Source organism: Giraffa tippelskirchi, chromosome X (assembly GCF_054371585.1).
Source record: "Giraffa tippelskirchi isolate mGirTip1 chromosome X, T2T-mGirTip1v1.2.pri, whole genome shotgun sequence".
NCBI lineage: Eukaryota > Metazoa > Chordata > Mammalia > Artiodactyla > Giraffidae > Giraffa > Giraffa tippelskirchi.
In genome coordinates, this window is record NC_137289.1 from 65,021,738 (window position 1) to 65,310,095 (window position 288,358).

At 37.9% G+C, this 288,358-nt stretch overlaps 1 long non-coding RNA gene across 1 annotated transcript; it reads left to right on the plus strand.

Annotated features, from left to right (window-relative positions):
- The first annotated feature begins 4,325 nt into the window (after positions 1–4,325).
- Positions 4,326–231,628, plus strand: LOC145536287 (uncharacterized). Its single transcript, XR_014075738.1, has 4 exons — positions 4,326–4,399; positions 179,448–179,617; positions 224,728–224,785; positions 227,945–231,628. It is a non-coding gene; the product is annotated as an uncharacterized LOC145536287 (long non-coding RNA).
- The last annotated feature ends 56,730 nt before the right edge of the window (positions 231,629–288,358 follow it).

Consider the following 288,358-nt stretch of genomic DNA (forward strand, 5'->3'; position numbering starts at 1 on the left):
ATTTATACCATATACACACCACACACCCTTGCCAATTCAACTAGGAACTGTTTCCTGATCATGCTATGTGCTTCCTGTCTCTACTCCTCTTTCCATGATACTAACTCCACCTCTACCCTGATGTGTGTCAAAACCTTATCCCCCCTTTAAAGACCTATTTCCCATGCCAGCACCTCCTCCATAAAGTCTGTCCTACTCCTTCCCACCAGGGAGATTTTCTCTCTTCTGTTAATTCCCATAGCATTTGGGAACTCATATAAACTTATAATGTATCTTATATTGTAGTTATTTGTAAGGTCACCTAATTCCTCATCTTACCTTCTAATCCCTACTAAATTTCAAATTACTTGGTGACAGGATCTAGATACTGTTCATTTTTTATTCCCTTTTGAACCTAGCATAAACAGGTCTTGACTCAGACTGATGAAGAATTAGAGTGAGGTGAGGGGTGGATGTAGCTGGGGAAGCATCAGTGAAAGCTGTTCCTAATAAGAGCTATCTCAACCTTTGTCTTGGTGATTTCTCTGAAATTTAGACTCATTGACTCTTTAGTGTTAATTTTTGATGTGCTAATTTTTGACACATGCTAGTCATTCTTATTATCACTATTTATATCCAGTGTAGCAATTTTCTATGGGAGCACTAATAGATCTTATGATCATTTCTGAGTTATAAGTATAATGAGCAAATAGTGTACTGAGTAGTATTTGTCATATGATATGTGGAGGCAGCATAATAGAGTGGAAAGAGGGAATGCTTTGAATTTCACCGAACTTCACTTTGGATCCTTGCTGTTCTGTTTAATAGCTGTGTGTAGTTCTGTTGCTTGCTCAACATTTTTTTTTTTTTTTTCTGGTCGGCCGATTTTCCTTGTAGCAAATTACTTCTTTCCTGTTATTATTCCATGGGGCTTGAGGTATGGCTAACAATCCTCCCCATCCTTCCCTGCACTTCCAAAGGAAGGCATGGGACATAGGTCTCACCAATCGCCATATCCCTTCTCTCTGGCTAATGCCACGCTGATGAGACTCAACTGGGAAAAATGAAACCCTCTGTTTGTTGAGAGAATGGGATGTATGACTGAAACTAATGGCTCTCAGTCACCTCTCTATAACTAGGATCAAGCTTGTCTAAGAACAAAGCCAATGCAGAGAATAGCAGAGCTCAGTGACTGAGGTAAGTGAATGAGATGTGATGACATAATTCAGCCTCTGGATCTGGCTATGAGTGTATTTGTGCTAAGTTGTTTCAGTTGTGTCTGACTCTTTGTGACCCTATGGACTATAGCCCACCAGACTCCTCTGTCTAGGGATTCTCCAGGCAAGAATACTGCAGTGGGTTGCCATGCCCTCCTCCAGCAGATCTTTCCGACCCAGGGATCAAACCCACATCTCCTGCGTCTCCTGCATTGGCAAGTAGGTTCTTTACCAATAGAGCCACCTGGGAAGCCTGGATGTGGTTATAGGCAAAGGCATTTCACCCCCTTCCTTCTTCATCCTCTACTCCCTCAGACTTTGAGTTACATGAGTCAATGAACAACTTGTTTATTCATTAAGTCAATTTCAGTTTATTTTACTTGAAATCAACTAATAGTAAATAGATATATCACACGACCTTGGGCAAGTTATTCACAATCTCTATGAGGCTCAGGTCATCTATAAAAGGGGAAGAATCCTCTGTTACCTATCACACTGGGAATATTAGGAAGTTCAACTGTATGTGAAATATAAGGGAGAGCATTTTGACAACTATAAATGTTTGTAAAAAAGAGGATAGGTATTAGAATCTTTCATCCAAGGGGAAAAAAAAACACTGTTTACTATGGTTATGTTTTCTTAAAAAAGCAAAGAAACATTATTCATTTGACCAATATAGACAATGGAAATGCAAAAGCCTATTCCCAAACTGTTACAGTTAAATATCTCACCACAGAATTTCTCTTTGATGACTAAAATCACAGATTTTTTTCTTTTTTAGCACAGAACATGAAAACCTATTTATTATTCCACCTAGAATATGCAAGAGCTAGCATTTAACTTTAAGGCTGGTTCTTAAAACCCTGCATAAAAGTTTTGAAATAAAGATTTGTTGCTGTCTCATATCCTCCACATTTTCAACTTTTCACTTTGAGTATAGGTTGTAAATATGTTGTTAAAGCAAAGCATTTAGGAAATGGCAAAATTCAACCTTGGAACATTACATTAGTCATTCAAAGCAGACATATTTGAAAACTGGTTCAAATACTGTTTCTACCACCTCTTTCCTCCTACTCCTTTCCTTATATAACATATTATCTTTGATGAACCAGACACTTAAATAATAATCTGTGTGATCTGAAAAAGTTAATGCAATTGCCAAAGAAGCCTAATTTATAACCTGGCATCTTCAGGATCTAGGAGCAGCTGCATTATTTACATGTTTCAATGATAGGGAAAAATTTGCTTGTGAGAGTGGCTATGTAGGTGTGGGATGGATGGAACCTATGTATGAACCATGAACCTACTTTGGGTCTTAGAAATCTATCCTGAAGTTTTCAAACCCAAGGACTGCATGTTTAATTTTCATTTGTTTTGTAGTAAAGGACTGACATGAAGATATAAGTGGTGCTTGCAAAATTCTATTTTAAGGCCCAGAGATAAGCTAGCACAGCAGAATAATATTTAGAAAGTAAGCATGGGGAGTTTAAACAATTGTCTTCTTTATGTCAGAAAGATGGTCTTGCTGTTAATTTTCTATCCACTTTCATTGGATGCTAAGAAATGCTAAGAAATGTAATATCTTCAGGGGGAAAATTGGTCTGTGTGCCACAGTATTCTATGCAAATGAACCCTGTAATGGAAAAAAAAATCACTCATGCATCTATGAATATAGTTTCTTATATTTGGTATAGAGCCTGATGTACCATCCTTTTCTTTTTCCCCTTGACATGTGTGGAGTATATACCAGCAACTTAAAAATAAATTCATAAGGTTCTTTCCTCTTAATACAGCTGTGAGGAAAGCAAATATATTAACTCAGTATTCACCAGGAGTTTTTGTTTTGCTGTATATAATTTGCTAGAATCCAGAAACATTTTGTTCTTTCCAAATGAATCCACCAGTGGGTAAGAAAGGTTTTGACACATTACTCAATACCAGAAGAATATCAAATAATCTAAAAATAATAGTATCTCTCTGTGGGTCCCTGTTCAGACTGAAACATATCTTTCTGCATGGAGCCATGGAAGTATAGCTTTTTAAGGTAGTGTCAATAAACAGATAAAGCTCTTCATCCTGTATGCAGTTGTTGTGACTGCTTCATATCCAGCAACCACAGACATCCTTTTTACAAAAGAGGTGTATACTGACTGTAATGATGATGAAGCTGAGAATGAGAAAGCTTAAATGATGAACTTATCACCTCAGAACCAAGACGTGGTAGACACAGGATTGAAAAGTCAGTCTGAAAAGAATATAACAAGTTGGTTTGACATCTCAGTGTTCTTAACCACTGCGTTGTCTTACCTCTCAAGCAAAAAGTGACTTAACATTTCAGCAGAGTGCCTTTTCTACAACAAGATACCAATTTTCACTCTTAGAAGTAGTCATGCAAGTTCCCCCCACCTCCACCTCTCTTGCCGATTCCTGTATTTCTCTACCTTCCGTCACGAACAGTAGTAATGATTTTTCAGGGCGACCATCAAAGGACAATGAATATCAACGTTTTCAAAATATGAGAACTATTCTTGAGAGAAGGAAGAGAGGACTTGTTCAAGGTCAGATAACCAATCGGAAACAGTACAAGTACCAGCACAAATCTGCTTGTTCATTCCAGTGCTATCTCTAAAGAGAAAACAAAATCTCACAACACAGTGGGTAGTTTCTTATCCATGACAGGCTAGTCATCTATATCTATACAGATATATATCTATTATGAGGTCAATTGAATACATGAGGAATCAAACGCACCTGGAGCATCAGAGCATTTTAAGTACAATATTAATCTCAAAGGTATCAAACTATCTTGTTTCGAACCCAACGCTGGAGTTTTCTCATCCAAACGTGTTCCTTCCCTGTTTCTCCCTATCTCGGCAAGTAGTTACTTATCGCTCTTAGGGCACAGAGAACAGAAGGAGATTTGGGTTCTCAGAACCTGGCATCTTGGAGCAGGGTCCATACAGAGCTGGCACTGAGATTATGAAAGAGGGGACGCAGCGGCTTCGGTGAAGGGCCATTTTGAGGGAGGTTTGGACCGGAGGCAAACCGGAAGGAGTCTTGCCTTCTCTCCCGGAAGCCTCCCAGCCTTCCTAGAGCACCCCTAGTCTCAGCGTCGAGCGGGGCATCAGCGGCAAACGAAGCAGCTCTACCGTGGTTTGCAGTGCCAGCCGCAGCGGCATCCGAAGGCATCAGAGAACAAGAAGGTGAGTGTGAGAGGCTATAACTTAATACCTAAAGCTTAATAACTGGCACAGAGGATCGTAGTGAAAAGACAAGTTTCTTTCCTTTCCTGCACCCCTCCGCCTTCATTAACATGTTTGTGAGAAGGCAATGGCACCCCACTCCAGTACTCTTGCCTGGAAAATCCCATGGAGGGAGGAGCCTAGTAGGCTGCAGTCCATGGGGTCGCTAAGAGTCAGACACGACTGAGCGACTTCCCTTTCACTTTTCACTTTCATGCATTGGAGAAGGAAATGGCAACCCACTCCAGTGTTCTTGCCTGGAGAATCCCAGGGACGGCGGAGCCTGGTGGGCTGCCGTGTATGGGGTTGCACAGAGTCGGACACGACTGAAGTGACTTAGCAACCATCCTCCAGACGAAAACGGAAGGAACAATTGTTTCTATGGAAGGTGCTTAGCCGCTTTAGTCACGTCCGACTCTTTGCGACCCCATGGACTGTATCTGGCCAGGCTCCTTTGTCGATGAAATTCTCCAGGCAAGAATACTGGAATGGGTTGCCATTTCCTACTCCAGGGGAATCTTCCCAACCCAGAGATGGAACCCATATCTCCTGCATTGGCAGGCGGATTCTTTACCACTAGCGCCACCAGTGTTTTATAATTTTTTTTAATTGAAGTATAGTTGGTTTACAATATTGTGTTAGTTTCAGGTGTACAGCAAAGTGAGTCACACACACACACACACACACACACACACACATATATATCTTCTTTTTTTGATCTTATCTTTTAAATCCCCTTGCCTGATCTTCAAATCTCCTTCTGGCCTAATGGATTTCTGGCTTCCATCATGCTATTGAAACTACTCTAATAGCCTTTCATAACTCTTTGTTTGCTAAATCCAGTGCTCATTTTAATTTTCTTTGGTATGCAATATTGTTGACAATTTTCTCCTTAAAACTCTGTCTGAAGCATGGTATCTCTTTTTGTTTCTTTCTGTCCAGTGCCACCTTTTTTCTCTGCTTTCCCCACCTCTCTATCCCCCTTCCCCCACAAGGCTTGGTGCTCTTTGGAGTTCTGGCTGAGATTCCTTTCTGTTTTCACCTTTTTTGGAGGGAGCAAGGGTGATCTCACCCAGTCCTACAATTTTAGCTGTAACCTATACATCAATGAGTCTCTGTCTGTATTGGTCACCCAGACTTTTTTTGTGAAATCTGATTGCATCTGTCTCTCTCCTGAATGGCTCTGCCTGAATGACCCATTGACATCTCAGATCTAAAATGTCCAGAACAAAACTCATTATCTTCTCTCCATGAAACCTTTTCATCTTTCTGCATTCTCTTTCTTAAGCTAACAATATCAGTGCTTATTAAATCACCCAAGCTAAAAAACATGCAGGCATTTTTGCAGTTTATCTCAGTGCTCTCACTGCTCAGTTGTGTCCTACTCTTTGCGACCCCACGGACTGTAGCCTGCCAGGCTCCTCTGTCCATGCAATTTTACAGGCAAGGATACTGTAGTGGGTTGCCATTTTCTTCTCCAGGGGATCTTCCTTACCCAGGGATCCAACCCGGGTCTACTGCATTGGCAGGCAGATTCTTTACCACTGTGCCACCTGAGAAGCCCATATCATCCACATCTTCTTTATTGGAAGAATAAATATCTTCTTTATCCATTCATCTGGTGATTGACATTTAGGTTATTGTCTGTATCATCTCCCTCTTTCTCTGTCTGTCTGAGTAAACTCCTAGTAATCCTGTGAGACCTAGCTCAACTAACCTAATTGTGTGGAGTCTTCCTTGACTCATCCAGAAAACGTTTTCTTTCTAGTATTTCTTTTTCACTTTGCATTTACTTGTATTAGCATTCATCTCTTTGGATTGTATTCTTTTACATCTCTGCCTCTCACGCCACACCTATGGGCTCTCCAATGGCCAAAGGCCTTGTTTTAATCATCTTTGTATATGTAGTACCTGGCATAGTGCCAGGAACATTATAGAAACTTACAAAGCATTTGTTAAGTGAATGAATAAATGAATTGATTCTTGTGTACAAGGGAAAACCCTCTGGGAAGAAGTTGTAACCTCACCTTACCCAACTTTTCTACTCAAGAAAGCATATTGGAAAGAAAGTGATTGAGGGTAATTATGAATTGGCTAAACAAATCACTTACAGACTTTCCCCTTGAAAATATTATTGTAACATATTACTTGTAGCACACCTCAAAACTGATTTGAGATATAATGATATATCATAATTCCACAGTTGAGAATGGCTCTAAAAAGCCAGGGAAGTGCTCTTCCTGTTTCTCTGAAAATGTAGAGGTAGTGCTTTATTAGGTTTGGAATTAAGCCTTACATGTTCCTTTTAAAACTTTTTTTGGTCATGCTTTAGTGTTTTGCACATACACACACCCTGGAGCTTTTGATGATGGGTTCATTTTTACAAATCTAGTACGTATATCATTACCCTTTCTCATAAATGTAGCCCTTCAGGTCAGCACTCAAGTATACTACAAGGGTGTTTGTATTCTATTTCTTGCTATACTTGTCCTATGTGTAAACAGCATTTTTACCCTTCTAGGGTTGTCATTGCAGATCCTTCGGAAGATCATGTAATTTTTCAAAGAAATAATGAAAATAGCAAGTTTTTTTTTTTGTTGTTAAGAGAATTTAGGGGAAGAGTTTATAAGGTTTTATCTGTGCTTAGAGGCTCCGATGGCTCTTCAAGCTCTAAATTCTGCAATTTTATGATGAAACTCTTGCTCTGGGATAAAGGGAAAACAGATCATTTCTTCTCCTATTTTACTTATTTATTCTTCAAAATTTATTTTATTGAAGTATAGTTGATTTACAATGTTATATTAATTTCTGTTCTACAGCAAAGTGATTCAGTTATCAATATATATTTTTTAATATTCCTTTTTATTATGGTTTATTATAGGATATTGAATGTAGTTTCTTATGCTATATAGTAGGACCTTGTTTTATTTCTTCTTAAAGGAGAAACTGAGTCAACTAGACATGGCATAGAGAGTGCAGTCTTTGATTGCTTTCACCTGTCTCTACAGAAAGTGAGACTCTGGCAGTACAATGCCCTCATCACGCCTCTTAACAGTATTCACAAATAATGAGAATTTAAACATTTTGCATTTTCACTGAAGTATATTCATGCAGCAGATTCTGAACCTTGAATCCTTTTGGTTTCTGGGAAGTGAGACTCCTTTCTTGAAGAGAAGCCTTTTTTTTCCTATGCTAGTTTATGTGTGTGAGAGGACACAGGCAAACCGTCTCTGGGTTTTTCTGATGTTATTCAGAAGGCTCTTAGAAAAGTCACCTTGTTTCTTAAGGAAGAAAGTAAGAAAGTCAAGGATCTGTATGGAAATAAACAACCTGGAAAGATAAAACTCAGAGTCGCTTTCAAAACAGGGAGGGGTAGCACACAATGTTAAAGCAATTGTTTTTTTCTTTTTCCCCCCTGAGAGAAGGCTAGAAGATGTCACCGAGTTTAATTAGGTCTTTGTATAATCAATCACCTCATTGTGCCCTATATTTGGAACTCTTAAGCTAAGTGCAATTTCTCTCCTATTAATAGTAACCATGCACAAGCAGGTGAGATTAGGAAGCGCTTTGCTCTGACAAGTCTGAAAAACATCGGACAGGACAAATAGTGGTCCATGTAAGTAGCATTTAAGGAACCTTGGGCTGGAACTCCCACACAAATTCAGCCCACAGGGAAAGGTCAGCAAAGGTGGGAAAACTACAGATCACACCTGCCTTTGGATTATCAGGATTCCACCAAAGGAGGCTTAGAATCTTCCCTTCGGCAGTCTGATAAGGGCATGGCATTTGTGTTACATGATTTTAGTGGGTACTGTGTGGAAGCTTAATAGACTCATTGCACTGAGAAAATGAAGGAAATAGCTTGAATTTCACTATCCTAAATAAAATATGATTTTTCCCAGCTTATTGTGGATATGGTGCAGGCTCTATATTATGGGCATCTACTGTTACTGCAGCAAGGAAAGCTCTCCATGATGAAGTCAGTATGTTGGCATCAGTGAAGCGTGCATGTGTCTATCAAGTTTGGTATTCATCTCTGATGGCTTTCGGAAGCCAGAGAGCTCTTTTCAAGTCTAAACATTTTGTGAATGTTCTGCCTTTGACACTGCTGACCTTCTTAGCCCCCTTCTTGGTGGCCATATAGATCAGTGATCATGGTGACAATCTCATTTTGAGGACAGAAGAGAAGAATTATTACCAACCAGTGTGTCTTTTGACCTTCCCAGACCTACATAATGAAATGACTAGATTTCTCGGTACAGAAGAACTAAGAAAATTGGAATGGCCCTTTTTCTCTAGTTGTGTCCTGTAAAGGGCATATTGCATTTAAAACATTAACATCAGATATTGCCCCTGGGGAGAAAAGCAGAGGGAAAGTTAGAATTTGGTACCTTCCAGCTCTGCAGTGCCTTACTAGGTTAGTATGAAGAAGCTATAAAAAGAAAGAGCTGTCTTACTGTGGTTCATGGGTTACCTGTTGGTGAATCAGTCTCCCTTTGGTTAGAAGTATTTCTTTAGTATGTCATGGTTCACAGGACATGAAGAAGTAGGGATTAGTTCATTATATATATATTTTTTTTTTCTTATTTTAATTTTCTTATTTTTCTCTTTCCAGTATCTTTTTCTGCACCCCCTCAGCTTTAGGCATTCTTCACGTCACCTCTGACTGTGTTCATGTGGGCATGGCTGGCTCATAATTTTAAATGACTAGTGCTAAGTGGATAAGCAAGTAGATTCTCTGTCCTGTGGCCTTGACTCCAAGCAATAATATTTTCAGTGCTTATCCTTACATTTTTTTTTATTATCCTTTTTTTTTCGCAACCTATCTGAACTTCTCTGGCCTACCCAAATCTCTCAGCCTAGAAATCCCTGAAGACCTGGCTATTCTGTAAAATTTTGATTCTTATTTTTAGTTAAGTAGGAACTACATGGGCTTCCGTGATGGCTCAGGCAGTAAAGAATCTGCCTGCAGTGCGGGATGCCTGGGTTCGATCCCTGGGTTGGGAAGATCCCTTGAGGAGGGCATGGCAACCCACTCCAGTATTCATGCCTGGAGAATCCCTGTGGACAGAAGAGCTTGGCGGGCTATGGTGCATGGGGTCACGAAGAGTCAGACACAACTGAGCGACTAAGCACAGCACACAGCACAGGGACTACATATGTCTTCTGGTAGATAAGTATTTTTAATTCCACTATTTTGAAAGAAACAATGTATTGTAGAGGAAGGGACATTGACCTTGGTGTGTGTGTGCTAAGTCACTTCAGTTTTGTCCGACTCTGTGCAACCCTATGGGCCGCCCCTTGTCCATAGGATTCTCCAGGCAAGAATACTAGAGTGGGTTGCCATGCTCTTCTCCAGGGGATCTTCTGGACCCAGGTATTGAACCCATGTCTCTTATGTCTCCTGCATTGGTAGGCGGGTTCTTTATCACTAGCGCCACCTGGGAAGCCCATTGACCTGGGAACCTGTGCTAACTCAGCTGTTAACTACCCATGTGACTTGGGTAACCTTAGTTCAGTTCAGTCGCTCAGTCATGTCTGACTCTTTGCAACTCAATGGACTGCTGCACATCAGGCCTCCCTGTCCATCACCAACTCCCGGAGCTTGCTCAAACTCATGTCCATTAAGTTGGAGATGCCATCTAACCATCTTATCCTCTGTCGTCCCCTTCTAGTACTGCCTTCAATCTTTCCCAGCATCAGGGTCTTTTCACATGAGTCAGTTCTTTGCATCAGGTGGCCAAAGTATTGGAGTTTCAGCTTCAGCATCAGTCCTTCCAGTGAATATTCAGGATGGATTTCTTTAGGATTGACTGGTTGGATCTCCTTCCAGCCGAAGGGACTCTCAAGAGTCTTCTCCAACACCACAGTTCAAAAGCATCAATTCTTTAGTGCTCAGCTTTCTTTATAGTCCAACTCTCACATCCATACATGACTACTGGAAAAATCATAGCTTTGACTAGATGGACCTTTATTGGCAAAGTAATGTCTTTGCTTTTTAACATGCTGTCTAGATTGGTCATAGCTTTTCTTCCAAGGAGCAAGTGTCTTTTAATTTCATGGCTGCAGTCACCATCAGCAGTGATTTTGAAACCCAAGAAAATAAAGTCTGTCACTGTTCCCGCATCTATTTGCCATGAAATGTTGGGACCAGATGCCATGATCTTAGTTTTTTTAATGTTGAGTTTTAAGCCACTTTTTCACTCTTCTCTTTCACATTCATCAAGAGGCTGTTTAGTTCTTCTTCACTTTCTGCCATAAGGGTGGTGTTATCTGCGTATCTGATGTTATCGATATTTCTCCCGGCAATCTTGATTCCAGCTTGTGCTTCATCCAGCTTGGCATTTTGCATGATGTAGTTAAATAAGCAGGGTGACAATACACAGCCTTGACGTACTGCTTTCCTGATTTGGAACCAGTCTGTTGTTCCATATCCAGTTCTAACTGTTGCTTCTTGACCTGCATATATATTTCTCAGGAGACAGTTAAGGTGGTCTGGTATTCCCATCTCTTTAAGAATTTTCCACAGTTTGACTGATCCACACAGTCAAAGGCTTTGGCGTAGTCAATAAAGCAGAAGTAGATGTTTTTCTGGAACTCTCTTGCTTTTTCTGTGATCCAGTGGATGTTGGCAATTTGATCTCTGGTTCCTCTGCTTTTTCTAAATCCAACTTGAACACCTCGAACAGTATGGTTCACATGCTGTTAAAGCCTGGCTTGGAGACTTTTGAGCATTACTTTGCTAGCGTGTGAGATGAGTGCAATTGTGCGGTAGTTTGAACATCCTTATTGCCAAATTTAGACTTAAATTGAAGAAAGTAGGGAAAACCACTTGACCATCCAGGTATGACCTAAATTAAATCCCTTACAATTATACAGTCGAAGTGACAAATAGATTCAAGGGAATAGATCTAATAGACAGTGCCTAAAGAACTGTGGACTGAGTTTTGTGACATTAATGGAGGTTTGTGACAGTGATCAAGACCATCCCAAAGAAAAAGAAATGCAAAAGGGCAAAATGGCTGTCTGAGGAGGCCTTACAAATAGCTGAGAAAAGAAGAGAAGCTAAAGGCAAAGGAGAAAAGGAAAGATACACCCATTTGAATGCAGAGTTCCAAAGCATAGCAAGGAGAAATAAGAAAGCCTTCCTCAGTGATCAATGCAAAGAAATAGAGGAAAACAATAGAATGGGAAAAACTAGAGATCTCTTCAAGAAAATTAGAGATACCAAGGGAACATTTCATGCAAATATGGGCACAATAAAGGACAGAAGTGGTAAGGACCTAACAGAAGCAGAAGATATTAAGAAGAGATGGCAAGAATACACAGAAGAACTGTACAAAAACGATCTTCATGACCCAGATAACTACGATGATGTGCTTACTCACCTAGAGCCAGACATCCTGGAATGTGAAGTCAAGTGGGCCTTAGGAAGCATCACCATGAACAAAGCTTGTGGAGGTGATGGAATTCCAGTTGAGCTATTTCAAATCCTAAAAGATGATGGTGTGAAAGTGCTGACTCAATATGCCAGCAAATTTGGAAAACTCAACAGTGGCCACAGGACTGGGTAACCTTAGAATAGTCACCTATTCTCAATCGGTCTCAGTTTCCTTATATAAAAAGAAATATCCATATCAGTCTGTGTGGTTTTTAAATTGACATTCAATAGATAATTTACAATCTCAGAAATTTATCCTTCTTTTACACAGATTGCATCTGAACTGTGACATTTGGTGCATGTCAGAGAGAATAGAGTATGTACTGGACAAGAGCAATTAGATATTCAAGCAGGAAGTAGGTTGTGTGTGTTGTGTGTGTGTATGTGCATGCAGAAGTGCATGTACAAGTGCATTATAATGCTTTTAAAAATAATGTTTTTTTTTCATATTATATGAATAACACATGTTCTGTTTTGGTTATTTCTTGCTCTTCACAACCACCAAAACTTAGTGCCTTAAACAGCAACATTTTATTTATAATCTTTTTGTGAATAATTTGGCCTCAAATGGATGTTTCTTTTGTTTCATGTACTGAGACTGCAGTCATCTTAGCCTTCACTGGGTTAGAGAATCCGAGATGGCTCCACTTCCATGCCTTGGAGGGCGTGGCTGGAAGGCTGGACTCACCTAGGACACTGACAAAGTTGAGCCTCTTCTCTCCATGTAATCTTGGCTTTTCTCTCCATTTGTGATCTCTTTTTCAGTTTCTCCATGAGTTTTCTACATGGTGGCTCAGGGCTCCCCAAAGCACAAAAATGGAAGCTTTTAGGACTTTCTAAATCTTAGACTTTGTAGTTTACACACTGCCTCTACTGCTTTATTCTTTGGTTAGAAACAGTTACCCAGCCAGCCAAGATTCGCAGGCATAGTTCTCTGGGGATTATCTTAGGAGATAAGCTATTTTATGCTCTTTATTTTAAAAAGAGGTTTGGAAAATGAAGAAAATTGTAAATAAGAAAATAAAGTAAAAATTATCCAGGAATATTTTAAGATTTATTGTGGAAAAAATTACAAAATAATATGCACCCTATAATACCACTTTGGATTAAAAATGTGTGCATGTAAGCAAAAAAAAACCTTCAAGAAGAAAAGCAAGAGATTTAAAATAGTTGTTTTTGTTTTGTGGAGTTATGAATGATCGTTAGCTTCATATTTTTATTTATCTCTATCTTCTAACATTTCAATAATGCATGTGCATTCCTTGTATAAAACATTGAGTCAATTTAAGTCCCACCATCCATTGATAACCACTATTAATATTTGATGGATTTCTTCCTACTCATTAAATGTTCTTTGAAACATGATTTTGCTTGTTATATCATGTTTTACTATATAGAGGTATTATGATTTATTTAATCATTTCCCCACTGCTGTACATTTAGGTTGTGTATTTATTTTTGTATTTGTGTATTGTTATTTTAAACAATATGATGAGCATTTTGTTACATATTTGACTCTATCCTTTATAATTTTCTTACATTAAATAAGTTAAGTTTTAGGGTGAAGGGATATGAATTTTCAAATCTTCCAATAAATGTTGCCAAACTACTTTCCAGAAAGTTATAAAAATTTGTTCTACTGTTCCATTGGCTCTGGTAGAAGCCCTAATCTGAATCAGGACCAATAGTTGTTGTTGCTGTTCAGTCACTAAGTCGAGTCTGATTTTTGCAACACCATGGACTGTAGCATGTCAGGCTCCTCTGTCCTCCACTATCTCCTAGAGTTTGCTCAAATTCATGTCCATTGAGTCATTGATGCAAATAGTTGTAGGTTAATTGAAAAAATTAAGGTAGGGAAAAAATATATATGTGTGTGTGTATGTGTATTTGTTAATATATACACATACATGTATGTACACACACATTGTAGCATTTTTATTTTAACTTAAAACTTGTTAATATGTGTGTGTTCATTTGTTAGCCTTCTGCTTTATGGACAAGGATTTTTCTTTGAATATGCTTCCACTTACTCGATTTCACTTCTGTTTAGTGGTATGCTGATACACATTTAACAACCAACTCTCCTGAAAAAGAATAGCCCTGACTGTTGTGTTGATGCTTTCTGTGGTGTAAATACTCCCATTGTGTTCACTTTTAAACTACTACCATGGCACTGAAAGTAGAATTGAAAAGAAATGTGTAGTGGTAGAGCATTACACTATATTTCCACTCTACAACAAGAGTACGTGTAAATAACCTGAAGAATATAGATAACTGTAAAGTGTAAAATATTTAGGAAATGACTGATCTTCAGTATTTAATAAGTTTGTCTTAAAATGTAATTTATTTAAATCTAAGTTTGTATCACTTAATTATTAATGATGGCAATTTTTAACAACAGGCCCACCAAATTCCTGAAAACTTGATAATTGGCTCTTGTGAGCCAGTCCCAGCTGGCTCTGGCATACTACTGGTTTTGTCTTTCACTAAAAACACAGCATAATGCATTCTCTATGATTTCCAGTTTTGGTTTCTTTGAAGTAAAAGAGCAATTTAAAAAACACTTGTTATGAAATTTGAGTGTGGAGTCCTTCTGAATGTTTCTGACTCCTGTTCTCAACCAGTCTTTTATGACTGTTTCACCCACATCTAATTTGACACCTTTTTTATTTTATTTAAAAGAAAACTTGTAAAAAGTAATTTATCTTTATTGAATTACAATTTAATTTTCATGGAAATAAATCTCTTTTTTTTCTCTTTGCACGTATATACTATGATCACCATTTTATATAATATGCAAAGTAGAGCTGGCATCAACAAGCTTGTGAATAATTAATAATACTGGCTTTTGGTGAATGTATAACTCAATTGTTGGGAGCAGAATTGCCCAAGTATCCACAACCATGAGATTTTCCTGATTATGTGTATTCAACATGCTATGGGAATGGAGATAAGTTAGGCAAGTGCTGTATTTTGTACCCTGTTTCTTTTATCTGAAGGACAGTTTTTTAGTAAAATACCCAATAATGAGATGGATAATGCAGATTTCTACCCTATTCCTTTCAGAGAGAATTTATTTTACTGATTTGCCCATGCTGTTTCCCCCATGATCAAAAGGAATGATTTGTGAGGGGGTTAGTGAGGCGTCCCAAGTGGTGCAGTGTAAAGAATCCACCTGCCAACGCAGGAGATGCGGGTTTGATCCCTGGGTCGGGAAGATCCTCTGGAGCAGGAAATGGCAACCCATTCCAGTTTCTTGCCTGGGAAATCCCATGGACAGAGGAGCCTGGCGGGCTACAGTCCATAGGGTCACAAAGAGTTGGACACAACTGAGCACCACCATCCACCCCTAAGAAGAGTCACAGAGAAGGTGTGTTGAGGCAAATAGGCCCAGGAAACAAACATATCTCTGGCCCTATGCTCTCGGGGTCATTTCCACTGAGTTCTAGCCAACTGAGCTAATGAAGCTCTTAACATTATATTTCTCTTGACATTTGTTTCTTCTGCTACTTTATATTCCATTGAAGTGGTTATTAAGTCAAACAATGTGAGAGGTAGGATGGTCCCCATAGAGCAACTCCAATTCCCTCATTTTATAGAAATTCTATAAAATAGAATTTCTCTTTAGCAATCCCACTTTGGGGCATATATGCAGACAAAGCCATAATGTGAAAAGATACATGCACTCTTATGTTCATTTTAGAACTATTTACGATACCCAAGACATGGGAAACAACCTAAATGTCCATTGACAGATGAATGGATAAAGATGATGTACTGTCTACCTCTCCATCCAATAGAATATTATTCAGTCATAAAAAAATAATAAATAATGCCATTTGCTGCTACGTGGCTAAACCTGAAGATTATCATACTAAATGAAGTAATTCAGAAAGTGAAAGACAAATACATGTGATATCAGTTATATGTGCAATCAAGTCTAAAATATGTACAGGTACAGACTACCAAACAGGTACAGACTCACAGACATAGAGAACAGAGCTGTGGTTGCCAAGGGGAAGGGGTTGGGGAGAGGGATGATTGGGAGTTTGGGATTAGGGGATGAAAAGTATTTTATGTAGAATGGATAAACAACAAAGTCCTATTGTATAACACAGGGAAATATATTCAATATCCTGTAACTAACCATAATGGGAAAGAAAAAAAATAGAATTTCTCTCAAACTCTGTTCTGGGTCCATGCTTCTGTTGTTATGTTAATGTGTATATCTTAGGAACTTAGAGTTGTTTTCTAAAAAAGAATTTCCTGCAGATGACCAGCATTTTGTGTTATGTATCTGGATAGTACCCTTAAATGTGTGCATGGACAACTGAGGATACTAATAGATAAGACACTGGAGAAGAATCTCCAGAGGTACTTATTAGGAACCTTGTTATCATGTTACAAAGGTAAACAAGACTCCACTAAGTAAAAATGTCAAGAGATATTTGTGAAACTTTCAGATTTCCTCTGAGTGTCAAGGTAACCAAATGACCAAAGGCAATCGGAAAGATTAGTGACTGTTCCTTTGTTTTAAGTAATTGTTGCCAGAGATGCCATTTCCTTCCTGGCTGGAGGCTTCTTCATGACCTTCATAAAAGAGGTTTTAGAATTGTTAGGACTTGAAGCATGCTCTTTGTGTCTGTGTTACATACTTCTGTGATCCTTGCATTTTTTTCCTTTGCTAACTCTATCAGGCCGGAGAACTAATTTCCATCCAGTCAAAAAAAAAAAACTTTATAGGTCATAGGAATTTCAAAGTGTTGACTTTAATAATAAATTTCAACTGTTTCATCCATCAATGCTATTAAAATTCATCTTCTTACCAGGATCAGTATTTTAGAATTAGCTCAATAAGTTTGAACATTTTATCCTTTGACTTTTCCATACACAATTGCTAATTCAGTCTTATCTTTATTCATGTCATTCTCCCCACCAGCTATTTTTTTCCTTATCAGTCATTCTTTTTAATTTTTGACAGTCAAGATTCTTTCAGCGTGAACCTGAAGTAAAGGTAAAGTTTTAGTATAGCTTAAAGGATTAGTCTAACCACTCTATAATACAGTCACAAAGGAACATAAAAAGTCATGCCGGCCCCTGCAGTGTTTGTGAGGGCAAATGCTCCCGGTTATAGCCAGGGAAGCTTGCCAAGGGCGGCATTCCTCAGAGCTAAGAAACTGGGGAAGAGACAGCCATTTGGGATGGCCTAACTGTGAGTCTCTTGAGACAAATTACATTATCTTATTCAATCCTGTGGCTTTGAGGGTGTCAGAGTTACTTATCTACTAAGTCCCATAGTTACCAAGAAGCAGTGCCAGGATTCAAACTTGATTCTTTCAGCTGTTAAATCCATCTTGTTTTCCAATTTACAGTTACTGTGACCCTAGTAGAGAGGAAACGCTGCTTTGTGCTGCTTTGATCTGATTGTTTGATTTTGTAAAAGCAGATTTCCAAGTTTTCTTTATAGTGACTCAGGCATTCCATCGGAGGTCTAGGCAAAATTGGTATCTGGGAGTCATAGGTCTGTTCATCTGCCCCATCTACTGAGTAAGCCCTGATATCCAGAAACTGGTCTGATGCTCTCAGCTAGGTCTTATTGAGGCAGGAGTTAGATTTCTCCCTTCCTCCCACCGATCCCCCCACCCCCACTCCCCCGCCCCCAGTAAAGCAGTTGGAGATTCATTCCCTATTGACCAAACGAAACTCCAAGACAAGAATAGCAGGACAGTTTAAGGGAGAAGGCTGGGCCCTGCTCAGGCCACATATTTTTCAAAGTCAGGAGACCTCCCTGACCACACATGCATGGAAAAGGCTCATTGGAGGCTCTACCCACACGACTTTTTGGTAAAATCCATCTTTGCTAAGAGATTGCTGTGCACCCATGGGGGGATCCTGAGATATGCCAAATATGAACTGTGAACTAGGAAATAAAAATGATTGGCCAAAGGAAATGTGGAAGAAATGCCCCATAAAAGTAATTCAAACTGCCACGAGGGTGCGACTCAGGGAATCTCCCTCTGAGTCTGTCCATGTGTCTTTCCACATGAACTGTACTCTTTTCTCTCCTAGTAAATACTTTACTTGCTTTGCTGCTTTCCGTCTTTGTGAAAATTCTTTTCTGGAAAGCTGAAGGGCCAGGGCTCTTGTCACTGACCACTGGTCTAGTGCCTAGGATCTGGTGCTTTCACTGCCACGACCCAGCCCCAATCTCTGACTGGGAACACAAGCGCCACTCCAAGCTGATGCAGGCCAGGGCCACCTGAGTTCATTATGTATACTACTTCAACTTGGACTGTGACTAACAGCTATATCTCATTCTGCTGTTGGAGAACATCACAGGACATGAACACCAATACGAGACAAAGTCATTTGGAGACTGTAATGGAGTGAGAACAAAACAAGGTCGCTGTGCAGCCCACACAACCCCAAATGCCTCCATCCCTCTGAGCTACAATGAGCGATATTTATTTACCAATTCCAGTTAACTCTTTAAAAATATATATTTATTTGGCTGTTCCAGGCCTTAGTTGCAGCTCGCGAATCTTCAGTCTTCTTTTCAGCATACAGGATCTTTAGTTGCAGCATATGAACTCTTAGTTGTGGCATGTGGTATCTAATTCCTGGCCAAGGAAGTAACCCAAGCCCCCTGCATTGGGAGCACAGAATCTCAGTCATTGGACTGCCAGCGAAGTCCTGCCACTTCCAATTAACTCTTGAACACCATGAGCGTGAACTGCACGGGTCCACTTATATGCAGATTCTTTTCCAATAAATATGTGCTCCAGGGAGTGCCAGGTGGTCCAGTGGTAGAAAATCCGACTTCCAATGAAGGGGATGCTGATTTGATTCCTGGTTGGGGAACTAAGATCCCGCATGCAGTGGGACAACTAAGCCTGTGTGCCACAACCAAGACCTGATACAACCAAATAAATTAAAAAAAGAAAAAGTACTCTAGTGCTATGTAATGTGCATGGGTTGACTCTGAGGATACAGAATCCTGGACATGGAGGACTAGCTATATAGTTATATATGGGTTTTTGACCACACAGGGGCGGTGCCCTTAACCTCTACATGGTTCAAGGGTCACATGTATAGCCTTAACTTCATCCAGCCTGCTTACCCTATAAAGATTTCTTGAGACACCCAATCATAGAATTGCCTTGTTTTCTGATTGCTTCTAATCTAGAGGGAACTTCTGCTTCCTAAGACCTTCCCTTACTTTGCACATCCTAATCCCCGATTGTGTAATATGTTCTTTCTAACACCCTCTTCCTGAGATGTTCCTTTTGCCTTGTATTCTCCTGCACTGTGCCAAGTAATGTGTCCAACTTGTTCAACACACAAGTGTGTTCTTTTACTGAATAGAATTGACCCTAGGCTCTCAGGATATACAGGGACTGTTCGGCAGCCTACTTCCTGCTTGGAGTATCCAGTGAGCAGTTACCCTGATAGAGGTGGCCCTCTCTCATCTGATTGGTGCTATGAGATAGAATCTAGAGTTTCTTTATGGACTTTCAGTCCTGATTTAAACTTCTAGGCATTGTCAGCTATAGCTTCACAGTTGGATTTCTCTACAGGGGAGGGGCTCCCAGTGGAATGGTGAGGTTAATGCAAATAACACTGGACATGTTGTCAGAAAACTTGGCTTCCAGCATTGTTTCCATTGAAAAATGGCACTGTGAACATGGTCAAATTGTTTAACCTCCTTGGGTTTCAGGGTTTTAGCTTTAAAAGGAGAGAGCTGGACAGTATAAATCTCTGAGGGTGCTTCTAGCTCTAACATTTGGTGATTCTTTTATTTGAAATCCACTATGGAGATGTCATCTCTTCTCTCTAGTAGGTCATACCAGATCACTCTGAGGAGTTTTGTGATGTAAGTCACCCAAAATGCTCAATTCTAAAAAGATATCTGAAGTATATAAAGGTATAGTTTGTAATTTTCTTTACAAATATTTGCAGACAGATGGCTAGCACAATTGTTTCTGGTATAAAAGCAGACATTGTTAAAATATAATAAGAACCAGATAAATCTGTGGGGACTCTCTTAACTCTGTCGCCAGAAAATCAGTGGTAAGAAGTCAAATTAGTCACTTTTATTTAGGAGATATAAAAAGGCATATGGTTTCATGCTGTACCAGCTGTCATAAAATTTTGGAGAAAAGTGTTACTTACAAAGCTTCTAGGGGGAATGTTTCATAGAAGTATTTTAACCTTTATAGCTTACAAAATCGATGGCTTCCTTTTTTTGTAAACTGTATTTTGGGCCTAAATTCTCTTTAACCACAAAGGTTTAGCAGAAAAGAAAACATACAGCTAGGGGAAAAATAATGAGACTATCTTCTAGTGAAGTACCTGTTTATGTGTTGCTTTTTTTATAGAGCTAGGATTTTTGTGTGAGTCTAAAATGTGTTGTGATGAAAGATATTCAAGGATTTGTTTGCAGGCAAAACAAGTATAATTTCTAGAAAGCTATGATCCACTGTTTAACCTTCATACATAGTATGAATTATACTGGTAACCACAATGTGTATATACTTTATATGCATGTTTGAAAAATCCCTTCTCCTATGCAGGGTCCTTCCATTTTTTTGCATCTCCTCCCTTATCATTATTGAATTGTGTCTGTGCATGATTATAAAGTCAAAAGATCTTCCCTATACTGTAATTTATTCTTCTGACAATTTCTCTATTCTTTCTCATTTTCTCACTTCTTTTTTTTTTCCTCCTTGTTTATTCACCTTGCAGATTCAGGTTTTTTTTTTTTCCTTTCCTTTTTCTTCTCTACTTTTTATTAAAAGAAACCAGACTAGTAAAAGAAAGGACAGGGTTTAAAACAGAAATCTAGAATCAGAGATTTACAAGTTTATATACAAGAGCCTATCATGGCAATTGTGGTTGGCCTCATGCCAGGAAAGAAATGTGTAATAAATCACACAAGACTAGGTTAATGAGAAAGTTTCTGGAAATAATCAGAAAAGATAGTGGAGTTCTCAAAAACTAACAGTAGAAAATGAATTTTTATATATGAATCATGTTCATAAGGATAAATAATATTTGGAATGTATTAATTAGAAAATCTATTGATTTTACTTGCCTAAATTCCAAATTCAGTGTTAGGGTTGTCATAGCAACCTTAATACATTTCTTTGAAATGAATGGTTTTGCAATTGTAGAAAGCTTTATATCAATTTTTATCATACATTACATATGGGCCTTTATGTCCTCAGTTTCTTTGAAACAAAATTTCATTTCATTTGTCATCTTTTTCATTATACTAAGACTAAATTGCATTTTCTCACATTGTACATAATATATTATCTACGAGTCTATCAGATAATGCATTTGTTAGTTGACCTTTGCCATTAGAATTAGAGCTGCTGCTGCTGCTGCTAAGTCGCTTCAGTCGTGTCTGACTCTTAGCGACCCCATGGACTGCAGCCTACCAGGCTCTTCCGTCCATGAGGTTTTCCAGACAAGAGTACTGGAGTGGGTTGCCATTGCCTTCTCCGAGGATTAGAGCAGTGGCCCCCAAATTTTCAAGGATGAAGATTTCTTGTACATATAAAAATAGTTCATGAGACTATCCCCTCTTCACCCTTGCCTCCATGAAAATAGCTATCATTTTCTGTTTTTCTTTTATAATGTCATATGTGCTGTGCTGTGCTAAGTTGCTTCAGTCCTGTCTGACTCTTTGCGACCCTGTGGACCATAGCCTGCCAGGCTCCTCTGTCTGTGGGATTCTCCAGGCAAGAATACTGGAGTGGGTTACTGTGCCCTCCTCCAGGGGATAATGTCATATAGTTTATATTAATTCAGGATTATTTTTAATGAATTTGAATTTAATTAATAACCATGAAAACTTCTGCATATATTAAAAATATTTGGTTAGTGGATTAGTACACACGTGAATTGACAAGCTCTTCATAAGAACTGATTAGCATCTATGGTTTTCAGATTGAGAATCACTGGTTTAGAGCTTGATACCTCTCAACTGTTCCCTCCTTGCTTTTTGTTGATTTAATTCCTACAGTGGTTCTTGGGACTAACTCGCCTAACTGAGCCTGTAATTTTAGGTGGACTGTTCCTAAAAGGGCAGTAGTGTGGAATAGCATTTTTGACCACCCTCCTTATGTTTTTGCCTTGAAGTTTTTTATGGGAGGTGGGCCTGGGAAGGGTGGACAAAATGGTTGCCAGTTAATGGGAAACTGCAAGGGTTGGGTGCTGTGTGGTTTTAGGCTGAAGCAGGGCATTTCCTGCACAAGAGAAAATGAGTTGAAAAGAACAGGATTAGAGAGCCAAGGAAAATTCTGTGGGGGATAAGTTGGAGTTTAAACATTGAGAAAAGTACAAACATCGAGTCCAGAGGTAGAATCAGTGTCAGGATTGCTGAGCCAGTTGTTCAACAGTAGAATTTGGGAAAGACTAGGGTAAAAACAGTAGTGAATATGATACTGTTTTTTATTCATCTACTTTTGAAATTGATCCAGATCTGGCTGTTTGTTTTTAATAAATGGTGAATTGCTGATTGGCTTGTTGTGCAATGTTTTCCATTTAATCTTCCAAAGTATACTTCTCAGCTCTGATTAGAAACTGGAAGGTCAGTTTGTTCTCCTTTTTATAACTGATAACCTTAAGGTTGGTTTGGCTATATCATAGGAAGGAGGGTAATAGGTGTTGGGACTGGAAAATCCATCTCCTGATGCATAATTCTCAAACCTACATTTTATATAGTTTTGGTACTATTAGTGCAAATTAAACCATTAACCTTTTCTTAAACCCTCTCCTCTGGGTTTTCCTTCCTGCAGAAAAGAATCTGTTTTCTCTATACAGGCTATTTAGACAACTGCATCTAGCTGTCATGTGGCTCTGTGATCTCTACTCTGACCCTTCTTTCCTGGTGTGGAAGCTGAGGAAAGCTTGGAGGAGCTCCATAGGGCTGCAGCAGGAGTTAGGAGCATTCCTCTACCATAGTTGTGATACATCGTGGCAGTGGACAAATACCAGGCTATCTGAATATCAAGGGGCAAACCTAGCAAAGTGGGTGTAAAGGGGATGCCACATCAAGAACACCAATGTGAAGTTAAATATTAATAGATTTTTTTGCTGCATCACTTATCATAGTATTTCATATGACAGTTTAAAGTGTGACTTTCCTACATGGGGATAAGTTATGTCTTCTTTTCCAAACTTACTTGATCAGTGACTCTTTGACTATTTGTTAGTGTGTGTGGTGGGGGTAATATCTTGCCAGACGTTAGTGTTCCACTAAACATGGCCTGGTGAGTGCTGCCTTAATAGACATAAAATTTAAAATATAAGTTCTGCTCACTGTGCATTCATGTTATTTTTGAATGTGGGGAAGTGGATCTGCTTTAGAATGAGCAGAGCAAAACTAAGGTAATGTAATTTGTTAAGGTCTGTGAGGTGACATGGCACATAAGTATGACATACTAAAGCTGTTGGATTTGCAGCATTTCAGCCAATTTCAGGTAATTGGGTGCTAGGATAGTGGCCACAGTGAGAAGAGAGACATACGTGAGCCACCCTGGTCATCACGGCAGGTTCTCTATAAGTGTAAATAGAAATCCAAATCAACTTCAAAACCTAAGTCATAGCAATGAGTTTCATAAAATTCACTTCTGAAATTCAAATGAATTCCTTTCCTTGAAGTACCACAAAACATTTTTAAATCCCTAAATGTTCTTTTTGTAGTCAGATCTCTCTTAGCAATTGGATTTTTCTAACACAAAGAAAAATCATCTGTTTACATTAAAAGGCACGGCTTACAAGTCCTATTTACATCACTCAAACTAGTAGATCTGGAGGTGCTTTTCCTTAGGAGAATTTACAAATGCCATGGTCTTCTTCCCTTCTCTCTAGTCACCTTTCAAGGACAAAAGTCCTCTTAATTAAGAGTTTCAACTTGTGAGGTGGTATGTTTCAGTTGTTGAAATTAATGTCAATGTGCCTTCTGTGCAGAGACATCTGTTCAGAACATGGGTTACCCTCTCATCCAGTTAATTTATACTTGCTGGACTTAGTTGCTCCTTTTCCTCTCTGAGAATGGCTTTGTTGGCTGTAGGCAAACTTCCCAGTTGAGAATATCATTTTATTAAACCTGTGTCTACATTGTTTCCTTGATCTTTAGCAGGATGGAACAAGAGACCAGGTACAAAGAGCTCAATGTTAATGAACTTCCTTAAACAGATTCTGTAGCTGGGAATCTATGGCCAGCCTTCCAAGAAGGCAGAAAATCTTCTGCAAACTCAGTTGGGTTTAAGATGTGTTGGTAAGAACCTCCTCTACTCCCTCCAGTGCTTGACATTTGCCAGTATTTCCTTTGCTGAGAATTTATTCTTTGGAACTTGAAGATTTCAGTCTCTCCAAAGATCTTTACTAAAATGCAAATACTCGAGAGAGGGGTATGATAAAGTTTCTTATTATCTAATAGCTTAACTGATTTGAGTTTGACTTTCTTGTCAAGTAGGATCCAGAGTAGGGATGCATCCAAGGATTGTATTTAACCTGAAGCTTAAAGAGGAGGGCTCTTTAAGGAAAAAGAATAAAGATTTACCGCTGCCCCCCCCCCAAAAAAAAAATTAGATTAAGGTTCTGGGAAGGGATCCAGGCAAGTTTAGAGGCCCTAAAGCTTCATTGCGTGCATGCTTCATTAGCTTCATGGTAATCCACCTCTAGTCTAGAGTATTGATTATCAAGCTTTGCAGTACATTAGCAGCATAAGGGGGAGGCTCCTTACAAATGTAGATTCTCAAGGCCTACCCTTTGAGATTCAGTTTCAGTGGATCTGAGTCAGAGCCCAGGAGAATCTGAGATATATTTCACACTTGGAGAAATAGTGTCCAGAAAAGCAGAACACAGAATTGGCCCTTGAGGAAAGGAGTAGGACCTTGTCATCCAGGAATGAGCAAGTAGGAAGAGGCCAAAGATAACTCCAAAATAAGGCAGTGGTATTCATCGCTATATGGCTCCAGGGCCACATCCATAATCACTGTTGCCACATACGGCTCCTTTAGGTCTTGTTTTCCTCTGCACTCAATATACAAATTCTCTCAGACGTCCTCCAAATGAATATAAACCACAAAATGTTTCAGTTTTGTCATTGCATCTGTTTCTCTTGCATATCTAGAACAAAACAACAGGAGATTCCAGCTTTTCTCATAAAGAATCATTTTTATTATTTTTATCAGTTTTTAAATTGATGTATAGTTGATTTATGATGTATTAATTTCTGCTGTATAGCAAAGTGATTCAGTTATACACATACACATTCTTACATTCTTTTTTGTTATATTCTTTTCCATTATGGTTTATCATAGGATATTGAATGCAGTTCTTTGTGTTATACAGTAAGACCTTGTTGTTTATCCATTCTATATATAAAAACTTACATCTGCTAATCCCAAACTCCATCCCTCCCCTAACCCTCTCCCCCTTGGCAAACATCAGTCTATTCTCTATGTCTTTGAAGGAATCATTTTTATTTTTGAAACAAGGGCCCATATGCTGATTTATGGTATCTGCCTTTCTCAGAAATTTTCGAGAAGGATAGGTGAGATCTCTGACATGACTTTCTGCAAGGGGACCCCTATGCTTGTGTATAAATGGGAGATGATGAATGATTAGACAGGACAATGGACAGATTGGAAGTATACTTTACTTGTGGTTCAAGAGGTACTCTCCCATTCTTAGAAAACTGAATCAAGAGACTGTTAAGAAACTTTCCCTAACATCTGGGGACAGCAGAAACTTCTTAGTTATGTGCTCCTGGAATATAGCTGTTAAAAGTTGATGACTATATGGATACAGATGTGTTGAAACAATACAATAAAGTGTAAATTGGACAATGTGGATGGTGGGTATAAGGACAATTAAAAAAATAGAGCATGCTTTCCAGACACCAAATATTGGGTTGGTCAAAAAGTTCGTTTAGGTTTTTTCATAACATCTTACAGAAAACCAGAACAAACTTTTTGGCCAACCTAATATTTCACGTACAATATCTTACTATGTGCTATAGGTATTAATAGTCTCATATTATAGATGTGGAACTGAGACCTTAGAGAAGCCTGCCTATATTCATGCAGTGAATAAATAGTAGAACTATGATATTGAACTCAAGTTTGTCTAACTCCCAAAGTTCACTGTAGGTGAAAGTGCTTGCTCTTGCTGGGTTCTCTTATACCACTAGGGACTAAACTTCTCCCTGTGGGAACATGATTGTGCTTAAAGAGATATGTATTTAGCTAGTATCACAGTAAGAGCCACATATGATAAGAAATGGTGCAGTTACTAAAGTCTATTATCATTTGGTACTCTTATACACAAATCTAAGTTGCCTGCTGTATGCCAGAGTCGTTGTATTACAGTTCTCCATAGCTCAGATGGTAAAGAATCTGCTTGCAGTGTGGGAGACCCAGGTTCGATCCCTGAGTCTGGAAGATCCCCTGGAGAAGGAAATGACAACCCATTCCAGTATTCTTGCTGGAGAATTCCATGGACAGAGGAGCCTGGCAGACTTCCATCGATGGGGCTGCAAAGAGTCAGACATGACTAACATGCACACACACGTGTGTAAAAACAGAACCAAAAGAATGTGTACATATATGTAAAGAATTGTTATGAGGAACTGGCTGATATGATTATGGAGGCTGGCAAGTTGAAATTCTGTACTGTGGGCCCACAGCCTGGAGAACCAGGAGAGCTGATGGTGCACATGAAGTCCACAGGCAGTTTTCTGGAGAATTCTGTCTTGCTCGGGTAGGCTGGACTTTTTGTTCTCTTCGAGCCTTCAATCCAACTGATTGGATAAGGCCCAGTCAGATTATGGAGGGCAAACTTGTTTACTCAACATTCACTGATTTAAATATTTTTTAAACATTTAAATGTTTTAAACATTCACTGATTTAAATATTTCTTTTCATCTAAGTGAAAAGAAAGTGAAAGTGTTAATCTCTCAGTCATGGCCGACTCTTTGTGATGCCATGGCCTATAGCCCACCAGGCTCCTCTGTCCATGGGATTCTCCAGGCGAGAATATTGGAGTGGGTAGCCATTCCCTTCTCCAGGGGATTTTCCAGACTCAAGGATTGAGCCCGGGTCTCCCTCATTGCAGGCAGATTCTTTAGCATCTGAGCCACCTGAGAAGCCCAATCTCATCCAAAACACCCTTCAAATTGACTCATAAAACTAACCATCATAGCCATCTAAATCATGGTCTTCCCATTTCCATTATGGAAGGCCAGCTCTGGTGGGGCAGTGGCCCTTCCAGAGCGTCCACTGGAATCAGGTGCCTGACATATGGAAGCTTTTTATAGTTGGCAGAGACCATTTGCTCCTGTTTTTTGTTATTCAGAAACCTAGTAACGGTAGTTCATCAGGCACTCTGTCTATCAGATCTAGTCCCTTAAATCTATTTCTCACTTCCACTGTATAATCTTAAAGGATTTGATTTAGGTCATACCTGAATGGTCTAGTGGTTTTCCCTACTTTCTTCAATTTAAGACTGAATTTGGCAGTAAGGAGTTCATGATTTGAGCCACAGTCAGCTCCCAGTCTTGTTTTTGCTGACTCTATAGAGCTTCTCCACCTTTGGCTGCAAAGAATATCATCAATCTCATTTCGGTGTTGATCATCTGGTGATGTCTATGTGTAGAGTCTTCTCTTGTGTTGTTGGAAGAGGGTGTTTGCTTTGACCAGTGTGTTCTCTTGGCAAAACTCTATTAGCCTTTGCCCTCCTTCATTCTGTACTCCAAGGCCAAATTTGCCTGTTACTACAGGTGTTTCTGGACTTCCTACTTGTTGCATTCCAGTCCCCTATAATGAAAAGGACATCTTTTTTGGGTGTTAGTTGTAGAAGGTCTTGTAGGTCTTCATAGAACCATTCAACTTCAGCTTCTTCAGCATTATTAGTTGGAGCATAGACTTGGATTCCCATGATATTGAATAGTTTGCCTTGGAAACGAACAGAGATCATTCTGTTGTTTTTGAGATTGCATCCAAGTACTCTTTTGTTGACTATGATGGCTACTCCATTTCTTCTAAGGGATTCCTGCCCACAGTAGTAGATATAATGGTTATCTGAGTTAAATTCACCCATTCCAGTCCATTTTAGTTTGCTGATTCCTAGAATGTCGACGTTCACTCTTGCCATCTCCTGTTTGACCACTTCCATTTTGCCTTGATTCATGGACCTAACATTCCAGGTTCTTATGCAATATTGCTCTTTATAACATCAGACCTTGCTTCTATCACCAGTCACATCCACAACTGGGTGTTGTTTTCACTTTGGCTGCATCTTTTCATTCTTTGTGGAGTTATTTCTCCACTGATCTCCAGTAGCATATTGGGCACCTACTGACCTGGGGAGTTCATCTTTCAGTGTCCTATCGTTTTGCCTTTTCATACTGTTCATGGGGTTCTCAAGGCAAGAATACTGAAGTGGTTTGCCATTCCCTTCTCCAGTAGAGCACATTTTGTCAGAATTCTGCATCATGACCTGTCTGTCTTGGTCATGAGAGTCCCTTGGACTGCAAGGAGATCCAACCAGTCCATCCTAAATTAAATCAGTCCTGAATATTTATTGGAAGAACAGATGGTGAAGCTGAAACTCCAATATTTTGGCCAGCTGATTCGAAGAACTGACTCATTTGAAAAGACTCTGAATGCTGGGAAAGATTGAAGGCAGGAGGAGAAGAGGACGACAGAGGATGAGATGGTTGGATGGTATGACTGAGTCAATGGACATGAGTTTGAGTAAACTCTGGGAGTTGGTGATGGACAGGGAGGCCTGGCGTGCTGCAGTCCATGGGGTTGCAAAGAGTCGGACACGACTGAGTGACTGAACTGGACTGAGTAACAGTAGATTTCCTAAACTCCTGAGTGATTTCTGACATACTTTGTATCAGTCACGGTGCTGAGATTTTCATAAGATATTTTTATAATTCCTGTGTCTCCCCTAGGGCTTCCCCAGTGGCTCAGTGGTAAAGAATCCACCTGCCCATGCAGGAGATGCTGGTTTGAATCCCTGGATTGTCAAGATCTCCTGGAGAAGTAAATGGCAACCCACTCCAGTATTATTGTCTGGGAAATCCCACTGATAGAGGAGCCTGGTCGGCTATAGTCCATAGGGTCTCAAAGAGTCAGACACAACTTAGAAACTAAACAAGAAATGTCTCCCTTAACTGAACTATGACTTATCCTCCCTATCAATAGAATACCACTTAAGTTCACATTTTTGTGTATTTTATCACACTATTATAAGCTCTAATATAGGTAGTTCTAAAGACTTTGCATCCCTCCCCCCACCCACCATCAAAGCCACTAATTTGTAAGCCACTTGTTCGTAGGGTTGTGTCATTTATCTCTGTGTCCCTCATTGCATCTAGCCATGGCCTTACTTACAGTAGATGCTAAAAGTATATAGGTTGGAATGACTTGAAGTTTTTTCCGGGGCTCCAAAATAATGCTGACCAGTGCCTGCTTGAAGCAAACTGGAAGATACACGTCTCATAAACTACACCTCTCATCAACTATAGCATGACAACTGAAGTGCTGGCATTTTCAATCTTGTTCCTTTAGCTCCCCCTAGTGGGAAGGTAGCAAAATCTCTTGGTTATAGGATTGTTTGTACCATTCCTGCTAAAAACAGCCAACAGGAACCACCACCAAACTAAACACAAACCCTTTGTAGGAATTATATATATTTTACATTTTTTTTTACTTTGATCTAAGAACAAAAGTTTCTCAAGTGTCTAACAGGTCTATTCAGCCTGTGTTCAAAGCAGCTTAGATTACTGGGTGGGGGCAGATTTAATCAGAGAATATTGATATAAACCGTGGCATTCCTTGAGGCATGGACCCAGGCAGTACTAAGAAGAGAGCTATTTGGCTACTTCTTAGAACTTAAGTGGAGTGAGTAACAAACATTTTTCCCTGTTTCCTGAGCTCCATCCTGCATTGCAGCTCAGCAGGGGAGCAGTGAAGTTGCTGCAACCTGCCTCTGGCCCCAAGAATCTCCCACCTTTCCACCTTATCCCACTTAGACCTTGGCAGTACCTTCTGCTTTGGTCCTGACAGGTAGGTCAGTTTGTTACAGTCTGACTGACTGATTTATGCTGCTTAAGAATCCTTTCAGCTTATGCCTCTAGTAGTCTGTACTTCAGGTAAACGACAGTGTTTCTGATTTTCACATTTCTCTATAGAAATCATCATTCTTAACTTTAATCATAATGTTTTGAGGAGCTGTCCCGTTATTATGTATGCATGTTTAATGATTTATATACCTAGGACTTTGAATTTGTTTTTAACTGAACTATATCTGTTCTTATAAAGAATTTTATTTTATTTTATTTTATTTCTTTTTTTTTTAGTGTATTTTAATTGGAGGCTAATTACTTTACCGGGAGCAGACTGTGGCTCAGATCATGAACTGCTCATTGCCAAATTCAGACTTAAATTGAAGAAAGTAGGGAAAACCACTAGTCCATTCAGGTATGACCTAGATCAAATCCCTTATGAGTATACAGTGGAAGTGACAAATAGATTTAAAGGAGTAGACCTGATAGAGTGCCTGATGAACTATGGACAGAGATTCGTGACATTGTACAGGAGACAGGGATCAAGACCATCCCCATGGAAAAGAAATGCAAAAAAGCAAAATGGCTGTCTGAGAAGGCCTTACAGATAGCTGGGAAGAGAAGAGAAAGAAAAACAAAGGAGAAAAGGAAAGATATTCCCATCTGAATGCAGAGTTCCAAAGAATAGCAAGGAGAGATAAGAAAGCCTTCCTCAGTGATCAGTGCAAAGAAATAGAGGAAAACAACAGATTGGGAAAGACTAGAGATCTCTTGAAGAAAATTAGAGATACCAAAGGAACATTTTATGCAAAGATTGGCTCAATAAAGGACAGAAATGGTATGGACCTAACAGAAGCAGAAGATATTAAGAAGAGGTGGCAAGAATACACAGAAGAACTGTACAAAAAAGATCTTCACGACCCAGATAATCACGATGGTGTGGTCACTCACCTAGAGCCAGACATCCTGGAATGTGAAGGCAAGTGGGCCTTAGAAAGCATCAGTATGAACAAAGCTAGTGGAGGTGATGGAATTCCAGTTGAGCTATTTCAAATCCTCAAAGGTGATGCTGTGAAAGTGCTGCACTCAATATGCCAGCAAATTTGGAAAACTCAGCAGTGGCCACAGGACTGGAAAAGGTCAGTTTTCATTCCAATCCCAAAGAAAGGCAATGCCAAAGAATGCTCAAACTACCGCACAATTGCACTCATCTCACACGCTAGTAAAGTAATGCTCAAAATTCTCCAACCCAGGCTTCAGCAATACGTGAACCGTGAACTTCCAGATGTTCAAGTTGGTTTTAGAAAAGGCAGAGGAACCAGAGATCAAATTGCCAATATCTGCTGGATCATCGAAAAAGCAAGAGAGTTCCAGAAAAACATCTATTTCTGCTTTATTGACTATGCCAAATCCTTTGACTGTGTGGATCACAATAAACTGTGGAAAATTCTGAAAGAGATGGGAATACCAGACCATCTGACCTGTCTCTTGAGAAACCTGTATGCAGGTCAGGAAGCAACAGTTAGAACTGGACATGGAACAACAGACTGGTTCCAAATAGGAAAAGGAGTACGTCAAGGCTGTATATTGTTACCCTGCTTATTTAACTTATATGCAGAGTACATCATGAGAAACGCTGGGCTGGAAGAAACACAAGCTGGAATCAAGATTGCCAGGAGAAATATCAGTAACCTCAGATATGCGGATGACACCACCCTTATGGCAGAGGGTGAAGAAGAACTAAAGAGCCCCCTGATGAAGGTGAAAGAGGAGAGTGAAAAAGTTGGCTTAAAGCTCAACATTCAGAAAACTAAGATCATGGCATCTGGTCCCATCACTTCATGGGAAATACATGGGGAAACAGTGGAAACAGTGTCAGAGTTTATTTTTTTGGGCTCCAGAATCAATGCTGATGGTGACTGCAGCCATGAAATTAAAAGAGCCTTATTCCCTGGAAGGAAGGTTATGGCCAACCTAGATAGCATATTTAAAAGCAGAGACATTACTTTGCCAACAAAAGTCCGTCTAGTCAAGGCTATGGTTTTTCCAGTGGTCATGTATGGATGTGAGAGTTGGACGGTGAAGAAAGCTGAGCGCTGAAAAATTGATGCTTTTGAACTGTGATGTTGGAGAAGACTCTTGAGAGTCCCTTGGACTGCAAGGAGATCCAATAAATCCATCCTAAAAGAGATCAATCCTGGGTGTTCATTGGAAGGTCTGATGTTGAAGCTGAAACTCCAGTACTTTGGCCACCTCATGTGAAGGGTTGACTCATTGGAAAAGACCCTAATGCTGGGTAGGATTGGGGGCAGGAGGACAAGTGGACAACAGAGGATGAGATGGTTGGATGGCCTCACCGACTTGATGGACATGGGTTTGGGTAGACTCCGGGAGTTGGTGATGGACAGAGAGGCCTGGCGTGCTGCAATTCATGGGGTTGCAAAGAGTCGGACACGGCTGAGTGACTGAACTGAACTGAATTACTTTACAATATTGTAGTGGTTTTTGCCATACATTGACATGAATCAGCCATGGGTGTACATGTGTTCCCCATCCTGAACTCCCCTCCCACCTCCCTCCCCATCCTATCCCTCTGGGTCATCCCAGTGCACCAGATCTGAGCACCCTGTCTCATGCATCGAACCTGCACTGGCAATCTGTTTCACATATGATAATATACATGTTTCAGGGATATTCTCTCAGATCATCCCTCCCTCGCCTTCTCCCACAGAATCCAAAAGATTATTCTGTACGTCTGTGTTTCTTTGCTGTCTGACATATAGGGTTATCGGTACCATCTTTCTAAATTCTATATATATGCATTAGTATGCGGTATTGGTGTTTTTCTTTCTGACTGACTTCCCTCTGTATAATAGGCTCCAGTTTCATCCATCTCATTAGAGCTGATTCAAATGTGTTCTTTTTAATGGCTGAGTAATATTCCATTGTGTATATGTACCAAAGCTTTCTTATTCATTTGTCTGCTGATGGACATCTAGGTTGCTTCCATGTCCTGGTTATTATAAACAGTGCTGTGATGAACATTGGGGTACACGTGTCTCTTTCAATTCTAGTTTCCTCGTTGTGTATGCCCAGCAGTGCGATTGCTGGCTCATATGGCAGTTCTATTTCCATTTTTTTTAAGGAATCTCCACACTGTTCTCCATAGTGGCTCTACTAGTTTGCATTCCCACCAACAGGGTAAGAGAGTTCCCTTTTCTCCACACCCTCTCCAACATTTATTGCTTATAGAATTTTGGATAGCAGCCATTCTGACAGGCATGAGATAGTACCTCATTGTGGTTTTGATTTGCATTTCTCTGATAATGAGTGATGTTGAGCATCTTTTCATATGTTTGTTAGCCATCTGTATGTCTTCTTTGGAGAAATGTCTGTTTAGTTCTTTGGCCCAGTTTTTGATTGGGTCATTTATTTTTCTGGTATTGAGCTGCAGGGCTTGCTTGTATATTTTTGAGATTAAGTCTTTGTCAGTTGCTTAATTTGCTATTATTTTCTCCCATTCTGAAGGCTGTCTTTTCACCTTGCTTATAGTTTTCCTTTGTTGTGCAAAAGCTTTTAAGTTTAATTAGATCCCATTTGTTTATTTTTGCTTTTATTTCCAATATTCTGGGAGGTGGGTCATAGAGGATCCTGCTGTGATTTATGTCGGAGAGTGTTTTGCCTATGTTTTCCTTTAGGAGTTTTATAGTTTCTGGTATTACATTTAGATCTTTAATCCATTTTGAGTTTATTTTTGTGTATGGTGTTAGAAAGTGTTCTAGTTTCATTCTTTTACAAGTGGTTGACCAGTTTTCCCAGTACCACTTGTTAAAGAGATTGTCTTTTCTCCATTGTATATTCTTGCCTCCTTTGTCAAAGATAAGGTGTCCATAGGTGCGTGGATTTATCTCTGGGCTTTCCATTTTGTTCCATTGATCTATATTTCTGTCTTTGTGCCAGTACCATACTGTCTTGATGACTGTGGCTTTGTAGTAGAGCCTGAAGTCAGGGAGGTTGATGCCTCCAGTTCCATTCTTCTTTCTCAAGATTGCTTTGTCTATTCGAGGTTTTTTATATTTCCATACAAATTGTGAAATTATTTGTTCTAGTTCTGTGAAAAATACCATTGGTAGCCTGATAGGGATTGCATTGAATCTATAGATTGCTTTGGGTAGTATACTCATTTTCACTATATTGAGTCTTCCAATCCATGAACACGGTATATTTCTCCATCTGTTTGTGTCCTCTTTGATTTCTTTCATCAGTGTTTTATAGTTTTCTATATATAAGTCTTTTGTTTCTTTAGGTAGATATATTCCTAAGTATTTTAATCTTTTCGTTGCAATGGTGAATGGAATTGTTTCCTTATTTTCTCTTTCTGTTTTCTCATTGTTAGTGTATAGGAATGCAAGGGATTTCTGTGTGTTAATTTTATATCCTGCAACTTTACTATATTCATTGATTAGCTCTAGTAATTTTCTGGTGGAGTCTTTAGAGTTTTCTATGTAGATGATGATGTTATCTGCAAACAGTGAGAGTTTACTTCTTCTTTTCCAATCTAAATTCCTTTTATTTCTTTTTCTGCTGTGATTGCTGTGGTCAAAACTTCCAAAACTATGTTGAATAGCAGTGGTGAGAGTGGGCACCCTTGTCTTGTTCCTGACTTTAGGGGAAATGCTTTCAATTTTTCACCATTGAGGATGTTTACTGTGGGTTTGTCATATATAGCTTTTATTATGTTTAGGTATGTTCCTTCTATGCCTGCCTTCTGGAGGGTTTTTATTGCAAATGGATGTTGAATTTTGTCAAAGGCTTTCTCTGCATCTATTGAGATAATCATATGGTTTTTATCTTTCAATTTGTTAATGTGGCATATTGCATTGTTTGATTTGCGAATATTAAAGAATCCTTGCATTCCTGGGATAAAGCCCACTTGGTCATGATGTATGATCTTTTTAATATGTTGTTGGATTCTGTTTGCTAGAATTTTGTTAAGGATTTTTGCATCTAGGTTCATCAGTAATATTGGCCTATAGTTTTCTTTTTTTGTGACCTCTTTGTCTGGTTTTGGTATTAGGTTGATGGTGGCCTCATAGAATGAGTTTGGAAGTTTACCTTCCTCTGCAATTTTCTGGAAGAGTTTGAGTAAGATAGGTGTTAGCTCTTCTCTAAATTTTTGGTAGAATTCAGCTGTGAAGCTGTCTGGTCCTGCGCTTTTCTTTGCCGGAATTTTTCTGATTACAGTTTCAATTTCTGTGCTTGTGATGGGTCTGTTAAGATTTTCTATTTCTTCCTGAATCAGTTTTGGAAAGTTATACTTTTCTAAGAATTTGTCCATTTCTTCCAACTTGTCCATTTTATTGGGATATAGTTGCTGATAGTAGTCTCTTATGATCCTTTGGATTTCTGTGTTGTCTGTTGTGATTTCTCCATTTTCATTTCTAATTTTGTTGATTTGATTCTTCTCCCTTTGTTTTTTGATGAGTCTGGCTAATCTTTTGTCAATTTTATTTATCTTCTCAAAGAACCAGCTTTTAGCTTTGTTGATTTTTGCTCTGGTCTCTTTTGTTTCTTTTGCATTTATTTCTGCCCTAATTTTTGTGATTTCTTTCCTTATACTAACCCTGGGGTTCTTCATTTCTTCCTTTTCTAGTTGCTTTAGGTGTAGAGTTAGGTTATTTATTTGACTTTTTTCTTGTTTCTTGAGGTAAGCCTGTATTGCTATGAACCTTCCCCTTAGCACTGCTTTTACAGTGTCCCGTAGGTTTTGGGTTGTTGTGTTTTCATTTTCATTCATTTGTATGCATATTTTGATTTCTTTTTTGATTTTTTCTGTGATTTGTTGGTTATTCAGAAGTGTGTTTTTTAGCCTCCATATGTTGGAATTTTTAATAGTTTTTTCTCCTGTAATTGACATCTAATCTTACTGCATTGTGGTCTGAAAAGATGCTTGGAATGATTTCAGTTTTTTTTGAATTTACCAAGGCTAGATTTATGGCCCAGGATGTGATCTGTCCTGGAGAAGGTTCCGTGTGCACTTGAGAAAAAGGTGAAATTGAGTGTTTTGGGGTGAAATGTCCTATAGATATCAATTAGGTCTAACTTGTCCATTTTATCATTTAAAGTTTGTGTTTCCTTGCTAATTTTCTGTTTAGTTGGTCTATCCATAGGTGTGAGCTTGGTCCTAAATCTCCCACTATTATTGTGTTATTGTTAATTTCCTCTTTCATATTTGTTACATTTGCCTTACATATTGTGGTGCTCCTATGCTGGGTGCATATATATTTATAATTGTTAGATCTTCTTCTTGGATTGATCCTTTGATCATTTGTAGTGTCCTTCTTTGTCTCTTTTGACAGCCTTTATTTTAAAGTCTATTTTGTCTGATATGAGTATTGCTACTCCTGCTTTCTTTTGGGCTCCATTTGCGTGAAGTATCTTTTTCCAGCCCTTCACTTTCAGTCTGTATGTATCCCTTGTTTTGAGGTGGGTCTCTTGCAGACAGCATACATAGGGGTCTTGTTTTTGTATCCATTCAGCCAGTCTTTGTCTTTTGATTGGGGCATTCAACTCATTTACATTTAAGGTAATTATTGATAAGTATGATCTTGTTGCCATTTACTTTGTTGTTTTGGGTTTGAGTTTATACACCCTTTCTGTTTTTCCTGTCTAGAGAAGATCCTTTAGCATTTGTGAAGAGCTGGTTTGGTGGTGCTGAATTCTCTCAGCTTTTGCTTGTCTGTAATGCTTTTGATTTCTCCTTCATACTTGAATGAGATCCTTGCTGGGTACAGTAATCTGGGTTGTAGGTTTTTCTCTTTCATCACTTTAAGTGTGTCCTGCCACTCCCTTCTGGCCTGAAGAGTTTCTGTTGAAAGATCAACTGTTATCCTTATGGGAATCCCCTTGTGGGTTAATTGTTGTTTTTCCCTTGCTGCTTTTAATGTTTGTTCTTTGTGTTTAATCTTTTTTAATTTGATTAATGTGTCTTGGGGTGTTTCGCCTTGGGTTTATCCTGTTTAGGACTCTCTGGGTTTCTTGGACTTGGGTGACTATTTCCTTCCCCATTTTAGGGAAGTTTTCAACTATTATCTCCTCAAGTATTTTCTCACAACCTCTCTTTTTGTCTTCTTCTGGGACTCCTATGATTCAAATGTTGGGGCATTTAACAGTGTCCCAGAGGTCCCTGAGGTTGTCCTCATTTCTTTTAATTCTTTTTGCTTTTCTCATCTCTGCTTTATTTATTTCCACCATTCTATCTTCCACCTCACTTATCCTATCTTCTGTCTACATTATTCTACTGTTGTTTCCCTCCAGAGTGTTTTTGATCTCATTTATTGCATTATTCATTATATATAGACTCTTTTATTTTTCTAGGTCTTTGTTAAACTTTTCTTGCATCTTCTCAATCGTTGCCTTCAGGCTGTTTATCTGTAACTCCATTTTGCTTTCAATATTTTGGTTCATTCTTACTATCATTATTCTGAATTCTTTTTCAGGTAGACTCCCTATCTCCTCCTCTTTTGTTTGGTTTGGTGGGCATTTATCATGTTCCTTTACCTGCTGAGAATTTCTCTGCCTTTTCATCTTGTTTAGATTGCTGTGTTTGGGGTTGCCTTTCTGTATTCTGGTAGTTTGTGGTTATTCTTTATTGTGGAGGTTACTCCGTGTGAGTGGGGTTGGACGAGTGGCTTGTCAAGGTCTCCTGGTTAGGGAAGCTTGCATCGGTGCTCTGGTGGGTGGAGTTGAATTTCTTCTCTCTTGAGTGCAATGAAGTGTCCAGTAATGTGTTTTGAGATGTCTGTGGGTTTGCTGTGACTTTGGGCAGCCTGTATATTGAAGCTCAGGGCTATGTTCCTGTGTTGCTGGAGAATTTGTGTGGTATGTCTTGATCTGGAACTTATTGGCTCTTGGATGGTGCTTGGTTTTAGTGTAGGTATGGAGGCTTTTGGATAATCGCTTATTGATTAATGTCCTTGGAGTCAGAGTTCTCTGGTGTTCTCAGATTTTGTGCTTAAGCCTATTCTTACAGTAGCCTCAAGACTTCTCCATCCATACAGCACTGATGATAAAATATCTAGGTTAATGGTGAAAAGATTCTCCACAGTGAAGGACACCCAGAGAGGTTCACAGAGTTACATGGAGAAGAGAAGAGGGAGGAAGGAGATATAGGTGATCAGGAGGAGAAAGGGTGGATCAAAAGGAGAGAGACAGATCTAGGCAGTAATCAGTTCCCTAAGTGTTCTCCTCAGCCCAGAACACACAGAGAGATTCACAGAGTTGGGTAGAGAAGAGAAGGGAGAGGGAGGAGATAGAGGTGACCTTGGGGAGAAAAGGGAGAATCAAAGGGGGAGAGAGTAATCAAGCCAGTAATCACACTCCTAAGTAAAAATGGATACTGAAGATTGGATTCTTAAAGGTACAAAATTGATAAATACCAAAACGCAAAGATTAAAAATCTAGAGTAAAGTTTAGACTCTCAAAAATACAATATTAAAAAAAAAAGTCATGAAAATTATAAAAAATACATATGAAGTTTGTTTTAAAAATAGGGTCTTTTTTTTGCAAGGTCATAGTAGGTTATAAAAATGAAAATTAAATTAGTAATAGAAGACTTAAAAATAAAAAAAAATAAATTAAATAATGATAATAGTAAAAATATATCTAGGAATTATTCTGGAGATGTTGCGAGCAGTGTGGGGTCAGTTCGTTTCAGATAGTTCCTTGTTCCAGCTTATACTTTTCAATTTCTGTAGGCCCCTTTCAGTGTAGTCGGTGCTAACTACAGGGTTTTAATCTGTTGCACCTGTCACTTCCAAAGCAGTTCTCTCTGTTTACTTTGGCTTCTTCTGTTTGCAGGTCTCTTCAGTGTCTAATTTCCACCCTGACACAAGGGGGTGAAGGTGGTCACTTATTTAGGCTCACTTGTTCAGTGGTGGTGTGGGGAGGCAGGAACACTGCAAACAAATATCTGTGGCATGTGTGGGGAGTGCTTGCAGTCTCAGTCACACTGGGTTTGCCCCCTCTCACGGCGTGTGTTCTTTCCCAGTGTACACTGCTCAGGTTCCAGGTTTTTCTGCATGTGAACTGTCTAAAGTGGCCCCTGGCTTGCATGCATTTCCCAGGTCTAAGCTGCTTAGGTTCAGGTTCTCAAGTACTCCCCAAAAGCACAGACTTGGTTGGACCTGTGTTTTGTGCCCTTTCCAGGTCCGAGCAGCTCAGGGGACCAGGTTCTTGGCCAGCGCACTCTCCTGAGGTTGCAAGTGCGTCTTATCACCTCCTCGGTCCCAGCCACTTGGTTTCCTGGGTGGCAGCAGGCGCGTGTGCCTCTTCCTGGGAGCTGATCTCTGGCTGCGACCCTCCCGACAGATGTCAACCGTCCAGAATCCCAGGAAGTTTTGGTTAGCAACCAGAAGCCTGATCACAGTTTGGTAAAGGATGCCGTCTCTGGGGCCGAGTTTTCCACTTTTCTGCTCTGGCTGCCGCTGGCCTGCTTCCCTGCCTCCAGCAGGGGATGGGCCAGTCCACAGCTGGCTAGCTCTCCTCTGGTATTTGCTCAGTCCTTTGTTCTGTGAGCAGGCCGGCAGTGCCTTAGGTTAGGGCTTTTCACGGGATAGTTCTCTCTCTCTCCCTCTCATTCTTTTTCCCTCTTTCTCTCTGGCTATCCCACAGTTTAGATTGCTATCTCACATTAGCTCCCTCAGATTTCCCTAAGGGCATTCAGGCCCGGTCCTTACCCTAAGCAGTGCAGCCCGCACCTCCCTGTTTAGCCCTTGCTTGCTGGTGGAGAATGCGAGAGTCTGGGCTACTTCTCTGCTGGGAGTTGCCATTAGGCATGTAATCTGTGGGTTTTATTTATTTATTTTTCCCCTCCTGGTTATGTTGCCCTCTGAGATTCCAAAACTCCCCACAGACCCGCTGGTGAGAGGGTTTCCTGGTGTTTGGAAACTTCTCTTTAAAGACTCCCTTCCTGGGACGAGTGTCCATCCCTAACTCTTTTGTCTCTCTTTTTATCTTTTATATTTTGTATTACCTCCTTTCAAAGACAATGGGCTGCCTTTCTGGGTGCCTAATGTTGTCTGCCAGCGTTCAGAAGTTATTTTGTGGAATTTTCTCAGCGTTCAAATGTTCTTTCGATGATTTTGTGGGGGATAAAGTGGTTTTCCTGTCCTATTTTTCCGCCATCTTATCTCACCTCCTCCTAGAATTTTAGAAATATTAAAAATAATGTAATAAACCTTTGCAATGCCTGTTTTCAAGAGGTTGATTGCAACATTTTTTTTTTATTTTTTAAATCAACTGATGCACAGAACTGCACATTCCCCAAATATATAGGATAGAAATCTTGAAATTGAAAAATGTTCCTTCTTGGCTGTGAGGAAAATAATTAACTATCTGCCCACTGATCCATACCAGTGATTGTGATGCCCCTTAGCTTTTCTGAGGTTATGCATAACTCTTGTCTCTCCAGCTTCATAAACTGTGGAATAGGCTTTCTGGAGACAAAAACCTGAGAGTGAATGTTATAACATGAATCAGCCATGGCTACAAATTTGATGTAGTGTTTGCTAGAATTGACAGCAAAAGGCAACATTAATCCATATACTAGTGCAGCAATGGCTTCATTTCATCCCTTTGCAGCTACGTGACTTGGCATACATTTGTGTTTTCATTTTATTTCAGTGTGAGCAGACAACATGGCACCTTTTGAGATATGACATAGGTTTGAAGCAGTACAGTTTATACCTTCTTCATTAGAGAAGCAGTTGAAGGTTAGGACTTTAGTCTTACTACCTAGAAACAGTAAACATAAAATCATATGGTATGGATAAAAACTATCATGTATGGTTGGCTCACCTAACTGGATTTCTGTGTCCCCACTTCTGGCTGTATCCTGCTTTGTCAGCGTCTCTTCTGTGCTCTTGGACAAATGATAGATTTTATTTTCTACTCTTCTTAGATGAATTATATGGGATTTGACTGTACATTGATAAATTTACCTAGGAGTTAAATATGTATTCTCCTTTTCATTTAAGCCGATGATTTCATATTTGATTACCATGAGATAACTAGAGATGGAAGTTCTATGATCGGTGGGGAACACAATCAACAATTTAGAAATTTTGTTACAGATCATTACACTCACATATTTATTGGAGAAGAATAGTACAAACTAGAAGTGTAGTTTTTCCAGACAGAAATCCATAATTGGCTAAATCTCTTCATCCTAAAGCTGTTTTTTGACAACAATGAAGGAGTAAGGGATATTTCCTTTTTACTCCTCTATAAGCATGTCATTTGTTCCAGATGTCCATTTATGATAAATGCTTGACTTGACTTTTTAAAAAAATGTGTATACTTTTCAGTGTTGATAACTGATTTAACAGAGAATACGTGGTCAAAGAGTCAGACACAACTTAGTGACTAAATAACAACAACATGTGGGCATGTGTGCTATTGTTAGTTTGTGTTAATGACTAAGCTATAACCACACAATTGAACATTTTGTCAACTTGTGTTTGAGGGGCTACTTAGGTCCTCTTGTATCTAGGGAGGGCTTTCTGGCCCAACAGTTAATTAGTACTTGTCAGAGAAGACAAGTATTTTAGCCTGCCATCTTTGGACAAGTGGTAGATTAGATTCTTTGTCTAACTGACAGCTGTCCACAGCACAAAGCATACAGATGACAGGGTAAATTTCAGACTGAAAATTGCTACCTGAAAAGTAATAGTAATATGGAAATGCAGTGTAGGGGAGGAAAAATAATTTTTCTCTTTTTAGGTTCCTGGCTGAGAACACCCTCCCCCCTTAATAAAGGGCAAATTAACAAGAAAAAAAGCAAATAGAATTTTAATTACATGTATACCTCTTGTACACATGGAGATACCCAGGAAAACTGACTTAACTCTGAAATGGCCAAATACCATCTCTGACTAAAGACAAAAGAAAATGTTGGGAGTGGGGAGTCAATTATGGGAGGTGACCAGGAAAAGCACAGTAAAGGGTAAGGTTATTATGCAGATTGAAGTCAATGCCTTCTCCATTGATAAGAGTTTCTAGAGATGTGGTCATTCATCTCCTCCTGGTACAGAGAGGGAGATACCTTTACAAATGGAGAGTTCTTTTATAAATATTAATTTCCCCCACAAAAGGGCAGCTTCTGCTGTTTTTAAAAATTCTCCTGTGTTTGCACTTTAAAAAAAATAATCAGCCTAAAATAATCCTTATGTCAAAGAGCCATATATCAGGGTGACAAATTCTGCTCCCCCAAATCCTGCTTTTGAAATTTCCCTGGAAGTTTTACAATCCAGAAGCCAAGTTGATAGATTGCTTCATCTCATTGAACCAGTTTCTCAGTCCTTGAGAGTAGGTCAGTTCAGTTAAACAGTTGTGTCTCATTTTAGGAGGCAAGTGATGCAGCTGGGCTCCCAAAGTTAGGCCTATATTGTGTAAGAAATCAGGTATTTAATAAGAGGAATTTCTATGAAAACAGAGGTTAATGATTGGCACAAATTATAAGTCCAGTGTCTGAGTCCTGAGAGCTGACAGCTGAGAAGATTTCTAGATGTCAGGCTCGAAGCGTCTTTAGTTGGAGTGAGTGCAGGAAGTGGCAATTTGACAGATTTTCCTGGTTTGTAGTTTGAACGTTTCGGACAATATCATTGGGTAAAGTTTATGAGTAGCTCATACAGCAACAGGCATGAAGAAAATCATATAAACATAAATTATTATAGTGACTTTACTGAAGTTTATATCAACTCATCTAGCTTCAGTTTTCAGGGCTTCAGAAAGAAAAGGCAGCTTTAGTTTTCAGTGATACCAAGTCAAAAAGATGGGAGAAAATTGGAGATGTTAGTTTGCAGACACATAGTCAGATATTTGCGGAAACTAGAGGAATTTAGGATCCAGTCTAGTTTTATAAGTAAATAACAAAATCTCAGATACAATGAACAGCACTAAAATCTAATGTCCAGAAAGGTATGCTATTGGAACATAAGTTTTCCTCTCTAAAATTACCCTCATTTCTACCAAAGATAACCAAATTAAGACTAATTTGTTTGGCAAACTAAGGTTAGATTCAATAAACTTGGTCTGGTTATTTACATAAGTGCAGCAAGAATAATGATTGATCATTTAAGCTCTTTTAAGTATCTTATGCTGGAAGTTTTCATAAGGAATCTCAGACTGAACTGGTAACAGCCTCTCAAGGCTAGGAAGCAAAGCCAAATACTTGCCATCAGACTTTGTGTACAATACCTATAGATTTGGGTGAATTCCTCTCCTCTTAAGGTTCCATTTCCAAGTATCCTGAGGTTTCTACAACTGCCAAGAAATGATGTTTCTTACTCACTCTATAAGACTGCTGGGAACTCTGTAAGGACGGTACCAGACTGTTTTTCCAAGGGCCTTTAGTGACTCCATAAAGTCAGCATGAGTTCCTTAAAACTGTCATATCTGAGTCTCTGCATACCTGTCTCAAATATGGTATTCCAGTCAAAGCCTTGGTAATATAACCAAATGTTTCTAATTGTGTCTTGTTTCAAGTACAACAGATTCTTATTGAATGTATGCAAATAAATATATTGCTATGAAAAGAATATTTAAGGGTTTCTGAAAGCTGGAAGGCTCAGGTAGGGGAAAAAAGTAAATGTTTTGTCTTTGTTCACAAAGATATATCTTATCAAATTTTTGATAGCTTAAGAGAAAAGAGAAAAAGGCTTCTTAAGATCTGGAGAAGCAAAACATTAGAGAACCAAAACATTAGAGAACCAGCAGTAAAACAAAAAGCCACAAAAAATATTTATCATCCTCATTAGTTCATTCAGTCTCATGTAATAAATTGTTATTGATCTTGATCTTTTGTTAGTAGTTTTATGAATTCAGTTTTTCCTTGGAGTTCTGCAAACTCTTACCCAGGTCAGTTTTATGTTCTTAAGGTTATCAGAAACCTGTATTTGTTGAAAGTTCTTTCAATGAATCTTCTTGAAGATAAGGCACTGTAGATGGTGACTGCAGCCGTGAAATTAAAAGCCACTTGCTCCTTGGAAGAAAAGCTATGACCAACCTAGACAGCATATTAAAAAGCAGAGACATTACCTTGCCAACAAAGGTCCATCTAGTCAAAGCTGTTTTTTCCAGAAGTCATGTATGGATGTGAGAGTTGGACTATAAAGAAAGCCGAGTGCCAAAGAATTGATGCTTTTGAACTGTAGTGTTGGAGAAGACTCTTGAGATTCCCTTGGACTGCAAGGAAATCCAACCAGACCATCCTAAAGAAATCAGTCCTGAATAGCCATTGAAAGAACTGATGCTGAAGCTGAAACTCCAATACTTTGGCCATCTGATGCGAAGAACCGACTCATTGAAAAAGACCCTGATGCTGGAAAAGATTGAAGGTGGGAGGCAAAGGGGACAACAGAGGATGAGATGGTTGGATGGCATCACCGATGTGATGGACATGAGTTTGAGTAGGCTTCAGGTGTTGGTGATGGACAGGGATGCCTGTTGTGCTTCAGCCCATCTGGTCGCAAAGAGTCTGACGCTACTGAGTGACTGAACTGAACTGAACATTATATCAAAATATATCAGACTTCCAGGTATTACATACAATTTCTGGAATACTTATAGACAATAAAACATAAAGGAGGCTTAGTGTCACTTCTTATTTGACATTACTTCCCATGTAATTTAACATATCAATAAGCTCAATTAGTGTTAAATCTTCCCTTTACACCATGAAAGAACAAATTTTTTGAAATGTTCTGGGGGCCCTCTGGGAAAATTGAAGTTTGTTTGAGGTCAATAAAGACTTCATTTAGAAATTGATTTGGCAAAGTTTGTAGAAAATATCAAAGAGTTTTGGACACTTGCCTAAATAGGATCACAGATCACTATGAAACAATACTCAATTATCCAGTTAATCAAAGTTATGAGGATTTTAAAAGCAATATGAAATGGTACATAGTTGGAAGCAAAATTTAACTCATTTAATATTAAGAAAACTCAGTTTTCCTAAGTAACTGAAGACATGATAGAAACAAGACAGGAAATTATTTTGATTAAAAAATTATCTGCTTTCTAGGCAGATATTGCTTTAAAGGGTAAAAAAACTAAATTCTAATTTTGTACAGGCTTACTTTTGATATTGACTCATTCATTCTACCCTTAGGCAATTCTGACATATCAAAACAAGAAAAATCCTTTCCAAAGACTCCTTTTTCATAAACCGTCAACTGTTTTTTTTTTCCTTCAACAAAGATATATCCCCATTCTTTATACCTTCTTTTACTGAAAACATACATGCTGCCAATACTTTCTTTGCATACAGAGATGGTTCTCTTATTAATTCTAGCAGTTTTAATTACACTTATGAGAATTCTTTACCCTTGTTGTTTTTGTTCAGTCGCCCAGTTGAGTCTGACTCTTTGCGACCTCATGGACTGCTACACGCCAGGCCTCTCTGATTGTCACCATCTCCTGAAGTTTGCCCAACTTCATGTCCATTGCATCGGTGATGCCATCCAGCCATCTTATCCTCTGATACCCTCAATCTTTCCCAGCATCAGGGACTTTTCCAAAGAGTCAGCTGTCTGCATCAGATGACCAAGATACTTTACCCTTAGAAACTTTAATTTAAAGTGAAAACTAAATAGTAAAAAATTATGGATTGTCTGTTACACCAGTGTTCTTTCGATTGGCAAATTTATAAATACATACATTCATAAATGTACTGTTTCTCATAGTACAGTCTTTCAATGTGGCACAGGAAAGGTTTTCCATTAATAATATACCTGAATATCTTTAGTTCTTCTGTAATAGAAAGTCAAAAGTAGATAAACCTACGTTTAATAATAAATGTATTTCCATCATTTAAATTAACTTAGCAAAGCTCCAAAGTTTCAAGTTACTAAAAAGATTTTGGATGTTATTTTTAATTAAATATACCGTCAAGCACTCTTGAGAGTCCCTTGGACTGCAAGGAGATCCAACCAGTCCGTCCTAAAGGAAATCAGTCCTGAATTGGAATCATTGGCAAGACTGATGCTGAAGCTGAAACTCTAATACTTTGGCCACCTGATGCAAAGAACTGACTCATTTGAAAAGACCCTGATGCTGGGAAATATTGAAGGCGGGAGGAGAAGGAGACGACAGAGGATGAGATGGTTGGATGGCATCACTGACTCAATAAACATGGGTTTGGGTGGACTCCACGAGTTGGTGATGAACAGGGAAGCCTGGTGTGTTGCAGTTCATGGGGTCGCAAAGACTCGGACACAACTGAGCGACTGAACTGAACTGAACTTGACTCTGTATGATCCTATGGACTGCAGCCTGCCAGGCTCCTCTGTCCATGGGATTCTCTAGGCAAGAATCCTGGAGTGGGTTGCCATGCCCTCCTCCAGGAGATCTTCCCAACCCAGGGACTGAACCTGTCTCTTACATCTACTTGCATTGGCAGGTGAGTTATCTAAATCATTTGCTCCCCAAACTTATGTTTAGACTACTCACGAAAATTCATGAAACATTAGACAAAGTCAGCCATCACCCCAAGCTATTTTTCTTGCTGACAAATTTTGTGAAATATAAAAGATGAACATATTTGATTAATAAATCCATGCAGAATAAAAGTTGTATGTCTGCATTATATTCAGTGTTGATAACTCTAAAGTGAAAGTGAAAGTTGCTCAGTCGTGTCCAACTCTTTGTGACCCCATGGACTATACAGTCCACAGAATTCTCCAGGCCAGAATAGTGGAGTGGGTAGACTTTCCCTTTTCAAGGGGATCTTCCCAACCCAGGGATCAAACCAGGTCTCCCGCATTGTGGGCAGATTCTTTACTGGCTGAACCACCAGGGAAGACCAAAGACATTCCTATTTGGGTTAAACCAACAAACTCAAACTAGCTTTTATTTACCAAAATTATTGTAGATCATGTGAACTTGAAAAACATTAGGGTTACTTTCTATACTTCTGAGAGTTTTAGAATATCCAGTGCAAGCACTTGCCATCAGTCCAAAGAAATAGAACTCTTTATAAGTACAGATTACTTTTAGCAGTGCCATTTGGAGGTAGAAACATTTTACATATCTATAACATACATGTGTAGACACATTAACACACAGACACAGGGACACTATAGTTCCTAATATTTTATGAAAAGTTGTTTATTTGTTCAATTCCCAAATCAGTTCAGTTCAGTTGCTTAGTAGTGTCCTACTGTTTGTGACCCCATGGACTGCAGCACACAAAGCTTCCCTGTCCACCACCAACTCCTGGAGCCTACTCAAACTCATGTCTATAGAGTAGGTAATGCCATCCAACCATCTCATCCTCTGTCATCACCTTCTTCTCCTACCTTCAATCTTTCCCAGCATCAGGGTCTTTTCCAATGAGTCAGCTCTTCGCATTAGGTGGCCAAAGTATTGGAGTTTCAGCTTCAGCATCAGTCCTTCCAATGAATATTCAGGACTGATTTCCTTTAGGATTGACTGATCTCCTTACAGTCCAAGGGACTCTCAAGAGTCTTCTCCAACACCATAGTTCAAAAGCATTGATTCTTTGGCACTCAGCTTTCTTTGTGGTCCAACTCTCATATCCATACATGACTACTGGAAAAAGCATAACTTTGACTAGATGGAACTGTTGGCAAAGTAATATCTCTGCTTTATAATATGCTGTCTAGGTTTGTTATAGCTTTTCTTCCAAGGAGCAAGTGTCTTTTAATTTCATGGCTGCAGTCACTGTCCACAGTGATTGTGGAGCCCAAGAAGATAAACTTTGTCATTGTTTCCATTGTTTTCCCATCTATTTGCCATGAAGTGACGGGACCAGATGCCATGATCTTAGTTTTTTGAATGTTGAGTTTTAAGCCAGCTTCTTCACTCTCCTCTTTCACTTTCATCAAGAAGCTCTTTAGTTCTTCTTCGCTTTCTGCCATAAGGGTGGTGTCATCTGCATATTTGAGGTTATTGATATTTCTCCCAACAATCTTGATTCCAGCTTGTGGTTCATCCAGCCCAGCATTTCTCATGATGTACTCTGCTGCTGCTGCTGCTGCTGCTGCTAAGTCGCTTCAGTCATGTCCGACTCTGTGTGACTCCATAGACGGCAGCCCACCAGGCTCCCCCATCCCTCGGATTCTCCAGGCAAGAACACTGGAGTGGGTTGCCATTTCCTTCTCCAATGCATGAAAGGGAAAGTGAAAATGAAGTCGCTCAGTTGTGTCTGACTCGTAGCGACCCCATGTACTACAGCCTACCAGGCTCCTCTGTCCATGGGATTTTCCAGGCAAGAGGACTGGAGTGGGCTGCCATTGCCTTCTCCAGATGTACTCTGCATATAAATTAAATAAGCAGGGTAACAGGATACAGCTTTGACATACACCTTTCCCAATTTGGAACCAGTCTGTTGTTCCATGTCCAGTTCTAACTGTTGCTTCTTGACCTGCATACAGATTTCTCAGGAGGCAGGTCAGGTGGTGTGGTATTCCCATCCCTTTAAGAATGTTCCAATGGAACTTCTTAATGGCCATTGTAATTCTAAATTGTAATTCCCTTGGGGGCTGGCAGCAGTTTGGTAGGTTCCTAGCCACACATGGAGTTTAACTAGCATTTTCTGACCAGCGATATCTAGCTGCAGATGTGGTGCAGCCCACATTTCTTCGGCTATATTTTAGAACCTCTAACCTGGCAGTTACCGAGCCAAGTTGTGAGGACACAAAACAAGCTTGGTAAGATTCTGTCATTTTTGTAGATATCTATTCCTTCTGGAACTGCAGTTCTTAGATCAAAAATAAGTAGGAGCATTGGGAGGTGGTGCCTTTAACTTTTTGGATTTTAAAAACAGAATATTTACGTTGGATGGGAAGTTTAATTTTTGTTTTTTCATTTTATTAAAGGAGTCCCTTTTGTTGTTGTTTAGTCGCTAAGTTGTGTCTCTTTGCAATCCCATGGACTGTAGCCTGCTAGGCTTCTCTGTACTTGGGATTTTTCAGGCAAGAATACTGGAGTGGGTTGCCATTTCCTTCTCCACGGGATCTTCTTAACCCAGGGATCAAACTGGTGTCTTTTGCATTGGCAGGTGGATTCTTTACTGCTGAGCCACCAGGGAAGCCCAAGGGAGTTCCTTGTTGTTCAGTCACTCAGTCATGTCTGACTCTTTGCGACCCTATGGACTGCAGCATACCAGGCTTCTCTGTCCTTCACTAACTCCCAGCGTTTGCTCAAATTCATGTCCATTGAGTCAGTGATGCCAGCCAACCATCTCATCCTCTGTTGCCCCCTTCTTCTCCTGCCTTCAATCTTTTCCAGCATCAGAGTCTTTTCCAATGAGTCAGCTGTCTAATCAGGTGGCCAAAGTATTGGAGCTTCAGTTTCAGTATCAGTCATTCCAGTGAATATTCAGAGTTGATTTCCTTTAGGATTGACATTTAACTTCTATGCAGAGTACATCATTCAAAATGCTGTGCTGGATGAAACCTAAGCTGGAATTAAGCTTGCTGGGAGAGACATATCAATAACTTCATATATGCAGATGACACCACCCTTATGGCAGACAGTGAATAGGATCTAAAGAGTCTCTCAGTGAAGGTTAAAGAGGAGAATGAAAAAGCTGGCTTAAAAGTCAACATTCAAAAAACTAAGATCATGGCATCCAGTCCCATCACTTCATGGCCAATAGATGGGGAAAAATGGAAACAGTGACAGGCTTTATTTTCTTCTGCTCCAAAATCACTGCAGATGCTAAGTGCAGCCATGAGATTAAAAGATGCTTGCTCCTTGGAAGAAAAGCTATAACAAACCTAGACAGCATACAGTGCATTAAAAAGCAGAGACATCACTTTGCCGACAAAAGTCCACATGGTCAAAACCATGGTTTTTCCAGTAGTCAAGTACAGATGTGAGAGTTGGCTGAGCCCCGAGAAATTGATGCTTTCAAACGGTGGTGCAGGAGAAGGCTCTTGAGAGTTCCTTGTATAGCAAGGAGATTAAAACAACAATATACAGCCTTGACATATTCCTTTCCCAATTTGGAACCAGTGCCTTGTTCCATGCCCCATTCTAACTGTTGCTTCTTGACCTGCATACAGGTTTCTCAGGAGGCAGGTAAGGTTGTCTGATATTCCCATCTCTTAAAGAATTTTCCACGGTTTGCTCTGATCTACAGAGCAGAACACAGTTCCAGAAAAACATTTACTTCTGCTTTATTGAATATGCCAAAGCCTTTGACTGTGTGGATCACAAAAAACTGTGGAAAATTCTTAAAGAGTTGGGAATACCAGACCACCTGACCTGCCTCTTGAGAAATCTGTGTGCAGGTCAGGAAGCAACAGTTAGAACTGAACTTGGAACAACAGACTGGTTCCAAATAGGAAAAGGAGTATGTCAAGGTGGTATATTATGACCCTGCTTATTTAACTTATATGCAGAGTACATCATGAGAAACACTGCGCTGGATGAAGCACAAGCTAGAATCGAGATTGCTGGGAGAAATATCAATAATATCAGATATGCAGATGACACCTCCTTTAAGGCAGAAAGTGAAGAAGAACTAAAGAGCCTCTTGATGAAAATGAAAGAGGAAAGTTAAAATGTTGACTTAAAACTCAACATTCAGAAAAGTAAGATCATGGCATCTGGTCCTATCACTTCATGGCAAATAGATAGGAAACAGTGGAAGCAGTGGCTGACATTTTTTTGGTGGTGGGGGGGGCGCTCCAAAATCACTGCAGATGGTGATTGCAGCCATGAAATTTAAAGACGCTTGCTCCTTGGAAGAAAAGTTATGACCAACTTAGGCAGCATATTAAAAACCAGAGACATTGCTTTGCCAACAAAGGCCCATCTTGTCAAGGGTATGGTTTTTCCAGTAGTCATGTATGGATGTGAGAGTTGGACTATAAAGAAAGCTGAGTGCCGAAGAATTGATGCTTTTGAACCATGATGTTGGAGAAGACTTTTGAGAGTCCCTTGGACTGCAATGAGATCTAACCAGTCCATCCTAAAGGAAATCAATCCTGACTATTCATTGGAAGGACTGATGCTGAAGCTGAAACTCCAATACTTTGGCCACCTGATGCGAAGAGCTGACTCATTTGAAAAGACCCTGATGCTGGGAAGGATTGAAGGTGGGAGGAGAAGGGGACGATAGTGGATGAGATGGTTGGATGGCATCACTGATTCAATGGACATGAGTTTGAGTAAACTCCGGGAGTCGGTGATATACAGGGAGGCCTGGTGTGCTGCAGTCCATGGGGTCACAAAGAGTCGGACACAACTGAGCGACTTAACTGAACTGACTGACATAGTCAAAGACAATGAAGCAGAAGTAGATGTTTTTTCTGGAACTCTCTTGCTTTTTCTATGATCCAATGGATGTTGGCAATTTGATCTCTGGTTCCTCTGCCTTTTCTAAATCTAGCTTATACGTCTGGAAGTCTCAGTTCACATACTGTTGAACCCTTCCTTGAAGAATTTTGTGCATTACCTTGCTAGCATGTGAGATGAGTGCAATTGTGTGGTAGTTTGAACATTTTTGTCATTGCCCTTCTTTGGGACTGGAATGAAAACTGACCTTTTCCAGTTTTGTGGCCACTGCTAAGTTTACCAAATTTGTGGGCATGTAGAGTGTGGCACTTTCACAGCATCATATTTTAGGATTTGAAGTAGCTCAGTTGGAATTCCTTTATCTCCACTAGGAGTTCCTAGGACTAGCTGTTATACTTCTCTGTATATACTTTTTAAAATTTTTATATTTTATTATTTTCAATTTTTTTTTTGGCCGTGCTGCACAGCTTGCATGATTTCAGTTCCCTGATCAGGAATTGAACCTCGGGCCACAGCAGTGTGATAGGGCCCACATGGCGTCTCATTGATATGATGGCTCATTATGTCGACCTTGCAAACATAGAATAAAATCACAGTGATCCGTGAGACTGACCAAATTGCCCAAGTGGCATGCTGTTTTCTCACTGGCACCTATCTTCTCAAATCTGCGAGACCACCAGATTCCAGTCCTCTGGTTACGTAACCATCCCTTCAGAGAATTTTTCATTGTTGGGCTATAAGAAGGACTCCGTCAGAAAGGGAGGACGCTGGTTCTCCTTAAGGGCCAGTCACCCTCTCTTTTCCCTATAGTAAATTTCCCTTTTATTGCCTGATGGTCTGGCTCGCTCTCTTTTTCCCTGCACTCACCTTACACAGTGAAAGCCTGGAATCGTGACGACTAGGCCACCAGGAACTCTGTGTATCCACTTTTTAATTTAGTCTTTCCACAGGTACAAATAAGACAACAGTTTAGGATGAGAGGTCTCTAACAATTAGTTTTTAAATCTTCCAATTCAAAATGTCTGGATATTAGAGATAAGATGTATTAATCTCAATAGCAACTCAAACCTGTAAACCTTTTTATGACTTAACCAAAGATGTAAGAGATGTTTTATAAGAGAGTTCAAAAAATAACGTCCCTCACAAGGTTCAGAAAGTTCACTCACAGAGGTAGCCTAAGAAAGGAAAGATTTCATTGTCACAGGCATTAAGAATAATGTGGCGCAAATGTATCTCTGGCTTCCCATGAGAATATGTGATGCCTTCAGTCACAGACATGCTAATCTGTGACAAGAGGCAGATGCTACTCTAATGGGGCTTTTCCAGCAACAGTGAGACAATGAAAGTTGAAATGACAAAGGCCTCCTATGGACTGGGGCTCCTTGTGACAGACTCCTCTGAGAGCCTGCACATTTGGACAAAAACAATACTGCTTCTTGGATCTGCAGCCTTTTTTGATGCCTGTCAGATGCATGCTGGTATATGCATCCTTCAGCTGGTGGAGACTAGAGAGACTATTCTCACTGATCGTAAGGCCAAGCTCTCAGGAGACAGAAAAGGACAACAGAGACCTAAAAAAAACAATGACCATCTCTGGGAGTACAAGGATAGTAGCAAACAAGTGTACACATAAATTTTTACCAAGAAACAAATTCCACAATTATTTTCTCCTGATAATGTAAATTTAGGAAATGAAAAGGATTCTAACACTCTTCCTTCCATTAGACCCTGCAGGCAGAGATCTAGGGGACTGAATGGTAAGAAATCTTACCTTCTGCCAGGATATCTCAGCTGCAGCAGCTTTGGAGAGGGTAGTGTCCAATCACTGCAGTGTCCTGCCAACTACTCCAAGAACTTTCCCTTCTTTTCTTCTAGGTTCTTTAGCTGGTTTAATAGCTAAATTGATGTAAGATAGATTGAGGATGAAAACAAATAAAAGTTTAATAACATGGGAGAGAGCTGTCAGGGAGTGTTTAACAGGAGGCTTCCTGTGTGCTGTTTTTGATCTGTCATGAATCCTCTGTTCCTTATTAATTCCTGAATATTCAGGAATGAGGGGAGTAGCAAGCTGCTCCCAGGACTGAGGAATGCATACATTTCCTTCATTAGCGTTTCCATACGGAGAAAAGTAACTATTTACGACCCTCTTCCTTTTTGATATGGATCATATGGTAAAAGTGATTATTTACAACCCTCTCTCTTTGATATGGATTGTCTTCTAGCCTTATGTTTCCTTGGTAATTTGTAAGTCTGGTCTTTTGATCTTTATCTTTGCTGAAAAAGCTACCTTGTAAGACAGTATATATACCCACAGTATGTTGTATAAAGTACCCTTGTTCCATCAGAGCTTGGGTCCCCATGTCTTTCTTTCTCTCTCTCTCTCTTTCCCTCAGGCTATTTCTTTGGAGCATGGAAGCCCGCTGAGCTCACTTTCTTGCCCGGGCTTTGAAGACCTCCTCGAGAACGTGCCCTGTGCCTTCGTGAAGCAGTGCAAGCCTTGTGTCAAAGGCTTTATTGGCTCTCTGCGTAAACCAGGGAATATCATCCTTTTTCTCTTTTTTACTTTCTTATCGTTGACTCCAGACCACCAGGTTCCAGTCCATTAAACGACGTCAACAGAGAGCCAGGAAAAGTGAGTGTAACTCTCCAAATGGCAGAAGCCCTTACCTTAAATACCATTTTTGGTTAAGGACAAAAGCTGTTGGGGGTGGTGATTGAGTTATGGAAAGTGACCAGGAAAAGCACAGTAAATGAGGATAAGATTGTAATGCAGATTTAAGTTGGTGCCTTCTGCATTAATAAGAATTTTTAAAAATAAGTTCATACCCTCTTCCTTCCTGGTATGGTGAGGGAGATAGTCTTACAAATGTAGATCTCCCTTATGCATGTAATTGTCTCTTTAAAAAGGGTGACTTCTAGTCAGTTTTCAGAGCTTCTCCTGTGTCTGCAGTTTCATTTTTGTCTTCTTAGCATGTATCACTATGTAGAATATAAACTATTATTTTTGTTGTTGTTGTTTTTGTGTGTATTACCTATATCCCCAGCTAGAATGCAAGTTCCTTGAGGATTTTTTGTTTGTCATGTTCATTGTCATAGTCCTGGTGCCTTGAATAGTATCTGGTACATTTAACAATGAAAAAGATCAGTGAATGAAAGTGAGGACAAAAAGGAAGCAAGAAGGCATTAGTGAAATCATTTACCTTAGATTAATACTTCAACTCATGTGCCAGAACTCGATCCTGGCCAAAACCCAGTTTGGGACTCTAACCCACGTGGCTGGGACTCAAACCCAGCCAAAACCCATGGTCTTCCAACTGAGATCACAGACCTGGTTTCAGGACCTAATGAAACTCTGGTTCTTGATGTCTCATGGCAGAACGAATTCAGTTCAGTTCAGTTCAGACACTCAGTTGTGTCTGACTCTCTGCGACCCCAAGGACTGCAGCACACCAGGCCTCCCTGTCAATTGCCAACTCATGGAGTTTACTCAAACTCATGTCCATTGAATCGGTGATGCCATCCAACCATCTCATCCGCTGTCGTCCCCTTCCCCTCCTGCCCTCAATCTTTCCCAGCATCAGGGTCTTTTCAAATGAGTCAGCTCTTCGCATCAGATGGCCAAAGTATTGGAGTTTCAGCTTCAGCATCAGTCCTTCCAATGAATATTCAGGACTGATTTCCTTTAGGGTGGACTGGTTAGATCTCCTTGCAGTCCAAGGGACTCTCAAGAGTCCTCTCTAACACCACAGTTCAAAAGCATCAATTCTTCAGCGCTCAGCTTTCTTTATAGTCCAACTCTCACATCCATACATGACTACAGGAAAAACCATACCCTTGACAAGATGGGCCTTTGTTGGCAAAGTAATGTCTCTGGTTTTTAATATGCTGTCTAAGTTGGTCATAACTTTTCTTACAAGGAGCAAGCGTCTTTTAATTTCATGGCTGCACTCACCATCTGCAGTGATTTTGGAGCCCCCAAAAATAAAGTCAGCCACTGTTTCCACTATTTCCCCATCTATTTGCCATGAAGTGATGGGACCAGATGTCATGACCTTAGTTTTCTGAATGTTGAGCTTTAAGCCAACTTTTTCACTCTCCTCTTTCACTTTCATCAAGAAGCTCTTTAGTTCTTATTCACTTTCAGCCATAAGCGTGGTGTCATCTGCATATTGGAAATTATTGATATTTCTCCTGGCAATCTTGATTCCAGCTTGTGCTTATCCAGCCCAGCGTTTCTCTTGATGTACTCTGCATATAAGTTAAATAAGCAGGGTGACGATATACAGCCTTGATGTACTCCTTTTCCTATTTGGAACCAGTCTGTTGTTCCAGGTCCAGTTCTAACTGTTGCTTCCCGACCTGCATACAGATGCCTCAGGAGGCAGGTCAGGTGGACTGATATTCCTTTCTCTTTCAGAATTTTCCACAGTTTGTTGTGATCCACACAGTCAAAGGCTTTGGCATAGTGAATAAAGAAGAAATAGATGTTTTTATGAAAGAATTCAGTGAGAGACAAAGTGATAAGTAGGAAGTGTATTCATTTAAAGGGAAACACATTCCACAGACAGAGTGTGTGCCGTCGCAGAGGGCGAGCGCAGCCTTACAATGTGATTTGGTTAGCTTTTATGGGCTGGGTAATTCCATGGGCTAGTGAGTGGGAGGATTATTACAACTAATTTGGTGAAAGGGTGGACATTTCCAGGAATTGGGCCACCATCCATTTTCTGATCTTTGATGATCGGCCTTGGAACTGTCATGGTGCTTCTGGATCTATCATTTAGCTTGCTGGTATGTTACAATGAGTGTATACTGAGGTCTAGTCGAGGTTAGCTTGTCTGCCATCTTGGATCCATTTGATTCTAATCAGGTCATATTGTGTTCTCAGGCTGTGTCATTCTTTCAAAGATTGTGTCCTTCCCCCTTCCCTCATGTTTCACTAGGAAGGCATTGATTCCAGTGTCCAGAAGTTCTTTTTACTTTCATTGTTGGGCTAAAATGTTTTCAATCTTTATTTTTCATTATAATAGAGGTGATTTAGGGAATACTATGCCTCCTCATGAATGGAGAGGGCTGAAGTCAAATAGAGCTATCTACTCTGAAATGGAGGGTGAAACTGAGCAGGACTCTGTGTGACCCTCTAGGGTACAAATCCTTTCCATGTCTCCTTTTCTCTGTTGTAGAAAATATATTTCATTCTGCCTCCTAGACCTTCCTGAATACCAAAGGGCAGATTCAGACAGTTGCTAACCAGGGAAGGGAGAGGATACAGACACAAGAGTGGAATAGTCAAGAAACTATAGTACAGCCTTCAGGCAGAATTCTTGTTCCTTCTCAAGGAATATACACAGCAATATCTTTGAGCTCTTCTGCAGGAACTAAGGACCCCACCCAGGTGGAGCTTGGTAATTTCAAGCTGAGCGCTAGTTTCCCGGAGCACCACCCTGTTACCTCACTGCTAGCCAATCAGAAGAAAGTCACACAATGTGATCTGTCACCTCAAATTTTGAGTATAAAAACTTCTGCCCAAAAACCATTGGGGAGTTTGGGTGTTTTGAGCATTAGTCACCCAGTCTCCTTGTTTTGGCCATGGAATAAACCTTTTTCTGCTCCAAACCTGATGTTTTGGTTTGTTCAACTTCACTGTGTATTGGGTACATGAACATGCATTCAGTAACAGCAGTACTTTGGAGAAGGAAATGGCAACACATTCCAGTATTCTTGCCTGGGAAATCCCATGGACAGAGGAGCCTTGCGGGCTACAGTTCATGAGGTTGCACAAGAGTTAGACATGACTTAGCAACTAAACAACAACAGCAGTGCTTGTCTCAGTCTGCTTCCAGAGGCCCTATATGCTCTCCCTCTCAATATGAGAGAGGTTTATTCACCATAATATCCCCAGAAACTAGCCCATTTGATATTTATTCATTGTTGAAAGAATGAGAAACATTAAGAAACTATAAGACAAAAGCGGAGAGGGTAAGAGACCAAGAGACTAATCCTATTACTACAAAGTAATGAGACTGGATTTATTGTCTTTGTATTACTGAGAAACTGTCTCCGAAAGCAATTTAATAAAGGTTTAAAAAGTGTTTGAACTATGGCAATAGCATTTTAAGTGTTTCTATTGGCCCAATGTGGTTACACTTTGGAACCAGAGATCAAATTGCAAACATCCGTTGGATCATCAAAAAAGCAAGAGAGTTCCAGGAAAACATCTATTTCTGCTTTATTGACTCTGCCAAAGCCTTTGACTGTGTGGACCACAAGAAACTCTGGAAAATGCTTAAAGAGATGGGCATACCAGATCACCTGACCTGCCTCTTGAGAAATCTGTATGCAGGTCAGGAAGCAACAGTTAGAATGGGACATGGAACAACAGACTGGTTCTAAATCAGGAAAGGAGTACATCAAGGCTGTATATTGTCACCATGGTTATTTAACTTATATGCAGAGTACATTGTGAGAAACGCTGGGCTGGATAAAGCACAGGCTGGAATCAAGACGATTTTCCTCAGTTATGTACAACTCTTTGCGACCCCACAAACAGAAGCATGCCAGGCCTCCCTGTCCATCACTAAATCCTGGAATCCACCCAAACCCATATCCATTGAGTCGGTGATTCCGTCCAACCATCTCATCGTCTGTCATCACCTTCTCCTCCTGCCCTCAATCTTTCCCAGCATCAGGGTCTTTTCAAATGAGTCAGCTGTTTGCATCAGGTGGCCAAAGTATTGGAGTTTCAACTTCAATATCAGTCCTTCCAATGAACACCCAGGACTGATCTCCTTTAGGATGGACTGGTTAGATCTCCTTGCAGTCCAAGGGACTCTCAAGAGTCTTCTCCATCACCACAGTTCAAAAGCATCAATTCTTCGGCACTCAGCTTTCTTTATAGTCAAACTCTCACATCAATAAATGACTACTGGGAAAACCATAGTCTGGAATAGAGGGACCTTTGTTGACAAAGTAGTGTCTCTGCTTTTTAATTTGCTGTCTATGTTGGTCATAACTTTTCTTCGAAGGAGTAAGTGTCTTTTAATTTCATGGCTGCAATCACCATCTGCAGTGATTTTGGAGCCCAGAAAAATAAAACCAGCCACTGTTTCCACTGTTTCCCCATCTATTTGCCATGAAGTGACAGGACTGGATGCCATGATCGTAGTTTTCTGAAAGTTGAGTTTTTAGCCAACTTTTTCACTCTCCACTTTCACTTTCATCAAGAGGCTCCTTAGTTCTTCTTCACTTTCTGCCATAAGGGTGGTGTCATCTGCATATCTGAGGTTATTGATATTTCTCCCAGCAACCTTGATTCCAGCTTCTGATTCATCCAGGCCAGCATTTCTCATGATGTACTCTGCATATAAGTTAAATAAGCAGGGTGACAATATGCAGACTTGACGTACTGCTTTTCCTATTTGGAACCAGTCTGTTGTTCCAGGTCCAGTTCTAACTGTTGCTTCCTGACCTGCATACAGGTTTCTCAACAGACAGGTCAGATGGTCTGGTATTCCCATCTCTTTAAGAATTTTCCACAGTTTATTGTGATCCACAAAGTCAAAGGCTTCGGTAGAGTCAATAACGCAGAAGTAGATGTTTTTGTGGAGCTCTCTTGCTTTTTCGATGATCCAGTGGATGTTGGCAGTTTGATCTTTGGTTTCTCTGACTTTTCTAAAACCAGCTTGAACATCTGGAAGTTCATGGTTCACGTATTGCAGAAACTTGGCTTGGAGAATTTTGAGCATTACTTTATTAGCCTGTGAGATGAGTGCAATTGTGTGGTAGTTTGAACATTCTTTGGCATTGCCTTTCTTTGAGATTGGAATGAAAACTGTCCTTTTCTAGTCCTGTGGCCACTGCTGAGTTTTCCAAATTTGTTGGCATATTGAGTACAGCACTTTCACACCATCATCTTTTGGGATTTGAAATAGCTCAACTGGAACTCCATCACCTCCACTAGCTTTGTTCATAGTGATGCTTCCTAAGGCTCACTTGAATTCACATTCCAGGATGTCTGGCTCTAGGTGAGGGATCACACCATCGTGCTTATCTGGGTTATGAAGATCTTTTTTATACAGTTCTTCTGTGTATTCTTTCCACCTCTTCTTCATATCTTCTGCTACTGTTAGGTCCATACCATTTCTGTCCTTTATTGAGCCCACATTTGCATGAAATTTTCCCTTGGTATCTCTAATTTTCTTGAAGTGATCTCCAGTCTTTCCCATTCTGTTGTTTTCCTCTATTTCTTTGCACTAATCACTGAGAAAGGCTTTCTTATCTCTCTTTGCTCTTCTTTGGATCTCTGCATTCAAATGGGTATATCTTTTCTTTTCTCATTTGCTTTTTGCTTCTCTTCTTTTCACAGCTATTTTTAAGGCCTCCTCAGACAGCCATTTTGCTTTTTTGCATTTCTTTTTCTTGGGGATGGTCTTGATCCCTGTCTCCTGTACAATGTCATGAACCTCTGTCCATAGGCCATCAGGCACTCTGTCTGTCAGATCTAGTCCCTTAAATCTATTTGTCACTTGCACTGTGTCATTATACGGGATTTGATTTAGGTCATACCTGAATGGTCTATTGTTTTTTCCTACTTTCTTCAATTTAAGTCTGAATTTGACAATAAGAAGTTCATGATCTGAACTACAGTCAGCTCCTGGTCTTGTGTTTGCTGATTGTATAGAGCTTCTCCATCTTTGGCTGCAAATAATATAATCAATCTGATTTCAGTGTTGGCCATCTGGTGAATTTAATGTGTAGAGTCTTCTCTTGTGTTGTTGGAAGAGGATGTTTGCTATGACCAATGAGTTCTCTTGGCAAAACTCTATTAGCCTGCTTCATTCTGTACTCCAAGGCCAAATTTGCCTGTTATGCCAGGTGTTTCTTGGCTTCCTACTTTTGCATTCCTGTTCCCTATAATGAAAAGGACATCTTTTTGGGGTGTTAGTTCTAAACGGTCTTGTAGGTCTTCATAGAACCTTTCAACTTCAGCTTCTTCAGTATTACTGGTTGGGGCATAGATTACCGTGATATTGTTTGCCTTGGAAACGAATAGAGATCATTCTGTTGTTTCAGAGATTGCCTCCAAGTACTGCATTTCAGATTCTTTTGTTGACTATGATGGCTACTCCATTTCTTCTAAGGGATACCTGCCCACAGTAGTAGATATAATGGTTATCTAAGTTAAATTCACCCATTCCAGTCCATTTTAGTTCACTGATTCCTAGAATGGCAACGTTCTCTCTTGCCATCTCCTGTTTGACCACTTCCAGGTTGCCTTGATTCCTGGACCTAACATTCCAGGTTCTTATGCAATATTGCTCTTTATAGCATCGGACCTTGCTTCTATCACCAGTCACATCCACACCTGGGTGTTGTTTTTGCTTTGGCTCCATCCTTTCATTCTTTCTGAAATTATTTCTCCACTGACCTCCAGTAGCATATAGGGCACAACCGACCTGGGGAGTTCATCTTTCAGTGTCCTATGTTTTTGCCTTTTCACACTGTTCATGGGGTTCTCATGGCAAGAATACTGAAGTGAAGGTTTGCCATCCCCTTCTGCAGTGGACTGCATTTTGTCAGACCTCTCCACCATGACCCATCTGTCTTGGGTTGCCCCACATGGCATGGCTTAAGTTCATTGAGTTAGACAAGGCTGTGGTCCATGTGATCTGATTGGCTAGTTTCCTGTGATTGTGGTTTCCGTCTGTCTGCCTTCTGACACCCTCTCTTAGCACCTACGGTCCTACTTGGGTTTCTCTTACATTGGACATGGGATATCTCTTCATGGCTGCTCCAGCAAAGTGCAGCCACCGCTCCTTACCTTGAATGTGGGGTATCTCCTCACAGCTGCCTCTCCTTACCTTGGACGTGGGGTATCTCCTCTTGACTGCTCCTGTGTTGCGCAGCCACCACCCCTGTGCCATGCAGTTGTTTGCTGCTGCTGCTGCTGCTGCTAAGTCGCTTCAGTCGTGTCCAACTCTGTGCGACCCCATAGACGGCAGCCCACCAGGCTCCGCCATCCCTGGGATTCTCCAGGCAAGAATACTGGAGTGGGTTTCCATTTCCTTCTCCTGCAGTAGTTTCCATACTCCTGATTAGCAGACTAATCAGTTTACATACTCTTTCAAAATCTTTATGGTATACAGATATATTTGTGTTAGTTGCTCAGTCATGTCTGACTCTTTGCAACCCATGGACTGTAGCCTGCCAGGCTCCTGTGTCTATGGAATTCTCCAGGCAAGAATACTGGAGTGGGTAGCCATTACTTTCTCCAGGGGATCTCCTCTTCCCTTAACTCTTCTACTTTTTAGCTGGGGTGTCTGTAACAAAACAGAGATTAACAAGAGAAAAACAAGTAGAAGTTTATTAATAGATATATCTCACATGTACATGGGAAAGTGAAAGTTGCTCAGTCACGTCCAACTCTTTGTGACCCCATGGGCCGTACAGTCCATGAAATTCTCAAGGCCAGAATATTGGAGTGCGTAGCCGTTCCCTTCTCCAGGGTATCTTCCCGACCCAAGGATCGAACCCAGGTCTCCTGCATTGCAAGCGTATTCTTTACCGTTTAGCCACCAGGGAAGCCCATGTACACAGGAGAAACCTAAAACAAACTGAGTAACTCAAAGAAGTGGCTTAGAATTTGAACTTAAATAGTATGTTCGGCCAAAACAAAACAAGAAGGGTATGAGGGAGACAAGTTATGGGAAGGTGAGCAAGTAATAATGTAAATAAGAAGGTTTATTATGAAGATTTAAGTGTGTGCCTTATTGAAGGCTTCCCTTGTAGCTCAGCTGGTAAAGAATCCACCTGCAATGTGGGAGTCCTGGGTTCGATCCCTGGGTTGGGAAGATCCCCTGGAGAAGGGAAAGGCTGCCCACTCCAGTACTCTGGCCTGGAGAATTCCATGGACTGTATAGTCCATAGGGTCACAAAGAGTCAGACATGACTGAACAACTTTCACTTCACTTCACTTCTTCATTGTTCAGAATTTCTGGAGATTTGTGGTAATACTTCTGTTCCTAGTACACTGTGGGAGACACCCTTACAAAGGGAAATTTTCTGGTAAATGTTAATTTCCCTTACAAAAGAATAATTTATGCTGTTTTCGAAACTTCTCCTGTTTCTGCTGTTTCACAAAACAATTCTTATACCAGAAAGGCATATTTGGAGTGGCATATTCTGGTCTCCTATCAAGGACCATAATTTTAGTTAACCGAGTATGGGATTTGTGATTATTTAATAAAAAATATGGGAAGAGATCCCTGGTTAGGAAGTCTTCACTCTTTAGTTTGGAAAATAAGATTTAACTTAATTTTCACTTCTGCACTTTCTCTAGCAATAAAATTCATTGTAAGCCCAGGTGTTCCTGTATTATGTTTTGAGATTAAAAATAAGAAAAGGAACTGTACATTGTTTACTTCTCTATCTCTAGCACTTAACATGGTGGCTGGCATATAGTAGGCACTTAATCAATATTTGATTAATAGATTGGTTAGTGCCCTGTTAGTTTTAAATGTCGTAAGTTAATACTATGGGAAGAGTTGATGGATCATTGGAAATCAATATACCGTAATTTGAGGACTGCCACCATAGTGACAAGGAAGAAGTGTTCTAATTACAGACTTTGTTGTTACTGCTTGAAATAAAATAGGAGGTAAAGTTATATGCTTGAGAATCTCAGAAAAAGTTATCTATTAAGCTCCTTTTCCTTGCCTTTCAAGTATGGTGTGATATGATTCTTGAAACAAATATTGTTGATAGTTCACCCAACATATGTTCCCAACTTGCCTTTCTTTTTCTAATGAAGCCCAGAATTTGTCCATGTATCAATCCTCTTTGATAAAGCCAACCTTATTTTAGGCCACAGGAGGTGGTGATCTCTGGTGGCTTTGTTCTGTGGAGGCTTGAAGCAGAGTTTTGGTTCCTGGCCAGAGACTGAGGTTGGGCCTCGATACTGAGAGTGCTGAATCCTAATCAGTAGATCAGTGGCCAGTGGCAAGACCCTGGGCCTTTGGCTTTGCAGAAAAGAATTCCCACAAAGATGGAAAGTAGTGAAACAAATAAAGTGTTTATTAAGAGGGAAGAGTACTTGTAAATAGACACATGGGTGAGCTCAGACAGAGAATTGCACCCTTGTGGTAGCTTGAATCACTTATACGGGGCGTTTCTTCTGGGTTTCCTTTAGCCAGTCATCTTGCTTTACCTGGTTCTGAGTTTATATGTATATGCTCAGTCACTCACTTGTGTCCAACTCTTTGCAACCCCATGGACTGTAGCCTACCAGGGTTCTCTGTCCATGTGATTCTCCAGGCAAGAATACCGGAGTGGGTTGCCATGCCCTCCTCCAGGGGATCTTCCCAACCCAGGGATTGAACCTGTGTTTCTTTTGTCTCCTGCATTGGCAGGCAGATTCTTTACCACTGCACCACCTGGGAAGCCCAGTTCTGAATCCATATTTGGTTTATCTCACAATCTTCCCATGTGTGTGCCTATCTCTTAGCCAAGATGGATTCCAGTGAAGTTGCCTGTGGATAGATTTACATCACTCCCCTTTTGACCTCCAAGGAGCTTTATAGACTGGAAAGTCTCGTTGACTTTGAGAATGAGAAATATGTGGTTTCTGTCTTATATCTTGGCTGGGCTCAGCCTATCGAATTATCCTGCTATTATGGAGTTTCTGTCCACAGGGGACAAACTCCATCTGCTCAGCCTGGGGCCCAGCTATCTCCTGCCTCAGTGAGTCCAAATTGATCTAAGGTTGTCTTGATAGGCCTATTTTCCTTGCCAAAGACTTATTGGTAGAAGCACAAGTATATGAAATAATTCTGGAAAGCCTTCTGGAAAATGTTTCTTTATTATGCCTCTTAGAACTATTGTCAGCATCTTGCTACACACCTGAGGGTGAAGTCTACAGACAAAGAATGGCCAAGAACAGGGAGCCACAGAGAAGTAAAGACAGAGCTTTGACATACCATACTTATGTCTGCCCTACCTATGAACTTTTTAGTATGTAAGATTTAAAACATGTTATTTTTAAAGTCTGTCTGATGCAGGCTTTTCTGTTACTTGCAAACAAAGGCAACCTGATAATAGCTCCCACATCTCCTGACTGGCGTTGGGGTGTCTCTCCTTCTCTGATGGATGGCACTGTTACTAAATGCAAGTTCATGTGCACAATGCACAGTGAGGTCATACAAACCAAAATGTCAGAGTTTGGAGCAGAGAAAGGTTTATTGTAGGGCCAAGCAAGGAGAGTGGGTGGCTGGTGCTCAGAAATTCCAAACTCCCTGGTGGTTTGAGAGAAGAAGATTTTAGGGGGAAGAACATTGGAAGTAGAGCCTACAGGGTGTATGATTTTCTTCTGATTGGTTGCTGGTGAGGTAACAGGGTAGTGCTCTAGGAGTCTTGTGCTCAGCCTGATACTACCATCCTTCACCTGGATGGGGGCCTTAAATTCCTCAAGAACAGCTCAAAGGTATTGTTAAATATATATCCCTTGAGAAGGAACCACCATCTTGCTTTAATTGCTATACTATTGTTTCTTGACTGTTCGTCCTTTGTTTCTGCATCCCCTCCCTCCCTTGATTAGCAGCTGTTTGAATCTGCCCTTTGGTATTCAGGAAGGTTTAGAGGGCTTAAAACATTTTCCTACAGATAAGAACCAGGGGACATGGAAAGGATTTGTACCTTCATTGACCCCATGGCATTCAGCTTGTTTTCAGCACTCCAAAATGAAGAGGAGACCATAAACAATGACTGGATGGTTACTTTCCTACACCTAAGGATGTTTTTTGTAACTTAATGTTGCAAGTGTAGGGGCAGAAAAAATTTTTCTTCTTCCTTTCTAGGTTCTTTGGTCTAATAATCAAGTTGATACAAAGAAGATTAACAGGAGAAAACAAACACAGTTTTGTGCATACAGGAGCCCAGTAAAAATGTGAAGACTCAAAAGGCAGCCAGGGAATTGAAACTTACATAACATCCTGAACTGAGGACAGAGGTTGGGGTTTGGGGATACAGAGGGGGAGAAAAGCCATTCAGGAAGTCAAAGAAGATGTTTGGGGAAAAAAAAGTTTATTTTGTTGTATAGATAAGTTTCTTAGGTAAAAATGTACCTCTAGTGCAGGCTCTCTTGGTCCGTGGTGCAGGCCCCCTCTCCATGTAAATTTTAGCAGTTGAGGGGGTGATAAAGAGCTTCTCCTGAATCTGCTGGGGTTTAGCTCAAAATAACCCTCATCCCAAAGTAGCATATTTTGGGGTGACAAATTCTCATCCCTTTCACAAGGAATGGCAGCAATCTCAATTTTACTCTGTCAGTGTGTCTATGGTAAAGGCAAATGAGAAAGTGAGGAAGCACTGAGACCATTTCAGTACTCAGATAACCCATCTGCACATTTTATCTTTCATTTGACTGAAAGATCATATTTAGAATAGTGTACAACCCTAGTGTACCAGAAACATATCTAGTACTCCATAATTCTTAGGATTCAGGTTCTCTCTTCTGCTTCTTCCTACCATGATTCTGCTTATATTTATTGCTGCCAAATCCCCTCAGCCCTCAGTTTCATTGCTTCCCACTGTCTTTTGGACTCTGCTTACTGTGTTGTTGCCATTTTCCTTTAAGCCTCTGTTCTCATTATATTGTCTACATCTCTTGATCCTTTGCATGGTCTTTGGAGTTTCAAATCCCCTCATCTCTAGTACGAACCTGACTTCATATTTGAGATGGTGCCATTATTCAGTACAAAACTACTGTTCTACACAGGCATATCTGAATTACATGCTTCTTCATGGAGCGTGTGTTCAGAAAATGGCTGCTGTAGCATGATCTGAGGGTGGAGTTTTCGGCCCTCTGATGTCAAAAGGTTACCTATCAGATACTAATAGAGGGCCAGTTGAATGGTTGGTGGTCTCAGGTGGTTTGAACTGGGCAAGACAAGCTCCATGTTCCTGGAAAAACAACTTAAGTAACTTAGTATAGTGACCAAACGTATTATCTATAGGAAAGAGTTAAAGGAGTCTTGTGATATATTTTATAAGTCAAGAGATACATAGAGTAACAGGTAAGTTGGGCAAAGACTAACAGAGTTTTGTCAAGAGAACACAATGATCAAGCAAACAACCTCATCCAATAACACAGGAGATGACTCTACACATGGGCATCACCAGATGGTCAATACTGAAATCAGATTATGTTCTTTGCAGCCAAAGATGGAGAAGATCTATACAGTCAGCAAAAACAAGACCTGGAGCTGACTGTGGCTCAGATCACCATTATTGCAAAATTCAGACTTAGATTGAAGAAAGTAGGGAAAACCACTAGGCCATTCAGGTATGACCTAAATCAAATCCCTTATGATAATACAGTCACGATGATGAACAGATTCAAGGAATTAGAGTTGATAGTGTGCCTGAAGGACTATGGATGGAGGTTCATAACATCGTATAGGAGGCAGTGACCAAAACCATTCCAAAGAAAAAGAAATGCAAGAAGGCAAAGTGGTTGTCCGAGGAGGCTTTACACAGAGCTGAGAAAAGAAGAAAAGCAAAAGGCAAAGGAGAAAGGGAAAGATATACCTAACTGAATTCAGAGTTGCAGAGAATAGCAAGGAGAGATAAGAAAGCCTTCTTAAGTGAACAGTGCAAAGAAAGAGAGGAAAACAACAGAATAGGAAAGACTAGATATCTCTTCCAGAATATTGGCGATAGATATCAAGGTAAGATTTCATGCAAGGATGGGCACGGTAAAGGACAGAAACAGTAAAGACATAACAGAAGCAGAAAAGATTAAGAAGAGGTGACAAGAATACACAAAAGAACTATACAACAAAGTTCTTACTGACCCAGATAACCATGTTGGTGTGATCACTCACCAAGAGCCAGACATCCTGGAGTGTGAAGTGAAGTGGACCTTAGGAAGTATTACTATGAGCAAAGCTAGTGGAGGTGATGGAATTCCAGCTGAGCTATTTCAAATCCTAAAAGAAGATGCTCTTAAAGTGCTATACTCAATATGTCAGCCAATTTGGAAAACTCAGCAGTGGCCACAGGACTGGTAAAAGTCAGTTTTCATTCTAATCCCAAAGAAGGGCAATGCCAAAGAATGTTCAAAGTGCCAGACAATTGCGCTCATTTCACATTCTAGCAAGATTATGCTCAAAATTCTTTAAGTTAGGCCCCAAAGTATGTGAACTAAGAGCTTTCAGATGTACAAGCTGGATTTAGAAAAGGCAGAGGAACCAGAGATCAAATTGCCAACATTTGATGGATCAGGGAGAAAGCAAAAGAATTCCAGAAAAACATCTGCTTCATTGACTGTGCTAAAACCTTTGACTGTGTGGATCACAACAAACTGTGGAAAATTCTTTAAGAGATGGGAATACCAGGCCATCTTACCTTTCTCCTAAGATGTCTTTGTTCTGGTCGAGAAGTAACAGTTAGAACAGGACATGGAACAATAGACTGGTTGAAAATTGGAAAAAGAGTATGTCCAGGCTGTATATAGTCACCCTGCTTATTTAACTTCTATGCAGAGTGCATCATTCAAAATGCTGTGCTGGATGAAACACAAGCTGGAATCAAAATTGCTGGGAGAAAAATTGCCAAATTCAGATATGCAGATGATACCATTCAAATGGCAGAAATTAAAGAGGAACTGAAAAGCCCCTTGATGAGAGTGAAAGAGGAGAATGAAAAAGCTGGCTTAAAACTCAACATTCAAAACACTAAAATCATGACATCCCATCTCACCACTTCATGGAAAATAGAACAAGAAAAGGTGGAATCAGTGAAAAATTTTGTTTTCTTGGGGTGCAAAATCACTGTGGATGGTGACTGCAGCCACGAAAATAAAAGATGCTTGCTCCTTGGAAGGAAAGCTATGACAAATCTAGACAGCATATTTAAAAACAGAGACATCACTTTGCCAACCAAGGTCCATATAGTCCATAAACTGATTTTTCCAGTAGTCATGTACAAATGTGAGAGTTGGACCATAAAGAAGGCTGTCAGTCAGTTCAGTCGCTCAGTCGTGTCCGACTCTTTGCAACCCCATGTACTGTAGCACGCCAGGCTTCCCTGTCCATCACCAACTCCTGAAGCTTGCTTAAATCATGTCCATCATGTCAGTGATGCCATCCAACCATCTCATCCTCTGTCGCTCCCTTCTCCTCCTGCCTTCAATCTTTCCCAGCATCAGGATCTTTTCCAACGAGTCGGTTCTTCGCATCAGGTGGCCAAAGTATTGGAGTTTCAGCTTCAGCATCAGTCCTTCTGATGAATATTTAAGACTGATTTTCTTTAGGATGGACTGGTTGGATCTCCTTGCAGTCCAAGGGACTCTCAAGAGTCTTCTCCAACACCACAGTTCAAAAGCATCAATTCTTCGGTGCTCAGCTTTCTTTATAGTCCAACTCTCACATCCATATATGACTACTGTAAAAACCATAGCTTTGACTAGATGGACCTTTGTTGATAAAGTAATGTCTCTGCTTTTTAATATGCTGTTTAGGTTGGTCATAACATTTCTTCCAAGCAACCAGAGTCTTTTAATTTCATTGATGCAGTCACCATCTGCAGTGATTTTGGAGCCCCCCAAAATAAAGTCTGTCACTGTTTCCATTGTTTCCTCATCTATTTGCCATGAAATGATGGGACCAGATGCCATGATCTTCATCTTTTGAATGTTGAGTTTTAAGCCAACTTTTTCACTCTCCTCTTTCAATTTCATCAAGAGGCTCTTTGGGTCCTCTTTGCTTTCTGCCATAAGGGTGGTGTCATCTGCATATCTGAGGTTACTGATATTTCTCCTGGCATTATTTATTCCAGCTTGTGCTTCATCCAGCCTGGCATTTCGCATGATTTACTCTGCATATAAATTAAATAAGCAGGGTTACAATATACAGCCTTGATGTACTCCTTTTCCTATTTAGAACCAGTCTGTTGTTCCACGTCCAGTTCTAACTGTTGCTTCCTGACCTTCATACAGGTTTCTCAAGAGACAGGTCAGATGGTCTGATATTCCCATCTCTTTCAGAATTTTCCACAGTTTATTGTGATCCACACAGTCAAAGGCTTTGGCATGGTCAATAAAGCAGAAATACATGTTTTTCTGGAATTCTCTTGCTTTTTCTATGATCCGGTGAATGTTGGGAATTTGATCTTTCATTCCTCTGCCTTTTCTAAATCCAACTTGAACATCTAGAAGTTCACGGTTCACATATTGTTGAAGCCTAGCTTGGAGAATTTTGAGCATAACTTTGCTAGCATGTGAGATGAGTGAAATTGTGCAGTAGTTTGAACATTCTTTGGCATTGCCTTTCTTTGGGATTGAAGTGAAAATAGACCTTTTCCAGTCCTGTGGTCACTGCTGAGTTTTCCAATTTTGCTGGCATATTGAATGGAACACTTTCAAGCATCATCTTTTAGGATTTGAAATAGCTCAGCTGGAATTCCATCCCTTCCACTAACTTTGTTTGTAGTTATTCTTCCTAAGGCCTACTTGACTTTGCACTCCAGGATTTTTGACTCTAGGTGAGTGATCACACCATCGTGGTTATCTGGGCCATTAAGATCTTTTTTGTATAGTTCTTCTGCGTATTCTTGCCAGCTCAAAGAAGGCTGAGCACTGAAGAATTGATTCTTTTGAACTATGGCGCTGGAGAAGCCTCTTGAGAGTCCCTTGGACTGCAAGGATATCAAACCAGTCAATCCTCAAGGAAATCAACCTTGAACATTCATTGAAAGGTCTAATGCTGAAGCTGAAGTTCCAATACTTTGGCCACCTGATACAAAGAGGCAACTCATTGGAAAAGACCTTGATGCTGGGAAAGAGTGAGGGCAGGAGGAGAAGGCAGTGACAGAGGATAAGATCGCTGGATGGCATCACTGACTCAATGGATATGAGTTTGAGCAAACTCTAGGAGATAGTGAAGGACAGGGAAGCCTAGTGCACTGTGGTCCATGGGGTCGCAAAGTATAGGACCTGACTTAGCAAGTGAACAACAGCATGATCATGAAGATTATGCAGTTTGCAAGAAGAATTAATGTAAATTTTGCTGCAAGTACAGGATATTGTTTATTAAGCAAGTATTGGTTAAGTGATCTAGCTGATGCCTGCCCTCTATTTCAAGTGTGCCCAAGTTTGCAATGTCACATGATACAAAACGTGGGGGTTTTCTCACAGGAAACTTCTTCTGAATGCTTCATTCAGAAGATGAGTAACATGAAGCAGATGCTTTCGAATATCAGAGTATCATGGTGTCCTAGGTTAGTACATTGGGAGATAAGAAAATGTGAATCAGAGGGAATAAACCCTACTTTTTGACATCCCTGAAAAGTATACTTGAGATGATGTCATGATTTCTCCTTCTTCTACTTTTTTCTTTTCTATTTCCCAAACATTTTCACTTGGCCAACTAGCCTTCCCTACATCTACAAGTCTTCTTACCCATATTCTCATCTCTGTGTACTACCATGATTAGCTAACTCACCATGCTTCCCCTTTTCTCTACCGTATTCATGACCACCTCTATTCTCTTGGTCAGAACATGGCAAAGGGAGATGTATGGTCAACCAGTGGAAGTTTTCTTGTATGTACTAGTAGGTGGAGGAAAAACTATTGTTTATTCAGTAACTACCATGTACTAGGCATTGTACCCAAGGCTTTATGTGATGAGAAAATAGCACCATTAGAGGGAGCTATCATGTCTTTCCATTGTTGTGAAAAAGTGGCCACAGCAGACATTTGAAAATGACTTTTGGTAATGGTTTTGATGAAGTATTTTTGTTGTTTGTGTTTGTAGTGTTAAGTTGTACATAGGATTCATTTTCCTTAAGAGCAGTCAAAATATGTTGAGTGATACTCTTAATAGGACATTGCTTTTAGCCCCTTTTCAACTCACTTTGGAACTTTTCACTCCTGTTTTTAAAAAATGAGGAAGAGAAAAAAAATGCTTAGCACAGTTATTTTTCTTGTTACTTTCTCTGATTGTTTAGGTTCTGTTTGCATCCTGAATATACCAGGTGCTGAAATGAACATGTACTTTCTAGGGGAGTTATATTTTGAAGTAATTAAAACATCCAGTCTTGCAGTTTTTAAAAATCATTTGCAATGCTGTAAGGGCTGATTTACAGACATAGAAATTAATTGAAGAATATTTACTTTTAGAAAATAAGAAAAAAGCTCCAACACAGGAAGTAGATAGGGATTCTCATGCTGATTTGTAGGACCAAAAAAGGAGGGGGGAGGGACAAAGATAAAACCACTTGTAAGTAAAACAATATCTGTCTCAAGGCTATTCTTAAGTAACCACACAATTCATTTATAGTTTTTTTCCTATCTATTTTCCTTTCTACTATATTATGGTGTCTGTCACTAAGACATAGATATAAACCTGGAATTGCATTATTGAAGTTGCTATCTCAATTACCTTTCTAAGATAATTACCTTTGTACTAGAGAGTTTTAAAAATCAATAGAGTGTTCTTTGCAATATCTCAGTAACAGTTAATTATTATTACAACTCATTTTAACAGTTATTCTGCTTAGTAAAAAGAACCATACTTTGAATGTCACTAACCAGTAAGAAAAGCAACTGGGTGAAGTATATTTATTGAAGATTTTAATTGAAAATAACTGCTCATTTCTGGTGGAGTTGAGAGAATACTCCACAAACATCAAAGACTCCGACTGACGGTAACAATAAATGAAGTTGTCACTCGGTAACAATAAATGAAGTTGTCACTAGTTATTTTAATGTCAGAGGCTCTCTAAATATTCTAACATGCTTTTGGTTTGTGTCGAGGCTTGATTGATTTTAGCTTGTCCACCATTCTTGGGGTACCAAGAATCCTATCAAGTATTACTTGATAGAATTGCAAGTAATGTAATATACCAATTCTAAATGATAAAACTATTTCAGTTCTTCTGATTCTGATCAATACATATTAATGATTATCTTCTAAAGAATGGTCCAAAAAAATCTGGCTATTTTTAATTTAATTGGTTTCAAGTTTTTCATCCTTAGAATAGGGATAGACATTGACTGTTCTCAGCTGGACTGATATGTTGAATAACCAATACAAATGAATTACTAAGAAGTTTGCAAATACAAAAGTTCTGTAATAGATATTAATGATAATTTTAGATAGACACTTGTGACTGTAACTTTGGGTGACTACTTCAAGGGTTGACTCCTCCTTTACATTAGAGTTTGCTCAAATCTTTTCAAAACAGCTCCTTGTTCATTGTCATCTTTAATTCTGTTTGACAGAGTCAAAACCTTTCCTTCAACAGAATGTTCAGTAACCTTCACCAAATAACCATTAATTAAGCAATTAAAATAAATTTGAAGGAAAAAGAACTTTGAAAGGAGAATAGAATTAACCCAAAAGATAGTTTAAAAATAGTTTTCTAGCACTTCAGTCATTATTGACCAAAAACTTCCTAGGGGATATTAACAATGCATTTGATAGTTACCAAGGAAACCTTAACCTTTCCTGAGAATGTCTGCCCTTCTGCATTGTACCTGATTGTCAGAATAACTTCAGCAACTGATTATAACTGAGCCATTTTCAATATCAAGCTTTTTTTTTTATTGTCAATCCCTTTTCAAAGAATAAGCTCAAGTGTTCAAGATATCTTGCTCTGTATCTATATTTCTGTTACTGAGGATTTGTACTTCAAACACGGAGATTCTTTATTAACAATTTCCCCATCAGTCTTTGCCATCTTGTGAGACAAATCGATCCTAATTTAGAGACAAGGAAACAGAAGTACTTAATGTTTTTATTGTGTGAGAATGATTCTATCATACCGCTTACTGGCTTTCTTTGTTCAGAATATGTCTGAGTCCATTCAGACTGTAATAACAAAATAACATAGGTTGGGTGACTGATAAACAACCAACATTTACTTCTCACAGTTTTGGAGGCTGGAAGTCCAAGATCAGGATGCCAGCATGGTCGGGTGAAGACTTCTCACTGTGTCCTCACACGGCAGAAAGGGCCTCTTTTTATAAGAGTGTGAATCGCATTCAGGAGGGCTCCACCCTGTGACCTAATCACCTCCCAAAGATACCCATCTACTGACACCATCACAGTGGGCATCAGGATTTCAACATAACACATTTTAGAGGGATACACACATTCAGACAATAGAACACAACAACTAATCAAATATCTAGCAGTGTTTAAAAGTAGTCTGTATTTTTTTAAGTAGCACTACTTTAAAAAAGTTTGTTTTCATGTGTGTCAATTAACCAGAACTATGATCCTTTGAGATAGTGGGAAAAGCACCAACCAGGGAGTCAGGAGACCTGCTTATACTACTTACCAGATATATGACCTTGGCCAAGCTAATTGATCTCTGTATTTTTTCATCTGTTAAATGGCAGTGATACTGTGCATCTCATAGGGGTGTTGGGAGATTTAAGTGACATAGTGTATGAAGAGCACCTGACATGGTTAACATACTCAGCATCTAAAATCTAATATCTACTATTATTGCTTAAGGAGTACATATTAATATCATATAAGCACATACTCTGTATTCTGAGTACTGGCTTGAGGATTATGATCTATAGAAATATATTATGGTATTAGGAGAGCAACATACCTGATATTGGTACTATACTGAAGATTCCAAGTTATATGGTCATCATAGGCATAATATTATACTGCAAAGGCAGGGTAGAACGGAAACTACTATTTATTAGTGTGCCAGATGCTATGCTAAGTATTTTGCAATTCTGTTATCCCATTAAGTCCTCACAACCTAATGAGATAGGTGTTGTTATTATCCCCACATATGTAACATTACTAGGATTTGAAATTAAAAGGGAAGGGAGCACAAATACAGTCTTTGGGGGAAACTAGCAGAATTAATATTTTCTGTAGTAGAGCAAGTTATATCCATGCAAATTCTGTTCATCACCTGTGCAAATCTGTACCTGAGGAGGTTGATACCAACGGAAAAGAAAGATAGTGAGGAGTGATACAAAAAGTCGATTCTTTCTTTGTGCATTTGAGATTTGAAATGAAAACTGAAATATTCTAGGTTAAAAATTGAGTGTTTCTGTTTTTTTTTAATGTTGTTCAGACAAATAATGAATTATTTGTGTATGTGAAAACTGAAGCAAAACCAAACATAACAAAACAAAAAACACCCACACCAAACATATATCCTTAGGTTATCCAGGTTCCTGGTTTTTATTTTCTGTCTTTATTTGTGGTTCAGCCTTCAATAAAGGAGAACTCCAGTGTACATTTATAGGCATTCGTGTAAGTGTGAAAATGCTATTAGGGTATGACAAACATTATGTAACAAACCAACAAAATGTGCACTTTCCCCAACTTGTTCCATGTCATGACTTGCATAGATTTAGTATTTTTTCCCTGGAATCTATGAGTGAGTCTAAGACAAATTTATTATTGTGTTAAAATATACATAACATAAAATTAATCCTTTTAATAATTAAAACTCTGCAATTCAGTGGCGTTAAATACATTCACATTGTTGTGCAACAGTTACCACTATCAGTGACTTCCATTAAACAATTACTTCCCATGACCATTTCTTTCTTGTCCCTGATAACCACTATTCTGTTTTCTATCCCTATGAATTTTATATTTTAAGTACTTCATGTAAGTGGAATCTTCTTTTGTGTCTGGTTTGTTTCACTTAGCATGATATTTTCAAGATTCAAGCATGTATTAGAATTTCATTACTTTTTAAGGCTGAATAATATTCCATTTCATGTACATACCACTTTTGTTTATCCATTCATCCATCAATGAATGTTTTTTCACTTTTGGCTATTTGTGAATAATGCTGTTATGAATATTGTTGTACAAATATCTATTTGAGTCCCTGATTTTGACTGTTTTAGATATATACTCAGAAATAAAATTGTTGGATCATATGGTCATTCTATGTTTATGTTTTTGAAGAACTGCTATATTGCTTTTATGGCACATCATTTTACATTTCCACTAGCAATAAATGAGGGTTCCAGTTTCTCCACATTCTCACTAACACTTGTCCGTTTTTTTCTTTTTTAATAATAGTGATGTTAACAGGTGTGTGGGAGAAGGAAATGGCAACTCACTCCAGTATTCTTGCCTAGAGAATCCCTTGTACAGAGGAGCCTGGTGGGCTGCTGTCCGTAGGGTCACGCAAAGTCGGACACGACTGAAGTGACCTAGCAGCAGCAGCAGCAACAGGTGTGTAGTGGTATCTCATGTGGTTTTGATTTGCATTTCCCTAATGATTAGTGATATTGAACATCTCAACTTTCAGTGCTTATTGGCCATTTGTATATATTTTTTGCACAACTTTCTTTTCAAGTCCTTTGCCCATTTTTGAATTGAGTTTTTTGTTGTTGTTTTTATTGAGTTGTAGATCTTTATAAATTCTCAATACTAATCCCTTATCAGATATATGATTTGCAAGTGTTTTCTCCCATTATGTAGGTTGCCCTTTTGCTTTCTTTTTAATATCCATTGACGTATAAAAGTTTTTAATTCTGGTGAGCAGTGTTGGTGTATTTTTTTCTTTTGTTGCCTATATTTTATGGTGTCTTATTAAACAAATAATTGCTGACTCTAATGTCATGAAGCTTTTACTCTGTTTTCTCCTAAGAGTTTTATAGTATTAATGCTTACATTTAGGCATTTGTATTACATTGAATGATTTTTGAGTGTAGAAAAGTCCTTGCATTCCATGAATAAATTCTACTTGTTTATGGTGTACAGTCTTTTTTAGTACACTGATGAATTTAGTTTGCTAGTATTTATATGAGGACTTGTGCATTGACATTCATAGGGATATTGGTCTGTGATTTTCTTTTCTTGTAGTATCAGCATCTGTGTCTGGCTTTGGTATCAGGGTGATGCTGGACTCATGGAATGAGTCAGAAAATGTTCCTTCCTCTTCAGTATTTTGAATAGTTTTTTTTTTTTCTACACCTCACAGCATGTGGAGCTTTGCCTACCAAGGATTGAATGTGTAACCCCTGCAGTGAAAGTGCAGAGTCTTAACCACTAGAATGCCAGGAAAGTCTCCTCTTCAGTATTTTGAAAGGGTTTGAGGAAGATTGATGTCAATTCTATTTCAGGTGTTTGGTAGAATCCAGCAGGTAAGCCATCTGTTCAGGTCTTTTCTTTGTTGGGAAGTTTTTGATTGCTGATTCAATCACCTTACTATTTATAGGTCTATTCAGATATTCTGTTTTTTTTATGATTCAGTCTTCGTAGGTTGTATATTTTGGGAATTTCTGTGTTTTACCCAAGTTATCCAATTTGCAGGCATACAATTGTCAATAATAATCTTTTGTAATATTTTCTGATATGTGCTAAGTCACTTCAGTCATGTACAACTCTTGCAACCCTTTGAACTGTAGTCCACCAGGCTCCTCTGGCCATGGGATTCTCCAGGTTAGAATACTGGAGTGGGTTGCCATGCCCTCCTCCAGGGGATCTTCCCAAGCCAGGGATCTGTGTCTCCTAGGATTCCTGCATTGGCAGGTGGGCTCTTTACCCTAGTGCCACCTAGGAAGTCCCCTATTTATGCAAAATAGGTAGTATGCCCCCACTTTTTAAAAATTTATTTTATTGTCTTATAGTTGATTACTAATGTGTTAATTTCTGCTGTACATCAAAGTGATTTAGTTATACATAATATATAGGTTCATTTTCATATTCGTTTCCATTATGGTTTATCAGTTCAGTTCATTTAAGTTGCTCAGTTGTGTCCCACTCTTTGCAATCCCATGGAATGCAGCACGCCAGGCTTCCCTGTCCATCACTAACTCCCAGAGCTTGCTCAAACTCATGTCCATCCAGTCGGTGATGCCATCCAACCATCTCATCCTCTGTTGTCCCTTTCTCCTGCTGCCTTCAATATTTCGCAGCATCAGAGTCTTTTCCAGTGAGTCAAAACTTCACATCAAATGGTCAAAGTATTGGAGCTTCAGCTTGAGCATCAGTCTTTCCAATGAATATTCAGGACCGATTTCCTTAAGGATGGACTGGTTTGATATCCCTGCAGTCCAAGGGACTCTCAAGAGTCTTCTCCAACAACACAGTTCAAAAGCATGAATTCTTCAGTGCTCAGCTTTCTTTATGGTCCAACTCTCACATCCATACGACTACTGGAAAAACCATAGTTTTAACTAGATGAACTTTTGTCGGCAAAGTAATGTCTCTGCTTTTTAATGTGCTGTCTAGGTTGGTCATAGCTTTTCTTCCAAGGAGCAAGTGTCTTTTAATTTCATGGCTGCAGTCACCATCTACAGTGATTTTGGAGCCCCCCAAAATAAAGTCTGTCACTGTTTCCATTGTTTCCCCATCTATTTGCCATGAAATGATGGACCAGATGCCATGATCTTAGTTTTTTGAATGTTGAGTTTTAAGCCAACTTTTTCACTCTCCTCTTTTACTTTCATTAAGAGGCTCTTTAGTTCTTCTTCACTTTCTGCCATAAAGGTGGTTTCATCTGCGTATCTGAGGTTATTGAGATTTCTCCTAGCAAACTTCCTTCCAGCTTGCACTTCATCCAGCCTGACATTTCTCATGATTTACTCTGCATATAAGTTAAATAAGAAGAGTGACAATATACAGCCTTGTCATACTCCTTTCCAGATTTGGAACCAGTCCATTGTTCCATGTCCGGTTCTAACTGTTGCTTCCTGACCTGCATACAGATTCCTCAGGAGGCAGGTAAGGTGGTCTGGTATTCCCATCTCTTTTAGAATTTTCCACAGTTTGTTGTGATCCACACAGTCAAAGTCTTTGGTGTAGTCAACAAAACAGAAGTAGATGTTTTTCTAGAACTCTCTTGCTTTTGCTATGATCCAACGGATGTTGGAAATTTGATCTCTGGTTCCTCTGCCTTTTCTAAATCCAGCTTGAACATCTGGGAATTCACAGTTCACATACCACTGAAGCCTGACTTGAAGAATTTTGAGCATCACTTTGCTATCATGTGAGATGAGTGCAGTTGTGCGGTAGTTTCAGCATTCTTTGGCATTGCCTTTCTTTGGGATTGTAATGAAAACTGACCTTTTCCAGTCCTGTGAACACTGCTGAGTTTTCCAAATTTGCTGGCATAGTGAGTGCAGCAATTTCATACCATCATCTTTTAGGATTTGAAATAGCTCAATTGAAATTCTATCACCTCCACTAGCTTTGTTCATAGTGATGCTTCCTAAGGCCCACTTGACTTTGCATTCCAGGATGTCTGGCTCTAGGTGAGTGATCACACCATTGTGGTTATCTGGGTCATGAAGATATTTTTTGTATAGTTCTTCTGTGTTCTTGCCACCTCTTCTTAATATCTTCTGCTTCTGTTAGGTCCATAGCATTTCTGTCCTTTGTCGAGCCCATCTTTGCATGAAATGTTCCCTTGGTATCTCTAATTTTCTTGCTCTCTTAATTTTTTAGTCTTTCCCATTCTACTGTTTTCATCTATTTCTTTGCAATGATCACTGAGGAAGGCTTTCTTATCTCTCCTTGCTATTCTTTGGAACTCTGCATTCAAGTGGGTATAGGTTTCCTTTCTCATTTGCCTTTAGCTTCTCTTCTTTTCTCAGCTATTTGTAAGGCCTCCTCAGGCATTTTCCTTTTTTCATTTCTTTTTCTTGGGGATGGTCTTGATCACTGCCTCCTGTATAATGTCACGAACCTCCGTCCATAGTTCTTCAGGCACTCTGTCTATCAGATCTAACCCCTTCAATCTGTTTGTCCCTTCGACTGTATAACCTTAAGGGATTTGTTTTACATCATACCTGAATGGCCTAGTGGTTTTCCCTTCTTTCTTCAATTTTTGTCTGAATTTCACAATAAGGAGTTCATGATCTGAGCCACAGTCAGCTCCTGGTTTTGTTTTTTGCTGGCTGGATAGAGCTTCTCCACCTTTAAGGGTATAATCAATCTGATTTTGGTGTTGAGAATCTGGTGATGTCCATGTGTAGAGTCGTCTCTTGCATTATTGGAAGAGGGTGTTTGCTATAACCAGTGCGTTCTCTTGGCAAAACTTTGTTAGCCTTCACCCTGCTTCATTTTGTACTCCAAGGCCAAATTTGCCTATTCCTTTAGGTATCTCTTGACTTCCTGCTTTTGCATTCCAGTCCCCTCTAATGAAAAGGACATCTTTTTTGGGTGTTAATTCTAGAAGGTCTCGTAGGTCTTCGTAGAATCGTTCAGCTTCCGCTTCTTCAGCATTTCTGGTCGGAACATAGACTTGGATTACCATGATATTGAATGGTTTGCCTTCAAAACAAACAGAGATCATTCTGTCATTTTTGAGACTGCATCCAAGTACTGCATTTCAGACTCTTTTGTTGACTATGATGGCTACTCCATTTCTTCTAAGGGATTCTTGCCCCCAGTAGTAGATATAATGGTCATCTGAATTAAAGTCACCCATTCCAGTCCATTTTAGTTCGCTGATTCCTAGAATGTTGATGTTCACTCTTGCCATCTCCTGTTTGACCACTTCCAATTTGCCTTGATTCATGGACCTAACATTCCAGGTTCCTATGCAATATTGTTCTTTATAACATCAGACCTTGCTTCCATCACCAGTCACATCCACAACTGAGTGTTGTTTTTGCTTTGGCTCTGTCTCTTCATTCTTTGTGGAGTTGTCACTGATCTCCAGTAGCATATTGGGCACCTACCAAACTGGGGAGTTCATCTTTCAGTGTCCTATCTTTTTGCCTTTTCATACTGTTCATGGGGTTCTCAAGGCAAGAATACTGAAGTGGTTTGCCGTTCTCTTCTCCAGTGGACAACATTTTGCCAGCAGTCCCCATTATGACCCGTCTGTCCTGGGTGGCCCTACATGGCATGGCACAAAGTTTCATTGAGTTAGACATGGCTATGGTCCATGTGATCAGTTTGATTAGTTTTCTGTGATTGTGGTTTTCATTCTGTCTGCCCTCCGAAGGATAAGTATAAGAGGCTTATGGAAGCTTCCTGATGAGCGAGACTGACTGTAGGGGAGACTGGGTCTTATTCTGATTGGCAGAGCCATGTTCAGCAAATCTTGAATTCAGTTTTTGTTGATGGATGAGGCTGTGTTCCGTAGCTGTTGTTTGACCTGAGACCAAACTGTGGTGGAGGTAATGAAGATAATGGCGACCTCCTTCAAAAGGTTCTGTGCACACACACTCAGCCCCTGACCCTGCAGCAGGCCACCACCAACCCACGCCTCCGCCAGAGACTTCCAGACACTCCCGGGCAGGTCTGGGTCAGTCTCTTGTGGGGTCACTGCTCTTTTCTCCTGGATTCTGGTGTGCACAAGGTTTTGTTTGTGTCCTCCAAGAGACTGTTTCTCCAGTCCTATGTACATTCTGTAATCAAATCCAGCTGGACTCCAAAGTCAAGTTCCTTGACGGATCTCAGTCCCTTGGCCAGATCCCCAGGTTGGGAAATCTGTTGTGGGTCCAAGAGCTTTCTTAACAGTGTGAAAATTTCTTTGGTATTATTGCTCTGCAGTTTGTTTTGTGGGTCATCTGCTCGGCAGCTCTATAGTTGGGCTAATAATGGTGACCTCTTCCAAGAGGGCTTATGCCACACGCTGTGTGACCCAGGTCTGCTGTGCCCCAAGCTCCTGCGGCAGGCCACTGCTGACCTGTACCTCCACAGGAGACACTCAAACACTCAAAGTAGATCTGACTCAGTCTCTGTGGGGTCTCTGGGTCCTGGTGCGGACACGGTGTTGTTTGAGCCCTCTGAGCATCTCTGGCGGGTATGGGGTTTAATTCTAAATGCGATTTTGCCCCTCCTGCCGTCTTGCTGGGCCTTCTCCTTTGCCCTTGGATGTGGGGTATCTTTTTTTGGTGGGATCCATCATTCTTCTGTCGATGTTTGTTCAGCAGCGAGTTGCAATTTTGGAGTTCTCACAGGAGATGAGCTCATGTCCTACTCTGTCATCTTGTGTGCAATTTGGTTTACCACAGCATATTGAATTCAGTTCCCTGTGCTATACAGTAGGACTTTGTTGTTTACTTGCTTTGATTTTTTGATTTTGGTAATTTGAGTCTCTTTTTTTTTCGAACTAGATGAAGATTTGTATGCTTTATTAGATCTTTTCAAAGAATGCTCAGTTTCCTTGCTTTTCTCTATTGTTTTCCTATTCTCTATTTTATTTATCTCCACTCTAATCTTCATTTCCTTCCTTCTTCTCACTTTGGTTTTGGTTTGGCCATTGTATAATGATGTAAAATTAGGTTGTTGATTTGATATCTTCCTTCTTTTTAAATATAAACACTTATAGCTATAAATTTCCCTCGTAGTACTGTTTTCACTGTATCCCATGTTTTAGTATATTGTTTTTTCACTTGTCTTAAGGTATTTTCTAATATACCTTGTGATTTCTTTGATCCACTGTTTAAGAGTGTATTGTTTCCACATATTTGTGTGTTTTCCGATTTTCCTTCCATTGATTGTTTCATTCCAATGCGAATGGAAAAGATATTTGTATATTTTTAACTTTTGAAAATTTATTAAAACTTATTCTTTGGTCTAATGTATGGCTTATCCTAGAGAATGTTCCATGTACACTTGAGAAAAATGTCTATTCTGATGTTGGGAGGAATGTTCTGTATATGTCTGTTAGGCCCAATTCATTTATTTAATGTTATTAAAATCCTCTATTTCCTTCTTGATCTTCTGTTTTTCTCTCCAGTTATTGAAAGTGGAGTATTAAAGTCTCCAATAACTCTGTATATCTGTCTCTTTCTCCCTTTAATTCTGTTGATGTTTGCCTCATATATTTTGGAGGTCTGATGTGTAAGGTTATAACTGCTATATTCTTTTGGTGAATTAACCTGTTTACCAACACACAGTGTACTTACTTGTCTTTTGTAACAGTTTTTAACTCTATTTCATCTGGTATTAGTGTAACTATCCCAGCCCTCCTTGGTTACTATTGGTATGAATATCCTTCTACATTCTTCACTTTCAAGCTATTTCAGTCCTTAGATCTAAAGTTAGTCTCTTATAGATAGCATTAGTTAAATCATGTTTTTACAAACCATTCTGCCAATCTAAGCTTTTTGGATGGGCAATTTAATCCATTCAGAATATTAACAGTTACTGATAGGGAAGGACTTACATTTACCATTTTGTTATTTGTTTTCTGTATGTCTTACAGCTTTTTTGTCCCTTATTTCCTCTTTCCTATAAAATTATATTAGTCTTCTTTTTTTTTTGATGTTTCCATGGGAAAGCAAAGGATTGGAGCTTCCTAGTGTGCCATTTTGCTGATGTCATTCCAGATTTAGATATTTAAAACTGTAAGAACATGATTCATATACAAGGCAGTAAACATATCCTAAAGTTTTATCCCAAGAGACAGAACAACTAAAAATATAAAGAATCAGGAAAGGCAAGGAAGGGTTTCCTAACCTATATTGATCAATTTCTAGGGACTTCATGAATAGATTTTAAGGCTTCTGTGAACCATCTTGAAATTGTAAACCCAATTTTGTGGGTTTATTTTTTTCTGATTGGTTTGAACAGTAGAGAAATTTTCATAGCTTTAATTAGATTCTTAAAGGGAATGTACTTAATTTTTTCCCGATTATAAAAGTGATATAAGATGCTAAGGTGCTCAGTCACTCAGTCATGTCTGACTCTTTGCTATCCCATGGACTATAGCCCACCAGGCTCTTCTGTCCACAGAATTCTCCAGACAAGCATATTGGAGTGGGTTGCCATTTCTTTCTCCATGGGATCTTCCCTACCCAGGGATTGAACCCAGGTCTCCTGCACTGCAGGCAGATTCTTTACCACTGTGCCGCCATGAAAGTAATATATACTTCTCAAATGATCTGTGACCCACAAGACACCAGAGAAGTTCTGTTAAACTGTAAAGGATCAGATCATTATGTTACATATATTCATAGCTAGTGAACCTGGTGATTAAACCTACTCCAGAGCATACATAAAAAGGGAAGTCGTCCGAGTTCATTTTAACAGATTAACAGAACCTTGAAATCAAAGTTGAAAAAAACTTCAAAAAAAAAAGGGGGGGGAAACTACAGACTAACATGTATAGATTGGTGCAAATCACATAGCAACTTCTGTGTTTCTCCTGTTAAGCCGGATTTCCACCCTCTCAGAGACTAATCCAGAGAAGGCGATGGCAACCCACTCCAGTACTCTTGCCTGGAAAATCCCATGGACGGAGGAGCCTGGTGGGCTGCAGTCCATGGGGTCACTATGAGTCGGGCATGACTGAGCGACTTCACTTTTCTCTTTCCTGCATTGGAGAAGGAAATGGCAACCCACTCCAGTGTTCTTGTCTGGAGAATCCCAGGGACTGGGGAGCCTGGTGGGCTGCCGTCTATTGGGTCGCACTGAGTTGGACACGACTGAAGTGACTTAGCAGCGGCAGCAGCAGAGACTAATCAGTTCTACTCTCTCCATCTCTATTTTTTTACTATATCTCCATCCTTATCCTTATTCATCACCATCTCCTTCCTTTTCACCTACTAACCATTAGAGATTCCTACATCACTCAAGGCCAAGTTTATCTACTTTATGCAAATTTTCAAAGGACATGCTTTTATTCACCATTTTTATGATAAATGTATAATCTACATGGTTTATTTTTCCAATCATGTGTGCTTTATATATGATGCTATCAAATATAGTTTTCTTAGTTACTTAAAAAACTGAGTATGGACTCTGAGGGGGAAGGGGAGGGTGGGACGTTCTGGGAGAATAACATTGAAACATGTATATTATCATATGTGGGACAGAACACCATTCCAGGTTCAATGCATGAGACAAATGCTCAGGGCTGGGGCAATGGGATGGCCTGGAGGGATGGGATGGGGAGGGTGGTGGGAGGGGGGATCAGGATGGGGAACACATGTGGACCCATGGCTGATTCATGTCAATGTATGTCAAAATCCACTACAATATTGTAAAGTAATTAGCCCCCAACTAAAATAAATAAATTTATAAAAAAATAAATAGATAAAAACTGAGTATGTTTATCAGTTTCTGTTCTGTAATAGAGTAGGGCCATGCTGAGATAATTCTCTGCAGAGTAGTTCTTAGGCTCCTTTCATTAACTCCATGAACTTTATAGAATTCTTTATCTGTATTCTGTGTGTGTTCATGCATACACATATATACACATGTTTTCTTGAATAAAGTATGTAGCTTTCATTAGATTTTCAATTTCCAAAGAATGAAGAGCTAGTTTAAATGAATTGTCAGCTTCTCCAAAGGGTTAAACCCTTCTCCTCCAATTAAGAACCACCTGTTAATTTATATTAATTCATGAAAAACTAGTAATTTATGAACATTTTGGAGAAAATTTTCAGGAATGCTGCCATAGTTTCCACAAATTGTCTCTGGATGTCTTGACACAAATAGAATCTTGGATGAAATATACATAAGATTGGCCCAGAATTTCTTATGTTTTTCACTCTCGTAGTTAATTTACTTCCCTACTGTGGAGATTTTCATAGTAATTACAGTAGAATTTTCTCCATAAAACAGATACTTTGTAAGGAGGAATTTGGTTGAATAAAATTTAACCTTGTAACCCAAAAGAAATTTAAAAATACCTTCAATCTTTCAGAGTAACTACTTATGAATTAAAATGGTCCATAAAAGGTGTGCTGACTCACTCTTTGTCTAAATATGATTTCCTCTTCAGTTCAGTAGCTCAGTCGTGTCCAACTCTTTGCGACCCCATGGACTGCAGCACGTCAGGCCTCCCTGTCCATCACCAACTCCCAGAGTATACTCAAACTCATGTCCTTTGAGTTGGTGATGCCATCCAACCATCTCATCCTCTGTCGTCCCCTTCTCCTCCCACCTTCAATCTTTCCCAGCATCGGGGTCTTTCAAATGAGTCAGTTCTTCCCATTAGGTGACCAAAATGTTGGAGTTTCAGCTTCAGCATCAGTCCTTCCAATGAATATTCAGGACTGATTTCCTTTAGGATGGACTGGTTGGATCTCCTTGCAGTCGAAGGGACTCTCAAGAGTCTTTTCCAACACCGCAGTTCAAAAGCATCAATTCTTCAGTGCTCAGCTTTCTTTATAGTCCAACTCTCACATCCATACATGACCACTGGAAAAACCATAGCCTTGACTAGATGGACCTTTGTTGGCAGAGTAATATCTCTGCTTTTTAATATGCTGTCTAGGTTGGTCATAGCTTTTCTTCCAAGGAGTAAATGTCTTTTAATTTGATGGCTGCAATCACCATCTTCAGTGAATTTGGAGCTCCCCCAAATAAAGTCTGTCACTGTTTCCTCTGTTTCTCCATCTATTTGCCATGAAGTGATGGGACCAGATGCCATGATCTTACTTTTCTGAATGTTGAGTTTTAAGCCAACTTTTTCACTCTCCTCTTTCACTCTCATCAAGAGGCTCTTCAGTTCTTCTTCATTTACTGCCATAAGAGTGGTATCATCTTCATATCTGAGATTTATATTTCTCCCGGAAATCTTGATTCCAACTTGTGCTTCATCCAGCCCAGCGTTTCTCATGATGTACTCTGCATATAAGTTAAATAAGCAGGGTAACAGTATACAGCCTTGATGTACTCCTTTCCCTATTTGGAACCAGTCTGTTGTTCCATGTCCGGTTCTGACTGTTGCTTCCTGACCTGCATACAGATTTCTCACGAGGCAGGTCAGGTGGTTTGGTATTCCAGTCTCTTTAAGAATTTTCCACAGTTTGTTGTGATCCACACAGTCAAAGGCTTTGGCACAGTCAAAAAAGCAGAAGTAGATGTTTTTGTAGAACTCTCTTGCTTTTTCGATGATCAAACGGATGTTGGCAATGATTTACTGTAGCAGGTTTTATTGTAAAAAAGAGGAAGAAAATGATCATTGTGAGGAGTTATGTTAATTTTTTTACTCAGACTAGATACAAATTAATTTTGGAGGAAGGGGAAACTTCTATTTTTAAATGTAGATATTTTCCCTTTTCCCACGGCTAAACCTGGTACATACTGACACCTTACAAGTGGTAAAGGGCCTAAAGGTGGGCTCATTTTGGAGGTGCAGTTTTGGTTGAGTCTTTCAGTGTCACTAGGAGTTAGGTTGTTGCCCATCTCTACGTGGATGACCACATGGATGAAGAATCCTACTTGTCAAACTCCTGAGGTACCTTAGTCTCTTTCTTGAGTTTCCTTATATGAATGTGACAGAATCATTAAATCTAATGAGGCTAGCTAAGACAGGGCCAGGCTGAGCAGCTAGCTTAAATTGGCATCCTTAAGTGCATGATGTCATTAAAAAAAAAAAGGGGGCTATGTAGAAGATTAAGGGAAGGACAGGAGGTTGCATGAAATGAAGTGAGGATATTTAGTATTACTTGATCAAATCAAATCAACGTCATTTGTGTGTATGTGAATGTGTGCACACAGATGTATGACAATGGAAGTATTCAGCAGAAATGTGAACTGATTTAAAATAATTTTATACCACATATTTGCTGAACATCCTGATGAGTGTTGAAATGACTCAATATGGACAAACAAAGCTCACAGTATATTGCATTTGAAGCTTGGGTTCTGATATGATTGAATCTCCCCAAATAAACTGAACCTCAGCAATAACGGCATGAGTGAGCTAATATGGATGTGTCATGAATTATCTGTCTATTCTTTAGCTTGATGTCTGACCTGTAGATTAGAGGTTCAGGTGCCTCAAAATATAAAAGATTACTTTATATGGATTAGAGAGGCAGAGGTTGATGGAAGAATTTATTTTCTCTTTTCCTTTTTCACTCTTGAAAATGAAAAAGGACAGAAGTTCTCTCCTTTATGGATCCAGTCCTTGATGTTCATTCAGCAACAGAAATGCAGGTGCTTATGGACAAAATCAAGTATCAACAGTATAGATGTATCTATACTGGTTTTCCCTCAAACTTAAAAATAAGTTTTTTTAAATAGTAGCTGAATAGTATTAAATAGTATGCTTGAAATACAATTGCTTTTATGAACTAGAAAACATTTTTCTTTCAAAATTAATTTTAAACTCAAAAATAGTACATGTAATGGAAGGGTTGGTGGGAGGAGAACAAACAGGACAGAGCTGCTTTTTAGACTTCAAATTGAAGAAAGGTAGAGTAAGCTGCTGTGAACTTAAAATAGGAGTTTACACCGAGAGTTGATCAATCTAATTACTTAAATATTCCTTTAAAAATGAGAGGATCTATTCCTTCTCATGTGTTTAAATAGAAATTTGTCTGTGGTCGTCTGTAAATTTATATTTGTGTTTCAACAAAAATAGATATTATATTACTGAAATCAATATTCTAAGGTTAAGTCACTTCAGTCGTGTCCGACTCTGTGCGACCCCATAGATGGCAGCCCACCAGGCTCCACCATCCCTGGGATTCTCCAGGCAAGAATACTGGAGTGGGTTGCCATTTCCTTCTCCAGTGCATGAAAGGGAAAAGTGGAAGTGAAGTCGCTCAGTCATGTCCGACTCGTAGCGACCCCATGGACTGTAGCCTACCAGGCTCCTCTGTCCATGGGATTTTCCAGGCAAGAGTACTGGAGTGGGGTGCCATTGCCTTCTCCGTAATATTCTAAAAGCAGTAATAAAACTACTTTGCATTCCTATAAATCTTTATAATGTATAAGACATTTTCATATATATTTGTACTAAAACTGCATATCAGCTCTATGAGGTTCCATTTCTGTTGAATTCAAGGTTCTGGGAGGTTTTATGACTTATCCAAGACAAAGAACAAATAAAGCATCAGAAGTAGGATTGAACCCTGGTAATCTACTAAATTGCATTTTTAAAATATCATGTTGCTCAAAAGCTTGAAATAAAAGTGAGGGAAAATAATTATACAAATAATTATAAAAATATAATTATTATTGTATGAATGTGAAAACCAATGGAATATCTACTAATGTAATATCTTTGGATTAGCTGAGAAGTGGAATCATTTCTCCATTGCTTAATCTAATCAATCTATTATTGTCATAACAAAAAGAAGTGTGAAAAATGAATTCTATAGAATTTCAATTCTGTATACTACACAACAATTCAACAAATATTGTAAAATCTCCTCCTTTTGGAAAAGTCTCTAGTCCTCTTATCTATAGTATGAATATAAGAATGAATCTTGAAACTTCTGAGTCATAATTGTTTATTTATATATCTCAGGGTTAAAGAGGGATATCTCCGAAATGTAACGTCAATATGTTATAAAATCAAAATAGGTCCAAAGACTATGAGCTATTAGTGTTTTTCTTGACTCCTAGTAGCTGTTGATACTAAACTATATTACAGACATCTTTTCGGCAGTTGTCATGCTGTTGTTTTATCAAGCTCAAAAGAAAATACCCTAGGATAAAGAAAGAAAGAAAGTTTTAATAATGAACATAATTATATCTTGGCAGTTTTGCACATTTTACTTTAAAGTCAGATATTCTGTGAAGACATTTAGAAGAATTTTAACATATTTAGGAGTCAGAATTTGTTTCTAAGGAAACTTGTGTAGTGATATTATTGATAGACCATATATTGAAAATATAGTCAACTTTAAAGTAAATTCAACTTTCTCTTTAATAATATATGAAAGTACATTCTTGAGATATTTAGGCAACATATTATAACTCTCCATATTATCTTTTATCAACTTGTTATTGCTATCGGATTTGACAGTATGTAATATTGTTATATATAAAATAATAAGCAAGGTTTCAGGGACACACACTGCCCTAAGTGCTTTTTGTGCACTTTTGATATTGAACTTCCACAACTTTGAGTAGTTTTTATTATTATTCTCATTTTATGGATGAGAAAATTGAAGCATATAGAAGTAAAATAAGTTGCCCAAGGTCACAGACCTAGTGAATGGTTGACTGGGTCTTCAGATTCAGTATATACATAGCTCCAAAACCTATGTTTTTAACTCTTATGCAGTGTTTTAAAAGTAGAGACAGTTTGCTTTTCCATTTTCTCTTTTAACAGTCTTTATAGATAGTGATAAAAGTGCCAGCTCTGAAATCTGTCTGCCCTGGTTTAAATTCCAGTGCTTCAGTGCTAAGTTGTTACAGCTGTGTCCGATTCTTTGCTACCACATGGACTTTAGCCTGCCAGGCTTCTCTGTCCACGGGATTCTCCAGGCAAGAATACTGGAGTGGGTTGCCATTGCCTCATCCAGGGGATCTTCCTGACCCAGGGATTGAGCCTGGATCTCTTATGTCTACTGCATTGGCAGGAGAGTTCTTTACCACTAGTGCCACCTGCTGCTAAGTCGCTTCAGTCGTGTCCGACTCTGTCCGACCCCATAGACGGCAGCCCACCAGGCTCCGTTGTCCCTGGGATTCTCCAGGCAAGAATACTGGAGTGGCTTGCCATTTCCTTCTCCAGTGCATGAAAGGGAAAAGTGAAAGTGAAGTCGCTCAGTTGTGTCTGACTCTTAGCGACCCCATGGACTGTAGCCCACCAGGCTTCTCCGTCCATGGGATTTTCCAGGCAAGAGTACTGGAGTGGGGTGCCATTGCCTTCTCCAGAGTGCCACCAGGGAAGCCCAATATTTGGCTAATTACTTATCTGTGTGCAGAAACTTTGCTTTGCTTTTCTTCATTGGCAAAGTGGGGATAATAATATTATTTACCTCATAAGGTCATGGAAAGGATAAATTTAGATATTACATGTCAGGAGCTTAGAACAGTGCCTGGCAGATATAGCAAGTATCTAATGAGTGCTAGCATTAGCTCTTCCTTTTCCTCCTCCCCCTCTTCTATTATTGTTGTTGTTGCTGTTGCTGTTATTATCATTACTGCTTCCATGTCTCCTTCTTAGAATTGCTTTCTTCACTTACCAAGGTGCTGTTTTACATTTTAACTAAGTATTTCCCACTTAGGTATTTTCTGTCCTTGACTTAGGTGGTTTTACTCTTCTATGATTAAAGCGATGGCAACAAAATAACATTAGCAAGAGGCTGCCTTAAGTTTTGCTAAGATTTCTCTGAAAATATTGCTTTAAGAAAAGTTTCTTCTAGGTAGTTTATATTTGTAATTGAAACTTACAAAAAGAAAGCAGAAAAGAAGCTGTCAAATTTGCAAATACAAGCAATAAATGCTGGAGAGGGTGTGGAGAAAAGGGAACCCTCTTACACTGTTGGTGGGAATGCAAACTAGTACAGCCACTATGGAGAACAGTGTGGAGATTCCTTAAAAAACTGGGAATAGAACTGCCATATGACCCAGCAATCCCACTGCTGGGCATACACACCGAGGAAACCAGAATTGAAAGAGACGCGTGTACCCCAGTGTTCATCGCAGCACTGTTTACAATAGCCAGGACATGGAAGCAACCTAGATGTCCATCAGCAGACGAATGGATAAGGAAGCTGTGGTACATATACACAATGGAATATTACTCAGCCATTAAAAAGAATACATTTGCATCAGTTCTATTGAGATGGATGAAACTGGAGCCCATTATACAGAGTGAAGTAAGCCAGAAAGAAAAACACCAATACAGTATACTAATGCATATATATGGAATTTGAAAGATGGTAACGATAACCCTATATGCAAGACAGAATAAGAGACACAGATGCATAGAAAAGTCTTATGGACTCTGAGGGAGAAGGTGAGGGTGGGATGTTCTGGGACAATAGCATTGAAACATGTATATTATCATATGTGAAACAGAACACCATTCCAGGTTCGATGCATGAGACAAATGCTCAGGGCTGGGGCAATGGGATGACCCAGAGGGATGGCATGGGGAGAGAGGTGGGAGGGGGGTCCAGGAAGGGGAACACATGTAAACCCATGGCTGATTCATGTCAATGTATGGCAAAAACCACTACAATATTGTAAAGTAATTAGCCCCCAACTAAAATAAATAAATTTATTAAAAAAAATAGATTCTCTGTATGTTACATATGATAATCTCAATGATGGTTTTACTACATGAAATGTTGAATTGTTTGTATTTCACTTTATTAAAATCTGTATCCAGAGTTTTTTTTACAGGAAAAAAAAGTTGCAAATAATACAGTTTACTGCATTTTAATTTCAAATAACATCCACTAGAAAGCTGTGGTAAGAAAGGGATGTTTCTTTAAGAGGAAGACATTTTTCCAAGAAAATTTCAGGAACCCCTCAAACTTCTTCCCCACCACAGATGAAGTTGACAGTTGATCAGACCTCAGTAATTTTATAGGACATTCAGCTCTTTGAATGTATATATTGTTATTTTTACAATCTTTTTATTTTGTATTTAGTCTCAATGGACTGAATCCGATTTGGAAAATAATTGTAATGTTCATATTCAATATTTTACAGCAATAAAGTTTTGTATTTACATATAAACATACTGACACGGTAAAAAGATAAGAATATATATGTATATATTATCAATATATACAACAACATTCACTGTTTTGGAGGTATATTTTAAACTGAAAAGAGCACAATTTGCAATGAAGATGAACTTTTATGCACCTCATATTATATTGAACTATTTAATGTTATTGAGACTGGAAAGATAAATTTTTACAAAACAAAAATCATAGTAGAGGGAATACCTTTGAGTCCATTTGACTAAAAATAAACAGTGACATTGAAGAATTTACTAATGGATTATAATGTATACTCCTAAAGAGATCACGTTTTATTTTGTATATATTGTATACTGCATATTGAACATTTATTTTTATTTTTATATTATTTTTATCTATTTATTTGTCTGCATGGGGTCTTACTTACGGCATGCAGGATCTTTCATGGTGGTTCACAGGCTCTTTGTTGTGGCGAGTGGTCTCTAGTTGTGGCGTGCTGCCTCCACAAGAGTCATTCTGGCTCTTCCTTGTAACCATTGCAGTGCAGTAGGTCCTATATTTTACACATACATTCTCCAAGCCTGGACAGATATATGTTGCTACAGGATGGGTTCCCAAGAAACCAGACTATAAAACAGATATTAGCATGAAGGATAAACTGTTTTTTCCTGAAATGGGGATCTGGGTGGCATAGTCCAGCATCTGTTGGCATAGTCCAGCATCTATCTGTGACTTACCCTGTAATGTTACTGATGCAATTACTGATTCTTTCGTTCTCTTTTTATGCTTCTCTATATTTTACAAATGTTTTACCATAAACATGTATGTTAACAATGTTAGAAACAAATCAATAATTGTCTTTTCAAAGAGAAAATTGCTGTACTGCTTTAGAAAAGAAATGCTTGTGGTCCTGGGACTTTTGAATATGTCTTTAGAACTAGAATGGCACAATGAGGTTTGGTGCTACGTGAAACTGGCTTTCAATCCACTCAGCTTTATGACTTTAGGCCTTAGCCCTTAATATCCCAGAGTTTCAGATTCCTCATTTGTAGTGGGGGAAGGCTGAGTGTGTGATTGAGGGAGGGGTGCAATGAGAGGCTAGATAGCTGATACCTATCTTGAAGGAATGTTTTGAATGTGATAACTAGAAATAATATTGCTTAAGTGTCTGCCATATCAGTTCAGTTCAGTTCAGTTCAGTCGCTCAGTCATGTCCGACTCTTTGCGACCCCATGAATTGCAGCACGCCAGGCCTCCCTGTCCATCACCAACTCCCGGAGTCTACCCAAACCCATGTCCATCGAGTCGGTGATGCCATCCAGCCATCTCATCCTCTGTCGTCCCCTTCTCCTCCTGCCCCCAATCCTTCCCAGCATCAGAGTCTTTTCCAATGAGTCAACTCTTCATATAAGGTGGCCATAGTATTGGAGTTTCAGCTTCAACATCAGTCCTTCCAATGAACACCCAGGACTGATCTCCTTTAGGATGGACTGGTTGGATCTCCTTGCAGTCCAAGGGACTCCCAAGAGTCTTCTCCAACACCATAGTTCAAAAGCATCAATTCTTCGGCGCTCAGCTTTCTTCACCGTCCAACTCTCACATCCATACATGACTACTGGAAAAACCATAGCCTTGACTAGACGGACCTTTGTTGGCAGAGTAATGTCTCTGCTTTTCAGTATGCTGTCTAGGTTGGTTGTAACCTTCCTTCCAAGGAGTAAGTGTCTTTTAATTTCATGGCTGCAATCATAGTAAGATGTAAATTATCAGTTCAGTTCAGTTCAGTTGCTCAGTCATGTCCGAATCTTTGAGACCCCATGGACTGCAGCACACCAGGCTTCCCTGTCCATCACCAATTCTCGGAGCTTGCTCAAACTCATGTTCATCAAGTAGGTGATGCCATCCAACCATCTCATCCTCTGTCGTCCCTTTCTCCTCCTGCCTTCAATCTTTCCCAGCATCAGGGTCTTTTCACATGAGTCAGTTCTTCTCATTAGGTGGCCAAAGTATAGGAGTTTCAGTTTCATCATCAGTCCTTTCAATGAATATTCAGGACTGATTTCCTTTAGGATGGACTGGTTGGATCTCCTTGCAGTCGAAGGGACTCTCAAGAGTCTTCTCCAACACCCCTAGTTAAAAAGCATCAATTCTTCGGTGCTCAGCTTTCTTCATAGTCCAACTCTCATATCCATACATGACTACTGGAAAAAAAAACATAGCTTTGACTAGACCGACCTTTGTTGGCAAAGTAATGTCTCTGCATTTTAATATGCTCTCTAGGTTGCTCATAACTTTTCTACCACGGAGCAAGCGTCTTTTAATTTCATGGCTGCAGTCTCCATTTTCAGTGATTTTGGAGCCCCCAAAAATAAAGTCTGTCACTGTTTCCATTGTTTCCCCATCTATTTGTCAATAGTTTGAACATTGTTTGACATTGCCTTTCTTTGGGACTGGAATGAAAACTGACTTTTTCCAGTCCTGTGGCCACTGCTGAGTTTTTCAAATTTGCTGGCATATTGAGTACAACACTTTCATAGCATCATCTTTTAGGATTTGAAATACCTCAACTGAAATTCTATCACCTCCACTAGATTTGTTTGTAGTGATGCTTCCTAAGGCCCACTTGACTTCACATTCCAGGATGTCTGGCTCTAGGTGAGTGATCACACCATCGTGAGTATCTGGGTCATGAAGATCTTCTTTGTACAGTTCTTCTGTGTATTCTTGCCATGTCTTCTTAATATCTTCTGCTTCTGTTAGGTCCATACCATTTCTGTCTTTTATTATGCCCATCTTTGCATGAAATGTTCAGTTGGTATCTCTGATTGTCTTGAAGAGATCACTAGTCTTTCCCATTCTATTGTTTTCCTCTATTTCTTTGCAATGATCACTGAGGAAGTCTTTCTTACTGAAGTCACTAAAAGGTAAGGCTTTTTTATCTTCCTAACATTGTAAGGTGTTAGTAAATTATAGTCATTATATTTTGCTAAGGCCTTTGGATTTTGCTCTTTGTTTAAGTATAATGTACACATTTGCTATCTTCCCAGAAGTTACCCATCCACTAAGGGCTGGAACAGCTTAAAAAATATAAATTTTTTCCAAAAGTGTTCAATTTTAGAATATCTAGGAATAGAGACAAGGCATTCTCTAGGTATTTTCTTAACCCTTTATTTTCAACTAAATGTTCATTTATGAAACAAATGAACTGAGAGCTAGTAGGAAAGGGATAGATTGTGTTCTGTCATGTATAGAACAATTTTCTGTATTTAAAGGTATATCATTTTTCTTTGTTTTATTCAATACTGCACTTGATTTAAAAATGTTCCTTTAATACCATGTTTTAGGCTTTATAGTATGATTAACCACCTGTACAAAATTTAAATCTTCATGACTACTTGTTGAAAATATGTAAGAAAGCAGTGTGGTCAATTAAAAGAAAATGACCTGAATGCAGCTTTGGTGTACTGGGCAGTATTAATTGCAATTTAAACTTAGGAAATTTAATTGTGATTTTTATGACATGTATTCTTTCCCACTCTTGCTACCTCTGTGAAAGTTCCAGCCTCCTTTTTAGTTCTGTAAATTGTTTTCTCCTCAATGCGTTTAATTCTCACTTTAAATCATTGACTTGAACATATGAAAAAAATAAAATTTTGCATTAGTATCACTTTATTCCTCTATTTATCTGATATACTCCATAATGCTCTTTAATCCAATTTAAGGATTAATGGTGGGAAAGATTGCTCACAGGTTTTCAAACCTAGCACTGTACAGGGATGACCTTCTGTGTTTGAGAGCTTTGCTGCTTTTCAAGAATTACTAGGCTGTAAAAATTCCACTCAATTTGTCTGTAGCCACAACTGACTATTTAGAGAAAACTGACCAATTAACTTGTAAGACAATTAAATGTCTTAATTAATTGTAAGACAATTAATTGGTAAGACAGTAAGTGTTGCGAGAGGGCATCAGAGGGCAGAAACACTGAAACTAAAATTACAGAGAACTGGCTAATCTGATCACACGGACCACAGCCTTGTCTATCTCAATGAAACTAAGCCATGCCGTGTGGGGCCACCCAAGACGGATGGGTCATGGTGGAGAGGTCTGACAGAATGTGGTCCACTGGAGAAGGGCATGGCAAACCACTTGAGTATTCTTGCCTTGAGAACCCCATGAACAGTATGAAAAGGCAAAAAGATAGGACACTGAAAGAAGAACTCCCCAGGTCAGTAGGTGCCCAACATGCTAATGGAGATCAGTGGAGAAATAACTCCAGAAAGAATGATGGGATGGAGCCAAAGCAAAAACGATACCCAACTGTGGATGTGACTGGTGATAGACGCAAAGTCTGATGCTGTAAAGAGCAATATTGCTTAGGAACCTGGAATGTTAGGTCCATGAATCAAGGCAAATTGGAAGTGGTCAAACAGGAGATGGCAAGAGTGAATGTCGACATTCTAGGAATCAGCGAACTAAGATGGACTGGAATGGGTGAATTTCACTCAGATGACCATTATATCTACTATTGTGGGCAATAATCCCTTAGAAGAAATGGAGTAGCCATCATAGTCAACAAAAGAGTCCGAAATGCAGTATTTGGATGCAATCTCAAAAACGATAGAATGATCTCTGTTCGTTTCCAAGGCAAACCATTCAATATCACGGTAATCCAAGTCTATGCCCCGACCAGTAATGCCGAAGAAGCTGAAGTCGAACGGTTCTATGAAGACCTACAAGACCTTCTAGAACTAACACCCAAAAAAGATGTCCTTTTCATTATAGGGGACTGGAATGCAAAAGTAGGAAGTCAAGAAACACCTGGCATAACAGGCAAGTTTGGCCTTGGAGTACAGAATGAAGCAGGGCAAAGGCTAATAGAGTTTTGCCACAAGAACGCACTGGTAATAGCAAACACCCTCTTCCAACAACACAAGAGAAGACTCTACACATGGACATCACCAGATGGTCAACACCGAAATCAGATTGATTATATTCTTTGCAAACAAAGATGGAGAAGCTGTATACAGTCAGCAAAAACAAGACCGGGAGCAGACTGTGGCTCAGATCATGAACTGCTTATTGCCAAATTCAGACTTAAATTGAAGAAAGTAGGGAAAACCACTAGTCCATTCAGGTATGACCTAGATCAAATCCCTTATGAGTATACAGTGGAAGTGACAAATAGATTTAAGGGACCAGACCTGATAGACAGAGTGCCTGATGAACTATGGACAGAGGTTCGTGACATTGTACAGGAGACAGGGATCAAGACAATCCCCATGGAAAAGAAATGCAAAAAAGCAAAATGGCTGTCTGAGAAGGCCTTACAGATAGCTGGGAAGAGAAGAGAAGTGAAAAGCAAAGGAGAAAAGGAAAGAAAGATATTCCCATCTGAATGCAGAGTTCCAAAGAATAGCAAGGAGAGATAAGAAAGCCTTCCTCAGCGATCAGTGCAAAGAAATAGAGGAAAACAACAGATTGGGAAAGACTAGAGATCTCTTCAAGAAAATTAGAGACACCAAAGGAACATTTCATGCAAAGATAGGCTCGATAAAGGACAGAAATGGTATGGACCTAACAGAAGCAGAAGAGATTAAGAAGAGGTGGCAAGAATACACAGAAGAACTGTACAAAAAAGATCTTCACGACCCAGATACTCACGATGGTGTGATCACTCACCTAGAGCCAGACATCCTGGAATGTGAAGTCAAGTGGGCCTTAAAAAGCATCACTACGAACAAAGCTAGCGGAGGTGATGGAATTCCAGTTGAGCTATTTCAAATCCTCAAAGGTGATGCTGTGAAAGTGCTGCACTCAATATGCCAGCAAATTTGGGAAACTCAGCAGTGGCCACAGGACTGGAAGAGGTCAGTTTTCACTCCAATCCCAAAGAAAGGCAATGCCAAAGAATGCTCAAACTACCGCACAATTGCACTCATCTCACATGCTAGTAAAGTAATGCTCAAAATTCTCCATGCCAGACTTCAGCAATACGTGAACCGTGAACTTCCAGATGTTCAAGCTGGTTTTAGAAAAGGCAGAGGAACCAGAGATGAAATTGCCAATATCCGCTGGATCATCGAAAAAGCAAGAGAGTTCCAGAAAAACATCTATTTCTGCTTTATTGACTATGCCAAAGCCTTTGACTGTGTGAATCACAATAAACTGTCGAAAATTCTGAAAGAGATGGGAATAGCAGACCATCTGACCTGTCTCTTGAGAAACCCGTATGCAGGTCAGGAAGCAACAGTTAGAACTGGACATGGAACAACAGACTGGTTCCAAATAGGAAAAGGAGTCTGTCAAGTCTGTATATTGTCACCCTGCTTATTTAACTTATATGCAGAGTACATCATGAGAAACGCTGGGCTGGAAGAAACACAAGCTGGAATCAAGATCGCCGGGAGAAATATCAATAACCTCAGATATGCGGATGACACCACCCTTATGGCAGAAAGTGAAGAAGAACTAAAGAGCCTCTTGATGAAGGTGAAAGAGGAGAGTGAAAAAGTTGGCTTAAAGCTCAACGTTCAGAAAACTAAGATCATGGCATCTGGTCCCATCACTTCATGGGAAATAGATGGGGAAATAGTGGAAACAGTGTCAGACTTTTATTTTTTGGGGCTCCAGAATCACTGCTGATGGTGATTGCAGCCCTGAAATTAAAAGACGCTCACTCCTTGGAAGGAAGGTTATGGCCAACCTAGATGGCATTTTTAAAAGCAGAGACATTACTTTGCCAACAAAGGTCCGTCTAGTCAAGGCTATGGTTTTTCCAGTGGTCATTTATGGATGTGAGAGTTCGACGGTTAAGAGGGCTGAGTGCCGCAGAATTGATGCTTTTGAACTGTGGTGTTGGAGAAGACTCTTGAGAGTCCCTTGGACTGCAAGGAGATCCAGTCAATCCATCCTAAAAGAGATCAGTCCTGGGTGTTCATTGGAAGGTCTTATGTTGGAGCTGAAACTCCAATACTTTGGCCACCTTATGCGAAGAGTTGACCCATTGGAAAAGACCCTAATGCTGGGTAGGATTGGGGGCAGTTGGAGAAGGGGACGACAGAGGATGAGATGGTTGGATGGCATCACCGATTCAATGGACATGGGTTTGGGTAGACTCTGGGAGTTGGTGATGGACAGAGAGGCCTGGCGTGCTGCAATTCATGGGGTTGCAAAGAGTCGGACACGACTGAGCGACTGAACTGAACTCAACTGAACTGACCAATTAATTTAGTTGAACAACTGGGAAATTTGTTAAAAAACAAAACAAAACGATACTAAACTAAATTCACAGAAAATCATCACTCAAATCAGTTGTTTGATATTGCATTGAAATGTAAGACATTTAAATTCATTTTGTAGTTTTAACAAATCATGGTGTCATTGTATATGCATGGTATACAATTTTACTAATATCCATTCATGATGGTGAATTTTATGTCAACTTGACTAGGCTACAGGGTGCCTAGACATTTGGTCAAAAATTATTCTGGTGTATCTCTGAGAGCGTTTTGGGTCAAGATTAACATTAAAATTGTTAGACTGAATAAAAGCAGATTGTTCTATCTAACATGAATGTGTTAGTTGCTCAGTTATCTCTGACTCTTTGCAACCCCATGGACTGTAGCCCACCAGACTCCCCTGTCCATGGGGATTCTCCAGGCAAGAATACTGGAGTGGGTTGCCATGCCCTTCTCCAGGGGATCTTCCTGACCCAGGGATCGAACCCAGGTCTCCTGCATTGCAGGCAGATTCTGTACCATCTGAGCCACCAGAGAAGCCCTTATACAGCTACCAGGGAAGCCCATATAGATGGGCCTCATCCAATAAATTGAAGGCTTGAATTGAACAGGAAGGCTGGCCCTCACCTGAGTAAGATGCATTCTTCCTGCCTGAGAGCCCCTTTGTGTGTGTGTGTGTGTGTGTGTGTTGTTAGAACACTTTACATGTTGTTAAGTTGCTCGGTCATGTCCAACTCTTTTCGACCCCATGGACTGCAGCACGCCAGGCTTCCCTGTCCTTCACTATCTCCCGGAATTTGCTCAAACTCATGTTCATTGAGTCAGTGATGCTATCCAACCATCTCATCCTCTGTTGGCCCCTTGTCCTGCCTTCAATCTTTCCCAGCATCAGGGTCTTTTCTGATGAGTTAGCTCTTCATCAGGTGGCCAAAGTATTGGAGCTTCAGCTTCAGCATCAGTCTTTCCAATGAATATGTAGGGTTGATTTCCTTAACATGAGATCTAACAAATTTTTAAGTGTATAATACTGAATTGTTAACTATAGGTATAATATTTTTTATCAATTATACCTTGATAAAGCTGTTTAAAAGGAGAATTTTTCTTGCCCAACAACTTTCAGACTGATACATCCACTGTTGTCCTTCCTTTGGACTCTCCTGGATCTCTAACTTGCTGATTCAACCTACGGATCTTAATACTTGCCATCCTCTCCATAATTGCATGAGCCAATTCCTTATAATAAATCTCTTTCTACAGATATATACATCCTGTTGATTCTGTTTCTCTGGAGAACTCTCACTAATCCACCTTTAAAATAATTAATGAGTCATATGTGTGAGTGCTTCCTTGCCCAGTTATGTTCAACTCTGCGACTCCATGGACTATAGCCCATCAGGCTCCTCTCTCCGTGTAATTCTCCAGGCAAGAATACTGGAGTGGGTTGCCATTCCATTCTTCAGGGGATCTTCCCAACCTAGGAATTGAACCCAGGTCTTCTGCTTTGCAGGGATATTCTTTACTGTCTGAGCCACCAGGGAAGCGCAATTAGTCATATATTGAGTGTTTATATGTTATTCACTGGTGTTAAGTGTATTAAAACATAACCAAAAAAATTAATCCTCACAACAACCTTATGAATGAGGCACAGTTTTTGTGCCCATTTATAGAAAGAGAAGTGAGGCTTGTGAAGTGTAAACAATGTAGAAAATGCCACACTTCTAGTAAGTATTGAGGCCAGTGTTCAAACACAGGCTGCCCCACTCTAGACATGAAACTTAATATGCTGTCTTGTACCTTCTTCCCCCTGAAAAATCATAGGTAAACTTCAGAGAAAGTAACTGAGGGTATTCATCAAATATCTTCTTGGTCCTCCTTTTAATGGATATTAGGTATTGAACAGGTGAGTTTGTGTTTACTCTCCTGGTTGAATTTGTGTTGTTCCTTTAAGCCAAAATTTTTTTTTGTTGTTCTTTTAAAAATAGTGTTTATTGATTTTAATGATTATAAAAGCAATTTATGTTCACAATATTGCCCAGAAATATAGAAAACTTATAATTACCTAAACCTGACTAGAAAAAATAATTGTTTAACTTTTGGTACATTTCATTTTAGTCATTTTTAATACATATACTTCATCTTTTTGTGTACAAATAGGGATATATTGATCATATAGTATTTAATCTTTTTTTTTAAACATGAGCCATTTTTCTCCCATGAGTAAAATGTTTGAAAAAATGTTTCACAATGATTGCATATTATTTCATTTTACCGATGTCCTATTTATTTAACCACTTCCTTACGATTGGATATTAACAGTGTTTCTAAGTTTTCACTTTTATATATACCATTGAGATGAAAATTCTGAAACATGAACGTTTGTGGGCACTGATTTTCCTCTGAGAGATGAGAACTGTGTTAAGTCTTAACACAAATTACCAAATAGCCTTGCAGAAGATTTGCAAAAGTTGATACTTGCCCAAAGGACAAAAGTTCTTGAGAAGGACAAAATTTTAAACCATTCCCTGAATCAACTATCTTCATAACTGTCTGGTGAGGAAAATATACACAAATGTTATCTCCTTTATAAACTTGTGGCCCAAACATGCAAGGCAACACAAGTCCGAGTGAGACTAAGCCTCAGCGTGACTGATTAATGGATAGCTTAATTTACCACTGTGTGGAGGCCTGGTGTATAGTTTAGCTCAAATAAGTGCAAATACTGGATAGTTTAGGCTAACTCTAGAAATATGAGGCTGCATATATTGCTAAGTATTGTTGAATGACTTATTTATCATACTTTGAATGGGTCCTCAGTGATCCTTCAAAGAAATGCCATTATTCCTTTCGAGTGCCACATAAGGGTTCAGTTTTGTTGAAGTCGTTAATCAGCCCATCGTTCAATGTCATATATCCTATTATAAACACTCCAAATCAAGTATTTGTTATTAGGATTTGGCAAGAATATAAAGTTGTGGATAGTTTGGACTGTGATATAGTCAGGCTACTTGCATTTCAGCTTTGAACAGTTACAACTTTGTAAATAATTTAATGCTTGCTATATTTTGCACTCAAGAGAACTTAAAGTAATACAGATTTCATCCTGACTCCTCCTGTGCAAAGATGAGACTCATATTGAAGTTGAAATTTCACCTGGATCTTTGTTTTTCGCTTTAAAGAACTGACATATTGGCTACTGAATGGCCTGCGTTTCTAAATTACAGACCAGCAAACCAAAACTTTGCTTGTGTTTCAAAATGCCCTTTGATAGATGTGCATAGTGAAGTGAAAGTCGCTCAGTCGTGTCTGACTCTTTGCGACCCCATGGACTATACATTCCATGGAATTCTCCAGGCCAGAATACTGGAGTGGGTAGCCTTTCCCTTCTCCAGGGGATCTTCTCAACCCAAGGATCGAACCCAGGTCTCCTGCATTGCAGGTGGATTCTTGACCAGCTGAACCACAAGGGAACCCCCCATTGATGCACATGAATGCATTTAATTATATTTTAGAAATGCATGCAGATTTACTACTTTTAAGTTGCAAATTTATTTCTTGATATCAGTGTTGGCCAGAATGGACTGAAAATACATGGGCAACTCAGAAAATATAATCGCCTCAAACACATTTCCTGAAAGCCTAGTAACTTGTAATTTCTCTTAGGTTAAATAAGAGTTAGATACCCCATTAACCTCAACAACCAGAGTCAGCGTTAAGGGCACTTGGTCATCTAGCTGTCTTAGGTTGTACCAAACATAGTAAAAAAAATATAGTGCTGCAAATAATTTCACCATTAATGATTATAACTCCTCTAGAAAACTTTTCAACATTAGTTAAAACACAAATACCTTGGGCAAACGTAATGTTAGAAAATTATATATATATAGGCTTTATATGTATTTAGTAGTGAGAAGAAATTTATTTTATTTTATTTTATTGAAGTATAGTTGATTTACAATGTTGTGTTTCTGGTGTACAGCCAAGGGATTCAGTTACACATACACACACACATACGTATATATATTCAGTTCAGTTCAGTCACTCAGTCATGTCTGACTCTTTGCAACCCCATGGACTGCAGCATGCCAGGCCTTCCTGTCCATCACCAACTCCCGGAGTTCACTCAAACTCATGTGCATTGAGTTAGTGATGCCATCCAACCATCTCATCCTCTGTTGTCCCCTTCTCCTCCTGCCCTCAATCTTTCTCAGCATCAGGGTCTTTAAAATGAGTCAGTTCTTTGCATCAGGTGGCCAAAGTATTGGAGTTTCAGCTTCAACATCAGTCCTTCCAATGAACAATCAGGACTGATCTCCTTTAGGACGGTCTGGTTGGATCTCCTTGCAGTCCAAGGGACTCCCAAGAATCTTCTCCAACACCACAGTTCAAAAGCATCAATTCTTTGGCACTCAGCTTTCTTTATAGTCCAACTCTCACATCCATACATGACTACTGGAAAAACCATAGCCTTGACTAGACAGACCTTTGTTGGCAAAGTAACGTCTCTGCTTTTTAATATGCTGTCTAGGTTGGTCGTGACTTCCCTTCCAAGGAGTAAACGTCTTTTAATTTCATGGCTGCAATCACCACCTGCAGTGATTTTGGAGCCCAAAAAGATAAAGTCAGCCACTATTTCCACTGTTTCCCCATCTATTTGCCATGAAGTGATGGGACTGGATGACATGATCTCAGTTTTCTAAATGTTGAGCTTTAAGACAACTTTTTTATATTATTTTTCTGATTTCTTTTCCATTGTGGTTTCTTACAGGATATTTAACATAGTTCCCTGTGCTACACAGTAGGACCTTGTTGTTCATCTACTGTATATATAATGGTTTGCATCTGCTAGTCCTAAACTCCCAGTCCATCCTTCTTGTATCCCCCTTCCCATAAACAAAAAAAAGTCTGTTCTCCTTGTCTGTGAGTCTGTTTCTGTCTGGCAGATACATTCATTTGTGCCATATTTTAGATTCCACATACAAGTGATATCATATGGCATTTGTCTTTCTCTTTCTGACTTACTTGGCATTCTTTCTTTCTGTGTGCTTGAGTAATATTCCATTGTGTGTGTATACATATACACACATGGTGGTTTAGCCTCTGAGTGGTTTTGTCTGACTCTTGTAACCCCATGGACAGTAGCCTGCCAGGCTCCTCTGTCCATAGGATTCTCCAGGGAAGAATATTGGAATGTGTTGCTATTTCCTTCTCCAGGGGATCTTTCCAACCCATATATATATGTGTGTGTGCATATACACACACACACACCATATTTTCTTTGTTTATTGAACAGGATTTTCTTAGTTCCTTTTTTCACTCTTCTCCAGTGCCACATACCCATTCCCTGGGTTCATGATCCCCAGATATATTATCTGCACACAAGCTGTTGTCTCAGACTTCGCCATATAGAGAATAATCTAGGCTTACATAATTGCTAAATTTTCAGACAAATATTATCAGAATGAAGCCAGAAGAAAGAGAAACTCTAAGTAAAAACTGATTATTTGAGAAAGAAAAATGGAACTGGAGGCATCAACCTGCCTGACTTCAGGCTCTACTACAAAGCTACAGTCATCAAGATGGTATGGTACTGGCACAAAGACAGAAATATCTATCAATGGAACAAGATAGAAAACCCAGAGATAAATCCACGCACCTATGGACACCTTATCTTTGACAAAGGAGGCAAGACTATACAGTGGAGAAAAGACAATCTCTTTAACAAGTGGTACTGGGAAAACTGGTCAACCACTTGTAAAAGAATGAAACTAGAACGCTTTCTAGCATCATACACAAAAATAAACTCAAAATGGGTTAAAGATCTAAATGTAAGACCAGAAACTATAAAACTGCTAGAGGAAAACATAGGCAAAACAATCTCCGACATAAACCACAGCAGGATCCTCTATGACCTACCTCCCAGAGTAATGGAAATAAAAGCAAAAATAAACAAATGGGACATAATTAAACTTAAAATCTTTTGCACAATGAAGGAAACTATAAGCAAGGTGAAAAGACAGCCTTTAGAATGGGAGAAAATAATAGCAAAGAAAGCAACTGACAAAGAATTAATCTCAAAAATATACAAGCAGCTCCTGCAGCTCAATTCCAGAAAAATAAATGACCCAATCAAAAAATGGGCCAAAGAACTAAACAGACATTTCTCCAAAGAAGACATACAGATGGCTAACAAACACATGAAAAGATGCTCAACATCACTCATTATCAGAGAAATGCAAATCAAAGCTACAATGAAGTACCATCTCATGCCAGTCAGAATGCCTGCTATCCAAAATTCTACAAGCAATAAATGCTGGAGAGAGTGTGGAGAAAAGGGAACCCTCTTACACTGTTGGTGGGAATGCAAACTAGTACAGCCAGTATGGAGAACAGTGTGGGGATTCCCTAAAAACTTGTAAATAGAACTGCCATATGACCCAGCAATCCCACTGCTGGGCATACACACCGAGGAAACCAGAATTGAAAGAGACACATGTACCCCAGTGTTCATCACAGCACTGTTTATAATAGCCAGGACATGGAAGCAACCTAGATGTCCATCAGCAGACAAATGGATAAGAAAGCTGTGGTGCATATACACAATGGAATATTACTCAGCCATTGAAAAGAACACATTTGAATTAGTTCTAATGAGGTGGATGAAACTGGAGCCTATTATACAGAGTGAAGTAAGCCAGAAAGGAAAACACCAATACAGTATACTAATACATATATATGGAATTTAGAAAAATGGTAACAATAACCCTACATGAGAGACAGCTAAAGAGACACAGATGTATAGCACAGTCTTTTGGACTCTGTGGGAGAAGGCGAGGGTGGGATGATCTGAGAGAATAGCATCGAAACATGTATATTATCATATGTGAAACAGATCACCAGTCCAGGTTCAATGCATGAGACAGGGTGCTCAGGGCTGGTGCACTGGGATGACCCAGAGGGATGGGATGGGGAGGGAGGTGGGAGGGGGATTCAGGATGGGGAACACATGTACACCCATGGGCGATTCATGTCAATGTATGGCAAAACCACTACAATATTGTAATTATCCTCAATTAAAATAAATAAATTTAAAAAACCTGATTATCATTAAAGACATTGAACTCAAAGTGAGAAAAAAATATTGCCAACTCCATTCTGAAGGAATCAGGCCTGACTGCATATGATTTTTATCATACCTTCAGGGAATAGATAATCCCTATTTCAGAAATATTTTTGGAGTCTAGATAATATGGATATGCTCACCAACTCACTTTAGGAAATTATTAACTTGCTACTGAAAATTAAAATATAACCAAAATTATAGTCTCTTTTCTGAATATAAATGCAAAAATCCTATTTAAACATTAAGAAGTTGAAAGATACATGACAACATATATAATAAGGTTGAAAGTGATTCAGCAATTCAATATTCAATGATTGAAATATCTGGATTCAATAATTTATATTTAAATATATGATGTAGAGAAATTTGTGCACATATGCACAAGGTTGGTTGTTAAATCAATTTTTGCAATACAAAAACCAGAAACAACTTAAATGTCTACCATGGTGAATGGATAAGTGATGATAGCTTGATGAGATAGAATACTAGAATATCATATAGCAGTTAAAATGAATGAATGTTATATAAATAACTTGGGTAAATTGGTATAAATTAATGAGTTAGATATTTATATGGATAGATCGAAAAGCATAATGTTGAGTTAAAAAAAGTAAGCTGCAGAATTGTTCATATGATATTTAACTTTTTTTAAGACAACCCAAACAATATTGTATAATTTTTCATTAAAACACCATGTGTAAGAATGTGATGGGAAAGACACACATCAAATTCATGATTATTAATGGTCCTGGGTAAGGACGAAGAACAATTGGTTTGAGGAGGAATACAAAGGGGATTTAACTCCATCTGTAAATTTTACTCATTTTCAGAAAAAGAAAAGTTGTTGAGCAGTTATGATAGGATTGATGTTTATTAGTTCTGAAAGGCAAATAATTATAATTTTTCTTAGTAATTTTCTGTATATTTTCATAATAAAATTGTAACCCTCATTAGCAGATAATATTTCAGTATTGTATATTCAAGCAGCACCAAACAGTTCACTAAGAAATTGAGAGGCTTCCCTGATGGCTCACGGGTAAAGAATCTACCTGCCAATGCAGGAGACACAGGTTCAATCTGTGATCTGGGAAGATCCCACATGCTGCAGAGCAACTAAGCCCCTGTGCCACTACTGTTGAGCCTGTGCTCTAGAACCTGCCACAACTACTGAGCCCACATGCTGCAACTACTGAAGCCTGTGCACCCTAGAGCCCGGGATCCAAAACAAGAGAAGCCTATGAACTGCAGTTAGAGAGTAACTCCTGTTTGTCACAACTAGAGAAAAATTCCTCACAACAACAAAGACCAGCACAGTCAAAAATAAAAACAAATAAATTTAAATAAAGAAATTAAAATATACTCTGTAGTCAGTAGAAAAATGGGCAAATATTTAAGCAAAAAACAAGATGTAAGTAACGGCTATTCACATAAAATGAATATTTCATTAGTGTATATATATATATATGCATGTGTGTATGTATGTATCTGAAAGGTGGCTGAACCATGAAAAATGCTGGGATTCTTGGCCTCTGGAGGAGAAGAATCCAGTCCGGGGCCAGAGACAATGCTTGATCTCTCAGAGCTTTTGTGTAATAAAGTTGTATTAAAGTATAAAAGAGATAGAGAAAGCTACTGACACAGACATCAGAAGGGGGACGGAGAGTGCCCCCCCCTTGCTAGTGTTAGCAATGGAGTTATATAGCTTTTAATTAGTTATTACAATGAATCAAAAGAATGTCTGGTGGTTGTAAAGATCTTACTAGACCCACTCCCATAATTTACATTTTAAGATAACAGGATTAGCCAGAAGGTTTTCAGGAAGGAGGAACTGTCCTCAAGCAGGATACATTGTTGTTGTATAATCCCTAGTACAGAGTTTAAACTGAGTTGTGTAATTAACTAAGTAATGTAGACAAAAAAAGTTTGTCTTTTCCTCATCCTTGAGAATTCCAGACCCCTATCTCTACTTCTAGAGTCCCAGATCCCTTTCTCCTCCTTGGGGACCCTGGACTTCTTATCAATCTGCCTAGGAATTGACTCTTTCATATCTATCATCTATCTACCTACCTACCTACAAAAAAATCCCAATGATGTACCAAAAGACATATATTCATTATATAGTTACTTATAATAATGAAAAATTGAAAGTATCTTAAATGGCCTACAGTAGGCGATTGCTTAAATACCTTATGGTTCATTTATACTATGGCATTTTGTGTAACTATTTGAAATTATAACTATATCTACTCATGGGAAAAATTTCCATGTCTGAAGTGGGAAAAAACATACTAAGAATCCAAGTGTACACCATATAAAGCCTGCATGCATGCACATGTACACACACACACACAATGTACACATACTGGAAGAAAATACAGTAAATGTTAATACTTGTAATATATCAATTTTAGGACAATGGTTTTTATAATATTTGTTCTTTTCTAATATTCTAATTTTCTAGAATGAATATGTATTTTTTTAAGCAGAGAGAAAACTTGCTCCTAAAATATCAATATAATCCGTATCTAATACATCTGTAGTGGGGGCATACCCTGCACCACACATTGCCATTTACTGTTATTTTTTTTTAGTCAGCTATCAATGATAATATCAACAATATCAACTATAATAACAAATGACTGGCTGGATTAGTATACAATCCAGAACTGCATATAGGGTACCTAAATCAGACCCATTTTTCTCATTGTATATCTTTTTTGGCCTAAATAATGCTGCTAAATGTCTTGAGCCCATTAAAACTTTAAGGCTATAAGGAGTGGTAAAACTCTCTCATTCCTTTTACCCTCCCAATTTATCAACAGGAAAGAAAATGAAATTTATTTGGTATTCAGTGAGAGTGTCAGTCGTTTCTGGAGAAAAGAGGATGATAGTGGACTAAATTGCTGTGTGTTTTAAAGTTGAGTAAAATTATTTTCAAAGGCTATGCTTGAATATTTTAATCACTAGCTAGTATTCTTACTATAATCAACTAGATATTGGAATAGCCCTTTATGGTTCCATGAACTGTTGGGAATTGTCTAACTGCTTGATTAAAATACCTAGTAAGATTTGTGGAGATTATATAAAGTACTAAGAGAAATCTTGCCTTATAAAAAGAGAAAAAGTTTGAATGCTTAATATTATTAATAATGACATTTGTTATGATATTTACAAATATCTCTTAAAATATGATAATCCATGTAAAACAACTATTCTTATCTATTACTCTTTGGGATATGGCATACAAAGAATATTGGGGAAGCAATTTAATCTAGACTATAAGCATTTAAGAAATGGTGATAACATACAGTAAGTAATGTCTTATTTATCTAGCATGGGGGTTTCAGTTAATGTAATCTTACCTACTTTCATACTCAAAGTTTTATGGCTTTTTTTTCATTTAAAAAGTCTTTTTACAATATAATGTGCACTGAGCAAGTTGAGTCTATCAATAGGGAGTAATCTCATAATTTTGGCTTAAAATTTTTGACTCCTAGTTACCCCACTAACCTAGGTTTTCTTTGAGGGAAATTTTATGCTTTATTCCTTTTAGTACATAGCACAGTTAGTATGTAATATTGACTTAATAAATGTTTAATGAATAAAAGTGCCTTTTTTATATTCTAATGCCATTCATTGCTGTTATGCCTTATAGGGGTCTGCTATTTATCCTTCTAATCTGATTTATGATATTTCATTTATATCTCTGTGCCTGTTAGGTACAAGGTTCTATTTAAGAACTTTGAGAGATAAAAAGATGAGCAACAGGTGGAACTTTTCTCTCAAGGAGCTTATAAAGCTCCCTTTTTAGTTAGAGCAGTTGGGAATATAAGACGTGTGTAAAAATACCTATAATAAAAGCATGTGTTAAGTGTCAAACACTAGTGAAAAACTGGACAAATCAAATAATTTTTTTCCAATCCTCATTACCTTGACCTTTCTGCAACCTTCATGGGGCTTTAAAGGTTGGAGAAATGGTTCTTTATAGAACATAAATGAAGCAACTGACATTTTGGGGAATAGGATAAGTTAGACCTGGATCCTGCCAGCAAAGATCTTCCAGGTTGGTGAAGAAGATAACATATTTACATAAATACCTAGAATAATAAAGAAAAATTGTAAGTGCCATGAGATAAGAACAGATGATAAGCTTTGGGAACTTAGAGGAAGGAGAGCTCATTTTTAGTTTTATTCTTATGAAATAAGTATGTGCTTTCTGACAACTGGCCTCTTAGAAGTCTTTTTTTTTTGTTTGTTTTATAAAGGTTTGTGGCTTTTTTTTCCCCTAAAGGTTGAAGTTACTAGAAGTTTGTTCTTTGGAGAGGAGACATATAACTCTGTAAGTCTTTTTGGGAAAAGGATACATTTATGTACAGAGACAGAGAAATAGAAGAAAAAAGGAAACCTAAGAGCAGAGGGATATACACTTGGTAAAAATACGATTTCCTCAATGACTGTAGCCCCTACTGGGGGGAGATGAGTCACTGGAGGTGTAAACAATTACTTCTTAACCTGTGTTTGAAGAGCAAAAAAAAAAAAATCAATATAGGTGTAGCTGATATAAAAAAGCAATGTGATCAATTTTATATTTCATATGGAAATTTTGTTTCATTGTTTGGTAATTATCATTCATGGTTCTATTCTCTGTATGAGATTCTGTAGTTCAGGAAGCATACAGGAAGACAAAAGCAGTAAACTATGAACATTTTGGACTAGCCAGGTTAAAAGAGTATGAAGATCAGATCTTTCTGCTAAAATGGCAGCCCACAAATTGACTGAAAGCAGGTTAGTTTGCTTCATTGTCAGGATTTATCCCCTGAACATAACACTTTTCTGAGGGAGGGTGGTACTTTGAGGGGAAGAATTGGTCAGGCTGGCTAGTATCTGTGCAGAAGGAGTGAGCTTTGCAAAAACAACATCTGGCATGATTAAACTTGACTGCCAAGGTAGAGCCAACAGTGAAGGATAAGAATGTAATAAAATTTTATTCATGTAGGCAGAACCACTCCACCAGAAATAGCAAAGCGAACCAGAAGAAAGGTAATGTGAATATAATTCAGTCTAAAAAGTCAGCAAGACTGGCATGCTACATTATTTTGGGAAATTTCAAAATTCAATGTGACATAGCCTTTTCCTCAACAAATTCACATTGCTAAAGGTTAAAGGTGTTATTGGAAGGAGTGATATTGATGGATATTAATGCTGTGGGTTTATGAAAAAAATACATATATAAAGGTAGAACAGCAATGGTCACAGACTTGGGATTGTACATTTCAATGCACTGAAGTGTCCACAGTCTGTTCCTTGTAATGAGGATATAAATACTTAGCAGTTAGCATGGTGAGGTCAGTTCATTCAGAGAGGTATCAGCAATGATCTTAAAAGTAATGTCAGTTCAGTTCAGTTGCTCAGTCATGTCTGACTCTTTGTGACCCCATGGACTGTAGCATGCGAGGCCTCCCTGTCCATCACCAACTCCAGGAGTTTACTCAAACTCGTGTCCATTGAGTTGGTGATGCCATCCAACCATCTCATCCTCTGTCGTCCCCTTCTCTTCTCGCCTTCAGTCTTTCCCAGCATCAGAGTCATTTCAAATGAGTCAGTTCTTCGCATCAGGTGGCCAAAGTAATGTCAGGCACAAAATATTTATTTTTGCCTTTTGAATACTGGTTGACCATTGAGTATTAAAATTATTTTAATTCATTGGGAAATTATAAAATGATAGCTTTAATACAAAAGTCCTCTTTTCTTTTGACATTTTGAACACTTTATGGGTAGTGGTAAAATCGATCATCCTTGACTGAATACATCCAAGTTATTGCACACTTTCTTTCTTTTTTGTTTTTGATTCTGTGTGTTGAGGTTGTTTGAAAATTATATTTATAGCCTTAAGAAACTTTAAAACTTTGCCACTTTCTAGTTTTATTATCCTTGGAAAACCAGTTAGTCTCTTTAGGTTTTAGTTTCCTTGCCTGTGAAATAAGGGAACTGTTGGAACAGTAATCTCTAAGGCTCTTTGCAGTGCCAACATTCTGTGGTTTGTGCTCAAAGATTACTTTTTTCCCATGAACATCTCATTTGTGTGATTCAAGAGACGTTTATGTTTGAAATTCCACATGAATTTAAAGGCATTGTTTCCCAATGATTAAAGCACCTTAAAACATTTATTATGTCATGCTGAACTTCTTTGTCACCCTTTCTAGAGTGTTCTGAGAGCCTTGAAGGGAAGGATGTTCCATTATCAGCTAGTACAATGTCTTTCACATAGTGATCTTTCAAGAAATGCTAAGTGAATGAATGCATACATGTATGGCTACTTATGGCTGTGAGTTCATTACTTAAATTTGTGCCTCTCTATTCACCTGGCAGAAGGGCTTGATCCCTGTTCTTTCTTATAAGTCAATTGTATCAAATTAAGTTGTTGATATGAAACTGTTTTTGAAACTTTAATCATGTTACATGAAAGTAAGGTTTCATTATTATTATTTTCCATAGTGGATTTAAGAAGCTTGAGTTGCTCAAAATTTTTGAGTTTTGTTTCTTCTTAGTCCACTTCTCATTTCCTAATATAATTAATTAGTGTTTTTTAAGTTTTCTTGTGACAAATTCTTTTTAAAAATATTCCATGCCTCAATTTGAAAGATCTTTAGGGACGAATTTCAGATAGCCTTAGAGGAACTGAAATTTCACCGTTTTGAATCAGAAAAGTCACATTATGAAAACTGAAGAGGAATTACCTTGCTTTTCCTTTCTAGGAGAATTTAATATGAGAACCATCCATTTCATTCAACTTGTCAATATGCTTTCCTAGAAACCATCCAGTAATTAGGCTTCCCCAGAAATAAAAATAATGGGATTTTGACTACTCTCTAGTTGCATGAACTGTCAATTATGAATGGTTCATGATGCGACTACAGTTAAATTATGCAAGTATGCTACTCATAGGTGATAGAAATTAAAGAATGAAAGTAGCCACTGGGACTTGAGAAATCTGTTGCATTAATCTGATTAAAACAGGATAGGCACATAAAAACATAAACCTTGATAGGAATTTGAATATCGTACTGAATATGTATGCATACGTGTGTGCTAAGTTGCTTCAGTTGTGTCTGACTCTGAGCGACCCTATGGACTGTAGCCCTCCAGGCTCTTCTATCCATGGTATTCTCCAGGCAAGAATACTGGATTGGATTGCCATTCCGTCCTCCAGAGGATCTTCCTGACCCAGGGATTGAACCCACGTCTCTTGCATCTCCTGCATTGGCAGACAGGTTCTTTACCACTAGCGCCACCTGGGAAGCCACTGAATATATATATGTGTGTATGTATATAATTTTTGTATTATACATATATATATGTGTACATCCAGTACAATATTAATGACATATGAATATATTTGGCAGTTAAGTGTTCAGATTCTAGAGGTGATGATATTGGTAGAAGAACAATAGATTTCTGGAAGTTTAAGACATTTCATCTCTTGTAAATATCTCATTCATTTCCTGATTACTACAAAGAAACATTGTCAGGATTGTGTCAGTATTCCAAACTAACAGATAATTCAGTTTTTAAAAACAGGAAACATATCACGAGCACAAACTGTTGGGTTGAGTGACTGAATATGTCACTTTTCAGATTGTATTTGAAAACACAGAAGAAGAGACAACTTTCTTTTTCAGTACTAGGTACTGTATTTCAGTAATTAATAGAGAGGACTTCCCTTGGTGGTCCAATGGTTAAGAATCCACCTTGCAATGCATGGGACACAGGTTTTATCCTTCGTTGGGGAAGAACTAAGACCCATGTTCCTTGGAGCAACTAAGACTGTGCCCTTCAACTACTGACCCCGTGCTCTAGAGGCCATGGGCCACAACTGGAGAGTCCTTGTGCTGCAACAAAGATCCCATGTGTTGCAGCTAAGACTCGACACAGCCAATAAATAAATTTTTAAAATATATAATTATTAGTAATAGAATTGTCCCTATCTCTTTAAGGTAGGGTCTTCTGTATTGTTATTACTAGGGGCTTTCCTGGCGATCCAGTGGTTAAGACTCCATGCTTCCACTACAGAGGGTGTGGATTCCATGCCTTGTTGGGCTACTAAGATCTCACATGCTGTGTGGCATGGCAAAAAAAAAAAAAAGTCTGTATTACATGAAATCACATATTACAAAGCATTGTTTTGAAATTCAATTCATAAATATTATTAGTCTTTTTAGTGTATTTGATTAAGCAGCAGTTAATATTGAGGGCAGAATCTCTGTTCTATTTATCTTGCAGAGCTGTATATGCAGTCTGCATCCAGTGTAACATTACTTCTCCGTTAGTGACACCTCTCTTGAAAGCAAAAGAAACTATTCAAATGAGCATGAGAATAAATGGAAATTTATGGCTTTATATTAATGGCAATTCCAAAAGTGAAATTGTGTTCAGTTAATACTGGTCTGGGAGTCAGTCATTCATTTGTTTGTTCATTCAGCCCCTGAGTCATGTACGATTCTTTGCGACCCCATGGATTGTAGCCCACCAGGCTCCTCTGTCCATGGGATTCTCCAGGCAACAATACTGGAGCAGGTTGCCATTTCCTTCTTCAGTACTGCAGGTCATCTCTCTCTTATATACTGTATTAGTCAGAGTTCTCCAGAGAAACAGAGCCAATAGGAGCCAGGATATATGTATTTATGTGTGTGTCTGTGTGTGTGTGTATGTGTGTGTGTATAAATTAATTATAGGAATTGTTTTGTGCAATTGAGGATGACAAGAGGTTCCACAGTCTGCTTTCTTCAACCTGGAGAACCAGGAAAACTGGTGGTATAATTTAGCAGTTGGTATAATTCAGTCCTAGTATGAATGCCTGGGAACCAAGAGAGCAGATAGTGTAAGGTTCAGTTTGAGTCCCAGGAACCAGGAATGCCAATGTCTGAGGGCAGGAGAAGAAGGGTGTCCCAGCTCAAGCAAAGAACAAATTTACGCTTCCTCCTCCCTTGTAGAGGCTTCCCTGGTTCAGTGGTAAAGATCTTTCCTGACAATACAGGAGTCGGGGGTTTGATCACTGGGTCAGAAAGATCCCAGGGAGAAGGAAATGGCAACCCACTGCAGTATTTTTGCCAGGAAAATCCCCATGGACAGAGGAGCCTGATGGGTAACAACAACCTCCTGCATAGTCTATTGAGGCCCTCAAGGCTTGATGCTCACCCACATTGTTAAAGGTGATTTTCTTTACTCAACCTGTAGATTCAGATGCTAACTTTTTCCAGAAAACACTCACAGACCCACCCAGAAAGAATGTTTTGCCAGCTCTCTGGGCATCCCTTAGTCAGTCAATTTGACACAAAATTAACTATTATATATACATATATATGTTTAAAAATTATATAGTCATTTTATATATTTTTTCAACTCTAATTATCCCTCTTTGGCCTCATTGTTTCCCAGTGTAGACAGGCTTTCTCTAAATGACCACAAGTAGTTAAGCAACTCCTCTAAAGAAAAGAAATTTGGACAGTTTAGCTTGTTTGCATATTCATCCCTGGACCAATCACTGTCATCAGACTCCCAGATGCTTTTCATCATCTCTACCTCTTGGTATTATCAGTCTCTTTGATTTTATCTGTTATAATAGGTTTGTAGTGGTTACATATTTTTTAAAATGAGAAATGTATATGAATGTTGTTTTTGTTTTCTGTTGCCATTGTCAAAAAGTGACTTATTTGACCCATTGGCACAATCTATTATATTGATAGATTTCCCAGTAATGTATCTTGCCTTCCTTGCTAAGATAAACCTTACTTGATCATGGTGAGTGATTCTTTTATTATTGAATTTTCTTTTCTGGGATTTTATTCAGGGTCTTACATTTCTGTTCAGAAGTGAAATGAATCTTTTGTGAACTATAATCATCAAGATTTCTTATGAAGGTTAGTCTAACTTTGTAAAATACAATGGGTAGTTATCTTTAACGGTTCTTAAAAAAAAGACTTAAAAGTTTTTTCATCTGGCCTTGGGGAATCTTTGGAGGTACCCCATCTATTCTTAAAACATTCATATTTAGAATGATGGTAAAACAACCAAAAACTCTATTGGTGATATGAACCTTTGTTCAAGATAGGTTTAAATAATGCTGGAAAATATAGGCCTGGTCACTTTGTTAAGGATGAATGGGAAGAACGTGACAGTGTGGACATAGGAGACAAGAAGAGGGGTAGGAAGGAACTAATTGAAGATTCTAATTGCCCTATACTTAAAAGAGTTTAGAATTAGTATATACATGCTACTATATATAAAATAGATAACCAAGAAGGACCTACTGTATAGCACAGGGAGCTCTATGCAATACTCTTCAATGGCCTATATGGGAAAAGAATCTGAAAAAGAATATATATGTATGTGTATATATGTATGTTTATATATATCTGAATCACTGTGCTGTACACCTGAAAGTAACAATATTGTAAATCAGCTATACTTTAATAAAGAAAAATGATGAGTAGCTCTCAGATTTGTGAAGATTTTGTGAAACTTAACATTAGTTGTTTAAAATAATTTTTACCTATGTATCTTTTTAAGTATTATAGATATTTCCAATACACTTAATATAGCTTTTGATAAACGTTTAGGGTTCTGATAATTAAGGGGGATGAAATCATAGGATTCCTATGAACTACATATTGGTTTCGGTATAAGCCATTTGGCAGCCCGAGTCTTAGGTTTGGGAAGAATCAAACTTGATTATTTATAAAGTCTCTGGGAAAACTCCTGAGGACTGCAGATCAAAATCCAAGTCAGAGCTTTGGCTTTTCCAATTATGAAGAAATGAATGTGTCAGTCTGGTGTGTGCCCTTGTAAGCTACATTTCCAGTGGCCACACAGCTCATATTCTCTGGAGGACTCAGCAGGGCATGGTGCTCAGGATAGTGGAAACCTAGTGGCCATGATTCTGGACTCATAGCCCACAGCCTTGCTCCTCACCACTTTTATCTCTTGGAGTGGCCTTTCCTTTGGTCTCTGACCTGCTGTTCTTGCCTCCCAGGGAAATGTGGACGGAGGAGAAGAGTTGAAATTACAGAAGTTTTGGTAGAGAAATATGTCCCGAAGTTGGTGTTTTAACTGTAGTACTAAGATTTCTCATTTGCTGTTCTAAGATTCTGGGATACAGCGATTATTTTTTTACTTTATTTGTATGAGAAAATTATAACAAGTAGTTTTATTTTTTTTAGTGTAATTGCTTTACAATGTTGAGTTACTTTCTGCTGTACAGCTCGGTGAATCAGCTATAACCTACATATATGTACTTTGTCCGGCTCTGGTAAAAGAATCCGCCTGCCCATTCAGGAGCTGCAGGAGATGTGGGTTCAATCCCTGGGTCAGGAAGATCCCCTGGAGGAGGGTATGGGAACCCACTCCAGTGTTCTTGCCTGGAGAATCCCATGGACAGAGGATCCTGGCGGGCTACAGTCCATGGGGTCACAAAGAATCAGACATGACTGAGCCACTGAGCGTGCACACACACACGCTTTGTCCACAGAGCACTGAGTAGAGTTCCCAGTGCTATATTTCATTAGCCATCTGCTTTATATGTAGTAGTATATACAGTGAAAGTGAAAGTTGCTCAGTCGTGTCCGACTTTTTGTGATAACATGAACTATACAGTCCATGGAATTCTCTAGGGCAGGATATTGGAGTGGGTAACCTTTCCCTTCTCCAGGGAATCTTCCCAACCCAGGGATCGAGCCCAGGTCTCCCGCATTACAGGCAGATTCTTTACCATCTGAGCCACAAGGGAAGCCCAGTCAATCCCAATCTTCCAGTTCATCCCACCTCCTCTTCCCCCTTGATGTCCATATGTTTCTTCTCTATATCTGTGTCTCTATTTCAGCTTTGCAAATAGGCTCGTCTGTACCATTTTTCTAGATTCCATATATATGTGTTAATATATGATATTTGTTTTTCCCCTTTCTGACTTACTTCACTTTGTATGACAGGCTGTAGGTTCATCCATGTCTTGGCAAGTGGTATAATTTCATTCCTTTTATGGCTGAGTAATATTCCATTGTATATACATATGTGTGTGTGTGTGCCACATCGTTTTTATTCATTCCTTTGTTGATGGACATTTAGGTTGCTTCCATGTCCTGGCTGTTGTAAATAGTGCTTCAGTGAACATTGGGGTGCATGTATCCTTTTGAATTATGGTTTTCTTTGGGCATGTGCCCAGGAGTGGGATTTCTGGGTCGTATGTTAGCTCTATTTTTAATGGTTTAAGGAACCTCCATACTGTTTTCTATAGTGCATGTATCAATTTACATTCCTACCAACAGTGTAAGAGGGTTCCCTTTTCTCCACACCCTCTCCAGTATTTATTGTTAAACTCTGAAGGCCAGAAAGGATGTGACTCCCTGCTCCCACCACAACATAAAGCTCAACAGCTTTAGATAATGGGCTCACCATTTGGGGACTACCATACACAGTGCAGAAACAGAGAATTATATCCACAATGAAAACTTCTGTCAGGCCAAAGAATGGAGAGGAGTAAGAACATTCCTGGTGGGTTGTTTGCTCATAATTGTGCCATTAGTGATGAAATGACTCTCCTGCACAGTTTGAAAATTTCCTGCATATGAAGACCATTAAAAAATAAACAGTGTGGTTCAAGGCTTTTAACATGATTAGGAGGGAAGAACTTACATTGTCTCATCTTGGTTCTTCTTATCTGCTCAATGTAACTATTATTTTTTTCTCTCAAAAAGTCACTCCTGGGACTTCCCTGGTGGTCCAATGGTTGAGACTTTGTCTTACAATGCAGTAGGTGTGGGTTTGATCCCTGGTTGCAAAGCTAATTATCCCACAGGCCTCTCAGCCAAAAAACCAAAACATAGAACAGAAGCAATATTGTAACAAATTCAGTAAAGACTTCAAAATGGTCTATCCCCTAAAAAAAACTTACAAGGATCATTCTTACTGATTTTTGAAAATATTTCAGATTGGTTTCTTAAATAAGCTGCTACCCTGGTTTTTCTTGTTACTTTTTTTTTTTAAATGGAAAACAGCATTTTATTTTATTCTTTTCCAAAATGTACAGCAAGTAATCAAGAACATTCCTCTTGAGTCTTGTGTTATTTCTTCTTTAGTTCATTGCCCCTCAAGCCAAATCCCAAGTCTGCTTTAAAGAGTGTGGAAAACTCACTTGTCTTTAGTTCAACAAAAGCTAATAGACTAGGTCCCTTGAGGACAGTAGTTCTCTTGAGCAAATTAAACATTCCCCTTGCAATTTTCTTTTAAAAAACTGAAGTGAAATTCATGTAAAATACAATTAATAATTTGAAAGTGTACACTTTAATGACACTTAGTGCATTCATAATGTTGCATCTACCACTTCTCACTAGTGTCAAACTTTTTTGTCACCCCAGCAGAACACCGTGTTCTCTTTAATTGCTCTTCACTTCCTCTCTCCACCTCAACTGCTGGCAGCTACTAATCTACTTTCTGTCTCTATAGATTTTCCTATATTGCACATTACATAGAAAAAGAATCATGCAATATATAACACTTTGTGTTTGGCTACTTTAGTATAATGTTTTTTGAGGTTTATCAAAGTTGTAGCATATGTCAGTCAGTACTTGCTCTTTGTTATGGTTGAATAATATTCCATTGTATGTATATACAACAAATTGTTGACCCCTTTATCTGTTGATGGACATTTGGGTTGTTTCCATCTTCTGGCTAATATGAATAATACTGCTGTAAGCATTAGTATGTAAGTTTCTGTGTGAACATATGTTATCATTTCTCTGGGGTATACCTAGTAGTGGAATTGTATAGTCATATGGTTATAATTATTTTGATCATTTGGGGAGGTGCCATACTGTTTTCCAAAGAGGCTACAACATTTACAGCCCCACCAGCAGTGTATGATGGCTCCTATTTCTCCACATTGTTACCAACACATATTTTCCCTTAAAAATATAGTTATTTGAGTGAGTGTAAAGTGGTATGTCATTGTGTTTCTGATTAATTTGCATTTCCTTGATGACCAATGAAATTGAACATCTTTTCTTGTGTTTCTTGGCCATTTGTATATTTTCTTTGGAGAAATGGATATTCAACTCTGTTACTCATTTCTTAATTCAGTTGTCTTTTTGTTGTAGAGTTGTAACAGTTCTTTATATATTCTGGACACTAGACCTTTATTAGATATATGATTTGTAAATATTTTCTTTCCTTAGTATAGACTATGTTTTATACTTTCTTGATAATGTCCTTTGATGCCCAAAAGTTTTAAATCTTTGTTTTTTTTAATTTTTATTATAAAGGAAAATTATTTTTCTTCTATCCAACTCATTCCTCTAGTTTATGTTATCCACTTGGCAAATGTAGACAAATTGATAACCCTGTTCTACATATGGATTATTGTCATTGTCATGATATAAAAATACATTTTAACTATATTCACTGAAAAATGCAAAGTACTGAACAGACCGTATAGTAAAACTTCATTTGTTGAAAAAGAGGGGGGTAGACAGAGAGATGATTTATGTGTATAAAAAATATCTATAAGGAGCCATAAGAAACAATAGTGGTTATCTAGGGAGTAGGACCTTCATTTTTCAATTTATACCCTTTTGTATTGTTTGATTTTTATGTACCAAGTATGTATTACTTGAACAACAATTTTCAATGGATTTTTAAACCCATGCTGCATTACTTTTTCCTGTAAGCTCCAAATGACTTAATAAATTGAGTGATCCCATTTTCCAGACCAACAGTCAGAACACATATTCTGATAGTCTTGAATGTACAGATCTGCCTCAACTTAAGATGAGACTGCATCCTATCATCAATTGAAAATACTGCAAGTGGAAAATACATTTAATATACCTAACTTACCGAAAATCATAGCTTAGCCTAGCCTATCTTAAATGTGCTCAGAACACTTACACTAGCCTACAGTAGGGCACCTAGAGACTCAAGGAGATAGTGAACGACAGGGAAGCCTGACATGCTGCAGTTCATGGGGTCACAAAAAGTTGGACACGACTGAACAACTGAACAACAACAACAGTAGGGTGAAAGCATCTATCACAAACCCCTTTTTATATAAAATGTTGAGTATCTCATGTAATTTATTGACTCCTGTACTAAAAGTGAAAAAAAATGCTTTTGTAGGTACAGGATGGTTGTAAATGTATTGGTTATTTTCCATTGTGATTGTGGGGCTGACTGGGAGATGTGAGTTGCTGCTGTTCCCCAGCATCACAAGAGAGTATGGTACTGCATATCACTAGCCTGGGCAAAGATCAGAATTCAAAGTATAGTTTCTACAGAATGCCTTCTGCTCTTGCACCATTGTAAAGTGGGAAAATCCTAAGTCAAACCATCGTAAACCATGGAGTGTGTCTGTATATGTAGGAAACTGAGTTAAACTATTTGAAACTGGGTCTGATCTATAAGAGTTAGCAACTGAGATTGCCTTATAGATTTTTTTTAACTATATAGTATTTTTAAATTGAGATATACTTGACATACAACATTGTATTAGTTTTAGGTGTACACACAATGATTTGATCTATGTATATATTGTGAAATAATTACTACAATAAATTTTGTTAACATCCATCACCAAATATAGTTATAAAACTTTATTTTCTTGTGATGAGAACTTTTAAGATCTGCTATCTTAGAAAGTTTCAAATATACAATACAATATTGTTAACTATAGCAACATGCTATATATTACATTCCCAGAACTTATTTATTTCAAAACTATAGGTTTGCACTTTTTAACTGTCTTCACCCATCTTGCCTACCCCTCGCTCCATTGTCCCCAAGGAACTATCAATCTGTTCTCTGTATCTATGAGGTTTTTTTTTTTTTTTTTTTAGATTCCACATATAAATGAGATCTACCATGATACCATGTTATCATGGTATTTGTCTTTCTCTGTCTGACTTTTTCACTTAGCATAATGCCCTCAAGATGTATCCATATTATTGTTGTTGCAGATAGTAAGGTTTCCTTCTTTTTTTTTAATGACCAAATGGTATTCTATTGTATATAATTATATACCATGTTTTCTTTATCCATTTATTCATTGATAGATGCTTAAGTTGTTTCCATGTCTTGATTATTGTAAATGATGCTGCATTGTATATGGATTCTTCAGCATAATGATTGTTTCATTTGGTAAATACCCAGAGGCAGAATTCCTGGATCATATGGTAGCTGTTTTTAAATTTTTGAGCAACCTACATTGCTGTTTTCCATAGTTTCTACACCAATTTACATGTCGACAAACTGTGCACAAGGGTTGCCTTTTCTTCACGTCCTACCCAACACTTGTTATTTCTTGTCTTTGATGATAGCCATTATAACAGATGTGGGATGATATCTCATTGTGATTTTGATTTGCATTTCCTTGATGATCAATGATGTTGAGCATCTTTTCATGTGCCTATCGGCCATCTATGTGCCTGCTTTGGAAACATCTCTATGCAGGTTCACTGCCCATTTTTTAATCTGACTGTTTGTTTTTCCATTGAGTTGTGTTAGTCCTTTATATATTTTAGATATTAACCCCTTATTAGATATATGATTTGAAAACATTTCCCTCCATTTGGTAGGTTGCCTTTTTATTTCGATGATTGTTGCCTTTTCTGTACAGAAGCTTTTTAGTTTGATATAGTCCCATTTGTTTATCTTTCTTTTGTTGCCTTAGCTTTTGGTGTCAAATCCAAAAAGTCATTGCCAAGACTGATGTCAAGGGACTTACCCCCTATATTTTCTCCTAGAAGTTTTATCGTTTCAGGTCTTACATTCAAGTCTTTAATTCATTTTGAGTTTATTTTTGTGTGTAATGTAAGATAGGGGTCCAGTTTCATTCTTTTGCCTCTAGCTATTCAGTTTTTCTAACACCATTTATGGAAGAGACTATCCTTTCCCCATTGTGTATTCTTGGCTCATTTGTTGTTACTTAATTGACATATGTGCATTGGTTTATTTCTGGCCTCTCTACTCTGTTCCATTGATCTATGTATTTGTTTTTATGTTAATGACATACTACTTCATTACTATAGTTTTGTAATATAGTTTGAAATCATAAAGTGTGGTGCCTTCCATTTTGTTCTTCTCAAGGTTTCTTTATCTATTTGGAGTATTTTGTGATTCCATACAAATTAAAAAATTTTGATTCTGTTTCTGTGATAAATGCCACTGTAACTTTGATAGAGGTTGCATAGAATCTGTAGATTGTGTTGGGTAGTATGATCATTTTAACAACATTAATTCTTGCAATCCATGAGCTTGGAATATTTTTCCATTTATTTTTGTCTTCAGTTTCTTTCATTAATTTCTTATGGTTTTCAATTCTTCCACTTCTTTGGTTAAATTTGTAGCTAAGTATTTTATTCTTTTTAACGCATAATGCAGTTGTAGTTGACATTTTCTCCTTAATCTCTCTTTCTAATAGTATGTTATTGAAGTACAAGTCACACAACAGATTTTTGTGTATTGATTTTATATTCTGCAAATTTACTGAATTCATTTATTAGATCTAACAGTTTTTGGATGGCACCTTAATGGTTTCCTATAGATTATATTATGTCATCTGCAAATAGAGACAGTTTTACGTCTTCCTTTCCAGTTTGGATGCCTTTTGTTTATTTTTTTCCTGATTGCTCTGGCTAGGATTTCCAGTGCTATGTTGAACAAAAGTGATGAAAGTGGGCATCTTTGTGTTTTTCCTGATCTTAGAGGAAAAGTTTTCAGTTTTTTGCCATTGCTTATGATGTTAGCTTTGGACTAGTCATACAGGGCTTTTATTATGTTGAGGTATGTTCCTTCTATACCCACTTTGTTGAGAATTTTTATCATAAATAGATGCTGAAATTTGTTATATGCTTTCTTTGAGTCTGTTTAGGTGATCATATGATTTTCACACTTAATTTTGTTAATTTGGTATATCATGTTAATTGATTTGCAGATGTTGAGTCATCCTTATATCCCTGGAATAAATCCCACTTGATCATGATGTATGTCTGATCCTTTTAATGTATTGTTGAATTTGGTTTGCTGATATTTTTTGAGGAGTTTTGCATCTGTGTTCATCAGGGATATTGGCCTGTAGTTTTCTTTTCTTGTAGTTTCCTTGTCTGGTTTCCCTATCAGGGTAATGTGGGTCTCATAAAATAAATTTGGAAATATTCACTCCTCTTCAATTTTTGAAAGAGTTTGAGAATGATTGGTATTAATTCTCTAAATGTTTGGTAGCATTCATCAGTGAAATCATCTGGTCTTGGACTTTTGTTTGCTTGGAGGATTTTGGTTACTGATTCAATCTCCTTATTAGTAATCAGTCTGTTCATATTCCCTGTTTCTTTCTGATTAAGTCTTGGTGGGTTGTATGTTTTTAGAAATTTTCCATTTTTTCTGGGTTATCCAATTACACATGTAATTGTTTATAGTAGTCTCTTATCCTTTATATTTCTGTGGTATCAGCTGTAAAGTCTCCTGTTTCATTTTTGATTTTATTTATATGAGTGCTCTCTTTTTCTCTTGATGAGTCTGGCTAAAGGTTCATCTGTTTTGTTTATTTTTTCAAAGAACCAGCTCTTAACTTCAGTGATCTATTTTCTTTTGGGGCTTCCCTGGTGGCTTAGATGATAGAGAATCTGCCTGCAATGCAGGAGACCCAGGTTCCATCCCTGGGTTGGGAAGATCCCCTGGAGAAGGGAATGGCAACCCACTCAATATTCTTGCCTGTAGAATTCCATGACAGAGGAGTCTGGCAAGCTACAGTCCATGGGATCGGAAAGAGTCAGACACGGCTGAGCGACTCACACACACACACATTTCATTTATTTCCTCTCTGATCTTTGTTATTTCCTTCCTTCTACTAACTTTGGGATTATTTTTGTTTTTATTCTTCTAGTTCCTTGAGTTGTAAAGTGAGGTTGTTTACTTGAGTTTTTGTCTTTTCTTAATGTAGGCATTCATTGCTATGAACTTGACATTTTGAATACTATAATATGGTTACTCTGGAAATCTTGTCTTCCTTCCCTTGGGATTGCCATTATTTTCTGTTGAGGTCTAAAGTTGTCCATTTGTGCAGGGGGCATCTCACTTCTTGTTACTAAAGTGTGAGGGTGTACCATACCCTTTCCAGTTCATTCTGCTCCTGAGTCTGACTCCAGTGTAACTCTACGTGGTGTGCGGTATTCTCTTCTCTCAAGCTGTGTTTGTGACTAATAAACTACTGTCAGTCTCATCTGTCTCCGGTGTTGGTGGCATGTGTTCAGCCATCCTATACCATTTAGGATGAGGGAATCCCATCTTTAGCAATGGAGTGCGTAAAAGGTGGTCAGAACAATGTGACTGGATAAAAAATTATTGTGGTAAATTTACATATGTTAAACTTCATGCACCCATTTTGAGGGTATAGTTCAATAAGTTTTGACAAATAGATCAGTATTATCCCATTGAATGAATGAATATATCCTAGTTTATTTACCTATTTACCTGTTGATGGACATTTGTGATTTTTTTCCTCCAGTTTTCAATTACTGTGAATGAAGTTGATACTTCATATCATTTATGTGTAAGTCCTTATGAGTATATATTTTCATTTCTCTTAGGTAAATACTTAGAGGAGTAATTGCAGACTTACATAGAGAGGTATACTTAAATTTAGAAGAAAATGTTAAATGGTTTTCCAGTGTGGTTGTGCCATATTGCATTCCCACACATCAATGTTGTAGACTTATTTTAAATATATTCTAATAATCTGTTTTTGACTGGTAAGTTTAATATTAATACATAGGCATTTCTTATATTACTAATATATTTGTATATATTTTTACCACTATATTTTGTCTTTTCTATTTACCATGTTTTTAAATTTTTTTTTTCATTTCTCTACTTTTATTTGAATTATTGAGTTTCTTTTTTCCAGGTATTCCACAATCTATTGATTTGCAGGTTAAACATGAAATTTATACTATTTTAATGTTACTCTTAAATTGTCATTATGAATCATTAGTAAAGAATAAATGTTGATCAATATTTCTACTCTTATCCCTAAATAAAGTGGACTTTAAACTACTTTAACCTTGATTAACACTCCAGTTCAGTTCAGTTGCTCAGTCGTGTCCAACTCTTTGTGACCCCATGAATTGCAGCATGCCAGGCCTCCCTGCCCATCACCGACTCCTGGAGTCTACCCAAACTCATGTCCATCGAGTCGGTGATGCCATCCAGCTATCTCATCCTCTGTCATCCCCTTCTCCTCCTGCCCCCAATCCTTCCCAGCATCAGCTTATTAAATATTAGTGCTGTCTCATATTTTAGTTTCACCATGTTTTTATATACTCAGATTTAGTCATTATTATTTTTATTATTTTATATGCATGCATACTTCATTTTATTGCACTTCACAATTTTTTTTTTTTAAATTGAAGGCTTATGGCAACCCTGCGTAGAGCATGGCTGTGCCATTTTTTGGATAGACAGCATTTGCTTGTTTATCTCTGTGTCGCATTTGGTAATTCTCACAGTATTTTAAACTTTTCATTATTACTATATTTGTTATGGTCATACATGATCAATGATCTTTACTGTTATTATTGTAATTGTTTCTGGACTCTGCAAATCCTGCCATGTAAGATGGTGAAGTTAATAAACTGTATGCATTCTGACCAATTGGCCATTTCCTCATTTCTCTTTCCCTCTCCTGGGGCCTTTCTAGTCCCTGAGCGTGTGTGCATGCATGCTAAGTCACTTTGTTTGTGGCTGACTCTTTGTGACCCTATATAAGCAAGAGAAGGCCTTACAGTCTTCTTAAAATTGCTTTGAACAGTGTTTACACTATTCTTAAGGATGGAAATGATGTTTGTACCATTTAGTGTCTTAAAGTATTTACTTTTTTAAAAATTGAAGTATAGTTGATTTACAATGCCGCATTAGTTTCAGGTGTACAGCACACTGATTCTGTTAACATATATGCATTAACATGCTTGGTGCGTGCTAAGTTGCTTCAGTCGTGTCTGATTCTTTGTGATCCCATGGACTGTAACCCACCAGGCTCCTCCGTCCATGGAATTCTCCAGGCAAGAATAATGGAGTGGGTTGCCTTGCCCTGCTCCAGGGATCTCTCCAACCCAGGGATGGAACCTACATCTTTTGTGGCTTCTGCATTGCAGGTGGATTCTTTACCACTGAGCCACCGGGGAAGCCCTCTATTCCCTGAGACACAGCTATATTTAAATTAGGTCAGTGAATAACCCTACCATGGCCTCCAAGTGTTCAAGTGAAAGGAAGAGCACACATCTCCCTAAATTAAGAGCTCAAAATGATTAAACTTAGTGAGGAAGGCATGTGAAAGCCGAGACAGGCTGAAAGCTAGGCATCTTGTGCCAAATGGTTAGTCAAATTGTGATTGTAATGGAAAAATTCTTGAAGGAAATTAAAAGTGCTTCTCCAGTGAATACACACATTTAAAAAAAAGCAAAACAACCTTATTGCAGATATGGAGAAAGTTTTAGTGGTCTGGATAGAATACTAATCTAGAATATTTGCTTAAACCAAAGCCTAATCCAGAGCAATGCTCACTATCTTCAGTTCCATGAAGATTGAGAGATGTGAGGAAGTTACAGAATAAAAGCTTGAAGCTAGCAGAGGTTGGTTCATGAGGTTTAAGAAATGGAGCTATCTCCATAACATAGAAGTTCCAGGTGAAGCAGCAAGGGCTGATGTAGATGCTGCAGCAAGTTTTCCAGAAGATCTTGTTGAGATCATAATGAATGTGGCTACACTATACAACAGGTTTTCAATTTAGACAAAACAGCCTTATATTGGAAGAAGATGCCATCTAGGACTTTCATAGGTAGAGAGGAGAAGTCAATGCCTGATTTCAAAGCTTCAAAGGGCAGGCTGACTCTCTTGGTGACTTTAAGTTGAAGCCATGTTCATTTGCCATTCTGAAAATCCTAATGCCCTTAAGAATAATGCAAAACATTCTATTTGTGCTCTGTAAATGGAACAGTAAAGCCTGGATTACAACATTACTGAATAGTTTAAGCCCACTGTTGAGATCTGCTGCTCAGAAAAATAAAATTTCTTTCAAAGTATTACTGCTATTGACAATGCATCTTGTTACCCAAGAGCTCTGGCAAAGATGTACAATGAGATTAATGTTGCTTTCAAGCTTCAAGTACAACATCCATTCTGAAGCCTATGAATCAAGAAGTAATTTCAACTTTCAAGTCCTATTACCTAAGAAATACATTTTGTAAGGCTAATAGCGGCCATAGATAGTGATTTCTTGGATGGATCTGGGCAAAGTCAATTGAAAACCTCGTGGAAAAGATTCACCATTCTAGATGCCATTAAGAGCATTCATGATTCATGGTAAGAGGTCAAAATATCAGTGTTCATAGGAGTTTTGTTGAAGTTTATTCCAGTGCTCATGGATGATATTGGAGGGTTAGACTTCACTGGAGGAAGTAACTGCTGATGTGGTGGAAGTATCAGGAGAAGTAGAATTAGGAGTGGAGCTTGAAAATGTGACTGATTTGCAGCAATTTCATGATGAAACTAACGGATGAGAAGTTGCTTATGGATGAACAAATAAAGTGGTTTCTTGAGATAAAATAACTCCTGGTGAAGATTGTTGAAATGACAAGAAAAGATTTAGAGTATGACATAAAATTAGTTGATAAAGCAGTGGCAGAGTTTGAGAGGACTGACTCCAATTTTGAAAGAAGTTCTACTGTGGGTAAAGTGCTGTCAAACCAAATTGCTTGCTACAGAGAAATCATTTGTGAAAAGAGGGGTCAATCCATGTGACAAATCTCATTGTTTTTTTTAATAAATTGTCATCCCCCCACCTCACCTTTGGCAGTCACCACCCTGATCAGTCAGCAGTCATCAACATCTAGAGAAGGCCCTCCACTAGTAAAAAGATTATGGCTCATTGAAGCCTCAGATGATGGTTAACATTGTTTAGCAGTAACGTATTTCTTACTTAAGGTGTGTGTACATTGTTTTTTAAGACATAATGCTATCGCACACTTAATAGACTATACTATATTGTAAGCATAACTTTTATATGCACAAAGAAATGAAAGCATTCATGTGACTTGCTTTGTTGAGATATTTGCTTTATTGTGGTTGGTCTGAAGCCAAACCTGCAATATCTCTGAGGTATGCTTGTAGTCATATTTTGTCTATTTTTTTGGTCAATTGTTATCGATCTTTTTGGCAAGTATTTTTTTATCCATTGCTTCTAACCACTCAGGTTTTTTTTTTAATTGTTAATTTCTTTTTTTATTAAAATATATGCATTCTTTATATCTACAGTGAAAGTCTGTCAATTTACTTATTTTATTTCATTTTTTAAAATTTTAATTGGAGGCTAATTACTTTACAATATTGTGGTGGTTTTGCCATACATTCACATGAATCAGCCATGGTTGTACATGTGTTCCCCATCCTGACCCTCCCTCCCACCTCTCTCCCCATCCCATCTCTCAGGGTCATCCCAGTTCACCAGCCCTGAGCACCCTGCCTCATGCATGGAACCTGTACTGGTGATCTATTTCACATATGATAATATACATATTTCAATGCTATTCTCTCAGATCATCCCACCCTCACCTTCTCCCACAGAGTCCAACAGTCTGTTCTCTACATCTGTGTCTCTTTTGCTGTCTTGCATGTAGGATCATCGTTACCATCTTTCTAAATTCCATATATATGTGATAATATACTGTATTGGTGGTTTTTTTTTTTTCTGACTTACTTTGCTCTGTATAATAGGCTCCAGTTTCATTCACCTCATTAGAATGGATTCAAATGCACTCTTTTTAATAGCTGAGTAATATTCCATTCTGTATATGTACCACAGCTTTCTTATCCATTCACCTGCTGATGGACATCTAGGTTGTTTCTATGTCCTGGCTATCATAAACATTGCTGCAATGAACATTGGGATACACGTGACTATTTCAGTTCTGGTTTCCTCAGTGTGTATGCCCAGCAGTGGGATTTCTGGGTCATATGGCAGTTCTATTTCCAGTTTTTTAAGGAATCTCCACACTGTTCTCTGTAGTGGCTGTAGTAGTTTGCATTCTCACCACCAGTGTAAGAGGGTTCCTTTTTTTCTGCACCCTCTCCAGCATTTATTGTTTGTAGACTTTTGGATAGCAGCCATTCTGACCAGGGTGAGATGGTATCTCATTGTGGTTTTGATTTGCATTTCTCTGATAATGAGTGATGTTGAGCATCTTTTCATGTGTTTGTTAGCCATCTGTATGTCTTCTTCAGAAAAACCTCTGTTTAGCTCTTTGGCCTGTTTTTTGATTGGGTTGCTTATTTTTCTGGAATTGAGCTGCAGGAGCTGCTTGTATATTTTTGAGATTAATTCTTTGTCAGTTGTATTGTTTGCTATTTTCTCCCATTCTGAAGGCTGTCTTTTCACCTTGCTTATAGTTTCCTTCATTGTACAAAAGCTTTTAAGTTTAATTATGTCCCATTTGCTTATTTTTGCTTTTATTTCCATTACTCTGGGAGGTGGGTCATAGAGGATCCTGCTATGATTTATGTCAGAGAGTGTTTTGCCTATGTTTTCCTCTAGGGGTTTTATGGTTTCTGGTCTTACATTTAGATCTTTAATCCATTTTGAGTTTATTTTTGTGTATGGTGTTAGAAAGTGTTCTATTTTCATTCTTTTACAAGTGGTTGACCAGTTTTCCCAGTACCACTTGTTAAAGAGATTGTCTTTTCTCCACTGTATATTCTTGCCTCCTTTGTCATAGATAAGGTGCATGGATTTATCTTTGGGCTTTCTATTTTGTTCCCTTGATCTATGTTTCTGTCTTTGTGCCGGTACCATACTGTCTTTATGACTGTTGCTATACAGTATAGCCTAAAGTCAGGCAGGTTGATTCCTCCAGTTCCATTCTTCTTTCTCAAGATTGCTTTGGCTATTCAAGGTTTTTTGTAATTCCATACAAATTGTGAAATTATTTGTTCTAATTCTCTGAAAAATACCATTGGTAGCTTGATAGGGATTGCATTGAATCTACAGATTGCTTTGGGTAATATACTCATTTTCACTATTTTGAGTCTTCCAATCCATGAACATGGTATATTTCTCCATCTATCTGTGTCCTCTTTGATTTCCTTCATCAATGTTTTATAGTTTTCTACATATAGGTCTTTTGTTTCTTTAGGTAGATTTATTCCTAAGTATTTTATTCTTTTTGTTGCAATGGTGAATGGAATTGTTTCCTTAATTTGTCTTTCTGTTTTTTCATTGTTAGTGTATAGGAATACAAGGGATTTCTGTGTGTTTATATCCTGCAACTTTACTATATTCATTAATTAGCTCCAGTAATTTTCTGGTGGTCTTTAGGGTTTTCTATGTAGAGGATGATGTCATCTGCAAACAGTGAGAGTTTTATTCTTCGTTTCCAATCTGGATTCCTTTTATTTCTTTTTCTGCTCTGATTGCTGTGGCCAAAACTTCCAAAACTATGTTGAATAGTAGTGGTGAGAGTGGGCACATTTGTCTTGTTCCTGACTTTAGGGGAAATGCTTTCAATTTGTCACCATTGAGGATAATATTTGCTGTGGGTTTATCATATATGGCTTTTATTATGTTGAGGTATGTGGTGCTAAGGGAAGGTTCATAGCAATACAAGCCTACCTCAAGAAGCAGGAGAGAAATCAAATAAATAACCTGACTCTACACCTAAAGCTCCAGGAGTTGGTGATGGACAGGGAGGCCTGGCATGCTGTGATTCATGGGGTCACAAAGAGTCAAACATGACTGAGCGACTGAACTGAACTGAACACCTAAAGCAACTAGAAAAGGAAGAAATGAAGAACCCCAGGGTTAGTAGAAGCAAAGAAATCACAAACATTAGGACAGAAATAAATGCAAAAGAAACAAAAGAGACCGTAGCAAAAATCAACAAAGCTAAAAGCTGGTTCTTTGAGAGGATAAATAAAATAGACAAACCGTTAGCCAGACTCATCAAGAAACACAGAGAGGAGAAACAAATCAACACAATTAGAAATGAAAATGGAGAAATCACAACAGACAACACAAAAATACAAAGGATCGTAAGAGACTACTATCAGCAACTATATCCCAATAAAATGGACAACTTCGAAGAAATGGACAAATTCTTAGAAAAGTATAACTTTCCAAAACTGAACCAGGAAGAAATAGAAAATCTTAACAGACCCATCACAAGCACAGAAATCAAAACCGTAATCAGAAATCTTCCAATAAACAAAAGCCCAGGACCAGATGGCTTCACAGCTGAATTCTACCAAAAATTTAGAGAAGGGCTAACACCTATCCTACTCAAACTCTTCCAGAAAATTGCAGAGGAGGGTAAACTTCCAAACTCATTCTATGAGGCCACCATCACCCTAATACCAAAACCAAACAAAGATGCCACACAAAAAGAAAACTACAGGCCAATATCACTGATGAACATAGATGCAAAAATTCTTAACAAAATTCTAACAAACGGAATCCAACAACATATTTAAAAGATCATACATCATGACCAAGTGGGTTTATACCAGGGATGCAAGGATTCTTCAATATTTGCAAATCAATCAATGTGATACACCACATTAACAAATGAAAAGATAAAAACCACATGATTATCTCAATAGATGGAGAGAATGCCTTTGACAAAATTCAACATCCATTTATGATAAAACCCTCCAGAAAGCAGGCACAGAAGGAACATACCTCAACATAATAAAAGTCTGTCAATTTAAAAGTATCCATCTTTATTGAAAATATCTTTAGTTTTTTATTCTTTTTAAGTAGATGTTTAGTTGAGTGACAAGTAAATGGGTCAGGGCAGTACTAGAGACATTAGATGTTGAAGCCCTTACAGTGACAGAAGTGCTTCCCTGGTAGTTCAGCTGGTAAAGAATTCACCTGTAAGGCAGGAGACCCTGGTTCGATTCCTGAGTCAGGAAGATCCACTGGAGAAGGGATAGGGTATGCACTCTAGTATTCTTGGGCTTTCCTGGTGGCTCAGCTGGTGAAGAATCTGCTTGAAATATGGGAGACCTGGGCCCAATCCTTGGGTTGGGAAGATCCCCTGGAAAAGAGAATGGCTGCCTACTCCAGTATTCTGGCCTGGAGAATTCCATGGACTGTATAGTCCATGAGGTTGCAAAGAGTCAGAAACAACTGAGTGAATTTCACTCACGGTGACAGAAGGTGAACAGTGCAACATGCATTTGGTCCTCCACTGAGGGCTTGGACATGATTGATGCATTATGACTATAGTTTAGAAAAGGCATTCTGCTACTTCCAAGTTACTTCCTACAACTTTCCTGCTATTAGTACTTCTACTGTTGGCTATCTTATACCTTTTACTGTAAAGCAAGAGATAAGTTCTTTTGCCAAGAGTGGGGAAGCCTGCCTTGGGCTTCCCAGGTGGTGCTAGTGGTGAAGAATCTGTCTGGCATTTCAGGAAATGCAAGAGACATGGGTTCAACCCCTGGGTTGGGAAGATGACCTGGAGAAGGAAATGGCAACTCACTCTAGTATACACACCGGGGAATTCCATGGACCTAGGAGCCTGGTGGGCTACAGTCCATGGGGCTACAAAGAGTCAGACATGACTGAGTAACTTAGCACAGCACAGGGAAGATATGGTGACATTAGAGACTTAAGAAAAATGCAGTGCCACTGATTTTCACAATTGTATGTTTTTCCCCAGCAACGAGATATCGTGCCGAAGACAGATTGATCCACGGTTGATGTGTTGCCAACATCAGAACTGTTGTAAAACGACTACTGGGACTTAGGCAAGAGACTGCTTAACATGATGACTGATGGGATCTAAACTGATTAAGGAAAAAAACCCAGCTAGCTGTGTCTGCGTGGTTGGAGAAAAGCAGGAATATACGATTGAGCAAGTTAGAGAATAATACACTAGATATTGAGAATATGATATTTCAATATATTTCAAGAATTGGTGAGTTCCAGGAGATAACAAGATCTAAGGTGTGACTGGGAGTGGTGACGTAAGTAGAATGAGTGGGGGAAGATAACTGCTATTAAGACACTAAGGTAACCTAGAGTCTTGAAAGTTGGAGGAATCCTTCATGTTCAAGGATCCCTGCTTTGAGAAATATGCTGACACGATAGAAGCAAAACATATTGTCTAATAAGTTGACTTTAACATGCAGTTAACTGAGCCTCATAATCTTCTCTATGGAGATGGCAATGGCACCCCACTCCAGTACTCTTGCCTGGAAAATCCCATGGACGGAGGAGCCTGGTAGGCTGCAGTCCATGGGGTCGCTAGGAGTGGGACATGACTGAGCGACTTCACTTTCACTTTTCACTTTCATGCATTGGAGAAGGAAATGGCAACCCACTCCAGTATTCTTGCCTGGAGAATCCCAGGGAAGGGGGAGCCTGGTGGGCTGCCGTCTATGGGGTCGCACAGAGTCGGACACGACTGAGGTGACTTAGCAGTAGCAGCATAATCTTCTCTACAGGAAGGATGTATCTTTGTGTTTTTTTTCATATTCAAGTTTACTGTGGAAAAAACATCAGACAACAGTATAATTCATTTGGCATAAGATTTCTTAACATTGTGTATTTTTTCTCGTACCTTTCACTTCACCATCCAGGGATGTGGCCTTTCATAACTAGAAGCCAGTGAGTCCCCCAAATAGTGTGAATTATTAGTTTCAATATTCAAGTACAATTTAATTTTATATGAAAAATTTGGATCACAAATATAAAAAGAGAATTTTGCCATAACTTATGAGCAAAATGTCCCTAATGTTAACAGCCTCTAGTCTTCACCTCTCATTTTATTCAGATCAGAATTAATGAAGCAATTCTATATATGGATTAGAGAGCATGTATAAAATCATTTTAGAAACTTTAGAGGAAAGATTTTTGATTGGAAAGATTCCAAGTGTCAATTAGTAGTTGTGAAGCTTTAGTTACTATGGTTCTGAATCATTTGGACTTAAATAAAGTTTAGCTTTCACATCAGGTGATCTTCAGTCCAGAGTGATTAGAAGAAAAATAACTGATAATTAAGAAACTCTTTTCATATAATGAAAATCCTGTCATGAATAGAAGTAATTTTAATTTTTTTCACAGCAATTTTTTCAACTCTCTTCAGGAAAATATCAAGAGAATATTATAATGTTTGGCATAATTTTCCAAACGTAACCTTAGCCAGCACAGATAAAATTATATCATAAGTTTTAACATTTGATGAACTTGTATTAATTAATTCTTCAATTTATACTGTATTAAAGCATGTGAACAGATACATGATGAAAATTAAATTTAATATTAATTATAATTTTAGTTTCTCCTTCCCTTCCTTCATCCCTTTTTTTTTACTTGTATTTGTTAATTGCTACAGGAAGTTTTGGAGATTGGCTTAAATACTACACAAGGAACAAGTAAGTCATTTCACTGCACTTTGTATATTTCACTGTGTTCATTCTGCTAAGCTAATCAAGAAAGACATTGAACAAAAGGAGCAAGATTTCTGAGGGCCATAAATCTGAGACATTTTCTCCCCCATTTGAGAAGAAATTAGAAGAAATCTAATCTCATTTATGGTGTACTTGATAGTAATCAACTTAGAGTTTCCATAGGGAGCTCAAGTTCTCATGTAATTACAAGGTGCAATTATGTTACACAGACTAAGCACATAAAAATATGTTGGATCATATTGAACTGAAAGTTTGCAAGCCAGGAATATGTTTGGCGTGAGCCATCTGTTTAAGGGAGATCTCCTAATGTTCTTAATATACTCTTATAGGCCTCTGTGTCACAAATTACTAATATTTCTATGTACAATGGGATACTCATCATCTATAGTAGAAATGCGTTTTCTTATGGATATTAATCCTGATTAAAACTAATGCTTATTTTAGGGTGCAATGGTTAATTAGATTTGGATTTATAATTTAATTAGTGTAGTGTCTTAGATTGCCTGAAATGACTCATTTTAGCACAAAAGGTTGAAAGATGAAAGAAAGGCCTGTGCTTAATTGCTCCATCTAATGCTTCCCTCGTATTTCAGTCGGTAAAGAATCTGCCTGCAATGCAGGAGACCTGGGTTCTATTCCTGGGTCGGGAAGATCCCCTGGAGAAGGAAATGGCAATCCACTCCAGTATTCTTGCCTGGAAAATCCCATGGACAGAGGAGCCTGGCGGGCTACAGTCCATGGGGTTGCAAGAGTCGGACATGACTTAGTGACTAAACCACCACCACCAGTGCTAAAAGATGTTAAAAATTAGAAAATAATAACTTAAATAATTCAGTAATCTGGCACTCAGGAAATTTGATGCTATGTAACACAGATTGAATTTTGAGAGATGAAGTGGATTCCTAAGTTACATCTATGTGAGTGGTGAAGAAATAGTGATAGCTTTGTATAATTACAAAGCACAGTCAGTTTGCTTTAGGTACTTACTGATAACCCAGATTCAGAGATAGAATTTCCTTTATATCATCTAAAAGTTTGATACGTATGGATGTAAACTAGGATGGTTTGTGTGATGTGAGTGGCAAAAAAAAACACCTATTCGTGAATATTGGCATCATTTTCTATGAATTAGTTCAGATGGTTGTGACTCTTTGCCTAATTCATGTGGTCTCAGGCAAAGGGATACTTTTTGAAAATTAGCCACCAAAAGATAATTTTAGATAAGCTACCCTCTGTAATACTAAGTAGACAGGCTTGATTTATGTGTTTTTTGTTTAGTTTCATTTGTTCAGAATGCTAGGCTAAGTTCTTTGACTATTGTACATGTAAAAGGGGAAGTGTTATGGGCAGAGTGCCTTACTTATGTAATAATGAGAATGATATATTTCTATACATATTATTTCACTGAGGTACAGAAATATGACTTTGTAAGAACAAAAATATGTTGAATCAACATTGAGATGTTGATACCAAAATTATTTCAGTGATGTTAGTCTGAAATTTAAACTGAGCTAAGCTTTTTGCTTCTTATTAAATTCAGGTGTCCTGGAGATAATTGAAAAGTTACTACTAGGCATGAAAGTGGGGAAAAAAAAATGGGAGTAACCAGTGTCTTCTTCATTAACCACTAATCCAGGTCAAGTAGAGATGCAAATAGTTTTAATAATAATTTTAATGAACATTTATAACACATATGAACATAAATTATAGTCTCTCTTTTCCTCCTACCACTTATAAATTTTAATATATGGAGCAACTATAAACTTTTCTGGGCTTTAGTTACCTCCCTTTTAAGTTTTGCATAGTAATATGTTGAGTGTCTGATGACAAGAAGCTTTTAGGGTCCTTTTTAGTTCTATGATCTTTACTTTGATAAATGGTAAGGCAGTAAGATATCTCATTAAAAATATCATTTCTTAGAACAAGTGTTAATATGCCAAAATTTGAAAGCCTTTGATTCAATTCTATTGAGCAGTATCATTCTGAAATATCTATGTTTAATGAGTAGTTGACTGAAAGTCATGAATTATGGCTTCATTACATCTAAATAAGTTAGCATTTTGAAGTGGTGATACAAATACATTAAAAATACTAAATATGAATGTGTTAGTCACTCAGTCGTGTCGACTCTTTGTGACCCCATGTAGCCCGCCAGGCTCCTTGTCCATGGGATTTTCCAGGCAAGAATACTGCAGTGAGTTGCCATTCCCTTCTCCAGGTGATCTTCCTGACCCAGGAATCAAATCTGGGTCTCCTGCATTGTGTGCAGATTCTTTAACATCTGAGCCACTAGCATAATCTAGGTTTAACTAAAATTTTATTTTCTCCACCAGTTGTTTGGGATCTACTAAGCTACTAATTTAACAAACAAATATTGAATATTTCATAATTAACCAGACACTATGTTAAAAAATAAGTAAGGAAAGCAAAGTACCTAAATGCAAAATATTTGTATTGTATACAAAATAAATTTTTTCAGTCGCTGAATCATGTCTGACTCTTTGCAACCCTATGGACTGTAGCACACCAGGCTTCCCTGTCCTTCACCATCTCCCAGAGTTTGCTCAAACTCATCTCCATGGATCAGTGATGCCATCCAACCATCTCATTCTCTGTCGCCCACTTCCCCTCCTCCCCTCAATCTTTTCCAGCATCAGGGTCTTTTCCAATGAGTCAGCTCTTCACATCAGATGGCCAGACTATTGGAACTTCAGCTTCAGTCTTTCCAGTGAATATTCAGGGTTGATTTCCTTTAGGACTGACAGGTTTGATCTCCTTGCTATCCAAGGGACTCTCAAGAGTCTTCTCCAGCACCACAGTTCAAAAGCATCAATTCTTTGGCTCTCAACCTTCTTTATGGTCCAACTCTCACATCTGTACATGACTACCAGAAAAACTATAGCTTTGACTATATGGACCTTGATAGGCAAATTGGTATCTCTGCTTTTTAATATAGTATCTAGGTTTGTTATAGCTTTTCTTCCAAGGAGTAAGCATCTTTTCATTTCATGGCTGCAGTCTCTGTCTGCCGTGATTTTGGAGCTCAGAAAATAAAATCTGTCACTGTTTCAACTTTTTCTCCATTTATTTGCCATGATATGATGGGACCGGATGCCATGATCTTAGTTTTTTGAATGCTGAGTTTTAAACCAACTGTTTCACTCTCCTGTTTCCCCTTCATCAAGCGGCTTTTTAGTTCCTCTTCACTTTCTGCCATTAGAGTGGTATCATCTGTATATCTGAGGTTGTTGATATTCTCCTGTCAGTCTTGATTCCAGCTTGGGATTCATCCAGCCCAGCATTTTGCATGATGTACTTTGCATAGAAGTTAAATAATCAGGGTGACAATATACAGCCTTGATGTAGTCCTTTCCCAATTTTGAACCAGTTCGTTTTCCCATGTCCGGTTCTTACTATTGCTTCTTGGCCTGGATACAGGTTTCTCAGGTGGCAGGTAAGGTGGTCTAGTATTCCCATCTCTGAAAGAATTTTCTATAATTTGTTGTGATCCACACAGTCAAAGGCTTTAGTGGTCAATGAAGCAGAAGTAGATGTTTTTTTCTGAAATTCCCTTGCTTTTTCTGTGATCTAGAGTATGTTGGCAACTTGATCTTTGGTTCCTCTGCCTTTCCTCAATCCAGATTTTACATGTGGAAGTTTTCGGTTCATGTACCTATTGAAGTCTAGCTTGGAGAATTTTGAACATTACTTTGCTAGCATGTGAGATGAAGTGTAATTGTGCAGTAGTTTGAACATTTTTGAAATTGCCTTTCTTTGGGGTTGGAATGAAAAATAAATAAAGGATACAAATAATAAATAAGATATAATCCATGTTCCCCAGTCTAATGGGTAAAGTTTCATCTAAACAGACAATTATAAAAGCATGACATCCTGTTGATAATCTTAGTCTATATATTTATTTTTAATGCATTTTTATTTTACCTATAATTTTTAAAAAAGTATTTACTTATTTGACTGTGTCAGGTCTAAGTTACAGCACACAGGATCTTTCTTTGCATTGCCTGGTAGTTGTGGTGGGAGGGCTTAGTTACCCCACGGCATGTGGGATCTTATTTCCCCGACCAGGGATTGACCCTGTGTCCCCTGTGTTGCAAGGCAAATTCTTAACCACTGAACCACCAGGGAAGTCCCTATATATTTTAATTTTTTTTATCCAATTTCGTCTAGGACTACTACCTAAGACCCAGTTTGATTTTCTGTAGGGTCAAAGTTCATATTTATTAATTAGTAGAATTTAGTTAGCATACTACACAGGTATGATTAAAGCAAGTATGCTGATTTTTTTTTTTTTTTTTTGTGGATGGCCTGCAGAGTCTTATTAGTTCTCTGACCAGGGATTGAAGGGGTGCCCCGTGCAGTGGAAGAATGGAGTCTTAACCACTGGACTTCCAGGGAAGTCTTGATTTTCATTTTCGATACACTTGATTTTTCTCTTTTTAAAAGTCTTTGCTATTTTCACTACAATGTACTATATTTGTCTGATAGGAATACATAATCTGAAGGAGACAAGAAAAAGGCTACCAGTTATATGTCCGGATCTGCTGAAATTCTACTTTAAAAGACAGCCAAATAAATGCTTTATTTAAATAAAAACAAAACCAGACCTTGTTTTTGTAGCTAAGCTAGTTGTGAAGGGGGTCAGCATTTGTTTAAATGTTACCGATTCAGCAATTTTCGTTTTGGAATACAATGACATTATAGTGTTATAGTTCTATGAAACCATAGCAGAATACCTATTTGGCATTTTATCTAGGTTGCAAAAGTGAGGTAATGATTCATTTGAAAGATTTCGATAGTTTCTTGCTTGACATAATTCTGACTCTCAAACGTATCAGTTGCATATAATAGAGCCAAACCAGCCATTTGGAAATGTGAATAATATGATCCAAGTCAATGAATTCAGTTTGAGGCTTGTTTTTCACCTATAGAGATTACATCCATCAGTGGAGGCAGAATCTTGAATTAAACAAGATTTTCTCTGCCTAGGCTCCACTTTGCTACTAATTTGCTACTAATCTCTGTGTTTCAGAGTGGGGTTCAGGCTCTATATTTAAAAATGCCTCTATAGATTATATTGGCTTTTAAGACTTAGGGTTTTTTCCCCTCCATCCCAAAAGCTTTTACTGAAGTACAAAGTTATGTTAATTTCTGCTGTGCAGCAAAGTGATTCAGTTATGCATATGTACATATTCTTCTTTCAGATTCTTTTCTATTATGGTTTATCACAGGATATTGAATATAGTTCCCTGTGCTATACAGTAGGACTTTGTTGTTTATTCATTCTATATATACTAGTTTGCATCTGCTAATCCCAAACTCCCAATCCTGCCAGCCCCCCTCCCTCCTTGCAACCACAAATCTGTTTTCTATATGTGAGTCTGTTTCCATTCCACACATAAAGAACTTATTATTTTTATAAATGAAGTATTAGTGTTAAAATGTCCATAAAGAACATAGCATTCACCAAGGAAAATCAGTTTGAAGTGTTAAAGTTTTCTGAAAACGCAAAGAGAACCATAAGACCTACCTACTGTCACATGGTGAATTTTCTCAAATAACATTTCTTTTGCTGGTCATATTGGCTAGGCCTTCATGCCCTCTTTTCAAATTAAGTAATCCTAAGAGGACAGCTTTCCTTAGTATGAATCATCTTTAGAAATATTTGCTTTCTACACACTAATCAATTTCACTTGTTTTTTAGAGATAGACATTTAATAAACCAAGGAAAACAATTTCTTCAAACATACTATAATCAAGATTCACATCGGTAGTTTTACTAGATTAATTTTTGTGGTTAATGATAAATAGAATTCCCTTAAATGTACAATATTATGAGAATAATTAAGGGTTCAAAGTTTCTTTGAACTAAGTATTTCAACCTCAGGATTAACAAAGTCTCTAGATATTTAATCTTAACCAAATGTTTTAAATACAAAATGAGACAATTACTTTGTGATATTGGGAATGATGAAATCTTGATCTAATTAATTTCAGAGTCATTATTCTGTTTTTAAAAGATATTTTTGGCAGCACCCAAGCTAGATGTAAGAGAAATTTTGATGATGAAAATGTATGCATATGTCAAAAGCATGTAGATCACGGAATCCTTCAACTTTCCAGTGATCATTGTACTAGAACAATTAGTAAGTGAGTTAAACTGCTGAATTAAAAATGAAATGACTGGCTCATTAAAGCTGCAATCTGAAGAAATCACAATGCTTCAATAAACCTCTCAATACAGCCCAAGTGAAATGAGATGGATCAGTAAAGCTACTCAGAGAAACACTGTTTGAATGGTTCCACTGCCAGTACCTGCTCTAGTTATGTCTGAGAACCTCATGTTTGCTATTACCTACTTCTTAGGGGATCATTTCCTTAGATAACAAGACATATAACCTCTTAAGACTTTGATATTCATGTGTTTCATTTGATTAACAATGGTCTCTCCTGACTCCATCTTTAAATTAAGCTGACATGAAGAAATATATACACACATATAATTTTTCCTTAGTATTTATTATAATAGCAGTCTTAGGAGAAGAACATAGCATAACTGGTAACATTTTTTTCTGGTATAGACTGAATACCCGCTACCCCCAGTTCATATGTTGAAGTCTTGTTGTTCAGTTAATAAGTTATTTTCAACTCTTACTCCACAGACTGCAGCACGCCAGGCTTCCTCGTCCTTCACTGTCTTCTGGACTTTGCTAAAATTCATGTCCCATGAGTTGGTGATGTCCTCCAACCATCTCATCCTCTGTCATTGCTTTCTCCTCCTGTCCTCAATCTTTCCCAGCATCAGGGTCTTTTCCAATGAGTCAGCTCTTTGCACCACATGGCCAAAGAATTGGAGGTTCAGCTTCAGCGTCAGGAGTTCCAATGAATATTCAGGGTTGATTTCCTTTAGGATTGACTGGCTTGATCTCCTTGCTGTCCAAGGGACACTCAAGAGTCTTCTCTAGCACCACAGTTTGAAAGCATCAATTCTTTGGCGCTCAACCTTCTTTATGGTCCAACTCTCACATCTGTACATGACTACTGGGAAAACTGTAGCTTTGACTATACAGACCTTTCTAGGCAAAGTGATGTCTTCTGCTTTTTACTACACTATCTAGGTTTGTCATGGTATTTGGAGATAGGGCTTTGGGGAGATAATTAGGTTTAGATGAGATCCTGATGGTGAGACCTTCCTGATGGGATTAGTGTCCACAAGGACACATTGAGAAGGCAGAAAAAAAGGCTCTCACCACAACCTGACTATGCTGGGACTCTCAACTTGGATGTCCAGCCTCCAGAACTGTGAGAAAAGAAATTTCTGTTTTTTAAGCTACCAAGTCTGTGGTATTTTGTTATGGCGGCCTGAACTGACTAATACTGTTTCATAATAAGCACAAATTTTATTTATCTTAGAATTGAGGCATACAGGTAAATAGATTTATTAGTAAAGTACAAACTCAAAAAGGAGACACTATAAATAATTTTTAGTAAGTAAATGTTGTGAATAAACTTGGCATGAAAGGTGCAGTTTGAATTCTCGTCTCTCAAGTGTGTGACCATGTGGGAATTTATGTAGATCTGTCCCTCATCCAGTGATTTAGCAGTCTTACTTCTCTGGTGGTCTTGTCTTCCATATTCTTCTTTTTCCTTTCAAAAATGTATTCAGTGTCCATTCTCCCAAGCTGTCATCTCTGTCTGATACATTTCATTCTTCTTTGGTGGCAGTCTGATTTCAGTCAGTTCTCTACTTCCTGTCACCAAGAGAGTCTGTGAGTCCAGGAAGCCTTTTAAAATGGTAAAAATAAATCAAGAAATCCTTTTGATCTTATTAACACCTTACTATTTATACATACTTTACTATTCCACTTCACATGAGAGCCTGTTTCTTAATGTATGTTTCACAATTTTGTTAAGATATATATGTTTGATTAATGTCCCTGCTTATATCACAAGGAAAGTGATTATTTTTCAGTTGGATAATATCTATCCTTGCCTCCCCTCCATTTTTTGTACATCTGGCCAAATGCTATTTCACCCAATTTCTGGAAAATTGGTTGTCTTAACTAGCATCATTCAAATTTTTTGCATCATTAATGTTTTGAAATAAATTTAGTTTTTCATGACAATGCTTTTTATCACAGATGTGACCTTATAATGTTAAGTCTTAGATGTAATAAATCTGTTTTAACCTATTTTATATTGGATTAGACAGGTGCTGCCTAAATTATGGAGAAGGCAATGGCAACCCACTCCAGTACTCTTGCCTGGAAAATCCCATGGACGGAGGAGCCTGGTATGCTGCAGTCCATGGGGTCGCTAAGAGTCGGACATGACTGAGCGACTTCAGTTTCACTTTTCCTGTTGATGCACTGGAGAAGGCAATGGCAACCCACTCCAGTATTCTTGCCTGGAGAATCCCAGGGATGGCGGAGCCTAGTGGGCTGCCGTCTATGGGGTTGCACAGAGTCGGACACGACTGAAGTGACTTAGCAGCCTAAATTATTTGTATAAAGATAATACTGATGATTAAGAAATTTCTGGAATAATGCCATTAAGAAGTATATCTTTCATATTTTACTTTAAAGGATTTATCTAATTATAGAGCATCATTAATAATAACAAAATATTCAAAAAGAGCAACTTCATATTTTAAGGCCTTGTTCAACAAACCCACTTTCCCCTCATATTATGCACACACTTAACTAGGAGAAAGTTCTTTGACTTAGCTATTATATGTAAATTAAACATACAAAAACATAAAATATGGAACAATGTTGGCAAAAATTTCAGAGTGAGGAGCACCAAATTCTTCTCCCCCATAAAAGCCATAAAAATGATCAAAAACTTTCAGAATCAACTTCTACTGTGGAAATTAACCAAAGGTTTGCAGCAAGAGAATGCTTATTCAAGGAAAATGGTGGATATTAAGTAAGAACAATAAATTTTATGGAATTTTAACTTCCTTTTTCCCATCTTTTGCCCCTAAGCTCAATAGTAGCTGTGGAAATAACACCCCACATTTTCAATACTTGAAGAAGCAGAACAAACTTCATCCAGAAGAATTGTAATTAATGAAGTCTTATCATTCAGAAGAATTGTTAATTATTTTTTCTGTGCTGTCTGGTGACTTTTGAGAAGGCTGGCTCAAAAGATTTGTCTTTATTTCTACTTAATTCAAAATTAGCCTACTGCTAAAATTGCTTCCCAAGGAGCATTTGTTGAAAATGCATGTGTGCATGATAAGTCCCTTTAGTTGTGTCTGACTCTGTGATCTTATGGATTGTAGCCTGCCAGACTCCTCTGTCCATGGGGATTCTCCAGGCAAGAATACTGAAGTGGGTTGCCGTGCCCTCCTCCAGGGGATCTTCCCGACCCAGAGATTGAACCTGCATCTCTTGTGGCTCCTGCATTGCATGCAAATTCTTTACCACTGAGCCCACCAGGGAAGCCCCTTGTTGAAAATATTTACAGGCTAATGTGTTAGTTACCTTTATCAGAGGCCATTTATTAGAATTGGGGGAAATAATAGACTAATCAAAAATGCTTGGCAGAAATAGCTGAAGAATTAGAAATCATTAATTTTTGGAAAGCCTCAATGTTTTCCTGAGAATCTAGACTTCTATGTAAATGGTAAGGGCTGTCTACATACCGAGGAAAGACCTCATGAGATACCCTAAGCTCTCATATCCTGCTGACATTGAAGCTTTGTTGAAACAGGAAATAAAGGCTAAGGCAGAGTAGCAAGCTACCTTGGCTAAGTGTTGAGGGTGTGACCAACATATACAGAGCCTTTTGTCAAAGACTGGTAGATTTTTGGTTATTGATGTTCAAGGAAATCTCTGTCCAGTCATTTGGTGACCACTAAACTTTTGGAGAGGTGACTTCAGGGGCCACACATGAAAAGACAGACTTTACAGAATTAGTTCAACAAGTCATCTAAACAAATAATAACTACAAGCAGTAACCACAATAAATAATGGGTAGGAAAATCTGATTTCCAGACTTGCCACATTATAATATTAGAAATATTCAGTTTTCAACTGAAAGATAATTTTCCAGAAGAAAATAGAATGTATACAAAGAAAGAAGAAAATATGGACCATACACAGGAATACAAGAAATCAATAGAAGCTATGCTTGAGGCAGCCAAGACTATGGACTTTCTTGAAAGACGATGGATTTAAAATAACTGCTTTACATATGTCCAGCAAGCTAAACAAACAAACAAAAAAAAAACATGTCTACAGAAATAAAGGAAAATATGACAACAATTTCTCATATCAATAGATATCAATTGATAACATTCATGAAAAGAAATCAAATAGGAATTTTATACTTGGAAAGGACAACAATGAAATGAAAATTTCATAAGAAGGACGCAAAAACATATCTGTGCAAGCAGTAAAAGACAGTAAGTTGAAGGTAGACCTACTTGAATTATCCAGCCTAAGGAATAGAAAGAAACAAAGAATGAAGAACAGTCAATAGAGTCTCAGAGCCCTGTGGGAAACTATCAAGCATACCAATATATGCATTCTGATAGATAAGTGAAAAAAATTGAAAGTCCAGAATATAATCCATTTGTCTATGGCTGGTTGATTTTAACATGGGTGCCAAAATTATTCAATCTAGAGAAAATAGTCTTTTAATAAATAATGCTATTATAAGCAAGTATCTACCTGACTTCACACCATATACAAACATTAACTCAAAATAGATCAATAATCTGAATGTAAAAGCTAAAACTATAAAACTTGGGACTTCCCTGGTGGTCCAGTGGTTAAGAATCTGCCTTCCAGTGCAGAGGATGTAGCTTTGATCCCTAGTCTGGAAGCTAAGACTCCACATGCCAAGGGGCAACTAAACCGCAACTATAGAGTCCACATGCTCTGGAACTCCCGTGCCGCAACTAGAGAGAAGCCTGCATGCCACAACGAAGATCCCACATGCCGCACGCAACTAAGACCCAATGGAGCCAAAAATACATTAATTAAAAAAGAAAAACAGCTATAAAACTCTTCCAAGGAAACACAGGGGACCTTGCATTAGGCAAAAGTTTCTTAGGTATGACACCAAAAGCACAAACCAACCACAGGGGGAAGAAAAAATTGGACTTTATCAAAATTAAGAACTTTTGTTTGTCAAAGGACACTATCAAGATAGTGAAAGATAATCTGCATAATGGGAGAAAATATTTAAACATTAAATATCTGATAAGTTTAGTATATAGAACATATAAGAGCTAGGGTTAATCTTAACCGCAACCATAACTTAATAATAAGAAAAAGAAAACTGAAGAGCCCAATTAAAAAACTGACATAGGATTTGAATAGACATTTCTTCAAAGAAGATATGCAGATATCCAATAAGCACAAGATGCTCAACATCATTAGATTTTAAGGAATGCAAATCAAAACTACAGTGAGAAACAACTACTTACCACTAGAATGGCTATGATGAGAAAAACTGATACTAACAAGTCTTAGTGAGGATGTGCCGAAATCAAAGCCCTCATACATTTTTGGTGAGAATGCAAAATAGTGAGTACATTATGGAAAACAATGTGGTGGTTCCTTAAAAGTTCTCCTAGATGTACAAACAAGAGAATTGAAAACTACTGTTATCACAAAATCTTGTACATGAATGCCCATATCAGCATTGTTCATTATCACAAAAAAGTGAGATTAACCCAAATGTCCATTAGCTGATGAGTAGATAAAGCAAGTGTAGTATATTCATACAATGGAATATTATATAACTATAAAAATGTTTGAAGTACTTATATATGCTACAACATGGATGTAGTATAACATTAAAAAATTATGCTAAATGAAAGAAGTCTGACACAAAGGCCACATATTCCATTTACATGAAATGTCTATATTAATCCATTTAAATCTGCATTTAGATTGAAAGTTGATTAGCAGTTGAAATGGGAAGGGGAGAGAGAAGGACTGGGACTAACCACGGATAGTTACAGGAACTCTCTTAGTGTTCATGAAAATGTTCTGTAATTAGTGTTGATAGTTGCATAGCATACTGAATATCCTACAAACCCCTGAAGTGTATACTTTAAAATGGTGAATTTTATGTTATGTGAATTATGACTCAGAAGAAAATATGGAAAGTTACAGCAGTAAAATATAAAATAAAATAACTTGTAATCTCATGACCTTAGTCCAGTTCAGTCGCTCAGTCATGTCCGACTCTTTGCAACCCCATGAATCACAGCACGCCAGGCCTGCCTGTGCATCACCAACTCCCGGAATCTACCCAAACCCATGTCCATCAAGTCGGTGATGCCATCCAGCCATCTCATCATCTGTCGTCCCCTTCTCCTCCAGCCCCCAATCCTTCCAAGCATCAGAGTCTTTTCCAATGAGTCAACACTTCGCATGAGATGGCCAAAGTATTGGAGTTTCAGCTTCAACATCAGTCCTTCCAATGAACACCCAGGACTGATCTTCTTTAGGATGGACTGGTTGGATCTTCTTGCAGTCCAAGGTACTCTCAAGAGTCTTCTCTGATACCACAGTTAAAAAACATCAATTCTTCGATGCTCAGCTTTCTTCACAGTTCAAATCTCACATCCATACATGACTACTGGAAAAACCATAGCCTTGACTAAATGGACCTTTGTTGGCAAAGTAATGTCTCTGCTTTTTAATATACTATCTAGGTTGGCCATAAGTTTCCTTCCAAGGAGTAAGCGTCTTTTAATTTCGTGGCTGCAATCACCATATGCAGTGATTTTGGAGCCCCCCCAAAATAAAGTCTGACACTGTTTCCACTGTTTCCCCATCTATTTCCCATGAAGTGATGGGACCAGATGTGGTTCACTGGAGAAGGGAATGGCAAACCACTTCAATATTCTTGCCTTGAGAACCCCATGATCAGTATGAAAAGGCAAAATGATAAGACACTGAAAGAGGAATTCCCCAGCTTGGTAGGTGCCCAGTGTGCTACCGGAGATCAGTAGAGAAATAACTCCAGAAAGAATGAAGGGATGGAGCCAAAGCAAAAAGAATACCCAGTTGTGGATGTGACAGGTGATGGAAGTAAATTCCGATGGTGTAAAGAGCAATATTGCATAGGAACCTGGAATATTAGGTCCATAAATCAAGGCAAATTGGAAGTGGTCAAACAGGAGATGGCAAGAGTGAATATCGACATTCTAGGAATCAGCGAACTAAAATGGACTGGAATGGTTGAATTTAACTCAGATGACCATTATATCTACTACTGTGGGCAGGGATCCCTTAGAAGAAATAGAGTAGCCATCAAGGTCTACAAAAGAGGCTGAAATGCAGTAGTTGGATACAATCTCAAAAATGACAGAATGATCTCTGTTCGTTTCCAAGGCATCCATTCAATATCACGGCAATCCAAACCTATGCCCCAACCAGTAATGCTGAATAAGCTGAAGTTGAATGGTTCTATGAAGACCTACAAGACCTTTTACAACTAACACCCAAAAAAAGATGTCCTTTTCATTATAGGGGACTGGAATGCAAAAGTAGGAAGTCAAGAAACACCTGGAGTAACAGGCAAATTTGGCCTTGGAGTACAGAATGAAGTGGGGCAAAGGCTAATGGAGTTTTGCCAAGAGAATGCACTGGTCACAGCAAACACCCTCTTCCAACAACACAAGAGAAGACTCTACACATGGACATCACCAGATGGTCAACACCGAAATCAGACTGATTATATTCTTTGAAGCCAAAGATGGAGAAGCTCTATAGAGTCAGCAAAAACAAGACTGGGAGCTGACTGTGGCTGAGATCATGAACTCCTTATTGCCAAATTCAGACTTAAATTGAAGAAAGTATGGAAAACCACTAGACCATTCAGGTATGACCTAAATCAAATCCCTTATGATTATACAAGGGAAGTGAAAAATAGATTTAAGGGACTAGATCTGATTAGACAGAGTGCCTGATGAACTATGGATGGAGGTTCGTGACATTGCAGAGGAGACAGGGGTCAAGACCATCCCCATGGAAAAGAAATGCAAAAAAACAAAATGGCTGTCTGAGGAGGCCTTACAAATAGCTGTGAAAGGAAGAGAAGCAAAAAGCAAAGGAGAAAAAAGATATTACCATCTGAATGCAGAGTTCCAAAGAATAGCAAGGAGAGATAAGAAAGCCTTCCTCAGTGATCAATGCAAAGAAATAGAGGAAAACAACAGAATGGGAAAGACTAGAGATCTCTTCAAGAAAATTAGAGATACCAAGCAAACATTTCATGCAAAGGTGGGCTCAATAAAGGACAGAAATGGTATGGACCTAACAGAAGCAGAAGATATTAAGAAGAGGTGGCAAGAATACACATACGAACTGTACAAAAAAGATCTTCATGACCCAGATAATCATGATGGTGTGATCACTCACCTAGAGCCAGACATCCTGGAATGTGAAGTCAAGTGGGCCTTAGAAAGCATCACTATGAACAAAGGTAGTGGAGGTGAAGGAATTCCAGTTGAGCTATTTCAAATCCTGAAAGATGATACTATGAAAGTGTTGCACTGAAAATGCCAGCAAATTTGGAAAACTCAGCAGTGGCCAAAGGACTGGAAAAGGTCAGTTTTCATTCCAATCCCAAAGGAAGGCAATGCCAAAGAATGCTCAAACTACTGCACAGTTGCACTCATCTCACATGCTAGTAAAGTACTGCTCAAAATTTTCCAAGCTCGGTTTCAGCAATACGTCAACCATGAACTTCCAGATGTTCAAGCTGGTTTTAGAAAAGGCAAAGGAACCAGAAATCAAATTGCCAACATCTGCTGGATCATTGAAAAAGTAAGAGAGTTCCAGAAAAACATCTATTTCTGCTTTATGGAGTATGCCAAAGCCTTTGATTGTGTGATCACAACAAACTGTGGAAAATTCTGAAAGAGGTGAGAATACCAGACCACCTGACCTGTCTCTTGAGAAACCTGTATTCAGGTCAGGAAGCAACAGTTAGAACTGGACTAGAAACAACAGAGTGGTTCCAAATAGGACAAGGAGTATGTCAAGGCTATATATTGTCACCCTGCTTATTTAACTTATATGCAGAGTACATCATGAGAAACACTGGGCTGGAAGAAGCACAAGCTGGAATCAAGATTGCTGAGAGAAATATCAATAACCTCAGATATGCAGATGACACCACCCTTATGGCAGAAAGTGAAGTGGAACTAAAAAATTTCTTGTTGAAAGTGAAAGAGGAGAGTGAAAAAGTTGGCTTAAAGCTCAACATTCAGGAAACTAAGATTGTGGCATCCGGTCCCATCACTTCATGCAAATAGATGGGGAAACAGTGTCAGACTTTATTTTTTGGGGCTCCAAAATCACAGCAGATGGTGATTTCAGCCATGAAATTAGAAGATGCTTACTCCTTGGAAGGAAAGTTATGACTGACCTAGATAGCATATTAAAAAGCAGAGACATTATTTTGTCAACAAAGATCCGTGTAGTCAAGGCTATGGTTTTTCCAGTAGTCATGTATGGATGTGAGAGTTGGACTATAAAGAAAGCTGAGTGCTGAAGAATTGATGCTTTTGAAGTGTGGTGTTGGAGAGGACTCTTGAGAGTCCCTTGGACTGCAAGGAGATCCAACCAGTCCATCCTAAGGGAAATCAGTCCTGGGTGTTCATTGGAAGGGCTGATGTTGAAGCTGAAACTCCAATACTTTGGCCATCTCATGCGAAGAGTTGACTCATTGGAAAAAGTCCTGATGCTGTGGGGGATTGGGGGCTGGAGGAGAAGGGGACGACAGATGATGACATGGCTGGATGTTGTTACTGAATCCATGGAGATGGGTTTGGGTGGACTCCGGGAGTCGGTGATGGACAGAGACGCCTGGTGTGCTGATACTCATGGGGTCACAAAGAGTCGGACACGACTGAGTGACTGAACTGAACTGACTGAAGAACCCTCTAATGCCAGTTGTAAAGGGAAGTTTATAAAGCATAAAATTGAGTACACAGATTTAATAAGACAAGTTCAAGGGCAGATAATAACAGTGGGAAGTTGATACCTTCCTGGAAAATATAATTAGGAAAAATGAAAGATGAAGGAAAGAAAAAATCAAAAGGGAGACAATATATAAGATTAAGAATACAATTTTATATAAGCAATAGACACAGAGAGGCTTTTAAAAATAACAGACTTCTACATGTATATCTCTTCTAATACATTTGAAAAACTCAAGATATTGATTTTTCAAAAAACTCAAATGGCTAAAATTATCTCAGGACTTAGAAAAATGAAGAGATCAGTAGCTGTAGAAGAAAAGATTAAAAGAGTTGTTGAAAAATTAGCTGTAAGAACTCTGTCCTTGCTGAGATAGTTTTGTACTGAAATATTCTTCATTATTTCATGTACAAATCATTTTTTATAGTAACTATATAAAAGAAATAACTTTCTTGTTTATATAAGTAATATTTAAAATTTGGACAAAATCTGACAAGAATAGAACAAAAAGTAAACAGATTGATTATACTTGCAAATATTGATGTGAATAGTCCTACATGCTCCTGAGAAAATGTAGGAATAAGTAGGAAAGATGACATATCCCAGGATTGCAAGGATAGTTGATCATCAAGTCTGAAATAACCCAGATTAATAAATCATCAAAAGATAATTAATGTAATTCAGAATGCATTCAAGATTAAAAGGCTGAGAGTAAGGGAGAGTTAACGATCTTTTTTAAAAATAAAGAATAGCTACTTCAAACCCAACGTCAGATTATACTCAGTAATCACACTTTAAAGGCATTTTTGTTATTGTCAGAAAAAGTTTTAGGCAGTTCATTGATAACAGGCAAGCATGCTAGCAACCAAACTCCCAAATAAGAGGAATAAATTTTGGAAAAGAGATAAAAATATGTTTATCTGATGACGGATAATCTAGATAACCTGAGAGACTTAATTGAAAACTGATTGAAACTAATAAGAGTTCATGGAAGTAGAAGTCAGTTAACTTCTGTAAAGGACCAGAGAGTAAATGTTTTAGAACCATATGGTCTCTGTTGTAGCTACTCAATTCTGCTGTTGCAGTGTGAAAGCAGCCATAGACAGTAAGTAAACGAATGAATCTGAATTCGTAAAACTTTATTTACAAGAACACACTGCTTTTCAGTTTGGCTTCATTTAGTTCTTTGACCCTTGAAATAGACAATTGCATTCTATTAATTTCAGTGTCACTCAGAAATTATATTATAAATCAGAAATCACATTAGGGAAATAATGCCACTTATTTTGTTTAGTTGCCATAGCAACAAGTCAAAAATATGTAAGCAAACTCAACAGGAAGTGTGAAATAGCAACAAGGAAAAATTATACAATTGTGTTTAGAAGTAGAAAGGGTCATCTGAAAATTGAATGAAAAACCATGATCTTTCTTGGAAAACCTGTATGTTGTAATGATGGAAATTCTGTCCAAGTGCATCATAGTTTTAAAAAAGTTCCAACTGGAATTTGTTTTTTTTGGCTTGATGTTGTCTGAAGTTCAATGGGAAAACTTAACTATAAGAAATAGCAACTAGTTTCTAACAGAATTGGTAACGATAACCCTATATGCGAGACAGAATAAGAGACACAGATGCATGGAACAATTTTATGGACTCTGAGGGAGAAGGTGAGGGTGGGACGTTCTGGGAGAATAGCATTGAAACATGTATATTATCATATGTGAAACAGAACACCATTCCATGTTCGATGCATGAGACAAGGGCTCAGGGCCGGGGTAATGGGATGATCCAGAAGGATGGGATGGGGAGGGAGGTGGGTGGGGGGTCCAGGAGGGGGAACACATGTAAACCCATGGCTGATTCATGTCAATGTATGGCAAAAACTATTGCAATGTTGTGAAGTGATTGGCCCCCAACTAAAATAAATAAATTTATTAAAAAAAAAGAAAAAAAAAAAAAGAAAAAAAGAAATAGCAACTAGTTTCTAACAGAATTGGAAAGAACTTGGTTTAGGGACAGAGTATAACTTTTTTGATGCTTTTGTCTGCAAGTAACTGAGAACTAGTCTTAAAATAGTTTAAATAGTAAAGAAATTTATTGATTCATATAACTTGAAATTTAGTCATACGTTGAGTTCAGCTTTGAGTTAACCTAATCTTTCCTGCTCCCTTTCTCTGAGATTCACTAAGTGGTTTTCAACTGGGAGTGGTGTTGCCTCGCAGAGAACATTTAACAATATCTGGAAACATTTGTCACAGCTGGATAGGGGGAGGGGAGTGCTACTGACTTCTAGTGGATAGAGGACAGGGATGCAGTTAAATATCCTATCCATCCCCCCAAGAAATTATTATCCAGCCAAAAATGTCAATATTACTGAAGCTGAGAAACTCTGCTCTAAGTTTTGTCTTCCTCTGAGAGTTACATTTATTCAGACATAGTAACATCAGAGGAAAAACACTTATTTTTTCCTGGGGTACCTGCCTAATAGAAAGGAAATTTGCTAGTTTCATAAAATAAGTTTATAAGCTTTCTACTTTTTTGTAAAACAAATTGTGAGATTTTATATGAAAAAATTCTCTGTTTCTTGAAGGAACCATATTTGATGACTATTTTATCTTCTCAGTGAATTGGTCCTTTAATGAATATGAGAAAACCCTTATTTAACTTTTTAATGTGTTTACTTTGAATTCTGTTTTGTTTGATGTTATTATTACTCTATCACCTTTATTTCTATTAGTATTTGGAATACCTTTTGTTACCCTTTATATTCAACATTATCTATATCACTTTGTTTTAGATATGGGCCTTATGAATACCATATTGTTTGTTTAAAAAATACAAACACAAGTTTAATTACTTAACATTTATTATGATTAATAAAAAATTTTGTGTGCATTTCAGCCATCATATCTTTTGTGATGTGTATTCTCTATTTGTTATGATTTTCTTTGTGGTTTTTTCCTCTTTGTTAGTATTTTCTTCTTTACATTCTCTTAGAATAAACACAGTTTTCTATGTTGGTTTTCTTCCCTACTTTCTTTGAAGGTACATATTCTATTTTTCTTATTTTTTGGTAAACTTATGTATTTAATATATATGCTTAAATTTATATTTTCTTGGTAAACTCTGAAAGAAATCAGCACTTCCAAATGTCTCAGAAATACTTTATGAACCTCAGTGTTTTCATTTTTGGTCTTCAGAGAGTTCCCTTACTGTAGGTATAGTGATACACTTGTAAATACTCATTTTGATATCTTTCTCTGTTGGAGAGAGGAAGGTTTCAGGATTTTTTCAACCTTGAGCAAGAAGTACCCTTTGAGTTTTTACTTGTAAAAATTATCCAAAGATGTTGGTCATAATGGCCATAAACATCTATATATAAGAATATTAATTGCAAAATTATTAATATTTACAGAAACAAGAGTTAATATACATGTTCACCAATAAGGAAATGTTAAAAAAAATCATCTATATTCCTGTGGCAAAATATTATTGATCACTTAAGTGATGTTTATGGAATATTTAATGTCATAGGAAGATATTGACAATATAATTTTTAATGTAAAATATTTTGTACTGTATCTGTTTTATGGAAAATAGTGGACTGGAATGAAATATACCACAAGGTTGATAGTGATTATGTGTGAATAAGGGAATTATGGTTGATTTCTTTTTCTTGCATTGTTATATTTAAAAAAATATATGTCTTGTATAAGTTGCAAAAATTTTTTGAGTGTGTTTAGTATCCCTGACCCTGGTTTATATATTTGAGACAAAGACATAGTGTGTATAAATTCTCAGTTTATAAACTTTAGTGAATAGTTAATTTCATTTTCCCTACATCTGAACTTAAGTTCTTGTCTCTGGTCCCAATAACCTGGATTGTAGAAATAATCTCTACAATTCAAATTTCCTCAGTCATCTCAGAGTCCCTATCTCTTGCCTTAATTTTGTTGTTTGTTTTGGGTGGGGAGGTGGATAACTGGATTACATTATCATCTATCCATGTTGATTCCCTTCATCCCTGTCTAAACCCTGGCCTTGGTCCTGAAGATCACTCTGTGTCCTTTTCTTTATTATCATTCATTAGTCTAGTCCTGTTATTCTTGAGAGAGTGGTGAGCATGTGCCCCTTTCCATATCTTGCAGAACAATGGGGACCACTGAGACTGTTGGAAACCTGTCTTTCTAGATTCTGAATGTAGCCATTTCTGTTTTCTGCTCCTATTTCCTTCTGAGTTAATGGACATGGAAAGACATCCCAGAAAGGGAAACACAGAACATTTCTGCTCTCCTGTTCTCTGAACTTCTGGAGTCTCATAGGCTTAAACCATCAAATCCCAGTTAGTGGAAATTATTGCTGTTCAGGGCTATTTTTCAAAGACCCATGAGCATCCGCTCTCTTGCTTCACTTCTGACTGTCTTCCCCATACTGTGGAATCATTAGTTTGGGGTGGGAAACTAGGTTCTTGCTCCAGATCTGTTGCTTGTTGGAAAAACTTGAAGTTTCAAGTTCTTCACGGTTGAGGCGTTGGAAGCTCAACACCACAGACTTCTGTAATTCAAATAAGTTTTTAAAATTCAAAAGCCGCGATTTAAATCTTTTACTGTTCCTCAGTGCAGTGAAAGGCACTGCATGGATTTGGAAGAAGGGAAATTCAAAATAAGGAAAATACAGGAAATTTAGTACTTGAAATATTAGTTTAAAGTATTAGTTTAATACTTGAAATATTATCCCATAACATAAGAATAAAATCCACGCTCTATTTTCCATCAGTCGCTCTTAATGATATCAGAATTATTTTTCTGAAATATAAATATGGCTATTAATTTTCTTATAAGCTTCAATAAATCCCCCTTGGGTATAGATTACATTTGCCCATAATTGGTCTCAGGTTATCTTTATGACCTTTTTTTCCCCCACTGGTTCTTATACTGCTGCCATAAAAGGTTTGCTTGTTATTCTCCAAATATACCATTTTACTTTATGCTTCTGTGACTTTGCTCATGCTCTTTCCTCAAGAGTGAATTGCCCATCCTACCTTCACAAGCTGGGAAAATAATATTCATGCCTCAAAGCTCAGCATTGCTGTCTGATCACAGCCTTCATGAATTCCTCTCTGCTCCCCTTTCTACAGCATCACCACAGTTTCAAAACAGATGCTTTTACAGCTTTGCCCAGTCATGAAGAGTGTGGCAGTCCTTAAACATCACTTCCTGGCCTTCTTATTTATACTGTCTGTTTTCTCTGGAGGCAGTCTTATTCATACCTTTGACTTCAATGATTCTGTACTCTCCCCAAATACTATTTCTAGCTGAAATATTTCAGGTAACCTACAGACCCACACATCCAGCTGGCTTCTCTTCATATCCATTTGGGTCTCTCAAGCATCTCAATCTCAAATGTTCAAAATTTAACTCATTAGGTACTCAAATATTGGATGAATAGAACATTAAAATAGGATACCAATTACCCGCTTTTGGGCTCCTTGCTGCTTTCCCAATGCAACTTGGATTGTTATCATCCTCTGACTGTATGAATTAGGTTGCCTTTCTTATTCTACCATCTTGCATAATACAGATATACTCTTTCAGATGTGTAAGCAGTGCTTTCTTTCAGTGTGTACTTCAGCAGCCATTGAGAATGCTTCTTCACCTGACCCTTTAGGTCCCTGAGTGCAAGCTGTGGAGTAAAACATTGCTGGGTTGACATTATGACATGGCCACTTATTAGTTGCATGATCTTGAGGAGAGTACCCATCCCGTATGAGCCTCAGGTCTCTCATCTATAAAATGTGGAAATAATACCTAAATCACTGAGTTGTGTGGAACGTTTAATAATATATACAATAATAGTACCTAGCATAGGCCTAGTCCAGGGTAAGTACTCATATTTATTGTCTGTTTTGTTTTTTCCCTGAACTTAGAAAATCCTTTACCTGCACTTCTCTTTTAGCCTTTCTTTCTTTTTTGCTTTTATCACAGTCGTTCGCATTCTGTCTCCTTGACCATACTGTACATTTCTTGAGGGGAAGAACCATGTCTTTTCATCTCAGAAAACTCAACATCATAGTTCAAGTAAAGTGCCTTTGAATGAATGAATGAACAAATGAATAAATAACTAGAGACAACACATTTGATTCTATTTTATCGTTTGATGTAGTTGAGCTTTTTTTCAGGCTTCTGTTCAACCAGGTTATCTCACTTAACACAAAATGCATTTTTTTTCGGTATTGCTTTAAGGAATTATAATATTTCATGTGCAAAAGCTGGAAATTCACACATTTTTTAATCTTGTCATTGGAACTCGAAGAAATTCTAGTTGTTTAAGAAGAAATCCGAGTAGTTAACATTGATCCCTAGGGAATTTTCGTAGATGTTTAAGTTTTATGACCTCTATCAGCTTGCTTTTTGGTTTAAAAATGTATCCTATAGCTCTCTGTGGTAAGACAGCCCACTGCATTATTGATTTAAAAGTCAATAAAGAAGAGTGGTAAATCATAATGTATCACTTCTTATTCCTAAACTATTGCCTATTCATTCTTAAATATAACAGTGAGTAAACCTGAAAGTTGCCTCCACCTTTACTAAGGTAAAATTCTACTGCTTTCCACTGGCAGAAGAGTCTCTGAAATGAAGTAAACTAATTGCGTGACTCTTTTGGCATCTGTTGTCCCCATTAACTGTAATGGAGGAAATGAACATCAAAGCATACATAACTCCAGGCTCTTTGACCACATGATTTACTCCAGTGTTTTCCCAGAAACGCTGATGGACTGTAATAGGCAGAGGACACCCACTGAAATTTATTAACAAGCCAGAGAGCAGCTGTTCTGTGAGTTGCAAACAAAAGCAAATGTTAAGCTGTTGAACAGCCCTTTTGTTTTTTTGTGGCCCATTACAAAAGGGCTTTGTTATAACCTTAGCTTTGGAAGTTTGCCTTCTTGTAGATTGAAAGAGATACCCAAAGGACAGATGGAAATTTTGTATTTAATAGTGATTACCATCATGGAGCCTCAGGGTGACCATGTTTTTTTTCTTCATTTACAAAATGTTCTCGATGGCTTTCTGTATCTTTGAAGTTACTCATTCAACATCTTCCAATGTTGGCTATGGGGCATAAAGGAAACAGCAATTTTTGCAGTACAAAATGAAGAAAGGATTGTGTGGAACTCAATCTGGTTAGTCAAGTACATTTGAGAAGGAGACATTTGTGTTTACATTGCCTGTAAGGAATTTCGAGAAATGCTCTTTCTAATCTTTTCTTCTTATCAGATTCTTCGGGACCTATGTTTGTGAGCCCCATCAGATTACTGCCGCTCAGAATTTTCTCCTATCTCTGAATATTTGTAGCATAATGTTCATATCAATCATTTTGCCCTTATTTACAGCCTCATATAATTTATTCAAATATTTCAATATTCATATCTCATCTGCCTGATGGGATTATAAAGTTTTTGCTTCTCAGATTTGTGTCTTAAACATCCTTGTCATATCTGTCATATTGTTTATCAAAGGTGCATTGCTGTTAATTGCACATTGTAGGTGACAGTAAATGTATGCTAATTGATTGAGCTATAGGTGTCATTTTGCTATTTTGAACAAGAGTACATTATTCAAGCAAATCCATAATATTTATTCTTGATAGTAGATTTTCTAAATTACCATTCCTTCTGGTAAGAGTAACTGCTTTCCATTTGCAGCAACATGGATGAACCTAGATGCTATCATATTAAGGGAAATAAGTCAGACAAAGAAGATATCAGTATGAGACTGCTTATTTGTGGAGTCTAAAAAAAGGATACAAATGAACTTATTTACAAAATGGAAACAGATCCACAGACATAGAAAACAAACTTATGGTTACTAAAGGAGAAAGAGAGGGAGAGAGATAAATTAAGAGTTTGAGATTAATTGATAGACACTACTGTATATAGATAACCAAAATGAACTATACTCAACATTTTATAATAACGTATAAGGGAAAAGAAGCTGAAAAAGAATTTGTGCATGCGTGCTAAGTCGCTTCAGTTGTGTCTGACTCTTTGAGACCCTATGTATATATTAACATATGGGCTTCCCAGGTGGCACTAAGTGGTAAAGAACCTGCCTGTCAATGCAGGAGACATTAGAGATGTGGGTTTGGTCTCTGGATTGGGAAGATCCCCTGGAGGAGGGCATGGCAACCTTCTCCAGTATTCTTGCCTGGAGAATCCCCATGGACAGAGGAGCCTGGTGGGCTACAGTCCATGGGATCACAAAGAATCAGACACGACTGAAGCAACTTAGCACGCACCAAGCATGTTAATGCATATATGTTAACAGAATCAGTGTGCTGTACACCTGAAACTAATGCGGCATTGTAAATCAACTATACTTCAATTTTTAAAAAAGTAAATGCTTTAAAACACTAAATGGTACAAACATCATTTCCATCCTTAAGAACAGTGTAAACACTGTTCAAAGCAATTTTAAGAAGACTGTAAGGCCTTCTCTTGCTTATATAATAGGCTTTCTTCCTTTTGTATTGACTGTTCTCTCAAGAACTCTCCCTGGTCTATGCCATTCAAACATGCTTACCAAGTCATGTCTGCCACTGGTTGCACACACTTCATTTTGGATCATTTCTTGCTTTTTTCCTACTCTTCCGTCTTTTCCATTTTGGCATGGCCCTTACTTCGTAATCTGGTTTTGTCCCAGAAGATATACTTCATCGCTGCATGCTGACCTGGTAAACCTCTCTACTGATGCCAGACTTCCAGAATTCTGTCTCTAGAAGGGGTCCTGGGTACTGTTTGCCCATGGGAAAAAATAGAATAATCAAGAATGAAGCTGAAAACTGTTATTTGAAAAATTCTAAAAAGCCGAGGACAATTAAACTACTTAAAGATCTGTATTTGGAGCAAGAATTAAAAGGACTGGGGCAGATAGCAATAAAAAATGAAACTAATAAATTCTCATTTTACATCTTCTTCATGTTTCTCAACATTGTTCTCAATCTCACCTCCCTATGATGTTCTTCCTCTTCACTCAAGTCCACACGGACTCCTTTCTGCCGTTTCTAAGTCCCATATCACAGACTACATTTACAATAATTGTGCCTTATGAATAAAGACCACATGTAGTTTTAAATCAGCCAGGCTGCAAAGTCTCATTGGGGGCAAATTTCCAGAGCCAGAAAAATTCCATTTTACGGTGTTGCAATAATCTGAAAATGTGATTTTAGAATCATTTCAGTCATCTTTGAGACTTTTTAAGGGGCAGGAGATGGATATCTGTGGTGATTTAAGAGGGAGAAAAAGATGGATTCCTGACGATACAGAACTATAATATGGGCATGTTTTCCTGGCAAGATTCTAGACTAGATTGTGAAATAAATGTTGTATGCACACTACGAGAAGAAAATGGTAATCACCAGGAACCACATGGTTTCTTCTAGGAATAAGTCATGCTAAAATAACCTCACTTGATTTTTTTGTTGCATTACTGGTTTGATAGGAGGCTGTTTTGTTTTGCAAACTTTTGAGAATCTGTAACATGTTATTCATTTAGAATAGATAGGGATATGTGAGCTGGGTGAGAATAAAGTTAAATAAATTTTATAATCGTTTGACTAATCATAAACTGAGTACATTGATTATTAAATCAGTACCAAGTGGTTTCCTCTAATGATACCCCATTCTCTGTTCTTGGTCATGTCCTGATAAACAGTTTTTATCAATAATCAAAGATTTCTAAGAATACATTCTTGTAAAGTATGCAGATAACATTGAAAGTGAAAAGTGAAAGTGTTAGTCACTCAGCTGTGTCCAACTCTTTGTGACCCCATGGATGGAAGCCTGCCAGGCTCCTCTGTCTGTGGCATTTTCCAGGCAAGAATACTGGAGTGGGTAGCCATTCCCTTCTCCTGGGGATCATCCCAACCCAGGGATGAAACCTGGGTCTCTTGCATTGCAGGAAGATTCTTTACCATTTGAGCCACCAGGGAAGCCCATGCAGATGACATTAGGGAGAATAACTAGTATGACAGAGAGCAGAAAGTATAAAAATAAGGGTTTGAAAGTTGGGAAGATTGAAGTCTTGGATGCATTCTGCTACAGTTACTAGCTGTGTGACCTGGAGTGAATACTTTTTACTAACTCATGAAGACCAAATGATCACCTAGAAAATAATAAATAGTAACTTCTGTATTTTTGGTACCCATACAACCAGGATTACTTCTACAGGCCAGACAGATGAGCTAAAATGAAAGATGGAATTTAGCAGTTAAGATGAAAACCAATTGTACAAATGGAGGCGCAGAATACACTGAATAAACTACATCTCATGTCAATAAAACTTGGTGGTTTTAGTTGACTGTAACATCAGTATGAGTTGAATATATGATATTAATGACAAGCCAGCTCACAGTTTAGATTTTCAGTATAATGACATTATTTTGATTAGGGAGGTAATAGTCTCTCAGTAGTGTTCAGACCACATTTGGGAGACTGTGTTCAAGGAAGAGTTTGATTTTCCCAGAATAGGGTAACTATAATGGCAAAGAGTCTGGAATCTATGTTGTAGGAGAAAAGGTTTAAATAATTTAAAATCATTCTGCTGGAGGAATAAGGCTTATGAGATGGGGATTGGTAGTAGAGAAATCAAGGGAAATTTTCTTTTTTTTCCCCCCTCCTAAGCTGCTTATCATGGAGAATTTGAAACAGATACAAAAAGAATGAGATTAGTATAATGAACTTGGATATACTCATCACCCAGCTGCAATAGATTTCAATTTATGGATAACCTTGTTTTATCTATTGTTCTCCCAACTGGATTATTTGGAAGGAAATCCTAGAATTTCAGATATCATGTCATTTCATCTATAAATGTTTTGCTGTGTATCTTTAAAAGATAGCTTTAAAAACCCATAACTACAATATCATTAACACATGTAAAAAATGAACAATAATTTCTTAATATCATCAGATATCCAGTTAGTGTACAAATTTCCCTCTTGTATCACAAATATTGTTTTATAGTTTCTTTGAATCAAATTCTCAATAAATCCATATGTTGTGGGACTTCCCTGGTGGTCCAGTGGCTAAGACTCTGTGCTCCCAGTGCGGGGGGCCTGGGTTTAATCCCTGTTCAGGAAACTAGATCACACATGCTGCAACTAAGAGTTTGCATGCCACAACTAAAGATCCCACATGCCACAATGAAAATCATAGGTCCCATGTGCTTTAACTAAGACCCGACACAGCCAAATATACACATATTACAAAAAATCCATACATTGTAATTGGTTGATAGATATTGTAAATCTATTTGTCTTTCTCTTTTTGATCCATGTTACTTATTGATCATTTGCAGTGTAGGTTTTCCTAGACTTTGAATTTTGTGGATTGAATTCTTGTGGTGAAGTTTTTTTCCTTTGACCTCTCAATTTTCTACGAACTAGTAGTTGGATCTTGAAGACTGGTTAGATTAGATTTAATGTTTTTGACAGAATGCTTCATAGGCAGTGTTAATTTCTTCGATCAGGAGATGCTTCATTTCTGGTTATCTCTCTTTTTTTAAATATTAGCAGGCATGGATAAACATTAACCAGTTTTGTTTTTTTTTTCCCCTAGGGGTTTCAGAAATGGTTGTCTTCTAGTTCTATGATTCCTTATTCTTTGTGTGTATGTGTGTATATATATATAGCATACTATATATATATGGTCGTGTCTGTTTGCAACCCTATGGGCTGTAGCCTGCCAGGCTCCTCTGTCCATGGAATTCTCCAGGTAAGAATACTGGAGTACATTGCATTTCCTACTCCTGGGGATCTTCCTGACCCAGGGATCGAACGCGTGTCCTGCATCTCCTTCATTGGCAGGTAGATTCTTTACCACTGGGCCACCTGGGAAGCCCCTTTGTATATACATATGTATTTTTTTAAAACATTTTATTTAAGTGTGGTTGATTTACAGTGTGTTTGTTTCTGGTGTACAGCAAATATATATTTATATATATATATAAATATATATATCAGTTATACATATATATTCTTTTTCATATATATATATATTTCATATATATTCTTTTTCATATTCTTTTCCATTATGGTTTATTCCAGGATATTGACCATAGTTCCCTGTGCTACAGAGTAGGACTTTTGTGTTTATCTATTCTATAAATAATAGTTTGCATATCATTCCTTTTTCATTTATTACTTGGAATATTTCTGAAAAGGGAACATTCCCGTCATGAACTACTTGGTTGTAGGAACTTTTTTCAAGCAAATAGATGCTTGTCACCTTTCAGAGGTCGTGTTATGTCCTAGAATCTGGGTAGGATCTTGGAGAGATAATGGAGAGTTTGAATTAGCTCCTCAAACTTTCATAATAAGAACCAATGGGAGATGATAGCAGTTTCCAAATAAACTGATTAAGGTGCAATGTCGTTTTATTTAGTTCCAGAGAACTGTGCTAAGGCCCATTGTAAGAGTTAAGGAAGGAAGGTCAATCTACATTTAGTATGAAGAAAATGCTGCTGACAATCAGAACAGCCCCCAAATGTAATGGATTGCTTCATAGAGTGGACAGCTCCTTGTTACTGGGATGTTCAAGAAGGGTTTAGATGACAGGTTTTTTTGAACATTGAAAAAGGGACTCTTACGCTGGATAGAAATTTAAAAGTCTTCTTCATCTCTGAGTTTCCATGATACTAAAATGATCCCTAGGAACCAGAAGAAAGACAGACACGTGGAAATTCCTTCAGGGTGACAGCTGTGTAAGGAATCCGTTTTAAATATTTGTGGTGGAAATTTCTGATCCAAAAAACAAAGTAGTTTAAAAAAAGTATACTTGGTATGTTCCTCATACTCTGTTTGCTTTTCAGTTCAGTTCAGTATAGTTCAGTTGTTCAGGCATGTCTGACTCTTTCCCACATCATGGACTGCAGAATACCAGGCCTCCCTGTCCATCACCAACTCCCCGAGTTTACTCAAACTCATGTCCATTGAGTCAATGATGCCATATAATCATCTCATCCTCTGTCATCCCCTACTCCTCCTGCCTTCAACCTTTCCCAGCATCACGCTCTTTTCAAATGAGTCAGTTCTTCACATCAGGTGGCCAAAGTATTGGAGTTTTGGCTTCAGCATCAGTCCTTCCAATGAACATTCAGGACTGATTTTCTTTAGGATAGATTGTTTGGATCTCCTTGCAGTCCAAGGGACTATCAAGAGTCTTCTCCAACACCACAGTTCAAAAGTGTCAATTCTTTGGCACTCAGATTTCTTTACAGTGCAACACTCACATCCTTACATGACTACTGGAAAAACCATAGCCTTGACTAGATGGACCTTTGTTGGCAAAGTAATGTCTCTGCTTTTAAATATGCTGTTTAGATTGGTCATAACTTTTCTTCCAAGGAGCAAGCGTCCTTTAATTTCATGGCTGCATTCACTATCTGAAGCGATTTTGGAGCCCCAAAAATAAAGTCTGTCGCTGTTTCCATTGTTTCCCAATCTATTTGCCATGAAGTGATGGGATTAGATGCCATGATCTTAGTTTTCTGAATGTTGAGTTTTAAGCCAACTTTTTCACTCTCCTCTTTCACTTACATCAAGAGGCTCTTTAGTTCTTCTTTGCTTTCTGCCATAAGGGTGGTGTCATCTGTATATCTGAAGTTATCAATATTTCTTCTGGCAATCTTGATTCCAGATTGTGCTTCATCCAGCCCGGCATTTCTCATGATGTATTCTGCGTACAAGGTAAGTAACCTGGGTGACAGTATACAGCCTTGATGTACTCCTTTCCCAATTTGGAACCTGTCCACTGTTCCATGTCCGGTTCTAACTGTTGCTTCCTGACCTGCATACAGATATCTCAGGAGGCAAATAAGGTGGTCTGGTATTCCCATCTCTTGAAAAATTTTCCACAGTTTGTTATGATCTACACAGTTAAAGGCTTTGGCGTAATCAATAAAGCAGAAATAGATGTTTTCTCTGGTATTATCTTACTTTTAAATGATCCAAAAGATTTGGCAATGTGATCTCTGGTTCCTCTACCTTTTCTAAATCCAGACTGAACATCTGGAAGTTCAAGGTTCATGTACTGTTGAAGCCTGGCTTGGAGAATTTTGAAGATTACTTTGCTAGCGTGAGATGAGTGCAATCGTGCGGTAGTCTGAAGATTCTTTGGTATTGCCTTTCTTTGGGATTGGAATGAAAACTGACCTTTTCCAGTCCTGTGGCCACTGCTGAGTTTTCCAAATTTGATGATATATTGAGTGCAGCACTTTCACAGCATCATTTTTTAGGATTTGAAAAAACTCAACTGGAATTCCATCACCTCCACTAGCTTTGTTCGTAGTGATGCTTCCTAATGCCCACTTGACTTCACATTCCAGGATGTCTGGCTCTAGGTGAGGGATCATACCATAGTGATTATCTGGGTAATGAAAATCTTTTTTTTGTATAGTTCTTCTGTGTGTTCTTGCCACCTCTTCTTAATATCTTCTGCTTCTGTTAGGTCCCTACAATTTCTGTCCTTTATTGAGCCCATCTTTGCATGAAATGTTCCCTTGGTATCTCTAATTTTCTTGAAGAGATCTCTAGTCTTTCCCATTCTATTGTTTTCCTCTATTTATTTGCTTTCATCACTGAGGAAGGCTTTCTTATCTCTCCTTGCTATTATTTGGGACTCTGCATTCAAATGGGTATGTCTTTCCTTTTCTCCTTTGCCTTTCACTTCTCTTCTTTTTATAGCTGTTTGTAAGGCCTCCTCAGAGAACCATTTTGCCTTTTTGCATTTTTTTTTCTGGGGATGGTCTTGATCCCTGCCTCCTGTACAATGTCACGAACTTCCATCCATACTTCTTCTGGCAATCTATCAGATCTAACCCATTGAATCTATTTGTCACTTCCACTGTATAGTTGTAAGGGATTTGATTTAGGTCATACCTGAATGTTCTAGTGGTTTTCCCTACTTTCTTCAATTTAAGTCTGAATTTGGCAATAAAGAGTTCATGATCTAAGCCACAGTCAGCTCCCAGTCTCATTTTTCCTGACTCTATAGAGCTTCTCCATTTTTGGCTTCAAAGAATATAATGAATCTAATTTCAGTATTGACCACATGGTTACATCCATGTGTAGAGATTTCTCTTGTATTTTTGGAAGAGGGTGTTTTCTATGACCAGTGCTTTTTCTTGGCAAAACTATTAGCCTTTGCCCTGCTTCATTCTTACTCCAAGGCCAAATTTGCCTGTTACTCCAGGTATTTCTTGCCTTCCTACTTTTGTATTCCAATCCCCTATAATGAAAAGGACATCTTTTTTGGGTGTTCGTTCTAGAAGGTCTTGTAGGTCTTCATAGAACCGTTCGACTTCTGCTTCTTCAGGATTACTGGTTGGGGCATAGACTTGGATTACTGTGATATTGAATGGTTTGCCTTGGAAATGAACAGAGATCTTTCTGTTGTTTATGAGATTGCATCCAAGTACTACATTTTGGACTCTTTCGTTGGCTGTGATGGCTACTCCATTTATTCTAAGGGATCCTTGCCCACAGTAGTAGATATAATTGTCATCTGAGTTAAATTCACCCATTCCAGGTGTTACAAGGTGTTTGCTTGTTAACTCCTTGTAACTCCTGACCTTTGCCTATGGAGAAGGTGTGATAGTTCTTTAGCAACTCACAGTTTGTTACCAGTTGAGGACTTTCTCCCACAAATCACATCTACAGTAAGGTATTAGCAGAGACATTACTTTGCCATCAAAGGTCCATCTAGTCAAAGCTATGGTTTTTCCAGTAGTCATGTATGGATTTGAGAGTTGGACTACAAAGGAATCTGAGTGCCAAAGAATTGATGCTTTTTAACTGTGGTGTTAGAGAAGAGTCTTGATAGTCCCTTGGACTGCAAGGAGATCCAAACAATCTATCCTAAAGAAAATCAGTCCTGAATGTTCATTGGAAGGACTGGTGCTGAAGCTGAAACTCCAATACTTTGGCCACCTGATGTGAAGAACTGACTCATTTTAAAAGACCCTGATGCTGGGTAAGATTGAAGTCCTGAGGAGAAGGGGATGACAGAGAATGAGATGATTAGATGGCATCACTGACTCAATGGACATGAGTCTGAGTAAGCTCTGGGAGTTGGTGATGGACAGGGAGGCTTGGCGTGCTGCAGTCCATGATATTGGGAAGAATCAGACACGACTGAATGATTGAACTGAACTGAACTGAACTGAACTGAACAGTATTAACAAATACCACTATTTCTGTGGAAACCTTAGACTGTGTGTTTAGCCACTTGAGTGGGACTGCTGCACCCAGAGTGGTATCTTGAAATAATTCAATTCAAGTTCATGAATAATATTTTACATTGTTATATATTCCTACATACTTTTTTAAAGACAATAATTCCAAGAGATACTAATAAGTGCCTCCAGAACCTAACTATGCCAGAAAAATTAGATTCTGTTGCCAAAATAATTGAGAAAATTCTATTTGTTTATTCCCTCATTCACCCATATATTTGTTTATTTTTACATCGGTATTCCAGGAACCTATAATATGCTAATTGCATTCTTAACATTCAAGAGGAGAGGATATACTACAGAATCAGGAATTTCCCACATATTTGACCAGTTTTTTTTTTAATAGAGTATGTTATAGCAAGCTTATTATGTGATACATGCAGAATTACACAATTTTGACAAAAACTAAAGAAAAAAAAATCTAGGCCTCATCTAATTCCTTACATCCTTTCATCTCAAATCCAATCCACCAGCAAAGTCTTTTTGTTCTACTTTCAAAATATATCCAATAGAAAATTGCTTAGCAATAAAAAAGAATGAAATAATGCTATTTGCAGCAACATGCATTGACCTGTAGACTATCACACTAAAGTGAAGTCAGAAAGAGAAAGACAAATATCATATGATATTGCTTATATGTGAAATCTGAGAAAAAATATAGAAATGAACTTACAAAGCAGAAATAGACCCACAGACAGAAAACAAACTAATGGTTACCAAAAAGGAAAGGGTGGGGGAGAGATAAATTAGGCATTTGGGGTTAATAGATACATACTACTATATATAAAACAAGTAACCAACAAGGACCTACTGTATAGCACAGTGAGTATACTCAATATTTTGGAATGATATATAGGGTAAAAGAATCTGAAAAAAGAATATATATAGATATGTATAGGTATAAAACTGAATCACTGTGCTGTACACCTGAAACTAACATGACATTGTAAGTCAACTATATACAATAAAAAATCCAGAATATGATGCTTTCTGATCACCTTCCTATACCCTGAACCCAGCTGTTTCTCTCTCTGTCTCCACCCTTCCTTTATGTTTCAACATACTACTTATGACATTATTTCCTTTGGCTATTTATCTCATTATTGCTTCTCTTCTCCTACTAGAATGTAACCTTCACGAGGGGTAGGGCTTTGTCCTGTTTCTTGCTGTATCTCTAGCATCTACAAGTGTGCCAGGATATAGTAGGTGACAAATAAATATTTGTGGATAAGTAGCTGACACTACAAATGCTCACAGTAAGAGGACATGTACATCACAGTATCTTGCAGGGAACATTGGTTAGTAGTTAGCCACACAGGAATTTCTTTCCTGGTTCTGCCATTTATTTGCTGTGAGACCTTGAACACGTTATCCAGTCACTCTGTGCTTCAGCTCTAGTATACATGCAAATAATGATCTGTATCCCTTAGATTTATTGTAATTCTTCAACAGTATGTTAAATTATATATTCTGTGGAATAAGGATCATATTAAATGTTAAAAGGTATTTAAAGTACCTAGTGCAAAATTGGGCTTCCTTGGTGGCTCAGATGGTAAAGAATCTGCCTGCAGTGCGGAAGACCTGGGTTCAATCCCTGGGTTGGGAAGATCTCCTGGAGAAGGAAATGGCAACTCACTGCAGTATTCTTTCCCAGAAAGTCCCATGGACAGAGGAGCCTGGCGGGCTATAGTCCATGGAGTCACAATGCATCAGACACAACTGATGACTAACACTTTCAGTGCAAAATTAGCATGATTCCTAGAAGAAGGCCCAGTAGAAGTTCTAAAAAACTGCTATAATGAACAAATCATCTTTCTGTCTCTTCTTTCTCCCTCTTCTCCCTTCAGTCCTCCCTTCCCTGAGCTATTCTTGTTCTATTTTCTGATCTGCAAGACGTATTTATGAAGTTGTGTTAGGGTGAGGTCTCTCAATATGGAAGACACTTTTTTCTGTTTGTGTAAATCAAACAGGCCTTAATCAGCTAGGTCATGCCAAGTGTTGTCTTTCTGTCAACACAACTAACAGTCTCAGATGGATAGTTACTAACAGAGAGAATAGGAATCTGGCAAGTATGATGTTATCTGTAAACTCCTCCTTTGGAATTGTGTTCAAAATCACATTCTGAGCTACATCAGATGATCGGTTCCATTATGTTCGAGTCACACTTCAGTTTTTGACCCAAATACTGTTAGCAGTTTGATCACTCACCCTGTTCATGAGATCTGACTCTGAATGAAGTTTTGCTGTTTCAAAAAACCAAATCTTCCCCTCAGAGGACCAAGATTTGCCATCAGCGAGGATGCTCATGACAGTGTCTCTCAGATTCTTCTTCTTTTTTTTTTTACTTATTCTTTTTTGAATTTTTAAAATAATTAATTTATTTATTTTAATTGGAAGCTAATTACTTTACAGTATTGTAGTGGTTTTGCCATACATTGACATGAATCAGCCATGGGTGTACATGTGTCCCCCATTCTGAACCCCCCTCCCACCTCCCTCCCCATCCCATCCCTCAGGGTCATCCCAGTGCACTGGCCCTGAGCACCCTGTCTCATGCATCGAACCTGGCGATCTATTTCACATAAGGTAATATACATGTTTCAATGCTATTCTCTCAAATCATCCCACCCTTGCCTTCTCCCACAGAGTCCAAAAGTCTGTTCTTTACATCTGTGTCTCTTTTGCTGTCTCTCATATAGGGTCATCTTTATCTAATCCCACTGGGTAATTCCAGAAATGTTTGTGTAGTAGCAACATTATTAAAATCAGTGGGTGACCACTTTGAAGAACAATGTTCATTTGATTGTCCCATTTCTGTTATGTTTGTGAACAAATTGGTCTGAAAAGGCCATAGTCACACCTTGGATATACTGTTATATCATAATACTCTCAAATCTATTTTTATTTTCCCAAGGCTCCTGTGGCTTTTCATTCACACACTAGCTTTATCTACATAACCAAAGCACTGGAATGAAAACCAACAGAAATGGTATTTTCAGCCATTTTGATAGACCTAGATCAATGGCTCCATTACTGTGATAGTAACCCTTATATAAGGAGATGACTTTTAAATTGCTTAATCTGTAGAATGGTTGATACCACTGCATGTAAACATAACATTGTCTTTGTAGAAATACTGCTTTTCTCCCAAATGTACCCAAGTCCTTTTTATCTGCTCATTCTGCTCCATTTTTTATTGTCATACACATTCTATTTCTCTTCTTTCCATCTTGTATTAAGTTCTAAGTCCATTATTTTCAGAAACATCTTGTATATTGTGTGGTAAGTAGGGTGGGCAGTGATCTCAAGTGAAGATATTTCTGTTACTGAGGAATGGTGGCTAGAAATAGGAGAAAAAAGAGAACATTTGACCATTTCTGCTCATCCTTTTTACTTGCTGCTGCTGCTAAGTCGCTTCAGTCGTGTCCGACTCTGTGTGACCCCATAGACGGTAGCCCACCAGGCTCTCCTGTCCCCGGGATTCTCCAGGCAAGAACACTGGAGTGGGTTGCCATTTCCTTCTCCAATGCATGAAAGTGAAAAGTGAAAGTGAAGTCGCTCAGTCGTGTCCGACCCTTAGCGACCCCATGGACTGCAGCCTACCAGGCTCCTCCGTCCATGGGAGTTTCCCGGCAAGAGTACTGGAGTGGGTTGCCATTTCCTTCTCCTTTTTACTTAGCAGAGGTTAATTTCTTGCTAAGTCTTTCTTCTTTTTTTGAGCTGAAGTAGAAAGTTCAAAGCAGAGCTATCTCTTTTACTCCAGAAACTTAAGCCCATATTTCTTTACCTCTATGCACAGTTTCCTGACTGTTTTTGCTCCAGAGTTTATCTTTGTTAAATACTGTAAGCAGAGACAGATTTACTTTGAAGCTTAAGCTATAGGCTTCTTTACTTGCATTAGCCCTTCCAAGATCCTGTACTTTTTTTTTAAATTGAAGTAGTTGGTTTACATGGAGAAGGCAATGGCACCCCACTCCAGTACTCTTGCCTGGAAAATCCCATGGACGGAGGAGTCTGGTAGGCTGCAGTCCATGGGATCGCTAAGAGTCTGACACGACTGAGCGACTTCACTTTCACTTTTCCCTTTCATGCACTGGAGAAGGAAATGGCAACCCACTCCAGTATTCTTGCCTGGAGAATCCCAGGGACGGCGGAGCCTGGTGGGCTGCCGTCTACGGGGTCGCACAGAGTCAGACACGACTGAAGCGACTTAGCAGCAGCAGCAGATGGTTTACAATGTTGTATTAGTTTCAGGTGTACAGCAAAATGATTCAGATATACAGCAAAATGATTCAGATACACATACATATCTTTTTTTCAGATTTTTTACTCTTACAGATTATAACAAAATATTGTGTTTATACTTTTAATTTTATATTATTTTCCTTAAAACAGTCCCCTCTCCAGCTGTGTGGATTTCCCAGGTGGCGCTAGTGGTAAAGAACCCACCTGCCAGTTCAGGAGACACAAGTTTGATCCCTGGGTCAGGACGATACCCTAGAGGAGGGCATGGCAACCCATTCCAGTAGTCTTGTCTGGAGAATTCCATGAACAGAGGAGCCTGGTGGGTTACAGTCCATAGGGTTGCAAAGAGTTGGATGTGACTGAAGCGACTTAGCATGCATGCTCCAGCTGTGTAGGGTTTAGGCTCTTAAAAAAAACAAAACAAAACTGAGTCTACCTTTCAAAATAAATGTCTCTTCTGTCTCTTCCTCTTAATCCTGTTTTTGTTTTTGTTTTTGAATTGAACCATAGTTGATTTACAGTTTTGTGTTAATTTCTGCTGTAAAGCAAAGTGATTCAGTTATATATGCATAAAAATATATAAATGTATATATAAAGTGCATATATATATTTTTAATAGTCTTTTACATTGTGGCTTATCAGAGGATATTATTTATTTCCTCTTGAAGATTTACTCCAACCGTTGCTTTGCTTCTGTGTCATTCCTCTGTCCTTGATCTCTGTTCAGTGCAAGTTGAAGGCCAAATCTCAACTGATATATGGGTTCTCCAAATATCTGTTTGACTCTGTTCAATCTCTTTTACTCTGCTCAATGTGATTAGTTCTAGAGAGCTGAGGACCATTTTAAGACACAGTGATCACTATGGTCCTGAGGAAATGTAGGCGGAGTCAGACTGGAGTTCTGCTAAGGCATGTACTAGTTTGACATGAATTAACAGTTCTGAACCTCAATTCCTCATCTGCCACATGGAAACAATAATATTTACTGTTCAGATGTGCTCTGAGGAGTAAACCAGAAAATCTAGGTGAAAGCATGATACAAAAGAGAACCTCGGTTAGGCAGGGAGGATATTTCTTGTCTGCATTTTTAGGGTTTTTGACCTACAAGAGGTAAAAAAAATGCTTGTCAGTAGTCTGAAAAGGCAAGTGAGCCTCCAGGCAAACACAGAGGGAAGAAACTGCTGCTTTGTTTGAGACTGGCAGCAAGAAAAGGCAGCAGCCACAGCTTCCTCGTGAGCCACCCATCTTCAAGCTCCAGAGTCTGTTGGACTCTGATAAGAGAGAGTGCATCCTTCCCATATCCAGTGTATTCAGTTTGTTTTCACTCCTTTCTTTTTGGCTTTCTGGGTTTACAGAATAAACATTTGGTCTTTAATGGGAGAATGAATCTTTGTTGGTGGTGGACTAGTGGTGTAGAATTTCATTTATTAAATGGATACTTTTCCAGTGTGATTTTACTTTTTTTAAAAAAAATATTTATTTGGCTGCTTAATTTATTTATTTGGGTCTTAGCTGTGGCTCACAGAATCTTTAGTTATAGCATGCAAGCTCTTAGTTGTGGCGTGTGGGATGTCGTTCCCTGATCAGGGATAGAACCCAGGCCCCCTTTATTGGGAGTGAGGAGTACGTAGCCACTGGACCACCAGGGAAGTACCTCAGGTGTACTTTTTAAATAATGCTTAACAAAATGCAGGGGCTTCCCTGATGGCTCACCAGTAAAAAAAAAAAAAAAAAATCAGCTTGCATTGTAGGCTACCTGGGTTTGATTCCTAGGTTGGGAAGATATCTTGGAGAAGGGCATGGCAACTCATTGAGGTATTCTTGCCTGGAGAATCCCATGAACAGAGGAGGACAGGCTACAGTCTATGGGGTCGCAAAAAGTCAGACATGACTGAGTGACTAAGGACGTACTAACAAAAGGCAGAGGAGAGCCAGGGAGGCTGCAGTAACCTATTGAGTTAGGATGCCTGGGTTCTTTCTACCTTTTCTGAGCACTTTTCTGTCAGAGTATTTGTTCATTTTGAAAAATCTTAGCAGCTTGGTTTATAAGCACATTTTGAATATTGGGATTTGGAAAGATTGTATAATTTGTGGGATTAAAATTAAGGAAATGAACCACCTGATTATGCCTAGTAGGTATTTAACCTTAGGTAATAGAGAACATTTATTGTATGTAATATTTGGTAGATATATTGTACCTGTGATCTTGTTGAGACTGTTTCATTCCCAAGTTATGTGGACATTTGTCTATTATACATTCTATGCAGAAAAATAATGGAAAATGCATCAGGCCAGAAGTGAGGTGTTCTAATCCTAGCTCTATAGCAGTCAAGCCTGTGGTTTCTGGATGAGTGACTTCATTTTGCACTGCTGGTGATACATCTGCAAAGCGTGATAGTAACTCTGTCTCTAGGTTGTGTTGCGAAGACACATGAGATCATATACATGCAAGTTTTATAAATTCCGAGGAAGATAGACCAGTAATAGTTGCTTCCCATATTAACACAAGTGATTTAAGCATAAGGCTGAGGCTTTTTGATATTGGAGAAAAAAAGAAAATGTAGAGAAATGGCAGGTTAGTGTGAACTCAAAACTCTGAATCAAGTGAGATCACCACTTATCTGAACATTGTTAATATAATTCTTTGTAGAAACACCTTTTCAAAATTATAATTTAATATTATACCTAGGTTTTATTGAGGATATATTTTTAAAATAGCCAGTGGAAAATTTTGCTGCAAGTATGTTGCCTCTTAGATCCAATAGTTCTTATAAAAAGAGCTTCATGAAAACCCCCTTTAATCATTTAGTTTCAGGCAAAAGCAAAAAAAAAATGTATATCCAGATGAATTGGTATTTTTAATCAAACAATAACCACAACATAATTAATTATATTTTGAATTTTGCCTTCACTATCAGGAAGCTCACAGTTAAATATATTGATGAATTTCAGTAATTAACCTCAGCATGTAGGTTTCTCACATAATTATCCTCTTTCCTCAACCTTAAAGCCTTTTTGTGTAGGTGCCATGCATAGTAAACTGATTCAAATATATTATTTTTGAAAATAGGCAGATGGTTAAATCATATTCTGTGTAAATCTGCTGGCTTATTTGTGACCACTTATTAGCAATGCCAGGGTATCTGGCTTGATTCCCATGTAGGCAATTGAATATTGCTCTGTTCAAAGACAACCTGCATTGATCCTAACCCTGAATGACTGATATGCAAACCTTTGGCTACAAGGAAAAAACAGGAAAAATGGGGACCAGTTAGAGGTAAGCCTTTACTAACACCATAAAATACCTAAAACCACGTGCTAGCAATGAGTATAGTATAACCAACCTTAGAGATGAACAATAGCAATATTTTGTTATTCAATCACATATGGCAGGATCATATTTTACTTTTTTCTTGAATAATACTCATGGAATATTAAGGTCTGAGATTCCATTTTCCTACTCCACCCTATCAAGCAATGGGAGTGGTAGAAGAGAAGTAAGTGTGTGCTATATTTAGGCAAGTGGACCAGAGACAGACTGTCTTATGGTCCCTCATGAACCAGAAGCACCAGAATATATTAATATACTACTTTGTGCCCAAATAAGTGATGATAGAGACATTGGTACATGCCCAGGGGTTTTCTGGGTAGCTCAGCAGCTGGTAAAGCTCCTGCAATGCAGGACACCCTGGTTTGATTCCTGGCTTGGGGAGATCCTCTGATGAAGGGGTGGGCTACCCACTTCTGTCTTCTTGGGCTTCCCTGGTGGCTCAGATGGTAAAGAATTTGCCTGCAATGCGGGAGACCTGGGTTTGATCCCTGGGTTGGCAAGATCCCGTGGAGGAGGGCATGGCAACCCACTCCAGTATTCTTGCCTGGAGAATCCCCATGGACAGAGGAGCCTGGTGGGCTACAGTCCATGGAGTTGCAGACTCGGACATGACTGAGTGACTAAGCACAGAATACATTGATGATTTCAAACGTAATTCTACTGGGCTGTGAGGGCAATGGGTTTTAAAATTCACTCAAGAAGGCTTTGAATTTCTTTTTTAGATGCAGGTCATTGAGCAGAAGCTTGGAAAAGAGGTTCTAATGAACCGTTGTTAGAGGTTGGCATTGAGCTCCATCTTGGACTAAATTTCCAAAATAACTGAACCTCTTCCTGAACAGGGAAGGGTTACTCCAGTGGGACAAGCGCTGGCTTCCAAAACAGAGGCACTTGTTTAGACCTGAAAATAGCATGCTCATTGGCAGTTACTTCAGGCATTGCAGCAAGGCTTATTGAACCACGTAGTGAGGCAAGGATGAGAAGAGGAATCTTTAACACAGTTACTAAGAGATTAAGTCAATGCAGGAATTCTTTTTTTTAACCATTGTATTTATTTTGTATTGGGATATAGCTGATTAACAATGTTGTGACAGTTTCAGGTGAACAGCAAAGGGACTCAGCCATAAATATAAATGTATCCATTCTCCCCCAAACTCCGCTCCCATCCAGGCTGCCACATAGCACTGAGCAGAGTTCCATGTGCTTATACAGTAGGTCATTGTTGGTTACCCATTTTAAATATAACAGTGTGTACTTGTCCATCCCAAACTCCCTAACTATCCCTTCTCCTGATCCCTCCCCCAGAAACCATAAGTTCATTCTCTAAGTCTGTGTGTCCCTTTCTGTTTTATAAGTTCATTTGTATCATTTCTTTTTAGATTCTACATATAAGGGATGTTATATGATATTATTCAGTCTTTTTAATGGCTGAGTAATATTCTACCCTTACAGCAGAAAGTGAGGAAGAAGTAAAGAGCCTCTTGATGAAAGTGAAAGAGGAGAGTGAAAAAGTTGGCTAAAAACTCATTCAGAAAACTAAGATCATGGCATCTGGTCCCATCAGTTCAGTTCAGTTCAGTCGCTCATTCGTGTCCGACTCTTTGTGACCCCATGAATTGCAGCACGCCAGGCCTCCCTGTCCATCACCAACTCCCGGAGTTTACCCAAACCCATGTCCATCGAGTTGGCGATGCCATCCAACCATCTCATCCTCTGTCGTCTCCTTTTCCTCCTGCCCTCAATCCTTCCCAGCATTCCAATGAGTCAACTCTTCACGTGAGGTGGCCAAAGTATTGGAGTTTCAGCTTCAACATCAGTCCTTCCAATGAACACTCAGGACTGATCTCCTTTAGGATGGACTGGTTGGATCTCCATGCAGTCCAAGGGACTATCAAGAGTCTTCTCCAACACCACAGTTCAAAAGCATCAATTCTTCGGCGCTCAGCTTTCTTCACCATCCAACTCTCACATCCATACATGACCACTGGAAAAGCCATAGCCTTGACTAGACAGACCTTTGTTGGAAAAGTAATGTCTCTGCTTTTAAATATGCTATCCAGGTTGGTCATAACCTTCCTTCCAAGGAGTAAGCGTCTTTTAAAAAATTTCAGTCCATGTTCGATGCATGAGACAAGGGCTCAGGGCCGGGGCAATGGGATGACCCAGAGGGATGGGATGGGGAGGGAGGTGGGTGGGGGGTCCAGGAAGGGGAACACATGTAAACCCATGGCTGATTCATGTCAATGTATGGCAAAAACTATTACAATATTGTAAAGTAATTAGCCCCCAACTAAAATAAATAAATTTATAAAATTAAAAAAAAAAAAATTTCATGGCTGCAATCACCATCAGCAGTGATTTTGGAGCCCCCAAAAATAAAGTCTGGTACTGTTTCCACTGTTTCCCCATCTATTTCCCATGAAGTGATGGGACTGGATGCCATGATCTTAGTTTTCTGAACGTTGAGCTTTGAGTCAACTTTTTCACTCTCTTCTTTCACTTTCATCAAGAGGCTCTTTAGTTCTTCACTTTTTGCCATAAGGGTGGTGTCATCTGCATATCTGAGGTTATTGATATTTCTCCCGGCAATCTTGATTCCAGCTTGTGTTTCTTCCAGTCCAGCGTTTCTCATGATGTACTCTGCGTATAAGTTAAATAATCAGGGTGACAATATACAGCCTTGACGTACTCCTTTTCCTATTTGGAACCAGTCTGTTGTTCCATGTCCAGTTCTAATTGTTGCTTCCTGACCTACGTACAGGTTTCTCAAGAGACAGGTTAGATGATCTGGTATTCCCATCTCTTTCAGAATTTTCCACAGTTTCATGGCAAATAGATGGGGAACAGTGGAAACAGTGACAGACTTTATTTTTTGGGCTCCAAAATAACTGCAGATGGTGCCTGCAGCCATGAAATTAAAAGACACTTGCTCTTTGGAAGAAAGTTATGACCAACCTAGACAGCATATTAAAAAGCAGAGACATTACTTTGCAACAAAGGTCTGTCTAGTCAAAGCTATGGTTTTTCCAGTAGTCATGTATGGATGTGAGAGTTGGACTATAAAGAAGGCTGAGTGCCTAAGAATTGATGCTTTTGAACTGTGGTGTTGGAGAAGACTCTTGAGAGTCTGTTGGACTGCAAGAAAATCCAACCAGTCCTTCCTAAAGTAAATCAGTCCTGAATATTCTTTGGAAGGACTGATGCTGAAGCTGAAACTCCAATACTTTGGCCACCTGATGCAAAGAACTGACTCATTTGAAAAGAGCCTGATGCTAGGAAAGATTGAAGGCGGGAGGAGAAGGGGACGACAGAGGATGAGATGGTTGGATGGCATCACTGACTCAATGGACATGAGTTTGAGTAAACTCTGGGAGTTGGTAATGGACAGGGAGGCCTGGCGTGCTGCAGTCCATGGGGTCGCAAAGAGTTGGACATGACTGAGCTACTGAACTGAACTGAATATTCCATTGTATTTACGTACCACATCTTCTCTACCCATTCATCTGTTGATGAACATTTATTTTGCTTCCATGTCTTGGCTATTGTAAACAGTGCTTCAGTGAACATTGGGGTGCACATACCCTTTCAGATGATGTTTTTCTGGATATATGCCTAGGATTGGGTTTTAAGGGCCATATGGTAGTTCTATTTTTATTTTTTGAAGGAACATCTATACTGTTCTCCATAGTGAGTGTACAAATTTACATTCCCACCGAGAGTGTAGGAGGATTCCCTTATCTCCACTCCCTCTCCAGCATTCACTGTTTGTGGATTTTTTGATGATAGCCATTCTGGCTCGTGTGAGGTGTTGTTTCATTGTAGTTTTGATTTGCACTTCTCTAATAAATTAGCAAGGGCTTCCCAGGTGTCCCAGTGGTAAAAGAATCCACCTGCAATGCAAGAGTGCAGGAGACAGAGGTTTGATCCCTGGGTCAGGAAGATCCCCTGAAATAAAAAATTGCAACCCACTCCAGTATTCTTGCCTGGGAAATCCCATGGACAGAGGAGCCTGGTGAGCTACGGTCCATGGGGTCGCAAAAGATTCAGACACGACTTAGTGACTAAACAACAATAATTAGCAATGTTGAACATTTTTTCATTTGTCTCTTGACTATCTTTTTTTTTTTTTTTGTCATTCCCACATTTCTAGGATGACTAAAGTAAACCCATAGCTGGTAAGAAGAAACTGGAGGATAACCAGTCATCTCCCAAGAATCTAAGCCTCATCTGCCAATGATTTCCCTTCTTGAAACAGACTGCCAGGGCCAAGAGACTAGACAATACTTCTGAGAAAGAATAAGGCATGGTGGGAGATTCAAGGTGAGGAACCAGCCCACACAACCTACAGCTTTTTTTAAAATTAATTTATTTTTCATTGAAAGATAGTTGCTTTAAAGAATTTTGCTGTTTTCTGTCAAACCTCAACATGAGTCAGCCATAGGTATACATCCCCTCTCTTTTGAAACCCCCTCCCATCTCCCTCCCCACCCCATCCCTCTAGGTTGATACAGAACTCCTTTCTGAATTTCCTGAGCCATACAACAAATTCTCGTTGGCTATCTATTTTACATAAGGTAATGTAAGTTTCCACGTAACTCTTTCCATACATCTCACCCTCTCCTCCCCTCTCCCCATGTCCATAAGTCTGTTCTCCTATGTCTTTTTCTCCACTGTTGCCCTGTAAGTAAATTCTTCAGTACTATTTTTCTAGATTCCATATATATTAGAATACGGTTTTTATCTTTCTCTTTCTGACTCACTTCACTCTGTATAATAGGTTCTAGGTTCATCCACCTCATTAGAACACACTCAGATGTGTTCCTTTTTATGGCTGAGTAATATTCCTTTCATGGGTTTGGGTAGACTCTGGGAGTTGGTGATGGACAAGGAGGCCTGGCGTGCTGCAATTCATGGGGTCGCAAAGAGTCGGACATGACTGAGCAACTGAACTGAACTGAATATTCCTTTGTGTATACATACCACAACTTCTTTATCCATTCATCTGTCAATGGACATCTAGGTTGCTTCCATGTTCTAGCTATTGTAAATAGTGCTGCAGTGAACAATGGGATACATGTGTCTGTTTCAATTTTGGTTTCCTCAGGGTATATGTCTAGGAGTGGGATTGCTGGGTCATATGGTGGTTTTACTCCTAGCTTTTAAGGAATCTTCATACTGTCTTCCATAGTGGCTGTATCAATTTACATTCCCACCAATAGTGCAAGAGCATTCCCTTTTCTCCACACCCTCTCCAGCATTTATTGTTTGTAGACTTTTTGATGACATTCTGACTGGTGTGAGGTGATATCTCATTGTAGTTTTGATTTGCATTTCTTTAATAATGAGTGATGTTGAGCATCATTTCATGTGTTTGTTAGCCATCTGTATGTCTTCTTTGGAGAAATGTCTGTTTAGGTCTTTTTCCCACTTTTTGATTGGGTTGTTTGTTTTTCTGATATTGAGTTGTATGAGCTGCTTGTATATTTTGGAAATTAATCCTTTGTCCATTGTTTCATTTGCTATTATTTTATCCCATTCTGAGGGTTGTCTTTTCATCTTCCTTATAGTTTCCTTTGCTGTTCAAAAGCTTTTAAATTTAATCAGGTCTCACTTGTTTACTTTTGTTTTTATTTCCATTACTCTAGGAGGTGGGTCATAGAGGATCTTGCTTTGATTTATGTCATCCAATGTCCTGCCTATGTTTTCCTCTAAGAGTTTTATGGTTTCTGGTCTTACATTTAAGTCTTTAATCCTTGTTGAGTTTCTCTTTGTGTATGGTGTTAGGAAGTGTTCTAATTTCATTCTTTTACGTGTAGCTGTCCAGTTTCCCAGCACCATTTATTGAAGAGGCTGTCTTTGCCCCATTGCATCTTCGTGCCTCCTTTGTCAAAAATAAGATGCCCATAGGTGCATGGGTTTATCTCTGGGCTTTCTATCTTGTTCCATTGGTCTATATTTCTGCTTTTGTGCCAGTACCATACTGTCTTGATGACTGTAGCTTTGTAGTATAACCTGAAGTCAGGAAGCTTGATTTCTCCAGCTCCATTCTTCTTTCTCAAGACTACTTTGGCTCTTCGGGGTCTTTTGTGTTTCCATATGAATTGTGAAATTTTTTGTTCTAGTTCTATGAAAAATGCCATTGGTAATTTGATAGGGATTGCATTAAATCTGTAGATTGCATTTAGTAGTATAGTCATTTTCAAAATATTGATTCTTCCTACCCAGGAACATGGGATATCTCTCCATCTGTTTATATCATCTTTGATTTCTTTCATTAGTGTCTTATAATTTTCTGTGTATAGTTCTTTTGTCTCCTTAGGTAAGTTTATTCCTAGATATTTAATTCTTTTTGTTGCAATGGTGAATGGGATTGATTCCTTAATTGCTCTGTCTGATTTTTCCAACCTACACCTTTTAAGCTAAGTTGCTTACTCTTGCTCTTTTTGAGTAAGATATATCACAGCTGTATTCTGACTGTGAAAGAGGATTAAACTCCCAGAGTAGGAGTGGAAGGAGATCCAGTGTTGAGAGGGAAAACACTGGGAAATAATGGCATTCTGTAGAAAGAAATTCGGGACAGAGACTCAGTTTCCTCCTTCTTTGGGTACTGGTTGCATGTGTGTGTCCACACATAGGCATCTAGATGAAAGGTAAGCTTTCTTCATGGAGGTGCAAATATTTACTGGAGAGAACAACGAATAAAGGTAATATTTTTAAATATCAACCAGGAAGGTTTATTCCCTGTCATGTTTCCTTGTCCTTATGACCCTTTCTCTTCATCACTAACCCCTTAAAAGTTACTATGAGCGTAGAAAATAGAGTGAAATAGACAACACTAGGGATTGGAGCATGACATCCTGCTCCTAAGAGGAGGCAAGATTTCATTGAGGTGGAGGAGAAAAATGAAAAGGAAAGCCTTTAAAGAGTCTGCAGGTGGAGATTTAGGTCCACTACACAGTCATATAGTTATGCAAATGCACACAGTTCATGTATGTCACAATTTTAGCATTGATTTTTCATTTAGTAATGATTTAAATTAAGACCCATTTGCCTTGAAACTTCAACTTCCTGATATTTACTAACTCTTTAAATAGAGTAAAAATATGGGAACAATTTCAAGGGTTGCCAGAGAGAAGAAACCAGAAAATAGAATATAGAGTTTCAATAAAATAAAATTAATAAGACTGAGTATATTTTAAGTATTTACATATACTAGTTTCTATGAGAAAGAAAAAATGTCATATATAGAGTCTATCTTCATGGAACATATAATTTTATTCGGGATATAAAACTGAGTATATGTAACATTACTAAATCATATGTGGCTCCATATAATCTGGTGGCAGCATAATTCAAACAATGTTCTAAATTCTCTAGGAGACTAAAACAAGTATGAATCAGTGTTAATAAGCATGATTATAATTGCTTAACATTTCATGGTCTTTGGAATCAAATACTTCTGTATTACTCTCAACTCTGCTACTGACTATTTGTTGTTGTTGTTGAGTCGCTTAGTCATGTCCCACTTTTTGCCACCTCGTGGAATGCAGCATGCCAGGCCTCCCTGTCCTTCACCATCTCCCAGGGCTTGCTCAAACTCAAGTCCATCCATTCAGTGATGCCATCCAACCATCTCATTCTCTGTAGTCCCCTTCTCCTCCTGCCTTCATTCTTTCCCAGCATCAGGGTCTTTCCCAAGGAGTCCATTCTTCACATCAGGTGGCCAAAGTATTGGAGTTTCAGTTTCAACATCAGTCCTTCCAATGAACACTCAGGACTGATCTCCTTTAGGATGGACTGGTTGAATCTCCTTGCAGTCCAAGGGACTGTCAAGAGTCTTCTCTAATACCACAGTTGAAAAACATCAATTCTTTGGTGCTCAGCCTTCTTTAGTTTGTAGGCTTGCTAAATAATCCCATGGGACCTCATTTTTATCATTTGTAAGATAAAGATTGTAATAGTTCCTACTTCATTGAGTTGTGAGAATTTAATGATGCATGTTAAACACCAAGCATAGCCATTGGCACATAGCTATGTTCATTAAATATAGATATGAAGGAGAAGTTAGCATATGAGACAGTTTTGAAAGGCTTTGGTGGGTAAAAAGGATTGAATAAGGCATCCCATATCTAGAGGATGCATGAGCTATGTCATAGAAGTAAGAGTGGCTTGTTTAAGGAGAAATGACATGAATCTGGCAGAACTAGAACATTCTCTCAGGAGAATTAGATTTCAAAAGCCATCACAATATTGTAAAGTAATTATCCTCCAATTAAAATAAATAAATACATTAAAAAATGTATGTTGAGATGGTAGTAGTCACAGAAAGAGACTACAGTGAGATTCCCTGAGATTTTAGGAAAAAGATCAGGAAAAGCTTACCTTGTGAGAATGAAATGAATTCAAATCAGCATATACTGATGAGATTATTTATAGACTTGATCTACAGACACCATCTGTTTGCTAAAGAGTCTTAGAAAATAGAGTAGTCTAATCAATGGCTCCCCAGTTTCTCACCGTCTAATGCCTAATCAAGATGATCAGAGTATATCTTTAGATTGAATTTGTAACTAAAGAAAACTGCACCCTAATTAACTATATTGTTTTCTTTATGAAAGAACAGAGGTGTTGCGTTCTGCATGAGGTCCCTCCAAAACTCTTGAAAAATAGTGAGAAGCCATAGAAAGTTTGAATGGAACTATATCATAATCAAATCACTGTTTTGGAAGCTAAATGGAAGTAGTGGAAGTAGTAGGAAGAATAGACTGGAAAAATAAAAATTGGAGTAAGGGAGGCAGATTAGAAGGCAATATTCGTAATATTCATGATAAATGACTCAATTTGCAAATACACTTTGACATATACTTTGTTTGGAAAAGTACAGTAAAATGTAACAAGTTTAATGACCAATTAAGAATTTTAGTAAATCTATAGATCTCAGTTAGGTTCAGTTCAGTTCACTTGCTCAGGCGTGTCCGAATCCAACCCCATGTATTGCAGCACGCCAGGCTTCCCTGCCCATCACCAACTCCCGGAGCTTGCTCAAACCCATGTCCATCAGTCGGTGATGCCATCCAACCATCTCATCCTCTGTCATCCCCATCTCCTCCTGCCTTCAGTCATTCCCAGCATCAGGGACTTTTCAAATGAGTCAGTTCTTCACATCAGGTGGCCAAAGTATTGGAGTTTCAGCTTCATCATCAGTCCTTCCAATGAAATTCAGGACTAATTTCCTTTAGGATGGACTAGTTTGATCTTGCAGTCCAAGGAGCTCTCAAGAGTTTTCTCCAACACCACAGTGCAAAAGGATCAATTCTTTGGCACTCAACTTTCTTTATACTCCAACTCTCACATCCATGCATGACTGCTGGAAAAATCTGTAAGATTTGAATAAACGGACCTTTATCAGCAAGGTAATGTCTCTGCTTTTTAATATACCATCTAGGTTTGTCTTAGCTTTTCTTTTAAGGAGCAAGTGTCTTTTAATTTCATGGCTGCAGTCAACATCTGAGGTGATTTTGGAGCCCAAGAAAATAAAGTCTGTCACTGTTTCCGTTGCTTACCCATCAATTTGCCATGAAGTGATGGGACCAGATGCCATGATCTTAGTTTTTTGAATGTTGAGTTTTAAGCCAGCCTTTTCACTTTCCTCTTTCACTTACATTAAGAGGCTCTTTTGTTCCTTTTCACTTACTGCCATAGGGGTGGTGTCATCTGCATATCTGAGGTTATTGATATTTCTCCCAGCAATCTTGATTCTAGCTTGTGCTTCATCCAGCTGGGCATTTCACATGGTGTACTCTACAAATAAGTTAATTAAGCAGGGTGACAATAAACAGCCTTGTCGCACTTCTTTCCCAATTTGGAACAAGTTCTTTGTTCTATGTCTGGTTCTAACTGTTGCTTCTTGACCGGCATACAGATTTCTCAGGAGGCAAATAAGGTGGTCTGGTATTCCCATCTCTTGAAAAATTTTCCACAGTTTGTTGTGATCCACACAGCCAAAGGCTTTGGCGTAATCAATAAAGTAGAAGTAGATGTTTTTTTCTGGTATTCTCTTACTTTTTCAATGATCCAACAGATTTGGCAATTTGATCTCTGGTTCCTCTGCCTTTTCTAAATCCAGCTTGAACATCTGGAATTTCGTGGTTCACGTACTGTTGAAGCCTGGCTTGGAGAATTTTGAAGCTTACTTTGCTAGTGTGTGAGATAAGTGCAATCGTGCAATAGTCTGAAGAATCTTTGTCATTGCCTTTCTTTGGAATTGGAATGAAAATGGACTTTTTCCAGGCCTGTGGCCACTGCTGAGTTTTCCAAATTTGCTGGCATATTGAGTGAAGCACTTTCACAGCATCATCTTTTAGGATTTGAAATAGCTCAACTGGAATTCCATCACCTCCACTAACTTTGTTTATAGTGATACTTCCTAAGGCCCGCTTGACTTCTCATTCCAGGATGTCTGGCTCCAGGTGAGTGATCACAGCATCATGATTAACCTGGTCACGAAGATCTTTTTTGTACAGTTCTTGTGTGTATTCTTGCCACCTCTTCTTAATATCTTCTGCTTCTGTCAGGTCCATACCATTTCTGTCCTTTATCGAGCCCACCATTGCATGAAATGTTCCCTTGGTATCTCTAATTTTCTTGAATAGATCTCTAGTCTTTCTCAGTCTATTGTTTTCCTCTATTTCTTTGCATTGATCACTGAGGAAGGCTTTCTTATCTCTCCTTGCTATTCTTTGGAACTCTGCATTCGTATGAGCATATCTTTCCTATTCTCCTTTGTCTTTAGCTTCTCTTCTTTTCTCAACTATATGTAAGGCCTCCTCAGACAATAATTGTGCCTTTTGCATTTCTTTTTCTTGGGTATGGTATGATCACTGCCTCCTGTACAATGTCACGAACCTTCTTCACAATTCTTCAGGCACTCTATCAGATCTAATCCCTTGAATCTATCTGTCACTTACACTGTATAATTGTAAGGGATTTCATTTATGTCATACCTGAATGTTTTAGTGGGTTTCCCTACCTTCTTCAATTTAAGTCTGAATTTGGCAATAAGGAGTTCATGATCTGAGCCACAGTCAGCTCCCGGTCTTATTTTTTCTGATTCTATAGAGCTTCTCCATCTTTGGCTACAAAGAATATAATCAATGTGATTTCGGTATTGACCATCTGGTGATGTCCATATGGAGTCATTTCTTGTGTTGTTGGAAGAGGGTGTTTGCTATGACTAGTTCGTTCTCTTGGGAAAGCTCTGTTAGCCTTTGCCCTGCTTCATTCTGTGTACTCCAGTGCCAAATTTGCCTGTTATTCCAGGTGTTTCTTTTTGCATTCTAGTTCCCTATGATGAAATGGACAACTTTTTGAGGTGTTAGTTTCAGAAGGTCTTGTAGGTCTTCATAGAACTGTTCAACTTTAGCTTCTTCAGCATTACTTGTTGGAGCAAAGACTTGGATTACTGTGATATTGAATGGTTTGCCTTGTAAACGAACAGAGATCATTCTGTCATTTTTGAGATTGTATCCCAGTACTGCATTTCGAACTCTTTTGTTGACTATGATGGCTACTGCATTTCTTCTAAGGGATTCTTGCCCACAGTAGTAGATATATTGGTCATCTGAATTAAATTCACCCGTTCTACTCCATTACAGTTCACTAATTCCTGAAATGTCAATGTTCACTCTTGCCATCTCCTGTTTGACCACTTCTAATTTATCTTGATTCATGGACTTAACATTCCAGGTTCCTATGCAATATTGTTCTTTATAGCATCGGAGTTTACTTCCATCATCAGTCACATCCACAACTGGGTGTTGTTTTTGCTTTGGCTCTGTCTCTTCCTTCTTTCTGGAGTTATTTTTCCATTGGTCTCCAGTAGCATATTGGACACCACTGACTTGGGGAGTCCATCTTTCAGTGTCATTATCTTTTTGCCTTTTCATACTGTTCATGGGGTTCTCAAGGCAAGAATACTGAAGTGGTTTGCCATTCGCTTCTCCAGTGGACCACGTTTTGTTAGAATTCTCCACCATGGCCCGTCAGTCTTTGGTGCCCCTACATGGCATGGCTCATAGTTTCATTGATTTAGACAGGGCTGTGGTCCACATGATCAGTTTGATTAGTTTTCTGTGATTGTGATTTTCATTCTATCTGCCTGTTGATAGATGAGGATAAGCAGCTTATGGAAGCTTCCTGTTGGGAGAGACTGACTGTGGGGGAAACTGGGTCTTGTTCTGATGGGCAGGGCCATGCTCAGTAAATAGTTAATCCTATATTCTGTTAATGGGCAGAGCTGTGTTCCCGCCCTGTTGTTTGATCTACGGTGGAGGTAATAAAAATAATTACCTTCAAAAGAAAGAGACCTTCAAAAGGTCCTTTCTGCCGAAAGCCCACCAATTTATTTTTCATTTTTGTTTTGTGAAATAAAGTATGTTCAATTGAGAAATAATTCTAAAATCAATAGCCAGGTACCCACCCTTCAGTTTAAGACCTAGACTGTTAGTAGAACCTTAGAATCCCCTTTAGTGCTCTCTGCCCCAATTATACCCATCCCCTGGAGGTAACTACTGCCCTCATTAATGCAAATTCTCTTGATCAGAATTATTGAGTATAACTTTTGTATGTCTGCATAAACAATATGTTACTTGTCCTATTTCAGTACTTTATATATATTTAACTGTCGACTAAAAAAAGATGTACAACTTCAGAGTTGTGAGTTAAGTTTTATTTGGGGCAAAATGAGGACTGCAGCCTGAGAGGCAGCATCTCAGATAGCTCTGAGAGAGTGCTCCAAAGCAGCAGTGGGGGAAACAGGAAGATCCCCTGGAGAAGGAAATGGCAACCCACTCCAGTACTCTTGCCTGGAAAATTCCATGGATGAAGGAGCCTAGTGGCTACATTCCATGGGTCGCAAAGAGTTGGATGCGACTGAGCAACTTCACTTTCACTTTCACTGCTTCAGGTCCTTCTCACTATGTTCCTCCCACCAGATTAGTCAAGATAGGTCATCAACCCTTTGACACTATCCTTGGAAACTTTTGACCTTTCTCTGTGGAGCAATGTTAGTTCTCATGTTATTTCCCTAGGCGATAGTTACTCAAAGTGTATTCTACTGATAATAACTTCTAAATCTCTTAGGATGCTTGTTAAGCATGCAGGTTCTCAGGTCGTACCCAGACAGGCTGATCTCTAAGGGGTGCTTTCTAAGAATCCACATTTAAAAACAAGTGAACCAGGTGAGTCTTTTGTACAGAGACAGCTTCCTGGAAGTGTGACCTGTGTAATTTCACTGGGCCTCGCACTCAGAAGGGTCCTACAGTTGATTTAATGCTTTGCTGTTGGTCTCTTGAGATTGTTAATCATTCTGAACAAGCTGCCCAGTTTTTCATTTTGCATGGGGCTCCACAAATTCTTTAGTCAGTTCCACTTACAAAAAGTGCTAAAGTTTGAGAACTACAGGCACAGTTCCGTCCTTAACATACTCCCAACTTCCTTCTCATTCTCAGTGGCCTTTGTCATAGTTGGCCTAGCATGAATTTTACAAAACTGGTAGAGATTATAGCATTAGGTAATTGGAAATGTTGATATGGTTTTTGGTAGAAATCTAAATGACAAGAAGTATGTGTTTTTTGAAAAGTTTCAAAGCATAGTACATTGTGGTTTGTAGAAAATAAAGAATACAGGTGTAAGCTTTTATATATAGAATGAGTAATCAACAAGGACCTACTGTATGGCACAGAGAACAATATTCCATATCCTGAGATAAACCATAATGGAAAACAATGTAAAAATTTATATAGGTATAACTGAATCACTTTGCTGTGTAGCAGAAATTAGCACAACTTCAATAAAAGTTATTAAAACTAAAAAGAATAGACGGGAGGTTGGGAGGCAATTTAGGAGTCATTTGTAATAAATTATGGACTTCCCTGGTGGCTCAGATGGTAAAGCGTCTGCCTACAATGTGGGAGACCCACACTTCAGGTAATAAATTATACCTGAATGAGAATTTGAAAAACAAAGGTAGTTGGAATGGAAAGGAAGTAATGAGTGCCAAAACCAAAGCAATAAAATTCATCGAACTTGGTAATTAATTAGTTATATGCCAAGAAGAGTTTCCAAGCCTTGGGGCCTAAATGAATCAAATAGATATGTTATGAAGGGTATTTGGGTGCGGAAGGAAAAAGATATTTCATTTTTGATAGCATTTGGTGGCAGGTAATCCAGGTAGAAATGCCCAGTTGGATGTTACAAATTAGAGCTAAGGGTTTGATGCAGAGATTAAAGCCTGGAGTGTCTTCAAAAAAGACATAACACTTGAAGCTGTGAGCGTACACCTACTAGACTGGAGAGATGTTGAAGTGTAAAGAAAGTGAAAGACTAAATTGATATTTTTTTGCTATCCATGGGCAGGAGGTAGGAGAAGTGCTATAAGGGGAAAGGAAAGAGTTGGCATGGATACTTTAGGAATCTTACATTTGTTTCACCTCAGAGTCAGTGGAATAGATTGGATAACCATATGCTCATTTTGGCTTCATAGCCTTGTGAGTCTATCACACTGCACAAGGATAATTACTATTATATGGCTGAGTAAACTCAATTCCTTCAATATGTTAGTCTTTCTCTGGTCATCTCCACTTATGCATAGTGACATCATTTGTCAATATCTATTATACTGCAGCTTGCCTTAAGAGACTGTTCAAAGGAGCAAGGAAAAAAATGCACACCAGGAATGTAGAGGTTACTACTTAAAAATAAGATAGAATGTTGACTGGGTAATGCACTTGCTTTGATTATGTCATGATATAGGTTCAGATTTAAAAGAATGAGTGTTCTTTTCATTAGAAGAAATAGGGTACAGGTTTGCTAATCCATTATGGTAGAGAGTTTCATCAGAAGTTTGTTTTGAAATTGCTGTCCACATTTAATTGTTGGAATTCACAGAATCTCATGCTGTCCTCACCCACCACCACTTTCGACAAGGTTAAGTTTTTTTGTATTTTTTTTTTTATAATAAGATCATTGATCCTGTAGATATTTTTGGATGTTAGCTTGAAAACGCTGGTCATGACAGAAAGAAAGTCAGACTCAAAAATAAAATAATAAGTTTTCATTTATGAATTGAGCTATATCTATTGTACAGAGAAACAGGTAAATTATATGGAACATTTTCTGTGATGAGACTAGATAGAGCACTTTAATAATACTTTGCAAATCTTGAAAAGAACTCCTGACAATAATATATCATCTTTGGAAAGTGTATGAAGCAAAAAATTAATGCCTGCCAAATCCATGCCAGTCTTCTGTCCCAAAGCTAAAATTAACAAAGCCCATCCAACCTTTTACTATGTCCAAAAAGAAGAAAGCCCTAACATGTGCTTTAATTAGTGTTCAGTGTATGTATTTAATTAATGTTCAATGTATGCACAACAGATGATGATCTTACCTTCAGAAATAAAGAAAACTCCTCGCTTTGTCTCTTTATAAAATGTCCCTAATATTTTTATTCTTCACAAAGACTTATTCTCAGTGTAAGAAATCTAGTTTCCTGAAATATGAGAAATATGCTCTTTATTTAAGGAATAAAAAGCCTTTGAGAATTTATAGCTACTTTGAAAAAGCTACTGAACAGTGCACAGGGAAAAGTCTCAATTATTTTTAAGTCATGTGAGGAAATGTATTGTTAAGCTGTAAGCAAAGCTGTAAGCAAAGCTGTCAGCAGTCTCTTGATGCCTCAACACAATGGGCATCCACTTTAATATTTTGATTTTCCTTGTTCTTATTAGAAGACATATGGCAGGTTTCCATCTTGGCTGTGAAATGCTCTGATTTTAATTTTGGTAAAATTCTTAGCAGTTGTCTCATGCTGTATTTGATGAGAGGCTAATTTCCAACATTCCGTTAACAAGGTTTCTTCAATGAGTATGAGGTTTTAAAATGAAATTTGCATATCTGCCATGCAATGATTCAACATTCAGTCTCACTGCTTCTTTGTTACTGTGAAACAGGGTGCAGATTAGTGAAAGTGTTTGTTTGGTTCTGTACCTTTCTGGTTTCGCCACTGTTTGGATAGATTTGTTATTATGCTAATTTCCTTGTGTTATCTTTGGTTGCCTGGGATTGTGGGGCCAGAAATTTCACAAATTTTGGAAAATAATAAAATGGTTCTCAGCAAGGCAATCACAGGGACACATTCAGCTGTGAAATTTGTCTTGAACTATACAAATACTTCCATGCTGTCTAGCATCGAGATCACTGAAAAGAAGGAGAATGAAAGATGTCCATTTAATGATAATGTGTAATTTTTGCTATTTGAGTAATACTACCTTATCCTTAAATTTGAAAGCTAGAAGGGAAAATATGAGATGTTAGTAAGAAGAAGGACGAGGAGAACATCATACAGTACAGACAACTGATATGGACAAGTTAGGAGAAAGGAGGATGTGGCATTAACCTCAGAGTGGCGGGATTAGGGTTTAGATTAGAAAATGTAAGATCAGTGGTAGGTCCAGGAAATACATAGAGGTAATTACAGAGATTTCAAAAATGATTCCCAGGCAACTAGTCAGTATCAGGAGTAATGCTGAGAGTGATGAGGAATTTGAGGGTTATGTGGAATCATTCTGATCACAACCTAATTTTAGGTAGCAGAAAATAATTCAATGAAAGATCTTACAGATAATCAAAATAAAGGGAGTAAAAATGGATGGAGAAGGTTAGATGCAGATTTACTGTATGCAGGTGAAACTAAAGCTATGAAAACAGAAATGCAGTTGATTGGTGTGAATGTAAAGAGCCTAGGTTACCTTTAGCTCTTAAACTTTTTGAAGGAAGAATAGTCTGTGTAGGAGGGAATATTCCTAGAAGAAGCGTTTGGGAGTGCCACTTTAAGAGTTTCTTGTAGTGCCATCTGCTGTCCACAAAGGGCTCCATGCTGTGGTAACTATTGTTTTGATTACTGTACTTTATTGATATATAGTGAGTGAAATAAAATAACGGAGTACATTCATTCCCCGGCAACTAGGATGAAAGCTTTTATAAAGCTTGAAGGTTCTCAGAAGTCCCTGGCCAGTTATGTAGTTAATTCAAGCAACATGACTCTCATTTTGCTAAGCTATCACTCTCTCTGACAAAAAATCATTGGAATAAAAGTCTATCTTTCCAGGCAATGAAAATGAACAGGGAAGTTTTTGTAATGGCTCCAGTAGTAGCAGTGGACTACAGGATTTAAGCAGTCCTTTTAGAGTGAATAACTAGGTAAAAAATGAATGAAAGTGATATATGAATGTGGCTTATGTATTTATATATGTTTATGTGTATATCAATTACATTTTACTCTGTAGAAAGAGGAGCACCCTTTACAAATTGTTCATTGAATGATTGATGTAAATTTCCTAAACTCTCTCCTTTTTCACTTTTACTTAAATAAGGCTATTGTAAAAGAATATGTTCCAGTAAGTCATGCCCTTTAGGGACAGCATGAGTAGGTTTGCTAATTTATATTTTCAATAAATGACTATAGGGAAAGAAAACTTCCTTAGATTTCTCATTGGTCCTATAAAAATCTCCAGTCCTCTGACACAAAATACGTGTATATTATATAAAGATCGGGCATTGTTTGCTTTTACTTCTAGGAACATTTTACTGTTCACATATCATGAAAAGGAGATCTGTAGCTACTTGTATAATTAATTGTTCTGATTCAAGGGGACAAATGATTACAGTCCAAACGAAGTCCGTAGGTGAAGCTCCAAGTTGCCAGAAAGCCTGGAGCTCCATCTTCCTAGGTACTTCCCAGATGTTACCCTTGAAGACATCTTTAGAACTTAAAACCTGGAAATATCTAAGGTTTATCTGACTCTTGGAAAGATGTATTTATATTCCTAAAGTGTAAGGAAGAATCTAGGCTCATTTCCATATCAGCTCAAAAGAGCAAAAGTTTTTTGTCCATTCTCTCTTTTCACAAGGAAAGGGGATGACATTTCTTCTGTATATAAATGGAGAAAATCCATTGTCCACTATCATTCACCTGTGGAATATCTGCTGCTTGAGTAGGTTGTTTGACATGGCTCTCATGGTAATCACCCCAGGGATAATGTTGGTGTTAAGAAGGAGGAACAGGCTTAGTATTGACTGTAAGGTAGTTAATGAGAAATCTCTCTCTCTGATTCAGAATAGCTCATTTGAACATTAATATAGATGAATAGAAAAAAAAACCCAACAGAGTGCATGATCAAACTGACTTTTGTGAAAGAGATAACACCACAGAGACACTCTTATGAGACTTTCCAGATTTAGTATGAGGCACTGTTCTAGGTATTATAGCATCCTGTGTAATTGTAGTGGTTTGTGAATAGCTTCTATAATGATAGAAATTGGTAGAACTTACTATGTACCACAGAAAGACAGACTTTGGAGAGACAATGGTGTATTCTTTATCATTTTATTCACAAAGTGTCTGCTAAATTAAGAAATTTATTTAAATAAAGAAAATATCAACTATTTGATTGGACTGGACAAATAATCCAGAAATACCAGAGGCCATTTTCCCTCACATATAGAAAGATTGTTATGGAAATTTGCTTTTACCTCAATTTTTTTCAGTTAACTTCATTAAGCATGTACTCAACCTCAGTGTCTTAAAGCTTTGTGATGTAAATGTACTTCTGATTTTATATAGAGTCTATCATTTACTAGTTTGTATAATTATGTAGGGTCATTGAAAAAGCAAGAGAGTTCCAGAAAAACATCTACTTCTACTTTATTGACTATGCCAAAGCCTTTGACTGTGTAGGTCACAACAAACTGTGGAAAGCTCTAAAAGAGATGGGAATACCAGACCAGATTACCTGCCTCCTGAGAAATCTATATGCAGGTCAAGAAGCAACAGTTAAAACAAGACAGGGAACAACAGACTGGTTCCAATTAGGAAAAGGAGTATGTCAAGGCTGTATATTGTCACCCTGCTTATTTAACTTAGACACAGAGCACATCATGTGAAATGCTGGGCTGGATGAAACACAAGCTGGAATCAAGATTGCTGGGAGAAATATCAATAACTTAAGATATGCAGATGACACCACCCTTATGGCAGAAAGTGAAGAAGAACTAAAGAGCCTCTGGAGGAAAGTGAAAGAGGAGAGTAAAAAGTTGGCTTAAAGCTCAACATTCAGAAAACTAAGATCATGGCATCTGGTCCCATCACTTCATGGCAAATAGATAGGGAAACAATGGAAATAGTGACAGACTTTATTTTGGGGGGCTCCAAAGTCACTGCAGATAGTGACTGCAGCCATGAAATTAAAAGATGCTTGCTCCTTGGAAGAAAAGATATGACCAACCTAGACAGCATATTAAAAAGCAGAGACATTACTTTGTCAACAAAGGTCCGTCTAGTCAAAGCTATGGTTTTTCCAGTAGTCATGCACAGATGTGAGAGTTCGACTATAAAGAAAGCTGAGCGCCGAAGAATTGATGCTTTTGAACTGTGGTGTTGGAGAAGACTCTTGAAAGTCCCTTGGACTGCAAGGAAATCCAACCAGTTCATCCAAAAGGAAATCAGTCCTGAATATTCATTGGAAGGAATAATGCTGAAGCTGAAACTCCAATACTTTGGCCACCTGATGCAAAGAACTGATTCATTTGAAAAGACCCTGATGTTGGGAAGATTGAAGGCAGAAGGAGAAGGGGACAACAGAGGATGAGATGGTTGGATGGCATCACCGACTCAATGGACATGAGTTTGAGAAAGCTCTGGGAGTTGGTGATGGACAGGGAAGCCTGGCGTGCTGCAGTCCCTGTGGTTGCAAAGAGTCAGACATGATTGAGAAACTGATCTGAACTGATAGATTATTCACACTTTACAGTTTATAAATTGCTTTAAAATTGACCAGCACATTATGTTCTTTGACAGATACAGGAGGTGGGTATTGATTCACATTTGAAAGATGGAGAAACTGAGCTAAGTGTGGTTACAAGGCTTATTGAAGAGACAAAACTTGAGAGCGTGGCCTGAATCCAGAATTTCAGAGTCCAAGTCTATATTTGTTGCAATGACAGAACTTATCACTTTCTCAGAAAATTCTTAAATATTGTGGTAGCTTAGGGAAACCTTTTCTGAAGCATTTATATATGTAGACAGAAAAAACACAATAAATTTAAGATTCTGATTGGAATGCATAGTTTAAAAAATGTTGAACAATGCTTTTGGCACTGTGAGAAACAATACCCTCAGAAGAGGCATTCCAGTGAACTCATACTAAACTCTACTTGATAGAAACCAGAAAATAAATTGACTTCAGATTTTGAGGTATTTCATTTTGCTGCTTTGAACATCGTTAAAATGAATAATGTGGCTCTTCCTTATGAGAAGTAATTTTCAGTGAAAGAAGTTGCAAGTTCATGACTCTCCGTAAACAAGGGAAAGATTGTTTACCTCTTTTTTCACATGCAGACATATGTTTGATGTATTTCTGGGAAGTGGTTAGCTCCATGTCCTTCTATTCCACCCTCCTTATTCTCCTGCTTCACTTTACCTTAAAGTCCTATTTGATAGTTTCTACAGACAGCATCGAGTGTCAGAGAATTTGTGGGATATGTAAGGGATATTGGTCATGGTTAACCTGCCATCTGTTTTCCATTTCAAGTTTCTGAAAAATCACATATTGTTTAGATGTCCTCCTGAGGGACATGAAGTTGAAGAATCCTTCTACTCTTCCCTCCCCACTTTATCCTTCACAGGCATTCCTCCACCAAATAGCTTGCATGTACAATTCCATCTTGCTTTCTGCTTCTCAAAGGAGCCAAACTGACACAAACATGAAGGTAGAAACCTGTCATTCAAGTTGCTCTTGTAAGCTTTCCTAGAGCCATGGAAAACAAGCTGTAGGATAGAGTGGACATTTTGGGCAGCAGTGGAGAAATTTAAAGGATCTGGTGTCTTGAGGATGTCAGTAAAGGCTGAAGCAACCAACCTGAATTTGTCTTATTTCTGAACTAAATCTTTTGTGAATTTTACTCATTTCCTTATTGTTTAAGTGAGTTTAAATGTTTTGGGTGACTTTCAACCAAAATAGAGGTTTGTAGAGTGCTTAGCTCAGTGTATGAACATAGTAATTGAGGAAGTTTAGTGTATGGTTCAAAGAATGGACTCTGGACCTAGGCTTCTTTGGTTCAAACTCCAGATCCAACACTTACTAGAAATTTTATCTTGGGCAAGTAATTTAACTTTATTTTCCTTATTTTTAAGATGGAGCTCATGATAGTATCAACCTTATATGGTCATTAGGAGGATTACATTAATGCTATACATAATGCTTTGAACAGTGTCAAGCACATAAGAAGTATTATGTTTATTACTCGTAGTAAGTGCTCAACTAATATTAATAGTAGTTGCTATATTTACAGCATTACTATTATTCAGAAAACACATGATTAAAATTCTGTGGAATTATGTTGAAGGAAAGAGTAATTATGATTGTGATCTGGTTAGCAAAAGTAATATTATCATGTAGATTGTATAATTAAAACATATTCAAGCATACCAATTAATTGGTAAGCCATTTTTTTAACATCGACAAAATAGCAAGTCTCAGGAATAAAATGGTAAAATCACTTCCATTCAGATGATAGATTTTTACAATCACACTAAATCAAGCAGTTTCAGTCTCAACGCCTTTTGTTAGTCTTTCATTTGTAATGGATGATTTCTGTCTATTAGCAGCAGATCCATATGGGCTGCATTTTCTCTAGTCCAGTTGTATTTCTTGTTGGCTGTCTGAATCATAACAATGGTGGATTAATAGCAGTGTGTCTCCTTACTGGAGAAATATTGATTCACAGTAGTGGTGAAGAACACTATAGCCACTTCTTATTTAGCTTGAGTCAGTTCAGTTCAGTCGCTCAGTCGTGTCCGACTCTTTGCGACCCCATGAACTGCAGCACGCCAGGCCTCTCTGTCCATCACCAACTCCCGGAGTCTACCCAAACCCATGTCCATCGAGTCGGTGATGCCATCCAACCATCTCATCCTCTGTCGTCCCCTTCTCCTCCCGCCCCCAATCCTACCCAGCATTAGGGTCTTTTCCAATGAATCAACCCTTCGCATGAGGTGCCCAAAGTATTGGAGTTTCAGCTTCAACATCAGTCCTTTCAATGAACTCCCCAGGTCAGTAGGTGCCCAATATACTAATGGAGATCAGTGGAGAAATAACTCCAGAAAGAATGATGGGATGGAGCCAAAGCAAAAACGATACCCAACTGTGGATGTGACTGGTGACAGACGAAAAGTCCGATGCTGTAAAGAGCAATATTGCATAGGAACCTGGAATGTTAGGTCCATGAATCAAGGCAAATTGGAAGTGGTCAAACAGGAGATGGCAAGAGTGAACGTCGACATTCTAGGAATCAGCGAACTAAGATGGACTGGAATGGGTGAATTTAACTCAGATGACCATTATATCTACTACTGTGGGCAAGAATCCCTTAGAAGAAATGGAGTAGCCATCATGGTCAAAAAAAGAGTCCGAAATGCAGTACTTGGATGCAATCTCAAAAACGATAGAATGATCTCTGTTCGTTTCCAAGGCAAACCATTCAATTTAGCTTGAGTAGGAGTGGCTAATTCTAGAACTACTGGAAACTCTAAGTTGTCACTAAAAAGGTTGATGATTTTGCCAAGTTAATTCTTTTGTTTTTGGATAAATACTTCTCAGGGCTTTCTTTTTTTTTTTTTAATGATATTATTGAATTATGTACTCCTGCTTGCTTGCCACCATTAGACAATACAACTACTATGACCACACATCTAGAAAAGTATCAGCTCTCTGAATATGAGCGTAATCTATAATTAATTCAGTTTGAATGATGAAATCATGTATATGAAGCTCTAGGCTAACATATTTTGATTTTTCTATATAGTCTGTAGCTTTCTTCCTTTGTTCAGGTAATTTCTAGTTCATTACTGGTAAGTAATCATGAACAGTGCAGAGTTATAGAATTATGACTCAAAAAAACGTATAAGTGTGATTTAGTATCAATAAAATAAATACTCTCTATTCAGTGCATAACAGTAAAGAATTTATAAATTAGTAACATTTAATTTCTCTGTATTTGTCTTAATTAGGAAAAGGGTATTTAGCCAAGAAATTATCTGAGTAGCCAAAATACGTATTAGTCAAGCCTTCTGGGGAAATGAAAGTATATGCTTTATCAGTACCTATTTTAAAATTTTAATTTGAAATAATTGCAGACTTACAGAATCACTTTAAGAGTAGTACAAAGAACTCCAATTATCCTTCACACATATTCACCAGTTGTTAATATTTTGCCACTGTTCCTTAATCATACTTTCTCTTAGATAATACACATAATACTATTATCTAGCATATAGATTATATTCAAATTTTACCAGTTGCTCCAATAATGTCGTTTTTAGCAGTGTAGGATCACACATTCATTCAGTTTGTCATTCAACTTTAGTCTATAATGTGAATGTTACTTTAGCCCTTCGTTGTCTTTTATTATATTGATATTTTCAAAGATTCAGTCAGCCAGTTCAGTCGCTCAGTCGTATCCAACTCTTTGCAACCCCATGGACTGTAGCAGGGCAGGCTTCCCTGTCCACCACCAACTCCCAGAGCTTGCTCAAATTCATGTCCATCGAGTCAGTGATGTCATCCAACCATCTCATCTTTTGTCGTCCCCTTCTCATCCTGCCTTCAGTCTTTCCCAGCATCAGGGTCTTTTCAAATGAATCGGTTCTTTACAGCAGGTGGCCAAATAATTGGAGTTTTAGCTTCAACATCAATCCTTCCAATGAATATTCAGGACTGATTTCGTTTAGGATTGACTCGTTTGATCTCCTTGCAGTCCAAGGGACTCTCAAGAGTCTTCTCCAACACCACAGTTCAAAAGCATCAATTCTTCGGCACTAAGCTTTTTTTATGATCCAACTCTCACATCCATACATGCTGCTGCTGCTGCTGCTAAGTCGCTTCAATCGTGTCCAACTCTGTGCGACCCCATAGACGGCAGCCCACCAGGCTCCCCCGTCCCTGGGATTCTCCAGGCAAGAACACTGGAGTGGGTTGCCATTTCCTTCTCCAGTGCATGAAAGTGAAAAGTGAAAGTGAAGTCAGTCAGTCAAGTACGACTCTTCGCAACCCCATGGACTGCAGCCTACCAGGCTCCTCCGTCCATGGGATTTTCCAGGCAACAGTACTGGAGTGGGGTGCCATCGCCTTCTCCGCATCCATACATGACTACTGGAAAAACCATAGCTTTGACTAGATGGACCTTTGTTGGCAAAGTAATGTCTCTGTTTTTTAATATGCTGTCTAGGTTGGTCATATCTTTTCTTCCAAGGAGCAAGCGTCTTTTAATTTCATTGATGCAGTCACCATCTGCAGTGATTTTGGAGCCCAAGAAAATAAAGTCTGTCACTGTTTCCACTGTATCCCCATCTATTTGCCATAAAGTGATGGGACCGGATGCCATGATCTTCGTCTTTTGAATATTGAGTTTTAAGCCAGCTTTTTTCACTGTCCTCTTTCACTTTCATCAAGAGGCTCTTTAGTTCTTTGCTTTCTGCCATAAGGGAGGTGTCATCTGTGTATCTGAGGTTATTGGTATTTCTCCTGGCAGTCTTGATTCCAGCTTCTTTTTCATCCAGCCTGGCATTTCACATGATGTACTCTGCATATAAGTTAAGTAAGCAGGGTGACCATATACAGCCTTGACGTACTCCTTTCCCGATTTGGAACCAGTCCTTTTTTCCATGTCTGGTTCTATTTGTTGCTTCTTGACCTGCATACAGATTTCTCAGGAGGCGGTAGGGTGGTCTGGTATTCCCATCTCTTGAAGAATTTTCCACAATTTGTTGTGATCCATGCAGTCAAAGGCTTTAGTGTAGTCAATAAACCAGAAGTAGATGTTTTTCTGGAGCTCTCTTGTTTTATCTATGGTCCAGCAGATGTTGGCAATTTGATCTCTGGTTCCTCTTCCTTTTCTAAACCCAGCCAGTACATCTGGAAGTTCTTGGTTCGCTTACTGTTGAAGCCTGGCTTAGATAATTTTATAGGCCATATATTTTGCCTCAGTTTGTATTCATCTTATATTTCCTTATGGTGAAATTCAGGTCATCCATTTGGGGCAGGAATATCATAGAAGTAATGTTGTGTCCTTTAAGCTACATTGCATTTCCCATTACCAGTGATGTTAACTTTTATTTTCACATGATGTCTGCTAGTTTGCTCTGCTGTTTCTAATTAACAGGTAATTTGTGGAGAAATGCTTTGATACTATGTAAATATAGTACATCATTCTTCAAATATCGCCTAATAGTTTTAGTGGCTGTTGGTGATTTTTAGAACAAATTATTAGTATAATGGTTGCAAAATGGTGATTTTCTAATGCCATCAGTTTCATCATCACATTTTTTTTTGTACCAAAGGCTTTCAGACATATTGGGCTATGTGATTTTCCAGTCTCTAGCAAATGCTAAGAAGCAAATTAGAAGAGAGAATGTTCAGAAAATAGGAAGACATACTGACAGCGTAAGTGGCAGGTTGTAAAGGAAAAGAAGAGGGAGAAAATATAATGATAAAATCTAAAAACTTAAAAAGCAGAGCAGTGTGAACAGAGCAGCCTCTGAGTTGAACACTTGAGGTCATAGTTTATTTCTCATCTTGAGCCACAGAAGCATAAAAAGTCCCCACTGCAGTGACAAATACCTGGCTTAGGAAATTACTCTAGACTGTTCCAACTCTTTGCTTTATATATTTACCCCACAGTTTTCATCGTGCTGATTTTATGCCCAGAATTTCTCCTTCTGTTTGGATTTGGGCGGTTTGCATGACATGCAGGTTTAGCTTGTTTCCAAGGTGAAACGTTTTGAATTTTACCATGGCCTCCAGAAATTGTATCCCTTGGGTGAAAATGCCCAACTCTGCACTTAGGGTAGGAACCTTCAGTTGAAACCTCTATTTTCCTTGCTGCTGCCAGCCTGGAAGATGAGAGAGAACCCTCTGATGTCATTTAGTGGGAGGTCATATAAAATTATACCCTTTAGTAGCCTCTAGGTCACCTAGAAGTCACTTTTCATAGACTAGTATGTGTTGTGCTTAGTCGTTCAGTCGTGTCCAACTCTTTGGGACCCCATGGAGTGTAGCCTGCCAGGCTCCTCAGTCCATGGGGATTCTCTAGGCAAAACTACTGGAATGGGTTGCCATGCCCTCCTCCAGGGAATCTTCCCAACCTAGGGATCAAACCCAGGTCTCCTGCATTGCAGGTGGATTATTTACCGCATTGCAGGGAAGCCCAAATTATGAGTTAATTATCAATAACCAACACATTAATATATATTCACTAATGATTAATGATCAGTGAATTAACAGAAAATGACCCTGAGACACTGAGAAAAGATAAACGCATGTTCAACATGATTTAGTTAATAAATAAGGAAAAAGTAATATATGTATAAGCAAAAATAAAATTATTTTATATGCTTTTACATTTAAAGTAAAATTAACACATTTGTCATTTTTAATGTCTGTGTTGTTGTTTTAATCGTCAAGTTGTGTCCGACTCTTTTGCGACCCCCTGGACTATAGCTGGCCCAGCTCTTCTGTTCATGGGACTTCCCAGGCAAGAATACTAGAATGGATTGCCATTTCCTTCTCCAGAGGATCTTCCCAACTCAGGGATTGAACCCATGTCTCCTGCTTGGCCGGTGAATTCTTTACCATTAAGCCACCTGGAAGCCCAATCTGTGCAGTATTCATCAAACAAATGAATAACTTATGTAGCTAATCATATATGCTTGAATGGCTTCCCAGGTGGTTCAGTGGTAAAAAATCCACCTGCCAATATAGGAGATGTGAGTTAAATCCCTGGGTCAGGATGGTGCCCTGGAGTAGGAAATGGCAATCCACTTTAGTATTCTTGCCTGGAAAATCCCATGGGCAGAGGAGCTTGGAAGGCTACAGTCTAATGAGTCCCAAAGAGTTGGACATGACTGAGTGACTGAGCGTGCACATACACACACAAATACACACACACAGACATATGATTGAATGTTCAGATTATTTCTACTTTTTCATAATTATACGTGATGTTGAAAAGAACAACTTATAGCAATGTATTTACATAGAAATAAGATTATTTCCTTGAAACCAGCAAATGTAATGTTTGAATTAAAGGGAATGAAAGATTTGAATGACTTTGCCTTACACTTCTGAAGAACTCTTCAGAGACATGCAGTCATTTGTGGCAACCCCAGCATTGTGATTAGAGCTGATAGACAGAGTGCCTGAGAACCTATGGACAGAGGTTCGTAACATTCTGCAGTAGACCGTGATCATCACCATCCCCAAGAAAAAGAAATGAAAAAAGGCGAAATGGTTCTCTGAGGAGGCCTTACAAATAGCTGAGTAAAGAAGAGAAGTGAAAAGCAAAGGAGAAAAGGAAAGATATACCCATTTGAATGCAGAGTTCCAAAAAATAGCAAGGAGAGATAAGAAAGCCTTCCTCAGTGGTCAATGCAAAGAAATAGAGGAAAACAATAGAATGGGAAAGACTAGAGATCTCTTCAAGAAAACTGGAGATAGCCAGGGAACATTTCATGCAAAGATGAGCACAATAAAGGACAGAAATGGTATGGACCCAACAGAAGCAGAAGATATTAAGAAGAGGTGGCAAGAATACACATACGAACTGTACAAAAAAGATCTTCATGACCCAGATAATCACTTTGGTATGATCACTCATCTAGAGCCAGACATCCTGGAATGTGAAGTCAAGAGGGCCTTAAGAAGCGTCACTGCAAACAAAGCTAGTGGAGGTGATGGAATTCCAGTTGAGCTATTTCAAATCCTAAAAGATGATGGTGTGAAAGTGCTGCACTCAATATACCGCAGATTTGGAAAACTCAGCAGTGGCCACAGGACTGGAAAAGGTCAGTTTTCTTTCCAATCCCAAAGAAAGGCAATGCCAAAGAATGCTCAAACTACTGCACAATTGCTCTCATCTCACACGCTAGTAAATTAATGCTTAAAATTCTCCAAGCAGGGCTTCAATTGTACATGAACCGTGAACTTCCAGATGTTCAAGCTGGTTTTAGAAAAGGCAGAGGAACCAGAGATCAAATTGCCAACATCCCTTGGATCATTGAAAAAGCAAGAGAGTTCCAGAAAAACATCTGCTTCTGCTTTATTGAGTATGACAAAGCCTTTGACTGTGTGAATCACAACAAACTGTGGAAAATTTTTCAACAGATAGGAGTTCCAGACCACCTGACCTGCCTCTTGAGAAACCTGTATGCAGGTCAGGAAGCAACAGTTAGAACTGGACATGGAACAACAGACTGGTTCCAAATAGGGAAAGGAGTATGTCAAAGCTGTATACTTTCACTCTGCTTATTTAACTTATATGCAGAGTACATCATGAGAAACGCTGGCCTGGATGAAGCATAAGCTGGAATCAAGATTGCCAGAAGAAATATCAATAACCTCATATATGCAGATGACACCACCCTTATGGCAGAAAAAGAAGAATTAAAAAGCCTCTTGATGAAAGTGAAAGAGGAGAGTTAAAAATTTGGCTTAAAACTCAACATTCAGAAAACTAAGATCATGGCATCCGGTCCCATCACTTCATGGCAAATAGATGGGGAAACAGTGACAGACTTTATATTTGGGGGCTCCAAAATCACTATAGATGGTGACTGCAGCCATGAAATTAAAAGACACTTACTCCTTGGAATAAAAGCTATGACCAATGTAGACAGCATATTAAAAAGCATTACGTTGCCAACAAAGATCCATCTAGTCAAGGCTATGGTTTTTCCAGTAGTCATGTATGCATGTGAGATTTGGACCATGAAGAAAGCTGAGCACCGAAGAATTGATGCTTTTGAACTGTGGTGTTGGAGAAGATTCTTGAGCATCCCTTGGAGTGCAAGGAGATCCAACCAGTCCATCCTGAAGGAAATCAGCCCTGCATATTCACTGGAAAGACTGATGCTGAAGCTGAAACTCCAATACTTTGGCCACCTGATGCGAAGAACTGACTCATTTGAAAAGACCCTGATGCTGGGAAAGATTGAAGGCCGGAGAAGGGGACGACAGAGGATGAGATGGTTGGAGGGCCTCAGCGACTTGATGGACATGAGTTTGAGTAAACTCCGGGAGTTGGTGATGGACAGGGAGGCCTGATGTGCTACAGTCCATGGGGTCGCAAAGAGTCGGACATGCCTAAGCAACTGAACTGAAACTGAAACAGCTCTGTGAGTGATAACATGATTTTATATTTGTAATTTAGGATGCATTTTATATCTATCATCAGTTAAGTTTTTCCAGTTTTCATTGGCATATACCTTTTCATTTTTCTATTTTTGTGTTTTCTCCATTTTTGATTTCTTTTGTTCTTTTCCTTTATTGAGTTACGAGAATCCATATTAAGGAGAAAATACCTCCTTTCATCTGTATGCATATTCTTGTATATCTTGTAGTAGAGTATTGAGTTCTACTTCCTGGATTCTTCATAGTTCAACATTAAGTATTTTGCAATATCTTGTTCCTGTTTTAAATAGTATATCTCCTTCCATTATGCTTTCATTCATTTTATGTATTTATTTGTTATTGCTCTCACTATCACTGTTCTAAACTCTCATATTCATTTTAATGGTTCACCCAGTTGATTCTCATGAAATTTCTACTAGACAATCATACTAACTATGAAAAATAGTAAATACCTCTTTATTTTACAATGTATTTTCCCTTTATCCTATTAAATTGACTAACATTCCCAGAAAAATATTAACTTTTTGTAGTTATAATGGGCATCTTTTTCTTAATCCTTTTTTTTTTTTTGGCCACTCGCTGCTATTTGTGTGGTCTTTCACTGATCAGGGATTGAACTCAGGCCCTTGGTAGGAAAAGTGCAGAATCCCTAACCACTGGACCACTAGGGAATTCCCTCTTATTCTTGTCATTACATAGGTTGAAATTTAATGCTGTTTTCATATTTGACATTATGGTTTAAATTATGTGGAAAATTCATTTAGATAACAGAGCATATTTCTTCAATGCAAAAAAAAAAAGCCTCTTTTTAAGTAAAATTTTAGAGAAATAATCTAACTGAGCCATTCGTAGATTTTCAATGGTGAGTAAAATGTGAATAACCATTTTGTAAGATTCTCAAGGTTTTTGCATAACAAAATTTATATATACTTATGATCAATTTTTTCAATTAGAAAATGTGGGTTGGATTTATTGAATGCTTCCCATTCTTTTTAGATAGTTAAAGCATTAAGCCTAGTGCTCAGTATTTTAAAGAATCTTGCACACTTTATTATTTGTTGACTGTTTATTTTTACAAAAGAAAGATAGTTCAAAGCTTTCAGTAGACTTTTTAAAATGGTTTGTAACCATTCACACTTGCTTAATGCAAAATGGTTTGAATGAATATAATACAAAAACAAAGCAAAACAAAAAGAGAAACAATTTTATTGAATTTAGTCAACTGACTTTTTCTTTGTAGTATATGTTGTTCTAAATGCCTCTTTGGTTTAACTGCTCTTTGTTGCATCAATAGAGTTGACTTTGGTTCAACGGTATGATCCCAGATGAAATGGAAATGTTCTTTTCACATTTTAAAAGGTGTTTGTACACCCATGGTGGATTCATGTCAATGTATGGCAAAACAAATACAATATTTTAAAGTTAAAAAAAATAAAATAAAAAATAAAAAAATAAAAGGTGTTTTGAATTTTGTACATATTTTCTCTTCTTTTAATATAATCCATTTTATTCTTATGTAGGAACATTGATTTTTTTCAAACATAAGAAATATAGCTAAATGAAACTGATGATCAACTGATTTGGGTTCAAAGAGCTAGTTTCCAGTTCTGCCACTTAGAGTGTATATTTGTGAATGTTATGAGTACCCCTACAATACAAATTGAGGTTCTAAGGACAGTTCTTATTTGTATCATTCATGTTCTGTTTTTCTAAATATTTTAGTTGAGTAACATAAGAAAAATCACTGAAATAATGCTTCTTGGGTTTTAAGTATCCAAATAGTAAAGGGTGTTTTGTTTATGAAAATGTCTCCACAGTTTTAACTGCTTTTCATTCTAACTTAGATCTAGGAAATTTGTATCTGACTGCAATTTTCCCTTTTAAACTGCAGCAATCAACATTTTGGTAGAGTATTGGAAACCTGATTTGCAGTTTGTGTGCACTTTTAAGGCATTGCTTGCTTGATTTTCTTCCCACCCTCCTCCCTCCTTTCCAGCTATCTTTGTTTCTTTTTTTTTTCCCCTACCTTCCTTCTTTTTTCTTTTGTTTCCCTTGCTCCAGACTTAAGCAATTTTAGAGACATAGTATTAAAAGTAGCTAGATGCTATAATTTATGTTAATTCTATGTGTTCTATTATTGTCATAAATTGATTCAAAACCTTGGCTATTGATAGCCAGTGTGATGCTGATGCAGAGTGACCTGGGATGATGAGAGGGGAAGAGGATGAGAGAGAAGGAGTGCAAAAGGGGAGAGATAGAGAGAGAATGAAGGAGGGAGAGAGAGAAAGAGAGATTGGAAAGCAGTGGGTCTGATTTTCTATTCTAATTTTCTTGAAACTTGTAAGCTGGCATGGCGTAGTGAAAAGTGAAGTATACTAAGGAACCTGAGTTCCAAGTTCAACCCTATTACAAGCTCACTGTGTGACATAGATCTAAGTTACTTCTACGGTTGGGGGATTAGTTTCCTTATCTATTTAAGAAACAGAGGCAACAAGGACCTACTATATAGCATAGGGAACTGTATTCAATATCTTGTAATAACTTATAATGGAAAAGAACCTGAAAAAGAACACACACACACACACATATATATATATACACACACACACATATGATATGTCTGTGTATGTATAACTGAATCACTTTGCTATACACCTGAAAGTAGTACAGCACAGTAAATCAATCCATATGTTAATATTTTTTTTTTTAACGGAGGGACTTGTCATCTCTAAGTTCACTAGAATGTACATTCTATGAGGACAAAAATTTTGTCTCTCTTGTCTTCTTATGTATCTCCAGCACCTAGAACCATGTCTGGCACAGTGTAGATGCTCAATGAACATTTGTTGAATGAGTGAGGTCCTTTCCAACTCTATTGTTCAATACTAATTTAATAATTTTTCAAGAAAAGACAGTAGCTTGACAATGGTAAGTGTAAACTGGGGCTAATATAGGGTATTTGCTTTCTCTTTTCTGACACACAGCTTCTAGCATCTCCAAAAATGGTAGCTAAAGTCGTGCCCTGATAGGTGCCTAAGATCTCCTCTTATGCTCTTATAAAAGAAAACCTTAGGAAACCTCATTTCTAGTCCTAGATTTCCCACTGCTGTTGTTCCCTATTCAGTTGCTAAGTCATGTCTGACTTTCTGCAACCCCATGGGCTGTAGCATGCCAGACTCCATGGGGTTCTCCAAGCAAGAGTATTCCTGAAGTGGGTTGCCATTTTCTTCTCCAGGGGATCTTCCTGACTCAAGGATGGAACCTGCTTCTGCTGCTTTGGCAGGCAGATTCTTTACCACTGAGCCAACAGGGAAGCCCAGATTTCCCACTGCTGCTGCTTCTGCTGCTAAGTCGCTTCAGTCGTGTCTGACTCTGTGCGACCCCACAGATGGCAGCCCACCAGGCTCCCCCATCCCTGGGATTCTCCAGGCAAGAACACTGGAGTGGGTTGCCATTTCCTTCTCCAGTGCATGAAAGTGAAAAGTGAAAGTGAAAAGTGCAAGTGAAGCCGCTCAGTCGTGTCTGACTCTTCACGACCCCATGGACTGCAGCCTACCAGGCTCCTCCATCCATGGGATTTTCCAGGCAAGAGTACTGGAGTGGGGTGCCATTGCTTTCCCACTAGCAGAGTGATTTTGGTCAATTCTTTTCACTTTTTTTGGAAAAAAAAATTTTCTTATATGAAAAATGTCATATTAGAGTACTTTAACCACACATTTATTTATGTATTTATTCATTCAAAAAAACATTTATGGAATGCCAGTGTGTGTAAGGGATTGAGATGCTTAAAGCAACTGATTTATCAGATCATTAAATCTCTAAAATTCTGTGACTGTACAAGTGTCTTTATAGGTAAAAGCATTAAAAGGGAATCACTAAATTATTTCCTGAGTTTTGCTTTATAATTTTCAATTATATTTTGTTCCAAAAGGAAAAATGAGTTATTACATTTGTATTACCTAGACTCCTACCTTTATTTTTTAATCAGAAGAACAAATTAATTAAGCTATTTCAGCTTTCTCCTTCAGCAAGGACCAAGTCTTGATTCCAGTGCATATTAACTTTTTCTCTTGGATTTATTAGATGATGATTTTTAAATATCTGATTTTAATAAACCCCAATATTATGTATAAGTACACTGCTATAAGCAGAGCCTTTCATACATACCACCATGTATTTCTTCAAGTTTTCTCTTTTCTCCAGGAAAGAAATCCTGGGATTTTCTAAAATGTTCTCTGGCTGATTCTGTGTGAGTTTAAAATGGTTATTATAATTTGCCATACTTTTTTGGTTTATAAAAAGGGGGCAATATGATCTGATTTCTTACAAGTGCATGTGGCTTCTATATGGATATTTTATGAGGATGGGAGAGATTGGCATGATCCATCTCTGACCCATGACCCTGCTATTATATCTGAATGGCTGTACCTTGATGTTCTTATCTTGTGTCACTTTTTGCACTGTGTTCTTAGTCTCCTTCTTAGCCTAACATGCATGAACTTGTAAGTTCAGATTGAGTCATTATATTTTAAAATGTCCCATCACAGAATGGTCTTCCTGCAGCTGCAACTGCTGCTTCCTGTCTGTTGCCTGCAATACTATGTTGCTTGAGTTTGAACATCAGTGGGTTCTTGGTGTTTGTGCTACTGCCAGGGTGGGCCAGACATTCAGCAAATGATTTCATAGTGAGATTGGATTCCTTTGCTTAATGTTGTCCATACTTTGGACTTGTGACTTTCTTTTGTTTAAAGAAACAGCTGTTTGTATTTAGACAAAGAGAAAGCATGTATTGCTTTGGGTGTCTGACTTAGACATTCTCTTGGAAAGCCTAGGGATGGGCATGTGAACTAATGTTCATCATTACCATTGATTAAGATTCATGAAGGGAGCACCTTGGTGCCTTCACTGACTGTATAAATATTTCTTTATTGTGCTTTTCATGTCCAGAGCTATTCTAGTGGTGAGAGAGATAAATGAATGAATTTAAGTAGGACCCAAATTTGACAAAGCAATTAACATAAAAGAAAATAAAGCATATATGTAATTGACTATAAATTAAGACTGAAAAATGTAAATGATAGAAGAGATGTGCGTGTAAGTGCTCAGGAAGTTAGAGGATGAAAAAATAATTTCTAGTTAAGGGAGCAGAGGAAGCATAGAGGAAAGGGCACTAGAGTTTGATTTTGGACTTTAAGTAGGTGTTGAGGTACAATCCAGTTGGGGAAGAATGTGAGCAAAGGTACAGAAATTAGGAAATCCAGGGAATATACTGGGAACAGTGACTAAAAGTAAGGTAGTCTACTACTAAATTATTAAGTATTGGAAAATAAGCCTTGCTATTTTTGTAACTATGTTTTGGCACTTCTTCATTTTAAGCATGTGCCACAACTCAGACAATGAAAACTTTCAAGCTCTGAAATGCCAGACCTGAGCTATAATTTACCTTCAGTCCTAGAAAGAGCAGTTTCTTCTGTTCAAGTTTGACTTTTTTCACTTGCCATCTTTCTCCTATTTCTTTCTGCTTTCTCTGAAGCATCAGCCTTATTCCATTGGCTGAACTATCTTTTTTGTTTGTTTGTTTGTTTCTAATGGCTCATCACCAGTATTCTATATACATAAACCTCTCCCAATGTAAAAATAAGATTCCTGTATCTATGGCTTTCACTTTCTCTTCTTTAAAGGTAAATTTACCAAGAGTACTGTTTACTTGCTGTCTCCATTTTCTTCCCTATATTTACTTCTCAGCTCCCTGCAACCTGATTCCCTTACTAATGACTCCATTCAAACTTCTTGACCAGTGGAAATTAGGTAAGAATATTGTATGCAGTGCTCAGAAAGCACTCATAGGAAAGGAGCATTCCTTCTCTCTTTCCTTCATGCTTGCTGGAATGTAGGTATGATGGCTGGAGCTCAAGCAGTTATCTTGATTCATGAAGTAAAGGCCATGGCTTGAGAATGATGGAACAGCCCATGGAAGGAATCTATATTCCTTGTGACTTTGAGAAGCCACTCTAGCTACCCTGAACTGTTTGCTTTTGGAAAGAGAAATAAACTTCTTTTTATTTAAGCTGCTGTTATTTTTGATTTTCTGTCACTTTTAGCCAAATCAACTTCTAACTAATATAATGGGTAATGTTAAGCATTCTTATAAAGCTTATAATATAATCTGTGCATCAGTGATTCACAAATCCAGGTCACTGTCTTTCTCCTAAACTTTGGTTGATTTGGGATATCTTGCTGAATTTATACTCATGTATACCCATGCACATCTCAAATTCAGCATGTTTAAAGATGAAGTAATTTTTTCTAACTAATTCCCTTCCTATGTTTCCAATCTCAGTTAATGTGACCCAGAACAGATGCTAGATAGGAATTATGAACTTGACCACCCCTTCAACTTTAACTGTCCTCTCTTCTTAATCTTTATTGTTACAGACTTAGTTTAGAACTTAATCATCATTCTCTTGCAATACTTCAATAATCTTTTAACTAATCTTTCTACTTCAAATCTTTCCCCATCTCTAATCCATTTACTGATCTGTTACCATAGTTATATTTCTGAACAGAAGTCTGATTTTCTCTGAAGGAAATACTGTCTTGCTTAAAATTCTTCAGTGGCAACTAGGTCAAGTAGAATCTTCCTAGCATGACATGCAAGACCCTCCATGAACTATCTCCTGCTTTCTTCTCCAGCTTTATCTCTACTGAATTGCCTTTCTGTTACACATTATTCTTTCAATATATTTTCCCTGCCTTGATTACCTTTCCTTACCTTCAGTTCTATATTTAGACTTAAAAAATTTATTTTATTGAAGTATCATTGATTTACATGGTTGTATTAGTTTCTGCTATACAACAAAATGATTTGGTTATATATATTCTTTTAGAAATATTTTTCCATTATGGTTTATTACATGATACTGAAAATTGTTCCATGTTCTATACAATAGGACCTTGTTTATCCATTCTGTATATAATAGTTTGCATCGGCTAATCCCAAACTCCCAATCCTTCCCTCCCCAACCATCCTCCTCCTTGGCAACTGCAAGTCTGTTCTCTATGTCTGTGAGTCTATTTCTATTTCATGGATAAGTTCATTATGTCTTATTTTAGATTCCACATATAAGTGATATATGGTATTTGTCTATATTTAGACTTTTAATTGAATAATAGTGTACATACTTAGTTCGATTTTTAGATCCTCTCTGAAGACTTTTCTCACTAACCCAAGGGAGATTTGATCATTCCCTCAGGTATGCCTCACTTCACTTTCAGACTTCTATCCTAACATACATAGCTCTGGAAGATGCCTAAGAGTAGCTGCTGCTGCTGCTGCTGCTAAGTCGCTTCAGTCGTGTCCGACTCTGTGCGACCCCATAGACGGTAGCCAACCAGGCTCCCCCATCCCTGAGATTCTCCAGGCAAGAACACTGGAGTGGGTTGCCATTTCCTTCTCCAATAACTAAGAGCAGAGAGTAGGTAAAAATATATCTTGGCATCTTCAACCCTTACTAAGGTGCCTGACAAAAGTATGTACCTAATAAAAATTTATTGTATTAATTAATTGAGTAGATAGTAGTAGCATTAGAAATGAGAAGTAAATTTTAGAGAGCTATGAAAGAGGGAAAATCAGGAGGGCTTAGTCACTGATCGGATGAGGGAGGTAAGAGAAAGAGAAAAGCCCAAGATTACCCTGCTACTTTAAGCCTCAGTAATGATAGGATATGGTTTTTTAAATATGGAAAATATGAAGTACGGGGAGGGATAAGTTTGGGATGGAAACTGAGATCTGTTTGGGGCATCATAAGTTTAATATGCTGGTGGTATATACACAGGTGAGAATTGGATAAAAATTTCATGGAGTGTCTTTAGACTCCCTGCACAACTGAAGCCTCCTATCGCTGGATTATTTACAGACATCACAGGAAGTAATTGGTCAGTTTAGCCTGAGAGAAAACACTAGGAAGATTCACAAGACTGAAAAAACACAAGGCAGGATTCAGGTATGGACCAGGAAACAGGCATCACTGGGAATAAGCAGGCTGCTTTTTTCCATCATGTAGGATTCTCTGCCACTCTATCAGATTCCTATGGTCAGCCACTATGCTTCAGATGTTGATCTGTGTCAAAAGGGACTGTTGTAGTTTGGAACAATTGCATATATCTGATTCCAAGACACTTGATCACTAATCTCTAAACCTTTCTGTCAATAGCCAGAGTATAATGGATTTGTTAAAAGTCCCCCTCTCCTACTATGAATAAATTCATTTATCAAAAAATTATTACAAAAACTTGACAGTGTAATCAAAAGATGAGAACCAGAAACATCAAGAAAACCACAGAGTGCTGGTTAGGGCCTCAGCTGCACTTATTTCTGGCAAAAATGCTAAACCAAGTTAAAAAATGATCTTCATAGCAATATTATTCTCCAGCTTTTTTTTTTTTTTAAGAAAGAAGGAAAACAAAGAAGCAAACAATTCAAGTTTAGCTCCTAGCAATTATTCACAGAGATGTCTCCAGCAACCTGCCAGGAAAATCTCTTCTCAGAATTATTGTCACCTTTTCATCAGAATATCAGAAAAATCAATCTCCAAGTTGAACCAGAATTCAATAAATGAATTCAGTAAATTAAATGTTTACTAAGTGTGCTAAATCTCTAGCATAAAAATGAAAAGAGAAACATTCCTTGACCTTAGGGAACTCACAGTTGAATGATGGAATTCTATGCCTAGGTTTAGAAATATTTTCAAAGCCAATCTTATCTCAAGAAGACACTTGCAGAAGGGCAATTATGCACCACACATAACAGGAATAGTGAACTTTGTCTTCAGAGCCCAGTAATCTCAGAGTACTTACTCTATCAAATGACATGAATACTCCTTTGATTCTTAAATTGTTATCTTTTGGGAAGTTCATTCATCCATATCCAAGGGCATCCCTGAGTTGAGATCCCAGCCTTGCTAGAGGATTAGCAAGAACAGCAGTTCCAAATAACTGAAGAAATTCTAGACTCATGATACCAAATAGACTATGTGCTATTGGTAGGACAGAATTCTGGATAGATTTTGAAACAAAGATAAACGTTCCAGGGAGCCATAGTTTCTGAAGTTCATGGTCTAGTAATTTGTTAGGTATTTTGTGTTAGCTAGATAAATGAACTGCATATCTTGATTAGCTGGATAACTGCACCAGGAGTTAGATATACTTGTTGAGGTAATCATACTTTATTGCCATCCAATATGCTCAAAGAATTATTTCTTATTTCTTTTTTTTTTCCAACTGGCACTGAAGATATTTTATTTTGACATATGGCTAGTGCTTGATTTCTTCTATCTTGTCACTTGATGAGGCAAGTTGCCTTTGCCCCCATGCATTGTAGCTGATACAGTGCCTCTACTTGTAAGACATTCGAAGGTATGAGGATATACTGAGTTGCTTCAGTTGTGTCCAACTGTTTGCAACTCTATGGACTGTAGCCTGCCAGGCTTCTCTCTCCATGGGATTATCTGGGCAAGAATACCTGACTGGCTTGCCATGCCCTCCTCCAGGGATAAACCTGTGTCCCTTACATCTCCTGCATTGGCAGGCGGGTTCTTTACCACTAGCGCCACATGGAAACCCCATTAGAAGGTATGTGTATCTCACTTCTTTTGAACTGTGGTGCTGGAGAAGACTCCCGAGAGTCCCTTGGGCTGCAAGGAGATCAAACCAGCCAATCCTAAATGAAATCAGTCCTGAATATTCATTGAAGACTTGGGTTCGAGTTCTGGGTTGGAAAGATCCCATGGAGAAGGGAACAGCTACCCACTCCAGTATTCTGGCCTCGAAAATCCCAAGTTGGACACAACTGAGAGACTTTCACATAACATAACACAATGTGATGTAATGTAACATAGCATAACATAACATAACATTTAAAGAGATAAAACTCAAACACCTGCACAGGGAGAAGTGAATTCTGTAATACAATAGAAAAACTCAGAAACTAAAGGCAGCAGTTAATTCTAGAGGCAGAGATTCTGATTTTTAAATAGAAATAAGAAGATTGGTTGAAAATTTGGAAAAGTAGTAAGATCCCAGATCTTCTTAAGAAACTCATGTCTCTTCTTTTAGGCAACAGATCTGGAGTAGAACATATATTTATTTTTCAAAAGTACTTTAATACCTTGAAATATACATGATATATGTGTGAAAATATTCATATAATTTCATTACAGTGCACACAAAACCTATAGTCAATTGATAGCTTGAGCAATCGTGATTCTCTTCTACTGTTGTTCTCTTACAAGCTTTGTGTGGCCTTTCAGGCAGCACAGTTTTCAGAAGGTAGATTTTCAATAAATACATCTTTGACTTTCAAAACACTGTGTACAAGTTGGTTTTTTGCTGAGCGAGGTTTAAGGGATAGGAGATTTCTAGAACCTTTAACCTGAAAAATCTTGGATTATCTTTATCGATGGGGTATTTGAGATTCTATAATAGTGTAGCAATTGGTATTTAAGGAGTAGCAGATGGAAACCATACCTAAGTTTTGAGGATGCAGAGACTTGGGAGAGGTGACAAACTGTAGGTAATATACACTGCAGAATTACATAGCATGTTTACAACCTGCCTTGTATTTTGATGGGTTGCAGAGATAGACTAGTGCAGCATGGAGATAGGATACAGAAAATCCAGTCTTTGGGAACCAAAAAGATAATAAGGCTGAGATAAAATGTAGGTAGGTTGTAAAATAGGATGGAATTTTGTTTGCTTTGAGCATGGTATGTGTTGTCATTTTGAAGCCTTTTCAATTTTCATATCTCTTTAGTGCCAACTTGGGAGACATATTATCATGACTGAATTGGAGAACTGACAGCCTACCAGAAAGTGTCATTGTATCATTTGGGACTAGTGAAGATGAAAATAATATTGTTTTTTTTTTTTTTTTTCCACACAAGCACCCCAGGAAATTAGCCTCCAAATACAACTGAGGAGTAGGTATCGTTATGACTTCTTTATGGATCAGCAAGCAGATGAAATATGGTGAAGTTATAAGTGACCAAAGATGTACGAGAAGACATGCATTGAGTAGAAAATAAATTTGAACGCCGCTTATCAACTCTTGATTTGACCCGAGACAGTTCTATCTCAAACATGAGACTCTATATAGAAGCATGAGGGAATTAGGAAGTAAAATCTGATGAGTATTTTTCCTGAAATATTACAGCTGTCATTCCCAGGGCCCTAGTCCTGAGATAGTGGCAGGTTAAGATATTAAATTTTTCTGGGAACTCTTCATGGACTGTTGCCATATCAATGACAATGGAGACAGAAACCCGGTGATTTTTATAGAGCATGCTGTTTGGTGTATCCTCTGTGTAGTACAGCTACACTCAGAGCAGCTAGCAATGTTCATCTGAATTCTTTATTATTTGTCAAAAGAAATACTGTTTTCTGGCATAATCTTTCTTTTCTAAGAAAAGAAAATAATCAGTGGTGCCTATTGTAACTATGCTTTAACATCTGGCCTTTTCTTCTAAAGACCAAAACATCAAGATGACCCAAAAAGAAAGAGATATGAATATAAATCAAGTAATTTTAAATTAAAAAACCTGACACCCTGTTTCTCTCTTTCTTCTTTTAATGCATTAAGCATCATCTCATACAGGCATGAACATAAACCATGACCAGTTTACTAAGTTAGGCTATAATCAAAAGAACATACAATGAAATATTTGTCTTTCCTTTCTTGTCTTTGCATTTAATTTTCATATATATCAATGTTTGTGCAGGGACTTTGTCTCCTGGAGGCAGATACCCCTGCAAGTTTAACAGTGAAGACAGACAGTTGAGGGGAACACTTGACTGGGGAGGCTATGTTGGGTAGTGTGGACAGGGCCAGAGTGTATTGGATGAGTAGGGAAACAGGATTGTGATACCAAAGGGAGCCAGAGTTTGCACCTTTGTTTGCTGAGGAAACTAGCTCAGAGATGAGGAACTGTCTTTTGATGATCTCCTCTCTATATATGAAGGCCATGCTTTCAAATGAATTCCTGTAAGGACTTTTCATTATAGTTTTGATAATGGTCATGGTGACATATTGTATTTAAAGACTAGAAAAAAGACAAGTTTGAGAGACTATGTCTAATATTTGTGTCTGGGGGTTGTTGTGTTGGGGGATGAAATACTCAAGATGATACTGGAGGTAAATATTTGCCCTAATACTTTTAAAAAATTATTTTATTGACATGTAGTTGATTTACAATGTTGTGTTCATTTCTACTGTACAGCAGAGTGATTCAGTTATACACACACACATGCACACACACACACACACACACACACACACACACACACACACACACCTTTTTTGCTCTAATACTTTTTGCACAGCAAAGTAGTACAAGGTCTTTTTTAGTCTGTTAAATATATTAGATGTGTACCCTCATGACATCTATAATTATGTTAGGTAGTTAGAATAGGAAAAAGGAGTCCAAAATGGCGGTGGCTAAAAGACAAAGAAGGGCAAAGCCTGTGAAAATAGAACAAAGGAAGGTCCAAGGAGGGAAGTGAGGACCTCAGGTAAAACAAACAGCCCTCCTGGCTAGCCCAATTTACATAGGGCAGGCCCAGAGGGAGGAGAAAAAAACATACAATGAGGAGTCAAAATTGAGTTGGGGGGTGGGGGTGGGGGTGCGCCTCTCTTCTCTTTGTGTCTTTTGAGTTGGTGGCCTACCCTCACGCCTGGAGGATGTATTTTCCTTTGCTTGCAAATAAAACTGAGCTATAACACGGAAGGGTAACACTGGTCCATCCACCGCTTCAAATTTTTGCCGTGGCGAGACAGAACCAAGGAAATTACACACTCCCCTGACAATTAGAAAAAATAGACATGAAGAATAAAAGGAGTGAGTTTAAAAAAATGTACTTGGTAATGCCAATACACACACAACTGCCAAAATGTATAGCACTTCCTATGTGCCAGATACTCATCTCACTACATTTATCATCTCATGTACACATGAGTACAGAAAACTCTGTGAGCTAGGTACTAATATCATCATTTTGCAAAAGAGGTAGATTGGAGATTCAGTTCCAGGCAGGGTGGTTCCAGAGTGTGCACTCCTTATTTCTGTACAGTACTGCCACTTCTAAAACAAAGCTATTAAAAAAAATGCATTGGAGTATAGTTGATTTACAATGTTGTGTTAGTTTCAGGTGTACAGCAAAGTGAATCAGTTATACATATATTTACTCTTTTTAGAATCTTTTCCCATATAGGTCATTACAGAGTACTGAGTAGAGTTCTCTGTGCCATACTGCTGCTGCTAAGTCGCTTCAGTCATGTGCGACTCTGTGCGACTCTGTGCGACCCCATAGACAGCAGGCCACCAGGCTCCCCCGTCCCTGGGATTCTCCAGGCAAGAACACTGGAGTGGGTTGCCATTTCCTTCTCCAATTCATGAAAGTGAAAAGTGAAAGTGAAGTCACTCAGTCGTGTCTGACTCTTCGCGGCCCCATGGATTGCAGCCTATTAGGCTCCTCTGTCCATGGGATTTTCCAGGCAAGAGTACTGGAGTGGGGTGCCATCGCCTTCTCTGCTGTGCCATACAGCAGGTTCTTATTAGTTATCTGTGTTATTAATAGAAGTGGGTATATGTCAATCCCAATCTCCCAATTTATCGCTCCCTAAGGCCAAGTTTTTTGACCTGGCTTTATAACAAGACCACAGCTTGGGCATCTTTGTGAGGTGTCTGGAGTTTGTGTCTGGCACAACTCAATCATCATTTTCTCCACCCTTTCCTAACTTTTATAGTGGATCTCCCACCCCGCAGTCTCATGCTCTACCACTTCCCTACACTTTTGTTCTAATGGGAAAAGCACATGATAAAATGTATTCTCTTAAAATGTTATGTTATTCCTCTCAAAAATATATTCCTTCAAGTATAAAAAATGTTAACTATTCCAGATATATTTGCACTTTTCAAAGAGGAGATTGGGAAAATATTAAGTAGGTATTGATCAGATTTCTAAATACTCCTCAAATTTAAAAAAAAGTAGATAATTACATACTTCCCTACCTTTATGGACAGACTGGCTTTATAGTGCTATCAGTATTTCCTTGCCAGATGTGAAGGTCAAAAGAAATTGGATAGTTTTAATATCACTTGAGAGGCTCCTGCTTCCTCTACTCATCCTGAATTCATTACTACCCTCTGGATTTCTGTGAAAAGGAAAAATCCCTACTATTTGTAGTGTAATTTGGGATTAAATTCTGGCTTATTGTACTGCTAGGTTTAGAAAATATTAATACACGACTCCCATGCTAATTTGAATCTCATATAATGAATGATTTTTAGTGTAAATACATCCCATGCAATATTTGGGACTTATATGAAAATTATTTGCTGTTTTTCTGAAATTTGATTTTAATTGGACACTTTGTGTTTTTACCAGGTAATCATACTCAGAGTGGTTGTCTCTAGAGAGAGAGGAAAAAAAAAAATTCTGCTTATGGATATCTTGTAGTAATTTAATTACTAAATGGTAAAAATATGAAACAGAGTGGTGGATATGGAGAAAGGGACAAATCCATACATGCAATGGAAGAAGAATAAAAATGTGGTGAATACTTGCCTGAGTTGTGCTGATGAGCCAAGGTGTCTTATAGAGAAGTTATGAATATAAGCAACAAAGAAAAAGTCATTATAAAAGAGTAAATCCAGATATGCAAGAATTTTGGTTCAGTTTTTGGATGATAAAAGGGTGTATAAATTAATCAGAGCAAAGAATAGGTTGAGTCCAGGAAGTTGAATAAAGTCAAGGATATTAAGCAAAACTTAAATGTTATTTAAGGCAATTATTCCAAAATCTCAAGGTCCATTAATTTGCTATTGAATTTCTTTCTTTTTTTTTTAAATTAGTTTATTTTCAATTTTTTAACTTTACAATATTGTATTTGTTTTGCCATACATTGACATGAATCCACCATGGGTGTACATGTTTTCCCCTTCCAGGACCCCCCTTCCACCTCCCTCCCCATCCCATCCCTCCGGGTCATCCCGGTAATATCACACTAAAGAGAAAGTACTAATCTTTTGACATTACATAGTCATAATCCTGTTTCTCTCTTTCTTCTTTTAATGCGTTAAACATCATCTCATACAGGCATGAATACAAACTGAACAGTTTGCTAAATTATGCTATAATCAAAAGAACATATAATGATGTAGTTGTCTTTCCTTTCTTGTCTTTGCATTTAATTTTCACAATCACAAAAAACTAATCAAACTGATCACATGGACCACAGCCTTCTAGGTGAAACTATGAGTCATGCCGTGTAGGGCCACCCAAAATCAATGTATCATGGTGGAGAATTCAGACACAATGTGGTCCACTGGAGAAGGGAAAGGAAAACCACTTCATTATTCTTGACTTGAGAACCCCATGAACAGTATGAAAAGGCAAAAAGATATAACACTGAAAGATGAAATCCTCAGGCCGGTAGGTGCCCAATATGCTACTGGAGAAGAGCGGATAAATAACTCCAGAGAGAATGAGGAGATGGAGCCAAAGCAAAAACAATGCCCAGTTGTGGATGTGACTGGTGATGGAAGTAAAGTCTGATGCTGTAAAGAGCAATATTGCATAGGAATCTGGAATGGTAGGTCCATGAATCCAGGTAAATTAGAAGTGATCAAACAGGAGATGGCAAGAGTGAACATCAACAGTTTAGGAGTCAGTGATCTAAAAAGGACTGGAATAGGTGAATTTAATTCAAATGACCATTATATCTACTACTGTGGGCAAGAATACCTTAGAATAAATGGAGTAAGCCCTCATAGTCAACAAAAGAGTCCGAAATGCAGTACTTGAATGCAATCCCAAAAATGACAGAATGATCTCTGTTCATTTCCGAAGCAAATGATTCAATATCAGAGTAATCCAAGTCTATGCCCCAAACAGTAATGCTGAAGAAACTTAAGTTGAATGATTCTATGAAGACTTACAAGACCTTCTAGAACTAACACCCAGAAAAGATGTCCTATTCATCATAGGGGACTGGAATGCAAAATTAGGAAGTCAAGAGATACCTGGAGTAACAGGCAAATTTGGCCTCGAAGTACAAAATGAATCAAGGCAAAGATTAACAGAGTATTGCCAAGAGAAGGCACTGATCATAGCAAACACTCTCTTCCAACAACACAAGAGAAGTCTCTACACATGGACATCACCAGATGGTCAAAACCGAAATCAGATTGATTATATTATTTGCAGCCAAAGATGGAGAAGCTCTCTACAATCAACAAAAGCAAGACCAGGAGCTGACTGTGGCTCAGATAATGAATTCCTTATTGCCAAATTCAGACTTCAATTGAAGAAAGTGGGGAAAACCCCTAGGCCATTCAGGTATGACCTAAATCAAATCCCATACGATTATACAGTGGAAGTGATAAATAGATTCAAGGGATTAGATCTGATAGACAGTGTTCCTGAAGAACTATGCACGGAGGTTTGTGACACCATACATGAGGCAGTGATCAAGACCATCCCCAAGAAAAAGAAATGCAAAAAAGCAAAATGGCTGTCTGAAGAGGCCTTACAAATGGCTGAGAAAAGAAGAGAAGTGAAAAGTAAAGGAGAAAAGGAAAGATATTCCCATCTGAATGCAGAGTTCCAAAGAATAGCAAGGAGCAATAAAAAAGCCTTCCTCAGTGATCAATGCAAATAAATAGAGGAAAACAATAGAATGGAAAAGACTAGAGATCTCTTCAAGAAAATTAGATATGCAAAGGGAACATTTCATGTAAAGATTGGCACAATAAAGGACAGAAATGGTATGGACCTAACAGAAACAGAAGATATTAAGAAGAGGTGGCAAGAATACACAGAAGAATTATATAAAAAAGAGCTTCACGACCCAGACAACAATGATTTTGTGATCACTCAACTAGAGCCAGACATCTTGGAATGCGAAGTCAAGTGGGTCTTAGGAAGCATCACTATGAACAAAGCTTGTAGAGGTTATGGAATTCCAGTTGAGCTATTTCAAATGCTGAAAGATGATGCTGTGAAAGTGCTGAACTCAATATGCCAGCAAATTTGGAAAACTCAGCAGTGGCCAGAGGACTGGAAAATGTTAGTTTACATTTCAATCCCCAAAAAGGGCAATGCCAAAGAATGTTCAAACTGCCGCACACTTTCAGTCATCTCACATGCTAGCAAAGTAATGCTCAAAATTCTCCAAGTGAGGCTTCAACAGTACATGAACCAAGAACTTCCAAATGTTCAAGCTGGATTTAGAAAGGGCAGAGGGAGCCAGAGATCAAGTTGCCAACATCCCTTGGATCATAGAAAAAGTAAGAGAATTCCAGAAAAAACATCTACTTCTGCTTTATTGATTATGCCAAAGCCTTTAACAGTGTATATCACAACAAACTGTGTAAAATTCTTAAAGAGATGGGAATACCAGACGATATTACCTGTCTCCTGAGAAATCTGTATATAGGATTAGAGGCAACAGTTAGAACTGGACATGGAATGACAGACTGGTTCCAAATTGGGAAAGGAGTACATCAAGGCTGTATATTGTCACCCTGCTTATTTAACTTATATGCAGAGTACATCATGGGAAATGCAGGGCTGGATGAAGCACAAGCTGGAATCAAGATTGCCAGGAGAAATATCAATAACCTCAAATATGCAGATGATCCCACCCTTCTGGCAGAAAGTGAAGAGGAACTAAAGAGCCTCTTGATGAAAATGAAAGAGGAGAGTGAAAAAGTTGGCTTAAAACTCAACATTCAGAAAATTAAGATCATGGCATCCGGTCCCATCACTTCATGGCAAGTAGATGGGGAAACAATGGATACAGTGACAGACTTTATTTTCTTGGGCTCCAAAATCACTGCAGATGGTGACAGCATCAATGAAATTAAAAGACACTTACTCCTTGGAAGAAAACTATGACCCACCTAGACAGCATATTAAAAAGCAGAGACTTTACTTTGCCAACAAAGGTCCATCTAGTCAAAGCTATGATTTTTCCAGTTGTCATGTATTGATGTGAGAGTTGGACTAGAAAGCTGAGTGCCAAAAAATTGATGCTTTTGAACTATGGTGTTGGAGAAGACTCTTGAGAGTCCCTTGGACTGCAAGGAGATCAAACCAGTCAATCCTAAAAGATATCAGTCCTGAATATTCATAGGAAGGACTGATGCTGAAGCTGAACCTCCAATACTTTGGCCAAGTGATGCGAAGAACTGACTCATTGGAAAAGACTCAGATGCTGGGAAAGATTGAATGGAGGAGGAGAAGCGGACAACAGAGGATGAAAATGTTGGATGGCGTTTCCGACTTGATGGACATGAGTTGAAGCAGGCTAAGGGAGCTGGTGATGAACAGGAAGTTCTGGCGTGCTGTAGTCCATAGGGTCGCAGAGTTGGACACAACTGAGCGACTGAACTGAAGTGTCATACTGCTAATGAATAAAGAATATAACTTATATTTAACATTTAATTAAGATGATTTGGCAAAGTGATTATTCACAACCAAAACTAAAATTGCAAAATACCACATACATAGTCTGTTCTGGAAAAATTCTAACCATTTAGTGCTGTTTTCTGATGTTACCAAATACTTCAAGTATAAAAGATAATCCAGTTTCATTTGCCATTGGGTATGAGTTTGCTCCCCCCTCAAGAGATGATTCTTCAAATAGTAGACAACTAGAAGCTGAATTAGGAAATACAAGTTCGATTTACAGAATTGCCAATCACGTGTATTTTATTTTCTGTTCTAGCTAGAGTGTCCATTAGCTATTTTGATTTGCTTAATTTTAGATTGATTTTAAAACTTAAAATCATCATTCATATGGTAAGGTAAATACTTAATCAAACAGCTTTTGCAAGATCCTGAAACTAAGAATTGGAATACAATATAAGAAAAACAAAAACCACTACAGTATTGTAAAGTAATTAGCCTCCAATTAAAATAAATAAATTAATTAGAAAAAAGGAAAAACATTTTCAGTGTAGAGACAGGGATATAGGGCATACACAGTCGGAGAAGAACAGGGTTACTGTGGGAACTGTAATCTTGAATTTCATGATTTGTCTTGTGTGATTACAAATTTAATGCTATGGGAAGATTATGTGACTTTTTCCTTTATTTTGACTATGATTTATTTGTGAATAATCAGGGAAGGATCAGGCTTAGATGTGACCTGAATCTGCCCATAGTAGGAGGACCCTGCATCTTTTAGGAAGACAGAGGAGAAAAAAACAGTATGGGAAGGTGATTTCTTCAAAAGACACAAGTTCAGCACACTGTGAGCTTTCACTGTAGAAAATGACAGAAAACGATTTTGCACTTTGACTTCATTTGCAGCTGAGGATTTCCAAAATGCTTTGCAATGGGCACAGAAGCTTTACAGAGTTTGTTGAAACTCTGCAGGGCTAGTCGTGAAAGTGAATGAATTTCAGAGGCTAGCTCGCAGCTGAAACTGGCAACAGAAGGCAAGAGAGGCTAGGGGAGCATACTTTTGTATGGATTTACTAAAGTATAGCTTACCACAGTAAAGCATGTGTATAGTTGTTTGAGAAATAGCAGACAGGCAAAGTGTATAGCAGTCAATGTATGAGTTGTTTTGTTTTTAGAAGAGGTTTGGAGTCACATATGAGGATAAGATTGCATGTATACACAAAGATCTGTCAAGATGGTCACACATCAGCCTGATTCCTGTGTCGTCACATCATGCCTTTTGATGGAAAGGGAAATATAGTCAATTAATAAGGCCTTGTTACCCCAGTTCTGACAGAGTTGGGTATTTGACGTACTTTTTATATTGATTACCTTATTTTTCTTCGATATTGCCAGAGACATTAGTTTTCCAGGATATGCAAATTTAGGCAATAGATATTCCAGATGATAACCTTTACTGTATTCAGTGTGTATTAAACAACTGCTAAGACACAAGAGATCCATACATACACTCACACATTGGTGGAGGCCATGTAAATCTCAGGGTCCTTTTGGTTCCTTTTGAAGAAGGATTTAATGTAAGTCTTGCTGCCTAAACAAATTTAGCTGAAATTGATATGATAATTAGTATTAATACTAATACTTTCTGGTTTCATCTATTTTTAGCTCAAGATGTGCCATTCCTAAAGTCAATCAACCTAAGCCTCTGAAGCCTGCAAATGCAGTATGTATGCTATGGAAAAAATATTAATTATTGTTCTAAATGATAAATAGGGAAGCAAATGTTTAATGGAATCCAATCTTAGAGCAGCAAACATATACATAAATAAAAAGAAATTAAATGACATTTTCCCTTCAAGTTATGGAGTATCAAGCATATCATCAGAGAAAGAATTTGCTACATGGGGGAAAAACTATTACAAGTTTGAAAGAGTGCTTAGCATCAGTATAAAGATGCAAACATGGTGAATGAATTAAAATGTAGAATATCAGTCAAAAAGAATCACTCCAACCTTTTAAATGTAAATAGTCACAAAAATGATCATCCTGATTTGGGTTAACTTATAATAAAAGCATATTAGCTTAGAGAGGAATAGAAAAGGAGAGACAAACAAAAAGTAGCCAAGTTTTAGGTTTTCACTGAACACATCTAGATTGAAATGACTAATAAAAGAAACAAAGAGATGTAAGACTGAGGCAAAAAGCAACAAACCCAAAATATTTTGAGTGTAATACAGGTTGTATGAATAGACTCTACTACCAATGAAATGCTAAAAGCATTTTTGCATGTAAGAAATAAAATGTCAGAGGACCGTAATTTGATTCATATTTGGCATAATGCAGTATAGTTACTTTGCCTGAGTTCTTATTCACCATTTTCTCATGAAATTTCTTACCTTATAGTAGAAAAGCAGTGTTTTAATAAGAGAACCATGACTACTTTCATAATTGAAACCCAAAAGATGAGCTCTATTTCATCATATTGATACAAATCAGAGCTCTATGAAATGAAAAATGAAAGGAAAACATATTTCTCTGTATGAGAATGATTTAGAAATAAGTGCACTATTAAAACTGATAAAAAGGGAAAATTTGCTTAAATATAAGTTGAAATGAAAGTAATATAGACGAAAGTAAATAAGAAGAGGATAGTGAAACTGATTCATCTGTAGGTGAAGCAAATGAAAGGAATGAACATCAAGGTACATTGGTGCCCATATAGTTTAAGGTCGTCAGAAATTCATTGAACATCCTGATTTGCAATGGGATTTAGAACTTAAATATAATGTGTGGACTCTCTCTGTGCACAAAGAGTTTTTTTTTTTAAGGTTTCACAAAGGGAATTTTTATAGCTTATTCACAATTTAGGAAAAAAAAAAATCAATTTGGCCCCTTTGGCTCTTTAAAGTAGTTTCTACAGAAGCTTTTGTACAGTTTAGATATTGCTTTTCTCACTTGTAAAAAACAAAACAAACTTTCTGATTACATTCAATTTATCCTGAATTTTGGAGCCTGCATTAAAAATTATGTAATGCATTCCTGAACTAAAAAAAACTCTTTTGTTCTATCTATAAAACAGAACTGCAAAAAAAAAAAACAGAACTGCAAAGAATATGAATATCAGTAACATACATACATGTCTTTACTTACCTAAAAATGAAACTGAATTTTTATATATAATTTTTAATGCCCTTAGAATAAACTCTAGAAATGATGTCCAGAAAGATCTCTTACATTTTCCCCATTTTGCCCAATATTTCTATTTTGTAATTCTGCTTGACTGCCATATGAGATTAGAAAATTAGACACTTATAGTAAGATATACTTAAAAGAATATTTCAAAGAAATGTTTTGATTTCATTTTAAATGAACAGTTAGAGCAATGTGATTTGGTATGCTACCTAAAAGAGACTTCTGCCTTTATAAACCTAGACCATTCCCACCATGCATGACAGACTTTTATCAAAAGCCTCCTCAGTGACAGGGTATCAGTATGTCCATCACATGTGTGGAGAGTTCAAAACCTCTTCTGGTATCACTTTCCCCACCTAGTGTGACCTGTATGACTCTTATCAACTGTATTTCAATTCTAAGTATTTTAGAGTATCATTTTATTACCTTTTATTGAACAGCTCATTATCCAGCTGGTGGATTACCTGTTAAAATGTTTTTCTTATATTCCTCCTCCTAGATTACTATATTTTTAGTATTTTACTCCATTTCAAGTTGGTGGTACTAGTGATAAAGAATCCGCCTGCCAGTGCAGGAGACACGGAAGATGTGGGGTTCTATCCCTGGGTCAGGAAAACCCCCTGGAGGAGGAAATGGCAACCCACTCCAGTATTCTTGCCTGGGAAATCCCATGGACAGAGGAGCCTGGTGGGCTACAGTCCATGGGATTGCAAAAGAGTTGGACACGACTTAGTGACTAAGCAACAACAAAGTTAATTAAACTAGTAACCCAAAAAGTTACTAAAAACAAGAGTCCCTGATCTTGCAGAAGTAATATTCTATAGTGGGCATCCAATAATGAATATTTAGACCATTATATGGGCTTCCCTGGAGAAGACCCAGATTCGATCCCTGGGTCAGGAAGATACCCTGGAGAAGGGAATGGCTACCCACTCCAATATTCTTCCCTGGAGAATCCCATGGACAGAGGAACTGGCTACAGTCCATGCAGTTGCAAAGAGTTGGACATGACTGAACACACACAGGCTTAGCTAGCTAAACTTGTTATCTATTTTTTAAATAATATTTATTTATTTATTTTTGGCTGTGCCTGGTCTTTGTTGCTGTGTGGGCTCTCTAGTTGTAGTATGCAGGCTTCTCATTTCAGTGGCTTCTCTTGATGTGGAGCATGGGCTCTAGGGCACATGGGATTCAGTAGTTGTGGCTCCTGGGCTCTAGAGCATGGGCTCAATAGTTATGGTGCATGGGCCTAGTTGCTCCGTGGCATGTGGGATCTTCCTGGACCAGGGATTGAACCCCTGTCTCCTGCACTAGCAAGCTGATTCTTTACCACTGAGCCATCAGGGAACCCACTAAAGTTGTTATATTTTATCTTTAGCATTGTTTAAATCTAAAGGATGATTCATAAAGGATATGAGATGGGTGTAAGTGCAAATAAGAATATTATACATATTTATCTACTGACCTCCAGTGTAGGACACTTATTCATAGGCATGGCATTTCCTCCTGTTGGCAGTGATAAATGATAAGTAAGGCCAATATACTGAGCTTTAAACAAACCTTAAAATAATTTGATTTATATTCATTAAAATTACTTATATTTTGTCTCTAGTATTTGTTAAATGTTAAAGACAAAAATTTAATTTGAGATTATATTCTTCCTTTTTGTTCTCAAAATGTATTACTTTAGACATCAGTGAAAATGACAAAGTGGGTCGCTCCAAGGGCCCATTCCTCCACAGAAATATCAAAAACTCAAGCAGTAATGATCAGAATAAACTATGGAGAACAGTCAAAATTTAAAACAACCAATCAAATGCTGAATTAAGAAAAAGGCAAATTAAAAATGGTAGGAAAGTTTTGAGGCATTTTATTTGTCCTTACTCCATATTCTTTCGGTGTGCAGCAATAGTCACATTCTCAGTCTGAAAATGTGGTCACTATTTTCAGAAGGATAAGAGCAAACCTCCTACTGATAGAATTGTATTTGCTCTAACTTGTCTGGGGGCTACCTGAAGGACTGATGCAAAGCCTTTGTTCACCCACCTTGGAACTCAGGGCACCAAAATGGTGAGCATTTCTTAAAAATACTGCAAACCAAAAGAACAACAATATGGTTAAGTCTGAGGTGCTCCCAGTACCTCAGAATGTGACATTGTTTGGAAAGGATCTCTACGAGTCAGACATGACTGAAGTGACTTAGCATGCACAGGACCTTTGCAAATGAAATTAATTAACATGAGGTTATAGTAGATTAGGGTTGGCCTTTAATCCAATATGACTGGTACCCTTTAAGAAAAGAAGAAGAGACATAGAAATACAAAAGTAGAATGCCATGTGATGATGGATATGCAGATTGGAAGTAAATCTACATGTCAAGGAGTGCAAACATTTTCAGGACTTCCAGAAGCTGGAAGAGACAAGGAAGAAGCTTTCCACAGAGCCTTTGGGGAGGGCATGGCCTTTGCAATACCTTGTTTTTAGATTTTTAGACTTCAGAACTATGAAAAAACAAATTTCTCTTGTTCTAAACCACCAAGTTAGTGGTAATTTGTTATGGCAGATCTAGAAATCTAATACAGATTATGGTATCAGAGAGAGAAGGTGCTGTTGTAACATATGCCTAAAAATGTGGAGTTGGTTTTGGAATTGAGTAATGAATAGAAACCAGAAGAATTTTGAGATGCTTGATAGAAAAATCATAGGTTGCCTTGATGGTCAGTAGAAATATGAACATTAAGTGTACTTCTGGTGACTGCTTACATATAAATGATAGACATGTTTTTGGACACTGGAGGAGATGTCATTCTGATATACAGTGGCAGAGCATTGACTGAGTTATGTTCTATCATTGGGAAGAAAGTGGAACTTGTAAACAATGCACTTAGATATTTGGTCAAGGAGATTTATAAGCAAAGTGTGGAAAGTTCAGCCTGGTTTCTCCTTGCGGCTTACAGAAAATGCAAGAAGAAGGATAAATTAAGCACAAGGGCACCAGCACCTGTTGATATGGAAAATTCTCTGCCTGTCCGGACAGTGTGCTCTGGAAGGAGGGCCAAGTGTGTGGCTGGACAACCTGCTAAGAGATTAGACACGTGACTTATAGAGTCAATCAACTATCTCAGCAGAAGCCAGAAACAAATATGTGATTATCCAGGAAGTATCTGTGGAGAGTCTCCTTGTCTAATGGCTTGGACCCCTGTACAATTAAATGGGACAAATAAGTTTTGGGAAATTATTTTACTCGCAAAAAATGCTGCCAGCCTGGATTGAGAGGGACAGAGATGGGGGAAAAGTGAAGGAAACATTACTGTAAGGGCAGAGCCATGGATGCAGAGGACAGAGTTTTGAGCCACAGAGATTTATTCTCAGAAATCAAATGGAATTTTCCCTGCTGAGTTTTGGGCTTGCTTGGACCGTGTAGCCCATTTGATTCCTATTTCTCCCTTTTGGAATGGAAATGTCTGGCCTATGCCTGTCTTACCTTTGTATTTTGGAAGATAATGTGCTTCCTGATTTCATAGGTCCACAAGTGGAAAAGAATATTACCCCAGGGTTGACAGACCCAGAGTCTCATCTATGATGGATTTACTTATTTAGATAAGAATTTGGACTTATTTTAATTTAACAAAATTAAACACTTTGGTGAACAAAGGATTTATCAAGAAAGTTAAAAGACAGCCTACAAAATAGGAAAATATACTTATAAATCACCTATCTGATAGAGATCTAGTGGTGGTGGTTTAGTCGCTAAGTCATCTCTTGACTATTGTGACCCCATGGACTGTAGCCCGCCAGCCTCCTCTGTCCATGGGGAATCTCCAGACAAGAATACTGGAGTGGTTTGCCATTTCCTCTTCCAGGGGATCTTCCTGACCCAGGGATCGAGCCCATGTCTTCTGCATTGCAGATGGATTCTTTAATGACTGAGCCACAGGGAAGTATCTGATAAAGATCTAGTAGCCAAGTAGCCAGATTATGTATGTATATACGAGCTATTAGAACCAAGAGCAAAAGGACAAACAATCTAATTAAAAAATTGGCAAAGAGATTGAATAGGCTAAAAACCACTGAATTGTACACTTTATATTGTTAACTTGCAATGTATAAATTATATCAATAATGCTGTGGTATTAAAAAGCAAAGTTTAAGAGAAATGAGTGGGGACTGTGATCCTCAATTTAGTCATTGATTTCTTAGATATGATAAGTAAGCACAAGCAACAGAAATAAAAAATGAATTTAACTTCATCAAAATTAAGTACTCTTGTGCAAATGATGCCATCAAGAAAATGAAAAGAAAACCCACAGGAGAAAATATTTGTAAATCATGTATCTGAAAAAGTATAATATCCAGAATATATAAAGAAATCTTATAACTAAATGATAAAAAGCAAACCACCCAATTGAAAAATGGGCCAAGGATCTGAATATATATTTCTCTGAAGATATACAAATGGCTAATAAGCACAAGAAAAGATGTTCAACACCAGAACTATCAGGGAAATGCATTCAGTCACAAATCCAAATCACAGTAAGATACCACTTCACACCCACTAGCATGCTAATAATAAAAAAGAAAGATGACCACAAATGTCGAGGATGTGGAAAAATAGGAACCCTCAAACATTCCTGGTGGGAATGTGAAGTGATACAGCCACTGTGGAAAACAGTTTGGCCGTTGCTCAAAAAATTAACATAAAATTATCATATGATCCAGCAATTCCCTTTCTAGGTATATACCCAAGAGAAATGAAAACATATGTCCATACAAAAATGTGCACACAAATGTTCATTGCTGCATTATTCATAATAGCCCCAAAGTGGAAACAATCCAAATAACCTTCAACTGATAAATGGATAAACAAAATATGGTGTATCCTTTTAATGGAATGTTATTGGGCAATAAAAAAGAATAAAGTAGTGATACATGAAACAGCACTGAAGATCCCTGAAAACATTATGCTAAGTGACAGAAGTCAATCATAAAGGAGCACATAGTGAAGGATTCCATTTGTATGAAATGTCCAGAGTAGGCAGAGCTTTAGTAACCGATATCAGGTTGTTGGCTACTTAGAGCTGGGGTGTTGTGAGGCAATGAAGAATGTTTGCTAATAGATATGAGGTTTCTTTTAGGGGGTGATGAAAATGTTTTAAAATTCAGTTGTGATAATTGCACAACTCTGTGAATATACTGAAATTCACTGTGTTGTAGTTCAAAAGTATGTGAATTATATTGTCTCAAAGCTTTCTAAAAACCAGACTGTGATGATTTCAGGGACTGTTTGTCAGTAATGAGGTCAAATTTGTGGTTATGATTCTAATAGAAAGTGAATAGAGACAAAACTGCTTTTAATCACTAAAAAAATAGAAAACTAATAAAACTTGGAAAATGTTTTTATTTATTTATTTATTTCACTGAGGTATAGTTAATTTACCTCAGTGAAATAATATTGTGTCAATTGCTAGAAATATACGTTTAACTAAAAATAGAAGATAGTCCTATACCATTTCTAGCATATTTCTAATATGTTTAATAAACACTTCAGGCATCATGGAAATACTATAGCAGCATCAATATTCCAGTGCTAATACATACACACACACACTCACAGAGACCTATGCATTTTTCATGCATGAGGGTAGGTATCTGAAACTCATTTGAATAACTTTTCTGCAAGATATATTTAGTTTAGGTTATTTTTAATACAAATAAGATAGGGAGCTAAAAAGTCATTTTTTAATTCCTATAATCATGTTATTTGAAAATCTGTGGTATAGGACAGGGGTTATTAGGCCCGATGAAATGTTTGGTTGCTCCGTACACAGTATAGTATAAGTGTCTCAAACCTTTGTCTTGCTGGCTACTTCAGAGCCTTGAATTCCCACTTTTAATTGGAGTTACTCTTTTGGGATTGAAGAGAGCAATAATGCCCTACATCTATATAGTATGTTACCATTTTCGAAGTGCTTTTACATATATTATCTCATTGAATTCTCACAACTTTAGGTTATAGGTACTGTCATATTATTTTTGTAGCTAGAGAAAACTGATACTCTGTGAGGTTACTTTACTCACCTGAGGGCAGGCAAGTAAGTCACGAGAAAGCTAAAGATTGAACATTGATGGTCCAGTTTTAAGTGCACTTTCCATGATATCCAAGCATTTTTAAAAGTTCAGTGCATCTAGAAACATCTATTCAAGTGGAATTCCCATATGGGCAACAGAGGAGAGGCAAGTAGCATAGGATCCCATTCATACTAGAAATCTATAGAGTGAATTACTTTCTTAGACTCACTAGCTGTCATCCAGGTCAGGGCGGGGCCTTGAGTTATGGAAGTTTTTATGTGAGAGGAAGGAGACAAGGCTTGAGGAACAGAGTCCAATAGAAACACAATTTTAACTAAGAGTATAAAAATAAATATTAAGAAAATATATGTTCATTAAATATTAGTATTCCTAGGATATTTTACTAGCACACAAAATAACTTTTAATTAGAAATAGACATTTTATTTATTTTATTTTGTTTCATTTCAGTCATTTAGATGATCCCTGGCTATGCTGTGTATAACTATGTTAGCAAGATGTGCTCTATGACTGTGTATATGTATCTTTGATTGTGTTTTGTTTGGGGAATTAAATTCAGAACCTTAGAGGGGTTATACAGTTTACATGTGCTGTCTTCTCAGGAAGAGCTCTAAATTCTCTGTCTGTCTTATCCATTACCACAAAGAGTTGAGGCCTTTGAATTCTTCACTTCTGATTTTCTTTTGATAAAGCCCTGCTTTTCATTGTATTTCCTTTATTTTTCCTTCCAAATAACCCTGTAATATGGCTCTGTAACATCTTCTTTATCCATTTCTGCAAATGAAATTAGTTTGCCTCAGGTCCCACATAAATAAGTCAGACACAATTGTGACTTGTGACTCTTTCTTCTCTCTGCTGCTTATGTGGCCCATTGCTTTGGAATACCTTTTTTTTCTTTCTTTCTTTCTTTCTTCTTATTTTCTTTAAAGGTATTGTTCAGGGGCCACTTCAGTGTTCAAAGACTGATACTCAGCCAGTTCATTTCCTTCCAATGAAGAAGGACAATGCCCTCTTACTTATCTGGCCTCATTTCTTTTCTTAGGAGATACGTGTTATAAAACGTATATTTTATTTTTTCACAGTTGCAGATAAACTAACCCTGCTTTTCAGTATATTGTATGTTCCCATTTTATTTCTTTTCTGGCAAGAAATGAGATTCAGTATACTTGTTAAAAGGACAGGAGATCAGTCTGTGCCTGAATTCTGATTCTAATTCTGTTTTGAATTCCATCTGGTCAATTCTAGCAAATACTTCAGAGTGGATGAGTTGAGTTTTTTTGTTGTTGTTGTTTTGGTAACCTCTATTTCTCCATTTGCAAAGTAAGTATTAAATGTTACTGTATTTGTACTTCATGGGTATATGAAAAATAGTGAGGATTTCTATTATTTAGCATAGCTACATTTTCATAAGTGTTAGAAGCAGTCCATATTGTTTATATTACTTACAAAGTTGAAACTTTATATGTGTCTACATGTGCAAAATCAAGTGAATAAATAAGCCCAATTAGATACTCATAAAATTAAAAGTAGCATTTTATAGTTAAAATCATCTTTGCATATATTATATAATAAAATTATTTTATTACTTTATGCATTTCACATGTGCCCATGTCCTTGCTCTCACAATATACCATATACAACTCACAAATTTTCATAATAGGCAAATAAAATTCAAGCAAAAGTGAATTGTTTGGGTAATTATCTCCATTTTCCATTTCAGATTGCATGAGCACACATAGATTTGAAATATTTTTTTTCTTTTCCTTTAAGCTATGTTTATGTCAAATGGAGCCAATTTTCATCCAGTCTACTTTGGATCTTTATGGTGGTTTACCTTCCATTCTTAATTTGATGTGAATCAATAATTTTGTTTTGAGTTGCTATTTACTATATGGAAAATGTCAGCCACTGAGTTACCTAGTTATTCTTTAGTGAGTTCCTTCCCAAGGCTGCTATAACAGTGCAGTTATCAGTTTGAGTACCTTCAGCTTTAAGTAATGAAAAAGCTAGACAAAAGTGGACTAAATAATAAATCTACTTCCTCCATTAAAAGAAATTCAGAGTAGTCGTAGACTGTGTATGTAGGTCATTACATTGGTTCAGTGACATCATCAAGGACTCTGGTCCTTTCCATTTTTTATTCCTGATGTCTTCAGTGTGCTAGCTTTTTGTGTTCAAGCTATTTTCCCTCATGGTCACAACATGGCTGCCCCAGAAAGAACAATGTCCAATGAAATAATTTTCTTCTTTGGGTCTTATTGTAAGAAGAAAGATTTCTTTACCAAAAGAAGCCTCTCATCAGCCAAAAGGAAAATAACATGCTCACCTATGAATCAAACCTTGGCCAGAGTTAAGAGATCATTGGAATTAGATTAAAATACTTAGGACTTATCCCTCAGTCACATGGTGGAGGGGTAGGATTCCTGTATTAAATTCTGATTCTAGCAGCAAGTAGGAAGGGAATGCTATTAGATAGGAGGTCAACAGAGTCTGCTCTTTCTAGAAATTGTCAACTTCCCTCTAAGCTTCTTCCTGAGAATCTTCCATGAGGATATTTTTCTGGCAACCTGTTCATTTAGCCTTTGCTAATGGAGTTTCCTTTGAGAATTTCCTATATTTCCCCTGAAGGTAAGCCTAAAAAAAGGCCCAGAAATTTTGCCTTCATGTCACTCATATTAACTGACTTGTATTGCTCATATGGATTTAATAAAAAAAAAACTTTATTGAGGTACAATTTGCATACAGTAATGTATGTTTTAAATGCCAGTTTAGTGATTTTTGACATATGTGTGGGCAAGGAGATCAAACCAGTCAATCCTAAAGGAAATCAACCCTGAATATTCATTGGAAGGACTGATGCTGAAGCTGAAGCTCCAATACTTTGTTCATCTGATACAAAAAGCTGACTCATGGGAAAAGACCCTGGTACTGAGAAACATTGAAGGCAAGAGGAGAAGGGGGTGACAGAGAATGAGGTGGTTGGATGGTGTCACCAACTCAATGGACATGAATTTCAGCAAACTCTGGGAGATGGTGATGGACAGGGAAGCCTGGCATGCTGCAGTTCATGGGGTTGCAAAGAGTCGGACACGAGCTAGAGACTGAACAACAGCAATGCCTATGTAGTCATCACAATAATAAAAAAATATATTACATTCTCATAACTCAGAAACTCTCTTTTTACTCATATCTCTCCAAACCTGGCCGTAGGCATCCAGTGACCTTCTTTCTGTAACCATAGGTTAATGATTTTTTTTTCTAGAATTTCATATAAATGAAATCATACAGTACTTACTATTTTTTTTTTTTTTTTTTTTTTATAAATTTATTTATTTTAGTTGGGGGCCAATCACTTCACAACATTGCAATAGTTTTTGCCATACATTGACATGAATCAGCCATGGGTTTACATGTGTTCCCCCTCCTGGACCCCCCACCCACCTCCCTCCCCATCCCATCCTTCTGGATCATCCCATTGCCCCGGCCCTGAGCCCTTGTCTCATGCATCGAACATGGAATGGTGTTCTGTTTCACATATGATAATATACATGTTTCAATGCTATTCTCCCAGAACGTCCCACCCTCGCCTTCTCCCTCAGAGTCCATAAAATTGTTCCATGCATCTGTGTCTCTTATTCTTTCTCGCATATAGGGTTATCGTTACCATCTTTCAAATTCCATATATATGCATTAGTATACTGTATTGTTGTTTTTCTTTCTGGCTTACTTCACTCTGTATAATGGGCTCCAGTTTCATCCATCTCAGTAGAACCGATTCAAATGTATTTTTTTTAATGGCTGAGTAATATTCCATTGTGTATATGTACCACAGCTTCCTTATCCATTCGTCTGCTGATGGACATCTAGGTTGCTTCCATGTCCTGGCTATTGTAAACAGTGCTGCGATGAACATTGGGGTACACGCGTCTCTTTCAATTCTGGTTTCCTCGGTGTATATGCCCAGCAGTGGGATTGCTGGGTCATATGGCAGTTCTATTCCCAGTTTTTTAAGGAATCTCCACACTGTTCTCCATAGTGGCTGTACTAGTTTGCATTCCCACCAACAGTGTAAGAGGGTTCCCTTTTCTCCACACCCTCTCCAGCATTTATTGCTTGTAGACTTTTGGATAGCAGCCATTCTGACTGGTGTGAAATGATACCTCATTGTGGTTTTGATTTGCATTTCTCTAATAATGAGTGATGTTGAGCATCTTTTCATGTGTTTGTTAGCCATCTGTATGTCTTCTTTGGAGAAATGTCTGTTTAGTTCTTTGGCCCATTTTTTGATTGGGTCGTTTATTTTTCGGGAATTCAGCTGCAGAAGTTGCTTGTATATTTTTGATATTAATTGTTTGTCTGTTGCTTCATTTGCTATTATTTTCTCCCATTCTGAAGGCTGTCTTTTCACCTTGTTTATAGTTTCCTTTGTTGTGCAAAAGCTTTTAATTTTAATTAGGTCCCATTTGTTTATTTTTGCTTTTATTTCCAATATTCTGGGAGGTGGGTCATGGAGGATCCTGCTGTGATTTATGTCGGAGAGTGTTTTGCCTATGTTTTCCTCTAGGAGTTTTATTGTTTCTGGTCTTACATTTAGATCTTTAATCCATTTTGAGTTTATTTTTGTGTACGGTGTTAGGAAATGTTCTAGTTTCATTCTTTTACAAGTGGTTGACCAGTTTTCCCAGCACCACTTGTTAAAGAGATTGTCTTTTCTCCATTGAATATTCTTGCCTCCTTTGTCGAAGATAAGGTGTCCATAGGTGCGTGGGTTTATCTCTGGGCTTTCTATTTTGTTCCATTGATCTATATTTCTATCTTTGTGCCAGTACCATACTGTCTTGATGACTGTGGCTTTGTAGTAGAGCCTGAAGTCAGGCAGGTTGATTCCTCCAGTTCCATTCTTCTTCCTCAAGATTGCTTTGGCTATTCGAGGTTTCTTATATTTCCATACAAATTGTGAGATGATTTGTTCTAGTTCTGTGAAAAATACCATTGGTAGCTTGATAGGGATTGCATTGAATCTATAGATTGCTTTGGGTAGTATACTCATTTTCACTATATTAATTCTTCCAATCCATGAACACGGTATATTTCTCCATCTGTTTGTGTCCTCTTTGATTTCTTTCATCAGTGTTTTATAGTTTTCTATATATAAGTCTTTTGTTTCTTTAGGTAGATATATTCCTAAGTATTTTATTCTTTTTGATGCAATGGTGAATGGTATTGTTTCCTTAATTTCTCTTTCTGTTTTCTCATTATTGGAGTATAGGAATGCAAGGGATTTCTGTGTGTTAATTTTATATCCTGCAACTTTACTATATTCATTGATCAACTCTAGTAATTTTCTAGTAGAGTCTTTAGGGTTTTCTATGTAGAGAATCATGTCGTCTGCAAACAGTGAGAGTTTTACTTCTTCTTTTCCTATCTGTATTCCTTTTATTTCTTTTTCAGCTCTGATTGCTGTGGCCAAAACTTCCAAAACTATGTTGAATAGTAGTGGTGAAAGTGGGCATCCTTGCCTTGTTCCTGACTTTAGGGGAAATGCTTTCAATTTTTCACCATTGAGGATAATGTTTGCTGTGGGTTTGTCATATATAGCTTTTATTATGTTGAGATATGTTCCTTCTATTCCTGCTTTCTGGAGGGTTTTTATCATAAATGGATGCTGAATTTTGTCAAAGGCTTTTTCTGCATCTATTGAGATAACCATATGGTTTTTTTCTTTCAATTTGTTAATGTGGTGTATTACATTGATTGATTTGCGGATGTTAAAAAAACCTTGCATTCCTGGGATAAAGCCCACTTGGTCATGATGTATGATCTTTTTAATATGATGTTGGATTCTGTTTGCTAGAATTTTATTAAGGATTTTTGCATCTATGTTCATCAGTGATATTGGCCTGTAGTTTTCCTTTTTTGTGACATCTTTGTCTAGTTTTGGAATTAGGGTGATGGTGGCCTCATAGAATGAGTTTGGAAGTTTACCATCTTCTGCAATTTTCTGGAAGAGTTTGAGTAGGATAGGTGTTAGCTCTTCTCTAAATTTTTGGTAGAATTCCGCTGTGAAGCCGTCTGGTCCTGGGCTTTTGTTTGCTGGAAGATTTCTGATTACACTTTCGATTTCCGTGCTTGTGATGGGTCTGTTAAGATCTTCTATTTCTTCCTGGTTCAGTTTTGGAAAGTTATACTTTTCTAAGAATTTGTCCATTTCTTCCAAGTTGTCCATTTTATTGGCATATAGCTGTTGGTAGTAGTCTCTTATGATCCTTTGTATTTCTGTGGAGTCTGTTGTGATCTCTCCATTTTCATTTCTAATTTTGTTGATCTGATTCTTCTCCCTTTGTTTCTTGATGAGTCTGGCTAATGGCTTATCAATTTTGTTTATCTTCTCGAAAAACCAGCTTTTAGTTTTGTTGATTTTTGCTATGGTCTCTTTTGTTTCTTTTGCATTTATTTCTGCCCTAATTTTTAAGATTTCTTTCCTTCTACTGACCCTGGGGTTTTTCATTTCTTCCTTCTCTAGTTGCTTTAGGTGTAGAGTTAGTTGATTTATTTGATTTTTTTCTTGTTTCTTGAGGTACGCCTGTATTGCTATGAACCTTCCCCTTAGTATTGCTTTTACAGTGTCCCATAGGTTTTGGGTTGTTGTGTTTTCATTTTCATTCGTTTCCATGCATAATTTTATTTCTTTTTTGATTTCTTCTGTGATTTGTTGGTTATTCAGAAGCGTGTTGTTTAGCCTCCATATGTTGGAACTTTTAATAGTTTTTTTCCTGTAATTGAGGTCTAATCTTACTGCATTGTGGTCAGAGAAGATGGCTGGGATGATTTCAATTTTTTTGAATTTACCAAGGCTAGATTTATGGCCCAGGATGTGATCTATCCTGGAGAAAGTTCCATGTGCACTTGAGAAAAAGGTAAAATTGATTGTTTTGGGGTGGAAACTCCTGTAAATATCAATTAAATCTAATTTGTCTATTGTATCATTTAAAGTTTGTGTTTCCTTGTTAATTTTCTGTTTAGTTGATCTATCCATATGCGTGAGTGGAGTATTAAAGTCTCCCACTATTATTGTGTTATTGTTAATTTCCCCTTTCATACTTGTTAGTATTTGCCTTATATATTGTGGTGCTCCTATGTTGGGTGCATATATATTTATGATTGTTACGTCTTCTTCTTGAATTGATCCTTTGATCTTTATGTAGTGTCCTTCTTTGTCCCTTTTCACATCCTTTATTTTAAAGTCTATTTTATCTGAAATGAGTATTGCGACTCCTGCTTTCTTTTGGTCTCCGTTTGCATGGAATATGTTTTTCCATCCTTTCACTTTCAGCCTGTGTGTGTCTCTAGTTTTGAGGTGGGTCTCTTGTAGACAGCATATATAGGGGTCTTGTTTTTGTATCCATTCAGCAACCCTTTGTCTTTTGGTTGGGGCATTCAACCCATTTACATTTAAGGTAATTATTGATAAGTATGATCCCGTTGCCATTTACTTTGTTGTTTTGAGTTCGTGTTGAAACATCCTTTCTGTGTTTCCTGTTTAGAGAAGATCCTTTAGCATTTGCTGGAGAGCTGGTTTGGTGGTGCTGAATTCCCTCAGCTCTTGCTTGTCTGTAAAGCTTTTGAATTCTCCTTCATATCTGAATGAGATCCTTGCTGGGTACAGTAATCTGGGTTGTAGATTATTCTCTTTCATTACTTTAAGTATGTCCTGCCATTCCCTTCTAGCCTGAAGGGTTTCTATTGAAAGATCAGCTGTTATCCTTATGGGGATCCCCTTGTGTGTTATTTGTTGTTTTTCCCTTGCTGCTTTTAATATTTGTTCTTTGTGTTTGATCTTTGTTAATTTGATTAATATGTGTCTTGGGGTGTTTCGCCTTGGGTTTATCCTGTTTGGAACTCTCTGGGTTTCTTGGACTTCTGTGACTATTTCTTTCCTCAATTTAGGGAAATTCTCAACTATTATCTCCTCGAGTATTTTTTCATGGCCTTTCCTTTTATCTTCTTCTTCTGGGACTCCTATGATTCGAATGTTGGGGCGTTTCATATTGTCCCAGAGGTCCCGGAGGTTTTCCTCATTTCTTTTGATTCTTTTTTCTTTTTTCCTCTCTGCTTCGTTTATTTCCATCATTCTATCTTCTACCTCACTTATCCTATCTTCTGCCTCCGTTATTCTACTGTTGGTTCCCTCCAGAGTGTCTTTTATCTCCTTTATTTCATTATTCATTCTATATTGATTCCTTTTTATTTCTTCTAAGTCCTTGATAAACATTTCTTGCATCTTCTCAATCTTTGTCTCCAGGCTATTTATCTGTAACTCCATTTTGCTTTCAAGATTTTGGATCATTTTTATTATCCTTATTCTAAATTCTTTTTCAGATAGATTCCCTATCTCCTCCTCTTTTGTTTGGCTTTGTGGGCATTTCTCATTGTCCTTTACTTGCTGAGTATTTCTCTGTCTTTTCATCTTGTTTAGATTGCTGTGTTAGGCGTGGCCCTTCTGTATTCTGGTAGTATGAAGTTCCTCTTTGTTGTGGAGGTTCCTCACTGCGGTTGGGGTTGGACAGGTGGCTTGTCAAGGCTTCCTGGTTGGGGGAGCTTGTGTCGGTGTTCTGGTGGGTGGAGCTGGATTTCTGCTCTCTAGAGTGTAATGGAGTGACCAGTATTAATTTTTGAGATGTCTATGGATTTGGTGTGCCTCTGGGCAGCCTGTATATTGATGCTCAGGTCTATGTTCCTGCGTTGCTGGAGAATTTGCGTGGTATGTCTTGCTCTGGAACTTATTGTCTCTTGGGTGGAGCTTGGTTTCAGTGAATTTATGGAGGCTATTGGATGGTCTCTTATTAATTAATGTTTCCCCTGGCTTTCAGTCTTATTCTTGCAGTAGCCTCAAGACTTCTCCTTCCATACAGCCTCAATAATAAAACTTTTAGGTTAATGGTGAAAAGATTCTCCACAGTGAGGGATACCCAGAAAGGTTCACTGAGTTACGTGGAGAGATGAGGTGGGGGGGGTGGGTTGAGGTGACCAGGAGGGGAAGAGGGGAATTCAAATGTGGAGAGAGCAATCTAGCCAGTAAGCACTTCCCTCTGTGCTTTCCACAGTTTGGAACCCTCAGAGTGATTCACAGAGATACATGGAGAGGGGGGAGGAAGGTGACAGAGGTGAGCATGAGTAGAAAGGGAGGAATTAAGAGGGGAGAGAGAGATCTGGGCAGTATCCTGTTCCTGAAGTGTTCTCCGGTACCCAGAACACTCTCAGAGATTCACAGAATTGGGTTGAGAAGAGAAGGAGGAGGGTGGGAGATAGAGGTTCCCTGAGGGAGAAGAAAGAGCATCAATAGGGGGAGAGAGTGATCAGGCCAGTGATCACACTCCTGAGTAAAAGTGGGTCCTAAAGATTGGGTTCTTAAATGTACAAAGTTGATATCAAATATGTAAAACAAAGATTAAAAATCTAGAGTAGAGGTTAGACTCTTATAAAACTTACAATCTAAAAAAAAAAAAAAAAAAGAAAAAAGGAAACTGTAAAAAGAAAAAAAAAACAGTAAAACAGTAAAAAAAGAAACAGTAAAAAAATGTAGAACAGGAAAAAAACATTAAAAAAAGAAAACACAAAAGGTATAAGATATATGTATGTAGTTTGCTTCAAAAATAGGGTTTTTTTTTTTTTTTGCAAGTTAATAGTGGGTTATGAAAATGAAAGTTAAAGGTGTAATAGAGGACTTGAAGAAAAAGGAAAGAAGAGAAAAAAAAATTTTTTTTAATTAAAAAAAAAAATTAAAAAAAAAAAAAAATAGTAAAAAATATATATATCCCGGACTTTCTCTGGAACTGTTGTGAGCAGTGTGGGATCTGCTCAGTTTTAGATAGATCCTTATTCCTGCTTATACTTTTCAAGATCTATAGGTCCTTTTCAATGCAGTCGGTATTAACTACAGGGATCTTAATCTGTTGGCCTGTCCCTTCCAGAGCGCTTCCCTCTGTTTATTTGGCTTCTGTTTGGAGATCTCTTCAGTATCTAATTTCCGCCCTGCAACAAAGCAGTGGAGGTGATCTCTTTAGGTTCGCTTGTTCAATCGTGCTGTGGGGAGGAAGGAACACTGCAATTCTGGCGTGCGTGTGGTAAGCTCGCAGTGTCTCGGCCGCACTGGGTTCGCCCCCGCTCACGGCGTGTGTGCTTTCCCCGTCTACCCTGCTCAGGCTTCAGGTTACTCGGCCGGGGAGCGGGCCCTGAGCTGCGTGCACTTCCCAGGTCTAAGCCGCTCAGGTTCAGGCTCCCGGTTACTCCACAAAGGCGCAGACTCGGTTTCGCCCGCGGCTTGTGCCGTTCCCGGACGGAGCTGCCCAGGCGGCCAGGAGTTTGGCGAGGGCGCTCTTCCCTGTTCGGGCGGTGCGGCTTATCACCTCCCTGGTCCCCGCCTCGGTTTACGGGCGCGCCCGGCTCCGGTGTGCTTTGTGTCGGTTCTGGGGAGCTGGTCTCTGGCTGCGACCCTCCCGGCGGCTGTCGACCCTCCGGGATCTCAGGCAGTCTTTGCTTAGAAACTGGGAGCCTGTTTGCAGTTTGGTAGGGGGTGCCCTCTCTGGAGCCGAGTTTGCCCCTTTCCGGCTCTGGCGGGCCCCGCCTGCCCGCTGTGTCCGGCGGGGGATGGGGCGGTCCGCAGCCGGCTAGCTCTCCTCTGGTATCGCTCAGTCCTTTGTTCTGTGAGCGGGCCGGCAGTGCCTTAGAGTTGGGCTTTTCGCGGGATAGTTCTTTCTCTCTCGCTGTCCCACAGTTTAGGTTACTATCTCACGTTAGCTCCCTCAGATTGCCCTCGGGGCACTCGGGCCCGGTCCTTACCCTAGGCAATGCCGCCCGCTCCTCTCCGTTCAGCCCCCACTTGCTGGTGGCGGATGATAGTACTTACTATTTTGTATGACTTATTTCACTAAGCATATTTTTAGATTCATACATATTTACATTAGTAGTTTGGTCCTCTTTGTTATGACTTGCATTCCAATTTATAGTTCTATGACAGTTTCTTTATCTATTTACCTGTTAATGGATTTTTGGATTGTTTCCGGGTTTTAGCTATTAGGAATGAAGCTGCTATGAACATTCACTTAGAAGTCTTTGTGTTGACATGAGTTTTCCTTTAACTTAGCTAATGTTAATTTTTAGGAGTGGGATTGCTGCATCTTATGGTAAGTATGTGTTTTACTTCATGTAATCCTGTCAAACTGTTATCAAAAGTTATACCATTTTACATTCCCAGCAGCAATGTACAGAGTTTCAGTTGTTCCACATCCTTCTCAACATTTGGTATTGTCAATCTTTTGAAAATTTTAGCTGTTATAAATTTTATAACTTTATTGTATGCTTAATTTTCCTATCCTGGATGACTAATAGTGTTTTTCATTTTCTCATGGACTTATTGTTTATGTACATACCTTCTATTGTTGAAGTCTTCGCAAAATGTCACAATTTATTGTGTTCTTTCTTTTTATTATTAAGCTGTGTTTATACATTCTGGATATAAATCCCATGACAGATAAGTGAACTGTAAATCTTTTTTCCCAACATATGGCATGCTTTTTCATTTTCTGGACAGTATTTCGAAGAGTTGAAGTTTTTAATTTTTATGAGTTACAATTTGTTGATGTTTTCTTTTATGATTTGTGCTGTTTATATACTATATAAGAGTGCTTTGCCTATCTCTGAGTTGCAAGGAAATCCTCCTTTGTCGCCTTCTATAATATGCCAGGAAAACTTTTTCCTTAAAGGGTCAGATAACAAATATCTTATGTGTCTGACTCTGTGCGATCCTATGGACTGTGGCTCTCCGTGTTCCTCTATCCATGGGATTCTTCAGGCAAGAATACTGGAGTGGGTTGCCATGTCCTCCTCCAGGGGATCTTCCCGACCTGGGGATCGAACCTGCGTCTCTTACATCTCCTGCATTGGCAGGCAAGTTTTTTACCACTAGCACCACCTGGGATCCTCCCTTTTAGGTTTTGCTTTTTCAGTGTTTGCTCTCTAATTTTGGGTTTTACTTTCCCATATGAATTTTAGTATCAACTTGACTCAAGGAAAGAAGAAAAATTTCCTGATATTTTTATTGGGATTGCCCTTATTTTATAAATTAATATAGAGAGAATTGTTAAAACTATTAGAGATGTTCTAACCAAGAAAAAGGGTATTTTTTAACTTGCTTGAGCATACTTTGTTGAAGCTTTCTGGAGTGTTTTAAAATGGTCCTCATCAAGATCTGCAGATTTCATGTTAATTTTATTCCTAAGTATTTCATCTTTTTTTTTTCCCCCTTTGGGAATTTCTCTACCATTATCTTGTCTAGATGTTATTGTTTATGTTTTTAAAGGCTATTGATCTCTATATGATGAATTTGTATCTTGCTACTTTACTGAACTATTTTATTGGATTTATTTGGTTTTAATGTTGAATCTCCAGGTTTTTCTATATATATATGCTATCATATCATCTGCAAATACAGGTAGTTTTCCTTCTTTTTTTTAAATTGAAGTATAATTGACATACATTATATTAGTTTCAGGTGTATAACATAATCATTTGATGTTTACATTGATATATATTGCAAAATGACCACCACAATATATCTAGTTAGCATCTATCACTGGACGCAGTTATTTTTTTTTTTTTTAATAATGAGAACTTTTAAAATTTACTCTTTTGGCAACTTTCAAATATGCAATACAGGATTATTAACTGTAGTCACCTATACATCATATCTCTAGGACTTATTTATTTTATACCAGGAAGTTTCTACTTTTTGACTACCATATTGGTGGTGGTTTAGTCATTAAGTTGTGTCTGACTCTTGCAACCCACGGACTGTAACCTGCCTGGCTCTCCGTCCATGGGATTCTCCAGGCAAGAATACTGGAAAGTATTGCCATTTCCTTCTCCAGGGGATCTTCCCAACCCAGGAATCAAACCCGGGTCTCCTGCATTGCAGGCAGATTCTTCACCAACTGAGCTACAAGGGGTTCTCTACCTTAAGGAGTTTGACTACCTTAAGAAGTTCTTATATTTCAGTTATTATTACCTCTAATTAATTTCTCTTTTCTTGTTGCATTGAGTGATACCTCTGTACAGTGCTGAATAATAACGGAAGTAGTGGGCATCTTTGTCTTTTCTTGATTGTAGTTGAAATGGTTGTAGTGTTTCCTTATTAAATAAGATGCTAGTTTTAATGCTAAAAAAGTACAAGTGGAAGCAAAAGACCAGTTATGAAGCTATGGCAGTAGACGAGGTAGAAGTTACCTAGTCAGGGTGATGGTAGTGGGGATGCAGAGAAGCAGACAGATTTGAGATATATTTTAGGTAGCAGCAACTGTGTTTGAAAGTACTTGTGTCATAGAAGAGAAAAGGAAAACATTAATTTGAATACTTTTAGTTCAAGCAACTGGTGCATATATTATCTCCTCATCTACACTGTAGAATCTTTGATAGTAAGTAGTTATAGAATAGTGGTTAAAATTTTGTATTTTGCAAACTTATGGTTACCAGGGGGTAAGGGGGGAGAGATAAAATCAGAAGATTGGGATTGACATATACACACTACTATATATAAAATAGGTAATAAGGACCTAATGTAAAGTACAGGGAACTCTACTCAGTACTCTGTAATGATCTATATGGGAAAAGAATCTTAAAAAGCGTGGATATATGTATATGTATAACTGATTCACTTTGCTGTACACCTGAAAATGACACAACATTGTAAATCAACTATGTGTGTGTGAATGCTTAATTGCTCAATCGTGTCCAACTCTTTGCAGCCCTGTGGACTGTAGCCCACCAAGTTCCTCTGCCCATGGAACTTTCCAGGCAGGAATACTGGAGTGCAGTACCATTTGCTACTCCAGGGGATCTTCCCGACCTGGGGATCAAACCCACATCTCTTATGTCTCCTGCAATGGCAGGTGGATTCTTTACCACTGGCGTCACCTGGAAAGCCCTTAGATCAACTGTACTCCAATAAAAATGATAAAGTAAAATAAAATTTTGTGTTTTGGAATCCAATTTCCTGGATTCAAAATCAGGCTTCAACATTTGATATATGGCCTTGAACAAGTTACTTAATCATTCTAAGACTCAATTTTCTTCCACATATATATAAAAAGTGATAATAATACCTAGCTCACAAAGTGTTTATGGGAATTAAATGAAACAAGAAAAACATAAACACTAACAACAAGAATACACTTTAGCACAGTGTTTGTACATATAAGGGCTTAATAATTATTAATGGTAATGACAATGATGATAATGATAGTTGCATATTATTAATACCACCTGATGCCTATCAGGTATTCCATAAATGCCATTCAGTCAGTGATTTGGCCTAAAAATACCTCTTGATGTAAAACATCCATCGAGGTCATTGTCTTATGAGTTCTGGTGAATATTCTGCTTTATGTTGCGTTAGTGTTTAGTTTTTAGAGTAATGGAATTTTTAAGACACAGTAAACTAAAGGTATCCTAAAATATCTTAGGCTCTGATGAGAGCCTAAGATATCTGTGAGATATCTTAGGCAGATATCTCTGGTGAGAGCCTAAAATATCTGTTTCTCTGGTGAGACCAGATATTTGATAAATATACCTGGTAAAAGGTATTAGTAAGACATAAGCAGGTCAATCAATTCAAAACCTGTATTTGTGTCAATGAACAGCATTTTGCCTGAGACAGATAGAACTTGTTATTTAAAAAATGGTAAAGTTTTCTCTGGCACCAAATCAAAAAGATGACTGCCTTTTAATGTATTCTCATTTGTGTGGTTGACTGGGAGCTGAGTGGAAATGAACATTATGTACTTTTTGTGAACTTAAATAACAATTACATTACTGAGCAATGGTTTACATTTTGTTCTTTACTTGGTTGAATTTCCATTAAGCAAAGAAAAATTTACTATACATTATTCTGGATATTCTTATTGGGAATAATCTTAATTAAGAAATGCCATAAAAATCTCCTTATTTTCAATAAATAGTCCATTATCAAAAAGAAAAAAAAATGTAAGTAGATTATACTCATCAAATTTTGAATCTGAGTATAATTCTCTTAGCAAGTTATTGTCTTAAAAGATAGTGCTACTGAGGCCCTGCTAGCTCTGGAAAATAAGTCCATTCACAGTTATACTTAATGTTAATATTTGTACATTCTTATGTATATAAATGAAAAAAGGATGTAAATTCATTTTAAAATCGACATATCTTTATAAATTGTATATGTGATACAGTTCCATAAAAGTGTGATTATTTATTTCCTTTGAATTGATAGTTAAATCTACTGTCAAGAACAAAAAGAATGAGGGTCATATCCTGCTGTGGTTTTGACTATGAGGATTCTAATTGAAGTCAGTGGTTGTTTGGTGTATGAAATGATGAAAGTCTGTAAACTTTGATAATTTGATTCAACTGGAACCTTCAACTTTGTCTTCTGAAGCATACAGCAAGAGTGACATCTGAGGAAATTTTTCAATGAATAACTACATCTTTCAAATATATTTTGTCTTGTACATCCTTGTGACAAGATTATTACTCAATCAGTTTTCTTTTGATTGATCAGAAGTACATTAGTAATGGACATTGTTATTATTTTGCTTCTCATTATCATATTGTGCATGGATGTTGCATTTCATTCTACTTGTAATATAAACAGTCTTGTAAGTATTGAAAGTATTATGTTTCAGAGTTTAGAGTGGTTATCTCTAGCAAACAGAAAGCTATTTCCCTAGCTATGATTATGCTTAATTGTTCATAAATATCTGCATAATAATGCTTTTGTTTACTTATCCTCCTTGTTTATTTTCATCCCTGCTAGTTATTCTTTAAGGCCCCTTGTATAATGCAAATTAGTCATTCTATATCCTTAAACCAGACTGTTGAATTTACATTAGATTATCTTGCTGCCTTTACTCTAATCACATTTCAGATACTTTGAAATAAACTGACCCAGTTTTGAAATGGATTCTAATATTGCAGTTAAAAAGAAAGATGTAGATGCATATTATTTTATCTACATCATTGTGATAATACAAATATACCTATTGTTAAAATTAAGTAAAATTGTAACACCTATTGTTAAAATTAAAAACACCAAAAAAATAATAAAAATAAATAGAAAAGGCAGTGTTTCTACAAAGCACTCTTACAAAAGCTGCTGCTGCTAAGTCTCTTCAGGCGTCTCCAACTCTGTGCGACCCCATAGACGGCAGCCCACTAGGCTCCTCTGTCCCTGGGATTCTCCAGGCAAGAATACTGGAGCGGGTTGCCCTTTCCTTCTCCAATGCATGCATGCATGCTAAGTCGCTTCAGTCGTGTCCAACTCTGTGCGACCCCATGGACAGCAGCCCACCAGGCTCCTCTGTACACGGAATTCTCTAGGCAAGAATACTGGAGTGGATTGCCATTTCCTTCTTCACTTACAAAAGCTACCTTTCACATTATTTTTTTTTAAATTAGCAAATTTAATAATTACCTTGCAATAAAAACCTTGTCTGTGTGTATGTTGACATTGCTATTGCAGAAAGGATCTAGAGAACAAGTGTTTCTAGAAACAAGCATTAGAGTTTTGACTTTGATTTCTTGGTGGAGGGGGAGGAGGATTTTTGTTTCTTTAGACAAATCATCACAATAGCAGATAGATCCTAGTACAGACTTTGGAGATTATAATCATAGATCAAAGATCTGGGTATGAATTAAATCAAGAAGAAAGACTTATATTAAACCGACATCCCATGCGAGGTTGATTTTGAAATCAGATAGCTCAAAAATATGGTTGAACACATTACTATAAAATACAAAGACACCCAATTTGAATCAATAAAGCAAGACTCAGAATCAAGATTTCTAACATGAAATTCTCTCCTGTGAAGCCTTTCTGCTTTCAGTAAAGCAGATATCATTTCCAGTTTATACTTATCATAAGTTTTCTAGGGCTTCCCTGAGAGCTCAGTTGGTAAAGAATCTGCCTGCAATGCAGAAGACCCTGATTCGATTCCTGGGTCGGGTAGATACACTGGAGAAGGGATAGACTACCCACCCCAGTATTCTTGGGCTTCCCTTGTGGCTCAGCTGGTAAAGAATCTGCCTGTAATGTGGGAGACCTGGATTCGATCCCTGGCTTGGGAAGATTCCCTGAGAAGGGAAAGGCTACCCACTCCAGTATTCTGGCCTGGAGAATTCCATGGAATGTATTGTCCATGGGGTCACAAAAAGTTGGACACGACTGAGAGACTTTCACTTTTTCACTTTCACCCTCTGTCCAGAATCCTTGGTTCAGGGCATGTAACCTAAGCTGGCTCAAGCAGGGGGAATTGCTGTGACAAAAGAATTTTGGGGGAGGGATCTGGAAAATACGTTATGTGTTGTGAAGCTTGGAATTGCATTAGCTGTTTCACCATTATGAAGTAAGCCAGCCTGAGGACAAAGCACACTTTGAAAGATCAGAACTGAGAGAATCACCGATCAAATCATACCTGAAGCCTCAAATTACACCTGAAGCCTACCTTACCTTTGTACTTTCAATTACACAGGCTAGTGTGCGTGCATGCATGCTAAGTTGCTTCAGTCATGTACAACTCTTTGCGATGCTATGGACTGTAGCCCACCAGGCTCCTCTGTCCATGGGATTTCTCAGGCAAGAAAACTGGAGTGGGTTGCCATTTCCTTTTCCAGGGGATCTTCCCAACCCAGGGATCGAACCTGGGTCTCCTGCATTGCAGGCAGATTCTTTACCATCTAAGCCACCGGGGAAGCCCAATGTTTTTAAAATGTTTCTGAAACATGAAATCAGATTTTAAAGTGAGAATCCCTGACCCCTTCCCCCAGTAGAAAGTTTCACGCATTTTGTGACCCTCTACTATTAGTATAATTGTCACTGCTACTACTACATCTTCTTGCTAGATTTTAGACCTTTCACTTCTATGTTTTTTTGATATCAAACAGCAATAATCATTACAAACTATTTTAACAAATAACTTAAGGCACTCAGAAATGGTGTATAAGCAACTGCATATGTGAGTCTGGAGCAACAGTTTTCAAATTCATAAGAATCACCTATGAAACTTTTAAAATCCCAGACCTCACATCCAGGCAAATCTGATGCAAGTAGTTATTTCATAGTTGGAAGAACTGACTTAAGAAATGTCAGCTAGTATTTCTTATATATTTTCATGGATCTAGATTCCCCAAGCTGGAACATTTTGACTCTAATAATATTTATAATCAATAATGATAAGCAATTGTCATTTATATTTTCTTGTAAGTCATTTGTGCAACTGATTATATTAATTCTTGATTCTATCAGCATAGCTTCAATTCAGTTCAGTTTCTCAGTGGTGTCTGACTCTTTGTGACCCCATGGACTGCAGCACACCAGGCTTCCCTGTCCATCACCACTTCTGGAACTTGCTCAAACTCATGTCCATCACATCGGTGATGCCATCCAACCAGCTCACCCTCTGTCATTCCTTTCTCTTCCTGCCTTCAGTCCTTCCCAGCATCAGGGTCTTTTCCAATGAGTCAGTTCTTTGCATAAATGGCCAAAGTATTGGAGTTTCAGCTTCAGCATCAGCCCTTCCAATGGATATTCAGGACTTATTTTCTTTAGGATTGATTGGTTTGATCTCCTTGCAGTCCAAGGGACTCTCAAGAGTCTTCTTCAACACCACAGTTCAAAATACTACTGTAAAGTGACATTTTAAATCAGTATCATGTATTAAAAGGGGCAGAATTTTGATTTAAGATAGATCTAGATTCTAAACCTGATTACTTATACAGTATTTAACTAGATTCCACCTAACTTTTTTCATTTCTAAAATGAAATCATTAGGCTTCTTCAAAAGATTTTGAGGATAAATAAAATAATGAAAGTACACACCTACTATAGACTTTTGTATAAAGTAGAACTAGTACATTGTAGTTGTTGTTACTTGAATTCCTTGGCTACTTAATTCTTTTATGTATAATTTTAAAAAATTATTTATTTAAAATGGTTATGGAAAATTACCAATTTGGAGAGACTTGATATAGTAATGACAGACCCATCAGTTTAGTTCTTTGAGCGCCAGCTAGGTTGTTGGTGAAAGGAAACTAAAGGCTTACTGCCTTAAACCTCCCAAGAGTAGCCTAGTGATCTTTAAAAATCTGTTGCCTGCTAGGATTTATATTTATCCTGAAACATAAATGTGAAAAAGAAAATAAGGGAAAAGGTGATAGTTGTGCATTATGTGTATAATGTTGACAAGGCACAATATTACTCACATTTAATGAAGTGATAAGACTGTGAATATCGCAATGATAGATTAAATAACATTGTAAGGGAAATTAACAATAATGCAATAATAGTGGGAGATTTTAATACCCCACTCACACCTATGGATAGATCAACTAAACAGAAAATTAGCAAGGAAACACAAACTTTAAATGATACAATAGACCATTAGATCTAATTGATATCTATGCGACATTTCACCCCAGAACAATGAAGTTCAACTTTTTCTCAAGTGCACATGGAAACTTCTCCAGGATAGATCACATCCTGGGCCATAAATCTAGCCTTTGTAAATTCAAAAAAAATTGAAATCATTTCAAGTATCTTTTCTGACCATAATGCAGTAAGATTAGATGTCAATTACAGGAGAAAAACTATTAAAAATTCCAACATATGGAGGCTGAACAACGTGCTGCTGAAAAACCAACAAATCACAGAAGAAATCAAAAAGGAAGTCAAATATGCATAGAAACTAGTGAAAATGAAAACACAACAACCCAAAGCCTATGGGACACTGTAAAAGCAGTGCTAAGGGGAAGGTTCATAGCAATACATACTTACCTAAGGAAACAAGAAAAAAGTCAAATAAATAACACAACTCTACACCTAAAGCAACTAGAAAAGGAAGAAATGAACAATCCCAGGGTGAATAGAAGGAAAGAAATCTTAAAAATTAGGGCAGAAATAAATGCAAAAGAAACAAAAGAGACCACAGCAAAAATCAACAAAGCGGAAAGCTGGTTCTTTGAGAAGATAAATAAAATTGACAAACCATTAGCCAGACAAAACATTGAGACTTCCCTGGTGGCTCAGATGTTAAAAGGGTCTGCCTACAATGCAGAAGACACAGGTTCGATCCCTGGGTTGGGAAGATCCCCTGGAGAAGGAAATGGCAACCCACTCTAGTATTCTTGCCTGGAAAATCCCATGGATAGAGGACCCTGAGAGGTTACAGTCCATGGGGTTGCAAAGAGTCGGACACGACTGAGTGACTTCACTTTCTTTTTCTTTTAACCAGACTCATCAAGAAACAAAGGGAGAAATATCAAATCAACAAAATTAGAAATGAAAATGGAGAAATCACAACAGACAACACAAAAATACAAAGGATCATAAGAGACTACTATCAGCAACTATATCCCAATAAAATGGACAACTTGGAAGAAATGGACAAATTCTTAGAAAAGTACAACTTTGCAAAACTGAACCAGGAAGAAATAGAAAATCTTAAGAGAACCATCACAAACACGGAAGTTGAAACTGTAATCAGAAATCTTCCAGCAAACAGAAGCCCGGGACCAGATGGCATCACAGCTGAATTCTACCAAAAATTTAGAGAAGAGCTAATACCTATTCTACTCAAACTCTTCCAGAAAACTTCAGAGTAAGGTAAACTTCCAAATTCATTCTATGAGGCCACCATCACCCTAATACCAAAACCAAGATTCCACCAAAAAAAGAAAACTACAGGCCAATATCACTGATGAACATAGATGCAAAAATCCTCAACAAAATCCTAGCAAAGAGAATCCAACAACATATTAAAAAGATCATACATCATGATTAAGTGTGCTTTATCCCAGGGATGCAAGGATTCTTCAATATCCACAAATAAATCAATGTGATACATCACATTAACAAATTGTAAGACAAAAGCCATATAATTATCTCAATAGATGTAGAGAAAGCCTTTGACAAAATTCAACATCCATTTATGATAAAAACCCTCCAGAAAGGAGGCATAGAAGGAACATACCTCAACATAATAAAAGCCTTATATGACAAACCCACAGCAAACATTATCCTCAATGGTGAAAAATTGAAAGCATTTCCCCTAAAGTCAGGAACAAGACAAGGGTGCCCACTCTCACCACTACTATTCAACATAGTTTTGGAAGTTTTGGCCACAGCAAACAGAGCAGAAAAAGAAATAAAAGGAATCCAGATTGGAAACGAAGAATAAAACTCTCACTGTTTGCAGATGACATCATCCTCTACATAGAAAACCCTAAAGACTCCACCAGAAAATTACTAGAGCTAATCAATGAATATAGTAAAGTTGCAGGATATAAAATTAACACACAGAAATCCTTTGCATACCTATACACTAACAAGGAGAAAACAGAGAAATTAAGGAAACAATTCCACTCAAAATTGCAATGAAAAGAATAAAATACTTAGGAATATATCTACCTAAAGAAACAAAAGACCTATATAGAGAAAAGTATAAAACACTGATGAAAGAAATCAAAGAGGACACAAATAGATGGAGAAATATACCATGTTCATGGATTGAAAGAATCAATATAGTGAAAATGAGTATACTACCCAAAGCAATCTATAGATTCAATGCAATCCCTATCAAGCTACCAATGGTATTTTTCACAGAACTATAACAAATAATTTTACAATTTTTATGGAAATACAAAAAACCTCAAATAGCCAAAGCAATCTTGAGAAAGAAAAATGGAACTGGAGGAATCAACCTGCCTGACTTCAGGCTCTACTACAAAGACACAGTCATCAAGACAGGATGGTACTGGCACAAAGATAGAAATATACATCAATGGAACAAAATAGAAAGCCCAGAGATAAACCCACGCACCTATGGACACCTTATCTTCGACAAAGGAGGCAAGAATATACAATGGAAAAAAGACAACGTCTTCAACAAGTGGTGCTGGGAAAACTGGTCAACCACTTGTAAAAGAATGAAACTGGAACACTTTCTGACGCTATACACAAAAATAAACTCAAATGGATTAAAGATCTAAACGTAAGACCAGAAACTATAAAACTCCTAAAGGAAATCATCGGCAAAACACTTTCTGACATAAATCACAGCAGGATCCTCTATGACCCACCTCCCAGAGTAATGGAAATAAAAGCAAAAATAAACAAATGGAACCTAATTAAACTTAAAATTTTTTGCACAACAAAGGAAACTATAAGCAAGGTGAAAAGACAGCCTTCAGAATGGGAGAAAATAATAGCAAATGAAGCAATTGACAAAGAATTAATCTCAAAAATATATAAGCAACTCCTGCAGCTCAATTCCAGAAAACTAAACGACTCAATCAATAAATGGGCCAAAGATCTAAACAGACATTTCTCCAAAGAAGACATACAGATGGCTAACAAACACGTGAAAAGATGCTCAACACCACTCATTATCAGAGAAATGCAAATCAAAACCACAATGAGGTACCATTTCTCGCCAGTCAGAATGTCTGGTATCCAAAAGTCTACAAACAATAAATGCTGGAGAGGGTGTGGAGAAAAGGGAACCCTCTTACACTGTTGGTGGGAATGCAAACTAGTACAGCCACTATGGAGAACAGTGTGGAGATTCCTTAAAAAACTGGAAATAGAACTGCCGTACGAGCCAGCAATCCCACTGCTGGGCATACACACCAAGGAAACCAGAATTAAAAGAGACACGTGTACCCAAGTATTCATTGCAGCAGTGTTTATGATAGCCAGGACATGGAAGCAACCTTGATGTCCATTGGCAGACGAATGGATAAGAAAGCTTTGGTACATATACACAATGGAATGTTACTCAGCCATTGAAAAGAATACATTCGAATCAGTTCTAATGATGTGGATGAAACTGGAGCCTATTATACAGAGTGAAGTTAACCAGGAAGGAAAACACCAGTACAGTATACTAACACATATATATGGAATATAGAAAGATGGTAACTGTAACCCTCTATGCGAGACAGAAAAAGAGACACAGATGTATATATAGAACTGTCTTTTGGACTCTGTGGGAGAGGGAAAGGGTCGGATGATTTGAAAGAGTGGCATTGAAACATGTATATTATCATATTGAAACGGATCGCCAGTCCAGGTTCGATGCATGAGACAGGATGCTTGAGGCTGGTTCACTGGGATGACCCAGAGGGATGGGATGGGGAGGGAGATGTTAGGGGGGTTCAGGATGGGGAACACATGTATACCTGTGGCAGATTCATGTCAATGTATGGCAAAACCACTACAATATTGTAAAGTAGTTAGCCTCCAATTAAAATAAATAAATTTATATATTAAAAGGAAACATTGTAAGCATCCATACAATAAGGGTTTCAAGATTGCAGGTTAAGTTATACAGTTAGATTTTTTCAAATCTATTTTTCAGTATGTTATAACTATCATTCACCATAAAGTTGTGCCCTAGAGAACCTTAATTACAAAATAAATGATTAAATAGGAATGCAGTACTAGACAAAAGAAATATTATGCTGCAACAACTTTTCACCTCCTACATGATAATTTAAAAACAATTCGGATGAGAAGTAAAGAGTGTTATTCTCAATACAGTGTTATTTTCAACTTGTTTAAAAATACCATTACTATCTGTCTAGCATCTCTTAAGCATCCTGAAGGTTTATGAATTTTCTTAATATAGGAAAAGAAAGAACGTGGGACTCAAGAAGACTATGGCCAAGATCATAATATTTAATTCAAAACTAGTAGAAGTAAGGAGATATCGTATTTTACTGGCATGGTTGTTCCTGTTCATTATATGATTATTGAAAATCCAAAGTGGATAAAATAGACTTTCTTGGGACTTAAATTTTTTACTTATGAGGTCATTATGGAACCAGAAATTTTTTTGACATATTTTAGTTGACTATTTCCACAAAAGATATGTTTTAATCTCTGCTTTGATATCTTCATCATTAACTTTTCTTTAGTGTTGTTAATAATGTCAAATACTGCCTATTATTTTGTGCTTTCTTATTGATGAGCCCTTAACCATAATCCATTAAGATATTATGTTCACTTAAAGTTTGTTTTCAGCATTTATTTATGAAATGTATTTTGTCTCCTCCAACTTTTTCTTTTGTCCAAAACAATAGGGAACTTAAAACTAAAATTCATCACTATTCAATATGGAACACAGGAAATCACACTAGTTATATCAAGCAGAAGAGATTTAGTACAAGGAATTAGATGTACAAGGGAGAAGGGAATGGCAACACACTCCAGTATTCTTCCCTGGGAAATCCCATGGACAGAGAAGCAGAGTCAGACACAACTTAACAACTAAACCATCACCACATTAGGTGTATAAAATTGTTAGAAAAGTGGTGGACTGAATGTCAAGGGTGATGTTACTAGTGTTCATGCTCACTGCCACAAGGAATCAGGGTGTTGCTACCATGAAGAATTAGGAAACTGAATTCAAAGGAATCCTCTGAATACATCTCAGCTACTCTTCAATCTTGGGAATGGTGAATGGGAGAACACAAAAATGACTTCAAACAACTCGAATCTGGGAGGTCCAAACATCACCCTGTCATTACTGTCAGTGAAATAATATGTTTTGTGTCTCTTCTTTCAAGTCTCATGTGAAAGCATCTCATTTACAAAATATAAAATAGATATGGAAAAAGTTGGAGGGTTGGTAATCTGGGAAATATTGCACTGTTTCAAGCTCTTGCAATGGAGAAAGTAGCATAGGAGATAATGGAAAGGTTTCCACAAGTCAGCATATAATATCTATCACAGTCTTTTCTTTTGGCAAATAGCATCCATAATCCTGCTTGTGTTTAAATTCTTAAGCACCAACAATAGAAAACATCTATTCCACTAAAGTGATTGCAGCTATCCCTCATACAAAGGGAGACCCAAAATCTTATCAGTCACAATATCTGTCTCTATCGTATGTTAATTCTTCTTCTGGGAGAGCCACGTGACACTTTCCATATCCTGTAGCCTAAAGACTGAACTATAAGGTAGCAGCCATTAATACTTCTTCACTTAATAGGGGAAGGAGAGGGACAAAATAAAAGATTGATGTTTGCCAAATACACAAATATATGCAAAGAAAGGAAGGATGACTACATGTCTACTGCATCCCTTATGTCTTCAGTAGTTCAAATTAAGACCTTCTTTAGTACCCATTTCTTGTTCATTTGTAGTCAACAAAATGTTTTTTGATCATGGTTACTTGATGGTCCTGTGAGCCAAGACTTTGTTCCTGAAGAGTCCCAGTTCTTAGTGATGCTTCTGGTACTGGATATTTGGGCTTCTTCCATTAACTTATACTATTGGGCATGCAAGTATTCTGGAAAAGGGAATGGCAACCCACTCCAATATTCTTGCCTGGAGAATCCCATGGCCAGAGGAACCCGGCAGTCTACACTCCATCAGGTCACAAAGAGTTGGATACAACTGAATGACCAACACACACACATGCAGGTATTTACTCAGAGGCACTCTATGAAATCCTCTAGTTTGCAGACATCTCTGTTTTGAGAAGCAGCAACTCTATTTCCCATTGATAGCCATAATCAATCATCCATGTTATCACAATATTTCAATATGGTAATGCTAAATTTTAACAATAATTATCATAGTACTTGTATTTTCTTTTTTTTCCCATGTTGAGTTTACATGATGCCAATATATTCATATTGGATGTTGAGGTTTTCTGCTTTGATACAGGTGTAAGTCATTTTATACACTGACTTTATTTAATGATAGTTTTGTGGAAGTTTTCTACTTGAACAGATGTGTTAGCAAATTTCAAACTAAGATAGATGTGTAGTTTTACCTGGGCTAATAAGGAAAAGCATTACTTGTTAATATGGCATCCTTTTTGGTGCTGCTCTCTCTCTCACATTGCTTTGCCAACAAAGGTCTATCTAGTCAAAGCTATGGTTTTTCCTGTAGTCATATATGGATGTGACAGTTGGACCAAAAGAAGGCTGAGCTCTGAAGAATTGATGCTTTTGAACTGTGGTTCTGGAGAAGACTCTTAAGAGTCTCTTGGACAGCAAGGAGATTAAGTCAATCAATCCTAAAGGAAACTAACCCTGAATATTCACTGGAAGGACTGATGCTGAAGCTGAAGCTCCAATACTTTGGCCACCTGATGCTAAGAGCTGACTCACTAGAAAAGACCCTGACGCTGGGAAAGATTGAAGGCAGGATGAGAAGGGGATGAAGAGAACAAGATGGTTGTATGGCATCACTAACTCAATGGACATGGGTTTGAGCAAGCTCTGGGATATGGTGATGGACAGGGAAGCCTGGTGTGCGGCAGTCTATGGGGTTGCAAAGAGTCCGACATGACTGAGCGACTGAACAACAGCTCTCACATACACAAAAAGATCTTGAGAGATAAGAAAGTACCATAGAGTTAGATATTAACTCCTTGAGTTGAATTCCACATTATAGAGAAGACATTTTGTAGGTACACCAACATGAAGTAGTCTGAAAGAATATGATTTTGTTTTTCAAAGTGTATTTTTGACATGTTATGACATACAAGGTGAAAAGTTATTCAGAATAAGATTTTTTTATCTGACTTGGACATTAATTTGGCATTAACCACAAGCCTGATGTTTCTGAATAGTCTCCTTTTTCTCTGAACTATTTACTTACGAAACCCTTATCTACATTAAAATGTTAAAAGCTAAAACTTTCATCCAGATGTTTGGAAATACAAAATACACAGGTATGAGTACACATGTGAAAAACTGACATGAAGGACAAATAGAATTCATCACATAAATAGATATACAGGGCTTGAAATTCAGAAAAGCATTCATGGGAAAGCTATGAATACAAGAATAAATGAAGGAAACTAAGTGTATGTGGAAAGAGAGAAGAAGAGAACTTGTAAGATATTGGGGAAGTAAATCGAAGCAGCTCTTTAAGGATCTTTTTAATATAAAAAACAAAACAAAACAACAAGCAGTGAAGGGTTTGTACTGTGTCCAGAGAACATGGAAGATATATTGGAAGAAGTAAGCCTGGGGTAAGGCAGATAAGTTAGGTGGTTGTTAAGGAGTTCAGACAGGAGTTGAGAGTGGCCCAGACTGGGATATTGGAAGTGGAAATCGAAAAATAGATTTAAGAGTTCTTTTAGAAAGTAAAATAGATAATATTTAGGACTAATTAAATTATTGAGTGGATGGAATTGTCAAGACATTCCTTTGGATAGTGATAGGTGGGATATATAGCACAAAAGCATATTTATCTTTAACTTTGTTCTTTGGCCCATAAGGCTGGCTAACTACAAAAAGAAAACAAGGGATATATATCATACACAAAAGGAAATCTACCCTAGAAGAAAACAAACAAACTATACAAGAAAACAGGGATAAATGCCATATATTCTTTGTTTTAAAAAATTGAAGTATAGTTGATTTACAATTTTGTGTTGATTTCAGTTGTATAGCAAAGTAATTCAGATTCTTTTCCTGCATCTCTCTCTCTCTCCCAACCCCCAAGTTATCCTTTGATAACTGTAAATTTGTTTTCTATGTCTGTGAGTCTGTTTCTATTTCGTAAGTAAGCTCATTTGTGACCATTAATTATTTTTCTCCCATTTCCTGACATGAGTACATGAACACATCCTGCCTTCACTCCCCTACTCAAAACACACAGATATTTACCAGGAAATTCTAGCAGTGGTTTCCAAATGCAAATCTATCTATAAATGGGCTGAATCAGAATAATTTTGGAGGGAGGTATGTACTGAAAATACAGATTCCTGGATACTGTATACTAAATAAGCAGTACTTGTGTGGAGCCCAGGAACCTACTTTTTAAACAAGTATCTCAGATATTTATGTATAGACAGGTTTCTGAACCAAGGTAGTGAACTCTATATTGACCCTGGTTTTCTGATACCCACTTAGTATGTGACTGCAAGAGGAAAGCAGAAAAGTGTCCTTACTGTGACCTTGCAAAGGGTATGGGTTCCATTTCATTGATTTTCTCCTCCAATCAAGAATGAAGAGACTGGATAAAATGTTTTTTTTTCCAATTTATGGTTCTGCTGTATATAGCTGTGAGGAGAGAATCAAACAGAACCAAAAACAGTACATCTACAATTATGGCTTGATTTACAATTTTCCATTTTCTCTTAAAGCAACCTCAGCCCTTTTCTTCATTCTTTGTCTAGCTTACTTTCAATGTTACTAACTGACTCCCCATGAAATACTTTATGTAAGGTAATAATTGTATAATTAAATAATGTTTCGTTGTTTATAGTAAGTAAAGCAAAAGATGGAAGCTTTTCGAGGAAGTTCATAACTCACCTATTTTGTTCTTAGGGCTTATTGTGTTTATCAGTTACTTTAGTTATGTGTTGTTTATTATGATTGATGTTCATAATTAATTGATTAACTATTAACGCATCTCACCCTTTGTTTTCCTTATTAACTAAATTCATGTAATAAAATATATCTAATACATAACACTTATTTTAAAATGTACAGAATTGGCTAATTGTTAAAATAATTCTTGCAATATTATCAGCACTCTGCACTGAGCATTATCATTTCATTAGTTACAGAACTTTTTGTAGCTCATTCTGTGTACTTCCTTTATTATTTGAAATTTAAGAAATACATTTGCTGATTGCAGGATGGCCATGAATTGCAGTTCTTGAGAATGTGATGGGAAATGAGCTTGAGGATATAGATGTATATTTAATGACATGCAGCAAGAGCAAGATTTTTATAGTGAGGGTATTTTTCTTGGCTTTTGAAGAACATCTTCTAAACACTAGTCCACTCCTACCTGTGTGAAGCTAAAGCTATGCGTTTTTAAAAATCTCTATCTTCATTCACTAATGTCGTTATGTAATTTTAAGTGCTAAGATTTTCTTTTGATTATTTAAAATAATATAGAACAACTCAAGTTGTTTTATACTTGGAAAACACAAGTAAATTTTTATTGTTATCAATATGCCTTAATAGTATGGAAGAAGTTTGCATTTATTTTGGTCTTACTATGAATTTCTTCCTTATCCTCTTGTCATGTGTTTTATATAAGTTTTCAACTTTTGCTTTTCACATTTAGATCTACACTCTATCTGGAATTAATATTTGTGTGGGGTAGCAGTTTTGTGCTGGAATTAGCTTGCAAGAGATGATCAGATGTGTCTGTTCCCAACTCTACATTCTGTGGCATCAGAGCAGTAGTTGGATTATCCATGGTAGAAGTGTTTAACCCCTCAGAAATTGGCACATGCTAAAATTCTGGCTCCAGATCCCCACATCCCAGAGAAGGGGTCATTAAACATTTCCTTTCACATCATTTGAAGGTAGGAATCTAATTTGGTCGTATTTTCCATATGTAGAACCTGTCGTCACAGCATCATTTGGTGCAGCATCGTCACACATTATCATCCTTTATGCACTGAGTTGTGATGCTCTCTCAATTATATACCAGAACTGTATTATGCACATATCTAAGTCTGCTAGGTGTTGGAGTAGCCAATTAAAACAACAATCCAAAATGATAGCACAGTCAAGACTTTAATCACTTAGTGTGACATTATAAGCAAGAGACTAAACCAGAGAAAGTGCACACTACCTTGTTCTCTTTCCCCCACCATGAAATGGTGAAGCAGTTGAAGGTTAAGTTTGGATTTTCACAGACATGGAATTCATGTCACTATCAAGGAAGCCCTGAACAAAAATTCCTACAGTTTTCTGGACCTGAGGACCAGGGGAGGGTGAGAGGAAAAGGCTAGGAATGAAAAAGTACTGGATATTGACTTAAAGTGGAGAAAATGTACCTCCACTTCCATTAAGAGCTTTCAGCAAAGACACCTGAGGAAGGCTTCTGTTGAAAGTCCTCTAGAAAGAATCTTTGGAATGAAGACACCCAGGCTGGCAATGCAGGTATGTGTAAGGGGATGGTGGACCAGGGATTCTGAGTCTTCCTTCAGAGACTAATGCAGTGATAGTGCATCAAGTCTGGGGTAAGGGGGACAGCTTTCTCTGCATAAGGCCTGTCAAGTAAAGCCATTGCGGGTGCCCATGGCTGGACCTGAAAAGAACTCCATAGGGTTTTTTTTTTTTTTTTTTTGGCTAGAAGCCAGACTCCTTAAATCTGTTTCTTTATTATTATGCCAATTTGTTCTATTTTTTCTATCCCTGGGTTGTTGCTAAAAATTTCAAATTTATATACATTTATATTTCTAGATATTTGGGAAGGTGATTCAGTTTTCTTCTTCCTCTTCTTGTTCTTCTTCATTTACTTATGGACACATTGTTATTTGGACTATCTTTTGTAGGAAGGAGCTTCCCTGATAGCTCAGTTGATAAAGAATCCCCCTGCAATGCAGGAGACCCGGATTTGATTCCTGGCTTGGGAAGATTCCATGGAGAAGGGATAGGTTACCCACTCCAGTAGGAATATTGTGGGAAAAGTCACTTACAGAGCTTTATGCATTTATATCTGCCATGTATTATTACTTTGCTTTGTGTGTGTGCTCAGTCAAGTCCGATAATTTGTGACTCCCTAGACTGTACGCACCAGACTCCCCTGTCCATGGGATTCTCTGGGCAAGAATACTGAAGTGGGTTCCTATTTCCTTCTCCAGGGGATCTTCCTGACTCAGGGATCGAAACTGAGTCTCCTGCTTAGCAGCACTTGGGAAGCCCCACTAGTTGATGACTTCTTTGCATTTATTAATCTCCTATTTATTCTTGCTTATTCTTAACATAAAGTCAATACCTTGACTTTAAAATTCATTAAACCTGTGCTGCCAAGTGAATTGAAAACCAAGCTCTGTCTGGAAAGAATCTTTAACTTAAACGTTCTAATCCAAATTTCTTAAATGTAACAATATGTATGTGTCAATACTCTGCCACACAAGTAAATTTAAAAGAATTAAATGTTTTAAATAAAGAACTTTATTTAATTTTTATACTGATTTTCTTTTATGCTATGAAAATATGGTTGACTATGTGGCTCAGATGATGAACTCCTTATTGCCAAATTCAGACATAATTGAAGAAAGTGGGGAAAACCACTAGACCATTCAGGTATGACCTATGTCAAATCTCTTATGACTATACAGTGGAAGTGAGAAATAGATTTAAGGGACTAGATCTGATAGACAGAGTGCCTGATGAACTATGGATGGAGGTTCGTGACATTGTACAGGAGACAGGGATAAAGACCATCCCCAAGAAAAAGAAATGCACAAAAGCAAAAAAAAAAAAAAAAAGGCTGTCTGAGGAGGCCTTACAAATAGCTGTGAAAAGAAGAGAAGTGAAAAGCAAAGGAGAAAAGGAAAGATATACCCATTTGAATGCAGAGTTCCAAAGAAGAGCAAGGAGGGATAAGAAAGTCTTCTTCAGCAATCAATGCAAAGAAATAGAGGAAAACAATAGAATGGGAAGACTAGAGATCTCTTCAAGAAAATTAGAGATATCAAGGGAACATTTCATGGAAAGGTGGGCTCAATAAAGAACAGAAATGGTATAGACCTGACAGAAGCAGAAGATATTAAGAAGAGGTGGTAAGAATACACAGAAGAACTGCCCAAAAAAGATCTTCACGACCAAGATAATCACGATGGTGTGATCACTCACCTAGAGCCAGACATCCTGGAATGTGAAGTCAAGTGGGCCTTAGGAAGCATCACTACGAACAAAGCAAGTGGAGGTGATGGAACTCCAGTTGAGCTATTTCAAATCCTGAAAGATGATGCTATGAAAGTGCTGTACTCAATATGCCAGCAAATTTGGAAAACTCAGCAGTGGCAACAGGACTGGAAAAGGTCAGTTTTCATTCCACTGCCAAAGAAAGGCAATGCCAAAGAATGCTCAAACTACCGCACAATTGCACTCAGCTCACACGCTAGTAAAGTACTGCTGAAAATTCTCCAAACCAGGCTTCAGCAATACGTGGACCGTGAACTTCCAGATGTTCAAGCTGGTTTTAGAAAAGGCGGAGGAACCAGAGATCAAATTGCCAACATCCGCTAGATCATTGAAAAAGCAAGAGAGTTCCAGAAAAACATCTATTTCTGCTTTATTGACTATGCCAAAGCCTTTGACTGTGTGGATCACAATAAACTGTGGAAAATTCTGAAAGAGATGGGAATACCAGACCACCTGACCTGCCTCTTTAGAAACCTGTATGTAGGTCAGGAAGCAACAGTTAGAATTGGACATGGAAAAACAGACTGGTTCCAAATCGGGAAAGGAGCACGTCAAGGCTATTTATTGTCACCCTGCTTATTTAACTTATATGCAGAGTACATCATGAGAAACGCTGGGCTGGAGGAAGCACAAGCTGGAATCAAGATTGCTGGGAGAAATATCAATAACCTCAGATATGCAGATGACACCACCTTTCTGGCAGAAAGTGAAGAAGAACTAAAGAGCCTCATGATGAAAGTGAAAGAGGAGAGTGAAAAAGTAGGCTTAAAGCTCAACATTCGGAAAACTAAGATCATGGCATCTGGTCCTATCACTTCATGGCAAATAGATGGGGAAACAGTGGAAACAGTGGTTGGCTTTATTTTTCTGGGCTCCAAAAATCACCACAGATGGTGATTGCAGCCATGAAATTAAAAGACACTTACTCCTTGGAAGGAAAGTTATGACCAACCTAGACAGCATATTAAAAAGCAGAAACATTACTTTGCCAACAAAGGTCCATCTAGTCAAGGCTATGGTTTTTCCAGTAGTCATGTATGGATGTGAGAGTTGGACTATAAAGAAAGCTGAGTGCTGAAAAATTGATGCTTTTGAACTGTGGTGTTGGAGAAGACTGTTGAGAGTCCCTTGGACTGCAAGGAGATCCAACCAGTCCATCCTAAAGGAGATCAGCCCTCAGTGTTCATTGGAAGGACTGATGTTGAAGCTGAAACTCCAATCCTTTGGCCACCTGATGCAAAGAGCTGACTCATTTGAAAAGATCCTGATGCTGGGAAAGATTGAGGGCAGGAGGACAAGGGGAGGACAGAGGATGAGATGGTTGGATGGCATCACTGACTCAATGGACATGAGTTTGGGTATGCTCCGGTAGTTCATAATGGACAGGGAGGCCTGGTGTGCTGTAGTTCATGGTGTCGCAAAGAGTCGAACACGACTGAATGACTGAACTGAACTGTTGATTGTCTACAGAAGTTGTAAGTATTTATTCTTAACTGATTTTACTCAATTGGTTAATTAGTTAATGATCAGGGAATATTTGAAATTATGTCCTGTGCCCAAAATATTCTGCAATCACTCTATCTTGGCAATTTAGGGACAAGGCCAACTTATTGGTCATTAGAAAGTGTGACAGAAGTGTCTGTAGAAGGTGAAAATTTTGAAAGCTGTGAATTTAAAAACAAGGGATGAGTTGATAAAAGGAGAAATTGTAAATCTTGAGATATATGTTCCATTTTTAAAAATGATATATAATTTGTTTTAGGTCATAATCTAAATTTTGTACTATCATCTTCTTCAGTTCAAGAATGATTATATCAGGCTGCTAAGTTTGTATTATTAATGAGTGTTTTGTGTAGCAAATAGAACATGATTGTTAAAGTATCAGGGCAGTTAGTAATAATTAATGAAAATTTTCTATTTACAAATTTGTCTTTCCTTAAAACTCAGCAAGATGAAAAGGCTTAAACTGGAAAATCAGTGTTTTCTTTAAAAATATTATTTAAGTTTTATGAAATTTGTACAGTTAGTCCTCCATATCTACAGGCTCTGTATCTGTGGATTCAATCAACCACAGATAGAAAATATTTGGAACAAAAATCTCAGAAAGTTCCAAGAAGCAAAACTTGAATTTATTGGATGATGGCAACTATTTGCATAGTATTTACATTGTATTTACAACTATTTGCATTTCATTGTATTTTTATTTAGTCACTAAGTCATATTTGACTTTTTTGCGAGCCCATAGACTGTCACATGCCAGGTTCCTCTGTCTGTGGGATTTTCCAGGCAAGAATACTAGAGTGAGCTGCCATTTTCTTCTCCAGGGGATCTTCCCAACCCAAGGATCAAAACCGGGTCTCCTGCATTGGAAAGCGGATTCTTAACCACTAAGCCACCAGAGAAGACCTTCATTGTATAAGGTGATATAATTAACCTAGAGATGATATAAAGTATGTGGGAGGGTGTGCATAAGTTATATGCAAATGCTATGTCATTTTATTTTATTATTATTATTTTGCCATGCAGCATGTAGGATCTTAGTTCCCTGACCAGGGCACAAATCTGTGCCCACTGCATTGAAAGCACTGGGCTACCAGGGAAGTTCCAACTATTCATTTTGTATAAGGCACTTGAGTATCTGTAGATGTTGGTATCCACAGAATCCTTGAACCAATACTCCATGGATATTGAGGGACAACTGTAGTAAATATTGGAGCATTTGGTATAATTGTAATTTATGTTATGTATCTGTTCCTCTATAACAGTGTAGCAAGATTCTATGAAGAATTTTAATCATTAAATTTTTCCAAGGGCACAATTTCACAAAATTATAGCAAAAATGTTTAATAGGTGGCCAGGATAAGGTAATTTACAGACTATTCTAACCAAATTCAGCAAAATTTCATGTGCCTTATCAGTAGTGAAACTTTTAAATGAGATTCTTGGGTCTCTTGAATTAATGAAATATTTTGCGCAGTATTTTATTGAAATTCTGCCATTAGCTTTAGGACTCTTGTGTGGTAGAAAGAACATTTGACCAGCTCAAGAAAATTGTTTCTAGTCCATATTTGATACTCATTCACTAATTATGTGGCATTGGACAAAATACCTTGCCATGCCTTTCATCTGTAAGATGAAACATAAATTCCTTATATGAACTATATCTCATTAGGAATAAAACTGCTACATAATATGCTCTATCTTCTACTATTCAAGCAATCAACCTTTATTTAGTGCCTCATATAATAATTCATGCCACCCACCTGCTGGGAACCAAGGTATCGTTCTGTTTCTTGGCTGTGTATTAGAACCACTGGTTAGCTGTTTTAAAACCAGACTCCTAAGTCCCACCCTAGACTTTTTAAAAAATATATTTATTCATTTATTTATTTGACTGTGCCGGGTCTTAGTTGAGGCATGTGGGATCTTTAGTTGCAGCATGCAAACTCTTAGTTGCAGCAGGTGGAATCTATTCCCTGACCAGGGACCAACCCAGGCCCCCTGCATTGGGAGTTCTGAGTCTTAGCCACTGGACTGCCAGTGAAGTTCGTAGCCTTCTTGAGTTAGAAAATCTGGGTGTTACACTGTGGGATCTATATTAAAAAAAAAAAAATACAACTTCCCAGATGCTGCATTCTTATCTGTAACTGAGTTAAGTATAACTCCCGTAAGGCACGAAGAGTAATGAATAAATTATGAAAAAAATTTTGTAACCTAGTTGGGGATATAAGATCAGTACTGAATATAAAGTAAAGGCTAAAAAATATATAAATGTAAGTATTAAAGAAGGGTCACAATAAGTAAGTGGAGTAAGTAGGGGATGAAGGGTTTAAATTGAATTGAAGTTGGAAAAGGGAGGGGGAAAAGAAAAATGATTTCCAGGAAGGAAAATTTGAGTAGTGATGGCATAAAGATGAAACAAGATTAGTTGGCTTTTACTACAGTGAAGTCTGACCAGATTAGATAGAAAGACTGGTGAAAATAGAATCTGCTTCCCAGCTTCTTAAGGTCTTTGGTTGTTGTCTGATCTTTTTTTTTGTTTTTACAAAGTGTATTTAATTTGTTATTACAATTACATATAATGATTTAATCACATGTGTTATAAATAATATATTAAATTGTTCCCTTTTCTATTTCATTAATAATGTTATTTTAGTACTTTATATGCATCTTTGACACATCATATGAGCTCTTTTGTGTCTTGCTTTTTTTGGCTCAATATTATGTTTATGAGTTTCATCCATGTTGCAAATAGCTGTAGTTAATTCATTTTCATCATTAAATAACATTCAATTGGATGAATAGTCCACAGATAACGTATCCATTCCACTGTTCATAGACATTTGACTTGTTTTCAGTTATTGGCTATTTCAAACAATGCTGCTCTTTACCTGTTGTGGGAGGGGAATTGATGAATCACAGGAAATGAGTATCTTCAACTTTAATAGATAATGGCAGTCTAGATTCTAAAATGGTTTTCATATTACCACCAACAGTATGTGAAAATTCCACAACACCATGTGGAATCGTGTATCTTTTAATTTTTGCCAAGCAAATGTGTTTGTTACAGTGTGAATCTGTTCCCTGTTGACTAATAATGTTGAGCATCTTTTCAAATGTTTATTGGTCATTCAGATATACTCTTTTGAAAAGTGTCTGTTCAAGACTCTTACCCTTTTTTTCTAGTATTTTTTAATCTTTGTATTTTTAATATATCCTGAATATGAGTCTCTTGTTAGTTATATGTGTTGCAAATATCTTTTCTCACCATTAGTTTACCCCTTTACTCTCTTAATTGTGTCTTTTGAAGAACAGAAATTCTTAGTTGTAGTGTAATATACTTTATCCATCGACCCTTTAAAGCTTTATGATTCCTGCTTAAGAAATTCTCTCCTACCCCAAGATCATGAAGATAATCTCATATGTTTATGATCTAGAAGCCTCATTGTTTTACTTCTCTCATTTAGGTATATAGTTACTTCCCTGCTTTGATTATTATCATTGTTCTTACCTGTAGCTACTGAATTCTTCCTCTAATTATACCAAATGCTTACTTTTCTAGATACTTTTCCTGATTTTCTTGTATTATCTGCTTGTCTTCCTATTTTCCATCCTTTCTAAATCACTATGAGGAATTCAGTATAAAAATTATATTTACCTATTTCTTTAAATTGGCCGGCAAGTTCAAGTGAAATGTTTAATTTGGTATTTGCCATTTAGACCCAACTTGGATAAACTTGACCCAAAGCCTCTAAAAAATAATTAAATCTTCTCTTTCCTGATCATGAGGTAATTCCTTTTAATTTAATGAAAGAAATGGTGTTACTTAGTGAAGAGTACATATTTTAAATTCCACATAAAGGAAAATTTCATTCTGGTGCTAGGTATATCATAATGGGGTTTCCCAGGTGGCACTAGTGGTAAAGAACTCGCCTGCCAATACAGAAGACAAGAGACGCATGTTCGATCCCTGGGTCTGGAAGATTCCCTGGAGGAGGGCATGGCAACCCACTCCAGTATTCTTGCCTAGAGAATCCCATGGATTGAGTAGCCTGAAGGGCTGTGATTCATAGGTTCACAAAGAGTCAGACATGACTGAAGTGACTTAGGGTGGATGATGACAGAATAATAGTATTTGGGATAGTTAATAAGTCTGAGCTACCAGAAGTCCACATATCTGAATCTTAAGCAAAAGGATTCTCTTGGTTACTATCCTAATAGCTTGTAGATTTTTTGAAAGTATTCAATGAATAAATGACCATGTAAAAGCCCTCTGCATACTCCTACTCCCCGCCCCTACTCACTTAATCAATGGTCATAATACTAGCAACTTTCCCTTTGGCATGTCCTTAAACAGAGTTTATGAATATCTGAGAATATTAAAAGCGTGAAGAATTAGAGAGGAATATGCCTTTCCAGTTGAATACTTGGAGAGTGTTGGCTTGATTATCTTTTTTGCTCTGGCTGTTTTGTTTTGATTGTGTAAAAACTATCATCATCCAAATTTCTGTTCCATTTCTCCCTGTAGCATCCTTCATGCCATTTGTGCATCCAATTGATTGCAGCTGTATCCAGAAGAAAGGAAACAAGTGTTTTGCTGATTCTACTGCCAAGAAGTAGATTAAATTTGGAAACATATCATTGATTGATGATTAAAATTCAGAAACATAGGATTTGCTAACTTAAAGCCAGGAAGCAAAGATAAAAGAGATGTCACTGTGCTTTCAGACATGGTTCTGGTTTAGGTGACTATATTCTGAATATTTAGACTTAACATTTAATGGAAAAGGTTTATTTCTAAATCATTTTTGTTCATTTTCTAAAGAATTGATTCCTTCCTGGAGTAGCGTATTTAAATTCTCTTCTTTTTCAAAGCCATAGTTTATACACATTAAAAGCAAGACTCATCTGTTTGCAAAAAGTTTACATCTGAAACCTACCTGTGTGCATGCCCTCCCCCACTACACACAAACACACATATACACCGAGTTGTATTTTAACTGTGTCTTGTGAAATGACAGTAGAAATGGTGGTTTTCTGAATCGGGTTTTATGAGATAAGAATAAAAATTCACTTTATTTGAAACGTATTGTGCCAAAGTAATTTCTCAAAACAAATAGAAAATGTTATCTGTTTACTTGTTAACTTTCGAACTTTGGATATCATTTATTTTAGGTTACCTAGGTCTCAGACATGGGACAAGTCCCTAAACCTCTTTTCAAATGATGTTCTTGCCTTGCTTTTTCTCTTCCTCTGGAGATTTGGCCTAACTCTACAGAGTGCTTGATTATCTCTATTTGAGGGGCTTCTCTGGTCAGAAGAAATGAGTTATAGATCATCATGATGTAAGAAATCCATGCCTCTTCAATTTGATGAAGGCACTGGCAACATTCGAGGCTGGATGGATATCCTGAAGGTTTCTAGAGAAATATGACAAATACTTGGCAGAGTGGTCACCATTTCTAACAGATTTTATCAGCACTGCTCTGTCAGATGGAGGAATGTTTAAACACCAAAAGGGTATATGGAACACCAGAGCTGCAGAACTGGCAGCATCGCATACATTTGTGAGAGAACATTGGGATGAACTTGCAACAATCATCAAACAGCTTCAATCAACACCCATGTCATAGGAACACATTTTTCTCCTTACTGCAACATGTCAAAACAAAACCCATCACCAGAGACCAATGGGAAAACTGTATGAATCCCAGGATTTAGATAATTGGGTAAGGTTTTGAGAGTCCACATTTGAAAAAAAAAAATAATGTATTAAGTGTGAGACACGTGCATGCTTAAAATGCCCTCGCTTCTACTTTAGAGCTAGTAGATAGCTTTTCAGTAAATGCCAGCTTTTCTTCTCTTAATAGCTTATCTCTGATCTCTCCTTCCTTTCTCAATACTCTAGCTGTTTTTCAAGGCCTAGTTGGCAAAACAGAAGATAATTACATCTTTTCCCTGAGGCTTGTGTCATAATTTGACTTTTGTGGATGGATCCTCGTATCAGGGTCAAAGAATAGTGCTATAGGGCTCTGGGACTTTCTGTAACATAGACAGTAGTTCCTTTCTGGAATAACTTCTTATATCTGTTATATCATCCCTTAAAATGTATATCAAAATGACATGGAGAATTTAGGTGAATAGAAACATAATTTGGGCTTCCCTGGTGGCTCAGTGGTAAAGAATCTGCCTGCAATGAAGGAGAACTGGGGTTTGATCCCTGGGTCAGGAAGATCCTCTGGAGAGGGGAATGGCAACCCACTCCAGTATTCTTGCCTGGAGAATCCCATGGACAGAGGAGCCTGGTGGCTACAGTCCATAGCATCCCTAAGAGTCGGACATGACTGAGCACGCACGCAAAGCAATGATACATGATGAGTATAAATACATAAAGTTTATCAGAAATCACAATGTTCCTTACTGGGAAAAAAATCACTTCCAAATATAGACCACGGTGAATGAGAGTTTAAGGTAATCTACTATTAGATGAAGATTTGCATTAGATTTCTTTAGATCAAAGGAGATAATGAGAATTCCCTTGTTTGGTACATAAAAAATAGAAATTACTTTGAAGAATTGAATTTTTGTTTATCAATAAAAAGATTTTTGAAATATTTAGCAAAATAACTAAACCAAGACTAAACTTGTAGTTAATGACATTAGTGTGGTTGTTAGTGATTTGATATAATAGCATGCATGGCCAATGGTGAGTGATATGCAATAAAATCTGTAATAATGCCCCTCCTTCAAAATCAGGACTTAAAAGTAGATCACCATTGACTAAAATTAAAGCTCTGTAAAACAGTGAACTGTTTTACAGCCTTTCCAAATATTTGGAAGAAAATATTTGTTTGCAGATAATCTGTAGATGAGATAAAATATACAACTTGCTAAGGCTATGAAACAGTAGAATTTCTTCATGCCATTTAATCTATAGAAATTCTAACTAACTGTCATTTCCCTGATTGAGTGGTCTTAACATCCTTGGTGAAGATCATTTGACCAAAAAGCTAGGGTTTATTTCTGGGCTCTATATTTTATTCCGTTGGTCTATTTATCTGTCTTTATTCCAGCACTACAGAGTTTTGATTACTATAGTTTTGTAATATATTTTGAAATCAAGAAGTGTGAGTCTTCCAACTCTGTTATTCTTTTTCAAATCATTTTCGCTCTTTGGAGTCCCTTGAGGTTTCATATTAATTTTGAAATTTTAAAAAATTCTGTAAAAAATGCCATTGGGTTACTGATAAGGATTGCTTTGAATCTGTACATTGCTTTGTGTAGTGTGGATATTTTAACATTAGTCTCCCAATCCATAAACATGAGGTATCTTTCTATTTACTTTTGTCTTCTTTAAATTTTTTCAGCATTATTTTGAGGTTTTCAGTGTACAAGGCTTTCACCCTCTTGGTTAGATTTACTCCTGAGTATTTTATTCTTTTTGATGCTTTTGTGAATAGAATTTTCTTAATTTCTTTTTTGGACAGTTAACTGATAGTGTACAGAAACATAACTGATTTTCATATGTTGATTAGTTCTGTTTTTTTTTTTGTGTGTGTGTGTGTGGAGTTTTCAGAGTTTTTCTACATATAAGATCATTCATCTGCAAACAGGGATAATTTTACTTCTTCTTTTCAGATTTGCATGCATGCTTAGTCGTTCAGTCATGTACTACTCTTTGTGACCCCATGGACTGTAGCCTGCCAGGCTCCTCTGTCCATGGGATTCTCCAGGCAAGAATACTAGAGTGATTTGCCATTTCCTCCTCCAGGGGATTTTCCAGACCCAGGGATCAAACCTGCATCTCCTGCATTGCAGGCATATTCTTTACCACTGTGCCACCTGGGAAGCCTTTTCAGATTTGGTTGCCTTTTATTTCTTTTCTTGTCTAATCACTCTGGCTAGGACAGTCAGTGCTATGTTCAATAGAAGTGGCAGGAGTAAGCATCTTTGCCTTGTCCCAGATTTTAGAGGAAAAACTTTCAGTTTCTCAGTATTGAGTATATTAGCTGTGGGTTTTTCATATATGGTCTTTATAGTGTTGAGGTAAGTTCCTTCTATATACTTAATTTGTTGACAGTTTTTATCACGAAAGTATGCTAAATTTTGTCACTTGCTCTTTCTGCATCTATTGAGATGATCTTATGATTTTATCTATCATTCTGTTAATGCAGCATATCACAATGATTGCTTTGTATATGTTGAAACATCCTTGAATCCCAGGATAAATCCCTTTTGGCTATGGTGCATGATCCTTTTAATGTGCTGTTCAGTTTGGTTTGCTAATATTTTGTTGAAGATTTTGCATCCATGTTTATCAGAGATATTGGTCTGTAGTGTTTTACTGGTATCTTTGCCTGGTTTGGTATCAGAGTGATACTGGCCTCATAAAATGGGTTTTCAGTGTTCCCTCATCTTCTGTTTTTTGGAAGAGTATAAGGAAGATTGATATTAATTCTTTGCTTATTTGGTAGAATTCACCTGTGAAGGCATTTGGTCCTGGTTTTTTCTTTGCTGGGAAATTTTTGATTACTGATTCAAGCTCCTTTTTATCAGTCTGTTTGGGCTTTTTGTCTTTTCTTGATTCAATCTTGATATGTTGTATGTGTCTAGGAATTTATCCGTTTTATCTAGGCTGTCCAATTTGTTGGCATACAATTACTAATAATAGCTACTTTTGATCTTTTATTTCTACGCTATCTGTTGCAATGTTGTAAAGGTTGTAAAGCCTGTAGCTTCTAAGCCCACCAATTTGCTGATGTCTCCTTGTATTTACACATCATATACATGTGTGTATATATTTAGTATTGTTTTTATTTTGCATTTTAAATAAATAGTATATCATATACACATATGAGCATACATCTTCCTGAAATTTGCCTTTTAAACACATAATGGTTTTGAGATTTATCCATGTAAAATATACAGCTCTAGTTCATTCATTTTTTTTTGTTTCACAGTATTCCATTATATGCTTCTATTTAGTCAATCAATTCCTGCTGCTGTGAGTTTAAGTTGTTTTCTGTCTGTCACTATTACAATGTTACAGTGAGAAGGGTTCACACTTGTGACAGTTTTCTAGGTTTCACACCAAAAAGTAGACTTGCAGAGCCGCACACTATACATGTCTTCAAATATAGTAGACATTCCCAAATTTCACCCCTAACGGATATACAATTTGCACTCCTGTAAGCAGAGTATGATAATTCCTCTTCTTCTGCATTCTCACTAATTGGTATTTTGCATTCAATTGTTATGAATCTGAGCAGTATAAAATCACATCTTAATTTGCATTTACATAATTAATAATGAGATTGAACCCATGTTACCTGGCTATTGGTATTTCCTATTCTATAAAATTCCTGTTAGCACAAATATTATAAGCATAAATTTAGGGTTATATTACTAAAATTTAGGGATATCTTACTTAAAACGTTATACTGGCATTGCATGAGATGATACATAGGTAACCAAAATAGCTATAGGTTCTCCAATTTTCTGGATTCACTTTTCTTCCCCCTATCCTTTCCTTTTCTTCTGTGCTCAGGCAAATTAACTTTATTCCCACATTTCATATATTGTTGGACTGTCATTGAGCTCCACAATATTTCTAAGCACTCATGAAAAGAGCAGATATGTGTGTGTGTGTGTATGTGTGTGTGTGTGTGGTTTGTATATGCGGAATAGTGTTCTGCTGTCCTATTACTCTCTCTAAATTGTTAGTGAACATTTGTTTCCAGATTCCTGTTGTCATTCTGCTTCCTGTATCTGCTACACAGTGTCTGGTCTACATCATTCTAATTAAGGATATTAATCTATTAATCTAGTTAATCTCTTCTTTATTCTTCAAAAAGAGTTTATCAAAAGGCTGCTGTGTATAACCAAAATGCATGGGACAATTTATAGAAATGATAGGTAATTTTGTCCCCAAAGGGAAAGTATCTAATGAAAGTTAGATATCACTGTTTCAAAAATTTTATTGGCAGTTTCCTTTAACTGAGAAATGTAATGTATCTGCCCTTAGGAACAGGTCTGCTGACATTTTGCTAGACTTCCAGAGTTACCTCTCATCTCTTTCCTTGATGATTTCTGATATTCTTTGAATTTCACTTTCAATTCTCTGATAACAAATCCCAAGTTATTGTTCTGCAGTGCACAGATTATATATTTCTCTGTGTCTCAAAACTCTCAAATTATTGTGGGAGGAACATTCTGGGTCAGGGATGGCTTAGTTTTAACTACAAGGGCCAATCATGAAGTGTTCTTAAAGCAAAATGTACAATCTAACCTGAATATATGCAGCCCCAAATCCCCAACATATTTAAAAGTTACTGGAAAAAACAGAAGTAAAATATTTACTTATACTAGAGGGCCAAGCCAGTGTAATAAGGTAAGAAATAAGCATTACAAAGCATAAAGATGTGAAAGGAAAAAGTAAAATAAATATTAACATACATTATTAATTTTAATGTAAAATATTCTATTAAAATGTAATGTTTAAAGTTAAAAACATAACTCATGTTAATAATAAATACAAGTCAAGCATTTATTCGACTCATTAATTAAAGAGGGATCCAGTAAGTTTTTAACAGTGGTGCAAAAGGAAAATTGAGGGACAAAGATTTATATAGTCAAAGTCCTACTAAGACAAATTTGCTAATAAATGCAAAATAGTTAATATTCCCAATAAAAATAAACTGTGTTTATCTTTTCTACTGGGTAGAAATGAATTGCATCTGGCTGGATAAAATTCATGTGCATGCCATGAGCAGAAATCATTTGCATTATCCTCTGACAAGAATTATTTTAATTGTTATTATTTTTTCTACAAGGTAACTTCTACCTCTATAGAGATAAAAAATAACAATCAGTAGAATCAATCAGAGGTACAGGCATACCTTATTTTCTTATGCTTCACTGTATTCTACTTCACATAGACTGCATTTTTTACAAACTGAAATTTTCTGGCAATCCTGTATGTAGTTGAGTAAGTCTATCAGTTAGCCAAATTGTGAATACAAAGGAAAATTTCTTAAAGAAAATTAAAAATGCTAGTCTAGTGAACACACAAATGAAAAGAAAGTGAAATGGGCTTATTGCAAATATGGAGAAAATTTTAATGATCTAGATAGTAGATCAAACTAGCCACAACATTCTCTTAAACCAAAGGCTAATCCAAAGCAAGACCCTAACTCTCTTCAATTCTATGAAGGCTGAAAGAGATGAGGAAACTGAAGAAGAAAAGTTTGAAGCTATTAGACATTGGTTTATGATGTTAAAGGAAAGAAGCTGGCTCCATAACATAAAAGTACAAGGACAAGCAATGAATCCTGATGTTGAAGATGCAGCAAGTTTCCCAGAATATCCAGCTAATATAGTGAAGGTGGCTACACTACACAACAGATATTTGATTTAGACAAAAGAGCCTTCTTTTGGAAGTAGATCCCATCTAGGACTTTTGTAGCTAGAGAGGAGAAGTCAATGCCTGACTTCAAAGCTTCAGAGGATCGGCTAACTCTCTTGTTAGGGGCTAACACACCTGGTGAGTTTAAGTTGAAGACAGTGTTCATTTACCATTCTAAAAATCCTAGGGCCCTTAAGAATTACACTAAATCTACTACTCTGACTGTACTCTCTAAATGGAACAACAGAGCCTGGATAACAGCACATATATGTTTATAACATATATTATAAACATTAATAAGTGACTATTTTAAGACCACAGTTGAGATCTACTGCTCATAAAAAAAATTCCTTTCAAAGTATTACTTCTCATTGACAATATGTGTGGTCTCCCAAGATCTCTGATGGGGATGGACAAAGAGATTAATGTTGTTTTTCATGCCTGCTAACACAGTATCCATTCTGCAGCCTATGGGTCAAAGAGTAATTTTGACTTTCAAGTCTTATTATCTCATAAAGCTATAGCTGCCATAGTGAGTAATTCCTCTGATGGATCTGGGCAACATAAAGTGAAAACTTTCTGGAAAGGATTCACCATACTAGATGATCCACACAGTCAAAGGCTTTGGCATAGTCAATAAAGCAGAAATAGATGTTTTTCTGGAACTCTCTTGCTTTTTCGATGATCTGACAGATGTTGGCAATTTGATCTCTGGTTCCTCTGCCTTTTCTAAAACCAGCTTGAACATCTGGAACTTCACGGTTCACGTATGATCACGTGAACTTCACGGTTCAGGATGATCTTGATCCCTGTCTCCTGTACAATGTCACGAACCTCTGTCCATTGCTCATCAGGCACTCTGTCTATAAGATCTAGTCCCTTAAATCTATTTTTCACTTCCACTGTATAATCATAAGAGATTTGATTTAGGTCATACCTGAATGGTCTAGTGGTTTTCCCTACTTTCTTCAATTTAAGTCTGAATTTGGCAATAAGGAGTTCATGATCTGAGCCACAGTCAGCTCCTGGTCTTGTTTTTGCTGACTCTATAGAGATTCTCCATCTTTGGCTGCAAAGAATATAATCAATCTGATTTCGGTGTTGACCATCTGGTGATGTCCATGTGTAGAGTCTTCTCTTGTGTTGTTGGAAGAGGGTGTTTGCTATGACCAGTGCATTCTCTTGGCAAAACTCTATTAGCCTTTGCCCTGCTTCATTCTGTTCTCCAAGGCCAAATTTGCCTGTTACGCCAGGTGTTTCCTGACTTCCTACTTTTGCATTCCAGTCCCCTGTAATGAAAAGGACATCTTTTTTGGGTGTTAGTTCTAAAAGGTCTTGTAGGTCTTCTTAGAACCATTCATGTTCAGCTTTTTCAGCATTACCTGTCGGGACATAGACTTGGATTACCATGATATTGAATGGTTTGCCTTGGAAATGAACAGAGATCATTCTGTCATTTTTGAGATTGCATCCAAGTACTGCCTTTCAGACTCTTTTTTTGACCATGATGGCTACTCCATTTCTTCTCAGTGATTCCAGCCTACAGTAGTTGATATAATGGTCATCTGAGTTAAATTCATCCATTCCAGTCCATCTTAGTTCACTGATTCTTAGAATGTTGATGTTCACTCTTGCCATCTCCTGTTTGAACACTTCCAATTTGCCTTGATTCATAGACCTAACATTCCAGGTTCCTATGCAATATTGCTGTTTACAGCATCAGACTTTGCTTCTATCACCAGTCACATCCACAGCTGGATATTGTTTTTTCTTTGGCTCCATCCCATTATTCTTTCTGGAGTTATTTCTCCACTGATCTCCAGTAGTATATTGGGCACCTACCGACCTGGAGAGTTCATCTTTCAGTGTCCTGTGTTTTTGCCTTTTCATACTGTTCATGGGGTTCTCAAGGCAAGAATACCGAAGTGGTTTGCCATGCCCTTCTCCAGTGGACCACATTCTGTCAGACCTCTCCACCATGACCCATCCGTCTTGGGTGGCCCCACATGGCATGGCTTAATTTCATTAAGATAGACAAGGCTGTGGTCCATGTGATCAGATTAGCTAGTTTTCTGTGATTATAGTTTCAATGTGTCTGCCCTCTGATGCCCTCTCGCAACACCTACCATCTTACTTGGGTTTCTCTCACCTTGGACGTGGGGTATCTCTTCACGGCTGCTCCAGCAAAGTGCAGCCATTGCTCCTTACCTTGGACAAGGGGTATCTACTCACGACCGCCCCTCCTGACCTTGAATGTGGAGTAACTCTTCTCGGCCCTCCTGTGCCCATGCAGCCGCCACTCCTTGGACCTGGGGTAACTCCTCTGGACCGCCGCCCCTGGCCTCCGGCCCGGGCTAGCTCCTCTGGGCCACTGCCCCCTGGCCTCTGGCCCAGGCTAGCTCTTCTCAGCTGCCCCCCCCCCGGCCTTGGCCATGGGGTACCTCCTCTTGGCCACGCTTCTGCAGGGACCATCACAGCCACCATGCTTCTGCGTGGACCGTTGCAGCTGCCAAACTTCTGCGCAGACCATCAGAGCTGCCACGCTTCTACCTGTATATTCATACTTTAAACAGATAATCCCCAGAGGTTCTGCTAAACTAGGAGTCTGAAATCTCTAGCTCTATAGCCAAATCTGTTTTTATAAGTAAAGTGTTATTGTTATACAGCCACAGTCTGTGTTGTCCATAGTTACTTTTGGAATATAGTGACAGATTTTAGCAGTTGTCACAGAGGCTGTGTGCCCCTAAACCTAAAATATTTACTATTTTACATTTTACAGAAAAAAGTTGCTAACCCTTGCACAAGACATTACACAGAACTCCATTGAAAAGGCACCTAGCCATCTCTTTTACCCATTTCCAAAATTTGGATGAATATTCTTTAAAATCCTATTGATATTGAAATAGAGTGAAATTAGCAATGTCACAACATACAAATCAAAAAGAAAAAAGTGTATCTCTATATAGTAGCATAAAACAATTGGAAAATAAATATTAGGGACAGGAGGGAGAGTGTGGCTGTAAAGGGGTAGCACAAAGGAGCCTTATGGTGATGGAAGAGTTCTAGATCTTGACAGAGTTTATGGTTGCATGAATCAACACATGTGATAAGCCTGCATCAGACGACACACACACATACAAGTGCATGTAAAACCAGTGAAGTCTTACTAAGCTCTGTGGATTATACCAATGTCTCTTTCCTGGTTTTGATGTTATTATGCTATCATTATGCAAGATGTCACTATTTGGGGAAGTTGTGAGAAGTATACACATGATCATGCATTTATTTGAAAAGTCCTGTAAGTTTATATTTCAAAATAAAAACTACATATATGCTCACAAAAGTCATAGTTTTCACAAAAGAGTTGTTCTCCTAGAATGTTCGTACCAACTTTATTAACAATAGCGGAAAACTGGAAACAACTCAAATATCCATCAGCAGGAGAATGGATAGAGGGATTATAGTATATTCACTAATGGTATACTATTCAATAATTAAAAGAAATGAACTTCTGATACATAGAATAACATCAATAAATCACATGGATATTATGTTCACGAAAAGCTGAACTCAAATATATCCATACTATGTGATGCATATGTAGTTCTAAAACAGGTTAGGAAAACAATATAAGAAATGACATATGGTTGTCTTTAGGTAAAGGTGGGGTGGTGGGATTGATTTAGAAGGGGCAAAAAGGAACTCTCTCAGGATATAGAAATATTTGGTATCTTGCTAAAGATTATGTTACATAGATGTAAATTTTGCAAAAAACATTAAAAAATAAGTATTAAGGATAGTAATTTTTAATTGTTGGTGGTATATTTTAGACTGGAGCCAATGAATAGATAATTTGAGCATAATGGAACCAGTGTTTTCACAGTAGAGAACAGAGGTACTAATATGCAAAGGGGGGACATTAGGACATACTTCGTAATTTTTTATTGGGTTTCAACATATATATATATATATATATATATATATATATATATATACACACACACACACACACACACACACATATACCTGTGCTACCTCTATGGGCCTGGAAGCAATTCCACACTGATAGCAATGAGCACAACTAGGTCCCAGATCTTTAGTTATAAATTCCAGACAGTACAAGATGACCCAGGAATATCTCATTGTTCCAAAAAGTAGGGAAGACCCCCAAGAATGATGGAGACAAATCAAAATGACACTGAAGCTAGCTGGGAGTGTTTTCACTAGCCAAATGTAGAATGATTTGAAAATCAAAACTAATAATGAGGTTACTGGTTTCTAGCCCATTGAGTAAAATAAGAATCTATGAATAAATACTGATAAAATTAGTCAGTTATTTAATAAGCCAGTGAATGAGAAGGAAAAGTGTTTCTTACAGTAGATTTCCATTAGAAAGAATGATTGAGTAGGAAATCATCAATAAATGTTAAAATTACTGGGCAAAACTTTGATGAAAAACAGGATATATGCACAATTTCAACACATCTCTCCACAAATCATTAATTGTAAGTGAAAGATTAATAAATTTATAGTGGAGAAACTTAGCATTCATTAAGTTAATTAATTGATCAAAGTTATTATCACCAATTATGGAGCATATCAACATCATGTACTTCCTGATATGATGTGCTGAGAAGGGTATTAACACCTCTGCAGTATTTCTGCCAAAGTATATAACTTGAATATATTCATGAGGACACATCCAACACATCCCAATTTAGAAATATCCTACAAAATAATTGCCCCATACTATTAAAAAATTAACTGATTAAAAAAATGTCAAGGTCAACAAAGGTAAAGAAATACTGGGAGACTGGTTTAGATAAAAGGATACAAGACAAATAAATACAATGTTTAATCTTAATTGGATCCTAGACTAGGAAAAATAGATAAAAATGTTACTTCACTGGGACAATTGACACAATATAGTTATGGACAATAATTTTGTGTTTTTAGGAAAAACATACTAAAATATTTAGGGATAAAGTGGTAAAACATATCCATAGTGACTCCAGCTTGCTCTCAAACAGTTAAAAAATTTAAAAAATGTGCATGTGTGTATATATGTGTGTGTGTGTGTGTGTGTGTGTGTGTGTGTGTGTGTGTGTGTAGGGAGAGAGAGATTATAAACAATCAGTGAATCTGGATAAAGAATATACAGAAATTGCTAATACTGTGATCAATGCTTCACTCTAAATGTGAAATTATATAAAAACAAATGGTTACAAAAATCAAATACTTGCTTAGCTCTTCACAGGTCATTTTCTTAGGCATCAGACCTTCTGCACCAATAGTTTGCAAATGGAAGAATGGGGAGAGAGTATTAGTAGACACTGATTTCCCTCTGCCACAAAAGTCCTAGGAGGCATTTTGATGTTTTTCCCTGGTACATACATAAACTATTTGGCACACAATAAGTACTTGAGGACATGTAAGCTGTTGATATTATTATGGATCTTCAGCTGGCAGATTTGTTTTCATCTCCTATACAGTGGGCCTAAAATAAGTGCTCTTTGTCTCTAGGTTCTTCATTTATCTCTGTGGAGAATTACATGGTCGTCTTAAGTTGCATCATCTCAGTGCTCCTACTGGGTAACAGTACTAAGTACTCCAGTAACAGTAACTCAGTACTCTAGGCTGAGTAACAAACTGCCTCAAACATAATGATATAAAACAATAAGCATTTTATGTTTCATGGACACTGTTGGATCAAGTATTAGGAAAGGATGCAGGGAGAACAGCTTGTCTCTGCTGTATAATTTCAGGACCTCAAGTGGGAAGGCTGACAGGCTGGCTGTAACTTGATTTTGGGGATCGGGATCATTTGAGGATTAGGATGGTCAGTGGGAGCATCTACATGTGGCTTGTCTGTATGGCTTGGTTTCCTCCCAGCATGGAGGACTCTGGGTAGTCAGACGGTCTGTGGTGCCTCGGGAATCCAGACAGGTGTCTTCCGAGAACAAGGTGGAGGCTGCACTGCCTTTGCTGACCTCGCCTCAAAAGTCAGGAACTCATGTGGCTCCTCTTCTGCAACATTCTTTTGATTACAAGGAAGTCAAAAGCCCACCTAGATTCAAGGGAATTGTACATAGACACCACCTCTCAATAGGAGGAGCATCAAGTTTATATCATAGAAAAGCAGGTGGGATGGGAATTATTGTTTAAGTCATTTTGGGAAAATGCATTCAATCACACCGAGTATTTTTCATTTCAAGGAACCACTCATCTGCCTTAGACCCTTTACCTTTCTCACCATTTGATACAATTTCTTCTTTAATTTTACTGAAAGATTCCAGAAAAGCTGTTCTCTAAAGACTTTATATACGATATAAATGGTAATTATATCAATCCTTCAAAAATCAATCTAAAAAAATTTTGGTAACAGAGTGACCAAAAGAAGGTAGATCTATCGAATGTATTATAGATGCATTTTTTTAAGTTGCAAATATATTCCCATTCTACTGATATAAGAATCTATGGGATGGGACTTGTGAATCTATCATGTAATAGCTTTTCTAGCATCACTTGGGAGCTCTTCTAATAATGGGAGCATTTCTAATAATACAGAATATTAGGCTCCCTCCCAGATATACTGAATCAGAATCTACGTTTTAACAGGATCCTCAGGAAATTGGTATGCTCTTGAAAGTTTGAGATGCTCTTGCTAAGTAGTTCTGATAATCTTCAAGGTATGAAACCAATTTATTTAAAATCAGTGCTCATCAGAATGTGGTTTACCAGGACCACCTGCAGCAGAATCATTATAAGCTCTAGAAGTTGAGGCCTTGGAATCTAGCTCAGTCAGTTAAGAATCTGCCTGCAATAGAGGAGACCTGGGTTCAATCCCTGGGTGGGGAAGATCCCCTGGAGAAGGAAATGACAACCAACTCCAGTATTCTTGCCTGAGAAATCCCATGGACAGAGGAGCCTAAGGGGCTACAGTCCATGGGGTTGCATACAGTCCATGGGGTCGCAAGAGTTGGACACAACTTAGTGACTAAGCCACCACCCCCACCCCAAGTGATTCTTATGCTGATTGAGGTTGGAGAACCACTTCTCTTAAGCAGTGTTCTCAGCTTGGGCATCACACCAGCAGCATTAGTATCACCTGAGAACTTAGAAATTCATTCTGTTAAAATTTTTTATTGAAGTATAATTGACTTACAATGTTGTATTAATTTCTGCTATACAGCAAAGTGATTCAGTTTTACACACACACACACACACACACACACACATATATATGCTTTTTCATAATCTTTTCCATTATGGTTTATCACATGATATTGAATATAGTTCCCTGTTGTATACAGTGCGTGTGTGCTCAGTCATTCAGTTGTGTCTGACTCTGCGACCCTATGGACCATAGCCCACCAGGCTCTTCTGTACATGGGGATTCTCCAGGCAAGAACACTGGAGTGGGATGCCATGCTCTCCTCCATGGGATCTTCCCAATCCAGAGATCGATCCCGCATCTCTTATATTTCCTTCATTGGCAGGTGGGTTTTTACCAGTAGCTCCACCTGGGAAGCCAAGTGCTATACAGTAGGACCTTGTTGTTTATCCTTTCGATATATAATAGTTTACATCTTCTAATCCCAACGGAGAAGGCAATGGCACCCCACTCCAGTACTCTTGCCTGGAAAATCCCATGGACAGAGGAGCCTGGTAGACTGCAGTCCATGGGGTCGCTAAAGAGTTGGACACGACTGAGCGACTTCACTTTCACTTTTCACTTTCATGAATTGGTGAAGGAAATGGTAACCCACTCCAGTGTTCTTGCCTGGAGAATCCCAGGGATGGGGGAGCCTGGTGGGCTGCCATCTATGGGATCGCACAGAGTTGGACACGACTGAAGTGACTTATCAGCAGCAGCAGCTAATCCCAAACTCCCAGTCTTTCCCTGCCCCACCCCACCCACCCCTTGGCATCCATCAGTCTGTTCTCTGTGTCTGTGAGTTTGTTTCTGTTTCCTAAATAGATTCATTTGTGTTGTATTTTAGATTGCACATATAAGCAATATCATGTGATATTTGTCTTTCTTCATCTGACTGACTTAATTTAGTATGATAATCTTTAGGGCCTTCCATGTTGCTGCAAATAGCATTAAGAAATGTACATTCTTGGGAGTGATTCCAGACCAACTGGATCAGAAACTCTAGGAGTAAGGCCCAGCAATCTGTGTTTTAACAAGCCTGCTGGATGAATCTCATCTCCGCTAATCTGACAAACACAAGTTTAGGCAATGTACCCAGAAATGGCTAACATCAGATTATTAGTTTACCAGACACTGGTTTGTGTTGCTGACACTAAAGGATTTCACTTAGTTTTTCAAACATCGTTCATTACTTTAGCTAAAAATTATGAAAAATTATTTTTTATCATGGCAGTGCTTTTATAGGAAAACCCATCTATTGTCATGATTACATTTTGGCTGAGTAATTTCATTTAAATTTTCATTCCAGGTATAGTTTTGGTCTTTCCAGTTTGTCATATGCACTTCATGAATATTGAATAGCATACAGCATTGGCATATAACCCGTTTCTGTCGTATAACTTACTGTTACAGGTGAGTGACAAGTGTAGCCCTTTCAAAACATACTCAAGTGAATCGTAGCCCACCTGCATCTGTTGTCTACCAACTGTTTAGTTGTCATGGTGTAACAGCATGTTGGAAAGCCAGTGTTAAAGAAAAGGAACACCTGAGCAGAGCGGAGTCTCTGACTTTTACCCCATCAGTTGAAACAGCTGTGAACTACAGCCTGCCAAGAAAAGGTCAAGAAGGGCAAGCAAGCTTTGTAAGAAAGAAAAAAATAAATAAAGAGGACACAGCTTATACTCTAAGTAAACTGGTCCAACTGAATATGAGAGAATGACGGTAAAATGTTCCAAGAGGTGTCTCTGGAGAATGGGTTTAAAAAGAAATGCAACACTCTGTAGACATGAAAAATATTTTTGAGGAGAAGAAATCCTACCTCTGTCCCCACTGCATATGCAGTTATGACATCATTATAATACTTTTGGCATACCACATTTCAAGGTTTTATAGAATTATCACTGTTTTGTGTTTCATGGATTAGATAACCAGCTGTGAGGTTTCTGTGTGGCTGATAGCTGGTATTTTGCCCAAAGTTCTGCATGGTGGATATGTCTGGGATGAAATACATTATTTGGATATGTGATAGTAACCTGAGTTGCAGCAGTGTGAGATGGTCTAGATATGGTTGATAAAATGAAATGGATAGTAAGATATCCATTTTATAAAAATAGATGTATGTGCCCTGAAAAAAGACTGGAAGGAAATAGAGCCAGATGTGAGTAATAGTTATGTTTGAATGGTCAGATTATGTTAATTTAGTCTCTTGCCTTACCTGGTTTTCCAAGTTATCCATAATAAAAAAAAAAGTATGACTACTGTCACTTCTTTTTAATTTATTTTTTTACTAAAGGATAATTGTTTTACAGAATTTTGTTGTTTTCTGCCAAACCTCAACATGAGTCAGCCATAGGTGTACATATATCCCCTCCCTTTTGAACCTCTCTCCCATCTCCTGCCCCACCCCACCCTTCTAGATTGATACAGAGCTCCCGTTTGAGTTTCCTGAGACATACAGCAAATTCCTGTTGTCTATCTATTTTACATATGGTAGTGTAAATTTCCATGTTGCTCTTTCCATACATCTGACCCTCTCCTCCCCTATCCCCATGTTCATAAGTCTATTCTCTGTCCATAAGTCTATTCTCTATGTCTCTTTCTCAGTTACTCTCTTATAAATAAATTACTCAGTACCGTTTTTCTAGATTCCGTATATATGTGTTAGAATACGATAGTATAACTCTCTCATTCTGACTCACTTCACTCTGTATAATAGGTTCTAGGTTCATCCATCTCTTCAGAACTGACTCAAAAGCATTCCTTTATATGGCTGAATAATATTCCATTGTGTATATGTACTGAAACTTCTTTATCCATTCATCTGTCAATGGACATCTAAGTTGTTTCCATGTTCTAGCTATTGTAAATAGTCCTGCAATGAACAATGGGGTACATGTGTCTTTTTCAATTTTGGTTTCCTCAGGTTATATGCCTAAGTGTGGGATTGTTGACTCATATGGTGGTTTTATCCCTAGTTGTTTAAGGAATCTCCATACTGCCTTCCATAGTGGCTGTATCAATTTACATTCCCACCAACGGTGCAAAAGCATTCCCTTTTCTCCACACCCTCTCCAGCATTTATTGTTTGTAAATTTTTTGATGATGACCATTCTGACTGGTGTGAGGTGATATCTCATTGTAGTTTTGATTTGCATTTCTCTAATAATGAGTGATGTTGAGCATCTTTTCATGTGTTTGTTAGGCATCTGTGTGTCTTCTTTGGAAAAATGTCTGTTTAGGCCTTTTTCCCACTTTGTGATTGGGTTTTTTGTTTTTCTGGTATTGAGTTGTATGAGCTGCTTGTGTATGCTGGAAATTAATCCTTTGTCCATTGTTTCATTTGCTATTATTTTCTCCCATTCTGAGGGTTGTCTTTTCACCTTGCTAATAGTTTCCTTTGCTGTGCAAAAGTTTTTAAGTTTAATCAGGTCCCACTTGTTTACTTTTGTTTTTATTTCCATTACTCTAGGAGGTGGGTCATAGAGGATTTTGCATTGATTTATGTCATCAAGTGTTCTGCCTATGTTTTCCTCTAAGAGTTTTATGGTTTCTGGTCTTACATTTAGGTCTTTAATCCTTGTTGAGTTGATCTTTGTGTATGGTGTTAGGAAGTGTTCTAATTTCATGCTTTCACGTGTAGCTGTCCAGTTTCCCAGCACCATTTATTGAAGAGGCTGTCTTTGCCCCATTGCATCTTCGTGCCTCCTTTGTCAAAAATAAGATACCCATAGGTGCATGGGTTTATCTCTGGGCTTTCTATCTTGTTCCATTGGTCTGTATTTCTGGTTTTGTGCCAGTACCATACTGTCTTGATGACTGTAGCTTTGTAGTATAACCTGAAGTCAGGAAGCTTGATTCCTCCAGCTCCATTCTTCTTTCTTCAGACTGCTTTGGCTATTTGGGGTCTTTTGTGTTTCCATATGAATTGTGAATTTTTTTGTTCTAATTCTGTGAAAAATGCCATTGGTAATTTGATAGGGATCACACTGAACCTGTAGATTGCATTTGGTAGTATAGTCATTTTCACACTATTGATTATTCCTACCCAGGAACATGGAATATCTCTCCATCTGTTTATGTCATCTTTGAGTTCTTTCATTAGTGCCTTATAATTTTCTGTATACAGTTCTTTTGTCTCCTTAGGTAAGTTTATTCTTAGGTATTTAATTCTTTTTGTTGCAATTGTGAATGGATTGATTCCTTAATTTCTCTTTCTGATTTTTCATTG